This window comes from Ursus arctos, unplaced genomic scaffold, assembly GCF_023065955.2.
Source record: "Ursus arctos isolate Adak ecotype North America unplaced genomic scaffold, UrsArc2.0 scaffold_1, whole genome shotgun sequence".
NCBI classification, from domain to species: domain Eukaryota; kingdom Metazoa; phylum Chordata; class Mammalia; order Carnivora; family Ursidae; genus Ursus; species Ursus arctos.
The window spans coordinates 55,168,149-55,456,506 of record NW_026622763.1 but is presented as its reverse complement, the minus strand read 5'-3'; the positions used below and the strand labels follow the sequence as shown (position 1 = coordinate 55,456,506).

Below are 288,358 nucleotides of genomic sequence, written 5' to 3'. Positions count from 1 at the left end.
CGCTGGGAGCCTGCTTCTTCCTCTCCCACTCCCCCTGCTTGTGTTCCCTCTCTCGCTGGCTGTCTCTATCTCTGTCGAATAAATAAATTTAAAAAAATCTTTAAAAAAATAAAATAAAATAAAGGTTGGAAGGCTGTATACCAAAATGTTAACAGTGTGTATCTCTGTATTGTGATATTTGGGGTTATCCATCTATTTCTGGATGTTCTACAACAAATATGAATTACTTTGATAACAAGAAAATATTTTTTAAAATATTGGAAAAAGAGAAGTGCCCCCCCTCAAAGAGATGAAATGGCTTTGTAGAAATTGACCGAATGATTAATTGTTGAGAAATCTGCATTGTACCTTCACATTTTGAATGCAATCCAAAATAAAAAATGATTTCTTTGTAGAAAGGCTTAATTGTTTCTTTAGGAAAACTGTCTTCAACGTGTAGCAGCCTATACATTCCCATGTTTTACTTTTATTCTTTTTTTCCCCAAAGTTCAGATTTATAGTACTTGCTGTTGCTTTTAATGTCGTAGTCGCTCCTAATTTCTGCAGCGCAGTGAAATTCCACCAGTCTCCGCTCCACAATTTGCCCTCAGCAACAAGCAGTCTGGGAGACATAAAACCAAGAGATTTTCTAAGGGCAGGTAGCAGACACTTTTACTAAATATGAAATACCAAAGCCACCCCAAGCCAGAGGGTATTTACTAAAAAGGTTGCAAGTAAGCGGCAGATAATTTTAAGCTACTCAGACGAGGCAACTTTTGAAGTTGGTTGTGAGCCCCTTCAGTCAAAGAGGGCTTTGAAAAGAGTCACGACCCATCCTCCACGTAGAACCACAACTGTCCATCCGGAAGAGATGTGAATTTGACCTTTGAATAAACACCATGAGATAAAAAAGAATAATACAGGATTGTATTTTGTCTGGCCGAAACCTGACAGGCATTGTAAAAAGATGGTTAGAGGCGCAGGCAATGGAGCCTCCGTCCACTAGCTGGTAAGCTTGTGGGAGTTTTAACCTCTCCCTGCCTTGATTTCCTCAACTGTTAAAGGGATGATAAAATGCACTAATCTTGAAGGGTTAAAATAAAAGTTAAATAGAACAGTGTTTGTACTTTGCATATATGTGACAAATGGAAAATAATCTATAAATGTTAAGTCTTTTATTTTTTAATTTTTAAATTATTTTATTATTTTCATTTGGTTCAGTGCCATATACAATAAAGGGAGTCATCTTCTTCTGACTTTGAAAGAAAAGAACTTCTTTGGAAATGTTGAGAAAACAGAGGCATATTCCAAAATCTATTTCAGATTCGGAAATCTAGACCCAACCGATTTTTGGCTACAACCCATAGCTTCCACTCGTAATTGCAATTCATAGTTTCCCAACTGCTCTTTGCTTCAAGTTACATTCCTACGTAGCTCTCTATTCTGAAATGCATATGTGTGATACAAACAACTGACTGCCTCTTCAGAGTGGGATAATGTGGGGCAGTCATGAGTAGTGCTTAAGAAAAACGGCCCTTTAAAACAAAAAAGGGTCTGTGTGTTCCCCTAGTGTTTGAACACTGACAATTAGCCGTGATTTCTCCACTTCCTGTTAATTTCACTGTGGTCACAGGGATGAACATATCATTAACTATTCTGAAAATACCTTTTATGCTGCAGAGAAATCCTACTTCATCTTAATCACTATGCCCACCTCTGCCATTACTTCGTCAAATCACCATCACCTAAAGGAACGATTAACACCTTACGATGTCCAGCGTTCTGCTCCACTGAGCACAGTGTAGGTTGCTACCAATTTTTGCGTGCCGACTAAACCACTCCAATGTTAACCATCCCTGCTGAGACTCAAAAACTAGTGATCTTTTACATTACGCTCACCACTCATATTTAAACATGGAAGTCCATGTCATGACCATTAGACTCCAAATATTATCATGAACATATAATAGCAAAGAGAATCATCAATGGGCCAGATAACACGATAAATGGGTTGTATTTTTGAACACAAAAAAAGTAAAAGACGGGGCACCTGGGTGGCTCAGTCAGTTGAGCGTCTGACTCTTGATTTTGGCTCAGGTCACAATCTCAGGGTGATGAGATCGAGCCCCACATTGGGCTCATGCTGGGCACGGAACCTGCTTAAGATTCTCTCTTTCCCTCTCTTCTGCCTCCCCCTGACTCACAAATGCTCTCTCCTTCTCTAAGAAAATAAAAATCGAAAGTAAAAGACAATTTACCCCAAACACTCGCCTCTGCAAATTTACCACTAGCCTCTGCAAAACATTAATGGGACCATCAATCCATTTACTAATTGTCCAAGTATCACAGACACTTAGGCACATAAGGTGCATTGAAATAATTCCAATTTTCTTCATTGAAAAAAGGCTCCCATTACACACTTTATTAAGAAAACACCTCCACAGCAATGGCTCTGAAGAAATGGTACCAGTTTTAAAAAAGCAATTAATATATGTTTGGACTATAATTTAAGAAGGAGACCTGTCTAGTCAATATAGCATAAAACAAGTAATGCTAAAACGAAAACACTGGCCACAGGAATGCAGAGCGTTACCCGCTACTGTTGTCAAATCCTAATCGTGGAACAGAGGTGAAGGATCTCCTTTGCTCCAAGGATCGAGGTCTGAGAGGTTCAAAGAAAAAGAAGTTCTTAAAATTAGGCTCCACGAGAGCAACGGGGAGGGGGTGTCTCTGTTTTCTTTTGTGCTGTGTCCCACAATGGTACATTGTAGGCATTCAATACTTGTTGAATAGATGGATGAATGAGGAAAAAATGGAAGATGATATCATAAATGCCCTGTATGTTACCAACAGTGTGTGCTTGCATGTGCATTATTCTAACAATTTCTGGTGAACGCTGGTGCCCTGAGTAAGCAAACTTGGTAAGCAAAGCTCTTTGCAGCATAGTATCCCAACAATTCTTCGGGCCAAGCAGCATCGCTTAGCAACAGAAAGTGGAGGAACCACATATTGCCTGGCTTTGTTTCTTCTGGTACTTAGGACATCTTGGCCACTCCCTAGGAATTACACAAAAAGTAAAATCCTGATGCCTAAGTTAGCAACGAGTGCATGTAAACAGGAATAAATATTTATTGTTTAAATAAATCACAAAAGTGGACCAAGGCCTTGAGAAGGTTAAAGTTTCAGTGTAAATGGGAACCGTCCAAATAAGTCTACATTCTTAAGTGTACTTGCCCAAGATCTTTTGTGAAACAGACACTAGGGAATCTTAGCATCAAAAGGGAATGGAAGGATTCAGTATTGTATCACCATAAAGCCCAAGCATTTGGGGCACTTTCTTGAAAAATTTGACAAGACCATCTCTATTTACATATATATACATATACATATATATATATGTAAAATGTTAGCCATAACCCATAAATCTTATCATTGCTCTGGTATATTCTTGCTGGCTCTGTTACTTCCTGGTGTTTAAAAAGAGTATGACTATGAACAAGAGTTGGAGATATGGTTTCGTATGTTCTTTTTGGCTTTGGGTCATTATTTGATACATAATCAAAAACGGGAGTTCGGTCTTATTACTAGATTGCAGGCACTGTAAGAGAACCAAATGAAAGCACCAGATTTTCAGAATTTGGATTATAATGAAATATAATTTTGTTCCAGGCAAGGTTTGGGTTTTATTTTTGTTTGGTTTTGTTTGTTTGGGTCTATAGTACTTCTGCCATATAAAATATTTTTAAAAATATGATTTTATAGAAAGTCTCCATTGAAATAGTTTGCCAACCATCACTGGAATCAACGTTTAATATTTTGAAGTTACTCTGTTTCAGTTCTTTGATACAATGATTTTCAAGCACCTGCTTCATGCCTCACACTATGCCAGGTCCTGTTAGAGATGCGAAAGAAATGCATTCAATAGCCCTTGCCTTCTGAAAGCCTCCATCAGATGAAGTTGTAAAACCGAGAGCCAAGTGCTGAAATGCGTACTGAGCTGTGCATGCCACGGAAAATCGGGCAGACGAAGGGTGTATGGAGGACAAAGCAGATATTGGTAAGGGAGGTGGAGCTGAGAATAGGCTGAGTGAGGAGACCGGGGGTGGGGGGTATTCTGGGCATCGAGCTGCGGGTGCAAAAATGTGCCAGTAGGAAAATCAGACAAAATAAAATGGAGTATAGTTTTCTTTTTAGGAAAATCAAAATGATATAATAGCTATTCTTTATTGAATATTTATTAAGGGCCAGGCCGACATGACTTTATCATTTAATTTAAGCCTAAAACAATGAGGTAAGGTACTATTATTATCCCCATTTTCCAGATGAGGAACCTGAATTTAGGAGTGCAGGTAACTGCCACACAGCTTGTAGGCAGCACAAGCGGAAATGAACCCAGGCAATGCAGCTCCCAAACCGCATTTGATACATGACATTGATCCATGGAGTTCTCCATGCGGTAGTACCGGGAAGCAAGCTAGGCTTCGCCTAATGTTAGTGATACAAGCTTCACTGGAGGGAAACTATCTAGAGCTTGGAAACATAATTTCCCAGACTCTGTAATACCCTAGGTCCCGAGGACCATCTTTAAATGGATTCCTCATTCTACAAAACGTGCGCGCGCTCACAAACGATGCAGCGGCGGTATCTCTTTGATCAGAGAATCTGCTGTTATCACGCAGTTCAGGAAAGGCATCCAAATTCCACGCAAGAAGTCAGCCAAAGAAGTCGAGCCCTGGGCCAGTCACTTAACCTTTCTTGATCTCAGTTTCCTCATCCTAAATGAGGGGTAAGGACTTGGTGATCTCTAGGGTCTGTTTTGAAATCCTGCAAGTATTTTATAAATGTCACTAACAATTTCAGACAAACATTAGAATTCCAGAAATGGAAATGTCAACTGAATAATGAGGAGCAGACACCATGTGGAAATTCTGTCATGATCATTCTTGAAAAATAAGCCTTCTTTGTTTCATTAGTGACACAGGAAGGCAAGTACCCCAAAGACTTCCTTTAACAACTTGAAAGTCTTTCTAAAAAGACAAATGCAAAAGAACTGGGGTGTATTTATGAAAAATGGGAAATGGGGATTTAATATCAATTTTTTTGGTCATAAAAACACCATAGCCTCATGCCTCAATTAATCTAAATATTCAAGAGAATGAAATACGCTTTACTCAAGTAAGCTTGAGGCCAACAGTATCATTAACTAATTGATCTCTTGCTCAGGCAAGTGATGAATCAACCTAAAATATCTATTTCCTGACTATTTATGTTTAAACACCACCATTTCCTAAGGTGAAACTTGCAAATGAAGCACTTCCTCATTCAACAGGAACATTCTGAAAACAAGCCCTTGAAGAGCTCTCGGTGAATTCCCAAGCACATCATATAATGATTTTCGTTTCCTCAGCCCCAGCGTTTTCATGTCCTGCGATAAAAGTGAGAAGAGGTGAAAGGTTCATGTGTTTTCATTTATCCTTTTTTCATTTACTCTTCAGAATATCGTCATGATTTTCTCTTTGTTCATGACTGTTCTTACAAAGTGAGTACGTGTCTTTTTGCACTGTGTATTTTTTCGGATAGCTTTTTAAATTTTTTATGCATAAAGCTATAATTTACAAACAGTAAAACGCACAAATCTTAAGTATACAGCCCAATGATTTTTTTTCCATATTACGTATCAAGTTAACCACTGCCCAGATTAGGATATAAAACATTTTCATCACCCAGAGAGTTCCCTTGTGCACCTTCCTAGTCAATAAGCCTCATCCCACTGAAGCAGCCAGCATTCGGATTTCCATTGCCATAGACTACTTTTACCTGTCCTTGAAATTCATGGTTACGGACTCTTTTGTGTCTGACTGCTTTCACTTACTGTAATATTTTTTAGATTCTTCTGTGTCTGGGTATCAGTAGTTCATTCTTTTTATTGTTCAGTGCAGGGATATAGGACAGTCTGTTTATCCATTCACCTGTTGATGGGCGTTTGGGCTGTCACCAGGGCTACAGGGTAACAGTCACTAGGGCTATTGTGAATAATGCTGTGATGAATATCCTTGTACAAGTCTTCTTGTGGACATACGCACTTGCTTCTTTTGCATGTAGCCCCAGAAGTGGAATTGATTTGCCATGGGGTAGGCACGTGATTAACTTGCTCTGTATTTTGTGAACACGATTGGAGAGTTGCCACATTAAACATCTATTGTGTGGGTATATAGAGCTGAGATCTGTAGGTAGGAAAAAAGGGGAATTTCTGGGCACACTCATAGTAATCTCCCAGATCCAGCATTTGGACAGTTACCAAGTAGCCGATCCAGCAGTTTTTCAGCAGTTTCCTGTTCACACAGGGAGAGTGAACGCTCCTCTTACATCCTTCATGGATGCGGGGGAGATCCCGCCCCTCTACCATCAGGGAGATTGTTCTCTGGAGACCAGGTGATGTTTCAAACCTCAGATTTTCTAAGAGGAAATGTGTTACAAAGCAAACCCTAATATGTGAGAATCCTGTGCAAGGCCAATCTGACATCTCATTTGACCACTCAGGCTTCCACAGAATTTGATAACCCCTTACGTCTGAGACTTCCCTGTGTCCCTGAACCAAGCAGTAGACTTCGGCCTCAGGAAGTCTCAGTCACTTTAAAACCCATCTTCCTCGGTTCAGATAATCAGCTTTCCTCTGATTTATAGTGGCTGACCTGCAGGTGTTGAAAAGGTGGTCTTCATTGAGCCAGAGAGCAGTAGTCCCAGGAAGTAGATCTCCACAGCTACTTTACCCTCCCTGTCACCCGCCATCACAGCCAGCGCGCTCCTCACTCCCTCCAGCTGTGAATCTGTAACGTGCTTCGGGTCATATTTGTGTCATTGGTAGCAAACTCTTCTAATTCTGCCCTCAAGTCGAAAGAAGAAAAATGCCCACAGGGATCAAGGAGAGTGTCTCCTTACACAAATCTTTTTTCTGATAAGAGGTGACCCATAGCCAGAACCAGAGATTTATATATGCATTTTGACATAAATCTGCATCTGTAATTATGAGTCATAACGATCTTTATAGGCTGCACTAAATTGGTGAAGAAGAGTTACTGTTATTGACAAAGCATTGACCTGAACATTAGCGGAGGAAGAGCTAATTATTTTTTCTTCCTGAGGAGTGAGACTTCTTTTCTAGTTGTGAATCACTTTGAACCCAGGCCTTTGTTAAGTATCTTTTCACATCTGAAAATAAACATAACTGAGCCTCCCATAGTCATCCTATATCTTTACATAATTATATGAAAATTTCAAAACACATTCGGGAAGCCTTTTGATCATTTCCAGGACAGTGATCGGGGCATGGGAGGTGGCTGAAGAGGCCAGTCTATATTTTGTGAAAGCAAGTTATCTGTGAGATGTGCTCCCATGTCTCAAAGACCAAAGCCTATTTTTAGCTGGACATGCTGGGATTCAAGTGTGGCTCCACCATTAGCGGTAATAGAGCTCCGGGCGAGGGCTGCTGTGCAGTCAGCCCAGAAAATGTACTCTTTGGAGCGGTGGAAGGTTAAAGCGAGCTTTAAATCACAGCCTTATCATACTTGCATGTTATTGGCAAGTCTGCCTAAAAATAGAATCTCATTACTTTAATTCTACAGTATTCTTAGGTGAGCCAACCTTTATTATTAATAACAGCCTTTCACATTTATATAGCACTGTCTGCTTAAGAGAACTTCACAAATTATACACATAAAACTTTCCTACCTTAATGTAACAAGCGATGGGTTAAGAGAGCAGGAGCTGGGTGGTAAGTAGTGGCTCCCACTCTCTATCCAGACAGGAGGACGGAAGAAATGTCACCAGGTGGCCCTAAACAAAGCCACTCTTTGAAGTTGAGCCATTTTAATTCTTTGAAAGTATGTTGTGTTTTACGTAGGTGATTTGCAAGGCCCTGGGGACATTCACAGCAACCTCAGGAATAACAGGCTGCTTCTATCATACATTTTGTGTCTATCTATTCAGGTCTTCGCTGCATTTTGGAAACAATAAGGGCAACAGAAATGCACACACCACTTCCCCGGCTAGCCCCAACCAGCCAGGTGCTTCTGAAGTGCCCTCTCTTTGGGTTCCCATTTCCAGCTTGGGAACGCGAACCCAGCTATTTAGGATGGAAGGAAGATGGAACATTATCATCTACCTTTAAGCTTATACCAATTCCTTACCAAATTGCCTAGAATAGTTCGTAGAGTAAGTAGCCATGTTTTCTGGGTAAATGCTGCGTGAATGTGTAAAGAATGCCTTTTGGGCATGGCATAGTGTTGCAGGCAAGATTCTAGTTCAACGGTGTAGCTTAATAATTGTGTGTGTGTGTGTGTGTGTGTGTGTGTGTGTGTGTGTGTGTGTTTAAGAGAGAGAGACAGAGCTGTGTGGTGGCGATAGGTATTCAGAGCCTGCAGTTCAGTGGGACAAACAGGAATGGGATAATAATCTCTATACAGTTAGTGCATTTTACTGAAAGCACATGTCATCTAAAGAAGCTGTCAAGACAACACTTCCGCAATAACGGCCAGAGAAACGCCTTATCTGAGTCAAACACTGAATGGGCTCGAAAATACTGAGTAAGACGTAGTCTCTACCCTGCAGCAGCTTGAAGTCCAGTGGGGAAACAATATGTGAAAGGGAATTTCTTTTTCTTTTTTAAGATTTATTTATTTACTTGAGAGAGAGAGCATGAGTGGGGGTAGGGCAGAGGGAGAGAATCTCCAAGCTGACTCCCTGCTGAGTGGGAAGCCCAAAGCAGGGCTCAATCCCCTGACCCAAGAGATCATGACCTGAGCCAAAACCAAGAGTCCAGCGCTCAACTGACTGAGCCACCCAGGCGCCCCTAGGGTATTTCAATTGGTGGCAAAGCGCTTGGATAAGAACAGAGTACACAGGCATTTCTAGGAGCCCATAGGAGAGGAGCATGACCAGATCTTGGGTGGTCAGGGAGTGCTTCCTGGAAGAGATGGCATTTAAGGTAGCCAAGCAAGGAAGGAAGGGAGGAAGAGAAAGTCTCTAAAGGACGAGGAATCAGTAAGTACAGAGTCCTCAAGGCAAAGGGAGCTACGCAATCCTAGCCCTGAAAATGGGTGAGACCAGGGTGCAGCTCATGAGGAGCAAAGAGTGGCCACTGGAGGGAGGAGGAGAATACCGACGGGCTGTGCGTGCCCCACTACGGAGCCTGGGCTTTATCCTGAGAGCAATGGGAATTCACGAAGTAGAATTTTAATGGGATAAGACTGTTTCCATTTTGAAATATAGCAGGTAAGATATTTCAGCTCAGTCTGCTTCATATTTGTACTTCTGAAGCTGGCCTGCAGTCTCTTTTTCTCCCTTAATTTCTCTTTTCTTATCTCCATACAGACTGTCCCATGATACCTACATCTCAGCGTGGAGTCAAAGTTAGCACACTGGATCTTCCTGTGAACTCAGAAGTAAAATCAATGGAAAGACCCCCAAGACAGTGGTTGATACCCAGATACGTTCAATACTCCCAGCTGCTTTTGTGACACAAGTCTCAGAGGTAAATCCTACAAAATGTCACCGAGTCTTATGCTCTTTAGATGGACTAGGGCATGGGGAGAGGGACAAAAGAGAATTGCACAGAAAAAGGGCATTTCTCTCACGTTGACCATGATAAATATGCTTGTTCAGGAAAGAAAAGGTGAACTAGAAAGCTCAGGAGTCTGATCTGGACAGGAATGTATATGTGTTTGTGGTTCACAGATGGAGGAATGTTTCATGAAAGGCCAGCCCATCGGCACTGTTACTCCTATCATGGTGCCTGACAATGTTTGCAGAGGGCTGGCTTTCCATTCTGCAAAACTTCAAGGGGACTTGCTGACCCAAAAGGTCAAGATCATGGTGTCATAAGCACCCCCAAAGGCTTCTGGAGAGGGAACAGTTCAACTGCCTTTCTTCTTCCTCCTTTTCTTCTTTGTTTAACCCATAGGTGATCCCCCCCCCCCCCCGCTGCGCCACTTCCAATGCCCCACATGACTCTTGGAGAAAATACTGTGGTTATAGGTTATTAGTCTGGATTAAAAAAATTAAGTTGATTATTATGGACTGTCCCTTCCCTTTGGAAATTTTGCTTTTAGATGTTAGTAATGTTCTCTCACCTGTAAAATGGGGACTTGGGGAGGATTTCATGAGACAATCCATGTAAAGAGCTAAGCATGGACTGGCTTATAGAAGACCTTAATCAATGTTGGCTCTTCTTGTCTTCTCGTGGTTCCTATGAGTTAGCCTGGTTTTCATATAGTTCTTCATAACAACCTACGGGTCCTGTGTCCAACGTGGCAATTCTTCCTTGTCTTCCAACTTCCAAGGATTCTTGGGAGTATGGGTAACGTATTTCATTATTGTATCCTCCAGTAGGCACTTACACCATTCAGTATAGTGCTCTTTTAGCAAATAGTTTTGAGTGGGAGAGTTTCTGTATGAGAGAAGAACTCCAGCTTATTCTGGAGTTTGGTAAGACTCTATTTCCACAATGTGTCCTCAATTGGAAAGAAATTTGGAAACATATATATCAAGATCCATAAAAATGCTCAATTTTTTAATCCAGTCACTCTCTTTTATTTCTGGGAACCTTTTCTGAGGAAATCATCCAGAATGTAAGAAAAATACAATTATAAATATATTAACCACAGTATGATTTTAAGTATCTTAAAACGACAGCAACCTAAATATCTACCAATACGGTTGTGGTTTAATTCATATTGGCATATCGAATCAAGGGTATATTAGCAGCTCAATTCTGAGGGCCCACTGGGAATTTTCAGAAAGATTCTGCAATGGTATTCAGTTTGAAAGAACAAACTTAAGAGACTCTTTCTAATACAGGCCTCTCGTGAAAGGGGGTTATTTTCAGGTGCCCAGGTGGCTCAGTGGGTTAAGCATCTGACTCTTGGTTTGGGCTCAGATCATGATCTCAGGGTCATGAGATCAAGCCCTGCCTCAGGCTCTGTGCTCAGTGTGGAGTCTGTGATTCTGTCCCTCTCCCAGTACCCCTCCCCCCATTCTCGCACGCGCTTGTGCGTGCTGGCGATCTCTCTAAAACAAACAAATAAATCTTTAAAAAAAGAAAGAAAGAAGAAGAAAAGGTGTTATTTTCAAAATGGCCAGCCGATTTTGCTCTTCAAACATGAGCATAATGGGTGGATGGCACTTTGACCGTAGCTACCAAACCCCAGTAGCACAGGAACAACAGCGTCACGCTTCCTGGTAAATGATTCGTGTAAGCACGGTTTACTGAGGCTACAGGCTCTGCTCTTAGTCCATTTACATGCGTGATTTCATCTTATCTTCACGAAAATCCAATGAGGTATTATTATCCCATTTTACAGATAAAGAAACTAAGTTCCAGGGGCGCCTGGGTGGCACAGCGGTTAAGCGTTTGCCTTCGGCTCAGGGCGTGATCCCGGCGTTGTGGGATCGAGCCCCACATCAGGCTCCTCCGCTATGAGCCTGCTTCTTCCTCTCCCACTCCCCCTGCTTGTGTTCCCTCTCTCGATGGCTGTCTCTATCTCTGTCGAATGAATAAATAAATAAAATCTTAAAAAAAAAAAAGAAACTAAGTTCCAAAGCAGTGCAACTCATCTGTCTGAATTGAAAGCCAGTCATGAAATTGTCCTGCAAATTAGGTGGCATTGTGTGTATGAAGCCATAGTAACCTCTCAGTACATAGCAGCGGTTGGTTTTATAAACCACGGCGCAACATTGCTTCTAGCAGTGTTAAATAATCCAGTTTTTTAAAATAAAAAGTAACTTTCGGTCTGAAACAGAAAGCATGAATGCCATGTGCACAAGTTCCAGAAGCATAATTTGGCCAGTACCTTTAGCAAGCAGAGCCTTTTAGTAATTAAAACTCCTATTCCGTCTGTCCCTTTAGTGCCAGGTCCCTGCCAAGCTGGAGGTAAGGGTAGGCAATGCTGTTGGTCAGCGGGGTTCTTCACTGTTGGTCACGGGAGAGCCTTCTGCAGTGATGGACAACCAGGTCCACTTCTTCTTGGGGAATCATGCTAAGACACTGCAGAAACAGGGAGAAAGGGAGGGAGATGGTGGAGAATATAGAAGAGCGTAAGTAAATGTGCTGTGAGAGAGGATTCGCAGTGAATGAATTCGTCAGCACAGATGTATGAACTGTCATTTGATAAAATTAAATGAGGTAAACATTTAATGGTGTTAGGTTGCAGCAATCCAATTAAATGATTGATTTTCTTAGAGAAGAGCGTTCTTAAAAACAGTCTTTTCACACAGCATATGAACTATCCCTCAATGAACACGTTCACTTTTTGTTACATTCAGAACTGATTTTTAAAAAGCATGCAGAGCCAAGTCCTCTTCCTGTACCTCACATCCCATTCCTGCTCGCAGATCACCCCGGCTGCCCATCGGGCATGCAAATAGCCCACCAGCTATGTCAGAGCCAGAGTGGGGGTACAGACGAGGCCCTTGCAAGGTTTTGGAAGCACTCCCGCTGAACCCGTCTGCAGCGGGGAACAAGCCCAGGCTCATTTCTAGAGGAAAACCCAGGGTGAGAAAGCTCTTGCTTTGTTTCTGACCATCGTAAAGGCTTTACTCTATTAAATGGAGTCTAGGTGTTCCCCGCTTTTTTCAAAAGTCCGCATTATGCCACTTTGCTTTTATGAAACACCTAATTAGTGCCTGCTTTCGCTAACTGAAAGAAATCTAAAGAGGATTTGCACTTTTTTGAAAAAAAGCCAAAAGCAAAAATAGCGTTTTGCAGCGAGCCGTTGTAGCGGCAACACGGGCTCTGAGGCAGCAAGAGTGGCCCCGCCAGGCTCCTTCCTCGGACCACACTCGGCATCTCAGCAGCAAGCCCCGGGAGCTCTGAACTGTGTGCGAGAGCATCTGTGCTTTATCTCCATTTATCTTGTGCATCCGTTAGCAAGGTGTGTCCTCAGGTACCAGAAAAGCCTAAGAGAGATTATTTTGGGGGGCTGGGAACGCTCAACAATTTTTCCATATTAATTAATGGTAATTGCTTCTTTGCTTTATTTATATTGCTTTGGCTGATGCGAGATTTCATAGGAATGCTCTCCCTTCAGACAGCTGCGAAACCTATACGTGCTTCTGCCTTTTTGCCCCATTTTTCTACTTCTACAAGTTCCAGGACAGACTTCCCTTACCTGAACTTGAAATAAGCATGATTTTGCCTCTCCACTCCATTTCTGCTGTTTGTTCTGGGCTGTTTTTCTGAAGTGAGAATAATGGAAAAAAAAAAAAGAGAGAGAGAGAGAGAGAGAAATATCATTCAAGCTTTTTTTTTTTTTTTTTTTAAATGCTAGGGCTTACTTAAAAGAGGTGTTTATAAAACAGGTAAAGTTCAGCTTGTTGGCCTCTCTGGCGTAGAAGGTGAAAACTATGGAAGAAGGCCAACACTCTCACTGAAGCCTGAGAAAAACTGCATCTCCACCAGGAATCTGGGAGAAATCCGTGGGATGGAAGGAAGGCACGAAACCGCATAACATCGCAGAAGCCTTGCTCTGAGCGGCTTGATGAGCTGTTTGTGTCTCTTCATGGATTTTTTTTTTTTTTTAAGAAAAATGAGATGAGACACTTTTAATTTTCCCCTCCTCTGTAGTCTTGGAGGTTGTTTAATCTCAAGTGAACTCAATTCACATTTTCCTGGCAGTGTTAGCTATCAGCTCAAACCATTTTACTCATTGCATCATACTGCCAGTCAGCAAGCAGGGACCTAATTAGCTCTTTGCTTTAATGGCAATAGTTAAATTTACATTATTAATTTAAATATTACAGACTCTGTGGACTTGAGCGCATAGCTGACATAAAGATGTAAAATGAATAATAAGGTGCTGAAAAACACCAGAGTCATTATTCCCATCATGTTCAAACTTTGAGCTATAATGATATCAATTAAAACTCTAATCCTGGCAAAGAAAAAAAAAAACCCAAAACCCCACAAAAAACAAAAACCAAGCTTTGCTGGTTCTCTTTTGTTATAAAAGCCACAGTTATATTTAAATGCTGGGCCAGAGTATTCAAGTTATACTTTGCAAAATACAACGGTCGCATCTGTCGAGAGGCGTAATTAGAGTTCTGATGATAGTTTTTGCTTTTTAAAAACACCCGAACAGTAAAAATACCGTGAGTTCGTCAGGTCCTGCTGTACATCCCTGGCTCTTCCTAGGTCCTCAAGCATGGCAATCACTCTGCGGTGTCAAAACCTGTTTGGGTTGCAAGACAGATGGGACCTTCAGAATGAAATGTACCTATGACTGTTTGCTACTATATATATAAAATGTCTCATTTAGTCTCATCTGTGATTTTCCAAGAGGAGAATGTTTCCAGGAGCAATTTATCTCAGTCCTCCAGGTTTGTATCACTGAATGACCATCTGAAAAGCGGGACAGGATCTTTTCTTAAAGGGAAACTGCCTGTGTTGGGGATGCTTTTCCATGCAGTGGTTGAACAGTATTGCATAACATTAAAAGGAACGAGATGCACCGGATGAAATAACTGAAAATGAGAAACTTCAACGTTCTCAGTTCGCGTATGAACCCTTTCGTTTGAGTTCCTAAAATGTTTCATACTGTATTGGGGGGAACAAAACAACGGGTAGAAAAAACAGACAAAAAACGTTTTTCGTTTTAGTGCCAGATTGAGCTTTTTAGCCTCCTTGCTATCTAACCAGCCCTTTAGGGAGTAAACCAGTTTCATGGTTCTTTGACGGGAGCTCCCTCCCCGGCCAAAGCCGCCCTCTCCTTGAACAGGGCTGCGAACCCAGCTGCAAAACCTCAGTCCCCTGACTCCAATCCCTCTTTTATGGCTATTATTATTATTTTACCTCTGATTGAAGATCCTAATTTCCCCTTTCAAATAGGTTCCTTGTGGCCAGGCTCTGTGTCTGATTATGCCTAGCGTTTGGGAGGAGACACATGATGTTGACTGAATGAGCTAGAAATGAGCGAGCTAGAAAGCAATGATGTCATGCCTCACCCACCCAGTTTTAAAGTCGCTTTTCCTTTGGATACATAAAATGCATTATTTTAATTTTAAAAGATAACCATGGTTTCATTGTTTATTTGGATCAGAAGATCTGGTTCAAACTCTATTTGATCTGCTCATCAATGGAGTGGCCACAGCCTAGTCATGGGTTGTATCCAAGGTTCAGCTTCTTTGGCAGCAAAATGGGGATAATAGCCACCTCCTGGCTAGGGTGACATCAATGAGAAGCCTGCAGTATTTTGGTAAAACTAAATCACAAAGGGGGCGGTCTAAATAACAAGGCATATAACACTCCTTTGTGAACTGAAAATTGCAAGTAAGAGTATAAGGGATTATGACTGCTGGTAAATGCAACTGAACTCTGCTTCATTCAACACAACACGGCGGCAAGGGGTAAGGACTCAGTCTTCAAAGAGGACGGACTGTATTAGAGGAGCATCTACTAATTTTAAAAAATGAGTTAGCAATCAGTAGTGTCTGTGGGTGGTAGTTTAGGGTAGTGGTTAAAGACACAGACTCTGGAGTTAGAATCCTTGGGTTCAAAGTTTAGAATGCTGATAGTGTCCGCCGTCAGCATCCTTGTGAGGATATTTACATAGAGTCGTCAGCATAGTCCTTGGCCTGCCGTGAGCCTTCAGTAAATGTTAGCTATTATCAAAGAATCAAACTGTATAGAATTCAAAACTAGTCATCTGTATGTATAGATAGGCTTCATATTGCTTTTTAAGTAATTGTATGCATTTTCATCTTTCCAAAAAATAAGGGCTATTCTTGAAAGGACTGGTACAAGCTGCCCACGGAGGTCCTAACTCCATGTCCTCTGAATGAATGGACGAATGAATGAGGGTCAGTATCTGGAATCAGAGCTTCAAAATGAATGGACAGGATGTGTCAACAGGAGCCAGAAAAGTGTCTCGGTTCACTGGTTCTGTGCTAGATAGGTGAGCCAGTGTCTACTGGACCGTCCAAACCACTGAGGTTGCCATCTTGAGCCAAACAGAAACTTGCATAACACATCTGACGAGTCCGATCCAATAATCACAGTAAGAGCAAGCATTTAGTGATGGTTTCCAGTGTACCAAGTGCTGTGCCAGGAGCCTTGCATGCATTATCGTATTTCATCTTACCGTGGCCCCCTAGCTTGCTACGATTCTTACTTTCATTTTAGAGAGGCTCACAGAGGTGAAATTAATTTGACCAAAGTCAAACAGTGAACCATGGTGGCACTAGGACTTGAACTCAGATCACTGGGCTGACATTATATAATGTTGTCTCTGTGGAAGTGCTTAGGGAGAGGGAACCTCAAGATTTTGGAACTCCTGAGACCAGGCCGTAGGTGCTCAAATTTTGAGATGCTCAAATTTTGAGACTTACCTGGAAGTAAGTCTCCACTAAATGATTCTCTCCTGGTTGTTAACTCAAGGGCCCTGTTCTGAGCCAAAGTCAACTCCAAATCCTGTGAAACAAGCCTCCACAGAATCGAAAAGGTGACACAGCCTGGAGGGGCCAAAGGTCCCCCTCTTTCCTCTCGTCCTCATCATCTGCCAGCTGCTGTACTTCCTATGTGTTAAAACTCATGGGGCAGAGAATGCTTAGCAAATTAATAGAAGAAAAAACCTGACTTTCCTAGCTCATAAAAGGTTGATACCTTCCAGCCATGCTACTGAACAGAATGGGATTTATGCTGTAACTTTCTTCCCAGATGGGAAAGTGCTTTACAAATAATGGAACTAATGCAATTTATTCCTAGTGAGTAAATTTGTCACCGTGGATGTTGTATTAACTCTCTAAGGCCAATTCAATTGGGGATTCAATAAATAAGCTCTTTCAGTTACCACACGGTGCCCCACCGGTTAGAAAGAGTCCTAGATAAATAGCAACTTGATCCTTTGCCACCTTGAATTCTTTCATCCTCGAAACATGTTTTTGAGAAATGCGGAAAGGATTGATGCCTCCATTTTCCTGCTGGAGAAGCTGAGGAGCACGTGGCGATAAGGAATGAATCAGGAGATCTCCAATCTCGTTCAATTCTGTGACCATTTCGAGTCCTCATTTCATGAATATCTTCTAGGCTTCTTCCTGGGTCATGTTTTTAAAAGTGATCGGTAAAACCGTGCTCAAAAAACGCTTCTCTGACTCAGACGCAGTGGCTGCCGCCCCCTCAGGTGAATTTAAAACTAGCTCCTTTGGTATTGTGCTCTCATGAGCCTCTGTTTTATTCTCGCCCTTGGCCATTCTGAAGGCTTTCATTCTTTGTAGGGGCACTGCTCCGTGCGTTATGTACTGGATGCTTCCTTCATACTCAGCTGAAGGTCATTGTTTATGGAGCCAAAGTTGGCACCGAGAATGGAAACAACTGGGAAAAGGATGTGTACTTGAATTCACGCTGTGTTATTTATGCCCATGGGCCATGGCACGTAGCACGGATAAGGAGTTTCTATTTATTTATTTATTTATTTTAGTGAACTCAGGTCGTCCTTTATGAAACGAATAAGTATAGCATGGAATTGGATTTGGGGAAAGAAAGAGACTTGTATGAAAGAGCAACGCCTGTGCCCACGCTGCTGTGCGATCCTCTGCACAGGATTCCTTTGGAAAGTGCAACTTCAGCACCTGGCTTTCCCAGACTGTTCAGATGGGTGAGATGTTGACTGCTGGGAAAGAAAAACAAACCCGGCCCGGAGGGGAAGCCATTCCTTATAACTCAATGGATAATAATTCTGTAGTTGTGCCATTCAGAAGTCCGCGTAATGCTCCTTAATTCCCGTGTATCCTACGTAGGATTTAAAACGTCTTGAGGGATTTGCTGGAAGCGTTGTTTTATTTGTTTTAGGCAAGTGTTGTTTCACGTTGGTTTAAATAAGGAAGATGGAGTAGAACTGATAGGGGTTTTTTTCCACCTAAATAAATAAGGAGGTCCATTTTAACGTGAGCACGAATTTGGCACCGTGTTTCCTTGATTAGTAGTTAGTATTGTTACTATTCACTGAGGGTTTTATTCTCATGATGTCACCGTGGGTAGCTTGGTATTTCTGGGCTTTTCCGGATTCTTTCCTGTGAGTAATTTGCCTTCTTTGGATATTTGATAGATGGCATTGTATGAAAAAAAATATTAAAATACTCCAACGAACAATGTACGTGCCCATTGTGAGTTCCACATGAAAGCGATCTAGGAGCGTGCTGGGAATATAGAAGTTTGGGTCATTTGCTTTTCCAGCTTGCCTTTTTCTATTTTGCAAAACATGCTGAATGTACTGTTTGTCTTGATGCAGACTGTGTTATTTATGAAAGGTCTGCGTGAAGGAAGAAAACATAGGCGGTATTGTTCAAAGAATCATTAAGGAGGTATTATTTGAGATAATAATGTAATTAGACTCCATCAGAGGGAAGTGTAAGTATTCGTATTTTTAGCTTTTATATAGGAATGTAGCTGTGGCTAATGAAGGCAAAAGTCAACTAATTCATAATGCTTAAATTTAGTGTTAAACCTGATAATAGATCTGAAATTTCAAAAACCCAAACAACTCCAGGGCTGGCTCAAAAGCGGTTTTTTAATTCGGGGTCAGATAAACACTGTTTATAGTAACCAAAATTCTAATTTTATATAGCCGTCTCGATCTTAAAAGGAGTCAAAGGCAAAAGAAAATTCCCTACAAATCTGCCATGTTCAAAGTATCCACTTCAAAAGAGAACTTTTTTTTTTTTATCTCCAATTTATCCTGACAAAAATTCTCTTGGGCTTTTATTTCAAAAGATGAAAAATGAGTCATGGCAGTCAATAGTGGATGGTGACTATTTATCTGTTTACACCTATCCGTGTGATTGCTAAGAAAACCAGATTAGACTTTGAATGTGATATGAAGAATGTACGCTATTCACAAGCCCATATTCCTCAGAGGAGAAATAGGTTAAAAATTCAAAATTAAGTTTTAGAAACCATACATTTCATTTTGGGGAACAATAACTCAAAGCCTGATTTTTTTTCAGGGAATACATATATGCCCAATTTTTAAACAAATGTATCCTACAGGAAATGAATTCACGGTTTGTAATTTAACTCAACAAAAAAAATCACAACATGATTATTTAATGATGTCCACATTTTAATTTCCATGACAGGTGTCTATCTGAACAATCCCTATGCATCTGCTTTTGATTAACTGAAGAATACCAAAAATGCACTGGAGAAGACTCTAATTATAGCCTTCTCCGGCAAATGCCTTCCCAAAGCAAAGGGCACTTTATCAAATTAGTAATAGCCCTGAATTGTCCCATTTCAGTTCCTGATTTTCATAGACTGCTTTTCTTTAAGAGGGTGTGCACCTGTAGGAAATCTTATACGGCAGGCAGCCACACTGCCATAATCAGAAACCAAATTCATTTTCAGAGCAAAGTAGGAAATACACAATGGCATACGTGCCTCTTTTACGGCCACATCTGCACAGCTCAGGGAAAAGTTTGCAGATATGTCTGCTGATCACATTACAGGGCTGTTATGAGAGAATAAAGTTGCACCTTTGATGGGCCATTGCAGCTGAGTTAGAGGTCCCCAGTTATTAGAAGTTTTGCATGTCACAGAGTGGAGCAGATTGGAGACCCAGACATACTTTCTGCAACTCACTGAATTTTTGGTCATTTCCATCAAATATCAATGGACCTGTTAAATAGAGGTGAACAACACACACACACACACACACACACGCACACACATGCACACGCACGCAAATACACACCAGTAATAAAGATGACTAGCTTATTTCTGACTTTCACCTCCACGGTAGAAAGTCCCTTGTGCTCACACAGTGCCTTCAGGACACCAGCTGAGAACAAAGCTGCTTTCAGAAGCAGTGATTTCGTTCTATTAATGTCCAGGTGATATGTGAAGCCCATTATCACATCACTAATGTGGCAGCAGACATTTCCTGGCCAACCCAAGGTAGCTCAAATGTTTGTGAAATGTGTAACTGGAAAAGGCAGTCCTAAGAAACTCTTTATTTTTTGCTAAAAAAATGTGCCCCTAAATGTGAAACACACGCGAAACCTGATGTTTTAAATTTCAAAAAAAAAAAAAAAAAAAAAAGATAAAAAAGATAAAATTGACCTCCACGTACAAGATCCCAGGGAACATTGAAAGAAAACAATTTGTAGGATTTAATTGAAGGGTTTTGGTAAAGCGTTTGTGTTCCAGATGTAATGTGTGACATGTTATCAGAGAAAGCAGCGGGGAAAGCTATTAATGTAAAAAATGAGAAATTCCAGTTCACTGTCAGAACACATAGAATGGACAGGAATCATCCCTAACTGTCCGTTGTTCTCCTCAGGACATCTCCTAGCACACTGGGGGCCACCTATGTGGACTCCAGTCAGGCAACATGCCCCATAAAATTAGAGTAAGTCGTGAGCAGGAGAAGCAGCCCCTAGACATATCAGGCATATTGAAATATGGAGATAAAGAGCAAGGCTAAAAACAGAATCTGCAATATGATTAAAAACAACAACTGCTACCTAATTTTGAAGAGACATTGGGAAATAATACACACATTCCTGTTTAACATTTTGTTAACAATGCCAAATCTATATTACCCAGAACTGTCCTTTCTTTTCGGAATAAAGAACCCACCTCAAACAAACGGAAATTGATCATTTTCCAGATGGCAACACACGTCTATCCTGATTTTTTTTTAAATGAGATATGTTACTTTAAAAACAGTTAAGATTAGAATTCCAGGTAAAAATTTTAAGATCTAAAAGGAATACAGTAAAATCAATATTGATTATTAGGAGTAAAAGTGCTAATTGAGGCTGTAAAATCTTTTAAGAACCAAGAGGAGAAAATTTCCAGTAAAGCTACAATAAATTACTATTAAATAACCAGAATATTTGTGTGGAATTTAATGTCAGTACATCAGACTCCCTGAATTTTTTTTTTTTAAGTACTGTATTACTGATTCAGTCTGGAAGACTATTCCAGTAATATTACAAGCACAGTGTCACTTTGGCAAGTTACCTTTTCAACTTACATTGCATTATGTTCTAGAGAAACCTACTTTTTAGATTTCTTATGCTTTTAAGAATTCATTTTTAATTATTGCTTTTTTTTTTTTTTTTTTTTGGCCCTCAGGTCTTTCGGAGCTTAATATCTCCTGTTCTCGCAGTAAAGTGAAAGCAAAGTGATTTTATTAAGAGACCACATTTTAATATTGAACACAACATTCTGACAGCAGATATTCTTGATGACAATTTTAAGAGAATAAAAAGGGCTCTATTCTTTACTGTGTTCTTACAAGATCTGACCCAAATTTTCAGTCAGTTGCCTTGAATGGGCAAATGTTGGCAAGGTCCAAATCCCCTAGAAAAGTTGCTTTCATCAGGGCAGAAGCTGGTGCTGATTTCAGGTCAAAGAACCCCAACATTAAATCTGTATGTTAGCATTTAAACACTCCATTGAAGAACTTTTCATTCCAGAACACTCCGAGAGCTCCATCGAGGCTGAAATCCACAGTCTGGAGCAAACATTTAAATGGCCTGTAATATATTATTATTCCCTTTGGAGGCGTAAGGAATTCTGGTCTTTCTCAACAGCTGTTTCTCTGTCTTTCCCCCTCTAACTTAGTCTCATCATTTCCATTTGATCTAGCTACTTCTTATCCTCCCAGAAAACAACAACAACAACAACAACTCACATTTCTGGCTTTCTAGCCATATATGAGGTTTTATCCACCCACCCAGAGAAAACTAGAGGGAAATGGCGACATTGAAAACTGGGCAACAACTTATTCCTCATAATCTTAAGACTTGGGCCCCTTCCAGAATCTTATGGGTGACACGGAGTGACAGTGGTGTCCAAGATTCCTGAGGGCCCCCAGAAACACTGTGGGAAGTGCCCGGAGCTGAGGGCAAGCAGGTCTCACCTTCCTGATTAGTCCCTATCGTTGTTCAGAAAGCCCATGGGAACGAGAGTGAGCACAGAGTCATAAAAACCATACCTGGAATCTGCCTCAAAGACTATTTCCTTAAATAGGTCTTTTTGCAGATGAGAACTGAGGCCAATGAAAGTAGAGTTAACAGGGAATTGGGACAAATCTCCTGTCCTGCCCTCCATCCCAGGGGTCTCTTTTCAGAACATAGCGCCACCCAATGACTTCTAAAGGCACCTACGGTTTTGCTGGTTGGTTACTTCTAGAGAGTCTTTGGTGGAAACTGTTTAAGCGGCCCTAAGCATGTGGGCATTACGGGCAGTCTGCAGTTATCCAGAGCTCCCACGCAGAGTTTCTGAACAAGTAGGTAGGCAAAGACCAATAACATAAGGCACATGCTTCAGACTTATTAGAATCTACACATAACCCCAGAACCCTTCAGTACATTACAGTTGTCAGTACGTTACAATTTATATAATTGTCAAGTTTTCTACCATAAACATGTATTATTGTTTAATAAAAAATACTGAATGTTATTAAAATATCACCACTGGTAATAACCTGTTTGACATACCTTTATAGTTTATGAAGACTTTCATGTACTTATCCATCATATCTTCACCAATATTGTGATGTAGTATTAGTGTCCCTATTTTCCAGATGAGGAAACTGAGGCTCAGAGGGATTAAGAGATCCGCCTAAAGATACTTCACTACTAGGAGGCAGAGCAGGAACATGAAACCCAAGTCTTCTGATCCGAAATCACAATCCCCCTTGATATGAACTTTAAAATGGCTTCTTCACAAGTTTTCATGAACATCATGATGAACACAGGTCTCTGAGAAGCCCAGATGTGTTTTCCAACTACTGCCTGCCTTCTAGCTCTCTTTTTAACATCCTCTTTTTACTCTCTTTCGAATTTAATTTTGAGAGAATAAGGTCCCGGGTCGCCCACCTGTGGCCGGGAGACCCTCGAGGACTGGGAGCCAGAAAGCCCACACTCAGGGAACGTGAGGCAGGGCTTGAAAGCCACATGCATTTTGGGAGCACATCTTTTGAGGGACTTATGCACTTTATCTGCACACTTTTTAAATTTTACCATCCTGTGAATTCATTATAACCCCCTTTTACTGTAAGTATGTTTAACAAATACAATGGTCCACGGAAACAAATCAATTAAGAACAACAACAACCACCACCCCCCCCCAAAGGAATTCAGTAATTTACTTACTACTAACTTAACACTCAGGGTACTTCAGGTCACATCTCTCAGCTCTTCTCCAGGAGACGTCTTAGGACTCACAGCAACTTACAGTGGGGCCTGCTGTCAGAGCTCTTGGGACAAAACGGGAGCTGAAGTGTCTGAGAACTTGAGCTGCTCTGTGTTTTTTGCCTCTCATTCCTCAAGGAAGCCTTTCTCTCCCCCAGGAGAATTGCATGAAAGGGCCAGTTTGGGATCCTTAGATTATCTGGGAGCGCTGCCCACGACGACTTAGCTAACATTCGGCTGGGTCAGGGCCACAGCGCCAATGGGGGGAAAAAATAAAAGACTCTACTGTCCAGCTACGTGAAAGGCTGCCATCTTGGCTCCCTGCAGTGAGGTTCTCTTGTTTTGCTGGTTATGTTTCTAGGGAGACTAGAAAACCTACAGCGTGCATACCTGCGCATGCGTCTGCGCACACACGTGCTCACACATATGAAATAAACATTACTCAGGCGGAATTCTGGTTCAGGCATCGACTCTGCCCCAGATCGTATAAAAGTAATGGTAGCATAATCTTTTAAACCATTCCTTTCCCTTCTAGTTTATTTTTATGTTGTGTATTAAGCATTTTGTATACATTTTATCATTTCTGTTTTCTCTGATTATTCACACTTCCTAGCATATTTCAACTATAGTTTTCACTTCAGGTCAAGGACATCTTCGGGGACCTCAAACCTTTCAAGTAGAATTCAACATGCTGAATTAATTTCTTCTTTATTCGAAGTATTATTATGAGAATAAATGTGAATGCACTTAACAAAGTGTAAAGCAATATATACGTGCAAGATGATAGAATCACTAATTTAATTCATTAACTGAATTCATGTATTCGTTTATTAAACAAATATTTATGTAGTGTCCATCATGAAGCAGTACAATGAAGGGTTTGATGAAGTCAGAGTTGCCTGAAGACCCCATAATTTTGGTTTGGGGACAGTAACTTACCCATGGGTAATATGCCTTTGAAATTGTTCCTGAATAAAAAAGACAGCATAGACAAAACCTTTCAGTTTTAAAATTGCAAACAATTGAATTTGACTAAGACTTTGAAAACACACCATTCTATTCACAGCAAGAGTAACTTCTTAGCCTCATCCACTGCAAGAAATTTTACCTAGCAAACAAAGGCTAGGTCTATGCAGTGCAAAACAATATAGCTATTTGGTAAGTGTTTACTCAATTTTGTCATTACAGAAAGCAAATTAAAATAACTTATACCCTTAAGGGGAGTTGTCTTCTTTTCTCCTTTTCTTTTTATTTATTGTTGTTGTTACTGGATGAGGTATTTTGAGAGGAGGGGGTTACTGAATAATCATTTCGGTGAACTGCATTGATCCAGGGGCTGGGCATACTCTAAATGTTGTTTGGGTTTTGATGCCCCGAAATCACATTAGATTTTGTTATTTGGATTTCACTGTCACTTTTATTGAATTGAATAACTTCAACCTTACTTTAGCAAAAACAGGGTTTCCCTGAATAGTAGAGGTAAAAAGAGAGGCAGAGAGAGGGTGAGTGGAGAGAGAATCATTCTCCAATAAGCCCATATTCAGGACCTACAGACAAATACTCATTTTGCAATTTCTGCTTGGGTTTTATAAAATGTGCCTTTTGTGCCTTATGGCACAAAAAAAGGGGATACACTTTTTTTTAAATGACAAACTCTTTAAAAGGAGTTTCAAGCTTCTTGAGGTTAGCAACTTTATCTTATTTTCTCTCTCTAGCACATAGCCTGGGTGTGTCCATGTTTGCTAAATAAACAAATGAGTGAATGAATGAATGAACAAACCAACTACAAATAAGGGAAGCATGACCTTTTAAACACAATCTAATGAATAATAATAATGTATTTTCCTTGTGTCTTGAGACGCAGCACAGTGCCTGACCCATCCTCGACTTCCAGTAAGTGTTGGTGTGTGGTGAATTCCACTGGCAAATGCTAGCAACATTTGGAAATGAAAAACAAAACAAAACCAAAAAAATCTTAATTATTTAGTCACACGTTCACTCAGATTAAGAACACTGAGGCTCTGAGAATATCCAGTAACTCACAGTTTCTAGAATGTGGCTGGTGGCATTATTTCCATTTTACATGCTAGAAAACTGAGATCCAGAGTTTAAATGATTTTCTCAGAATCTTCTAGCTAGTGATAGAACGTCAAACGACCGCCAAAGTAATTCCTTATAAAGAGTTTTTTTGTGACACCTCAGTGTGCCAGCCTAGCTGTAGGCCTTTAGAAACTCAGGCCTCGTACACTGGATGGAAGGTGGGAGCTTCTAGAAACAGTGGGGCATTCCAGGACTCCACTCTTGTGATACGGAATTGGGTGTTGAATCAGAAACTGAATCTCGGCAAGTATTACTGAGTTAGAGCAATTGTATATATTTATGAATGAATGATTATGATAATACCAGCAGCCTCCACCAAAGCTAGTGAGCAAGGTTCCAGCCAGGACTAATCAACACGCCACCAGAATATTAAAGAACATCAAGCACGTATAAAGTTAGTCTGAGCTAGGAACAAAGCCATACTAAGGTCATAGGCAGTAAGAATTTGTTGTATAGTGTTGCCCAGCGTACAGCAGTGATTTCCCGAAGGCAGGTCAGTGCAGATATTTTCAGAGGTCCACAGCAAAATGAGAACTTTTGAAAGAGAGACAATGTAGGGACTCTTTCTTAAAATTGAATTTCTGCAGTTGACAGGACTTCATTCTTAGATTGTGGTCTACTGCCGTACTAACATTCCCCTTTCTGTATGAAACGAAGATGGGAGGAGACCGGGTGGATTCCACGTCTTTACTGGTCTACAGGTGGGAGGATTTGGCAATTCAATATTAATCTCCAGATTATTTCTGGAAACCTGGCTAGTTCATGAAATGCCAAGGTAGGGTAACCGACGGACCACAGAACTTCACCTGTCTGCCTGGTTTCACAGAAGTAAATAGAGCCTGGGGCCACAAGTCACAGTGGCCGTCTATCCCTCTCATGACTGCCTGCAACAAAGGTGTGGTGACACCCGGACCATCCTCTGCTCTGGGGTCTGCAACTTTCTGGGCGTGTTACTGACTGGATGGGAGGTTTTCCCAGTCTGTTTCGAATTCATTCCTTTGCTGACACGGGCTGCATTTTCAACCAAGTTTTTCCTACTCAATGCTTCATTGGATTCCCCTTGATTAGAGAGAATTCAGAATCAGTTGGTTCCCAAATCCAAAAAGCTTTCCAATGCACTGGGGTCAGGGGACAAAGAGCAGTGCTTGCCTCAAATGACAGCCCAGGCTGCCGCCAACCTCCCCATACACGGTCCTGCTTTTCGGGATAGGATGCGAATTTCAAACCAGAAAGTCTAGTTAGCCAAGAACTAGAAGCTTCCCCACGTGACACCTGGGCTGTTTAAGATCACACAGTCTACTCTGATCACACACACATGGTGCTCTGCAATCATTAAAGAAAGATCACGCTGCTTCTGGGCACCCCAGCTGTCTGAGCGTTCGAGAGCTTAGACTGTCATCTGCTTTTTGCTGTTTTTCATGCTGAGATCTTTTCATCTCTCTCTCTCTCTCTTTTTAAGTTGGTCAGAGAGAATGGGTGGTGCTTTTCCTTAAAAGAATTTGAACAAGAGTTAGAAACAAGCCAACATCTGTCACAACTAGAAACCCTACCTTGTACTTGTTCACTGAAGAAGGGAACTGTCAGGAGAACCAGCCAGGCCCGGAGGCAGCTTCCCCAGACCGGAGCTGGACAAGCCATGACACTGGGCTTTGAACCTGTGTACTCCTAATCCAGCAGAGCACATTGCTATGCGGCAAACTCAGTGAGAACTTTGAGCAGAGAAATTCTGTAACTGCAGAAAGCTCCAGATTTGCTGAGTGGCTGGTCTGAGAATACCTACAACGGTCCTTCGGAGCCAGCGGATACTGATGGACGATTCACTGAGCTGGTCTTCCCCAATTGGGGCAGTAGTCAATGAGGAAGTCTTATTTCCCAAACCCTTCCCTTTGACCTTCTCTAAGCAGCCTAAAAAACATGGATTCAGAGGGGAAAAAAATCAGAGGTTCAAGAGAATGTAGACTCCCCAGATACTGTGCAGTAAGGTCCAGAGCCGCTGACTGGTTCCAGCACGCATCTGTGCTGGCATGAGCTGCCAGCAGCCCACGCACAGACGGGGGGACGGCCCCGAACCAGCGCCTCGGACATTTACAAGGATCCGGTCAGGTGAACACATCTGAGGAGGGGTATCTACGCTGATGTTAACATCAGATGGCATGCTAGAAAGAGAGTTCTGGACTCGAATGAGTGAAATTGGAATTCTGGTCCAAATTCTGCCATTTATTAGCCATGTGTCTTGGGCAAGTGATTCTGCCTCTTGGGGCCTTACTCAATTTCATTCTATATCAAACAGAGATAAGACTAGAACATCTCCAAGGTCTCCAGCATCTCTAACATTTTCTGATTCAAGTTGTTGACCAAATATCAAGAGAGGATTGTTAAGGACTAGCATGATTTTTGAGATAAATTTACATCCGCCTCCTCGATGCATAATGATCGCTTTGTATGGTAGACCACAGCCCCAGGGTCTGGGGGAAGTGGGCCCAAAAGCGTAACTCCAATCTTGGCCGTGGAAGGGTCGGACATTCCGGTGTAGGGGACAGGACACACGCATCAGCTACAATACAGCACAACCCATGCGAAGGGCCGAGTGCTCCGCTCCGGCGCTACACAGAATTCAAAGGAAGGAAAGCTACGCCAGCGTCTGGGGCAGAAAGAATTCTTTTCAAGGACAGGCAGAGCTTTAGCTAACTCTCTGGAGGTAAAAAGCCAGATGGGACAACTTCTTAGGATCCTTAGAATTCTAAGATTAGAATGAATTAGCAACAATTACAGTTCCAAGTACGTAAAGACTCCACCTCTAATAGGTATAATTATTCGTACCAAGAAAATCAGTAGCATTTATAAAGGACTTGCTGCTCTTGCACAGATATTTCAGGATGGCTCGTTACAAATTCCTTTGACTAATCGTATCATACAAGTGAACTACCTTCCATGTGACTTAATAACAAATTCTGATTTAAATAATTGTTTAAAAATAACTTGAAGATGACTGCTGGGAACTATTGCTGCCAAACCACTAAGATTTCTTTCTTGAATGTCCAGTAACCACGTCCTCCCCATTGGTCATCTTGGGGTCGCACACACACAATGAAAAAGAACTAAAACAATTATCTGGCCACTATACAGAACTGCTCTCCTGCTGTACCGCCGACCTTTTCGCCTGGAAACTGGTGGACAGTGAGAAGAGCAGATTTTAGAGTTCTGCCCTCATCAGGCAGCGTTGTGATGTTGGGCCCCAAGAAATTCGGTAAGGACACACACAAGCGTCCCCCTGGCAGGTGGCAGAGAGATGAGTGGGGTGTCTCCCTCCTTTCAGTGTGCCCCCAAACACTGCAGTTCCCGGGAGAGAAGAGGACTGCCACTGGCAACATTCGGGGTGGAATTTAAAGTATGTCAACTTTAGAAATAGAAACAGGGACAAAAGGCTAATTTCACATAATTGGGCCATCCCGGGTTTGCACTCTGACCACCGTTGAAAAGGGAAAGATTTTAGAAAATAAAAAGAAAGCAGGAGTAAAATGGGAAAATGCTTATTTAAAATTAATGTCACACCTCACGTTCAATTAGTCTCTCGTGAACTTTGCCTCACTCCCACACCCCGGCTTGTATATGCTTAAACCTGCAGACAACCATAAAATTAGTTTACATAAAAACGCTAATTAACATACACCGCTGGAGGATAACAAACCAATCTTTTCATCTATTTTTAAATTCTTATTGTGAATCCTTAAAATATGCCCCGTTTTAAAGCATCACTGACTCAATTTTAAAACATTGCCAAAACCTGCTTTGCTAATCTGCAAACTCGATAATTCTACCCCAAACCTCAGCACACTCAGCAACAATTTAATAGCAAATATCTCTAGTGGGACCTCATATTACTAACGTTCTATTACTTCTTATATTACACAAAAAGTGCTAGTGCACTCTAAAATATTATGAATAGTTCAGACCAGGCAATGCTTGTCAAAATATGTGAAAGTTTATTTTTTTGCACTCAGTAACCTGGGATTTTTATCTTGTGTATTTATTAATCTATAATGTGCCTCCCATAATTAGTATGAAATGTAGATTACTAATCAACTTCCTAAAGTTTCTGGACGTTTTATTTCTGTTAATATGATTACTAAGGGTGATAAGTTGTATGGTTAATAACCCAATCCTGCTACTAAATGCAAATTCTAAACATATCTTAAAATAATTGCATAGATGCCTAAAATGGGCTTCTTTAATTATATTCTTCTTAGACTGCTAAGCAGCCCTTTTTTGATTAAAGGCACTTGTGTTTATGTTTCTTGAAGATTTTGAGTCTGAAGTTTGAGAGACAGCTATTAATCTAGATACTTATTTAATAGATGTTGTAATACATTTTAAATGACATGTAAGAAGTATACATCCCCCTTTAACTAGTAATGCTTCATATCTTGACAGAAGTCTCTGTAAAACTGTTCAGTTTTTGAAATGTTCAAGTTTCTTCGGCATTAATGTAGGTCCAACCAGAAGTATATGGGAGTATGTCAATCTATAAATACAGAGATATTTCCACAAAGAAGAGATTTTGTAATGCTCGTATCTTTTCAGCAATTTCATGCTAGTTCAATTTTTAAATTGATCTTTACTCATTTATTTTGTGACCACGATGCTCTTTATTTATTTGTAATAAATGCTATTCGCAATGCAAATCAGTTTTTAATAAACAATTCACATTCTTTAATAGAGATGGGTTGCAAAACTCCACTTTCGTTGTAAAGCAGACCCACTACCGACGTCTGCACTTTGCACCAAGTGGGGATTGACAAGCTAGCAATACAGACGTACGGGTTTCCCTCACTTCACAAAATGTTCCTAAGGGCCACAGAAAGACATTCTTTTGGCCCAGCTCCCTGCACCTCCTCTGCCCTTCACTGTTTCTCTAGTATGTTCTGTCCCTTTAAATTCCCTCTCCACATGAATATCATGAATACGCTTCTTTTAAAAACATTTGCAAGGAGCTATAACTGTCACAGGAACCAAAATACCCCAGCTTATTCTCTCCCTGTAGGCAGATTCCGCCAGCCAGCCAAATCTTAAGGAGCGGCTCCTTGATGAACCCTGACTCAAACCAAGGAGGGTTAACTGGAAATCTTACATTTAACACACAACGCGCATCCTGAGCGGTGGTGTGGTCTTGCTCACAGGAATGGAATTTTCCACCTCCCCCGGTGAGGGAAGCATAAAACTGCTCTGGGTTCCCTTTGGCAAACGTGCAGCCCTACTTCCTGACCATTTCCGTGGCATAATCTGGACCGTGCCCCAGAATGGGACTGATTCCAATGCAAAGCCAGGATGGCACCCGTGGTCTCTGATCCACTAGTCAGGTGCCTGGAAGGGACAAAGGTCAGAATAGCTTTTGTGGGTTGAGAAGCAGATGCTGTCTTGTCTATCAATTTCTTACACAAACAATTCTGACAAACCCAGACTCCACTACTGTTCCATAAAGGCATTTGTGCTTACAGCTGTAGCAGTCCAGAAGCTTAATGCCCAGTGGCTTGGAATCATCAAAATTCCAAGCTCCTTTTACAGATACAGAACATAAGACCCAGAAGAGGTTAAATGGTTCTGTAAAATTAGACAGCTAGCTAGAATGCTCCTGCTTTCCTTTATAGACTTGGGGCGGGGGGGGGGGGGGCGGTGGTTAGGAATGAGCCTTCACCAACTTTACTGGTTTTACAGCTATTAAGGAAACTAGACCACACGGGATGCCTGCCGTGAGGCGGGGATGGGGCCAGAGTGAGCAGCTGGGGCTCACCTTGGGTTTCAGAAGTCAGGCGGGGAGGGGATAGGGCTAGCTGGGTGATGGGTATTAAGGAGGGCACGTATTGCATGGAGCACTGGGTGTTATACGCAAACAATGAATCATGGAACATGACATCAAAAACTGGGGATGTACTGTATGGTGACTAACGTATCATAATTAAAAAAAAGAAAAAAGAAAAAAAAAGTCTGGTGGGTGCCTTTCTGTTCTTGTTAATGACAATATCTGCAGCCTAAACAAAAACCATTCGACTCGAGGTTAGCCTCCTCGTAATGAGAGTCTCTAAATTCTTACTCCCCAAACAAGGAAAAGCCAAATAGCGTAGATCATTATTTGTGGGGAAGAGTAGAGAGGTGGTAGGTGGACGAATGCACGACCAACGCCCTCCAACCTCTCTTCCTGCTTACTGCCTCCAGGTCTCACCACCTATGATTGTTTCCCCAAAGCCTCTCTTGTCCCTCTAAAACTCCTCCAAAACACTTCTCCACTCTCCCAGGTGTGCTCCCGCTCCTCCACCCTCCCCAACCATGTTTATTATATAAAATAAGTAGTTCTCTGGGCTTCTCAAATCTGCATTTCTACTTTTACCTCTGTGTGTGTGTGTGTGTGTGTGTGTGTGTGTGTATCCATTCTTGTTACCCACCTAATCTTGAGTGTAAAGAATGTTTTTATATATTTTCAAGCTTCTGTAACTAGAGCTGATGTCGGTTGTGACAATAACTAGAATAAGTGGGTTGGCTATGTCATGGAAAGATTTTTCAACATGACCGGAGAGAGGGTAATCTTCCCTGTCCTGGTCCTCAGTGTCCCCCTCTTCCCCCTCCCCCACAGGTAAACAGAGGGCATATTAAAGTCATTAAAGTTATTTCCTCATGCAAATGACATCAGTTGTGGTGGAAGATGTTCAAGTACCCCCCTTCTGTAACGGAAGAGATTAGAATTTACTGTTCATGTAAGGGGATATTTGTGAACTGTAAGAGTCCTACTCATTATACCATGTATATACTTTTACATGAATGAACCAAGTTGTCAAAAATCCAGGGTGACAGTATAACTGGATAACAATCTGTTCACTTTAGGTGCCTCTTCTTAACTCTGGAAGTGACTTCCAACTCTCTTGATTGCCTTACGCGTTCCTTTAGTTAAGTCAGTAAATGTTAGATCAAGACCAGCCTGTGAGGAAGTTGTTCAGGAGTTGAGTATCGATTCCAGGAAGAGAAAAAAAATAATGAAGACATTTTGGTGTAAAAAAAGGCACTTGGCTTTCTGCCAGTGGCCAATTTCTCCATCCAGTAGTGGCCGTTGGGCCTTCCTTAATTCTCTCCTGTTGTTTTTCTGCTTTTTTCAGAAATTATATCAGTTCTGACCCAAAAAAACCTCAAAATGCTAGCATCTGAAGGGTTTTTTAGGCCCTGAGGATATAGGTGTTGATATATAAGTCAATTCCCATTCACCTGACCGTGGCTCGCCGCGGGAGATGCGAAGTGCTGCGTCCCACTGTTTATGACAGCCGGTGAGAGACAATACATTTTAGAAAGGCTTCATTATGAAGTAGGCAAAGCTCAGGTAAAGTCCCCAAATCTTAACTTTTCAGAAAACCCAAATCCATAGATCCAAGATTTTGGGGTTTCTGAAAAGATTTTGAGACCATCTCATATTGCTTTATTTGACAGATGAGAAGACTGACAACTGAAAAGGCAGGAATCGTTAGCTCTCGGAGAAGTTTACAGACCAAAATGGGAAAGAGAAAGCATTAATTGGTGTCATTTTAAAAAGTAACCTTTTGTCTGCATAGATCTTCTTATATCCACCTCCACTTATTATATAAATAATAATGCCATGATCTATTCAGGAAAATGACCATGCTAAGTTACAGACAATATCTAGTAATAGTGATTCTTCTTAAATACTAAACTGTCAGCTTTTAAGGACCAGTGGCTCAGCAGAGAAGGTGCCCGCTGTCCCTGACAACTTCAGAACAGGACAGAACAGGGAGGGCTGATGAGAACACAGAGCTGTCGTTGCCTTCTCTGACAGTGCTTTCCGGAGGAAGCCACAGAGTCCTAGGAAATAAGCAGCCTGGGTCTGATTTTAGATCTGCCACTAAGCAACTGTATGGTCTTGGACAAGACCTCCATTCTTCTTGATTTTTATGTTCAAATGAAAAGCTTTAAACACCCTAAACATGTCCTTCCAGCTCTGAAATTCTTTAAGTTCATTATGCAGAGCTAGGAAGCCATCTCATGATCTCCATGTGTGTGCCCAGGGCAGATGTTAGGTCCAAACCTTGCAACCAGCTCGAGTTAAGAGGGCAGAAAAAGGTTAAAGGTGTAAGCATGTTGGAACAGCAGTGAACACAGGAGGACCCCAGCTCCTGCATATTTCATGTAGCCATGTTATTGATAGGAGAGGTTATAAAGAAAGGAGTGTCGTTTTTCGAGAGGAAATCAATAGAAACCAAGGTATCTGACTCAAGAGTTCAAGAAGATTGGAGACAAGAGACGGGCGGGGTGAGGATGGCACTGATGTGGGACCAGACAAATACATAACTCGAGGGGTATGCATGACTAGAGAGATCAGGCCAATAAGGTCGTGCCTCTGTCACCTACTGTCAGCATGGTCAGAGATTTTCAAACTTCACTGAGCTCTAGAATCCTGTTGTGGCAGCCACTACTGGGTAAAGAACCAATAGCCATTCCCTTCATTCCCTGCTTCCTGTCCCCTCCACCAAATCTCAAGCCAGCAGGAGCTCCGGGTAAACAGAGTTCCTTCTCAAACCCAAAGTCAAAGAATCCCGTTCAAGTGTTAACTACAAATACGCCTGAACCAACACCCAGGCGTTAATTTGAGCATCTTGCCAGGGCCACAGCTATCTAGACACAGACTATACAGCCAGCTTTCAAAAGGGAGTAGCCCTGATTTAGGTGCTGGGTAAATCAATACTCCATTACGGCCTTTCTGCTCATCGTTTCAGTACAGAAGTGTCAGAGGATGGGGAAATGAGATCCACTTGTAGGGAGGAAGACAGAGGAAGAGGCAGCTAACCATGCTCCTACCTCCTTTGTAAGAGGACGAGCCTCAGGGAGCAGATTCCAGCTAGAGAGAAGCCCTGCTGGGCCACTGAGGCAGCAGCTGGGAGGGGGCTGGGCTGATTTGTCTATGGTTTTTGTTTGCTTGCTCACGTTTTCATGGGGGAAAAAAAAGGTAGTATTTTTTTGCAATTTCAATGTTTCTGAGGTTTTTCAGCATTAAAAATGTATGGCTTTCATTGTGAGAAAATAAGCCATAAATATCTTAATAATAATAGTGCAAAATATGAATTTGAGAAATACTGCTCCTAAGAATATATGAATTTCTTTTAAAACATGATATATAAAGTAATATATATGAGTGTGCGTATATATTTTAAAGGAACCAGTAGTTAGCATAGTACTTCAGAGAAAAAAATTGTGAATATTGATTTTTTTTTCTTAATGAGATATTACCTGGGAATCACAGCCAAGGTAGGACTATTTAGACTACTTTATACTTAACCTTTCTCCATATGTAAATTCACAGACATCAGACTATAAAATATACTTGCTACATCTTCAAAGGGACCTGAAGTCTGGTACAAGCTCCATGAATGGTTCTATCTTGTGTCTAAAGCACTCTAAAAGTTCTTGGAATAGCCATTGAGCAGTTCAGTCATATTTAGAGATCATAAAGTCTTCCTGTGTCTAAAAACAGACTCTCCTGGTGTTGTTTAGTGAAACTCACTTTCTTCTGCTCTGTCCAGTGAGGTGGAGAAGGCCAGTTGGCATTCTCTGAAGTTCCACCTCATTGCCTGGAGGTTAATTCTGTCTCCCTTCAGGCTTCTCTTCTCCAGGATAAATATCCTACGTCTTTCCCTCGTGTACATAGTCTCCAAGCCCTGTCATCATTTTCCTCTTCCTATATATGAAGTCTATGTAATTTTCATACATCTGTTTTAAGTTACAGGCCCAAAGGGTAATGTTCAAATAAGACCCCAACCTACAATGAATTTACACAAGGATTATTTCCTAGCGACAAATGGTACTCGTCTTCACACAGCCCAGGATAATACTGTTTTCTTAGTGCCATCACCAGGTTAATGACTCGTGTATTTCTGGAATACCAGATCTTTTCCAGCCAAGTTTATGTCAAATTATACTCCCTATCTCGCCCCTTCTCCTACCACCAACTATCCTCCCAAAGAAAGTCACTGTTAATAAATTTAGATGTTAGTTTTTCTAGAGGTTTCCACTTTCACTCCAAATAAATAATATATCTACACCTCTCTTTTTTGATTTCTCAACCTTAGGCAGTCAGTAGCTATTGACTTCTCTACATGAGAGATGAAAAATTTCACTCGTTTATATGCCTTCCTTCTCTATCTTCTCCCCCTTTTAGGTTCATTCGTCATTTTTTACTTCTTCAGTTGGGTAGCAGTATACTTTTAAATGATACAATTATATCTCCATTCCTGGATCTAGCATCTTTAGAAAATATTTATTGACCTTAGTACTCTAAGAGAAGGAAATTAACACGGCACCCCACCTCCGGACATCTGTTAGGGTACAGCTTTTAGACTGCCAAAGTTTGTAATATTTACATTCTGTTTTATAAATATTATGACTTCTGATACTATTATTATATAAATATTATTTATTGCAGATGCAAGAAAAGGGAAATTAATCCTAGGTCACCAAACTCATACTGTTCAGAATATAGTGCTCTGAGCATCAGGATGAAATGGAGTCTCTACTCTTAAACCCCACCAAACCCTCAAAATCATGCCACAACTAAGTTTACTTTTTATGCGAGTCCTGGCTTTTTAGGCAGTTTTATGAATACCATAACTCGTTGCAAGCAGTTAAAACTGATTAACAATGAATTTGTTGAAAGAATATAGTGTAACCGTCAAAATGAAAAGGAAAGCTAGGGTTAAAGCAACCACAAATTTCTAAGATGATTAGATCGTGAAACTGTAGAGAGAGCCCACCGGTTCCTGGCAAAGACCACCTGATTGGCCTACGTTGGATCACAAGCTAGGGGCAGGGCACCCTGACTGACAGTCGCATCAAGGTCGCATGCAGTGGTGAAGGGTGGGTCTCAAAAATAAAAGCAAGTTACTGTCACCAGAACAAGAAAGAATAGAAGCAGAGTAGACAAAACGGTAGCATTTATTATGTACAATAACACTTGTTGCATTTTAACTAATAAATAATTTGGGTGGTTAACTGTACGATATTGTCCTTCCCTATCAGATTTTATGTTCCGCAAGGAGAGGTTACACATATTATTTGTTCTCTTAATCCACGTGCCTAGCACAGTACACAGCATCTACAAACGCTTACTAAGTACTTGTTGAATATTGTTGAAAAAAAGAAATGCCAAGGGTTTGTGGGATACGCTGCGTAGACTATCTGTATCACTTGAATAACAAATACTTTCAGATGGCTGAATTACATAGTAAAGTAGAGATTATTCTTTCCAAAGTTTTCTATTATAAGTATTGTATTTTAAAAGCTCTCAAAACTTCCAGATCATGGCAGGATCCCACGATCCTGTCTACCTGTTGTCCAAACAACTAATGGTGTACAATTGCCTAATGCAAAGAACAGGTCAGCAATTTGACTTCTCATTATGCATTCAGGATGTCACAGCCTATGGATCTCTGCAGGCAGGATGTGATAAAGTGACATTTAAGACCTGATCTAATACCCCCTCTATAAAACTCCTTGCCCTCCCAAGGAATCCTTCCTTCTCCCCACTCCTCTCTATGCCACTTTTCCCAGCTCTTAACAGATTGAGTGAGAGTTGTTTGTTTACGTACCTGCCTCTGCAGCTAAACTGCGAGTCGTGTAACAGAAGAAAGCATGTCAGATGCATCTTTGTATCCCTAGTGCCTATCACAGAACTGGACAAATAGGAAGCATTTATTAAATGTTTATTGCATCTAAATCACCATCAAGAAAAAGTCTTCAACAAAAAAATATAATGAGTTCATAGAAACACGATCCAGACTCTAAAGGGAGATTTCAACCTCATTTAAAATAATAAGACCAAAAAAGAAAAAGAAAAGAAGGAAAAGAGAGTGGGAGGGAGGAAAAAGGAAGGAAGAAAGGAAGGGGAGTTTTAGTTCTTTAAATTATAGAGAAATTTTAAGTTATTTTTTAAGTGAACCCATTCATGGACTGGCCAGAGAAGTGTAATACCTCTAAATCAAATGATAACAAAAGTAACAGCGAAGAATACAGAAATTATCCTCTAAAATTTCCACTTGTTTCAATCAATCAAGAAGAATTTTAATAAGGAAGTTTTAGCAGGAGTCACTAATTCCTCAGCAACGTCAGAAATTTAGTTTCACTTTTCAGAAGCTGTTCGTGTCCATGCTTGCAAAATCAAAACTGTAATTCATCTCTAGACAATACCTAATTATTACTGATTACTAAGAAATAAGTCAACAAAGATATTTTTCTGTTTACATTCTTATCAGACTGTATCAGAACCATCTGTTTTCAAGTTTGTTGTTGCTGGGGTTTTTTTTTATCCCAAGGGATAAATACTCCACATTGTTCTCCAAATATATGCATGCAAAAATGCCTCTTGCTGCACAGCTGCAATGTTCACTGAAACATTTGGGTAGGGGAAAAAAACATATTCTTCTTGGAGAGAAAAGGAAAAGAAAATTTGGTATCTCACTGAATTTACTCTACCTTCAAATGAAGGATATGTTGGGGGTCTGACCTAACTCGTCTTCTCCTGTGTGTGGGTGACTACTGACTTTGCTAAAAGTGTATGTGTAGCTTTATGACCTTCAAGTAACTCCAACCTAGAAAACATAGTAAAAAACTCTACAACATGAGAAAGATTCTGCAATTTTAAAACAAATAATATGTGACCTCTTTGTTCCATTGTTCATCAGCTCTACTCTTCTGTGATACACACAATAAATTTTCATTCTTTAAAGAGAGGCATAATTGTTCCATTGCCAAAGAAGCAAGAGTAGGAAATTAAAATTGTGGTACTAACAGAGCTGCTACATGGCTTTGGGCAAGCAATTAACCCTTTGGTGTCTCAGTTGTTTCATCTGTAAAATAGGGATAAGGATTTTAGCACAGGTATGACACCTGGACTAATTAGTATAATTATCATTATTGATGGGAAAATAATGTTGCTCACTGATTTCACATCTCTTGTTAACACCAATGAATCATTTCTATCTCCTCTACATTGAATCTTTTTTTTTTTTTTAAAGAAGACTAAAAAACAAAAAAAATGATGACCAAATCCACATAGGGAGTCTGGAACAATACAGTTACAATGGTCTCTATTCACATAGGCATATATCCATTAAGGTGGATTATCTTTTGATCATTTGTATTTATCACTTAGATATTTTCTAAACTTAGACTAAATATGCAAACTACAAAGATACAAGGAAACTTTTCAAGACCCATATTCAACAGGTAACCCGCACTGCAGCAAAATTTTTTCTAGTTCATTGGTAGGTGACATCATGAAGGTACTGTAGTAGTTTAGGCTTGAGCCATAGAATCTAGGGTAATTGAAGTCGAGGAAAAATACACACCGAAGACATCGCTCATATGCCATCCAATACTGTCTAATTCCTGTGCATACCTGCCTTGCAAGAACCCCAGGTCAGATAGCGAGGGAGCAGGACAGACAACAAGGGTACACGAAATGCCAGCTTTATAAGAATGAGAGGGAGCATCGAAGCTGGGTACAGTAGGATGTCCTTACACAAGAGCACAGATAATGACCCATGAGTCAATGAGAGAGACTGAGGTTGAGGAAGACAAACATGGGGATTCCCTCTGTTCTCCTGGAGGACTCCTACCTGCTCTTACTCTATGAATCTGCTTTAAAAGAAATTACCTTTGCATGTTGGCCAAGGTGGCAACGAACCATAGAGGGAAGCATAAAACACAGAAAGTGCTTCAAAGATCAGTACTCAACGTTATCACCTCGCAACCCTTTGTGTAAACGCGTGTTGTCTGCAGGTCCAAAATGCCTCCCCATGGCTTCTGATACTAAGATTTCTCCCTGCAGAGAATTCTCTTTCCTTGAACTGAGTAGACATCAAGCCTCAAGTCTCCGATGTCTCTGAAGAAATTAGCCTCTCGGCAAGTCATTCGAACCCAGGGCTCTATACTTGCCTCAAAATTACAGGCAACAATTTCCAAATTGAAACACGGAAGCCGCTGCCATTTTCGTATTACCCTCACCTATCACAGGAAACATAACAATTAGCATTTTTAGCAGGATTCAAACTGCTAACACAACTTCTTATGTCCTACACCATTAAACTTGATTAGAAGTCCCTTCACGATTAACATTCATCTCGCTGTATCGCGCTTGAAGGTTAATAATACCCACCGTCTCTGCGGGGGGGGGGGGGGGGGGGGGCAGGGGGAGGGGGAGGGGAGCGCAGGCCCGGACCGAGCGGCGGGCGAGGCGGCGGGCGAGGGAATTTCCCGTTCCGGCCACTAGAGGGGGGCTCCGCGGGGAGGAAGCTCACACCGACCCAGGCTTGGCTCCCTGTCTTGCTCGCCTGCACTTTAGTTGGTAAGATGAAGCAACATTAGTATTCATCGTTCTCTCTGCTTCACTCTCCGTAGGTTTTAATTTCTAATAAGCCCCTTCACAAATGCCAGAAGTCATTGTTGGCTGGGCCAACGCGTGATGGGGGGGTGGGGGTGGAAATCTCAACCTACGATGTTAGACTGCTTAAAATAACATCCCGTGTAATTCTTCCGAGTCATCACAGGGTAAGAGAAATACATAACATGTATGAACAGATCCTAAGTTTAAGACCTTCATGCATTATGTAGCAGTCTGTGTGTGCTGCGGCCGTGGCTGTAGGGTGAACCGCGCATGTACGTTAGAGGGAAGAGCAGCTACGTTCCCTATAATGCATAAAGAAATGTACCTAGCCTTTAGCACGCCAGCTGTTTCTGCTTATAGGACTGAGTTATCTGAGAAATGCAGTAGGACATTTTGCAGTAAATATCCTACTTGATGGACTTTTTTAGACCCAGCCACCTATGCAGATTTATATAACTAAGGAAGAAATAGAAATGTACCAATGAAAGACAAACCTTAAATTTTTCCCTCATCAAAATATGTTCTAAGAATGAAGGCACAGGGAATGAGCCTGTTTTGGTGGACTCTACATAGATGGTAAAGCAAAATATAATACCTTTCTCCATCTGTAATATTGTTCAGTGTAGCAGACCCTCTTGCTTGTTACAGTATGGTAAATGGGGTGTTTAATTTGGGATTCAATGTAGTCGGGAGTCAAGGTGCAGCAGTTTTATTACAGAAATACAATTTTATTGGAGGCTGAAGATTTAATTTCCACCTTACGTAGAGAGCCATAAACGTCATGCCTATTTTACATTTTGCATAGCATTTGATATATGTAATTTCTGGTCTAATTTTAGAGTTTGAAAAGGTGGAAGAGTCACAATATGTAGATTCAAATTCTGCAACATTTCAGCCACAAAAGCCATTGAAAAATGAGTAATTTTCTGTTTCTTAATCCTGGGTTTGAAATTATTTCTTCCCTTTACTGATTGAATTCTCTACCACATCCTTTCCAGTCCCTCCCAATTAGGTGAGCCACAAAGCCACCCACAGAACGCCTGTATGTTAGAGCAAATGCTTTCTTTGTTTAAATTGGTCTACTAGTTGGTATTCGACTTAAAAGTAAGATGATCAGATGATACGGATAGTTTGCCTTCTATTGTGCTTAGTATCTGTCTGGGTCACATGTTAATGTCTGTTCTTTTGGGATGCATTTGGGATAAAATAATTTGTAAATGTATTGGAAGGACTGAATTTGAATGAAATAATCAAATGATGTTATCTGTGAAGCTACATCAACATCGAAATCCAAATTTGGGGAATTGTGTCTTTCTTCCCTTCAAACATATTCATTACAGGAAGCACACGGGCACTGCATGCTGCCCCTTCCATCGGTTTCCCTTTGCGTGTCATACCTACTCTTCACCACCAGGTGGAGCCCTTTGTTTATGGACATCTGTCCATTTCCTTTTTCTCCAAGATGCTACCAGATAAATAGCTCTAGAGCTAAAATACTGTTGCAAACTGGAAAATTTAACACCCACAGATAAAAAAAAGTAAAGCTTTTTCAGGCCCTGGTATAATAAACCTTGCCTTAAGAGTCCTATTGCTGCTAGATTTAATAGCTTACACATTTTCCTATTTACAACTTCGGCACACCAAACAACAAAATAATACTGTTGTGTGAGCCATAAACAGTGTTGCAGGTCTATTTTATGTAGCACCATCGTTTTTATCATCTCAAATGTTTAGCAACTGCAGTCAAAAAGCAAAACAAACAAAAAACCTGTATGCTATGAGACTCCGTTTTCTTCAGTCTTAAAAATATATACCTCATTGAGAAGAAAATGTTTTCCTTCAAACAAAAGAGAGTGGTAATCCAGCCGTAGGTAATAGAGGGCAATGTCACGTTCTTCTCTTAGTCCAATTCATCTCTCTTCGATTTGAGATCCAGTTAAGGGTAAGTCAAAATCTGTCTTGCCTTTGGTTCTATTTAGGAGCTAATAAAAAATGCATACTATTAGCAATGTTCAATTATTTTAATATTCTTATTATAAGAAATTAATTAAAGATCTTCTCATGAAAAAAAGGCAGTAATATAAAAAAAATTAGAACCCTGATTTGCATGTGCAAATAGCTGTGGAATGAGCTCACCTATACTAGTTTGCCAATGACCTCAACCTTGATCTGGAAAGATCATTTATTCACGAGTAAAACATTCACATTCTCTCCACTAACTCTGTCTTGGATCTTTTCTCAAGGTAGATTACTAACTGTGACGTTGTGGGGTCTATTAATAACATGTGCATTTACCAACACAGGGGAGTTACATATGTCACTAAAATATCATTTCTGTTGCATTTTAAAATTTTAATCAGGATTTTCTCCCTTTGTTTTATATATATACATATATATGAATATATATAAAATTTTGCTAAAGTGTCTGCAAAGCAGGGAGTGGAGGTGAATTTCTGGGTGTGCTTTACTGAATTGGTCTCTGGGCCTGAAAATCTGGCTTTTCTATTGGTATCCAAACTGGTTCTGCAATCTGCCATCAGACGCTAACTGCGAAGGAGCCCTCCCTCATACAACAAAATGCTGGAACCACCATTTTGCTGTCCGCTCGCACACAATAAAATGGTGGAACAGAAAACAGTTAACACATTGTGCCCATGAGAGTTGTCTTTGAAAGTATTCTGCTCTCTCATCCAAATATCGAGCTGCTTTTTAAAATATTGTTACCAAGGGACTAAAGGTATTCATTTTTCTTTAATATATAGAAACTGTGTGTGTGTGTGTGTGTGTGTGTGTGTGTGTGTGTGTGTGTGTGCGTGTGTGTAATGCTGAAAGAATTGGCCGTATATATTCAACCAAAGGATAGAAAGAACTGGTCAAAAATAAACACTCAAGCTCAGAGGGAAAGCACACCTAAATTAAAAGCGCAGATCCTGAAATTGCTTCTAACAGTTCACGAAAGCTGTGTGGTGAATTTGGCCTTGATGACTCCTTTCATTTCAGCATTCACATGGTGCAGTTCAGAGGTAGGAAATTTAAGAGATGTTTTGTTTTGTTTTTCCTCTTCTTTTTTTTAAGTAAATGCCCTGTACAAATTAAAAGCAAGCCCACGTTTGACCCTCACCTGGGAACCCCACACTCATTTTTTATAGGAGGTAAAAAAATGCAAAAAACAACAAAGCCGCATCGTCCTCTCCTCTGCCACTTCTTCTGCTCTTATTTTTAGTCATTAAAAATGCTGCCTTGGCTTTGTTTAAGTGTGGAAATTCTCATTTTTCTGCAGGGCTTCAGACTCACATAGACTCCTTGGGGACATAGTGAGGAGCTAACCAACTGCACATGGGAAATGAGAATTTTCGTGGTTAGAAAAACTGCAGCGTTTGGTAATTTTCCACATGGAGTAAAAGTCACGAGTGACTTTTTTTTTTAAACATAATGACTTTACTTGAGCACTTGGTATAGAGTTGTAGGTTCGAGTTTGAACAGTTGAACACATTACAAGGTCTTAAAATTTTTAACTTGACTTCTTTTTATAAACATTTTCACTATTTTCCAGTGCATAATAAATAGGTTAGAACAGGATACGCTGCCTTCTCTCCCCCACCCCCCAACCCACGACAGAATCATAAAAGGCTACTGTCTATAAATGCGAGAGAGCCCTAGAGGACTCACCAGCGGGTTATGCAGTATATGACACAGACCACCAGGGGCTGAAATGAAACCACTAATACTTTTTTCATAGGATCATTAGCTAGAGTTAAACAAGGTGTCAAAGTGAAAAGATGGGAGGTTGACCTGGCTCATTATATTTGCATGTCTTCACTTTAATTATTTTTGGCATTAAAATGAAACACTAATATTCAATTTTATAATTTAAACATGTTACCCAAATACAATCCATTACTTTTCATATTTTTAAACGATTCGTAATGCGTAATTTTGAGGTTACTGTTTACAGCTGGTTTTCAATAGATACTAGCTATCTTGTAAGTGATGCAATTTACATTTAAGGCCAAGGAGAGGTGGTCAGATTTTTCCCCGTTGTACTTTATGAGATGGAGTTAATTGATTTGTTTTGAAATTTAAGTCTCAAATTAAAATCTGCCTCCAACCAAGATGAGTACTAGGTCTAGGGCTCATGGAGTGAGTTTGTATGGGTTCTTGACCTTGTGCTGACAATCTTTGGGAAGAATGTGTTCTCTTTATAGTAGTTGCTTTACAATTTCGGAGACGTTGCTAGACTTTTACATGCACAAATATTAGTTGCCCCGTGTACCTTAAATAAAGCTAATCCAGTACATTTAGGACTGTGGTTGAGAAATAAATGTCATGTTGGTGACCCTCAAGCAGATATCAGAAGAAGGAGTATGTGATTGTTTAGTCCAAAAATTAAGTCTCGGGTTTTTAATTGCTGTCATATCCTGTCCTAAGTCTATAGTGCTTATATCAAAGGCACCCATATTAACCTGGAAAGGAAATATGGTAACAACTCCTTTCATCCCCCCACCAGCTCAAATGTTTGTATGCTCAACCCTAATTTTTGTTATGACACTTTCAGGCAAAGACAACAGGAAATAGTAAACGTGGCAACACCATGAAAATCATTTTCGAAGGCACCGTTTCTCTCCGTGTTCACAGTGAGTTGTACAAGCTGCAGAGGAAACCGTTGTATCATTAAACCCAGTGCGACGAAAACAGCCACCCTTCCAGCAAAATAGATACCCTCTTCATTTCATAAATCTTGTTTCCAAGTAGACTAAAGCCAGAAATCGACTCTGCCTCTCACATCAATGGCTTGAAACTGTTGTGTCGCAGTAGTATGTTCAAAGGGAGTCAGGAGTATCCCACAACAACTTCGGGGGCAGGGATGCAATTATAACAGACAGCCAGCTGTCTGGCCTGGCTGCTAGAAAACCCACCAAGACTGCAGACGGTGCTGGGACCCCTGCATCCAAACAGGGAGGCCCAGTGAATGATATACAGATAAACGACAACCACAAATCATCAACACGAACCGAAAAAGTTGCTGTGACTGATCAAGATTTCAGATGTCAGGAGTTGGCCAACTTCTCTCCCTTCTTCTCTCCTCCCCCACGCCTGCCCCCTCTTCCAAACAAAAAGCTTGTTAGTGGTTGAGGGCCCAGCAGGAAATGTTTTCACACCCAGTGCCAAACGCTAATCCTTCGCTGAAGCCTTTAATATATTTGAATGTTTAGGTTAAGGAGGCAAAAAGGATTCCAGTATAAATGACTTTATCTGGAGAACATAGAGATTTCATAATTTGGTTAAATCGATATTACTTTTATTGGACTTCTTCTTTCGACTAAGGATTGCCTTAAAGGAGCATACTAAAATTCAAAGAGAAAAGGTATTCGTTTTCATTATCCTTTATGCCATTACCAGCATGAACCTTTTTGTTCCTTCAATACGTTTTTCGGGGACAGAATATGAGTACATTCTCTTAGTGGGTTATACAACCTTTCCTAACCTATCTAGATACGCAGATTTCTTTACTTCTGCATTTTCAAGGACTCCACGTTGCAGTCTTGATATACTTCTTTTTGTATGACTAGACTGGATGTGTCTCTGTGATTCATAAACTATGACAAATATCAAACTGTCCTCATCCAAATATGGACAAAGGGTTCCGGGGGAAAACCCAGTAAAATGGTCTTATTTTGTAAGATGGTTTGAATTTTTAGTTACCTTGATGGTATCAAACATTAGCAAAAACAATAGAACTATATTCAACATATTTATTCTTCGAGTAAGTATTGGTGGATTCTTCAATGCTGTGAACTGTTTTACAGTTTTCTTAGTGTCTCTTAGAGTCACTGAAAATGTGTCTTTTCAAGCAAATTCCTTCTTATGAGAAGGTGCAAAGGTGTTTGGATTTGCTATTTCAGATCCATTTCCCTCTTGTGGCTTTCTTCCCGAGGGCTCCAGTGCACACGCCTGTGGTTGTCTGTCCCAAACCCATTTCGAAACTCAGCTTTCTCAATAAAAATGTCAAACCTGGAGGCTTTTCCAAGTAGCTCTATGAACACAGAGCCCTTTCTGCCCGGCCAGCCTGGCCGTCTCTTGAGCCTCCATCAGAGACCTGCTTCATGCGGACGCACGGAGCAGCTCTCCACACAGAGAAGCATCTTATGCCCTTTTCCGGAAACAACACTTCCAGAAATGTGCTGACCAAGAAGAAACAGCAGGGGTGAGAGAAGTGGCCAAAGCACTCACAACATCTTAACAAGCACTAATTAAATGTCTTTCTTAAAAATATGGCTTAAGAAAGCCAAATACAATAACTTCTTACAGATGGTTGTAGGAACTAACAAGACCCATAGGAAATGGTGCAGTCATTAAGATTAGTGTCCCCGAAGTCTCCTACAACCATTAGTGACTGGAGGTGCTGTGCACTTTAGGAAGAAATGATGAGAATCTGTCTGAAGTGAAGCGTTCCCCCGCCACCCCCATTTGTCTCTGAAGGGAACTTTGCATCTGTTTTAGTGCATTACACAGTCAATATTGTAACAGCTAGTCAATCGAATACAAAAAGAGTATGAGCAGCCCTGAAATCTATTTCTCTGATGGGGTACAAAGCCATCCTGGAAAAGGATTGTGAACACCACGAAGGCAGGACCTGTGTTTTGTCCCATAGGTACCTCCAGTTCCAACACAGAGTGGGTACTTGATAACTATTCATTCATTTATTGAACAAATATTCCTTCAGTGGCTCCCCTATGCCAAGCGTGGGCTAAGTTTTGGAGCTGAAGTAAACAAGAAGAGAGACAAGACCCCTACCTTTTAGAATTGATAGCCTGTGTGAAGATGTTTGTTAAGGGGTGGATGGATGGATGGATGGATGGATGGATGGATAAATGATTTAATAAGAGTGTTTCTCAGACACAATTCTGACTTTCCTTTAGGATAAGAGCCTTGGGCTGAGCTCATTCAAAGAAATATAGAACCAGATTCCCAAGAGACATGGCTGAAGACAAACCCAGTGGTGGCGGTGATTAGCCTCAGCATGGGCTTGAAAATAGATGCTTCCATGGCCATCTGAGTTTCAGATGCAGGAGCCGCTAGAGTTAAATGGAGTTTGAAGGATCCTAGAATCTGTTCAAGACTACTACGAGCAGCGGCACTCTTCATAGAATCCGAAGAAGTACTTCTGGTAATAAGGAAAAATGTAGACCTAATAGTTAGAAGAAGAATTTACCTTCAGAATGTAACTAAAAGACGAAAAGATAACTATATGTCTGACTCCACGATGAAGACAAGATCTCTCATTTCTAGTTGGTTGTAAATCCCCCTCTGGGAGACCTGTCTTGCCGGCCCCGAACTGCCCTTCACTCTGGCAGGCTTCTTGATCTCTTTTCTGATTTTTTTCTTTTTAAATCCTATTCCCATTTGCCATTATTTAACTTCTTAATGCTAATGTCCTACCGCTTGTCTGTATTCATGATGCAAACTGGGGTCCAGCAGCAAAGTGACTGTTGGAACCCGTGGGATCCCATAACACCAGACGTACCGGAGACTGCCACACCTGTTCTCTCCAGGGAAGGCAGGCTCTGTCTCAGAAAGCATCAGGGGAAGCTTGTCGGTGAGAAACAATGAGTCTACCTAGCCAGGCCATTGGGGAGGTAGGGGGAGGGATTTAGGGGGGAAAAATCCTGCCTTGGTGTTTTCCATAAAAGAACTAGTTAACTGAATTTTCCTTTTCCAGGTGATTGCTTTGCAGTATAATGAAAAGGAATTTCCAAGTGATCGGGCTGATGGGCCGGTACCCAACCCTATAGAAACACCTGTGCCATGTCACTCTGTCAACATGATTTACCGACCACCACCACCAGCCTTCACAAAAAGAGAATCTGCCCTGAGATCAATGGGAGAAAATAGACCTGCTTTGGGTGTGGTGTGATTCATTTCATACATTCACCAACAAACATTTACTGAGAAACTCTCAGTGTCATTTGCCAGCTAGCTCTGTATGAGCAAGTTGGTAGGAAAAAGTGCTGCTAAAGAAGCTATTAAGGGAAAGAGTTAAAATTGTGGCGTTAGGAGTGTAATCGTCAGCCTTGGGCACAGGGTCGGGGCTGGAGCTGCGCCGCGGTGGCCGCCGCGCACACGGTGACTGATCGCTGCGAGACCACACTGCTCTCAACTCCTTACGTCATTTTCTTATTTAATGGCCACAACACGTCTGTTCAGTAGGACTCATTCTCATTTTACAGGTGCAGAAACCGAGGCTCATAGAGGTTCAGTAACATCTAGTCAATGGTGGCAGGTGGATTCCAATTTCAGTGCTCCCCTTCCAAAGCCCGCAGGACTACACTGCCTCTCTCAAACGGCCCACTTGCTTGTATTTGAGGCCATTTAATATTTAAGTCAAAAATCTAAGTCACTGTCCTAACACGTGTGAGAGTTGAATGAATATTTTTGAAAACAGGTCTGGAAGCTCATTAAGGAAATCTTTTAAATGCCTATTTAAATGCAAGGTTCACATGGATGGTCCAAAAATGTTAGTAACATCATATGAGCTCCAAATCTCCCTCTCTGTGTCCTCTTCTACATCAGACCTCGGCAGGAGGTGCCACGGATGTCATGTTTCAGATCCAACATGTGTTGCTCTTGAGGGCGTCTTGCTGAGTGAGGTACGCCAGACATAGAAAGACGAATGCGCTACGATCTCACTTATATGTGGAATCTTAAAAAATCAGGCTCATGGAAACGGGGATGAGATTTGTAGCTGCTGGGGGCGGGGGAGCCTCAGGTGACGGTGGCCACATGGTACAAACTTCCGGTTATAAAGATAAATGAGTCCTGGGGTGTCGTGTACAACGTGACGGCTGTGGTTAGCAATACTGTGTTGTGTATTTGAGAGCTGCTCAGAGTACATGTTACAAGTCCTCATCGGCTGTGAGAGCCATGTGATTGGGCGGGGACCCTATGTGAGGTGATGAATCTTAATTAATCTTATTGTGATAATCATTCGGCAATATCCACAAGTATCGAATCATTCTGTTGTACATCTTAAACATGTATGATGTTGTATGTCCGATATGTATCAGTAAAACTGGGCGGGGGGGTGTTGCTTTTCCTCTCCCAGATAGCACAGTATTGCCCATGGTCCTATGGCAGCTGTGACAGTCAAGGGGCCCACGTATGTGAGGCCTAACAGGAATGTCCCTCAGAGGTCCGAGGCGCTGGCAGGGAAGAGGAAGGAGTGAGGGAGGAAAGGCAAAGGTAACCAAGCATAGGGAAGCAAGGGAGAGGGGAGAGAAGACTGCTCTCCCGTCTTCCTCTCGCATCCCTGTAGCCAGCACTGTGGTCACCTCACAAACAGCCAGCCGTGGGTCACCATCTGCCAACTGGCCTCCCCCGCCACAGGCTGCCTTCAGGAATGAACAAAAGAGGTGTGTGGGGAAGAAGACCCAGAAATCTTGGCTTGTCATCTGAAACTTATGAACCCATGCAAACCATGAGCGTCTCTCTCTGGCTGTTTCCTCGTCTGTAAAAATAAAATAACAAGGTGCATTTCACCCAATATTGAACATCTAATGAGATTGTGTGTTTTCAATGGTTTTATTGAGTTATACTTGACATAGGATAAACTAGATATATTTAAGAGAGAGGGGTTTGAGAGAGCGTCTGTAAACCAGAGAACTTCCATCTCCCCCGGGCTTCGAGTCCCCAGGAGTGCCTAAATTTTTGAAGCCATTTTCTGCTTAATTTTTAAGAGTCTTCATAACGGGGCTGCATCTTAGCTGTTCAACCTCATTTCTCACCACGTCCTGATACAGTCACTCTGGTTCAGTAAGACCAACCTCCTTCTTTTAACATGCTTTCAGCTGGCTTTTCCCTGGAACACCAACGCTCCCAGCAAGCCCCGAGCCCCCGTGTGCCAGCACCTTCGTTCTCCCGCATTCATGCAGCCCCTGACTGAACACATACACTCTGCCAAGCACTGTTCCAGGCTCTGGGGATGCTTCTGTGAGCAAGCGAGACAAGTTCAAGTACTTCGGAGGGAGCTCTCGGCCATCTCCCTGGTGTTCTCTTGCCAGAATCATCCTTCCCTAGGCAAGTCCTCCCAGCTTCCAGTTCCCTCTCCTCTATGAAACCGGTAGGAATTCCTATGAACTCATGATCCCGTCCCTCTTTTTTCCTGCAGCACTTGCAGGCTGTTTCATACGATTTGATGTGTGTCATTTTATTTCGTACAATTCTCACAGATGAAAGCACTACACAGGAATCTCTCTCTCCACATCCTCATAATGGACACTAGGCACATGAACTGCTTATTGATTTCAGAAGAGGACATCAGAAAGGCAGGGCATGTGCAAGAAACTTTCTGAGGGAACAGAACCCCCCCATCACCCCTCTGTGTCACTGCTCCGTGGGCTGGTTGACTTCTTTGGAAGGGCAGCACTAGCGAGGACAGACTGATTCACGGCTTGTCCAAAGCCAACCACAGGGGAAGCCATGCTCAAGGACATGTTCCTGCCGCCAGCGAAAGACGAGTGTCTCCTAGCAACCAGATTCCAGTGGCTTCCTGGCCTCGGGAGCCTGCCCCTGCTCACTGCTTTGTTGCCTCGGGTTTTGCATTTTGGCGTTGCTGATCGTTGCATTCATTCTAGATTCCAAAACTTTAGGAAGAACGTCTGACCCGCAAGCTAGCTGACTAGACTAACACTGAGAGCCATTTCATTCATGACATCCTTTCGGTAATCATGTAACTTTCATGGAACAGAATGTTTGCTCTTAGCTTAAAAAGGGTGAATACGTTTTTTCAAGCTTTTATTTATATCAGAGCAGCTGGTTCGAAAGATACATAAAAAGGAAAAGCATACATTCTTTCCATCAAATAATCAAAAAGTACTCAGACATTTTCAAAAAAGATACACTATCATTCAAAACCTGTTATAGCAATAAACTTTAACTTGGCAAATTCACAGAAGCAGAAAGAAAGGCAAGTCAAATTTGAAGAAAATGACTCAAGGTCCTTAAAAGTTTTGATAGCTTAAAATTATGTCTGCTGCAATATGGCCTCAGCATCAATTCTTTCAGTGTTCTCTCTAGAGATTTCCAGCCTCAGCTCTATTGTATGTAGTGCTACCGTTTTAAACTAGTGGGATTAAATTTAGCAGCTGATGTTGCATTTTTAGTTTTCTCTTGTTCTAATGGGATATTCATCAAGACACATTCATTTAACAAAATTACTCAGACTTCATAGCGAGGAGCTCAAAAACAACTCTAAATATAGCCTTGGGGCGCCTGGGTGGCACAGCAGTTAAGCGTCTGCCTTCGGCTCAGGGCGTGATCCGGCGTTATGGGATCGAGCCCCACATCAGGCTCCTCCACTATGAGCCTGCTTCTTCCTCTCCCACTCCCCCTGCTTGTGTTCCCTCTCTCGCTGGCTGTCTCCATCTCTGTCGAATAAATAAATAAAATCTTTAAAAAATAAATAAATAAAATAAATAAATATAGCCTTAACTCCCCAAGCCCCATGAAGGTGCGTTAAAATTTGGACTACTTTTCTCCTTCAAAAACAACAACTCAGAGACTGAAAGGTGAATGAGGTGCCTGAGTCATGTGCCAAGAGGACTGGTAAACCCAGAGGTCTTCCCCAGCAAAACCCAAACCACCGCTGCTTGGCACTGCCCTTGAGTGTCAAACAGCAAACTCAGGCTTCCAGAGCCCACCACTGCATTCCCACAGCAAGCTCGTCTCTGTCCGCTGTTGAGTCCTTTGGAGGCATCCCTTTCCCTCCCCATCTCCCAGCAATAACAGTCACAAGGTCTTGAGTCAAAGATTAATTCTGTTTCGATGGTGGTGGAGTCTCACTAAACCTCTGGAGAAGTAAATTCTCGGGTTGACCAGCTAGATGCCACTGCCTTGCATCTTTCCATCCTCCGCTTTAGAAATCTTTCTTCGGATGGACTTTTACTAAAGGGGTGTTGAGTAGTCCCTAGAACAACTTACAAGCTCTTGGATGTGCTCTTTTGGGGTTCCGTGCACATTTGTCTTAAGGGCGCAGAATTAATCATGTGGTGAAAGCGAAGCACCCCTGCATCACCCGTGGCTTGCTCATTGAGTGACCTACGTGTGGATCCACGCTTTTCTTACTGTCTCAGCTTGTTCTTCATTCCCTGAAATTGTCAGGACACCCAGCGACTATCTTCCGAGAATGAATATCTTTAAAGCCCATGAAGAACTTTTGGTGAAAAGGAAAACCTACTCTCCTCCCCCTTGTCCGAGTTCTGCTTTCTCGCTCTTTTACCCCATCCGCTCCATTCACATGCTGTGTTAGCGCCAGTGCAGGTAAATTCAGCCTCGTCATGGCTTTTCAAAGGGGGGGAAGTAACCCCGACTTCTCTGCAGACCCTTTTTAAACATCTGCTTGTCATTGTGAAATGAGCTGGGGACAGCCCTGGGAGGCAGGCCCATGTCTCACTCCCCTGAGCCCAGCATTCACATCTCTGCACAAGACACAGATGATTCAAGGCTGGGTATCAGCCTTAATCATTTCCATTTTCACTATGGTTTCCACAACAATTGTAAATGACCAGATTGATGAGTTAGGGGCTCTATAAAACCAAACAGATTGGGAGGCAATGTAGGAGAGTGGTCGACTAACCGCATAGCTTTTGCATTCCCCTAGACCTGGGTTAAGCAGCCAGATCTATCATTTACTGGCTGTGTGACCTTGGGAAAGTCCCTTGACCTCTCTGAGATTCATTTTCCTTACCCGTGAAGCAGAGATTGATAACTACCTGTATGGAGGTCAGTGAGGAGGAAGTAAAATGACATATCAAAGAATTTAGCATAGTGCCCACGATTACTATTTATTAAATAATAGATTATATTAGAGAGTGCTTTGATATGTGTTGGTATATTAGCTTATGTTATCAGTTTTCTGTTACTTCCATACAAAGCACTGTGCTGATCCCCCCTCCCAAATGTGAGGGGGGATCTTTCTCTTTCCCCCCAAAACTATAACCTAATTGCTTTCCCCCCAAAACTATAACCTCTCTTTCCCCCCAAAACTATAACCTAATTGCTAATTGAGAAACAATATAGAAACCCACAGGAAGAGTAAAAGAGAAGCTGGACACAACTTTTCCCGGAGTGCTGTCTGTTCTCAGTAGCGTCCGGTCTAGATCTGAGGCTGATGCCCGTGTCCTCACTGGTCCCACCTGACCGACCAGAGCAGCCCACAAAATAGCACTCAGCGCTTATCCAACAGATATTTACAGAAATCTACTACGGGCCGGGCATGTGCTAGGTGATGGGTACGGCAGTTTTCCTGAGGTTTTAAATAATATTCAGGTCTGTTTGAAATACTTTGTTTAAATTAACTCTTTTAACCCTTCAACCCTTCAAAAGTTGGGGGGAGGTACTAGCACTAGTCCCATTTTACAGATGAGGAAACTAAGCACAGAGAGGCAACTTGTCCCAGGCCACACAAGTGATATACAGAATTGGATCAGGACAGAGCAAAGTGGGTCGAGGGTCTGTCCTCCTACTCCCTTCCTGCTGACGGCACCTGGCCACCCGAGGGGCCAGTACCATGCCTCTGGTGTGGTTTGTTTCCTCCTCTTTTTGACGAAAGGATTGGGGCTTCAGTCTTTCCTTTCCTCTCCTCTCTGAATACCTCAGAAGGGGCTGTAAAATCCCCGTGGACACTAGTTAGGCCCTCCACTGAGCAAGCTGGGTGTCATCAGTTATCACGTTCAAGGCAATCTCTTGCTCTTTTGAATAAGAATTATAAACACACTTTGATGAATTAAAAATATCTACCTTAGGGGAGGTTTATTTCATAATTGAATAAAACAGATTTCTAACTTGAAGGTTATGACAGCCTTTGAAGTATTATTTAAATTGTCCTAGACACAAATTACTTATAAAATTGAACTGTCACTTTATAGCAGAATTAAAATTAACACGCTCCTCTTGATTCCAGCACTTGGGCATAAATTCCCTTATGTGAAATGTTCTGAAATTTGGAAGGCTAACATCTGCACCTTTTCTCTGTCTGCTCTTGGGTCTCTGCTGGTAAAAGGCAAAGAATACAAACCATCAATAACAACCAGAGTGAAGGAAGAATGTTTACTCAGAGCCAAATGTCACTTTGTTTCCAGTTCTTCAGCAATGTTAAAAAAAAAATCATTAAAGAAAAAGAAAAAAAAGTCTCCTATTTGCAAATGGAAAATATGGTAAAAAGAGAAAAATGGCTGCCCAAATAGTCTCAGGACATAAATTTTTCTTAGGGGATGGGTGTTCCACGCATAGGCTCTTTGCAGAACCTAGACCATCCTGCCCACACAGTAGACCAGGCACTAAGTTTCGTCCATGGTTAGCAAACGACATACAAAGAACAAAATTGCTCCCTTGAAGTTGAAATCAAAGAGCCCTGGCGAGCAGCCGTATGTACATGGGAACGGGAGGGCGCACACATGTGTGCGATGAAGGCGATCCAGAGAGGGGCACGCTTCCCAGGGGGTGTTTTAAACAATGACAGACTGCAAAATCTGACAGTGATGTGTTGCAACATGAAACACACACACAGACACACACAGATATGCACACGCTTGTGAAAAATATTACCAAAGTCCCCCAGAGCCAAAGTTTAGAAGAACACGTGCTCTGGACATAGCAACAGTAATTTCAAAATCACTCCATCTATGATTCCATTCCTCATCTCTTTGATCACTTTGGCACATTATTCAGGAAATAACAGAAAGAGAAATATGAAGCTGGAGACAGAAAATTTAATTATAAAACAAAGCCACCCACCTTGCTTTCGGGTCAGGAGGTACAATGGCCTTCTTTTGCAGCAAGAATGAACTTAACACCAGTGTGTTAAATGATCATGCATATATTTAAAAGAAAAGGAAATGGTTCTTTAAAAAAAAAAAAAAAGCTGCAATATCTCAGTCCTCATAGCAAGTCTTACCAAAAAAATAAAAAGAAAACAAAAGCAGCATACTGTGGTTCTTTGGCACGAGGCAGAAAGCGAAGTCCTCAAGTCACTATTCCCCTGTTTTGCGAAACAAAATAAAAAGCAACAGCAAAAGGTGCTGTTTGGCAGGAGGGGAAGGACCTTAAAACACCTCATGCCCTCCTGGGTCCCTCCCAGTGCCTTCTCTCCATAACGGCTGTAGAAGCCGCAAAGATCAACACCAATGTCACCATCGGCTGCTTAAATGCCACAAAAGTACACTTAGAAATGAGAGGAAAGTGACTGACACGGATATGCTGAGCCAGCCCCACTGCCACTAGAACAGCCTTAAATGCCCACACAAGGAGAATAAAAAGAAAAGCACATTTTGCAATAGAATAAATTCTTTCTTTCTTTTTTTTTTTTTATTGAGACCGCGGAAAGTCACATGACCCTGCATGTAGCCTTTTAGGAAAGCAACCGAAATGGTAAAGAAAGGCGCGGGGGCTGCCTCCTTCCTCCCGCCTGCCGCCTCTCAGCCCGTCCCGCCGCGTGTCCGCGTTCTTCTGGGCGCATCTGTGGAGCTATTAAGTGGGATAATCCCTCTGGCCTTTGATACATTTCTGGACATGATTATTTCATTACTCGCAGTATATCAGTGGGATCATAATAAAAAGGACTTCTGACAACCTGCCAAGAGTTTTGTGGCCTTGTAAACACAAAAGTGCTCTAATAAAATTTTATTAAGTGTTAAAAAGTCATAAAAAGTGAAATAACATAAACTACAAAATTTACTGTCCTCAGCAAATGCTGAAAATATCGTCCACAGTAAAATTAAATTAGCATGTAATAGACAGAGAAGCAGTGTGGAGTGGATTTAAAAGAGGATCCAGGGAAAATGACACTGTAACCCAATCCGGGTCACGGGGATTTAATTCGGATTCTTCTCCCTAAATGTGAATAAATGTGCTGATTACAGACAAGAGCTCCGGGGTTACTGGAGTCTCACACATTGTCAATACTTTGGGAGAAATAATATATTGCAGATTGTAATGAGCTGGGGAGCCGAGCGAGCGCGCCGGGGAGCGGCCGAGGGGCAGGGCGTCCACTAGGGTGCGCTGCGAGACCGGGAATCCCCGCCAGGCGCCCACGCGGCTGCGCCGCCCCAGCCGCGCGCACACGCTCTGCCCTCGCCCCCCTCGAAATCATATTTACAGTTCCTTTTTTTTTTTCCTTCTCCCCCCCTTCCTGTGACATATTCTCCAAATCGGAAAGTGAAGTGTAAGTCGCGCTTAGCCACAGGCGGCCCTGGGTCTCCGCTTTCACACTCGGGGTCCTGGAGTGGGGTGCGCTGCCCCGGCGCTGCTAACCCGGGGGACGAGGTGGGGACCCTCCCCAGCCCCAGTACCGCGCCGCGGGCCCGGCCGCTCCGCCAAGGGAGGCCAAGGAGCGCGCCAGGCCCACGGCCGGGGGACACTGGTGCGCTCCGAGCGCGGCGGGTGGCCGGCTTCGCAGCGGGTTCAAGTGCATGCCCGTGGTTGGAGCCCGCGACTGTGCAAGCGACTTCTCCCCCGCTCAGCCCCCTCTCCGGAGTTCAGTGTGCCCCGCCGCTCCCAGGACCCCTCTCCTGGCCCTCCCAGCGGTGCTGAGCCCCCAGCGTGGGGCCCGAACCCGGGCGCGCTCCTCCCCGGACCCGGCCCACGACGCGGGGCTTCCCAAGAGCAACGTGGAGGCTCCGCCTGGAAAGAAGTCCGACTTCCTCTCCACGCTGCACAGATGCAATCTGGAATCGGCAGGAAATGGCTCGAACACCCATCCCGCGCCTTTGCAGTCAGCCCTCGTTTTGCTGAAGGGAAGCAGCTCCCACCAAAGTCTTGCCACCCCCTCCCCCCCGAAAGACCCGCGCAGGTTTGTAAAGAAGGGTGCGAGATCTGCAAAGTATTTGTCTTCTAGGGAGAGAGATGTTGGTGACGGTGCCCAATGAGAGATTCGGCGCTTTTTAGGTAGCGATCATCAGTGGGCCGCATCTCGTTTTGTAGTTCCAGAACGGTGCAAACGCGCCGGTCTGAGGACGCGTATTGACGACAAGTTAGTGAAATAGTAAATGAATGGGAGTGACATTTCGTGGCATCATTTTTCCTCGGGGATGTTCACGGTTTTCAGCTGTATTTAACAATTAGCTACACCTTGCCAGAAAGTAAATACTTTTAAGTAAACCGCTCCCTAAAGCTCAGAAGGGGTAAGTTAAGGGACCACATTCAGATGGTCCCGTTTCCTGCTGAGCCTCGCGCAGGTTACTAGGACGAGGATGCCTGCTATTTGTGGTTTGACAGATGGCAAGAACATTTGATTTTGCTGTGTCAAGGTAGCACTGAAAGCAAATGGAGCACCCAAGGATCTTTTTAATAAGCAATGTTCACTTGACACTTCTGCCTAAAATAAATATAACTAATTTATAGTGGGAGTTATGGCCCCATGTTTTAGATTTTTTTTTGTTATAACTTATATGAAAAAATGTGGGTTTTTTTAACAAAAAAATTTTGCGAAGTATCGAATTTGAGATAGCGGGACTGGATCATTGGAGTTAAAAAAGCAAACAAGTCCATTTAAATGTGGTTTGACATTTGCTGTCAAAGGCTGTGAGAGCTACTAAAAACAGAATTAAAAGGAATGGTTATAAATAAAAAATTCCTTTTTGCCTCCATTCGCCTGCCTGGGGGGAGGGACAGATGACATGCCAGTGCCTGGGTCTGTGAGCCATTCCTAGCAAACAGCAGCTGTAAATGTGGTCGGTCAGTGTTGCCTCGGAAAATGAAAGGCAAGTATGTTCATGGGAGTAGAGAAACAAATATTTTACCACGTACGATTTTCTCAGGAGTTCAGACTGAGAGTTTTGTATTTAAAATTTTATGATAAACATTTTTTCGTTGATCTGTGAGGTCCAAAAGGAAACTTCACACTCATATTATTTCGTTGTGTTCGCCTTTCAGATTGAAGTTCGTCTGTCCTTCAGAAAAAGTATTTTCATGACTATTAAAAACACCATCATGACTAGCATTTTTAATTCTCTTCAGGTAGATAAATGATTGGTGTAGGTAATTTTTAAAAACTTTAAACAAGCTTAGTACAGCCCTATTGAAGGAGGTTAGTGGAGGGGGGAGGATTTCCAAACCCATAAATGCAGTCTATATAAAATTGTAAAATCAAAGGTTTTTGTGAAGAAACTGGGCAATTAACACACTTTACGTGAATATAAAAACATGTTTGAAAGGGGTTCTTCCACACTGTTTTCCTCTTTCAGAAAAACATCACAGACTGTTTTCCATTCTCTAGGACCACCAGAATCAGGTATAAGAAGATTATTACATGACATTTCTGTCAAGACGGTGGATACTTTTGAATGTATTTGAAGGAAAAAGAATATTCTTGGCCCTTGATACGTTGGAGGTACTTGAAAAGGCAAGAAGTTTGTAAAAATATTTTACTACTGTAATCTACAAGACCATTAAAATGTGCAAGTAATTATATTCTAAGTGACTGAGAAGTGTTTTTCCAACCGCTTTTTAAACTTTGAAATTTTTGTGTGTACTTTAATTAGTACCTTTCTTTTGAATGTTCCAAGTATTTTGTTATATTAGCGGTTTGATAATAGCGTTATTGGACTTTCTTGTTTGCATTTCTACGTGAACAGTTGAGAAATATTTTATTTAAAAATTTTTTATATATACCAAGGGATAAATAAGAACATGTGCCCTGTTGAAGTAAAAATCAACCCAAGTGCATTTTTCTATCCAAAACTTGACATTGATCCTGATCTCACAGTTTTTATGCACTCAATCTGCTACTGACATCAATTTGGACATGTCAGTTTGTAAGAGAATTTTAAGACAGCATAACTTTTACGTGGAAGAATATATATTAAGGTAGGAAATAGCTAATAGCTGAAATTAAACCGGGAGGTATACTTGTAGCATTCACTTATTTGGATGGTAATTTTAAAAGTAGTTTTGCACTCAGGAAGGATTTCCTTGTTGTGTGTATTTATGAATATCTAAATTATGCTACACTGCAACTCAAAAACTCAATAACCAGATACCAAATTTATGTATTTTTAAGGTGACTGAGGCTAAGGATATGAGAAGCAGATTGGCTTCGTGAAAGAAAGCAAGCATTTAAAATTATATTTTAAAATATAAACTTAATTTTAGTTTCTGACAGAAATCTCGTGGTCAGCTCATCAGTTTTCCAGATCAGTTTTAAAGCAGCATGTAAAAACTACCTTTTCCACATTAGAAGTTCGTATTTAAGTTTCCTTAGCTGCAAAATCACTCTAAAACAGAATGTTTTATGTTAAGGACCATTTCATGCGTTGGTCCCATTGATTGCATACGAACGGATAAAAATCTTGTTTAAAGACCAGTAAAAGTGAGGAAATTCCATGTCAAGCTGGCTAATTCCATTCATAATTCATCCCGAGTGCCTGACTTAGGAAACTTGCAAACAGTTTATAGCTATACATTCAAAATCAGTTGACTTGCTTTGTAAGTGGGGAAGAAGAGTCAACTTTGACCTCCTTGCGCAGAGGCTTACTTACGTTGATAAAACTACGGAATGTAGGTTCAGCTTTTCAGTTACTCAGGAATTTTCCAACTCAACCCTTTTTGGATTTTCACTTTTTGAAAATGGAAGCACGGAAGGACAACTTTTGTGTTCTGAAACGGGCTTGCCCTTCACCCCCCCATTTCCTTCCCACTTGCACCTTTGTTCAGTAATTCTGAGTGCTGGGAGAACGAGAGGCCCCGCAGGGAGAAGAGAGCATGGGCAGCAGCTCTGTGCCCTCCGCCGCGCCCACCCCAGCCCTTTCATTCCGAGAGAACTGGACGTGCACTGAGTCATTCTGACCCGGGGCCGACTGCTGCGTCCAGGGCCCTCCGTGCTTTAGGGGATTTTGGCAAGACCTCCGTCAAGACGTGGCACTCTGAGCTGGGAGAAACGACTGGGGAACCCTGAGCCTCGATGCTGGGGAGCTCCCAGGCCGCCCTTCAGACTCACAGCAATCATCTGTTTATTTTCCAAGGCGGCACTGTAAGCCCGATGCCCTCCCTTGGTTTTCGTGTTCAGGAAGACGTTAAAACACATTCATAGTTTCTTAAACATTCTGAGCCATTGTAATTTTAAACCAGACCGATTTTAAGGGTGAAAACTAGCCCAGAGAGAGTCTTAACCTAGTAACTTCAATCTGATGTGAACTCAGGCACCTTTTAAAAAATAAGATCTTGAAACAGTGGGTTTCTGGTGGAAAGGCTGCCATCTACTTAGCGTAGGGATCCTCAGGACCAGTTAATATCCACCAAACACGCGTCATTAAACTGGAACAAACATGACCCTGAATTACTGGCTCCCCGTTTTCCTGAATGTAGGTCATTTTGTGTCCTTCCAGGTTAACGTTTGAAGGGATTTCCTGTCTTTGAAGTGCCGCGCTTTGCCACCTGTTTGGATAGGCTCCTTAAGAGTAAGGGCTCTGTTCCTACTTTGAAAGACCTAGTGACTCCGTGTTCCGTGGCGAGAGTCTCCCGGCTCACAGAAGGCAGTGTGTCTGCAGGTGTGGGTGTCTCCTTTGCAAGTCAGCGCCTGCAGATGCCATACTCCAGACTTCGTTTCTCGAGGTCACAGCCTGCAAGAAAAGCCCGGAGCCACCCCTTCCCCTGGGCGAAGCCATAAAGAAGTAAGCTTTCATAATGAGGAGCCATAGATCAAACTTCTTAGCTTCTGAGAACTAGAATAACTAGTGCTCAGGCCTCAGAGTCTCACGCTAGAGCAGAAGGCGACAACCGGGGCCAAATGTGCCATAGTGGGTGCCACCCAGGTAAGCAATGGCACACGCTGAAAGGTGCTTTTAAAAATGTAGTATTTTTAACTTAGGAATGCATCTTATTTCATCACCTTTTATTATATGGATCCTACAGTTAAATATTTTTAGTGAAAGTTTGCGTATTTAATAAGCAAATGTCATTCACATTGAACAATGTTAGGAGACAGCTGTGAGTTGGTTCCAGGAACTGTAGGCATGCTGATTTTTACCAAAAGATGCGCATGAGCCAAACCTCTTTATAAACCGAAGCACACCCTACGAAGGAGAAGCTCTTGGCAGATATTTAAGCGACGATTTACCCTTAGCACGTGCACCAACACATCTATTAAGCACTTCCAACTTGCTCTCTTTTGGAACAGTTCACTAACTGTTTGAAAGCCCGGGCACAAACCGGGGATCATCACAGTACCCCTCACCCAGAGTGTTCTCATCTGAATGTTAAGTAAACTATCGGAAGTTTATAAATTTGGGGGGCTTTCTTTTCAAAGAACTGCACTCGTGTATGCATGAAATAAAGACGTTCTGGTAAGGAAGAGGGAGAAAAGAGATTCCTACACACATCTGGCTTAAGGTCATGATCAAGCAGAAGAATGTGGACAGAAACTGAGCGTGCCTAAAGGAAGGGGTATGAGGCTAAATCGGTATCTCATTTTCTGACAATGAATTGAAATGCAATTTTGATGTCTAGACATTTTCTTTTGGTGGGTATTAATCACCCTGATGCATTCGATATCTTGGGAAGAAACTGTAGCCATTGTAACTGAGTCTGCCCTACTGGGTTGCTTTCTAGCTGGTGCCACAGGAATCATCTAGAAAAAAACCCATCACCTTCACAAAGCATCCATCTAAAGGGTATCCCTCTCAGGTCGCTCATAAAGCAAATGGTACCCGGTCCAGCCAAGGAGGTAGACTCAAATTCATGCACTTGTCTCAGGTTTTTGGTGATCTTCTCCCTGGCCTTGCTCTTGGCAACTATAAGCCAAGTCATTTCAGGGTGTGTGTGTATCAGAATGGATTCTATAGCTACCAAATGAAAATTCGGCCTTTAGTCACACACTCCTGCACCTTTCACATGGGTAAATGTTCCAATGATTCCTTGATTACATCACGGATGATACGAGAACACAACAGGTGGAAACAGGTTACAGAGCAGCCGAATATCTCTGCAAACTCAGAGCCCTTAAAAACACTTTGAAGTCATGCAGCTGCTCTTTCTTTTTTTAATTGTCTTCAGTAAAACTCCAAAATCCCCACAATGTCTACCTTAAAAGCACCAGGAGTATTTTAATTGGGTAATAACCATCCATATTTTCCTTCTGATAAATTAAAAGGAATTAAGAATGAAATTTTATGATGATTATAAACTGTATTACTGACCCAAGGGACAAGAACAATTATGAAAAATATGTCCTACATATTTGGCATGAATATAAATTTAGACTTCTAAACCATTCATCTTAAATGCTCAAGCAACTTATTAAAGCTTATAAAATAGTATTCACATGATGGTAAGAGGGTAACGTATAATCATGATTGAGATCATGTCATCAATATTGCAGTGGGCTCTGTGCCAAATACTGAAGCTCACTTGGTCTTTGCCTGTTGGGCTTCTGATAAAAATAGAGCAGAAAAGAGGCGAAAGAGGTAACAGATCTTGTGTATCCAAGATCCCTTTTTGGTCAATGATTGTTTTAAAAATGCTTTTCACACATCACATCTTTTCCCCTTCTCCCTCTTCTACTCTCTCCCTCCCCCCCTCCACCTCCCTTTCTCCTCCAATTAAAATTACAAACCATGAGAAGGGAAAGCAACTTGGAAAATGTGAAAAAATGGTGAATCAGATTTTGACTACTGAATATTGGGAGTGGATCTGGACAAAATGAAATTGACAACTAGCAGCTGTCTGAGGATGACTTCAGCTCACATCAACATGAATCCTCATTCAAGGCTAACCCACCACGCTTAGGCCAGCTTGGGCCAGAGCCCAGGGTGAGAGTCCTCTCTGAGAGCAGGAGCATTTCGAACTTGGGGTCAATGCTACCTGCCAGCCCTCACGATACATTCACTCTCACAGTAAACTCTCTGAATGCATTTACGAGCACTAGGGCAATTGCCAGACTTCCACGTCGTGGGCAGAGATGGGCCTGCAGAGTGGAGGGGCTGCCTGTACCGAACGTTTCTTAGGCCCCAGCCCAGCAGAGTCCCAGCAGGTGCCATTCAGACACCCTATGTTAGCAGATTTAAGCATTTTTGAGTATATATTTGGCTGTAAGTGGCCTGTTTCACGGAAGTATCGGTCCTTTTTAGCATGACCTGCCTCTGTTATGATGGTAGAAAATCCCCAAAGATTTAACCTCTGCCCTTGGGTCTGGGTTTTGTTCCAACTTCACCATGTGACCTCTGGCAAGTTGCTTAGCTGGTCTGAGCTTTGCTTTCCTCACTTACAAAATGAAGGCCATGATACGTCTTTGCAGGAGTATTGTATTCAATGACCTAATATTTGTAAATTAATTTTAATTTATAAATTAATTTATAAAGTATCTGGCACACAGTTTGCAGCCGTTAAGTATGTTATTGGAGTTGCAAGGGAAAAACCCAGATTGAATCTTTGATCTCAGTTTTTCATTACCTAAAATTTTAGAGATTGTTCAAGAAGAAAGAGCAACTAAATGCAGTTACAATAGTAGCAACTGGTTTGCGCTCAGAAATACAGCTCTGAATTCAAACTTGAGATTTCAACGCTAGTCAACTTTCCCTCTTCCCATCATAAACAAAGTTTTTGTAACACAAAAGAACTTAATTCATTTTACTTCAGGTGATCACCTTTTACCAGATGAGTCAGGTTAAAAATTGACCCAAAGGCCTTGAGGTACACAATTTACTTGGAGAAAGGAAAAAAAAAAAAAAAAACCAAGGGAAAAGTGTTTGGGGCCTATGGGAAAGGCAAGAATGACAGAGCTTGTGGAGCTTTTTCCTAATTTGTATTTTACAGAAGTTCTTGTGGGAAGTGGCTTTTATATGCCAGGATTCATTTCTTGGTGAGTTTTTATGGCCACCTTGTGAACTCTGGAATATAAAGGACCTGGACTAGAAATGCTGACACACCTGTAAGCAGAATGGTGTGACTGGCACCCCCATCATGTGGTAACCGATACACAAACAAACCTGGCGATAATAGTTGAGGCAGAGAGGCCCTACAGAAACGTTTAGGTCCGAGCAGTAACAGTCTGACAAACTGTTTGGTCTCGGTCGGCAGTGTCACTCGCAAGGAGGCCTAACCCAAATATCACTCAATCTTCACGAAAAGACCACTTACTGCAAAACCCTCGGATTTGGCAACTGGAGTCAAGAGATAATGACACGATTTTAGGCGGATCCATTCAATGGGCCTTAAGAGCCAATGAGGAGACACTGGAAGCATACATGAATGAAGTAATCATTAGTGAATCTGTTCCTATTCTCCATATAACAACAGAGAGAAACGCTATGACATCTTACTCCAGAAACAGAGGTGTTCCTACACGTGTCGTTCCACCACCTTGGATGTCAAAACTGAACTGAGGTTTGTGGTCATTACACAGTTGGCCAAACGTCACCGAATTTTGGGTTTTAGGTCTTACTGGTTATTCTTACCACAGTTGCCAAAGTTGGGATTTAAGATTTGCTTTTAAATTTTGGATAGTTGGCTTTTGCTCTTTACAAGTGCCCAGTCATCTTAGGGGGCTTTCCAATTTTATTTTTCTTGATTACACTTAACTAAATTATAGTCAGATGATGCCTCTAAAGCTTAGTTTTTCCCTCTGGTTTTCCCCACTGACCTACATGTACGTGCCTAGATGTCCTCATGTGTACAGTATGACTCCATAAAGAGTCGTTCTAAGATTACACATTATCAGTAGCTATTCAATCATCTGGACTACATCAACTGGTCCATTTTGGAGGACTCTAGTTTGTTCTCATCCTTTTGTAGGTAGGTATGGAGAAGGTGGGTAGGATGTGGGGTCCTCGTCTGCAAGGAGAGGACATTCTACTTGGGGTAATAAAGGATCAGATTATTCAAGAGGTAAATAGTGTGGTGCATATCTCAGTGCTTTAGGAGATCAAAGGAAAGAAATCCCAAGGAGGACAGAAGGAGCTAGGAAAGGATTCTCCAGAAGAGGTGGGCTTGCAACTGTGTTTGGGAAGGTGGGCAGCTTTGGGTAGACGAGAAGAACGTTTCCAATAAGGGGAACATGGTGGGTGAAGGTGTGGAGGCAGGGATGAGCTCAGCGTGTTCCTAGAACTATAAGGGTTCTGAGAAGCTGTGCCGCTGTGCTCACCAGTCTTGCTTGTCCGGAGCTAAGCAGTTTTCTTAGGGACAGGTTTGACAGTCTGCACGCACTGAGGTCTACTTCACTTCAGCTTTGCGTCTTCTCTCAAATCTGGTTAAAATGCTATTCTGGATCATGTAGCTTCCCTACTTAAGACCCGGCATGGCTCCCCATCGTTCAGTCTCCTCTGGACCGCTGGCGAGGGCTGCCCGAGCCACCCCCTCCCCGCCTTGAGCGTCATTGCACCTATGGCCTCTTCTTGCTTCTCACAACCCGGCAGTATACACCTGGAACCCACCATATTCTCTCTTGCCTCCAGCTTACCATAGGCTCAGGTCTCAGCTGGAATGTCCCTTCTGCAGGGAGACCAGGTTAAGACTCCCCTGCTCTCTGCTCTCACAGCCAGCTCCCTGCAGGAAGCATATTTTGTCTTGATTTCTTAATATCTGTCTTTCCCATGGGACTATAACCTCCTCGTAATGAGAAAGCATGTTGGGTTGATCATGAGTGGCCAGCACAGAGCCTGGCCCCAAATCATGCTTTCACTCACTCAGAACTCCCTATTAAAGACCATGTGCCAGGCCCTAATGCAACAGGGAGAACAAGCAGAACCCCTCTGCTCTCTGTTTTTCTCTTCTGTTTGGAGAAACACACACTAAAACTAGCTGGAAATAAAACGCATAGAATATATATTTATAGGGTAGCATAAATGCTTAAGAGAAAAAGAAGGCAGGAAAGGAAGACGGAAAGTGTCTGGTGCAGAAGGAGCTTTAGGGGGAGTGGCCAGGGACGGTGTCCCTACGATAGTGACATGTGAACAAAGGCCTGGAAGAGGTGAGGGGGTGAGATGTGCACATGCCGGGAAAGAACAGGCAGACTGAAGAAGTAGGTACAAGGGCCAAGACTCATTTGCCCAGGAGCAGTCAGAGGTCAGTGGGCTGGAGCGCAGAGTGCGAGGAGAAGTAGAACATGAGGCCAGAGCCTGAGGACGAGGAAGGTGAGGGAGGGACCATCAATTATGCACATCAATAAATGGGTGTAGGACTGTGGTTTGTTCTTGTTGTCAATTAATAATAAAAGCACTTTGGACCAGGAGGCCCAGAGAGACTAGTCTGTGTCCTTTTCTGCTTTAAAGACTATTTTAAATGACCATTTTAATGATTTAAAGCAACGCTAATAATTCAACATGGAATAAATTTCAGCTATCATAAGCTGGTTGAGTAAAACAATACCAAGGCAAACACCGATGGGTCTGGAGCAACGTGCAGAAGGACTGTATGTGACACAAGGAGCACACGACCCCATCTCGTGTTTCTGCTGGACATTTATGCCTGGAAGTGAAAGAACAGGAAAGTAGGTGACTTCAGTTACCAAAGATTTTTTTATTATTATTATTAAGTTCAATTAGCCAACATTAGTTTTTGATGTAGTGTTCAATGATTCATTAGTTGCATATAGCACCCAGTGCTCATCACCACACATGCCCTCCTTAATACCCATCATCCAGTTACCCCATCCCTCCACCCCCCTCCCTTCTGCAACCCTCGGTTTGTTTCCCAGAGTCCAGAGTCTCTCATGGTTTCTCTCCCCCTCTGATTTCTTCCCATTCAGTTTTCCCTCTCTTCCCTTATTGTTCTCTGCACTATTCCTTATATTTCACATATGAGTGAAACCATATGATAATTGTCTTTCTCTGCTTGACTTACTTCATTAGCATAATTCCCTCCAGTTCCATCCATGTCGGTGCAAATGGTTTTTTATTCATCCTTTTTGATGGCTGAGTAATATTCCATTATATATATGGACCACATCTCCTTTATCCATTCTTCTGTTGAAGGACATCTCACGAAAAAATGCTCCAAATCACTAGCCATCAGGGAAATACAAATCAAAACCACAATGAGATACCACCTCACACCAATCAGAATGGCTAAAATTAACAAGACAGGAAACAACAAATGTTGGCGAGTATGCAGAGAAAGGAGGACCCTCTGGCACTGTATGGAAAGGTGCAGCCCCTCTGGAAAACAGTATGGAAGTTCCGCAAGACATTAAAAATAGAGCTACCCTCCGACCCAGCAATTGCACTACTAGGTTTTTACCCCGAAGATACAGACGTAGTGAAAAGAAGGGGCACATGCACCCCAACGTTCATAGCAGCAATGTCCACAATAGCCAAACTGTGGAAGAAGCCGAGATGTTACCAAAGATTTTTGTTTTAGAATCGACCTTCACAGGGGAAGGCAGAAGAGCCACACGTTTATCCCGTGATAATGATACCGACAATGGTGGTGGTGTTTTGACTCAGTTCTTTGGGGGCCTTGTTCTCTGGATGCTACTGGTATAACTAGCAGTTAAAGTAACTATTTTCCAGGTGACAGCACCCTAGCCAAAGAAGCCCATAGTGACTGAGCTCGGGGCAGGAGTCGTAGACATGCCAGAAAGAGAATGCAAGCGGAAGAAATTTCTGTTTTGAAATCGCTCTCCACAGCTGCAGACTCCAGAGCTCCTAGGCGGCGGGGTGCCCCCGTCCGGGCCGGGCAGGACCCCTGGCCCAGCGCTCGCGCGGCCCGTCCCTCCGCACGCCCGAGGGGCTCCGCCGGCACACACTGCACACCAGCCCGCCTCCGCGCCACACTGGGCTGCCGGCCGTGCGCGCCGCACGCCTGGAGCCTCGCGAGCCGAAGGTGCACAGAGGTCAGGGCTGCAAGGACGCCGTGTCTGGTCAAGGCCGCACACGCTTGCCGTGGGAACAGCCTTCGCACCTAGGGGCTCGGTTCCAGCTCCGCCACGAGAGGAAAACTGGTCTTCGTGTTTGTCCCACGTCAGAATTCTCTGGCGGCCACGGCTCGGGACTGGGCAGGGAGGGTTTAGACGCCCGAGGGGAGGCCATGGTACTACGGGAAGAGCCGTTTCGGGGGGCTCTAGAGCTTCCTAACAAGACCGTGGGAAACGTGAGGAGGCGACGGACCCGCGAGGGCGAGCCGGACGCTCGGCTCTGCCCCGAGGCGCAGGCCCAGCTGGGGAGGCGCCGCCCACTTCCCCGGCGTCGCGGTTTGTCCTTGGCAGGGGACTGACGTTTCGGCCCTTCCTTCCTTTTCTCTGATCTCCACGTTTTGTCATTGCTCGTGAAAGTCGCGAGCTTCACTCGGGCCTGAAATCCCGCGGCGCTTACGGCTGGGGGTCGAAGTCCGCCGCAGGCATTTGGGCGGGTGCCAGCAAGGCGCAGCGTGTGCTTCCCACGGGGCTTCGGGGGCCGCTCAGCCACGGGTGAGGGCTGACTGGGGCTGATCTTGAACTGCACACGTTTGGGGAGGCTCGGGTCCCTCGCTGCGAAGCCCCGCTCGGCCGAGCTCTGCTTTAATGAACGTGGCCCTTGGGTTGGTTCGGTTTCCCAGGTTTCAGCACCTCTCTCGGTGTAACCTTATCTTCGGGCTCATAAGCGCCAGGGATCCGACGGAGCACAGGTGAAGTTTGTCTTTGCCTTGACAGCGGGATTACTTCCACGTTTCACAACCACGGAAAGTCCCAAATCCCAGCTCTTCTTATCATTGGGCATTTTACGGACCAGCCACAGTGGGTGAGATGTTAATATGGTTAGACACGGTTCCAGTAAAATGAACTTATTGCTTCAAAGTGCGTGCATCTGCGAAGTGTGAGTGTGAGAGGCAATGGAAATCAATGAATGATGGACGTCCTTGAGGGGTGATGGCCAGACGGCTCCAAGAGGCTTAGGAAGAGCAAAAGTGGCTGCCGCCAGGCATTCAGCTGCTTAAATAAGTGCAGATAATTGAGACACAATGTTTCCTCACCTTTTGGGAAGAGTGTTGGGAGGAAAAAGGAGGCTAGCCCAATGTCCCGAGGAGCCCAAGTCCTGCAAGAAACTTCCGAAGTCAGTTTGAGACAGTCTTTGATAGATGGTCACAATGCCCTTTTCCCTCTGTTTTACCTTTGCATTTCTCTCAAACATTTGTTTTGAAAACCAAGAAACTTCGTCACCCCCACCTTTTGTTTTTTAAGTCAGACTCACTAGTATACTAAGAAATTTGTTTGCAAAACCTACCTGCTGCGGGAATACAGCAAAGCCCAAGTTTAAAAGGGTGCCCTCGGGGGAGGTGCACCAGACACAAGGGGGGCGTCACTCCAGTCCTCAGAGGTTGTGTGTGCGCAGTGCATGTGTGTGCACACGTGTGTGTGTGTAGGACTTGTGTTTTCTGTCCTTACCATGGTCTGCACGGAGCGTCTTGTGATACTATTCACTCTTGCTTTGCAGATTTCTAAATAACGACAGCTTCTCAGGTCCTGTGATGCCAGGAAAGAGCTGCCAAGGATAGGAGAGAGGGTATTTCTGTTCCCTGGAAAGGGATATCCTCTGCTACAGTCAGCATTTTTTCACGTATTCATCGGTTTCTTGGGAGTTAAACACAGAGTATGACCATCTCTGAAAGATGTGGGTCCGCGTAGTAGTTTTGCCACTGACTAGATGTAGAGTCTTAGTTCAGTTTCTTCACTTGTCTGTTGGAGTTATTAACACGTTGTGGAATTGCTGCAAGTATTAAACAAGCTAACATATGCTTAGTGCATGTGTTATATGAATCATCAGCAGTCCACAGATATATTTCATATTAAATTTTGTTTCTATTACGATTATTTCAGAGATCAACAGACATGATTTTACAACATGCTAGAGCTCTTTAAACATGTTCCTTGCAAGACCAGTGTTAACAAAATGTACATTGCTTCTTTTATCCACCATTGCAAACATAGAACCAGGCATTCAGAGCAATCACTCTGAAGTCTCCCATTTTGCAAAACCCAAAGAGGTTTGTAAATACAGTCCCTGCTTAAAGGATTTTACTACCAGGTTGTGAGCCAGTGAAGGTCATAAGGATTTTTTCTTCTGAAAGGTAAGGGCATAGGTAAGGATTTGGTTCATTAGGTTGTCACATCTCTTTTACAAGACCAAGTATTTGTGAGTGATGCTGAGTTAGGAACTAGAAAATTGGCTTTCTGGCCTTCCTTGGCCCTGCCAGCCAAAAACATACCATTGTATTTAAACAAGTTGACTATTTTTAATTTACTATACATTTAAATATCTGTTGAAATTTTTTCTTTATAAACATGCATTATGCTTTCTAATAAACAGACTCAAGGTGAAAAATCGACATTTAAGTTTGACTTGGGGGCATTTAGCATACAAATATCAGAATGCTAGCAAAATGAATTTTTGGATGCAAGCCATATGCAATAGAAGAAACGAGGAACCACATACTAAGGATGGATTATATATTCTGTTGCCACCCAGAAATTCCCTGCTGTGCTGCCCTGGGTAAGCACTGGGTTCTTTCTGTTCGGCTGTTGTAAAGGATTCAGCACCACCTGGTTCCATCAGCTAACTGCACAGTCACCAGGAGGAGTGATGCGTTTCCTGCCAGAATCACTCTGCTAGAAGACCCAGATCTTTAGACACAGTGAAGGCTTAAGACCCCATGGGCTGAGAATCCTGAACAAAGTAGAGTCGTGTCTTGAACCAGGAGCCATATTCTTTGTACTTGCCTCGGGCTGTAGATTTTGGAGGACCCATACCCAAGAGCTGCTACCCAATCTAAGGACACAGGCTGGAAGTTCTGAAGATTGCCTAAGATGTCAAAGCACTAACTTCCGACGGGGGGTGGGGGGATGATAAGGAGTAATGCTGGGGTGGAGGGCCTCCCATGCGGGCTGACTTGGTAGGTGCTACAAAAGATTTGACTTTTCGATTTCTAGAAGAAAAGGGGAAATCTGAAAACAGAATCAAAGAAGTCTCATATAGTGAAGGGAAATCACTGAGCTGGGGTTGGTAGACTGAAGTCTAATTACATATTCAAAAATATTCAGAGCTCTAGGTTTCTTCCATCTATGACTTAGGGTGACTCCGCTATAGAAGGCATAGCTGCTTCTTCTCGAAGATGAGTTTACTAGAGCCTCCTCTACTTCACAGGATATTGTTAAGGCAAAATGAGTGATGATATATGCAGAAAGTGAAAGAATATCTGTACATGGGCAAGATTTGTATCTTCTCCCCTAGACTCTGAGCTCCTAGAAGACAGGGCCTTGCATCTCTCTACCCAGAGGGCTTGCTAGATAGTGGGCAGGCACTTAGATTGAATGATTGATTATGTGAATGATTGGCTGGTTGGCCCTGAGAAAGAACGTTGCCCCCGGGAGGTGTTGAGCAGAACCGGGGGTAGAAAGCAGGTGCTGGAAGGGGACACCAGCTTGGAGCATGCAAGTGAGAAATGGATCCCTAAGAAGCTACCGCTGTCTGGGGCTACTAAGAAAAGAACATTTAGATCGGGAGAGGGAATGGCCCTAAAGGAATCCTGTCCAGGTCTTTATCTGACAGAAACTTGTGGGAGAAGGTCCCAGCTCTCCCTTCGATGCTGTAAAGCAGGAAAGTCAGGCGGCATCAGTTAGACTGTTCTGCTCAGCGCGGCTGAGCGTGATGGATGGCTTGGCGTGCTGTTTTTCTGGTGCAGGTTGGTATTTCACCTCTGTTTTCATTAGACTGATGGTAAGGTAATAATTCTTTCCTCTGGCTGAAAAATCTGTCTTCAGCCATTTGTTGGTCTTCTTGAACGGGCACTTCAGGTGCACAGAAGTCACCCTAAAGGAGATTTTGAATGAAAACTTAAATAATGCCAGTCGGTGTCCTGGAGCTCTCTAGCAACACAGGCATCTGGGAGACTTGCAGTGGTGAGGGGCACAGAGTCCCATTTACGCAGAGAACCAGCCTTAAAAAACAGCCTGAGGTAACCACACCTGCAGGAAACAAAGAGCCAATGTCAGGCTTTTGTCTCTTGAAAATTTCAAGCTTATTTGCAAGTTAAATGAAGGCAGGGCGGTCTTCCTGCAGGGTTTCCAGGAAACTGTGAGTTGCAGTGGGAAGTGCCCCTGACTGGGATTCAGGAATCTCCCCACTGGTTCTCGCTACAGGCAGATGTCTTCGTATCTCCACGACTCAGTTTCTTCATCTCTCAAATAATAGTATTTGCAGTGGTTTTAATAGAAAGTTCTTATTACGATAACGTAGCTTTTCCTTTTTCTCCAAGGCTAGTAGGAACACACTGGAAACATTGAGGGAGGCATGTGGTATCAATGAGCTGCTGTGCTACAGCCCCTGCCCCTTCCCAACCATTTTGATGAGGAGCACAGAAGGCGAGAGGAAGGTGTTAGCTCAGTTAGCGTTGGTCAAGGAAGCCATCTTCCCACAACTGACAGGATGGGTCCTTCCAAGCAGCATTCTGGGTTTGTGAGCTGATGAGCAGCTGATCGGACCTCTGCCCACAGAGTGCATGAAGTTGCTCCACCTGCAGGGACCAGCTGAAAAGTTTCATCCACTCAGTAGGGCGTAGTCAGGCCAACGGGAGACATAGTTGGGCTCTTGGACTGCCGGTCTCCTCTCAAGTCTTCCATTCACAATGAGGGTCCCTTCCCTCCCATCAACCCAGGGACAGCCCATCCATCCTTTCTATACCATAGGCCACTTAGCTTGACAAATGGTTCTTATTTAATATAACTAGGGTGAACATATATCCTGATCTGCCCTTACCAATCCAGTTTATGCTTTTCATGCCAGAATAAATATTAGAGCACTCTCATTAACCTTTTTTTTTTTTTTTGAGAGAGACAGCATGCATGTGAGTGGTGGGGGTGGGGCAGAGGGAGAGAAAGAATCTCAAGCAGGCTCCACCCTGAGCATGGAGGAGGTGGAGCTCAGGGTGGAGCCTGATGCGGGACTTGATCTCAAGACCCTGAGATCATGACCTGAGCTGAAGTCGAGTCAGTTGCTTAAACAACCGAGCCACCCAGGCGCCTCCCATTAACTTTTAAATTATATGGCACCCCAAACACAACAGATGACTTTTTCTGTAGGCACCTTCTCCGACCCCAAGGAACACCTCATGTATATTGCTAATACCCTCTCTGCCATCATCTTAGCTGGTTTATGACATAGAAATACAAATAAATTGTTACTTTATCATTTTCACACAGAAATCTACATTCATCAATATAGTTTTCAGGGTACTCCTGGCTGGCTGGGAGAGTCATTACAAAGAACTGTGGTTCCTAAAACGTTAATGCTTCTAATGAGGAAGGATTTTCCCCCAAATACTTTTGTGAAGTTTAACTAACAAAACTTTTGTGGAGTGTCAATCAAATGTCAGCTCCTGTTATTAATAGTTCTGAAATAACAATTCCAACTAAAGAATTATTTTGGCTCATTCGTTCTTCAATTAAGGAATTAGTCAACAAACATTGTGTAATGTTTCCTGGCACTGTACTAGATACTGGAAATACAAAAACGAAGGACAATCTCTGACCATAAGGAATTGATAGAAAACAGGGTAAAGAGACAAGCAAGTGGTGACAGCCTGGCTGTGGTAGCACAGAACAGAAGCACCCAGCTCAGCTTTAGGCCACTTCGGGGAAGAGGGATGGCTTCCAAGAGTCCGGGACATGGAGTGTCTTGAAGTGCATGTGAGAGCCAAGGGAGAAAGATACGAGAAGTATTTTCTTTCAGATCTTTTCTAATATTAGAAAATAAAATAAGGAAGACAAATTCAGAAGTCAGGAAACATTTCTTTTTCTTGAACACTGATGTCTTCCTGTTGATTCTAAAGGAAGCTGTTGCTAACAGCAGAGGCTTCTGGTGGTCTGAGGGACTCGGGGGTTGAATAAGCTTTCATAGTAATAAGTCTCTTAAAAAGCTTGAGTTCTATAAGATCACTTTCCAGTAGAAAGTGCTCATCCACGTATGGACTTTTAATTTTTCCAATAATCATATTACAAAGTAAAAAGGAGCAGGCGAAATTAATTTTAATACTATGTCATGTTTAACCCAATATGTCCAGAAATAGTATCATTTCAACATATAATTAATATAAAAATGAAATATTTTGCAATCTTGTTTTCACGTGAAGTTTTCAAAATCCTGTACGTATTTTACACTTCGAGCACATTTCAGTTCACAGTAGCCACATGTGAGAGCTAGTGGCTGTCACGTTGCACTGTGCAATTTTATAACATCAGATCTCACTGTGCTCACAAACAACACTGAACCCAGGGTCCTGACTCGGTTTACTCATGACTATTAATTCCCTCATGTATAGAAGTAGCGTACACCTCTTCAAGAAGGGGTACCCAAAGATTTTGCAAAGATCTACGTTCTGTCCTAGGTATTCCCTTATATTTGACAGCCAACCGTTCATAACAACAGGCCCTATACCTGCAACTATAATACAGTCTTTGGACTAGAAATGTTTTAATTGTGGGTGCAGCCAAAGCATTTTGGGCCTCACGGGTTGGTTATAGATTCGGCTGTTGCCGGAGCGCGTTTGTGAGCGTGCATCTGTGATACAATCCAGAACGAACTCTTCCATCACCAAAGATGTGCTCAAGGCCAACCTTCACACGTAATGTCACTTAATGACAACTGTTTTCTTACTGAAACAGCTGCAACACGATCTCTGTGAGGCGTATTACATTTGGTGGACCAAGACAGAAGAATGACATCAGGATGAAAGTCCTGCCATCGAGTCACCCCTGGGAAGGCAGTGATCTCTGGGTCTCAATTTCGGTACCTGTGCAATGGCAGTAATAATTTTGGCCCCCAGGCTTTAGTACCATGAAGGTCGAAACAGATCCTTCTCACCTTTCTGATTCTCGGTTTAGCAACAGTGCTGATGTGGCAACAGATTTCTCCATCTCTAAAAGTTTCCATGAGATAGAGAGCCATCCAGGGAGTCACTTTTTCTTTATTCTCTTTAATGGGTCACTCACAGTTTGTGACAGGAACATTACTAATTGCGTAGCCGGTGCCAGGGGCAGTGTGGAGCCATCGAGGAAGTCACTGTTGGCTACAACCCATATAAAAACTGATTAGTCTCTCGAGAGGCAGAATGCCATCCTGAGAGAACGCGAGACTGGTGGCACAAAGTTCCTCTGCAGACGAGGTACACAGCCTGGGGCCAACTGTGTTAACTGCAGCTTCCTCAGCTGTGAAAAATGAGAATAGCAATCCTTCCTGCTCTGGAAGAGAATTGTGTTTATTAATTAGTTTGTATTTCAAAGTGCTTCACAACTGGCAAGTTTCACTATTGAATTAAGGAAAATTTCCTTTCATTTCATCCCCCACCACATTAGGAGGAAAAGAAACTGTGCTCACTGAGGCTGTGAGAAAAATGGAAGGATTCAGGCAAAAAAGCTAACAAACCTGACTTCCAAAGGTAGTGGCTCATTTCCCCGACTGCAAGATGGCACCCATTAACGGGAGCTTGGGAAATTAGGTATCTCAAAGGGCAACCGAATCTACTTTCTGAAGAATTACATTCGTTTTAGATTTAATTTTTATGATCCCTTCAAGAAAAAAAAGAAAAGAGAAAATGAGCCAAATCACACTGGGATGGTGGCTTTGAAAATGAAAACTTCCCTTCTTCCATGGGACGTGGCAGAAATGCTATCATGTTTTCTTACTTGAGAAACGGGAGCTTAGACCTGCTTGTGTCCCAACTTCTAGATCCGCAGATCTCCCTGTCCTTTTCCTAGTTTATGCTAGAAATGATGCCTACCAGATTTTCCTACTAAGTGTTCCATTATCATTGAATATTAATTGTTCAAAAAAGAGAATTCATTCATATTCTCCCCGTGGCTAACTGTGCATTCAACTTTTTGCTTCCTTGCACCCAATGGAAATGCTGGGACTGTGCTTCCCAGTCTCCTTTGCGTCTTGCTGGGGTCATGGGACAAGTTTTGACCAATGGAAGATGAGTAGAAGGTGGGTTTCTAAGAAGTGGATGCATCTTCTTCACTGTCTCTGAGGGCTGAAAATGATTCTGAAGACATAAATACAAACCTGAGTCCTTTTCCCATAGATAAGGAACATCTGCTTTGGATTAGTATCTGAGTAAGAAAGAAACCTCTATTGTGTTAAGCCATTTTTAAAGGTCTGTTGTCACAGCAGCTATTGTAACCCCAACACACACACTGCCAAAGCTGACGCTCTTCCCCAAATTTCCTATTAGAGTCGTCTTTTCCATGCCAGACCACGAAACTCCATTAGGACTTTGATGACACCCGGTATAGTGCAGAGCATGTAAGGTATTTAATAAATGCATGTGAAACAGAGAAAGGGAGGAGGGAGGGAGGAGTGATTGAATTAATGTCTGTGCATTTAAGGTGACTCACTTATTTTCTTTTAAGCTTTCCAGCTCAACATGCCCATCCCTCCCCCAACCCTCCATTAAGTTGTAAAGCGGGGAAATAGTTTTCCTTTCTTCATGGTCTTCCAAAGGATGGACACAGAGCCATGAGAGAGATCGCTGACCAGAGGAAAGCAATCCCTTAGAGAAAGCAATCCAAATAGCATCACCCTAGAGAGCTGGGCCACTGCCAACATCTCCATCAGCAACTTGGAAGAGTTGTCTGACTTCCCAACACAATAAAAACGGAGACACGAGCATCTAGGGCCCCAGCCAGCACAATTACACGAAGCCAAAGAACACTACCACTTCGAGGTTGCAGGATTTATGACCAACTATGACGGAAAATAAAGACAGAGATACTTGTCTGAATTTATCATTCACAGACGGCAATATGTTTTAATCATAGAGATGTTGTATATATTGTACTTTTTCTAATGAAAACCTTAGCAAACAGAGCAGAAACAGATACCAGCATCCAGAAAAAAGAAAAATGAAAGAGATTGCCAGTTTGCTCCTGTTTAGAAGATAGGCAATTGATATCCTTTATCGGTGAAAAACTCCTTTTAAATACACTGAGGCAAGCATTTCTACTTGGTGGTTTCCTGGGTTTAGGAAGCTGCTTCTAACTGGAGTGGAACAGAAGAGTAGGCTAGTGTTCATTATAGAGTCTGCCGGTCCAGGCAGTAAACGGGGAGGCTAAAATCATGCCACTTCTAGGAAGCCTGTGAATGAATGTTACTTCCTGTGGCAGTGCTCCTGTCCCGAGCTCCCCTAGAAACATGCTCTTCACCCAGCAGAGCATTCTTAGGCTTTATTACCATTGCTCATTGATTGCCTCCACTCTAGGATGTGTGCCCACTCTGAGTAAAGGCCCATGGTGTTTCTGGTCCAGTGCTGGCATATGGTAGATACTCAGAAAATATCGAAGAGCTCTGATTAGGTTGCAATTTTGTGTAATTAAAATTCTTCACACAGACCATTTGTTTATATATTTTTAAGATTTTATTTATTTATTTTATATTATTTTTTCTTTTCTTTTTTTTTTTAAGATTATTTATTTATTTATTCGACAGAGACAGCCAGCAAGAGAGGGAACACAAGCAGGGGGAGTGGGAGAGGAAGAAGCAGGCTCATAGAGGAGGAGCCTGATGTGGGGCTCGATCCCATAGCGCCGGGATCACGCCCTGAGCCGAAGGCAGACGCTTAACCGCTGTGCCACCCAGGCGCCCCTATTTTATATTATTTTTTTCAAGAGAGCGTGTGAATCTACACAGGAGGAGGGGGGAGGGGCAGAGAGAGAAGCAGGCTCCCCACTGAGCAGGGAGCCCAATGTGGGACTTGATCCCAGGACCATGACCTGAGCCGAAGGCAGACACTTAAACAACTGAGCCATCCAGGCATCCTGAACCATTTGTTTTCATTATTGAGAATGAAAAGGTAAACCAGAATGGTTTTTGTCTAATGTTGTCATGTTTTGAATTATTTAAGTACATATTAGTAAAACCCCTGTCTAACTGTTTATCAGACCAAAATTACAGCCTTGGAGCCTCTGCAAGTTAAAAAGACTGCTTGAGAAAGGAAGGAAGGTATTACATAATCCTTCAAACACAAGATTCATCACTTAATTCTGTCAATGCTTAGAGTAACTCCTCGAACCCTGAAAGGGTTGTTTCCAGAACACCTGAAACAGAGACCACATTTTTATGATGTTTGCTTTTCACAGTCAAATTTACAACAGGGAGCTGTATTTTCCCTATATTTATTTTTAAATCATTTGAGTTTTCCAATAAAATAACATTCTCTTTTTCTTCCCTCTTCCCAAATGAACACATTTATTTTTTTAATCGTGAAATATTCTACGTGGGGCTGTGGTTGGTGGTTGGGATGCCCTGGAGTGGTGCACCTGGAAAAGAATGTGTTATTTGCATTTAAGGAAATACTGAGTGGGCTGAATGTCTAGCCACTAAAATAACAGTTCATCAAAACAGTTATCCCAGATATCCGTCCAAGAGTGGCAATCAGATTTCCTAGAGTCCAAGTAAAGGATGAAAACTGTGAGGAGGGGCAGACCAGAGGGACAAACTATGTTTGGAAGCAGGAAGTAGATCAAGGAACTAAGGATCTGAAATATAGGAAAAGAAAGGGGAGAACACATGGATTGTCTCCTCTGTAGACATCCAATTTGAACCTAATCTAAGTAAGTGGGAAGTAAAATCATTATCTGATGTTTTGTGGCCACCTCAAAAATGTGTTGGTAGTTTCGACCAGACTAGAGTCAACATTGAAAAACCACCAGCACCACTGACTTGGGCTGCACAGCACAGCTATGGCCTAAACCTTCCCAGAAGGGCCCAATGCCAATTACGGTCAGGACAGGGATCAGGGCAAGAAAAGAGCAAGGTGCTTGCTCAGGCTGGCTTCTGAGGGGGATGCTGGGACATCCATCCCTGGGCTACTCATTCACCACTTCTCTGGAGCAATAAACAAAGAAATGGCAAGAGGCTAAGCTCCTTTAGTTAAGCACTTTTAACCTTTAATGTGACCACAGATTCAAAGATTTATTTTTTTATTCAATAATGACTCAGAGTTTATGTATTTGTACATATATATGCATAAGTACATCTATGTACCTGCATGATTGGTATTCATATTAATGTGAGTGCATTAAAATATTCTAAACTTGGATTGTGGTGGTGGTTGCACAACTCTGAATATGCTAAATACCATTAAATTGTAAGTTTAAATGGGTAAATTTTATATGTGAATTATATCTTACTGAAGATGTTTTTTAAAAATGAATGTGTTTATCCTTTTATTTTTCTACAAATAAAAATCATATACTGGGTTTTGTTATTATTATTGACTTCCTTCCTTCTATGCTTCCCCCCCACCCCCAATTCTCCAAGTCTTGGTAGTCCCAGGATACACTCTAGGATTGCTAAATGCTGGCTAATGACTTACAGCTTTACTCCAATTTTAGAGCTGCCAGGCCTTGTCCATGTTATGGGGTCAGCAAGAAAAACTACACCAAAAATGAAACTGACCCAGAGTGGTGCTCTTCATGTGCTCCTGCCCCCCTCCCCCCCACCTCCCCATTCCAGCTTCTCATTGCCTCTCTGGGTGTGGATGCCTATTGTGGTCTCAGGCATCACCATGTGAAAGATGTTTTCAGTGATCCTTTCTTCTAACATTCTATGACGTGGATGAGATTGGTGGAAGTTGTGAATATCAAAACTGGTGGGTTTTTTAACTGAAGTATAGTTGAAATACAGTATCATACAGCACAGTGATTCAACATTAATATACATTGTAAAGTTGTTGCCATAATAAGTCTAATTTTGTGGTTCTTTTAAAACCTATCTTCAAAGTCAGTTCATATGCAATAATTCAGCTGTACAATGTCTTGGGTGGTATAATTGCTGTTGTAATTGCAGTTGTTGTTATAATAGATGATAAAATCTTCTAAGGGTTATATTCCGCAGTTTCATAGGAGCTATTCATCTCTCTCTCTCTCTCTTTTTTAAAAGATTTTATTTATTTATTTGACAGAGATAGAGACAGCCAGCAAGAGAGGGAACACAAGCAGGGGGAGGGGGAGAGGAAGAAGCAGGCTCATAGCAGAGGAGCCTGATGTGGGGCTCGATTCCATAACGCCGGGATCACGCCCTGAGCTGAAGGCAGACGCTTAACCACTGTGCCACCCAGGCGCCCAGCTCTTTTTTTTTTTTTTTTTTTGATGGGTGGGTAAATCAAGTGAATAGCATATAGCAGAACTTCTCAAAGTGAAAGATCTAATTTTATAAAATTTCTAAGAGATTGGTAACTTTTGTAAAACCAACAAATTACCAGTAAAAAACCATAAAAAATGAAGACATACAAAATACATGATCCCTTTTTAATAGTAGGTTCAATAGTCATTAAATTATGTTTCAATAAATATCAAAACAAATATAAGAGGAAAAATAGATTGAATTTTTAAAAACTATGCAATTTGTTCACTGAAAATCTATAGAGGTAAATAATGGAGGAAATTGTTGTTACATTCACAATTTTTATAATTCTGCCATCATAACACAAAATTACTAGTGAAATAGATTCCTATATTAAACACCTATATTCACACTTTTACTGAACAATTTTTACGTCAATATTTAATGTTAATGTATTGGGTGAGTTTGCCTTTTGCCTGTTAGCATACTTAATCTAAGTTAGATTGATGACAATGTTATTCACAGGAGGAAATGTATATTAAAACTGTTTCTGTGTTTTCATAATACTTAAAATAGAGAAACCAGTCTTACAGAGATGTATTCATGGGAACAAGGACAAAATAAGATATTCGTTTTTAACTTTTTTCGAAACAAATTAGTGATACTCTATTTGAAAATTTTTAAAATTTTTTGTCAGTAACCAGTTCCAATGATTCTGTGAAGTTAAATTTAAATTAACTTTTGATGAAAGAAAGGGATTCTGTCTTTACATACTTTTGGGTTATAGTTGGCAAATTAACCTTAAAATATCACATCTTACACAGTCCTACTTCTCACTATATATGACTTAACACGAGTTCAACACTTTCTGATCTGCCCTATGTGTTGATCAATGAAATGAGTCCATTGACCATGCACTTGAATGTCAAGACAATGCCAAATTGCTCTACAAATTTGTACCCACTTATTCTCAATCTCTGTACATATCTCATTGTGGACCAGTAACAGATGATGGACCAGCACTGGCTCTTGGACCACACTTTGAGTAATACTACTTTGTAGATGTAGCATTCCTTAATTTGTCAAAGCAACTGAAGTCATCTCTTGAGATGAACTCTAGCATAAGATTCATGGTCGGACTCTAAAAACTGAGATTTTAGAGAGGAACTGAGACGGCTGAGTAGTAGGTGGACTCTAAGCTTTCCTCATCCCTTGAACACAGCTTGATAAATATCAAATCATTGTTAATACCCAAGAAATTGATCTGAGACTGACAACAAACTGCACAACAAGAGGGAGAGAAGAGGCCACATTATGGAAGGTAGGAAGTGTGGAGAAGTGGTTTGGTGGAGAAATGGATTGTGGGTGCTGCAGAGGGGAGGGAACCCTGGTCATGGAGAAGGAGGGGTGGGGGAGTAGTAGGAGATAGAAAGAGAGAGATAGAGGAGCACACAGAGGATAGCACAAGGAAAACACTTCCCCAAAGCCTTTGGGAATGAAAGGGGTTGATTTTCATGAATTTTTACAACCAGTGGGGCTCAAAGATCAGAGTTTTAGAGGTCCACAGAGTGGCCATTGTGGAGCCCCACGGGAGCTGCAGTGCTCCTGTGGAGGAGGACAGAGGCCTGGAGTGGGTGGTGCGATCTGAGGATCCCCTGGGACACACCGGGAGAGACAGTTCCCCTTCTTGGAGTGCATCTGGGAGAGGTGGCATTGCCTTTCTGTGGACAAAAGAGCTGATGGGTGCCATCGTTCTCCTCCACTCCTCAGCATAGACACAGAGACACCTGCTGAGGGCAGCTACCTTGGACACTGGCTCTTTGCTGCACTTTACTCCAAAATCCATGCCCCTGCACTTTGGTAGGACTGCCTTCTGGGACAAACTGGCACCAACCCCAGTGTGACAAGACTGTCTCCTAGAGGACCAATGTGGGTCCCTGCCATGCCAGGTCCATAAAGTTTGGAGTTTTAAATCTCAGCCAGCCTTCCTGGGATAGAACACATGTGCACTGCACTGCTGGGAGGCAGACAGCTTGGACACAGACAGGGTGAAGGCAGCAATCTGAGGGACACACAAAGGGAGACTGTTTGCTGTTCTGGGAGGGTTTCCTAGACAGCCATGCACATGAACTTCCTTCTCTGGGAATGAGGGAGAGGTCTGGCACCATTTTTCTTCCCTGCCCATCAACACAGATGGACTTCAGTGAGCAGAACAACACCCACAGTGAAGACTTAAACGTTCAGACCAAGCCCTGTCCCCTTGTGCTCTGCAGGTGCTTTTCACAGGCAAGTGTGCCTGAGAGACAGAGCAGTGGACCCCTCTCCCAGAAAACCAGCACAAACCCCCCACATGCAGCACATCTGCTGACCATAGAGTGCTGCAAAGCTTCAGCTCTAGTGGAAACAGCATCAGGTCTCTTTTAACAAGCAGACCAGAACACACTCAGTCAAAACTTGCCACACTCTGGCCAAGAACCAAACTCTCCCTACTGCAAACAAGGAGAAACTTTGCAGAGGACTGACCTGAGGGCAAGGGCAGCAAAACACAGCAGCAGAGTGCACATAGCATATGCCAGAGACTCTTCCTGAAGTGCCAGGCCCTGGACAGTATATGACCTCTTCTTCATAAAGCCATTACTCAGGAGCAGGAAACATAGCAGGCTTTCCTAACACAGAAAAGAAGACAGAGACCTAGACAAAAATGCCAAGACAGAGGAATTCATCCCAAAAGGAAGAACAAGAAAAGGTCATAGCCAGGGATCAAATTGAAACAGATGTAAGTAATATGCCTAATCCAGAATTTTAAGTGACAATTATAAGGCTACTAGCTGGGCTTGAGAAAAGCATGGAAGAATCCAGGGAGTCTCTTACTGCAGAGATAAAACACCTAAAATCTAGTCAGGCCAAAATGAAAAGTACAATAACTGAGATTTGAAACTGACTGGATGTAGTGACCACAAGGATAGAAGAAGCAGAGAAACGAATGAGTGATAAAGAAAATAAAATTATGGAAAATAATGAAGCTGAAAAGAAGAGGAAAAGAAAAATATTAGATCATGAATGTAGACTTGGGGAACTCAGTGACTGCATAAAGTGTAATTACATCTGTATGGTAGGGGTCCTGGAAGAAGAGAAGGAAAAGGGGCAGAAGGTTCACTTGAGGAAATTATAGCTGAAAACATCCTTAATCTGAGGAAGGAAACACATCCAAATCCAGGAGGCATAGAGAACTCCCATCAAAATCAACCAAAGCAGGCCAACAACAAGACATTATACTTAAATTTGCAAAATATAGAGGTAAAAAATCCTACAAGCAGCAAAACAAAAGAAGTCCTAATTTATAAGGGAAGACAAATAAGCTTAGCAGCAGATTTCTCCACAGAAACTTTACAGGAAAGAAGAGAGTAACATGATATACTCAATGTGTTGAATGGGAAAAATATGCAGCCAAGAATATTCTATCCAGAAAAAGTGTCATTCAGAATAGAAGGAGAGAAAAAGAGTTTCCCAGACAAACAAAATATAAAGGAGTTCACAACCACTAAACCAGCACTGCAAGAAATATTAAAGGGGGGATGCTGCCTGGGTGGCTCAGTCGGTAGAGCATCCAACTCTGGATTTTGGCTCAGGTCATGATCTCAGGGTCGTGAGATAGATCCCCATGGGGGGCTCTGTGCTCAGCAGGGAGTCTGCTTGAGATTCTCTTTCTCCCTTTCCCTCCCCCCACAACTTGTGTGCTCCCTTTCTCTCAAAAAAAAAAAAAAAAAAAAAAAAGGAAATATTAAAGGGGACTCTTTTAGTGGGAAAGAAAGACCAAAAGCAATAAAGACTAGAATGGAACAGAGAAAATCTCCAGAAACAATGACAACACAAGTAATAAAATGGCACTAGATTCATATCTATCAATAATTACTCTGAATATAAATGGATTAAATGCTCCAATCAAAAGACACAGGGTATCAGAATGGAATAAAAAACAAGACCCATCTATATGCTGCCTACAAGAGACTCATTTTAGACCTAAAGACACCTGCAGATTGCAGGTGATGGGTTGGAGAACCATTTATCATGCCAATGGACATCAAAAGAAAACCAAAGTAGCCATACTTATATCAGACAAACTAGATTTTAAAGCAAAGACTGTAACAAGAGATGAAGAAGGGCACCATTTCATAATAAAGGGGTCCATCCAACAAGAAGATCTCACAATTATAAATATTTATGTCCCCAACTTGGGAGCACTCAAATATAGAAAACAATGAATAAACATAAAGAAATTCATTGATAATAGTACAATAAAAATAGGGGACTTTAACACCCTTCTTACATCAATGGACAGATCATCTAAGCAGAAGATCAACAAGGAAACAATGGCCTTGAATGACACAATGGACCAGATGGACTTAACAGATGTATTCAGAACATTTCATCCTAAAGCATCAGAATACAAATTCTTTTCAAGTACACATGGGACGTAGATATATGTCAGAATAGATCACATAATAGTTCACAAATACAGCCTGAACAAGTACAAAAAGATTGAGATTATACCATGCATGTTTTCCAACTGCAGTGCTCTGAAACTTGAAGCCAACCGCAAGAAAAAATTTAGAAAGACCACAAATACAGAGAGGTTAAAGAACATCCTAGTAAAGAATTAATGGGCCAACCAGGAAATTAAAGAGGAAATTTAAAAAATATATATGAAAACAAATGGTAATGAAAACTCAGTGGCCTAAAACCTTTGTGATGTAGCAAAAGCAGTCATAAGAGGGAAGTATATAGCAATACAGGCCTACCTCAAGAAGAGAGAAAAATCTCAAATATGCAACCTAACCTTACACTCAAAGGAGCGAGGAAAAAAAAAAAAAAGAAACAAACAACAAATGAAGCCTAAATCCAGGAAAAGGGAAATAATAAAGATTAGAGCAGAAATAAGTGATAGAAAAACAAACAAACAAACAAAAAATCCCGGTAGAATAGATCAATAAAACCAGGAGCTGGTTCTTTGAAAGAACTAATAAAATTGATAAACCCCTAGCTAGACTTATCAAAAAGAAGAGAAAGGACCTGAATAAATAAAATCACAAATGAGAGAGGAAAGATCATAACCAACACCACAGAAATACAAATAATTCTGAGAATATTATGAAAAACTATATGCCAACAAATTGGGCAATGTGGAAGAAAAGGCTAAATTCCTAGAAGTATATAAACTACCAAAACTAAAACAAGAAGAAATAGAAAACCTGAACAGACCCATAACCAGCAAAAAAATTGAATCAGTAATCAAAAATCTCTCCACAAACAAAAATCCAGGGCCAGATGGCTGCACAGGGGAATTCTACCAACATTTAAAGAAGAACTAATACCTATTCTTCTCAAATTGTTCCAAAAAAATACAAATGGAAGGAAAACTTCCAAACTCATTCTATGAGTCCAGCTTTATCTTGGTTGCAAAACTGACAAAGACCCCACTAAAAAAGAGAATTACAGGCCAACATTCCTGATGAACATGGATGCAGAAATTCTCAACAAAATACTAGCATACCAAATCCAACAGCACATTGAAAGAATCATTCACCACAATCAAGTGGGATATATTCCTGGGTTGCAAGGTGGTTCAATATTCACAAGTCAATTACTGTGATACACCACATTAATAAAAGAAAGGATAAGAACCATATGATCCTCTCAATAGATGCAGAAAAAGCATTTGACAAAGTACAGGATCCATACTTGGTTAAAAACCTTCAACAAAGTAGGGATAGAAGGAACTTCTCTCAACATCATAAAGGTCATATATGAAAGACCCACAGCTAATACCATCCTCAAGGGGGAAAAACTAAGAGCTTTTCCTGTATGGTAAAGAACAAGACAGGGATGTTCACTTTCACATTGATATTTAACATAGTACCGGAAGTCCTAGCCTCAGCAATCAGACAACAGGAAGAAATAAAAAGGCATCCAAATCATCAAGGAAGAAGTCAAATTTTCACTATTCGCAGACAACATGATACTCTGTAGAAAACCTGAAAGACTCCACCAAAAAATATCTAGAACTGATACATGAATTCAGTAAAGCTCCAGGATAGAAAATCAACATACAGAAATACAGAACATACAGAAATCTGTTTAATTTATACATATATGTATATATATTAATATATATATACACACACATATATATTCTGAAAACTATGGAACACTTATGAAAGAAATTGAAGATGACACAAAGAAATGGAAAAACATTCAATGTTCATAGGTTGGATGAACAAATATTGTTAACATGTCTATACTACCCAAAGCAGTCTACACATTAATGCAATCCCTATCAAAATTCCAACAGCATTTTTCACAGAGCTTGAACAAACATTCCTAAAATTTGTCTGGAACCACAAAAGATCCTGAATAGCAAAAGCAATCTTGAAAAAACAAAAGCAAAGTTGGAGGCGTCACAATTCCAGACTTCAAGTTATATTACAAAGCCGTAATGATCAAGACAGTATGGTACTGGAATAAAAACAGACACAAGGATCAATGGAACAGAAGAACAAAATAGAAAATCTGGAAATGTTTATAGCAGCATTATCAACAATAGCCAAATTATGGAAAGAACCCAAATGTCCATCAACTAATAAATGGATAAAGAAGATGTGTTACACACACACACACAAGTAAATGTATACAAACAATGGAATATATATTATATTATATATACATATATGTGTGTGTGTATATATATATATATGTGTGTACAATGGACTATTACTCGGCCATACAAAAAAGTATATATATATACACATACACACATATATATATGTATGCACATATGGAATACTACTCGGCCATCAAAAAGAATGAAATCTTGCCATTTGCAACAATGTGGATGGAGCTAGCATGTATCATGCTAAGCAAAATAAGTCAGTCAGAAGAGAAAGACAAATACCATATGATTTCACTCATGTGTAATTTAAGAAACAAAACAGATCAACCTAAAGGAAGGAAGGAAAAAAGAGAGGGAGGCAAACCATGAGTCTGTTAACTATAGAGAACAAACTGAGGGTTGCTAGAGGGGAAGTGGGTACAGGATGGGCTAAATGGGTGATGAGTATTAAGGAGAGCACTTGTGATGAGCACTGGGTGTTGTATGTAAGTGATGAATCACTAAATTCTACTCTTGAAATGAATATTACACCATGTGCTAATGAACTGGAATTTAAATAAAAACTTAAACAAACAAAAAAACCCCAAAACGCTGAGATTTTATGAACCCATAGATTGATGTTAACCTAAAGAGAAGGTTCAGAAAATTGCTGTCGGTTTCTTCATTTGGATCTTTTCTATTCACTACTTTTACCAATGACTTAGATGAAGGTATGGCTTATGTACATACATATGTACATATAATATATATTTTAAAATAATAAGCACTTACTTTGTGTGATCCATGTACCAGGCTAATTGTTTTATAATAATTATTTTATTTAATCTTTATTTTTTAAAAATATTTTGTTTATTTATTTATTTATTTGTTTATTTATTTATTTATTTATAGAGTGCACAAGCAGGGAGAGAGGCAGAGGGAGAAGGAGAGAGAGAATCCCAAGCAGACTCCTCACTGAGCACGGAGTCCCCTGTGGGGCTCCATCTCAGGACCCAGACATCATGACCCTAGCCAAAACCAAGAGTTGGATGCTCAACTGGCTGAGCCATCCAAGCACCCCTAATCTTTTTTTGTTTGTTTTATTTATTTATTTATTTATTTATTTGTTTGTTTGTTTGTTTGTTTTTTAGTAATTTCTACACCTAACAGGGGCTCAAACTCATAACCCCAAGATCAGGAGTCACATGCTCTTCTGACTGAGCCAGCCAGGCACCCCTATTTTATTTAATCTTTAGAACAATAATTCTGTGATGGAGGTACTGCAATCGTCCCCAATTTATAGATTTACAGTAACTTCTCCAAGGAAGTTACCACTTAGTGCTACTTAGGGGTGGAGTTGGGATATGAGTTCAAACCAGCTGACTCCACATCCAAACCACCCACGCTGGCTGTGAATGGCACAACTATAAGTGAAAGAAGCAGAATATTTAAAATATTCTCTAGGCAAAATTGCTGGGAAAAAAATCAATACTATGAAATTTAAGAGGAATAAATGTCAATTCCTCTATTAGATTAACATGAGTCAATTATACAAAGGCTGGTTTAGACCTTACACCAGTTAGAATGGCAAAAATTGACAAGGCAAGAAACAACAATTGTTGGAGAGGATGTGGAGAAAGGGGATCCCTCCTACATTGTTGGTGGGAATGCAAGTTGGTACAGCCACTCTGGAAAACAGTGTGGAGGTCCCTTAAAAAGTTAAAAATTGAGCTACCCTATGATCCAGCCATTGCACTACTGGGTATTTACCCCAAAGATACAGACGTAGTGAAGAGAAGGGCCATATGCACCCCAATGTTCATAGCAGCAATGTCCACAATAGCTAAATCGTGGAAGAAGCCGAGATGCCCTTCAACAGATGACTGGATTAAGAAGTTGTGGTCCATATATACAATGGAATATTACTCAGCTATCAGAAAGAACGAGTTCTCAACATTTGCTACAACATGGACAGCACTGGAGGAGATAATGCTAAGTGAAATAAGTCAAGCAGAGAAAGACAACTATCATATGATTTCTCTCATCTATGGAACATAAGAACTAGGATGATCAGTAGGGGAAGAAAGGGATAAAGAAAGGGGGGGGTAATCAGAAGGGGGAATGAAACATGAGAGACTATGGACTATGAGAAACAAACTGAGGACTTCAGAGGGGAGGGGGGTGGGGGAATGGGATAGACCGGTGATGGGTAGTAAGGAGGGCACGTATTGCATGGTGCACTGGGTGTTATACACAACTAATGAATCATCGAGCCTTACATCGGAAACCGGGGATGTACTGTATGGTGACTAACATAATATAATAAAAAATCATTAAAAAAAAAAAAAAAGGCTGGTTTAGGAAGGCCTGGCACACCAGAATCCCTTAGGGTCACCTCAGATCCTGCTGGCCACCTCTGATACCAGCTCCTGGAGCAGCACATGTCCCTAGAGGCACCACGGGCCACTTCGGCTAACAGCACCTAACTTAGCTCACTTTCTGCCCTGAGATGCCCAGGAACCACCCTGGGAGAGACTGCTCAGCTTACATGTAGTAGCAGCTGGAGGAACTCCCAACAAACTGGAAATGAGAGTTGATGGATACATTTGCTTGTTGTCATGGTTTTGTTGTGTACAATTCTGATGAACATTCTATAGCCTCAGATGGTCCTGGTAAGATGCAATCCCAGGTGTCCACTGCACGGACCATTCCACAAGGCATCTTTGATTGGCTTTTCCTTTCTCTCCATTTCATGCTCCCAGGTTCTCACCCCTGATTTCTGGAATCACCTCTAAAGATATCCCTCTGCACACAAGTTCTTGTCTCAGACTCTACTTTTGAAGAAACCCAAGTGTCTTGTTTTGAGTTGCAATAACAAAAATACTGTAGACTAGGTGACTTAACCAGCAAACGTTTATCTCTCACAGTCCTGGATGCTCGGAAGCCCAAGATCAAGGCACTGGCAGATTCAGTGTCTGGTGAGAGCCGCTTTGGGTTCATAGAGAACTGTCTTCTCACTATATCCTCACATGGCGGAAGGGATGAGGGAGCTCTCTGAAGTCTTTTTCAATAAGGGCACAGATCCTACTCATGAGGGTGCCACCCTCATGGCCTACTCACATCCCGAAGAACCTACCTCTAAATACCATCACACTAGGGAATAGGTTTCAACATAGTTGCGGGGAGACCCTAACCCTCAGTCTCTTGCCCCAGGCGACGACACTGGCCTGGCAGTAAATCATGTAAAAACTGGACCTTAATAGATGACAAATTCAGCTGAAGACAGGAACGTGATATGGTAGAAAGGAAGAAGGAGAGAGGAAAGGAGGGAAGAGGAAAGGAGAGAGAAAAGAGGGTGGGAGGGAGGGAGAGAGGAATTGACATAAAAGCATTACCATCTGGAGGCCTAGAACAGATCAGTTGGCAGTACCACCTACGAGTCTCAGTATCCACAGGGGTTCAGTCCTTCTCATGTTAGGGCTCTTCGAATCATTTTGTGGGTAATGAAACGGTTTGATTTACAGTCCCCCCACCCCCCAAAAACACACACACATATAACTTCGTGAGCCCAGTGATTTGGTCTCCTTGCGATGCTGCTCTTCAGCTCTGTGCCCAGCCCTGAGTAGCCTTCACAGGCCAGAGCTCCTACACCCATCGAAGGATGCTTATCTGGGCACTCCTGGATTGTCTCAAGGTGTTTGCCATTTGCTTTGTTTGCCTAGTTTTTGTTTTATTTTTGTTTTTTGCTTTTTTACTTCTTGGGCTTTTTACAAATGGATCCTAAGCTGCAGTACCCTTTGTGAAAAAGGCCTGCTAGAACAATCAATGGGAATAATGCTAATGATACCTTGGGTATATATGGCCCTTTTCTTTTTAAATGCTTGATGTGTCTTCACATCTAGGATCTCTTTTATCCTCATGACATCCCTGTGGAGTGGGCCAAAGCAAATAGCACACACACCAGGATCTAGCCCATCAGGTTTCCAGCATTCCTAGTAGAAAGCTTAAGAGACATTCGACTGAGTCATGGGCACTTCCAAGTCTTGCATCTTCTAGACTAACAGATCATTTGTCTAATTGCTTTCTTTGCTTTTGGGTTCTTTCCAAAGTTAATTACCAACCTTAATTAGTTCTAGTTATGAGATCTCCAAGACTACATTCTTTGTAAATATATGTTGCTTTATTAAATAAGTCTAAATATTTATAAAATCTTTCAATCCGTTATTTTGGCTTCTCTGATGATGGCTATTTTTATCTCTTTATAAAAGGAGACTCTGAAAGAGAGACATCCTGCCTTACTGCCCAAAGCTTGTGGGAAACAAAAGAGCTCCTTACCTTCCCTTATTTAGTCTTCTGTGATTTATTTTTAATTGGAGACTGTGTGGGCAGGAGAGGTTGGAGCACAGTGAAACAGGTAAATTGCCATGGTATTAGAGGTGGTGGGTGTATCAAAGATAAGGAACGGGCCGAATTTGTAACCGTAAGTGAAGACCACATGACATCTTTCAACACTGATGGCTTTGTAGTACCCCAAAATGAGAAAATGTTTTTAAGGTACCCTAAATGATCTGTTCCTGCCCAGGTGTCTCCAGGGTGCCTTGACTGTGCCTACACACTACACCACTCAACCAAGACTCTGAGCCGTTTGTCTGAATCTGAAATTATTCCTCCATAGATGCTTAGAGAAGACCCATGGGTATGCTCACTTCTGTAAGAAAATTGGTCCATAGCTTAACTGCTGTGTTTCTTAGCTAAGGTCTTTGGATAAACTCCAAAGCAATAAATCATCACATGTGCCAGGAGAGAATTTTTTGTGATAGTTTGATCTATCTATATGACCCTTATATGTGCTGCCATATAATAACAATAATGATAATAATGGACACCTTGCATTTGTGTACCATTGTAGACATTACAAAGTACTTTGCACCTCGGACTGACGTATTAATGTAGAATGGTATAGGAAGGTTCTTTCTTAAGACTGCAAATGGAGTTAAACAGATCAAATGACGGTTAGCAGTAAATGCTAAAAAAAAAATCGCACAGCACATTAGTTGGATGGAGGTCGAGAGCACAAAGAGTCATAGAAAACCAAGTGAAAGTTAAGAGATAGAAAAAAATTATGAAAAAGCAGAAGGAAGTACAGAATAAAATGGTCACAAACTCAAATACTTTCATCTTAATGAAGTCAATGGGTGAATTTGCAACTATATGACAATAACACATGCTTTGCCAAAAAATATTTACATTCAAAATTTGGTCTCAATGTTGAGCTAGCCAAATAAAGCACTTCTCCAGGCTGTATTTGGCTTCTTGGCCTCCATGTTCTAAACCCTGGCGGATAGGGAAGGGAGAAGCCAGTCAGCATGGAGGGAGCTGCAGGGGTGCCAAGAGAACAGCAAGGTCACAGAGAACAGATACCATGAGGTCAAGACCATGTCACTTGTGTGTGAGAGAAGAGCAAGAAAGAAATGGCCAGAAGGGACCCTACAGTGCCCTCTGTCCTTGGGGACTCTGCTTTCCTTCCCAACCAGTCCACACGTGACCCTACAATAAATGTCTTTTCTGCTAAAGAGTGAGAGTTTCTTCTTTATAGTCTGGACAGCCGAACAGAGACTGCCCACACGCCTTTTTGATTTCACAAAACCCCTACGTAGTGGAGGGCTGGAAATCGGGGCTCCTGAGGCTCGTCTAATGCTGCTTCCAATACACTACACAACATTTACCTCTGGCAGAGGATGCCTGAGAAGCAACCCTTGTGTGTCCTCCTAGTGTGGCATTACGTTCCAAACCTACTTGATTCACTGTGGCCGTGAGAAAAAATGTGCTCCATAAAAGAGGAATTCGTGGTGGTCCTACCCGTGCTGGGAGAGTTACCGTCTCAAACACAACCAGTTCGGTCTTCCAAAAGCCACAGAGAGGATCGGAACACCTAAAATATGTCATCATGTGAAGAATATAAAGTAAATATGTAAAATAATACAGCCATACATTAACTTAAATAGTGCTAATAAATTTTTAGGCTTAGCAGGAAATGGAAAATAGCTAATGGAATAATGAAGAGTTTGTTTATTCCTGGAGTGGACTGCTGTCATTCGTCATGTTCCCAGTTCCCCCGCCGAGAGTAGTGGCTAACAGGCTTGCTTGGGGTGATGAGGTGAGCCCAGGAAACTATGGCTTTCTAAATTTTAAAGCAAGAGCGGTGGTCTCTCTAGGACTGAGAGGAGCAACAGAGAGAATAATGCCCACAAGGGACCTTTGTAATTTGAACCCACAATGAGGCAGGACCAGGTAGCTGTTGAGGATGTGGCATTTGGAGGCAGTCAGGTTTGGATTCAGGGCCAGATTTTTGGAGCAGGGGTGGGCACTTGACCGAATGGAAATGGGTCCAGAGGCTAGCAACCAACCTGTTGTGTATGTAGCCTTGAAAGTGGACCTAGCCCTGCTAAGTCCACTTTTTCTTTTTAAAATGAGAGGATAACAATACCTAACTCAAAGGACCAGCGCAAGGACTGAATGAAATGCTAAGCACAGTGCCTGGGACTCGGAACACTCCATAACTGTCAGTTATTGCTACCAGGTTGCCAAAGAAGCAGCTACATGGCCCAGAGGCCAAGAATCCGTGTCCTTAAGGCCAAACTAGGAAGGTGGCTTTTTCTAAGTTCTAGTCACTATCAGAGTGAAAGAGAAGTCCATGAAGTTTATGTGAGCAGATCACAGGACCAGCTACAATTCACAGATTCAGTCATTCGGGAAACAAAAGTTGCTCTTGGATTAAAGTAGAGAAAGAAACCTAATTACTGTCAGAAATGATCAAAACTGAGTTTATAGGATAATGTTTTATTTTCTAACAAAAATTAGAGCAAATAAATCATCTTTCTATTTGATTACGAAGAAAAAAATATCACAATCCCATGTTGATGATCTAAGGCAAGATGCGTAACACACAGCAACTATCTTGCATTGACGTGTAGTCACGCTAAGTCACTGCTGACAATGCCGCCGGTGTATCAGTGTGCAGCATGAGAGCCTGCCCAAGCCTGCTGTGTACGACGTGCACCTGTTCCCCATGTTCCCATCTCCCCTGCAGCCGTGTGACATAAAGAGGGGTTAAAGGCTGAGAGATTACTTACGTAGAGAGCTATGTATTTTTGTTAGGATTTTCAATTTTAAGGTTCTCAAAGGCAGGAATTGTATCTCGTTCATGTTCTCTAGGGTATATTTATGGGTATCAATTGCCAAATTAAAGAAATCTTGGAAATAAAAAATGTACAGTTATTCATTGTAATAACCTTCGTTTTCAGGAGACATTTTCCTTCTTCGAAGTGCTATATGATCTTGAGCCAGGTGTTCCTACGGCCCAAGGTCAACTTGAGGGCTAGGTTTTTTTCAGCTTGCTTGTGGTGATTACGAGTGAGGCAAAGAAACTGGACTAGGAATGGGGGATTTGGCAACCTCGGCCCCACTCTCTCTCTGCTCTGGCTCAAGGCCAACTCATCTCTCCATGTAGTAATGGAAGCAGGCAAACCAGAGAGGCCTGACTTGGGGAGAAGCTGGGCATCTTCAGATGTCCCTTTTTAACCTGTTTGTGTTCCTCAGATTCTTTAGAGCCATTGCTCCAGACCCCACAAGAATAGTCTCATAAAGTGCTGGTTATCACTGGGTACAAGGAGGGCTGACAGCATTTTCTCCCTTCTCACTGACACAAACAGTAAACGACGCTGTCAGGAGATAATAGCCAATGCCACGTTATTGTATCCTGGAGCTCAGATACCACTATCTTTCTTACATCTAACACTCAGCGAGAACACATGGAAACTAAAATAAATGCTTCTAATTAGCAAATGAAAATACATCTGAGCCAAGTGAGAGCCGTCAGCTGTTTAAGAGGCCTCCTTGGCCTCTGGGGCTGCCCATGACAGAGCAAACCATCTAAACACATTATAACCACAAAAGGGATGGGATTTTCAGACTCTTAGCCACAGAATGGCTTTTTAGTTCACTCTGCAGATTTTTCCCCCTACTCGTAATAAATGAATTTAAGCCAAAATCAAATTTCGATACTTATAAAAAAATCAGCCAGTACAATTCATAGCACCAGTTTAAGGAATGAAACACTTGCACGGAAACAATGATTCATGAACTGCTCTTCCCTACAGGAGATGAAGCCATTTGGGCTTTCCTCAGAGATGCTTATATTACTGGCAACGTTTAGAAAAACTTCATTATATAGAGAAAATTCCAGCCTTCAATTTTTCTTCTTGAGAGGGTTCGGTGGTTGCTTTGGTATATGTGTGTCTCTTGGTGAGTGCGAGTGTGTGTGTGCACACACACACACACACGAGTGTGTTTCATAAAATTAGATTCTAGCAAAAGGAAAGTGCATTTATGCAAAAGCAATTCATCAACCACTTCTGTGCTGAGAATTCACCGAGGTAATTTAGATACTTTAATGGCAAGGTAGTTTAGGTAGGTAGGAGGCGATGTCCCCTCCCCCATCTGACTGCTATGGTAATAGAAAACGTGTGCTCTAAATGAATCTTTTCAGAAAAGTAATTCTAGTTTTAATTATTTATCCACTACCAAATATAAAATATAATTACATAGCCAATGTCCATGGGAGCAAAATCCACAGCCCAGTGTAGAATAGGAGAGCTTTCTGCTTTTAGAAATTTTCCATTTAAAATAGAAGATATTAAAAAAAATAAGATTAGTCAAATGCAGCTTTTAGTGCTAATTTGATTTTCATGATGTTAGTGTTTAGCAAGAGCCCACTGCTTGCTCAAACACAATGGTTCCAGAATTTGCAGTGTTTTTACCATGGCCTTGACCTTTATGATGTCAGACATATATTACTTCTCTGCTATAATTTACTATTGACATCATGGATTAAATTTGTTGTTTCAGCTAATGTAACTGAGCAAGCAAGGTAGATTGTGAAACCAAAGCCAGCTACTGAAATACGAGGGTTGTCAAGTATAAATTTACAAAAGATATTCAGACTGGGTGTGGAAGACAAAAATAAATGGACAAAGAAGCTGTTTTTGACAGACTGCAAGGGGCTAGAGACTTCAGCTTGAACACTGTAAATCCAAATGTCACGAAACACTGCTGCAGACTGAGAGACACGTCTATTCCTCAGGAATATAAATGGTGATGGGAAACCAAACTTTCAAGACACTGTGCATTTGTGAAAAGTATATCCCTGCTGCCCAGTAACAAACTCACGGATCTCTTCTTCCTCCCCTCCCACCCCGCTTGGAAATAATTTCAAGTCCCCACTCTAGAACCAGCAATGACCACAAAACCAGTGTTCCTCAGGACACCATTTGGACAAGAAGCCCGGACTAGATTCCCTAAATATGAGCCATGACCAGTTTTCACATCTCGGACAAATCATGTTTTAACACCAAAATTGAAGTGGCTTCAGCAGGGATATTGTAACCACTGAAACAGGTGAAGGTGCTCCATCGTCAGCATCGTGACCCCATGGAAAGTGAGCCACCTCCATGCCTGGTCTCAGAATAGTCTGGTCTGCCAGGCTGGGTCTGTATGAGACTGCTCTCTCAGAGTTGGGCTTTCTTCGTAACCTTCCTAATGTTGTGTTTTCCCAGATACCCTGTAAGCTATAACTGAAATCAGAACACAATAAATGCAGGCTTCCTGGATGGATTGATGGGTAGACAGCAAAAGAACAGAAGCCTAGGAAGTAAAATGCTTTTCCATGTCAAGCTGGTTATTATGGATAATGCCCGCTTGGCTTTCTTAATCTAGTCCAGGGTTGGACTTGATCTTATGGATGGTATTCAGTGGTCATGATTTGGGGCACTTTTAAGAGGATGGAGAGTTTGGGGTTCCTCTTGTCCTTACAAAATTACTTAATTACATGTTATCCAGACTTTTCTATGGAAAGTGAGAGAACACCATCTATGCCCATGAGTCAGAAATACAATGAGTATTTACAGAATAACACATAGTACTTATGCTCTATTGGGTCTTAAAATTACATAGCCATCATTACAAATAGACTTTACCCTCAAGTTTATAGTCCAGTGTTCATGTGTGTCTATGTGTAAGAGAGAAAATGAAGGTTCTAAGAACAATTTCAATGTGGGAAAATGAGGACATGAATATATTCTTTGCTCCTGATCCAAATTATGCTTTGAATAAGCTGTTAGAAGCCTCAAGGGGGGCCAGACAGTATTTTCAGGTAGACATGAAAAGAAATGACATGGAAAGCTCTTGTTTACATCTACTTTAGATGCCATGGAGATGCCACGATTGAGAATGAGGTGAACTTCAGAGACCCATCACCATTGTGGGTGTGAGAAGCCTGGAAGGAAGAGGTGCTATGAACCTAATCCAAAAAAAGGGACCAAGAGCCCCTTGAGCTGACTCCTGATGCAATCGGAGAGAAGTCCATAAGCCCCAAAGGAAGCTCAAACTTGCCTAGACTCCTTGGCACCTCTTTAAGTTAATTTGCAGGTGATTGACTACTGGTTAATTGGACACCCTCCAGAGCTCCCTCTCTTGGTGTAATTCCAATGCCCATGGTCCCTTATCTCCTTGATTTCCAGGGCTACACGGGTGGGAAATTTTATTGTAAAAGTTGATGGCTGAATTACTCTTGAAGAAAGTACTCTATTTCTTTATTTAGAGAAATACTTCCTTTGTTTAGGAAAATCAACTATTACTTTGTCTGACCCTGGTGCTTAGTTAACATCCCATCTCATATTTTCATGAGCTATTTATGTTGGATTGTAGCCACTGTGTATTAATTTATCTCTGCCTCCCTCCAGGCCAGTGAATTTGTTAGGATGTGTTCAACTATATCTAAAAAAAAATCCAAATTCAGTGGTTTAACCAATATTTTCTCATTAGTCTTAAATTTCACAAGTAATATGTGCATAGTTGCTGTGGTCACTTTAAACCGTCAGGGGCCAGCCTCCTTCTAGCTCCTTGCTCCGCTATCACAACATTTGGCTTTCATCCTCCTAGTTTCACAAAGGAAGGAGAAAATGGCAAGATGTAGGAGGAAGTGGGGCCCTTTTCAGAAAAGGAAAACTTTCCCAGAAATCCTCAGCAAGATTCTACTTGCTCAAAACTAGGTTACTCTTAACTGCAAAGGGGAGTAGGAACCATAGGTGCTGCCTGGGTATAATGCCATCATGAACAAAATAAGGGTCCAAGAGCAGGAGGAAGGAAAGCGCTGGCGATAAGGCAGACTGCAGGTTGTACGTACAGCTGCCGGGCTGACGCTGTGCACCGGGTGACTCTGCCCTGTGTGTTATAGACTATGCAAAGACTTCGAGACTGCTCTCAATTTGTCTAACACACACACACACACACACACAGAGAGAGAGAGAGAGAGAGAGAGAGAGAGAGAGAGAGAAAAGCTCGCCATAATGTTTTTTCTGAAGACTGGGAAGATGATAGACTTTCCAGATGTTCCTGTATAAACAGTAATTAAAGTCCCTTGGACATTTTCTTCTTTGCAAAATGACAAGCACACTGGACCTTGAGGAGAAAACCTGGTTTTGGAACTGATCTTGCTACCAACCGTGCTGTTTTGTCCCCCTAGGCTTCAGTTTTCCAACTGGTCTCATCGCCTACCCTCTTGCTTCTGCTACAAGTACATTCTCCACCCAATAGATACATATATCTCCACTGTTCAAAATCCTTCAGTGCCTTGGGTTGAAATACAAAGTCCTCAGGATCTCTCCTTGTCTATGACTCCTACTTCATTTGGTACTACTCTCCCCTTTCCTCAGTCCACTCTGCCACACTGGCCTCCTTTGTTCACTGTTGGCCTTTGCGTTTGCTGTTCTCTCTGGGATGCTCTGCCCCAACGTCTTCAGTGACCGGCTCCTTCTTATTATTCCAATCTCAGTTCAGATGTCACCTCCTAATAATGATATCTAAACTACAATTTTCCATCCAAACCCTCTCTATCACCTCATTCATTATAGAACCTTGTTTTCCATTTAGAGTATATACCATGGCCCTTAACTTGATTATTTATTTATTTGTTTATTTGCCTCCCACTGACAATGTAAATCTCTTGTGAGCAAGGACCTCGTCTATCTTACTCACCATGGGTCATTGTGGCAGAGTTTCTGTCACATACAACAAACCTTGTTGAGTGAATGAATGAATGAAGCATGAGAGTCTCAAACTTGATCTCGCAGTTCCCTTCCAACTCTAACACCTTATGAATTCCATCACACAGGGCGACTATGTGCATGAAGTGAGATGTTATGTGAGTGTTTAAGTCAGTAAGCAGTACATTAATGTTAAGGCTATTTTAAATAGAGTGTGATCTAGGGCAATTTGTATACTGTTAAACAAAACTTGGCTCTTTTAACATTATTTACAAAACAAAGCTGGAAATGATAAAAAATTAGATTCAGAGTAAATGAACCATTTTGAAATAAAGTGTTTTCTAAAAACGTGTTATTCTGGAAAACAATACCAACTGAGCAATTTTTCCCAAATCACCTCTGTAGAAAGTAATATTCTTTCCCTACCCTATAATATTTGAGGAAGTTCTATTTGCAAGTCATTTCTCAATGGTAGCAATTTATTTTGTATTAGTGAATCTATGAACTGCAGACCCAACTCAGTGAGATCATATATCTCTGTAGTATCTGCCAGCTATGAAATTGCATTGATATGAGTTCAAGATTACAGAAGAATACTCATTTGAAAACTTTCATTGGCCCAGTTGTGTTTCCAGATGGAGTACTGAACAAGGAATGGAACCTGAGTGTCTGCCTACATGTTCTTGAGTTGTGTGCCAGACTCAGCTGGCTCCAGTTAATACTTATTTTTCACGATAGAACAAGCATGTATTCCCAAGCTCGGATTTGAAGCACTCACCTCACTTCACTTGGACATTCATGACACCTTAGTTTAGGGAACTTTGTTAGGAATACCAGGCCTCATGTCATGTCACTCTTCTACACCTGGATAGTCAGTGGCTCCCTGAGCCCCTGTCTTCTGGCACTCAGGACCCCACAACATGGCCCAGCCCAATTCCTAAGGGTGGAATCTCTCTGGTCCTATATGTAACCACTATATTCCAGTCAAACTGAACTGAATTTTCAGAATACGTCTGATACTTTCTTACCTGCCTGGCTTTGCCATGCATTCCCCAACTCCTGAGATTCCCCTTCCACAACCCCCTTCTCCCTATTATAAAAAAAAAATTACCTCCTTCTTAAATCCTACAATTCCCCACCTGGAAGCCATCTCTCCATCCTCTTTGTACTTAATTATAGTAATTATAGTTTACATTTATCGAGATCATGCACCAGACACTGTTGTAAATATTTTACATAGCTTATCCTACAGCCCTCAGATGACGCTATGAGATAAGTACTACTGCAATCCCACATTCCAGATGAAGATTCTGTTCCCAAAAGGTGTTATGAACTAGTACACAGCTAGCACATGTCAGAGTTGACTCAAGAATAGATATGCAACCTCTGGAGCCAGTGGTGTGCATGTGCCAGCTCATACCAGCTAGAGAGAGCCCATTGCTGGTATCTGCTTCCAACTCTGCATTCAGTGATGCCATACTGGTGGCTTAACATAGGCTGTAGTGAGAGTATCTACACCATGGAAATAGGCATGAGCTACAAACCAGTATAGCCCTCATTTTATTCCAAACCAGCAATTGTTAGACATTTACCAGTATAGCCCTGTCTAGAGCTCACCCTCTCAACCATTACATCAACCTGCCTCACCTATTTGTGTTTTTAAGCATTATTCCCAACAGATTGTGAGTTCCTCCAGGCAAGGGACTATGTCATACTCATTTATATCTCATGCTTTCTGGGCATATTGTGGCAATACACAGTTATTGGAATGATTCGTAATTCATTGTCAAAGTAGCTAATACCAACATTCTATTAGAAGATGAAAAAAGTAGGGGTGCCTGGGTGGCTCGGTCATTAAGCGTCTGCCTTCGGCTCCAGGAGTGATCCCAGGGTCCTGGGATCAAGCCCTGCATCGGGCTCCCTGCTCCCCCTGGTAGCCTGCTTCTCCCTCTCCCACTCCCCCTGCTTATGTTCCCTCTCTCACTGGCTGTCTCTCTCTCTGTCAAATAAATAAATAAAATCTTTAAAAAAAAAAGATTATGAAAAAAGTAGTAGTAGCTGTTCTTCTAGTTAAACCAAAATAGTTCTCATTTAAAACAATATTCTGTATTTTACATATTTATGTATTTATTATAAGGGACTGACTCATGATTATGGAGGCTGGGAATTACCAAGATCTGCCTTCTGCAAGCTGGGGATCTAGGAAAGTCAGTGTTGGAGTTCCAGTCCAAGTCCACAAGCCTGAGACCCAGTAGAACCTGCAGCCTAAGTTCTAGTCCAAATCTAAAGGCCTGAGAATGGAAAACCTACCAATGGTGTTGAAGTCCCAGTCTGAAGGCAGAAGACGATGTCGCAACTCGAACAGTCAGGCAGAGAGAGGAAAATTTCCCTTCTTCCCTCTTTTTGTTCTATTCAGTCCTTCCATGGGTTGGATGAGGCCTGGCCACATTCGGGAGGTCGATCTGCTTTACTCAGTTTCAAATTTCAAGATTCAAATACTAATCTCTTTCCAAAACACCCTCACAACAGACACACCCAGAAATAACATTTAACTGGATAACTGGGCATCCTGTCGTCCAGACAAGTTGACAAATAAAATTAACCATTACACTAACCAATAAATAGGAGGGATACTGGTAATGATTGGCTTTCTTCTGACCTCCTTGGACCTCTGGGATCGACCCTACAGCAACTCCCCTGACCCCAAGAACTGCCCCCTTCAGTAGTCCCCACTTCTAGGCCCTGCCCCCCCCCCCTTTAGCTCAGACCCCTTAAATAGTGACCTTATCCAGGTCATGTCGGAGTTTGCTGTGCCTCTAATGTTGGGCAGATGAAACGACCGACTTCTCCCAGGAAGGGGCCTGTCTGTAGGCCTCTCATGGCCCGCGCAGTGCCTACCTCATCCCACATGTCCAAACTTGTTCTCCTGCCCCCACTGGGGACTCCCAGCATGCCTCATGGCAGAGACAATGCTTTCTGTTTTGTTTTGTTTTGCTTGTTGACCAATCTTAAGCTCCTTGAGGGCAAATACTGCATTTTTCATCTGTTCTTGTCCTGTTGCACCTAGCACAGTGCCAGCCCCAAAGCAGGGATTGTCTGAGAATAAAAGAAATGGTACCATATCAGAAGATAGTCAGTGTTCTGACGGCCTCTGTGGATACCTAAAAGGAGCTTGAAATTAGTGGCAGCGAAATAGCCTACCAGGAGCAGTAGGAAGTGGCGTAATCCGGAGTGTTTTCACTTTATTTAATTAACACTCATAATATTTACTGTGTACCAGGCATGATTCTTTGCACTTATCAGATAATAACTCATTTTTAATCTTGAGGAGACAAATAGGTGAAACAACGTGCCTGCAGTCAAACAGCTAAGTTGCACAGCCAAGCAGTGTGGCCACGGAGTCCTGCTCTTGACCAGGACCTGATGCTGTTTTTGCGAGCCAGGCAGTTATGAGGGAAGCTGGCTGTCAGGCCAATGGGGCAGAATCAAGTTTGGGGAACAAGGTCAGGACCAGGAGCCAGGGAGGCAGAGAGCTAGGGAAGCTTGGGAGACAGAGCTGGGATTGAGGCAAAGATTCCAGATTCTTCTCACCAAACACATCTTGATGCCAATGTCACTCTCCCTGGAGGGTAGAGAGACAACTGATCCATCCTTGGCACACGGTTTTGCGGCGAGGGACAGGCTCTGGGAGCAGATAGCCCTTGCTCTAGATTCCAATTCTGCTGCTGAACAGCTGTTGACCTTGCATGAGTTACTTAGCTTCACTGAGCCTCAGTTTCTACCCTAAGGGATTGTTATAAAGCCTAATTGAGATAATGCATTGTAGAAAGCCATCAACTTGGTAAGGACTTACTAAATGTTGGTTAATATTATTATCACTGCTGTTACTCATCTCAAATCCCCTTTGGCTTTGTCTGAGCTGATGCAGCAAACTTAAAATTTGTAATTGGCTCCTATATTATGTCTGGATCCTGGTCTTGGGCCAAGTATATCTTCATTATAAGGAATTTATTCATTCTCCATTTTTTGATGTGTGCTTACTGTGTGTACACACCAAGAACTATCTTTGATACTTAAGAGACAAAGAAAGCACTTTGTGCATTAGGGTAAATAAAAATGTAAAACAAAAACAAAAACAAAAAAAGCCTTAGAGGTCATTGTAATAAATGGTATCCCAGTGGTATAAACAAGAATAATGGAGAATAGAGTGCCTGCTGTCTGGGAGGAGCCTAGAATCTTCATATTTGAGTTGAGTCTCAAGGGGTGAGAAAGATCTTATAGATGGCAGGGGAGGGGGGTGGCTGGCATTCCCAAGGAAGGTGCAGAATGAGCAAAAGCGTAGAGGTGAAAAGAACAAACTATTTGGCTTGGTTGTGTGTTGGGTTGTAGCAGGAAATGAGTTTGGAAAAGGAGGCAGGCGTCAGATCCTGTAGACAGTAGAACAGTGCTGAGGGATTTTATGTAGAGGAAATGATGGGATTTAATTTGTATTGTAGAAAGATTATTCTGGCAATAGTTTTTAAAAATTGATTAATAGTGTCATCTCGACATCAGTAAAAACTTTAGTGATTCGGATATGCCAAACACAACTTTTTGCCCTAACCCAGAATATCTCCTGTACTCTAAATTCCTTAATATTTTTCTTTAGATAAGCTGCCTTTTTTCCTCAAAATTATTTTAAAATAAGTTTTATATCACAAGTGTAAGTGGAAAGTCAGTGTCATTAGCCTTAAAAATGAATATAACAGAAGCAACATTAACAAAACGATATTATAAAATTCAGTCTACATACTCTTCAAAAGTGTTGAGTCTGAAGACTGTTCTAATTTTCACTTTTAATGATTTAGTAGTCTTGCTAAAATGCTCCCTCAGAAAAGTCGTAGTGGGCAGAAAGATGGGTGAAGTAGAGGCAAGGGAATTGAATAAGCTGCAAGTATGAAGCGGGAAAAACAGAAATAAAGGAGGCAGAGGTAAAAAGACAGATCGAGGCATGGGGGCTAAGGGATAGAAGGTTTTCACGTGGATCATATTTTTACACCTCTGAACCTCTGCTTGTGCTGAAATAGCCATCCCAAACCCTCCAGTGTCCTCTTTGTTTCACCCAAATTACTGTTCTCTCTCACTTGTTTCCACAAAATTGCTTTTATAGTTGGTGTATCTCTGCAGTCCTTGACGGTGAAGTTACGCGTTGCAAAGCTTTGTATTTTTAAGGACTTGGCAGTTGCCTACAGTGAGTGTGCAATAAATGTTAAGTTGGAACAAAAAATGACAAGAACAAAGATTAGTTGAGCAAGCGTCAGACGGATGTTAAGGATATACTGACACCAACATGAGGCTTTCTTCTTGATCCAACTAGATGAACTGGATAAAGAACAGAAAAGGCAGTAACTTTCTGATCACATGACCATGTTATGAGCCCAAATTGCCTGGAAGCATCTTATACTTTGGGAGACATGGATTAGAGCAGAAGATTTAAAACTTTTTTGAACAGGACCTATCGAAGAAATATATTTTATATCTGGAACCAATGAGAATAGGAGCACGCGCACTTGCACACACATGGACACAACTAAAGGAAAGAGAGCCAGGCAGTAATAGTCACCCTTACTCTGTGCAGTGTGCTGTAGTATGCTTTGTCCCATTCTGTTGTTTTTCCTTTCTTTTCTTCCTTTAAATGATGATGGGGGAATTCTAAACTGATCAACACCCACTAATGGCTTGTGAAAAATCTCATACTTTGAATATCTCTGAATTAAGGGAAGATGAACTGGAGGTAAGATAACAACAGAAGAGACTACTGTAATCATCTACCCAAGAAATGTTGGGTCCTACTGGATGCTAGTGGCAATAGAAATGTAATAGAAGTAAAATTGACAGTGGGATTATACTCACCTTTAAATGTTGTAATGTTTTGCATAGGGAGGTGGAATTTATAAATCCATTTATTATGAGTTAGTTTAATGTGAATCGCATTCCCCAGCAATTGGTCAACTTTGGGTGACTTTTGAAGGGAAAGTAGAACTGTGGGGAAAACTGGCTGGTGGCATCAACCTTGCAAAGCACACATTTGATAAGCATCAACTCTGACCATGTTGGGTTTTTCTTTCTCCTCTTTTCTTTTTTTCTTTTTTTCTTTTTTTCTCTTTCCTTCCTTCCTTCCTTCCTTCCTTCCTTCCTTCCTTCCTTCCTTCCTTCCTTCCTTCCTTCCTCCCCCCCCTTTCTTTTTGTATTGCAAAGCATTCTATTTGCAAATTCCATTCACATCATGCTCTTCAAGAAATCCTCAACCATGGACGCACTTGGCTCTTTAAGTCTATATGGCAATTGTTGTCTTGGATGATAGCTTGTTTTGTAACCCTCTGGTAGCCAAATGAGTGTGACAGTGACAAAATTAAAACTGTAATTACATTGTGCTCATATCGTGTGTTCAAGTGAGACTTAATGACTGGGTTCCCTTGAGCGAATTGCAAAATATGAACGTTTCAAGTTTTTAAAGAGGGAAAAATACATTTTCTTGAATGGCTCTGGAAAGGCCACCTCTGTTTACAAGTGTGGCTATAAAATAAACAATCTTCATCTTTAATTTACGTTTACTACCACACCAAGATGCTTAGGTGTTAAGAAAGGACTGTCCGGCGATGCATTTGCCAGACAAAAAGCTTTCCCCATTATTAATGGCTGTTGGTGCCCCAGTGTAATCAAAGGGCACAACTGCGGTGATATACAGCGGTGACAAACCTCGGGATCTTTCCTGCTCAATGCTAACCTAACAGCTAGCAGCCGAGAACTTCCAGGGCTGTATATCTACAAGATAAATAGCGCAAGATATGAATATACGTATTGCTTACAGTCTTGAAAAGTATTGTTATATCCCCCTCTGCAATCATTCTCAATACGACGCAAGTGCATTTTTCACCATTTCAGTACAATGCTGTGGTTTGTAAATGGCGATAGTTTTCCAGTGGAGATTTAAAGCCTCCAACTGTACGAGTCACTGCGGTCTGATGTGAAAACTGGTGCCTGTGCTGCGGCTGATGTCGGCAGAGCAGCTTTCCAGAGATTCATTACCCCTTTTACGTTGACAGGCAGCATCAAAAGAAGGAATCACTTCAAGAATATACTAGAAATCATTTTTATTTTTACTCCTCGATCATGCCAAGATGATCTAAAGGGAAAACTGAGAGTCACTCATGATATGAATTTGACATGAAGGAATCTGTAAGAAGAATTCACTGGTGGTTTTATTTCCAGCTATGAAGCCATTTTTCCCTCTCTCTCCTGCTTTGAACCTGTGACTAGTAAGTGCCATATTATGCTTTGTTAAGAGTTCAAGAAATGCATTTAATTGGGAGTTATGGCCAAAGTAAAATACAGCATGAAAAGAGGTTAGCTTTCTGCACTTACTCAGGTGTGAATTCCTGTGGAAAAATTCTATAATCACTGATCAGGTTTCCATTAAAAATAAAGTGAACAAAACCACTGAATGGACAAAGCAAGGTCTTTTCCCAGATCAATAGCAAAGACACGTCCATGCACACACAGAGGAAGTCGGTACAGCTCCATGACCTTTTCATGAACTTTCTGGGAGACGGAAAGATCATTCAAAGGGCAGAGGTCAGCGTTCATGCTGGTCACAAACAAAAATCAGATTTAACCTCGTAATGAAGGAGTCAGGGCTCTCACCTACTGATGCAAATTAAATACTATTATTGTACATTTTCTTACATTATCTATTGCAGAAGAAACTGCTTTTGTATTTGAAGCATGTATTAACATTTACTTATCAAGTCGTATTATTTTGCTATTTTATCAAGCATCACCAGATTAAAGCGGAGGTTTAAAAATGGGAAGACCTCAGCTAAGATGGGAATCTTTAGCTCATCGAGAAGAACACATGCTCAAGATGCCCTCTCTGGGTGCTCCTGCACCAGCCCCCGGACACACGGCACAGAGGGGAGAGCAGGATTCCAGAAACACAACATAACATGAGTTAAGAAGAGCGCTTCAGTTAGAAAGAAATTGCATAGGTCATGAGGGGAAGCCTGAGCATTGCTCCTCTATGGACACAGACCCGCCACACAAAGAAAGAGACCAGCTCTGTTTTTGCTCCAGAGACGCTCAGTGCAGAAGAAACAGCAGTGGGAATAACTAGGAATCTAGAGCATTTTACAAAAGAGCCATGTTTCTAGTAGCCCAGACTCAGATCAGCATCATTGTGAAACCCAAAAACTACATGGGCTCCTGGGTGGAAGGTGTCCATACAGAAGTGCCAACTGGTAAGTTTCTTGCCAGTGTTCTTCAACAAAGAGGAACCCAGATAGACCAAAGTCTTTTAGAATCAGTTAGTGATAAGGCCCGTTGGGGGGCTTTGAGAAATCAAGCAAGTATCAGAATATAGGAATCCTACTATTAAGAAAAATTCAATATCTTAGCTATCAATTAAGGAAGAAAGACATTTTCAGAGAAACTGATGCAACCACTATAAGTCACAAATGGCTTTGTATCCCTCTATGGATGGTACACGGTAGTTCAAGGTTAGAAAGTCCTGAAGCCTTTGCTAAATGCACCTGTAACATATAGAGAAATCTGGGCACTAATTCTCTTGTGTTCCAACATGTATCCTAAAGACACTCATTATTCCTGCCTGTCCATGTTCTATTTTTCCTGGGTCCAGCATTTAATTTTCTTAATCAATTGACATATGACCTAAGAAAATTTTAGTACATCTTAAATCCATTTCTACCAGTTGTTGGTCTGTGGAACTTTTAATCTCAATATTTTGTGTTAAATTGGAAATTAACTTTTAGGCAAAAAAGTTCATCTATGTGGGCATAGGGGAAGTGGGATGGGCCTGAGAGGGTGGATGCTACTAAAGCCTGCAGAATTTGACACTTGGCAGAGCATTTCAGCTTAACCTCTTTGTTTTCCAGAAAAGAGACCAATACTTGGTGATAGAGTATGTGTGATGGGGCTGGGGGGAAGGGGGCAGACACTGACCAATCAGAACAGAGGCAGTCCATCAGAATGGAGTGTGGGTCTAGGGCTGAGACAGGATCCTGAAACTCCTCCGCAAGTACCAGTTAAACTCTTCGGCTGCTGACCTGTGGGAAGGTGGAAGATATACTGGGGAGGGCCAGTTAGCTCAGGTAATAGATAACATACAGTATCAGACATAGAGTATCTTCTTAGGCCTGGGAGAAAGATGATGTTTGGTTAAATACCCATCTGCCTGGGCTAGAATCCTGGCTCTACCGCCTACAATATAAATATTCTTAGACAAACTAATCAACTTCTGTAGGCCTTGGTTTATTCACCCATATAATGGGCATAATAATAGTAACCTCATGGGACCATATAATCATATATAATACTGCACTAAATGCTTTAAGTACACTCTTTATCTACCTTCTGTAACCCTCTGAAGTAGAAGGTTTTTATTTTATTTTATTTTATTTTATTTTTTTGGTTTTATTTATTTATTTGACAGAGAGAGACAGCCAGCGAGAGAGGGAACACAGCAGGGGGAGTGGGAGGGGAAGAAGCAGGCTCCCAGCGGAGGAGCCCGATGTGGGGCTCGATCCCATAACGCCAGGATCACGCCCTGAGCCAAAGGCAGACGCTTAACCGCTGTGCCACCCAGGCGCCCCAGTAGAAGGTTTTTATTATTTGCATTTTACAGATGAAGAAATGGAGGCTCTGGTAGGGTGACAAGCTGGCCACCATCTCACATTTGGTAAGAGGCAGAAAAGGGACTCAGTCCAGGGAGTCCTGCATGGAGCCCTGTGTCAACCTCACAGTCTGACCCCGGAAACTATTCTATATTGGTCTTAATGGTTCTGCTTAAATGCCCCCCCCCCCCGCCGAGAGTAATAGTATTTATTTAAAATAAATACGCTTCCTTTAAAGGACTTAATGTAATGCATTTCTGCCTAGCTTTTTCCAGTGAGGCCAACTTGTCCAAGTTTACGCAACTAGTTAGCGGCAAAATTGCATGAAAAGTTCATCTTCTGGCCCTAAGTGCCTGTGCTTTCCACTACACACACAGCCATGAGTACAGCTTTCAAAATAGATTGTAACAATGCTCTGTGAAGCATGACGTTGGACTGTCTGAATTAGAATCCTGATGCTACCGATGTGTCCTGAGACCTTATAAAAGTTTAATGACCCTTCTGTGCCTTACTTTGCTCATCTGGAAAACGGGAATAATAATAACTATATGACCTATTTCCTCCAGGTCATGGTGAAGACTAAGGGAGGAATACATGTAGAACAGTCAGAACAATGCCAGGGACACTAAAACCACTCAATAAATGTTAGCTATTATTATTTTCCATTCAAGCACATAGCCCCTGTACAATCAGATCAACAACTGAATTTCAGAAATTTTGGCTTTCACTTCCCAAAACTATGCTGGGTCAAGAGGACTATAGTGAGTACATGGTAGACTAAATTAGAAGGACAGAGAGTTATTTAAAGTCTCCTGAAGAGGATAGTTAAGCCTTAGTTCTGAAATCAGATAATACTTCAAAGAATCTTGGTAACATTATAGAGAAGGAGGTCTGAGAAAATATTATCGATGAAAGTAGAAAAATATTAGAGGGGAACCCTTGAAAGCATACCATAGCCCAGTGACAGTAAATTTTACTCGGGGAAGGTTTGGACTTGCAAGAATGATGGTATTATTCAAATCAGAAATAGAGAGCAAACTCAGCTAAATATAATTTGTGTGAAACATTTTAAATGTCAATTTTTTAAAGGAAACATAATACGGAACATAATATAAATGTGTATTGGAATGAATGGAGAATTATAATTAACCTGAAATAAATATTAAGTCCAATCCTGGGGGAAGAGGGCATAAAGATTTTAAAAATCTATTCTCCTTTCATCGACATCCATAAAATTTTTTTAATTCTTCACGGAGCACAGTGAGTATGTTTCTGCCTCTTCTCCCTTTTAATGTGTTCAACTTGGTTTTAAGCACGCATCAGAAATCAGCTTACAATGAAAGCCTTTTGTCGTCTGGAGACAGAAATGTCAGAAGCTGAGCCCTGGCCAATACAAGGTATAAAAGAATTCCCCGATTCCATCTGTCCTTCAAGGTCAAGCCCTGCACAGCTGCATGCTCAGGATGGTCTAGGATCACCTGGGCAACCTCTGGGTGATGCTCATATTTGAGATGTGACCTAACATGGGGAAGAAAGGGGAGAAATAGCAACATGATATTTAACAGATTCTGGTCTGAGTGATCACACATTTGGCTTCCTGCAAGGCATAAATCCATCATCTTCAAAACTGGCCTACTTGCATTGCTGGCATTCCTCCTAAACAGCTGCAAATGATAAGCCTTACTCTACATAATTTTCTTTAAAGCACCTTGGAGATCTGATTAACAATATACATATAGATGATGGACCCTTAGTTTCCCTGTTTCGACATGTGAAAGTTCCAGAGATTTCAGTGACCTCCTCCATTTTTTTAATTGACTCTATGAATGAGTCTTTCAAATCTGCCTCATTCTACAGAGATTCATATTCCAATAATGAGACCATATCTTAAAAAATAAGCTTTTTAAAAATTACAGAACTAGATCACACATTGTAATCTACTGTTCTACTTTTCCTCATGTAGAGACATTTCCCCCCCTACAATATTCTGTTGAACAAAGTGGTTTTAGCCAAAGCTTCTAGAAAAAGAAATGTGTTGGCACTGGTTTCTTGCAGTGCTTGAATAAGGTCAGCAAATATTGAGACCGAGGGGCCTTAGATAAAATTGCTTTCAGAACTCTCGGGTAAAAAAAAAAATTTTTTTTAAGTCAAATAGAGCTCTCCTTTTCCAATCTATTAAATAATCCTAGAATCATAATCACGTAATTAAAGGGGTCTACAGTAATGTGCTTTAGCCAACTTATGACTGGCTGGCAGAGTCAATTGTGTGTATCTTTTCCTACCTCAAGTTCCGTAGCTTCAGATTAGGCACAGTGGAAGTATTTACACTTTTGACATTGGCAAATGCTTCTTCCTCCTACCATCCCAGGAGCTCGTTGCTAAATATTTATCAAGCACCACAGATTTAACAGGGCCATGGATTCAGCTCTGGACCCTAAAGCTGGAGAAGGTTATTTCCGTGGACACTAGTCTTTGAGATACATTAAGTACTATATGTTCATGCCTTAAAGAGATATGAGTGGATGATGTGATACTGAGGACAAAAAAATGCAAAAGATTATGCTTGGTTAATCAAGTTTTTTCTCAAAACTACCTTTAATGAATTAGAAAAACTACTATAGGGAGGATAAATTGAACCTCACATGGCAATGGCTGTGAACTAGGATTTTGTAGAAGTGTGGAAAAGTCTTTTGAAAACAGCCTTTTTTAATTTAAAAAAATCTCTCTATATATGTGTTTGTTCCTTTTTTCCTCTAAAGAAAAAATTTACCTCATACATTAAAAAGACGACGACAAGAATCTTTCCATATGTTTTACATTAAAGAAGCAACTTCCTCTCTGGAAAAAGATTGTTAAATAAAATGGATTTAACTTTGACTCATCATTAGCTCTGTCTCCTTCCCTGTTCTGGCATTCTTGACTCTCAGTACTACCCATCCTTCCAGGAGAGTCTAGTAGTAAAATCATGGAGGGAGTTTAGCTTTTATTGATTCTGAAAGAACAATATAACAAGATACTGACAATAATAAACAGATACAAAGTTGTTTCAGTCTGGAAACAATTGCAGCCATATAACCCTTGGTGGCCTCTTTTATATGAACTGTTATTTTTCTCCTCACAATGACTAACACGGGAACTGTCATCCATCCAATCCAGTAGGTTCTACTTGCTCAGGAAATGGTTAAACTACTGCAGGTCAGCCCTGCAACCTCATGGAAATGCTTTGATTTGTCTCCCACACAAAACCAATTTGAGTCATTTATTTTACTAACAACTCCCAACAGAATCAAGGCACTGCACAAAGTCTCCTTTTAAGAAAAATTTACCCTCACACATATGTGACTTTGCCAGGAAAGTTTCCTCTGGAAAAGACACAGATTTCATGCGCTTTCATGAAGTGTCTATGGAGCTTTTACTTAATATTAAGGAATTGTACAATTTGGCATTTTTTTTAAAGCAGCCTCACAATTCCAATCTTGTTTAATTTGATGCTGTTTCTGACATGGAAAATAAAAGTTTGACTCGGAAATTCTCTGGGGTAAACAATTCAAATGTAATATTACTCCAAGTGCTCCTAGCCACAGAATAGGAGGATGTGGGTCCCTGATTCTTGAGTCCTGTGGTTAGCCAGTGTCCTCTGGATATGTGATTTTGTAATAGGTGTTTGTGTAAGTGACTCTTGTTTGAACATCACAAATAATTTCTATAACCCATCTTCCAAAACACTCTCCAAGGGAAAGAAAATCAAACAGTTAAAAATATACTTCTCAAATAACAACTCCTGTTCCAAAATGGGTGATTCATAATTGAGTCAGCTTCTCCCTGCATGAAGGTCACCGTAGGAGCAGCCAGGAGGGAGGATGACATTCTCCTGTGACATCACGGCCCCTCCAGGGTCATCCCGCAGCTAACCAGCCACTGGCTTCATACCACATATACCTGAGTGAGCAAGATTTTGGGTGATGGTTGAAGAAAAGAAAAGAGGAAGAGAAAGAAAAGAGAAAGAGGACCAGGAAATTCCTTTGACAGAAAATAAAATCTCTCTTTTGTATTCCAATTTCAAAGGGAACTAAGTTCTGCACATGCCACCCTCAAACTGTAGAGCTGTAGAGCTTAAGAACACCAGCCTGCATCAAGTCGTTAACCTTTTAGGACCTACGCAAAGCAGTGTAGTGTGACTTTATTAATGAATGCTTTAATGTGGTCTATAAAAGCTAACAAACACAGACACTTGCTATGATTCATCAAATTTAACATTCCATCAAAACTTTCCGTTTAAAAACCAGTGATTTTTTTTAAAATACCAAAACCTCAAAATGGAAGTCCTGTGCTCCAATTAAACTTAATGCATCAAAAAATAAAACCGTAAGAATTTAACACTGGTCAAAATTTTGAATAAACAATAAAAGTGATAAATGCTGTGCAAAATTAATTACTAACTCCAGAAAATATTTTTTAAAACCATAGACAACCAAGAGATGTAGCCCTTGAAAACAGACTTGCTGTTTAAGGCACACATTGTCTACTTGTGTTGCCAGGAAGCAAAAGACCCTGCTGTAAAACAGCTGGGCGTCTTGCTTCAGGCACAGGCAAATTCTACAGTCAAAAAAACTTAATTAGAAACTTCTAGAATTTTTGCAGTGTTGTACTCAATGACCTTTATATTTTGGCAATCCATACTTATGTGCCTGGCTTTCTCTGACTGCTCGTGTAATTTCAATATATACGGTTTCTTACTGATATTTTATAAACTGTGCCACAAAAGAACAGCTCACCTTGCTTGCATTCAGTCCCCATCTACAAGAATTCCTGGACAACGTTTTCAAAATGTCAGTTTGATTTAAAGATACCTTCTTCATGTTTTTCTTTTTCAATGTTTGTGTGCTGTGGCATTTATCAGAAGGAAAATGAAGAGGAGAACTTTGGTGGTTGGATCTGGTTCCACTTGATTTTGTGCTCAAAATCTAGGTCATGGCCAATGCCTGATATGGGTCCAAAATTAGTAGTTTCAGGGAAACACTGTCCCAGGTCCTGACAACCCTCTGTGGACAAAGAAAGAGGCCTATAAATTATGTCACCAGGATAATCTGCCATGCCATCAAAGAAAAATCCTAGTGGATTATTATCTTTTTCTCTTCAAACCATCCTGTAGATGTCTTAAGTGCTTTGCAAACTTTATTCCTCTTTCTCTGGTTGTCAGATAGCTTATCTCTCATTTTACTAATGAAGGATCAGACACAGTGAATTTAACTGATGAGCTAAGGCTCCAATAAAACTAAATCAAGAGGCTACTGACACCAGGATCTTTCCATCATTAAGAATGCCATTCCTTACATCCTAGAACAGAGAATGCCAAGTTATGTGAATTTTACCCAGTTCAGTTAATTTCTATCAAGCACACTGCACACAGTGCAAAGTTCTCAAGCACAATCAAAACAGAAAAAAAATGTGCATGTTCATTACATTTTTTAAAATGCAAACATAGAATCTAGAAGATATTTTAAATGACATGGGAAGTGAAAAGCTCCTATGTTTCTACTACAAAATGTGAACAATTCACTCACATTATTTGAGATTTGTGTGGCAAACTGACTCATGAATCATAGGGTAACCATAAAAAAATAGTGTCCATGTGACAAAAAGTAGGTCAATTTTTAAATTTCAGCTGTATGTCAATCTACCTTAGAAATAAATGGGAAGGATACATTCTTAGTGAGAATTAGACACGGAAAGTATGCAGAAAGAATTTGGTATGATTCAAAATCACAGAAGTAATATTTAGCCAGGACTTTCAAAGATATAGTTCCAACCATCATCTTAGAAACGAGCCTGGGTGGCTCAGTCATTAAGTGTCTGCCTTCGGCTCAGGTCACAATCCCAGTGTTCTGGGATCGAGCCCCGCATTGGGCTCCCTGCTCAGCGGGAAGCCTGCTTCTCCCTCTCCCACTCCCCCTGCTTGTGTTCCCTCTCTCACTGCCTCTCTCTCTCTAATAAATAAATAAAATCTTAAAAAAAAAAAAGAAATGAGGATGCTAAGTTCTGAGAGGTTAGACAACTTAACTTCTGCAACCTTAATTAGGACCACAGGTGACATCATCAAGTTCATCTGTATTATTTCAACTATAGGTTGGGCCTCAGTGAGAAGAAAGAGTTGTACTAACTATATTCTGAGTTTCCTTCCAACTATAAAGTCCAAATAGTCATTATGTCTTATCAGGGAATATCCAGGTCCCCTATTTCCCATTTGATGCTCTATTCATCCTTATTTCATTTTTTGAACATTGGGAGACAGATGTAGAATAATGTGTAAGGTACATCACAAGCCACATTACTGTGAACTTTTGGGTTTGCTGGTGGGGCTTGGTGGAGGGGTCAATGCCATCCAAGAAATCTATATCATGGGCTTTGATATCTTTATAGGAAACAAGAGGACCAAGGGCTGGTCCAAGGGAGCAACCACTGGATGGCGCTGTAGAGCCCAGGTGACAGGGTGAGGTGAGAGCTTGGTTGACTGCGTGATGGCTCTGGCTGAGGGGCAAATGCTTACACTGTTTCCCACTTGTCCTGTATGAGACCTTACTACTCTGGCACCCTCCACACTGGTAGGTCTTAGTCCCCACAACTGCAGCCAAGAATGTGACTTTTGGCTATAGTTGGAAAGGTGCGGTGGCCACTCTTGGCCAGGAACATGGTGGTGGAAAGACATGAGAGTTGTAGAAGACTCTGCTTCAGGGGCTGACTGAGAATGTTCTCAGGGCACTGGGGGCTCTCACAGAATTACTATAACATGGTGCGTTAGGACTTAGCAACCCAAAGACCTAGAGTTCCCTTCATTTCACCCTCATGTAATACAGCACTGTGCTGAGCCCTGCGGTTCTACAACGAGCAAAAAACCAACAAGGTCACTATAGTCTAGTCACATGTCTTTACTGGTCAAAGTTGCCTCATATAATAAACGCATTCAGAGTGGATTTCAGCACAGTGTCAGACTCTTTTAAGAGTGTTTTGTCATGAGCTCATCTCTGTCCAGCTCCCCAGAACTGTCTACCCCCTTTGACCTCTATGTTCCAGAAATAGTGAATTAGTAACTGTTCTCCAAAACCTCCATGGTCTCTCTCATTATACATCTTTGCACTTACTTTTCTTTCTCACGAGAATTATCTTCCCACTGCCTCTTTCCTTTTTAATTCATTTGACTCTCTCCTTAGATAGCCAGGGATCTTTCTCTTTTCCTCCAACCCCATCCCAGATTGAGCTGGGACCCCTCACGTGTGTTCCCATGGCACCTTATACCTCTCCTATCAGAGCTTTAAATTGCCTTTTGCTTGGTTGTCACCTCCACTGGGCTCTAAACTCCATGAAAGTAATGTCCCTGCTTAGTGCCTGTTATTTTATATACCAGCACTAGCACGGGCTCTGGCCATGGGGTCCAAAGGTAAACTGCATTTCAGTTTAATTTGTTTCCTTTGTAATTCTGTCTACTTTTTGGAATGATTTTAAAAACATTACTCTGAAAAGGCATCTGTAGGTTTCATCTGGCTGCTGAAGGAGTCTATGGCATAAAAAATTTTAAGAACATCTGCTCAAGGCTCAATAAGTGTATGATGAATGATGTTAGAAAAATAAATGGATGAAAGAAAGTAAATTAAATTAAAGAAAATTCCCTACGATCCACCAAGGAATGAAGGCGTGACTCCAGGTCTGACAGTTGTGAGAACCTGCTGCCCATGAACATGATTTTATTCCACAAGACAGAGGCATGAAATTGCAGAAAAGGTTCAAAGTTTCTCGAATACCCAATATGCTTGAAAAACTCCTGGTTGCCTACGTTACCACCAATCCTTCCCCTTTCTTCCATGCTAGCAAAGCTTACCTCCTATAATAGTGCTAAACCAGACCAATATTCCTTTGTGGTTAGTCATGGCTATGGCCCAGTTCTGGAAAATAAGATGTAAGGGGAAATCTGCTAGGAGCTTTTGGGAAATCGGTCCTTCTTTGACAAACAGTGATCTTGGAGAGAAGTATTCTTACCACCCTGCCTTTGAGCACAGCTTTGCGAAGGTGTGCAGTCTAAAATACAACGGCCATCTTACATCCAACATATAATAAATCTGAGGATGAAAAGAAAATATGCTAAGGATGGCAAATAGAAGTGGAGGAGGAACCTGGGTCCTCAGTAATATGATTATCATTAAATCAGTCACGGCATCACCCTATTCAAAACATCTTTATATATAAGATCGTTACAATATCATTATTACTTAGCCCATTCTCTAGTGGGTATCCTATGACTCAATGCCTTCCCACCTCAAACAGCAGCACAAGCCACTGACAAATTTGGCTGCCGTGAGGATCAGGGCTGTGGTCCTAAACTAGCTAAGGACAGTGCTCCCTGTTTTCAGTCATCAGTTAATATTTCCCTCTGCAAAGTTCAGATTCATTCGGTAATTATTCTAGCCCTCAAATACACCAGACAGAAAAGATGAGCATTGGCTCTGTAGTAGGGAAATGACTTCATGATCCTATAATCACCAGCACCAGCCGACCTTGCTGAAACATTACTGTATTTCTACCTCTCCTGCGTCCTGACCTAACATGCTATGCCTCGACTGAAAACTGCATACAGAAAAGCCTAAGTTCTGTTCTGAAGTTGGAGGTTGCTCTGATTCACACCAGTCCCAGGCATCACTTCCCCCAACTCCAGCTCATCCCCTGGTGTGTCTCCTGACATCTTCACTTTCTAATTCTCTCAGGGGATTGACATACCTTTCCAATGGACTGTAAGCTCTTTTGAAGTAAGGGACAGTATCCAGGGGTTATCGTATACTCCTTCCGTATCCAAGCAGGGAGTCAATAAATGTTCATTTGAAAATACTTTATAAAAGGTTTAGGACTATAGGCAATCCTCAGATATATCACGGGTTCAATTCCAGACCACCACAATAAAGTGAATATTGCAATAAAGTGAGTCAAACGAATTTTTTTGTTTCCCAGTACATATAGAAGTTATGTTTACACTATACTGTAGTCTATCAAGTGAGCAATAGCATTATAACTAAAAAAATGTACATACCATAATTTGAGAATATTACTAAAAAGTGCTATCATCTGAGTTTTCAGCAACTTGTAATCTTTTCGGTGGTGGAGGGTCTTGCTTGGATGTTGATGGCTCACTGATCAGGGTGCTGTTGCTGAAGGTGGGGGTGGTTGTAGCAATTTCTTAAAATGAGACAAAAATAAAATTTGCTACATCGACTGACTCTTCATTTCACTTAAATGCTGAGAAACCATTGTAGGATTGGCCTAATTTCCTGTTGTTGTATCTCAGAAACTGGGGAGGCCCGAGGAGAGGAAAAGAGACAGGGGGATGGCGGGTCAGTGGAGCAGTCAGAACACACACAACAATGACCCACTAAGTACACTGTCCTATCCTGATCACAGCTCACCATAACAAATATAATAATAGTGAAAGAGTTTGAAATGTTGTGGGAATTACCAAAATGTGACACAGAGACATGAAGTGAGCAAACGCTGTCACAAAAATGGGGCCCATAGACTTATTCGATGCAGGCTCCCCACAAACCTTCAATTTATTAAAAAGATGCAATATCTGGGAAGCCCAATAAAGCAAAGCACAATAAAATGAGGTATGCTTGTATTCCAGAGAGCCGAGAGCACGTAACATAGTCCCTGCAGAGAAAGCACATGTATAAAAAGATACTTATGATTCCAAGCGGCATGCACTCTAACGGTTGCATGAAGGAGAAAGTCAAGGTCACTTGGGGCTGAGATGGGAGAGGAAGGCTCTATAGAAGAGCTGCACCGCAAACTCGTCCTGGAAGTGGATAAGGCTTAGACAGGAAGAGGAATGGAAGGACACACCAGGTGGGACACACAGGGTGAGCAATGACAGAGGCAGAAGGACTTGCGGGAGAGTGAAGATCAATGTAGAGAAAGTAGGGGGTAAAATGGGAGAGGCAGTTTGATGTTACATGATAGAGGGCCTTTGTGGGAAGCTTAGGCCTTTAGACTTCATATTACACAGGGAGCCATTGAAAGTTGTAGGAGAGTTACAAGTATGGACCTTGCAAATGCCATTTACCATACACCTTGCTGTGAAATCTGAGTCACTCATTGATGACAATGCCAGAGGCTCTACTGTCAGTCAGGAGATTATTAGATAGCAGAATCATCTAGACCAAGGTTTCCATCATCCTGGTGAACAGTTGCATAGGACAGACTCAAAAGCCTTCCTGTCTATGAACTGTTGCTTCCTGCTAACAATCATACTTGATTTGAAGGAAAGTTATTTCCATTACATTCCCAGAGACAAATTAAAATTATAGTCTTTTATTCTTCATTTTTGACCTCAAGGGCAGAGGCCTATAATAATCCTACACCTCACTTTATAGCACATTGTCACATATTCCCACAAGACACTTCTCTTACTTCATTGTTTTCTCCTCCTCACCGCAGAATCCTCATCACCACTCCTCTCGCCTCCACACAGGCCTTCTGATGTCGATATTGTATCTTTGTATATCCAGCATTGTGTTGTATTTAACAAATTTGAATTTGTTTTTTAAATTTGGGCAGAGGTATTATGCTTTAAATCTCATTTTTTCTTACTTCTTCTGTCATAATTTTGCTTTTAAAATGTATCCATACTGCACACCAAAATATTGCATATCTGAACATTGATCATACTGCCTCTATTTGTTGCAGAGTTTTCCACAGAATGAAACTGCGCCACTTATTTATTGTCCTAAGAAGGGCACCCAGGAGAATTCCAACTCCCAGTTACCACAAAAGTGCTAAAAAGACATCTTTGTGCATGATCACTTTGTGATAATAGCCCTGGGATGTGTTCAGAAGTGGGCTTGCAGGAGTAGGATGACTACATAATTTATCGTCTTCCCTAAGTGGAACATTTTGGGAAGTGAAGCGGGCACTATTAGTAAATTATGGCTGAAGCTCAGGCTTTCCCTGCCTTCCTAGCTAACTTGTCGTCTTCACTTGAATGTCACCAAGATTGTCAGATTGTTTGCTGAAATGATCATACTCTGTACTTTTCTCCCAACAATCGAAGTGCTCCCATCACCCCCCATGTCCTTGCAAGCACCTGGCATCAACCAGCTTTCCAGTTGGGACATTCTAATGTGTCTGAAGTGGTCTGTGTTGTTCTGATTACCAGGGAACTTGAGCACCCTTTTTAATACCAGCTCACCATTTGAGCTTCCTCTCCTGTGAATTGCTTCTTCATACCCTTTGTGCATGTTTCTTTGAGGTTTCCTGCCTTTTTCTGGCCAGTTTGCAAGAGTTCTTTTTATATTTTATGTAATAATCCAATGTCACTTTTTTTTTTAGAGGCAGTTTTAAGCATTGCAAATTCTTCTCCCAGTCTGTCATCTGTCTATTAATGTTGTTTATGAAGCTTGTCGTTTACGGTTGCCAAGGTCACCATTTTCTCTTTAAAAATGAAACACTATTATCTTCTCCTCCAGGCTGTGGCTGATTCTCTAGCTCTTTGCATATTCTCTACAAAGCAACAGTAAGATTGATAGTAACTGAAACGTGGCCTAGGATATAAGACATCAGGGCCTGTGGAATGGGATAATAGAGCTGCAAAGGACTTTAGATATTACCTAGTTCAAACCCCTCACTTGACAGATACAACATTCCGAGTCACAAAAGAACAAGTACGTTGACCAAGGGCCAAAAGCACAGGTCTGCTGCCTGATTCCAGGCTGGGCTCTTGTTAGCACACCAGGCACAATGTGAAAGTGTCTCTGTTACTCCAGCCATTCCTCATTAGGACGGACTCGCCCTTCTGTTTCCCAGGCTGTAGGGTGAGCCTTACTTTTGTTTCACAGTTGACTTCTTACCCAAGGCTTGGGGTGCTAAAAAGCTAAAATGCTTTCATTTTCGGATGTCATTATTATCAGCACATGTTTATTTCTTGCATTTCAACATTTTCAGAGTAAAGCCAAAGACAGGTGACCTCACCTTGCTGTGGATAGCATCTCTGAAAAGAGCCCACCAAACCTCCTGAGCCCCATGCCAACAAAACTCAGCTCGCTCTGTGGCTTCCCCTGTTTCATATTCACACGATGCAAAACACATGGGCCAAATTTATGTCACCGCAGTTTGCCTGGCAGCCTGCATTTAAATCACCAACGTTTGCAGCTCCACGTTTTAGGGTGTTGTTTGCAGTGCTGCAGCCAAGAGCTCCGAAGGAACGCGCGCACATGCAGGCTCATTAGCCAGCCGGTGTGATGGGGCTCTCCTGGCAGGCTGATTAGTATGCTGCAGCATATCTGCGTATCTCTCAAGTAGACATTGTTTGTGTCTTTCCTCAGTGACAGGGAAGACTGTTCAGTAGGACACCTTACCTTTTAATATGCAGGGTTTGTTAGGAGAACAGCTCAATTCATATTTCCCTGGTTTGATGGTAAGTGAACAGCAGTGGCAATATTAATCTGTAGTAACCTGTCAGTGAACTCTACAGCTAATATGATGTAGTTATGATTTTACCATCAATCAGGACTGAACAGGCTCTGGGCAATCCTTACAGCACAGCCTCAAAAAATCTAATTGTGCAAAAGCTTCATTGGTTTCCAACATTTCTTTTTTATCTGTCACAGGCTTTAGGCCTAGTACACAACCTTTTATTATTGGCCTTATTGCATTAGCTTGTTGGACAAAGGAGAAAAGGCTAAAGCAGAGGGTTCCCCTGCATTCCATCATTTGTTTGCATGCAGGATTTTATCTGACAGTCCCGTATTGTTTTAAATGTAGATAAAAATTATTAGGACATATGGCATCATATGAACTTTTGAACTGCCAATTGCCAATGTGCTCTAAAGGACTAGAGGCATTTAACAATTCTGATCTACCTACAGAGGCAGAGATGCCACATGGTCAAGCAAATAAGGTCTCCCCGGGGAATTGCATTTTAGAGTCAACATAACCTTGCATGTTCTCCTTGACCAATTTTTATGTAGGGGAGGAGTAAAATCACTCAGAGATGGAACATTAGCAACCGAGATGATCTTTAGCCAAAATTAAGGCTGAATATTTGTGATATGATGATAAGGAGAGTTCACTTTCTCCAAGAACGTGCGCACACAGTGTGAAGTTGCGTGGGGCCACATGGCCTCCGTTCCCATGCAGAGCATTTCTCCCCCATGTCTGGGACACAGTCAGACTCGATTCCAATAAAAGCATGTGTGTAAAACACAAATCCACATCAAAGTCGCTCCAGCCCTTGAGTCTACACGGTGGGAAGGGACTATAAGACTTAAAACATATAAAAACATTTAGGAAGATGAACTATTAACTTTATCCATTGAGGCATTTTAATCTTTTGCATCTTAAATGCGATTGGGCCTTTTGAAACTGGGAAATTGCTAATCAGCACGTTGGGTAAATGTTTCTATTTTAAAATGTGCACATTTAGAAATAACAGCTGGCCATAAAGTGCATATTTATGTTTGTGATTTAATGTATCACAAACTTTATATTTTATTTCATTTAGCTTCACAAAGAGACCACACTATTTTTTTTGCAAGCCTTATATAACTTCTACAACAGCTTTATGACTCAAGGCACACATTTGACAATAAATCAGATATGTATGCAATGCCTAAGTTTTTCAACTTTGAAACACCTTTTAATCAAAAAAATTAAGGATTATATCCACTCCTTACCCTGTTTCACTTATTTAAAGATTCAGTTGAAAATTCCTGTTCATTAATCAGGAAAAATCTGCATAGAATTACAGTGATTGTCTTTTGAAACACTGCACCCTTGCTTCAAAGGAAACATATTGTGAGTAAGGGCACATCAACCGCACAGCTGAGTGTTAACTCTTCACAAGCCAGCGTGCACATTGTCCACAACCTAATCAAAACATCTACACAAACTGAGGAAATGGCTGTGACATCCTGCAAGAAGTGTGCAGGAACGCGCCTTGGAACTCCCGAGGCGGCTGCTGGAGCAGAGACAAAAACAGGATGTGAAAATTATTGCAAGAGTGGTGGTGATTTTGAGAGTTCTCTGGCTACCTCTCCATCATTGGTGAGATTTGCTTTTTTTTTTTTTTTTTTAATTGTCTCTGGCAATTTACAGCTCCTGATGTAACCATTCCTGACAAGTGGTTGGCACACCCCTAACATGGGTTTTTGTCAATACAGGAAAATGTTTGCATTTGTCAGAACAGGTATGTTTCCAAATTATCATAGCTGAAAAGTGAGGAAGAGTACTAGATCCTATTGTGTTGTTATTAACAAGAAAAACACAACATAGAACATTCCTATGAGCAGGTCTAAAGTCTGAAAACTAAAAGAGTCCAAAACTGAGTAATTGCCCTCAAATAAGAAATCTAGGCCGTCTAACCTAGATGTTGCTGAATACTCAATTTTTTAAATTAAAAAGCATGTGCAGAGACATAGCTATGACAGACACGCAACGTTCATGACAAATAACAGTGAAAGTTCTCTCCAAAAGTAAGAAGCACAAAGCAAATGTGAAGTATTATTTCACCAACATTATCCTTGGGTGGGTTGGAAAAAAGATAACTGGATTCATCTTATCAATGTCTCAATAACTGTAAATTGAGAAAATACGTCTTTCAAAAGAGTTCGCTGAAAACAAGGGCAAAAGGTTTCTAGAGGAGAACTGGAGATAAAGACCTGGGGGCAGACGGATGGTGAACTTCCTTAAAAAAAAAACTATCTGGTCAGAATGAAAGATAAAGATACTGAGTTCTGGGGGAGGAAGGGGGAAGAGCTGACGAAACCCACATGTTAATTAAGTGTAAATTTGAGATTTTATTTATTTTTTTGAAGAGATAGAGACAGCCAGCGAGAGAGGGAACACAAGCAGGGGGAGTGGGATTGGAAGAAGCAGGCTCCTAGCGGAGGAGCCTGATGTGGGGCTCGATCCCATAACGCCGGGATCACGCCCTGAGCCGAAGGCAGATGCTTAACCGCTGTGCCACCCAGGCGCCCCTAAGTGTAAATTTGAAACATAGATAATAAACATTACTATGCAAATTGTTCATATTTCCAAACACTCATCCCTATGGGTGTACATGTAAATGTAAAATATACCTTTTCATGCTATCATAAAGGGTTTTTTAAATAAAATGTCTATTAAAGTGCATCTTAGGTACATATAATTCTGGCCAGGTTTGTACTCACTGAGAATATTTCCTAGACCCCAGATAATTTAATGCAGTTTCATAAAATCTATGTTTTTTTTTTAAATTATACTCTTGTTTGGAAGGTACAAAGAGCAACAATTATTCCAGCAATCTACTGAGCATGGAAAGAACTGAAAAATGTAAACGTCATAATGGCAAAATGTGTGAAGTTCAGCAGCCAATGAAAGGGAAACACAATTATAAGCTCAGTTGGTCAGAGTACAATAACGTTGATAAAAAATACAAAGATTAATTTCAAAATCATTAGAAAAATATCAAGTAATGCATGAATCATTGAGGTAGGATTAGTCAGGTCCCGTAGTATTTTGTAGCAGAAAAATGAGAAGAATTGAAATTCAAATCCAATCACATTTACTTGCATTCCTTTTTGGATAACATTATGGTATTAACACAAAATGTTTAGATCAAGGCCGTAGGTCAAATGAAATGCATGCTATAGGTCAAACGAAGTATGTGGTTGAACCATATGAAACTGCCATTTTGTAGGTCAAAATCAGTTGAGATTTTGCAAGCCCAAGTGGTTCATGTATCTTAATATATGTTGTAATGTAGGCAATTTAAGACAGTTTTTGAAATCAAATGGGCATGTATGGATTCCATCTCAGTTCTACCACTTTATTAGCTGTGAACCCTTAGGTAAGTTATATGCTTTTACCTCTCCTATAATGTTCCCATCTAGATAAGGGCATTGCGGTGTCCACTCTTGGAGTGTTGTATTAGCTGTGTAATTAGATATGAGGCACATACAGTGCCTCATAAAGGGTTTTGTCCCACCTAATGAAAGAGTAGTTCCCCAAAGGTTTATTTTAAAATCAGTGGTTTAGAACTGAGAAAGGAGGGACCCTAAAGGTTTACTGAATCTTCTGAGATGCCCCACAACTATAAGCGTTCTGGGCTTCTCGTCACCTTCCAGAAAAACCACACCTAACACAAGCCAGCTGTCCATATAGGTGAGGGCATCCCACCAAAACATCTGCTCTGAATCAATGTCAGCTTCATCTTCGAAAGATATCTTGAATCTTGTTTCCACACCTCACTCTGCCAGGGACAGTAGAATTTAAAATAACCAAGAAGACACAGAGAATAATTCTTTGAAATTCAATAGCTGTGAAATTGGGAAGTGGAGTAGGTGGGGCGCTTATGTCAAGCCCCTCACACTTCATAAGCAATTTGATAACTCCTCAATGCCTGGTGGTATTAATCCCACTGGCCTTACATATTTGGGTTAATTTCCTTTGGGGTAAGCTTTTTCACACCCCATCCAGCCAGAGAAATAAATGCTTATCAAACTCTGAAAGATGCCGGTGGGTGGTTTCTTCTCAGTGAGTCCTGGTCTCCAACACCCAGTCTGCTCTTCCCGCAGAAGCCTTCAGAGTGAATTCCACTGCCTATAAGCTTTCTGGCTGAAGGACACAGAGCCCTGAAAGTACACCGAACAATAAGCTTGTGGCTGTGATGAGTGACTTCCATGTAATATTTCACTTTGTTCTCACAGACACTTAGAAACGAGGAAACAACTTCAGCCTTACCAAAGTCACACTACTAGGAACCAGGGAATCCCAGAGTTGGACTTCTCTGTTATTACACCCTGGTGCTTCTGAAAATCAGGAACAGCCTAAGAATAAGCATGCTATAGAGGGTTCTTTGTTTTTTTTTCCCCCTATGAGTAGAATTTCTACATCAAATAACTGGTTAAAAATGACTGTTTTTCTTCATGACATCCTCTAGCTCATTCCCATTATCCTTCAAAATGGGTCAACATCACCCGGCCTTCCATTAGTGACTAAAAGGTGCTCTTCTCCTCTCTGATTCCCAGTGTTTTACCTTTAAAGGGAACTCTTTCAATGAACTGATACATTGTTGTTTTCAATCTTGGCTCTGTCCTTCCAATCCTTGTCCCTGGGTATCTTTCAACTCCGGCAACAGTTCCCCACATCGCAGGTTTTTCTGGTGTTGAAAATATCAGATTTTGCCCACTTGCACCTTTGGAATCTGTGCAGGGCCAGGATCTCTGGCACAAATCAATATTCTACGTTAGAGAAGTGCAGGCATGAGCCAATAGAATTAGTGAAGTAATTTACTGTGCCTTGGCTACAGCTGGTAGGGACTGCAGAGGGAAGTGAGCAGATGTTTGTTTGATAATGGCGGTTTCCTCCAGCGGTCAGAGCCCAACGCCCATACTCCGTTAGCAGTCTGTCCAGCTTAATAAAATAGGATAAGGGAGATTTGGGTTTCCTCAGTTCGTAATGCCAATTGAGTTCTCCTTCTACTATTTCATTGCAATGTTCCGTGTTTTTCATGGTTATAATATGGAATAATATTGTATGAAGTTTTAGATTTGTTGTGGTGCAAAAAGGCAAGGATTTGGATGCAGACAGGTCAGAAACGGTTACTGGGGTCACAATTTCCTATAATTATAGGCATTTCCTATCATTAAAATGTTCAGGAAATCATGGCCATTGACAGCCCATGACAAGCTTGATAAAAATTAAAATGGCAGCAAGAAGCATATGAAAGAACATGCCGGTTTTCCTCTTTTTCCTTGCAAGGTAGTAATTTACAGAAGTTTTGTTTTCTTTTTCTAAAATATTATAAATAAACTTGTATCAATAAAAAATTCAGTCAAGGAAAACCCTGTTTCCTTGGGATTAACTTCTGTCCTGGCCTTCATGCCCAACTTCCTGGGGCGGAGGGGGGGGAACCAAGACTTCAAGGGTAACAGTGTCCTCTTTTGCAAGGCCCCTGAGGAGACGACAGTACATAAACTATGAACCCACAGTAAGTCTTGGTATCTACTTTGGTTTTGTTTCTTCTTTTGGATCTTATCTATACCCTGAAATGTTTATCGAAAAGTATTCAGCCAAGATCTATTTTCTGAAGCTTACTGTGGCAAGGTCCTGAGTCAGGTTCACAGGAGAGATAACTTATAAATGAGAGTATAAGAAATGTACAAATATTAACAACACAGGAAGACTGACACAAACTTTGGGGGGTGAGGCCAGAAGAGGGTGTTTAAAAAATGAAAAGATGAGACAACATTATTTTTTTAAAAAGCCACTTCAGCTTGAAATCTTGGTGGAACTTGCATAGCCAGAGGCATGGCAAGGGAAAGGTGGAGGAGATGGCAGGGGATAGAGGCACAGACTTGGTAAGAGACCAGAGAGGAGTTGCATGGGCTGGACAGAGGAGTTGGTGGCAAAGTAGCCAGAGATAAGCCTAGAAAAGAAAAGAGCCTAAAGCTTGAAACACTTTGAATGCCAAGCTCTGCCATATGGATTTTATGTGGTAGACTACTGGGCACCACTGAGGGGCTCTGAGCACAGCCTGTCCAGTCAGTTCTGTGATTCAGGAAGGTCAATGGTCATCAATGTGTAGGTTGAATTTGTGGGTACAGAGTAGCAGGAAGTTAGGGGATAATGAAGGCATGAACTAAGATGGTAACAGGAAAATGAAATGGAAGCTAAGCTGAGGACTTGATGTTAAGGGGCTAGAAGATGCAGAAATTCCCAGATAACTGGGTAAGGTGGTGGGAGGGTGGTAGTTCAAGAGGAAGGAAGGGCCAGTGGCAACTGAGGTTTCAAACCTTAGGAACTGGGTGCCATTAAAAAATCTAGACCATTGAAAAAAGAACTGATATGGAGACACTGCTGGGTATCTCAGCATGTCAAGTGCTTTCATGCAGCATTTCATCTCATTTTCACAATTTTTATTAGAAGCTATGTTATTCCCACTTTACTTCTAAGAAAACTAGGACTCTGTTCATAGCCAATATGACCAAAGTCACACAGATAGCATGTGGGAGAGTAAGGATTTGAAGTCAGCTCCATCTGGCTTCAAAGTCTATACCCCATTCCAGAGGTTTTTCTATCTGTGCTCTAAAGAATTCTGGAAATCCTCAGAAGCTCCTTGGGATCTCCTGAAGGGGCATGATGGACATTGAGCCTCTGGGGTCCCATCTTGACTTCAACCTGGCTTAAGATTTCCTTTAATGAAAGAGTTTTCCCACTAGCAAAACCAGCACGTCCTATTTCATCTTAAAAGAAGAGAAGGGCTTATTTTTGGACTCGCTGAATTTGAGAAGCACATGCAACAGGTGAAGTTGTCTAAATGTTAAATATGAAGAAATGATCTTAAAAATGGTACAGGATCAGAAGATTGTGGAGGGGATCAGTGCAAGGGGCTGCTAGTTCCATGCAGGTATTAGCTTTCTAGTATAAGTAATAACATTCTTGCATTTCTAGTATTAGTAATCACATTCAACAGTCATGTGGTGGAATGGCTAGGAGTTCCTAGTTGCCCCATATTGCTGGATGCTGCTCTCTTGAATGTCTACACACCCCTGCTCCCAACAGTTGGGTATCCAATTTATCAAGAGTACTTGGACTTATCCCCAAAACAGTTTCTGGCAGTTATGTTTGTTTTTCTAATTCATAATTTTATTAAATAATATGTAAACCAATGCTATATGAATACAAAGGAAATAAAGTCTTTCCTTAAAAAATAGGTTGAATTATTTGGAAAGAATAGACAAGTTACTTTGCCTTCAAATGAGATTGGAATAAGATTATTGTATAATATTGGGGAAAACCATAAAAATCTAGACAAATTATTATTATTATCATATTTATTACAGCTTATACTACAAGAAAGCTGAGTTGACCTTCAAGCATCAGACCTTGGCCCTTCATCAAAAGAGTGGGAAATTACTGCATATTGGTAAGTTTGAAATGAAAATAAGATGTTATATGGGTTTATATGTATTACTGTTTATGATGCTTATTTAAAATTACTTATTCATTAACCTACAACCAAGTAGGATAAGAACCCGTCTACCATGTATTTCTAGCCCTTGAACAGAAAGGGGATTTTTACCACTTGAGCACAGGCCAATCACTTGACTCTTCTGATCCTTAGGTCAAACCAACTAGAAAATTTGGCAAGGAACAAAAAAATTGTTGAACTGGGTTGAAACTTCCTAGAACCAATCAATATGAGAAGGGACAGGGGTGAGAATTTAGATTTTAAATGACTTAATTATGATTTCTACTTGGAAAATTATGTGGAAAGAAATTTCTTCTCATCGTAAATATATGTAAGCTCACTTATGACTCATCGGTACACTTCTGCCAATCTCCGCAGTCATATAAAATAGGGTTCCAGGCCAGGCTAGCAGGGAACGGACTGCTGGGAAGACATTTTTAACTGTGTGTGCAAGGTCAGATTTTACTTTGCTGCCCTGGAGAAATACGAGGAGCTGGAGCAAACAGAAGGAGAGGCCACACTGCTCCCCAGCAGCTGCTGCCTCGTGACCCGGAAGCCCTGAGCGCTCAGCACCAGCCATGAGGCCTGTGTCTCTAATTGGCACTGCAGCCAGCTAAGACTCTTCCCTTTGTGTGCCCTAGACTGCCAGAGCCAGAGAGACAGAGAGAGAGAGCGAATAATATGTGTGTGTGGTGTGTGATCACCTGCTTCCCTTCTCTTGTTGCCATGGGTTACGGAGCCCAGAGCCGGAGAGTGGGGCCAAGCACTCGGGGTGGAAATAACTGCGTCAGCCTCTGAAAAAAAGAAATCAGAAATAGGGAGCAGGGAAACAATGGGCAAAAGAACAAAAATCAACATCCCAAGGCAGCCTGACTCTGAGCGAGCAAGCCAGGCAGCCGAAACGAGAGCAGCCCTTCATAAATCTAGCTCCCACCAGACACGTCGGTCTAAACACCAAGGAAGAGAACAGAACAAATGCAAATGTCTACAGCAATCCTATGCCTCTACCCCCTTGGGCCTTACGTACAGGTCTAGGATCCCCCTTGGAGAAAAACAAAGTCTGTTAAGAGTTAAGTCAACAGCTGTCAGGAATCGCACCCTATGCATAGCATTATGGAGTAACAGGCACTGAGTGGAGAGACACACCAACAGGAAGGAGGCTGTGACCTTGGGGAGGCCACTATTTAATTAGGCATCTTAAGTCTGTAAGTCAGGCTTGTTGTGAACCCTGCACCCAAATACTCATTACTCTTCTTATTTGATGGTCCATCAGGGAAAAAAATGTGTTCCCCCCTCTTTCTATGGCTTCTGAATATTTTATATGAAATGTCATAGCTTTTAGAAGTAGAGGGGACTTTTCAACAAAGTCCAATCCCCTGATTTTACAGCTAGAAAAACAGGCTCAGAGAAATTAGGTACCTTGATCAAGATAACCCAGCCTGTTTGGGGCTTCTTTGTTTGGTTTTGGTTTTATTTGTTTGTTTGCTTGCTTGCTTTCTGCAGAGGAAGAGAAGGGGAAAGAAGAGTCTTAAATGAGGCAGCTGTTGTTTTCTTATATCTGCCTCAGATTGGACAGCCAGGAGGTGAGAATCCCACATCTCTTCAGACTGAACTATCAAGAAAAGAGATAACTAAGATCCCTGCTTTTCTGATAGGACCACCCACTGCCTCTGGGTGTGAGGACAAGGGCCGCTTCCACCAACGTTGCTCAGTCCAAGTCTCATGGGTGGCAGGACGTTTGGAGGATGATTAGGAGGGACATGCTGGCGAAGATGTGATCTACAAGCCTTTCTAACTCAGACCATGACACCACTGTGAGCTTCCAGGGGCAATTTCTTCCTTCTTTGACCCCTGTCAGAGGACACGAGTCCTCAGTTACTACAGTGCCTGTTGACTTTTGCCATCCTCTCCTTCCTCAAGGTTGTGGTGAGCCTGTGTTCTTCCCGGTTACCATCGGCTATTGGCAGGAAACTGATTCCACGAGAGGCTGTGGCTAATCTGCGTGCCTGAAGGGAGCTAGTTGACTAGCCACTTGCCAACTCTCTTTCCTGCTCTAGCTCCCACTTGCTAAATACAGCGAGGTGGCCATTCTCTTTTTGGCTTCCAGTGTGTCTTGCTACCTCAAGAATTTAGGCTCTCACATTAAACCAGGTGAGCAGTTGTGTCAATTGTATGCTTCTGGCAGAAAGTGTAAAATTGTAGTATCTACCTGATGCCAGTAGGGTAGAGATAACTATGGCTGCTTGACTCCATGACCCTCCTCGAGAAGGCTAACGTCAGAGAGGGATGAGCATGACCCTTCGTAGAAGTGTGGCAAGGTTGTCCAGCTCTTCTGTCTCCCCTGAGCTCCCCATGGGGGTAGGGTGGGCAGAACACAAGGAGAGGCTATGCCACAGCCTCTGTGAAAGTTTATCGGGAAGCACTAGAGAGCTCTGGTGCTGGGAACACATAGGGAGCTGTAGGCTATACCCTGGAATGCAGACTGTCCCAGGAAACCACAGGAGACAGGTGTGTCTAGGTTCACATCCCATCCAAAGTACCACAGCTATTCCAAAGGGAAAGAAAGGGGTTAAGCTTCTCTCTGCTAAACAAATTAATCCAGATCCTAAATCCTGCTTGTTATTAATGGCTAGATATCCTTGAGATGGATTCCTCAGCAAGTCCTTTGATCTTGCTGGCCCTCTGGGGGCTGCAGATTTCTCTCAGTAATCAAAGTCCATAGATCTTTTTTCTTCAGGGGTTTATCTATACTCCATGAGGTTTTCAAAATCCTTATACCACGTCCTTCTCTATTTCACTTCACTCTCTTCTGCTCTTCCTCTATCCAAATCACTGTTATTTACCTTTCACTTTTGATCTCCACACGGAATTAACCTTTCAGAGTTCTGGGATCAACAACACACCAACAAGAAATGTTTACAGAGCACCTACAGAGTATCACCCCAGGGCCAGAGCCAGGGTATAACTGCAAAGACAGCAGATGTGCTCTGTCTTCATCACACTCATCTACGGAGTCAGAAAAGTCAGAGGCGGCAAGTTTCAGTAGAGAAGAGGGGGAGTTGGGAATGGAGAAAGGGAAACACAGGTACAAAGACCCCAACTCAAGAGAGAGCACAGCAAGTGAGAGAAACTGAAAGGAACTCAGTAAGTTGAAAGCAAAGGAGGGATGATGAGAGATGCTGTGGGAGGAGGCTGGCAGGGACCAGGTCATGAAAACCTTTAGACCTTCTAAACCACATCAAGGAATTAGACTTTCTCCTGTGCGAAATGGGAGACATTGAATGTTATAAGCAAGGGGGTAGTGCAATCAGATTTGAATTGAAGAAAGATGGATGCAAGACTGAAGGGACATGGGAGTGTCTGCAGGGAGACCAGTTAGGAAGAAAGTGAGTGGGGGTAATTACAAGAGTAGTGGCAGTGAGGATGAAAACTCTGAAGAGTGGAGACTTATTTAGAAGTGGAAATGCCATCTGACATCCGTGTGGGCTGGTGCATGAGAAGAGCATGGGCTGCTCTGAGAGGCCTTGTTAATTACTGAATAGGAATGCAAGGATGACTTCAGATGTCGATCATGGTGCTTGCCCAATCACAGCATCTGCTGAAGGAACAGGTCTAGAGGAGCCTGTGTTAAACAAGGTAACCCTACTCTACCTGGTCCCAGTTGATAAGATCCAGGGTAAGCTCCTGACCCAAAGGCAGGCTGCCCCTAGGCTGGCCAGCAACTTGTGATGTGGCCTGGCCTATTGCTATAGTCTGGACCAGTTTAATTTGCTCTCTTGAGAATATAAACTATGAAAATGCCAAGAGAATGAGTCAGTTAGTAATAAGAGCTGAAGTTTAAAAAGGATGGAGCAAGAGGGAACATATGCACGCTGGTTATAGGGAAGAGGAAGTTATAAGAAAGCAATAGCAGCCGGTCCTCAGAGAAGACAGAATGCAACAGAGGACAAAAAGAAGCAGAAAAACCAATAGAAAGTATTCCTGTGGTTCCTGAGAGCAACAGAGAGCATAGGTACTTTCTAGAACTATCTCCAGCCCTGAGCATTTTCTATTTCAAATGCTGTTCCACAAGCATCCTTGCAATAAATCACCCCCATAACTTGAGAGTCTGTTCATTGCAACAAAAGAGCATTACCAAAACATGCACCTAATATTTTGCCCAGCATCATGTACTTGACTCTGCCCACCTTGCTGCTTGTCTCCAGGGTGGTCCAGAGATGCTTGCCTGTCCTAGATCCCTCGAGGGGAAGGAATTCTCTCATCCCCGATGACTTTACGAAAGCTGCCTTTGGCGATACTCAGTAGGTACATCAAAATCAGAAAGAATGTAAAGCTTCATTCCAGAGATTCTGCTCTATGGCAAAATTTTAAACCCATGACGTGTTTCAGTGGGTTGAAAATGTCTTTGAACGTGTGCTCCCATATCCAGAGCTATGATTAATTACAGGTTGTTGCTGCTGGTTATGCCTGCAGCTCTCAGCAAGAAAATGAGTAAAAAGTATTTGAGCTTTTAACATTCTCTATCTGACAAAGAGCCTCTTTAAAAGAAGGAAGGAAGGAAGGAAGGAAGGAAGGAAGGAAGGAAGGAAGGAAGGAAGGAAGAAAGGAAGAAAGAGAAAAGAAAAGAAAAAAAAAAAAAACAAAGCTGGGTGTAATTTATAACAAGGTTCCCATATTTTCTGGGCAGCCTGGGCCCAGCCAGCATCTGTCCTGAGATGAGCTATGATGGAGGCAGGTGAGGTGTGCTGCTTCTTCCCCACACACGAAGTCATCCTCATCATGCTCTCTGCACATTTCTGAATTAGTTCCAGCTAGTTAGTGTCACTGCAGGACAATTTAGACTGCCATTGTTTGAGTATTCAACATACTCTTCGATGATGGATTCCCAGAAAAGGCGAAATCCATTATTTACACACAGTAGGAAAATAAACCTTCTCCCCAGCCTACAACATGAGATCGGAAAGCTTTTCATTTTAGACAGTTGGAAATTTTGCATTCAAGTGGCTTTGTCAACTCTTTTAATCAATGTCTTTGGAAAAACAAATTTAGCAATTTGGCTCTTTTATTCAGTAGGGGTGAGGGTATTAGCTATCAATGAATGGTTCATGGTCTGTTAGCCGACACTGGCTTGTAATAAAGTGCTGCTAACTGACAGCTGTGCCTTGAGGTAGTGTCAGAGTAAAACAATAACAACAAAAACCCTCCAGAATTGAAAAGTACAGGTAGGGAAGCTCAGTTCAAAGAGCATTTCGCCCCAGCTAGAAGAAAAACACCCTTCCCAATGGATCGAAGGGGTTCCCATGGTATAGTCACAATATTTCCAAGTCAATACAGCAGGTTGTTGAGGTTCTCTGAGCTCCCTTTCAAGAGATGCCCAAATGTTCTCAGCACTGGGGCCAGCCCGGGGGGAGGATGTGAATGGTGTCCAGCGGGCCGTGGGTCAGGAGGTGAGGAGACCTCTGCTTAACAGCAAGTGCTTTGCAGGACACCACTTCGGTGGCCGAGGAGACTTTGGGTGGTGGTCAGTGTAACCGGATTGGGGCAAAGAACTATAGGAGAGTATTTCCCAAAGTGTGTTCCTAGGAATGGATTGGGTATAAAACATGAAAAGGAGTCTAAGGTCAGATTAGTTGGGAAAATTATGGGTTAAGCAAAGCTACACAGGTTGTAGGACTTCTCGAATCTTTTAATAGGCTAATTAATCTGTAAGAAAGAGTATAGTTTGTGGTCTTCTCAGTTTCTTTTTAGCAGGAGGACCATGGGAACTTTTTATGGAGTAGCTCATCTCTCTGGACTAGTATGCTGTGAAAATTCTTTTCTAGGACTCATTTCTGTCCCCCTCCTGAATCTTCGAAAGAGCCTATCATCTTGTCTCTGCTAACCAACTTAGTTCTGATCTCTTCCTCAGGCTCTTCCTTGCCCTTGCTCCATCATGTTTTCAGCCTTACTCTTTGACATTGAAGGTCCTGTCAGTTGTCCCAGGGATAACACTGACTCCATCTCACCCTGACTGGGGCCTCCTAGATTACACTCCCGGGTGCACTCTTCATGCTTCAACAATCATCTTTCCTGGTACTCCCCCACACAGGATCTCAGAGCCATGGTTCCCTGTGGGAGGCTCTGCTCAGCCCCCTTAGTCCCTTCAGCAGGCAAATTTGAGCTGATTAGCCAGGGGCCACACTAAAGAGCCACCTCACCTCAGGGCTCCTCATGGGGACACGTCCTGTGCAACCTCCATCCTCTATTGGGCTCTGAGGTGCTGTGAGGGGCTTACAGACTCCAGGAGGCCTTCAGGGGAAGAAGGAGAGCTAAAGTTGTTCCCCCACCCCCTGTATATTCCCTTCCAAAACCCGTCACTTTCTCTAATTATAGTCCCTTCCTGCCTTGCATAAGCAGCTGGCTTGGGGCAAAACCATGAGAAGGTGATGCTGTTCTCCCAACCGCCACTGTTTCTTATGCGCCATCTCCCAGGTATCCCCTTCGGAGCCTTTTCTCACCCACCCTCATCTACCCTTTTTTCCCTGTATAATCTGCTCTTATTTGGTATCAGTCATTTACACATAAGTATAATTTTAAGCCAGTTTTTACCTCTCTGGGGACGTTTAAAAAATATTAGGTAATTAGGAATGGAATGAGTGGCCTCAGGAAGTAGCTCTCCTCCCTACATGCTAAAACCCACAAGGTTGCCTTTGCAGAATGCTAGTCCTGGCAATGACATCACGTAGGAGAGCAAATTCAGGGGACTAAATAATTCTGTGCCACTGGCTAGGCTCCCAGGTGGTAAAGGTGGATAAGCAGATCTCATATTTCGAAAAAGTTATACCTGGAGCCAACCATTTAGTACTGTGATTACAGCTCTTACCAGCTGAACTTTCCTGCCATTTTTTATATTTTTATGTCTTGTACTGCACAATGGCATTATTATTTGACTGTGCCATATAGGGAAGTAGACAAGAGAGTGACCCAGAGTTCTAATAATGCATTTTCTCTCTTAACATCAATGGATGTAGAGTAGCTAACTCACACCGCGGTGGTATTTCATGTTGCTGTATTTCCCAGCATGCTGTGGCTCTACAGATACTCAAGTATTTGAAGATGTAAAATGACAAAAACAGAACCAATAAGGAGGAATTGAGAAGACGGAACCCAGTTTTCCTTCCATTCCTGTCAGAAGTGACTCTGTGCCAAGCCATTCAGGAGACGCTAGCTTGTCCTTGGGGCTGAGGCTGGCCTTGGCAACAGGGGGGTCTCAGAAGACCAACAGGGGGAACTGAGGACTCACCTTGAGCAATGTATGTTGTCAACACCTGTAATCCCTTCATCAACTAGCTCAGTGCCCATATTTAGTGAACTGAATCTATCAAATTTAAAACTGAGCTTGGAGCAAACCTTATCTGGTGTGTTAGGGGACAAGACATCAGATGAACCTTCATTTTTCTTTATTTAATTCTACCCGTGCTCTTCTTTTAAATGAATGCAGTTGCAAAAAAAAAAAAAAAAAAAGGTAAATAATCTTTACCTCATAAGATTATTGCAAAAACTAAATGACGTAATTCATATAAAGCAATTAACAAAACACAGGCCGTAAGTTTAATAAATGCGTGTGATGATGACAATGATAATATACACATACCTTCTTCCTGCCATCGACAAGAGGTCTGGGCTCAATCATTTATTTTAATATTATGAAAGTGTAGGGTGAGATATCTTTGTGGTGATAGAACAGCTCTGTATCTTGTTTGTGGTGGAGTTTCATGTGTCTATACATGTGATAAAGTTGCATAGAATTACACACATATACAACCGAGTGCCAGTAAAATAGATGAAGTCTGAATAAATTACATGGATTGTACCAATGTCATTTTCCTGGTTTTCCTTGTATGTATGTAGCTATGTAAGATGTTACCATGGGGAAACTGGGTGAAGGTACAGAGGACTTCTCTGTACTGTTTTTTGCAACTGCCTGTGCATCTATTACAATAAAATAAAAGAAATTATTTTAAAATAATTAGAAATTATTTAAAATTATTTAAAAATAAAAAGGTTCTAAGAAAGGATTCATGGTTTTCCCATATTTTTATAACTTTTAAAAGATTTCATTAAAAATATAGATATTCTTATGTTTCCTCATTTATTGAAAAAAAAACTTAGGAGAAAAATTCTCATCTCTTCCTAGAGATTACTATTGTTTAAATGGGAACCATTTCTGGGGCACCTAGGTGGCTCAGTTGTTAAGCGTCTGCCTTTGGCTCAGGGCGAGATCCCAGGGTTCTGGGATCGAGCCCCACATCAGGTTCCTCCACTGGGAGCCTGCTTCTCCCACTCCTCCTGCTTGTGTTCCCTCTCTCGCTGGCTGTCTCTCTCTCTGTCAAATAAATAAGTAAAATCTTTAAAAAAAATAATAAATGGGAACCATTTCTGCCAGTAAATGTGGTTCCACAAGTTTGAGAGAGATTTATGCAAATAGCTGATTTATAATATCACTCACTTTAAAATATTTTATCCTTAGGTATACAGTATAGGTGTTGAAATTTAAAATGTTGTTGAGCAGCTTCCAACTGTTAAAGTAATAATAAAATCAAATGGTCATTACCGAAGGGGGGGAAACGCAAGCACAAGTTTAAAGAAACTTTATAAAGAAAACAGATAAAAAAGTCCAATACGTTCTTAAGAAAATTATGCACTTTTCCATCCCCAAATAATATATTATGCATTATAAGAAATCTATCTGTCTGTAAATTCACAGAAAGACATAAAGCTCTGTCCATTTGCTTCCAAAGGAAATTCTATTTTCTGCAAAAAGCGGCTCAACTCAAAATGAAGGGACTAACTTACATTTGACCACTAGGTGTCACTGTTGGTGGTGGCGTGGGCTGTACGGAGGGGGAGGGGAAATTGAAAACAATCTCTTACGGGATTTTTTTGGATTGTGGGATTTTTTTGAACATAAAATTCTCATATTATTGCCATTTTGCCTCTCTGTGTTAAGAGGGATGACGTGGAAAGGAAATAGAAAAGTATGAAGATAGAGTTCTTGGAGAATTTCTGTACTTAGGGCCATCACATTGCTTTAGGAGGTGGGAAGTGTGTGGCTTAACTATGGAGCTATAATACCCAACAAAAACTGACTATTAAACACAAGCCCATTTTAATAATTCCCTAGCCACATGGCAGGAAAGCAGAAAAACATCAATTACTTCATGTTCAGAGAGGGAAGCAGTCCTCAGCCATGTCTGCCTGGTGCTCAAGAAATTAGATGAATAATTTATATCAGAAAGCAGAGTGAGGGTCAGCGTGTGTGAAGGGGATCTGAGGAAGGAGCTATCGAAGCACGTCAGAAACACCATCCGCAAGGCCACAAACAAAGCCTGTTGGAAGAGTCTCAGGAAGTTGAATGGGATTTTTTTTCCATCAGCTATCAGTGAGGTATAATTTAATTCTGGACTTGGCTATAAGAAATGGGAACTTTTTCAAAGCCCATGGAAAATTCAACAATGAAAAAGAGATTTTCCTGGTGTTGTACTTGGCACAGGACTCCAGCGATAGCAAGATGGGTGGTGCCTGTCTGGTCTCTGGAGGGGGTCATCCTCTTCTTCAGAGCAGCCTGGGCCTGCTGCCAAGCCTCAAGGTCAGGGGCCTGTTCCTGGGGACCCAGGGGCATACCCAGGATCTGTGGGCCCGCTGGGCTCATTGGCAGAAACCCGCAAAGGAAGCTGCATGTGCCAGTGCTATTTCAGGCAAGCGTCTCTAGCTGGAGCTGTTATTCTTTCACTTTCCTAAGGGGAAAAAAAGTTTAAGAAAACCAAGGAGTTGGGATGGAAGGGAAGTTGGAGGATAGAGCCCAGATGAAGGGTAGAAATCCCTAATGAGCATCCAGAGGAGAATTTTTTAAAATGGAGGGAGAAGTTGACCAGATGGTCCCCAACTTTTCATACTCGAAAATATTTCCTTGCTCATTTATGTTAGAAGCTAATACATGAAGTGATCATTTCTGTCCTCTACTTTAGACATTTCTCAGGGCAGTATTAATGGTTTATTAAATACGTTCACCGAAGGCAAGTTAGTGAGATAATCATTTAATAAATGAAAAAAGAGGAAAATAAGCAGCTAACATGAGTGCTAACTCTATGCTAGGTATTATTCCCAGTGCTTTCTAGGTATGAACTCATTTAATCATCAAACAACCTTATGAAGCAAGTAGTATTATTATTCCCATGATAGATGAAGAAACTGAGGCAGAAAGTGGTTTGCCCACGGTCACAGAGCCTGTAAGTGGTCTGCCTCTATGGTCACTCATCAAAACAGTCACAAAATCAGGACCAAACCTGGAGTACTGACCCTCATCACCCAGTTTCTCATTTTCAGACCACCTTTTGCCATCTTATGATTTGTGAAATGTCTTTCCCAAAGTCAAGATGCTAACCAGAGACCCACAGAGTGTTTGCCCAGAGGGATTTCTTCACTAGCTATGTTCTGACAAAACTCTACAACAAAAGATGAAAGACGTGCTAGAGTGGGAGGTACTGGCCCTTGACAGTCATGCCTCTCACGGCTAACCGCCCTGAACACCACCTCAGGTAAGCCCTTGTGATATCTCTCTGGACCCACTTACGTTCTCATTTCTACATAATGCCTGGTCAGAGTCCACTAGCTCTATCAGACTACATATCAACCTCCCATTGTGATCTACATGAAAGTGACTTCCAGAAACTGTAAGTAATAGTACTTTGTATGAAGACACATCTTCTCCAAGGGGTTTTAAATGCCTACCCTCCAACACACCACACATATACACTACGCTTTTGCCAAAATAAGTTTAAACCGGTTGTGTAATTGTACACAAAATAGCTGAGCCTTCACAAAATGCCTTGTGGGCACTGACTTGGGGGGTGGAGGGAGAAACAAAGAAAACATATGTGCTTCCTAATAACCCTGGGAGCTGCACTGATTCTAATGGATAGTTTCTAGTCCAGCAACAGTATTGCAATTTGTCATTAATGGATGTGGGAAGGCCAGTTTCCTTAGTTGGAATGAAGCCACTATTAGTAGATAGCCCCCTCCTCCTTCAAAAAAGAAAAAAAAAAAAAGAAGAAGAAGAAGAAGAAGAAGAAGAAGAAGAGAGAAGAAGCAATCCCAGGAAATAAACCCAGAGGAAGCATTAGCTCTGGAAAGTAAAAACAAATATCAGAGCACAAAATGTTTTGTGGAGGTTCTCATGGTATTACTTTTAGGACAGACACTAAACATGAACAATGGAATCATCCAACAGATTTCTCATTCCTGTCGTACTTTTAATGAACCAGGGTTATTTCATGATTTGTCTAGGAAGCCAATTATGTAACAGAATTAAGGGGACTTTAGAATTAAACTGTCTTCAATTCAAGTGACCAAAGAAATCTAACTTTCAAAATCCCCCCTCAAATCTGATCAATTTTTGGAAAATGTATTCTCTTTTACTTTGCCACATACATATTTAGATACCAACTCCACATTATGGGAAACTACCAAAGTAAAGGGGAAAAAAAAGAAGTAAACATAAAATGTTTATTAAGATGATTGCACTTGAATGCAAATTTCAAAAAAAATACATGCTTTCACATTCATGAAACTTAACTACAATAAGCAACCAATTGTCAATTTATCAGAAGTAATTTTTCACCAATGACTTTATTTTATATTCATATTTTCAACAAATGTTTTTGTGTTCTGATATGGACTGGATAGTATTCCCTCAAAATTCATACATTAAAGTCCTTACCCCTAATGTGACTGTATCTGAAGACAGGGTGTTTAGGAGGTAATTAAAGTTAAATGAGGTCATAAGAGGCTCCTAATATGATATTATTGGTGGCCTTATAAGAGATACCTCTGTCTCTCACTCTCTATGAACCTGTGTTGAGGAAAGGCTGTATGAGGACACAGCAAGAAGGTGGCCTTTTGCAAGCTAAGAAGAAGTTTCATCAGCTGCCAGACCTTGATCTGGGACTTCTAGCCTTGAGAGCTGTGAAAGAGAAATTTCTATTGTGTAAGCCTATGGTAGTTTATTATGGGAGCCTGAGCTGACTAATATGGCTCCTACTCTGTGTCAAAGATATTACTGCTGGTCTACAGTGGTGTTCAGCTCAGATATGGTCTGTGCCCTCTTGAAGTTTATGATCTCATTAGGGGGACAGACGTTAAACAATTAATCATAAAAATAAGAGTATAGCTATCAGTTATAACAGTGAAATATAAAACTTAAAAGGGAATTCAAAAGACTGAGAGGAATTCAATTTAGCTTGGGAAGTCGAGGAAATGTTTAATCTAATCTTCGAAATGAGCAAAAAGTTAGCCAGATGATGATAAGGATAGAAAATTCTGGACAGAGGAAACAGTAGTATATGCAAAGGCCCTGAGGCAGGAAAGAGGATGCTGATTTTAAAATAACTGAAAGAAGTGAGTGGAGTTACAGCATGGTGAACAAAGAAAGGACGCAATATAATTCATGTTTGTAAAACATCACTGGAGCTTCTGTGCAGAAAATAAATGGCAGGGGGAGGGTGAGAATTAATGCAAAGGACTAGCTAGGAAAGGGGCCTGGAAGATCGTGGCTTCAACCAGGGCGCTGCCTGTGAAAGTAGGAAGAAGTAAAAAAGAGTCCAGGAGTCCTTTGTAGGTGGAAACAAAAGGACTCAGTGATTTAATGAAGGTGGAGGGAGGTGGTTAGAGAGAAGATAGGATTATGGATGACTCTCTGGTTTTCCATGTGAATAGCTAGTGCCCATATGTGGCATTTACAAAATGGGAATAGTTAGCAGAGGAGCAGAATTGGAGGGTGAGAGCCACTGTTTGAAACTGCTGTTGTACTTGCTTCTATGAGGCTGATCTTGAGATTGACCATGAGATTATTCTCTAGGGTGAGACCTTGGATGTATCATACACACCAAATTCAGCAGGTGATGAGGATAAATGACAAAATCACCAAGACCAGTACAGTTCCAGTTAGACCTTTTGGATGTAGGGTGCTGCAGGCTTGGATTAGGCTCCTGTTGCAAATCTACTTCGGGGGGCAGTATCCATTGCTGGGCAGCTATCAGGGGAATATCAGGAAAGGACAGCTCATGAACTTGTACAAACCTCACCCGCATACTGAAGGGCAGGGTCACAGGTCACAGATGAGCTGAGGGAATCCTTTAGGCTGAGCCAATACATGGCTCAACATACCTGGGAGAGGTAGCAGTTTTCCCTGGATCCCTGGGCATAAGGGACTTCTGGAAGGGATTAGACCTCACTTGTTTCTACCACTATGGTCTGTTGGACACGGGACTAGGGACAATTTTGCCAAAAGCCTTGAGGTTGTACTACCCTTCCTTGCTCTTCCAAATAGTCTAATATTAAACAGTAAGATGCAAATTTGAGAAACATATCGACTATTATACTTATCCTAACAGGTATGGACCTATAGCTATCACAACAGAGACTGTTGGTTTCCTTCTAACCTCCATTCTTTCCTCCCTCCATAGTAACAGGACTGCAATCCTTAATGAGAGACAATGGAAGCTGGGACTAGCATTGTGGTGGTGGAGATGAAAAAACATGGCAGGCAGGAGAGCTGCCCAAGAGGTAAAACCAGCAGGAGTTGGTGGTCAATGAATATGGGGACTGGGGGCTATATTCTAGGAGACCAAGACAATGCCCAGGTGTCCTATTTGCAAAAGAGAGCAAATAATGATGCTGTTTCCAGACAGAGAGAGAGAAGACCAGGTTTGGGAGGGGAGGTCATGAGCTCCACTTTGGATATGCTGACACCCACGAAGAGATCTGAAAGAGGCAGCCGTATACACAAGCCTGGAGGTGAAATGAGGGATCTGGACTGGAAATATAAATTTGCGAACACCAGTATTTCCTGATTAGGTAGTGAAAGATGAGCCAGCAAAGAAGACTAAATAGAAAAGGTAAAAGGTGGAAGATAAAACTAGGAGTGTGTTGTCATGAAAGCTACATGAGAAGAGTATTTCAAGTGGGAGGGGCTGGCAATGGCATGAAGTGCTTCTGAGAGTTTAAGTTCAATGAAGACTAAAACATATCCCTTGAATTTAGCCACATGGAAGCCACTGGTTACTCTGGGGAGAACTGTTTCCAATGACGAGGGAAGCCAAATTAAACCAAGTTGGACAGCGACCAGCATATGCGAAATGGAGCCAACAAGTATGGGCAACGCCTCATTTCCCTTGCCAACTGCTCCTCCCCAGTCACCATTACTCATTAGCAGTGGTCAGAAGCTCCTCTCAGTATAGTCTTCTACATATAAAGATCACTGTCACCATCAAGTAACTCTGTTCAAGGCACTATTGGAAAATGTAGGTTTCTCATTGTTTTTTTAAGATGAACTTCACCTGTGATGGAACAAGTTTGAATGGTTTTTATGGCAACAAAGACAGATGTGCAGACTGATCTGTTCACTCTCTTTCAACCCCTTTTGTAAGAAGGTTGAATAAAGGTTGGGAGTGCAGCCCATGGTCATGGAAGTGACTAAAGCATTCATTTGGGATTGACGTCTGGCCCTCTTTGTTCTGCTCCTATCATCATCCAAATGACCTGTTGAAATCTCCTGTTGTGGGCAGTAAGTGAATAAGGAATCAGATGACAGGACCCTACTCTGTGGGCTGTTCAAAACAGAAGAGGGAAAAGCAAATGTACACACTAAGGACAAATTAAGGAAGCATTCTTTCACCCAAGGCCAGCAATACAAATCCATTCCTAATACAGATAAAAGGTGAGACTTGGGGAAAAAGCAGCAGTAAAAGACAGGGGCAGTCAGCTGAGTGAATGGAATGTATCTACCAAGAAGAAGGTTCTCAAGAAATGGCTTTAAAGTGAGAATTCTGTAGTTTGGCACAGATTAAGAAGGATATTTATAGCCAAGGGGAGTAGAATACTTGGAAATGGTTTAGACATTAGAGGGACAGAAATAAAGACTGAAGAGTCAATTCTAGCTCCAGGATTTGTACAGGTCTGCAACCCGTGGTCAGAAATCCTCAAATTGGGGTGCCTGAGTGGCTCAGATGGTTAAGCATCTGCTTTCAGCTCAGGTCATGATCCCAGGGTCCTGGGATCAAGCCCCGGCATCGGGATCCCTGCACAGCAGGGAGTCTGCTCCTCCCTTTCCCTCTGCCCGCTGCTCCCCCTGCTTGTACTCTCTCTCTGTCAAATAAATAAATACAATCTTTTTTTTAAAAAAAAATCTCCAGATTGAAAAAGTTCTGAAAATTGAACGTTTTTCCCTAACTTATTGGCAGTCAGTTCTGACTTGACCTGAACATATCTGGCTACAAAACCGGATCTGGACAAGACGTAAAGTTTTTCACAATTATCTCACTTCAAGGTGAATAGTCATACACCTTATTGCAGAAATATGAATGTTTGATTACAGAGAGCTGCCCAGACCCTACTGGGATATTAGATACTGTAATGCAGATGACACTGAGTTATCTTCCTGAAATATGGAAAATTTTTAATTCTGAAACACATCTGGTCCCAAGGATCTAGAGAAAGCATTGTGGACCTACAGGGGGAGGGGCCAAGAGGACTATATTCCTGACTGTATGAGGACGAATAACACAGAACAAATGCAGAGACCACAGCCTGGGCAAGAGGTCCATCTTCATGGAGCACATATGGGGTCTGCAGTCACAGTCAGGGGCTGTGGATCAGCCTGGGACTGAACCTAGCTCTGTGTTCTTGTAAGAGGGAGGTCTAAAGGGCCCTGATGGTCTCCAGCCAGGAAACCCATGTTTTTTGAGAGCCTGCTGCATGCCAGGCACAACTCATTACCTCATTATATTCCTCACATCAGCCCTGTGAGAAGAGAGAATAAGAATCACAGAGTAAATGGCACAGCTGGAGATCATACCAGGTCTGTGTGACTCCAAAGCCCATTCATTACCCATTACACTATGCCGTTCTCTCATTGAACATAAGTCAACAGGCTGAGGACTAGAGAGAGCAATTGTAGCTAATTCTTATGGAATAAGAATATGCACACACATCATTTAATATTCAAAGCAATCAAGCTGAGTTGGTGTATTATAATCCCATTTTTCAGAAGAAGAAACTGAGGCTTACAGAGGAGGCATAACTTGTCCAAGGTCTTATAGGCCTAATCAGTGGTGGAGCTGAATTTCAAACCAATATCTGTCCCTCCCCAGAGCTGGCCCCGCTCCCCTGTATGCTATGCCTCCTCCTGAACATAGATTGCTGGTGCCAGTGGCTGGATATTTACACACACACACAGACACATACACACCACACACACACAAATACAAACATACAACCCCTTTTCTTAATAGCCATGTGATTACCCAGAGTTAAGCGTCAACAGCCTTCTGGGATCTCTCTAAAGGGTGAAGTGATAAAGGTCACAGTGATGGCCACAGAAACCTGTTTATTATCAGGAGATTACATTTCCTGTCACATAAATGAGCCAGAGACCTCCAGACACTCCAGCAAGTCTCCCATTACACAGGAGAACAGCTTCAACATCAAAAGAGAGTGAGATATGGGCAAAGGAGGGGGAGGCATGCTTTTCTTCAGCTGTTGATGGTTGGTCAAGTGAGTCTAATGGCTTATTAATAAGAAGCAATTAATTGTGTAGCCAGCCCAGTAGTTCTAAGAAATGAAATCCCAAATCTGATACATGAAGGGCATCAGGGATTGAATAACTGTTAAAAAGCAGTTTCTGGCACTGCTTTGCATCAATAAAGATGTAAAGAACAAAGGAGTAGCGTGCAACTGCACGATCAATAGATACTTGAAATACAAAAGCTGAAAAAGTGAAGAAGCGTGGAACCTGGTAAAATGTTAATATCTGCTTTCCAGGGAGGAAATAAGAATCATGGAGACACAGAGTTGGAAAGGACCTCAAGAGGTCATCCTGATCCATAGCCTAAATTCTCCCTGGCTGGGGACAGCTAATCTCTTATTTAAAACATTCAGAGAATTGCACTAGACTGCATTCCAGAGAAACAAGAGAATGTGCATCTACTTATTGCAGGCACTGGACACCTGGTCCACTGGGAGCACTGAATCAGAGTCCAAAACCATGAAATTCAAAGAATTTCTGGACTCATCTGACCTCCTGTAATGAACAAGACTGACATATGCCAGCATTCCAACAGAAATCATGTGAAATCAAAATTTCAGCCAAAAGAGATCTGGACTCTGTGATGGGAATTCTTATAATTCTAAAGCCAGCCACTGAAATGAAGGGATGCAGGGGCCACTTGGGGGGAGTCCTCTGGCCCATGTGGTGGTTATGACAACCTGTGCTACTTGGCAGGAAATAATATTCACATGGAAAGGATGCTCATAGTTTATAATGATAAGCTAAGAGAATTCTAATGCTAAACTGAAATTAAAACACACACACACACACACACACACACACACACACACCCATACACAAATTCGGAGATTCCAGGAATGAGAGACATAGGAAAATAGCATTTGTATCATGATGTTAATTTATTAGTTAAGCCTGAAATGTGTAAGATTTCCATCTTTCAGTGAAGTTGCACCAGCAATGTTCCTGCATCTAAAATGTCCTTAGTTCCTATTAATAAGGCTAAAGGAAGACTCAGTAAAATGTTTGGAATGTTTTGAGATCTCTGAACCCCTTGGGAACACCAGGCATAAAAATAGAACAGATTTAATGATCTCTATATCATGCAATGCTTGTTGCCTAGAAACATCCCCCAAAGATTAGTAGATGCTGTTTTAATCCATACTCCTGTATTCTGAGTCTTTTACACTTGTCCATATAATCAAAGAGAGGATATATGCAATTTCTATCTGGTCAGACATTGTTTCATTTCTGGGTGCTTTTTAGGGACATGTCAAAGAATTCAGGGGACCTAAGGAGTTGTTTCACTGTTCAGCAGAGCATTCCTGTGAGGTTAAATACATTTGGTCATAAGTATTGCCATATCAGTGTGATAGCTGAGGAAATAAAATCAAAGACTCAGGGTTGAGGCCAACATTTGTAACAGCGATCCCTTTCTTTCAGTCTGACACTTTCTTGGTAAGAACAGTCCCCTTTATGGGACCTGAACTGCCAAGCAAAGGCCATTTGTAATGAGACTTTTCTTTTAGTTATGAGATTGTCTTCTAAACTAGTCAAATCCCATGGGCCTTAAATATAAAACTGGCTGACACAATCTAATTTTAATATGGCAATGCTGGAAATGTTGGAATGTTGGAAATCACGTTCGTGATTGGGTTTTAACTGTTTTTTAAGAGGGTTTGATAGCTTTTTGTGTTTAGGCCATCTAACCCTTGAAACACTGGTAACTGTGTAAGTCAGAGCTCCACTCAGCCAGTCCCATAAAAGAGGAACCGGTGGCTGACTCTAGGATAGCATGAGGCAACAGGACAGGCACCGCCCATGTTGCTACGGTTGCACCTTCTGAGACCCATCCTTGACTAAAAAGGAAAGGCCCAGTTTCCTTGGGGACATCCAAGTAGTTGGAGTAACTCATCAGATTGAACAGTACCCTGCCTGGATGGTGAGAAACTTTTCACATTTCTCTTTGAATACATATTCTCCATTCTCCAATGTGTCATGGGAGGGAAGCAGGTGTCATTAAAACATACTTGTGCCTTATGTCTGTGAGTCTGTGACTCTGGGTAAAGGTCTGCTCATTAAGAGGAAAAAAAACCTGTTTCACATTCCACCTGTGGAACTAGAAACTTAATCCTTGATTAGATAAATAGTAAGATCAGTGAATAACAATTAGAAATCATACCTAGAATCCTACCAAATTAAAAAGTCTTATGATCACATCACATCATGTCTCTTAAGGGGAAAGGAATGATGAACCCACTCACTTCCATTTGGCTTATTAAGAAGGAAGCAGAATAATACAACAATGCTAAAGATATTTCTATAGGTGTTCCTCCACCCCCCATTACTCTTTTTGTTTGGTATAATGGGAAATCACAAGAAAGAGTCACTATTAATAAAGATACATTGAATGGCAAAGATGTGCTAAGGGAATCTTGAAGTACAGCAAGAAACATGATATTGTGAACTGACAGATTAACACAGGCATATATTTTATTGTATGTATGCTATGATGTTTCATGCATTGAGCCTATGTTATAAATCAAGTAAATAAACAAATAGAGCTGGCAATAGCTCATGAGCATCTGTAGACTATTTAGACAATTGCAGGGGGGAATAAATGTTTTCTTTTCATGTTTTACCAAACTTGCTAATTTTATGATGTGGCGTGCCTGCTTTCTCCCAGGGCTTAAATGTTAAAAGTCTCTTGATGAACACAGATAAATTAATTGATAAATTAGAAAACAGTTTATAAAACTGAAGTACAAAACATGTTCTTAGCCTCAAGTACAATGTAATGTAGTGCTAATAACCAGTAAACACTCTGAAGACATTGCCGTGTGCATGCTAGATTGGAGAAACAGTTGAAATCTTGAACAATGGTGGTTTTCTTCCGCTGATTCACAGAATGGAAACAACATGAGGCATCTCTGATTTTTGAAAGTATAAGCAGAAGTAATAAAAAAAATGAGGAACCCTTCATTGCATCAGATCTTAGAGTTAGAAAGAGAAGTAATGACACACGTGGAAAACCAGCAAGAGGAAAGCTTATGAGACAGTGACCCCAAACTATAATCTTAACAAGAAAAAGACATGAATCAAGCACACAGGTTGTCAGACAATGGCCTTATGCAGTGGACCTTCTGGCCTTCCCAAAATTCCCTTTTCTTTTTCCTGGGAACCATACCTTTAACTTCCTGTGAGGAAACCACCCTCCCCTACTCTCAGGGCACAGTGAGATTAGGTCCATTGCCTCTCCTGAGGTAGATACGTAATCCAAGCTTTTTCCATCAACATATTCCCTCCCCCTGGCCATAATTATTATCTCAAGGATAGGCACATGACTCCAGTTTGACCAGTCATTACCAGGCTCTTTGCTGAGCTGAACATGAACCCAAGAGGATATAAGTCTGAAGTTGCTGGGGGGCATCATAAGAAGAGTATTCATCCAAGAGTAAAGCCAACAAATGGGAGAATAAGTAAGAGTGAGACTGAGTCCAAATAAATTTGAACTCCAGCATCCAGCCATGCCTAAATGGGCCTACATTTTACAATTATTATATGATCTAGTACATTCTTTTTGTTTTAATATAAGTCACCTTAGGAGTGGATTTTGGGCCCTTATAACCAAGACAGTCCTGAGTAATACACTCCAAAATAATGAACATGAACCACAGTGGGCCAGTGAATATGTAGTCTGAGTCTGTCATTCTGGTAGATGACATAGAAGGATTCTGATCTGTGCCCCAAATGAACCAAGACCCTTCATTTGTTGAATCCATGTACCAAATACAGAGTCAGCCAGAGGTAGAAGGGTACCATGAAAGATTACAGTGATCATATTGGGGAGAAACCATCTCTAGGCTAAGATGATTTGACACACAATTAAGAAACTAAAGTCCAAATTGATACAGGTAATATCTGATTTATCCACTGCCAAGAGCAAATGAAGAAAAGAGAATTCAAAAATGGACACCAGCTGGTGGATAGGTTTTGGATTTGCAGAGCATCAGAGCACTCCACAGTGAAAGAACACAAAGGACTGTAGAGGTTCCACATCAGTAGACCAAGCACAGACTTCCAGGAAGCTTTTGATAGGCAGGCTTTCCTGAGTTGCTTCCATTATTCCCTCAAGCTCCTTCTGACCTCTGTCTGATATGATCAACAGGTATCCAGAATATTAAGGTGGAATAGAGGCAGAGAGAAAGAACTATTTTCCTTTGATCAATTGGATGCAGTTTTGTAACAACATATTAAGAAAGGATTGCTTTGTAAAATAAAATATAAGCAGAATTTTAGTGTAGTAAATTCATACATGTGTATGCAGAAGAATAAAGGTCTGTGTAGGGAAAAAATTGCAGGCCAGGATTAAGTGCATCAAAGGGGACCTCTATAGAGAATCTAAAACCTAGTTCCTAAGGGTTGATAATCTACAGAGAAGAAAACTGGAAAGCAGCACAGGAACAGATGAAATAAAAAATGAAAGATTTTTTTTTTAAACATCGAGGTTGGCATATTTTGATGTAGTGTTCAAAGATTCATAGTTGCATAAGATTTTTAATACAGGTGAGAGGCAATTCAAGTCTCAAGAACATGATATAGAATGATGATTTAAAAAAAAAAAAAGAAGAAGTGCCAATGGAGGCTTAAACATTCAGACAGATTCAGATATTCCTGGATTCCACATCTCCCAGTGTGATTGTGAGAATCTGTTACACATCCATTTTCTTTACCCCATCCAGAAAAAGCATGGACTTCAAGTCAGATTGAGAGCTTCTCAAGGGCAGGAGATACTTCTTTTTCTTCTTCTTCTTCTTTTTTAATTCCTAGGGCCTTCCACAGAGGCTGTCCAATACTGCTGAACTCATTGGTTAATTAATCCCAACTGGAAGTGACAATGGCATTCTGAACTAACCCCTAATTTTACCAATGAGAAAGTAATGGTCAGAAAGGTGATGAGTTCAGTTCAGTCACAAAGCTAGTTAAAGGAGCATCTGAGACAAGAGTTCAATATTCCTGAGATGAGGGAAAAACTGTTCTTCTGCCTGAAAAAGTATACTGGATGGTAATGACTCTTCTAATCGGTTAGAAGATGGTCGCCATGTAGAACAGGGTGATACTTTAATAAGCAGGAAATAGAAGATTCCTTTCTATCTTGTTTTGCCCAGAGACACTGAACTGAGGAACAGAGAATGAGCAGTGGTGATAAAAAGAAACTTCCACAAAGATATTACCAAAAGCTTTATTTGGACTTCTTGTTTGGGCTGAAGCATCTAGAGACATCAACTTACCAGTAAGTCTGTGGTGTTTGTTAGTGCCTTTAGCGTACGGACTACAGGTTGGGAACAAAGGAGGAAACCAGAGAGACAGATGACAGAGAGAGTGAAAGCTCACTCACATACCTGGGTTTAATGCCACACAGCTCATTTAATGGAAACTGTTAGCCCTGGATTAATCCTCTCTTGATCACTACCCAACTGTGCAGCCCTCTGTGGATCTTTGCTGCCTCATTGTAACTGAGGGGTGAGGACTGAATAATCACTAAGATCCCTCCTGGCTCTAACATTACCGAACTCTGAGTGCCATGCGGATGTGGCATAAAGGCCTAATCAAATCAGTTGAGGTTAATCTAGAATTGTCCATCCTGCCTTCCTCTTCTGGCTTTCACTGACAAATGAGTATAAACCTGAAATTCATTTTGTTTCCAGAGTGCCTGGGATACTAAAATTATTTATATTTTAATCGGCTTTTAACAAGAATGGGTAAGAAAGAAAATTAAGACAATTAAGAAATAATGAAGCCATTATAAAAAGAGTAATGATTTAAAAGCAGGTAAGGGAATACTCTTATTGGGAATGTTGAATACCTGCAAATGAGCAGCCAGATGACAAGCACACAAATGGGGTTAAGGGATTTCACTAATGCACAGACCAAACCATTTATAATAATTTCTTCCCAAATTTGGGGATAATGCAAATGTCCTGATTATTACTGAAAAGATATATTTTCTTGAAAATTGACCATCCTGCAGAATGTTGGATATTGTATCTGAAGATATTATCAATGTTTTGCTCAAAGGTATTCTCTTTTCAAGGATAGGAACTTTCTAGAGTTTCTTGTAAATCAAAAGATGTTTCTGAAAACTATCAGAACCAGACTTGCTCTCTTAAAACAAACAAACTCAGGGTGTGATGCTAGGAGCTGTAACAACACACCCTAAACCTCAAGCACTTGCTTACTCAGAGTCCAGTGTGAACGTCCCTGGTGGGACAGCTCTCTTGGGAGCACCTCTTCCAAGCAGTGAGTCAAGGTCTGGGCCCCTTCCATTATGAGGAGACTCCATCTCCTAGGATCTCAACGTACCTCATTCTCAGCCCTAAGGACAGCAAGGGGGAGAACTTGAAAGATTACACAGAAGGCTTTATGGCCAGGCTTGATGGTAGCCAAAGTAGCTTCTACCCACATTTCATTGGCCAAAACTCAGTCTTGTGGTCCCACTTAAATACCAGGGGGGGGGGCAGGAAGAAGAGTTCAGCAGTGTGCTCAAGATGGAGAGGGAAATGAAATTGGAAACACTAGTAATCTCTATCGCAATACAGAAATCAACCCTGAAAAAGAACCTAAAAGAGAGCCGGAGGACAGGCAGGGTCCTGCACTGGGGGTCACTCAATATATGAGAATGTTGGCCACCAATCAAACAGTCCACAGATCTTCAGAATGACGCCTGTGTGTGTGGTTTGGGTGCTGTAGGAGAAGAGGGAAGGGTTTGGGCAAATACCTCCTGACTCAGACAAGGCTCTTGCCATCATGATGCTTACAGAATAGTTAAGGAGATAATATATGGAAAGATAAGTGCCCAGAGACCATTTAATAATATGAGACAATATCACCCCGAGCTTTAAGGACAGGGATTTGGCTTTCATTGCAGCCCACCACTATGCACATAGCATGACATAAGTTGACACAGATACATGTTGTTGACTTGAATTAGATGGACTATAACACATAGTACAAAGAAGTACATTGACTAACCTTCGTTACTAAGTCCTCTTTAAGTACAGAGACCGCTACAGGGGTAGCAACAGACAATTATTTGCTGCTTTCCAAGCACAGCTATTATCCCCCATCTCTCACCAAATGGTGTCCTAAGGTGGGGGAATGCCTCCATTCTTTGGCATGTGGTTTGTCTATCCCCAATTTCAGAGGCAGACATCAATTGTCTTGTATCAAAATTTCTTGTACACAGATTGGTACATGTCTAGGCACATAATCCTGTTAAGGTTAAAGAGAAAGATACAGACCATCTGGACGCAGGCGGTACCACAAGAAATACTCTTTTTCCTAGAAGAGAGTGAAGATATAAGATCTTGGACAGCCATGGAACTTTGTGGTCATAAGTGGAGATCTCAGAGCTGTGGGGACACGCCAGGTAGGCCCCAAGGAGAAAGCTTCACTATGGAATTCAGAATGGAAAGCCAGTGAGAAATTCAATCTGTGGTGGCATTGCTTAAGCCCCTAACCTTCTCCTGAAGCCAGATGGCTTTGGATTTTTTAGTTTTGTGTCAACAAACTTCATTCTTGTTAAAGCAAGTTTGTGGCTTTTGGTAACTGACAGTACAAAGTCCTTATGGATACAGGTGGTGTGGCCACTATGGAAAGTACTTTCCTAACTGGCAGTGTTTCCCTTCTTCTTTCAGGTGGAGCCTAGAAATGCTGATCGCTTTCCCAGTCTCTCTAGTAGCAAAGGCACGTATAGGAATATACTCACTCCTGGTGAATAGGACCTGAAGGAAACTCTTCAGTTAAGGAATGGGGGGGGGGGGGCGTGAGAGGTGGTTCTGGAAAATTTTACTCCTTTACAAAAAGAAACACACAAGAAGAAACTTCTTTTGCTATTGACCACTGTGTGTGAGGATGTGATAGCTGGAGCTGAAGCAGCCATATTGTAACTATGAAGAAACAAATTCAATACAGAATGGCAGAATGAAAGATAGAGCCTGGAGCCTTGATGACATCAATTAATTGCTAAATTTATTAACTTTGCAATTATCCTACTCCCACCTTTTATTTATTCCAAGTTATTATTGAGATGATAAATTATTTCACTGTTTAGGTTGCTTTTGCCTTAATGGAAGAAGTTCAGAAGTTAACAACGGTTTAAAGGCATTAGAATTGATAGAGGCTGAAAGAAGAGTAGGGAGAAGGTTTCTACAACAATACAACAAAAATATCTACAATTTACTGCACATCAACACATGTGAAGGACTTATTCATTTATATCTTTAATTTTAATCTTCTGATTTCCAAATAATCCAAAAATAAACATTATGTTAATTTTGCAAAGGAGAAAGCTGAGTCTCAGAAAAGTTACATGAGTGCTCCCAAGCTGCCCACCTATTATGTGGCAGTACCCAATTCCCATGCATCTGCACTCACTCTGTTATACTGCCACAACTATCAATTTTAGGTCCAGCAAATGCAGTAGGTACATCTTTAGAACTTGAAACAATGTTTTCTATACAAGGATCAAACCTAAACTTATGAAGTAGGTGAACACCCAATGGAATGAATGTGACATGTCATGTTAATGGGTCACCAAGAATCAAGAGTATCTGTGCTTTTGCTTTCCTGTAAGATTCCATTTCCTCCTAGCCTCCTCTTTGCCATTTATGTGCTGTCTATGTGAGAAAATTATCGACTGGTTCTGTTCAGTCTGGGCCCAAGCACAGGAGGGGATGGTAAAGAGCTCTTTTTGTCAGTGTATCATCACTTCCCCTTTCTTTTGATGGCAGTCCCCTGCTTTAATTAAGGGAAATTACATAGTCTGCCTTCAGCGTTGTGCACATTTTGGGGGAACCATTACTCAAGCAAGGGGTCATGCAACCTTCTGGCCAAGGTGACAAGTGACCCAGATAAGCCATAAAGACATTCACTTCCAAGACTCTGCTTCTTGAGGAAAGTGATGCTAGTGGGGAAAATGGTTGGTACCCGTATACTCACTTCAGAGGTACCAGCCTAGACCACCAAATGGTTCCTACCATCTGCACCCTACTACCTAGACCCTTGCCACAGTTCCTTCCTGAGACCAGTTTCCATCTTTCCATTGATTACCCAATGTTGTTCTTAGATAAATCATTTCCCTGCTTAAGTTGATTTCCATTTAATTATGGAAAGTTAATACTAGACTGTCAACTCTGTGAGGGCAGGAGCCATGTCTTTTTAGGTTCATTGTTACATCCCAAGTATCTAGCACATAGCAAGCATCTGACAAGTATTTTAATTTCTTAATTAATTAATGAGGTCCAGAAATAAGTGCGTCATCCCAGTCTATAACCAAGTAGAAGTTTGAAGCTTAAATTTCAGATTCTCTTCAAGGATTTTTATGAGAAATTATCTGCTGCTTGTCTTCGCTGAACAAAAGCAGAACCTTTGATATTATGAAGAGTGAGTGATGGCTTAATCAGAAACAAAGAGGAAGTGTTTCCTCTTGTGCCACTAAGTCTAGAATGTGCCGTTTGAAAGACAGGCCGAGAAATATGTGCTTCTCTGTGTGAGATACCCTCGATGCCACACATCCCAGCGCTTCTGATTCTTAAAGAGCGTGAGTAGGTGGACAGAGAAGGGACAGAAAAACCAAGAATATTTCCATAGGAAGCCATAGTGTCCCTCTGCTAAGAATTATAAGGCTAGGAGTGGGTGACTTGGCCTGTAGTGTACTTGCTAGATAGAGAATGGGGATGGGACTAGGGCAGGAAGGAGTCCTCAGCACACTGCTGGTGGCTCTCCCCCAACTTCTTTCAGTTCTCTTCCGGCTCTCTGTCTCCTTACACACTCGCACCACACATGCATGCTCACATGCGCTCATACACACACACACACACAGAGGCTGTGAGAACCCAGAAACATACAGACATAAAACAAATGGGACTGAAGGAAATCCAACACCACAAACCCCTGGTAACAATAATGATGAAGAAAAGCTGCTGCCAGATGCATCTTGTGATGACGCCAATGATCTAATTCTCCTACTATCAAAAGATGCCGGTAAAGGCAGCCTTGACAGAAGGCTTTAAAAAATCAAAAGAGCGCAGCATCACTGGAACTGTGTTATCTGATTTATGCCTTTTCAAAGACCAGACTTGTGTCATATGCTGATAATAGACTCTAGCCATCAAAACGTTATTTTTATCTGGTATCTTGATTTTAAAGAATTGTGGAAACTAGCAAATGGAACTGGGTTATTTATATGATGTTTGAACTATGGTAGTCCGCTAGGGGAAAATGCAACACACACACACAACAAAATCAAAACACAGGCTAGATAATAATATAATAAAAAGCAACAGCCATCAGGTGCCTGGGTGGTACAGTCAGCTAATTGTCTTGACTCTTGGGTTTTGGTTCAGGTCATGATCTCCGGGTGATGAGATCAAGCCCTGCATTGGGCTCCGTGGTCAGCACGGAGTCTGCTCAGAGTTTCTCTCTACCTCTCCTTCTGCTCTTTCCCCCAGCTTGCTCTCTCTCTCTCTCTCTCTCTCAAATAAATAAATAAATCTTGAAAAAAAAAAAAAGCAATAGCCTTGATGTTATAAACGGTCAACAATTCTGATTCTAATTTCTGAATTAGAACATTTCTCTTTCATAATTTCATGATGAAAGTATGAACGAATCCTAAGTTGATATATGGGTGCCCACTGGATGAGACCCTTACCCGCAAGTCCTTGAGCACTGCCAGAATGCAGAGCCATCACCGCCAGCAGATGGAGACTCCTGCTACAGAAGATCCCCCATCAAGAAACAGCCTCCGTCTATTAAGCTACGCAGAAATAGAAGGGTCTCCTTGGAACACAAATTAAAAAAAAAAAAAAAAGTTTTAAAAAAAGTTTAAGTAATTGAATATAAAAATTCCCTCAGAAGCATGACCTAATCATTCCACGTTTCATGCAACTTAGAGATGACATCTTTTTCCTTGAATGACTAGACATTAATCAGACAGACCTCCACACTTGAGAAGATAAATGCCAAGCAAAGAAAAGGAAGCCTTCTATATATTTACCTTACTGTTTAAAGCACAGACATTAGAAATGAATGAGATGTTTGACCATTTATCATACAGAGAGACCAATTGTCTTGCAGAAATTTTTATGTCAAACCACACCTGGCCATACATGTTTGTCTCTTGATTCATTAGCCCTAAATATCACATTGCAACATTGTTGGGCTTAAGCCAAAAGTAATGTGTTTAAAACTTCTTCCTTGCAGTCTTAAATTAGCTGCAATACTGGAAGAAAGAAAAAAGCTACCTTGATGATCCAAAACTATGAAAAATCTCAGTGTTATTTATTTAGTGTTTTGAACATATTATTTAATGGGGTTTGGGCAGTATATTGACCTTCCTAATGAGGTTTGACTAAAGCCAATATTAAAATTAATGTGCCCTCCCTGAGCACCCAGTGACAGAGTGTAATAGAAGCTGGCTCAGAAGGATCTATGTGGCAGAAAGAAGCAAGCCTGGCAATAAAATCTGGGCTTGGACAATCTGTATGCAGATGATCAAGAACTAACTCCATCACTGTTAGCAATTCCAGGAATCATCTTCTCAGACTAGACTCAGTGCTCACTGATCAGAATATATTGATAGGAAATATTGATTGCAGTGGTTATAGTTTATGAAAATGCAAGAAGAAAATATAAAAGATCCTGATAGTGGTTTTAAGTGGAAAGACCAGTACCACATGCATCTGAACTCCATGGTGGTTGAAAACCACCGCAGGGCAGTAATAATGCCTGGGACTCATCAGTCCTACAGCACATCTACGTTCTCTTCTAGGTCCTGCATGTTTTCCAGCCTTGCATGCATTCTTCATTATTATTAGGATGCTCACTTGCTAACTGACCTCCCCAGATAAGTCCTACTTCTCATCCCTAAGTATCACAGAATCACGCCAGCCCTCATCCCTGAGAGCACAACCAGTTCAGGCTGATGGCGACATAGGTGGTGAGTCATTTCCACCTCCCAACTTCTTTGTTTTGTCTCCTTCAATCCCCTTTCCCCCCCACCCCCGAATTATCCCCTGAATCACCCTGAGGTTGAAATGACTAATAATAGCTTATAGTGATACGAATATACCTTATGACACCTAGCAGATTCAAGGTAGCTTTCAGAGTATGGCTTTTAGTAGGAATAAGCCTGGCTTCTATTTACGTATGCTGACCGGTCACCTCATAACTGGGTGACTCTGGGTGAGTTATTTTACCTTTCTCAGACACAGTTTCTCAACTGAAAAAAATTGGGGATAAGGAATGAAAGTATATTCACAAATGTTTTAATACCAAGAGGTACTTCTTTGTATTAGAAAGGATGTAGATGGAATAGGGTTCTTCTCATTATTCTAAGTCTGGAGATTCAAATACTGTGTGTTCATCTCTTTAATATAGTCCATCCGGCTATTTCAAACTCCAAAGAGAATTTGAGAGACCAAATTACCCAATTCATCCTCAGAGAACTACATTTACACTGGCTGCCTATTCCACTCCCAAACAGGATAATTCCCATCTCCAACCCTTTTTGGTGAAATCCCTTGGCCGTGTTCTCCGAGCAGACGATTACAGATGTTCTCCTTCTCTTTGTATTTGAATCCTCAGCCTAAGCAGACAAAGCAAGCAGGCTGGGAAAGCAGAGAGCATGCCAGGAAAGGACGAGGACTGATTTTCTGTTGAACTTGCCTAACTTCCACTACATGTTTAAGATACCAAAATAGTTCTTCAAATATGCTTGCAAATGGTGGCACTGCCCTTGAATATGTTCCCCCGGCTCCCATCTGAGTCAGTGTAATGAGTCTGCATTTTATAAGAGCTGAGCCTGGTCCAAATGGAACCGTGTAACTGTTAGAAAGATTAATGGACTGCATCATCCCACAGTTGACTATAAACTTCTAATTGTGTGAATCTCAGTGTGGTGTCTAGAGCTAAATGGGAGCCTGCTTCCTCAGTCACTAATATCCACTGATATTTTTCATGATTTTTCTAATGCCAACCCTAGGTACATCAGGGCTGGGCAGACCCCTGAGGAAAACAACAACTTTTGTTGTAGGTACTTGAGAGCAGTCATTATCACTGTTGCCAATTAATTCATCAATCTGTGTTTACCAAGCTGCCACTGAGAACGGGGACCGGCACTGAGCCTGCTGAGTGAGGGAAGGACGGAGGAGTCTATGAAGACAGCCTCTGCTCCAGAGCAAATGTAAATACGAGCCAAGAGATCTCCATCTGAGTGGGGACTATGTGACATCAAGCAACTCCCTTACCCCTCTGAGCCTTAAACTGGGAAGCAGGACACCCACCACGCCACCTACCTGAAGAACAACGGACACGATGTGTGTGTGAACACGCTTGGGAAAACATGAAGCTGGACACAAATGAAAGCATTCATCGTGACCTATAACAGAAAACACAGACCCTGTAGATCTAAGGAGAAATCAGGTTAACTTGCGTATATCTGCACCATTCTCTCCCTTATAAATTCTTGCCCCTCTCTTTTCACATTTCAGAACATTTTGAGTGGCTTATCCACATCAGCAAACCCCCACTCTTTTTCAGCTTTGAAACCATGTGTGGATGCTTCTTTAAGTTATACTTGCTTTGTCCTTGACAGAACCACATTCTATTAAACGGACTGTCAAGTACTGGCCCCTGGTTGGGATTGAGGGAAAGCTAGAGAGGACTTCTTTCCTCTACCCCCACCCACCTGTTCCTTCCCCTACTCCCTCTTTTTCTGGCTTCCTCTGAATGGGAAGCACAGAGCTCTCAGCCCTGTGATGCCCCTCCATCACACAAGAAACTAGACCATTAAGCGGAAGCCACGTAACCGCTGGGTCCTTCATCCCAGACACCCAACTGTGTGAGTTGCATTTCATCACTTTGCAGAGCTGCCCCCTCTCCTTCCTTATGGCTGCATTAAGTGAACAGATTCCCTTATGTTTGAAAGAGTCTTTTCTTGTCAAGAAATTAAGGAAAGAGGAACATTAGTTATGTATGTTGCTACAGTGTGTTGTGAAACTTGGGAGGGCATAATGCTTATTGGCAAATAGGACTGCAAGTCTCCAGAGTTAATCAAGTTGCTGAGGTTTTCAGGATCCGGATGTTGGCAGAATTTCCTTACGCTCCTATGCCAGTTTAGATGTTTAACTATCTAGGGAACGGTAAATATAGAACATACAACTACAGCATGAAGAAAGAACCGTGGCTGCAGTCCTGTCCAACCAGCTTGTCCCTTAATTCCTCAGAACTGCCCTTTTGACTAGACGGGGAATAAGATCTATACCCTCCTCGGTCCTAGAAAGGGCTTTGCTGCCACTCTCAAAAGGGTTCAGGCATTTCTTGCCACCTCATTCATAACAATCTAATGTATGCTCTGTAGATCAGAGAAATGGGCTGATTAGGAACAGATTTGTGTAGATTCAAATCCGCACTTTGAGTGATAGAGAAGCTAAAGCCTATTGCACTCTAGGGTTTAGAAGTAACTCTGATTCTATCAACTGTCTCAAGCTGTTACAGGGGTTCTATAAAAGGACGGTCCCAACATAATGAGATGGCAAAAGGCGCAGTATCAGAATGCACCTGCAGTCCCCATAAAGCCCTTTATCGGAATATGGGAAGGTTGTGTGTGGACCAAGATGCCTTTACATATCACTAAAGGCAATGACAGCCAAGTTCGGGTCTTCAGACTTATCACCAAATGTTCTCTGTTGCTTCGCCCAAAGACAAGTAATAGGATGAAACCTGGTCCTGGGGAAGAAAGTGTGGGGAGGGGAAGTTAAAGCAGGAAAAAAATAACAGAAGGAAAAGATGCCTAATACTACCAAAATCCTGCCATTTGCAAACATAATTTTCTGTCAAATCTGGACTGTGTGAACTTAGGTAAGTGAACAAAACTCCCTGGTTGCTGCAGGGATAAGGGAGGAAATGGTTCAAGCCCCAGAGATCCAGAGGAAAGGGGCCTATGTTAGCTGAAGGAACTGGTGTTTTTCCTCTCATCTTTAAGAGTATAAATTGTGGAGGATATGAACAAACAAAAAGCCCAATGAGACTATTTATGAGGAGAAGCAATAAAACCCACACAGATAATGGATGACAGGGAGGGGGAAATGAACTTTCCAAAACAGAGTCCTAACACCGTCTTCGTGGGTGCAATGCACAAGATTAACGACGCCACCCTCAGACTCCTTGGTGGCATTTCAGGACCTTGCTTTACAGCTCCCTTTCATTTCACTGAGATGTAAATAATTGATAACTTGAAGGGACCCGAGAAACTCACTGCAACTGAACACAGATATTTTTTATGACATCAATTACAGGGCTAGTGACTTGATGAGAAAAGGAAAATATTTCAAACCGTACTTTAATGATCTCCACCAAGAACCCCTAGTGTTCCAAATGAAACGTGGGTCTCTAGGCCTTGTTGTTTTTCTTTTTCCTCCATTTTCCTCCTTATAGGGAACATAAGCTACCACTGAACAGAAAAGATGGTTAATTATGTCTATACTTTGCGGTGGTGGCTCGCCGGCCTCCTTGTTTGAATAGCGAAGGAAAGGCTTGGGAGAGCAGAAGACTTTGAGGGGAGCTCCCTTGGGTGTGCCCCGTCAGGGCCACAGGCTACATGACAAAGGTGGTGTGGAGCTGGGCTTGGCAACGGGGCTGCAACTGTAGTCGAGATTGTCATTTATGACATTGCAACAGCAGGGCACATTAACATGGTACGGTAAGCAGCGCCGTTAAGGCCGTTGAAAGGAAGTCAGAGTTCAAGTATTTGTGTGTGAGGCGCTTTATGTGGTGGCGACTTCTGGATTTATAGTTGTCAGGACGGGAACAGAAAGGTTGATTTGGCCTGAGAAGGGGTCTGTTCATGCTTGTGTCTGGTCGATTGTGAGGTCCAGTGCATTTTTCCTTTTTTCTGGCCAAACCCTGGCCAGGTTGCCCCTGATTGATCAGGAACGGCTAGAACCACGTCTGGAAGGTGACCCACAAACCCGACTACGTGGTGCAGTGGGAGTGTGCTCAGGGCTCAGGCGCGTGGGTCCTGAGGGAAGGGTGCTTTACGGTAGTATTGGTGCGGGAGGCCGAGAGGGCCTGGGGATGTCTCTGAATGAAGGGGGAAGCGGGTGGGGAGATGCGTCAAACCAATGCCAAGAACAATAAAATCCTGTTTTTCCGTGACTCATAACATACATTTGAATCCACCAACAAGTCAAAACACATACCTTGAAATATCATTACAGAATACAGGAAAAGTCTCCTGGAACCGGCTCGGAACAGGCGCTTGGGCGTGTTTCTCCTCTACTGGCATCACGGGTCGACTGCAGCATTTCTTGCTTTGGAGAGGCCCAAACCACAGAGGAGAGAACTTCTTTGGTCGGTTAGTTTGGAACTCAAGAGATCTGCCAAACTGCTTGCTCTCAAGTTGAAAAAGACACTGGTTGGCTGTCAGGCCAGAATTCTGAAGCCCTCATACTTTAATAAGGCAATGTAATTTTAAGCTTCCATGTCTTGTAAAGAGCTGTTCACTGGCTTGGCTCCTCAGCAGGAAGAAAGGGGGGTGAACGGTGCAATGAAAACAAGAATTCTTTCTCTTCCTTCCAATTTTTTGATACAAATACGCCCTTGTTTCTCTAGTTGCATTTCCTCGCCACTCTTCTATACTTTCCTAAAACTCTGCATCATCTGATGATGTCAAATAAGCTATAGGACGTAAGATCTGCAAAATGTCAGCAGCAAAGGGCTCCTTGTGGCTTTTTCTTCTGGCTTTTCTGTAAATGGCACCAGGAAAAATCAATCTATTTTTATGAGTCTTCCAACCCAACTGGGTCTACTTAAGAAAAATCTCCAGATGAAATTTATTGAGATGTTCCTAAAATGCCTCCTATTTACGTATCACAAATGAAACATTATTCAGAATTTGGAAGTGGTTTCTGGAGTATTTGAGTCTTTTCATTCTGAGCCTGAAGGAATAGTTCATAATGAAAACTTACCAATGGAGTCGATATTTTATCACAACTGTGTTAATTGGGGACTTGCTGACTTATCATTAATAAAGCATTTGGTTAGAAAATGATGTCCATATTTGATGGTCTGGTTAACTCTCTCCCCCCCCCATTTTATGCCACAATAACTGCCCAGTCTAATTGTTGCCCATAATGAATGTGTTAAGTTTTATAGCCTAAGTAATGCCAAATGACACAGTGTCAAGAAGATCTGGAGACAAGTTGGGAGGGTTTGATGGAAAAGGAAGTTGTGTGGTCCATGCCAACCTTGCTTGTAATTTTACTGGGTATTGATCCCTTTTTACATACTGATTTAGCGCCCTGAATTATGATGCAGTATTAAATTTAAATGCCACTTGAAAGCTTGTACCTCAAAGGTTGCTCTAAGTCACAACCATTTTTGACCCTACTGGTCTCTGCCTCTCTAGAGTGGGTGTTTTATTAGAACTGTCCATAAAAGACTGCGTGGCGCTGAGTTCTGCAGTGGAGACAACACACAGTGCTTTGTAAGCGTCTGGAGTGCCAGGAAGCAATGGGCGGTTTGATGTAACAAAAATATTCACAAAATCATAGTCTTGAAAGGAACTTTCAGAGATCATTCAGTCCAGTCTATTGCCTCTAGGTAGACCCGCACTTAACACATTCACTAAAACTTCAGAAAAGAGGATTCCACAGACTTCCTTGATAACAAAGTTCACTTTACAATAAGCCTAATCCTAGAGGAAATGTTCCCTATGCCTCCCCAAACCCCTGCACTTCATACTCATTTCTATTTCTCCTAAATTGAGGAGCGTTGAAATCCCACACAATCTACCACAGGAGGAAGAGGAGTATAATGTATTGGTCAAACTTTTCAAAAATTAGGAATCCTTAAATTTTTAATTAGGTAAAATGCATTACACTCCAGGTGTTATTTATATAGCTTCTATTTGCTGCATATGCACCAAGGCTATTTTTTTGAGTGCAATATGTCTGAACACCATGCTAGGCCTTTTTTTTTTTCTTCAGTCAGGCAAGCTGGATTGAGTTCTAGAGTCTCTTTTTAATAGTGTGTCGGTTAGTTGCCCATATTGCAAAACACCCCCTATATTCCTATAATCCTTAATGTCCAAATATAGAAAAGAAGGGGAGAGGGGCTGCTGGGTGTCTCAGTCGGTTAAGCATCTGACTCTTGATTTCGGCTCAGGTCGTGATTTCCGGGTGCTGAGATCCGGCTCCTGAGATCCGGCTCCTGCTTCTCTCCCTCTCCCACTGTTCCTCCCCCTGCTCTCTCTCTCAAATAAATAAATAAAATCTTAAAAAAAAAAAAAAAAGATTCTCTCTCTCCCTTTGCCCCACCCCCCATTTTCAGGGGCTTGCTCTCTCTCTCTTAAAAAAAAAAAAAGGAAGGGAAGAGAGGGAAGGAAGGATAGAAAGAGAGACAGAGAGAGAAAGAGAGAAGGGGAAGAGGGAGGGAGGGAGGAAATTATTCATCCATTGATTTTAGATCTGCATGGAACTCACTCCCACACTTTTTGAGTCTGATGTGTGGTCATCCTGTTTCTCATTGCTCAGCACAGAGGCAATGCAGGGAAAGGGGAGGGAGCAAACAGCCAGTGGACCACAGATGGCTTTGTGTTCCATGCAGGACCATGGATAGCTTTGTGTTCCATTGCTGGGTCTAGATTCCAGAAGATCACGGAAGAGCACAGAGAAGATAATGGGAGAACAGAAGGTGATTTATTTATGGCAATCTAAGATGAGTCCTTTCTTGCTCCCTTTCCTTCCAATGCCATAGGCAAATCTACTAATTCTTCCCTTACAATAGTAAAAGAACAAGACCAAAATAAGGTTAAGGTGTAGATTTTCTCTTCTGCAGTATGAAAATATATAGGTTTCAGAAATGAAATAGTTTAATTATATCTGGAATCCCCATTAATTGATGGTATTTATTAAAATGCAATACTTCATCAGGTTTTATAAAGAATTAAACTATGGACCTCTAACAAGTATAACTTTTTATTTCAATCAACTGGCTCACTCATTTTCACTGTACCATATGTTTTACACAATGATCACATTTAATCTTCACCCAATGGAATAGGCAGTTGTTCTCAAAGTTTGGTTCCTGGACCAGCAGCATTACTCAGGAACTTGTTAGAAACATAAATTTACAGGCCTCACCTCAGACCTACTGAATCAGAAACTCTAGGGATAGGACTAGCCACCCATGTTTTAAAAGCCTTCTGGGTGATTCCGACACACACCACAGTTAAGAATCACTGGGTTATGGAGTATTCCCATTCTAGAGTTAAGAAAATTAAGGCACGAAGAGTTGAAGCAATTTCCTGAAGACCACACAGCTAGAAAGTAGTCAAGGCTACATGATTCCAAAGCCCTTGCTCTCTACTATGAGATTATGCTGCATGATGGACTCAGTTTACTTGGGAAACCAGTGTCAAGAATATAGACAAATAAGAAATAATACTCCAGAGAAAGAATTTGGATTTGGTTGTTGTTGTTTTTTTTTTTTTTTTAAATCAACAACATATGGCTTAAAACATGTCTTGCTTGGCTGAATTTCTATCTATAAAATTCTTTTTTTTTTTTTTAAGATTTTATTTATTTATGTGACAGACAGCCAGCGAGAGAGGGAACACAACAGGGGAGTGGGAGAGGAAGAAGCAGGCTCCCAGCAGAGGATCCTTATGTGGGACTCGATCCCAGGACTCCGGGATCACTCCCTGAGCCGAAGGCAGACGCTTAACGGCTGCGCTACCCAGGCGCCCCCTCTATCTATAAAATTCTTGAACTGAAAAAGTTTTGATTCAAACTGCTCAAGTCAAACATCAGGTAGGTGATGGGTAAAAATGCCCGGACTCAGAAGTCCAGTGAGCAGAGAGCTCCTGTCCCATGTGACAAGGCAGCCACTGGACTCAATGCCAACAGAACCATGCTACGTCAAAATAATCTCTTAAGAGAAGTCAGGAATCCAAATTTGTGAGGGAAATCTTGCAACTTTACAACATTAGCTACTAATTCATGAATTTTGAAAGAATGATGCAGGTTTTTAAAAAAACATAGGTTTTGCTTACAAGATGCCATTTTGCAACCTCTCACTGAGAAATCCTCATAACATTTAATGAACACAGATCAAAAGACTGAGGGGATATAAGGTTTATGGAAAATATGTGTGGGGAGAAGTGTGGGAAATTGACTTCTGGAACTGTGTTAACTGATCACATTATCAAAAGTGGACCTAACCTTATGGCTATGTCATAGTGACCCATTTTATTAATTCACAGCTTGGAACAGTGTTTCATAATACCACTGTATTTGTACAATCTTCACTGAGATCCTGTGACTGCAGACTCTGGTTTCACAAGCAACTGTTTGAGTGAATGTTGGAAAACAAGCTTTTGAGGCATATGTCAAGTGTTTATGTGGGCACCATTTAAAAATCTCATTGAGAAAGCCACTCTATGGACTGAAAAACATTCAGAGGAAGCAGGTTTGGAAAGGTTACTGCAAAATCCATCTCAACTGCAAACAGAAGTGATTTTAATGCCTGTTATTTTGGAAGCAGTTCAAAGTTGTTTTTTCCATTGTAAATAGCATTAAAGTGCTCTGTGGAAGCAAGTATTACTTTGTTCTTGGCCCACTGCACTTCAGTAATGGCTCTTATACACTGAAGGCACAACAATAAGACTCAGGAAGTTATGCACAGTATATCAGGGACAGCAGAGGAGAAGTGGGAGGGGAGAGGAGGTCATATGGTAAGTATAGAGAAGAAAAATTTGGGGGTGGAGATGCTGTGCATGTGAATACCAGCCAAGACAGGGAACATCTGGAAAACCTGCTCTGTATTATGTGGTCATTCCACAAACTTTTCCAAGGAATCACATAAGGAGAATATTACATTTTAATTAGAGTTGGGATTGATCCAGAGAAAAGGGGGGGAAAGGATGGTTTGGTGAACGAACTGCATTTTAGTTTGGCTGCGGCCACGAAATACAATTAACCACTTAGTTCCCTCCAGAGGTGCTCAGCCTATTCCAACGGCTCAGTGACTTAATGAAACACACACTGGACTCTTGCTTAGCCCTAACCTGTAAAAGGAGAGCAGAAGCAATGGGTGAGTGTCAATTGAAGAAAAGAGGTCAAACCTGGGACCTTTTTGTGGGGATGGCCCCAGAAAGCCAATGGGATATCCTTATCACTCCCTTCCTTCCTTATTTATGTTACATAGCAAGTTTATCAGTTATTCTCTGAAAGTAAAAGGTAACAGGGAAAAAATAGATATATGAATGTAATGAGGTATGTAATTATTTAAGATAATATTCTGTTTCATTTTATGAGAAAATACAACTATTGTGCCAAGAGATAAAATATACCGCACGTCTGGAATCCTCCTTAATAGAAATTAAATTCACTTTAAATGCTTATAATTTATCAATTTTCTAGTTAAGCATCTCAAAATTTAAATTTAATACGTTTAATATTATTAGAAAGGAGTGAAATAAATATTTCTTAGAACTCTGTCGTTGTTGTGTACAAATTCATCTTTGTACATTTATTGAGCTCAAACTACATAGTGGGAACTGTCCTAGAGGAACCAACCCCTCCACTCAAGGGACTAACAGTCAAGTAAGACAGACAAGGCAGAGAACTTTGAAATGTTAATAACAATACAAGACAATGATATATATAATGGCAGTCGGTAAGTTGCTGAGCGGTAGAGAAAGCAGGGGTGGCTTCCTGAGGAAAGTAGCATTTGTCTGGTCCTTGAAGCCTGAGTAGATAAGTGGAAAGGAGAGAAAGGATCAAGCAGTGAGTGGGCTATGCTCTGAGCCAATGTTCAGGAAGGCATTAGGAGTGTTCAAAGGGCACACCCAAGTGGCTGAGAAGAGGCTCCTGGAGGTGACACAGGGAGGGTGATATTTTAAAGGAACCAGTGGCCAGAGTGTATAAGGCATTGTCAAATGCCCTAGATAAGGCATTATATAGGGACTGTAGAAGACTTTGTTTGAGGAAGGATCCCTGGTGTAGGGAAGGAAGGCTTATAATTGAAAAGGACTCAAAATGAGTAACTAGAGATTTCAGGAGTACACATACTAAACATATACCAGGAATCCACAAACGTGGGATACTTCCAAATGACTAAGGGATGTTTTTTCTTCAATGGTATCTCTGTGGCCCATTACAGTTGGACTTGATGATGTCCACTGTGATTTCTATGTTTCCCTTCCTCTATACCCCAGGCCCCAAATTATTATGCCATCTGAAATAGTCTAAATTCCTGACCCCTTGCATTATTGACCCCATGCCAATAACATGTCAACTCCTTTTCTTTCCTCTTCAAGCATATCTTCTCCAGACAGTATTTGGCCCTTGTACTTGAGCTACAGACTTTCCAAAAGTTGGAGAAATCTTGCAAAGAAGGAACATGGTATCTGATTCTTGAAATTACCCTCCCTCAAACCTCTTCCAGCTGCTGTGCATATACATACTGCTTGATTTTATTTAATAAGAAAGCTCAAATGTTTCCCAATTCAGAACATAACCCTGCATGCTGTTCCCTCTAGTCTAACCAGAAATCCCATTCTCCTCCTCCTCTAACTCAATAAACCAAATCTAATTGGAGAATAATTATAAAATACACTGATGTGCAATTTGTTTCACTAACCCAATAATTAATTAATATGCTACTTATGGTTCGGAAGAGCTCTTAAAACACAGCACAAATTCTACTAGATGAAAGAGAATACCAAAGACATAAACCAGGAGCAGCATCTTTACATAAGACAGGCCAGGAGAAAAAGACAAGATCTACTTGGCCTTTTTGAAACTATGGTGAGATTTGTTTCACCCCATCAAGGATTCTCCTTTTGCCCTTTTTTACATGTAAACTAGATTGTGTGTTTTGCAGATGAATGGGTAGCTGAATCCAGCTGGTGGATGGACTTTTTTGTTTAAGTTTTCCAAACACCAGATGCTTTCAGGTGAGAGAATAGTCCTAATCAATGGAGCCCATCTTCTATGGATTCCTGGGTGATTTAAGTACACAAGCTATGTTTGTCCCAGTAATACGCAACTCCTAGTTGCTTTGGCTTTCACACAATTGAAACTTGCAGCAGGAAATGCCTTGGATTTTCCTTTTCATTATTTAAAATGTACAGCATGCATAAATTGCTCTGGAGATTTCATTTTAAATGATTATAAACCTACCTTCTATTTGCCTTTGGAGAGGCAAGAGTTGAAGCTAAATCAAACTCTTTGTAATTACAGCAATGAACAATTATTAAATGATCACCAAATCTTTTTAAAAATCTTTTTTTTTTCTTTTTGGACAAATGAACATATTCCTCATAGCTGGGTGCAAGATTGTGAGTGACACCAGGCAATGGTCCACCAACGTACCTTCATAAGCTGTAGGATATTATGTTTTATTTTAATCCTTTCAACTCTGTCTTGTAAAATTGACTTATATCTTTAGAAGTGTCATGGACTCTTCTTCAGCGTACCCACCGATGGGAAGCTACAGTGTTTCTCATCTAAGGGTGAAAGAGCCTGAGATGATCCAGAATGGTTCACCTTTATATCCTCTTCTTCACAAGGCTCCTGGAAGCCTTTCTTTTAATCAGCTTCATTTCTTTGGCAAGGCATGCTTGAAGCATTTCCCTGGCTCAGCGTGGGTGTGCCTGTGTCAAAACCCTGTTTTCCTGGAGACCTCATGTTTGTGCAGCAACACAGTTCACTTTGGCAGGCCAGCACCATACATGACGAATAAGGACTCAAAACCTACAAGTTCAGCTGATTTCCAATCTAAGGCCCATACGAAGGAAGTTGTAAATCCGCCGCAATGTGGTTCTTTGCAGGGTCTGCATTTATGAGTACTGCTTTGTATTTTTATTGCTTTTAACATGAGGTTTGAAATTCAGCTGAGAATTGCCTCATTTTATAAAAAACAACTTAATCAATTGTGTACCTATTGTTTGCAACAAAGGATGTACTACACGAAGTCATTGTCTTTTTAATCCACGTTTCTTTTACGTGGCTGTTATGTCCAAATGGGAGAGGCTTTCTGCTCAAACACAGCGGTTAACTACTCAAATCCCTTCCTTCAGTGTGTCACCTGATCCTTTTAATCATGCAGTAGAAATCTCCTGAACCTGGCAAAAAGAGCAATATTTATGCAAGCTTACTTTTTTAGGAACATGGACCTTTTTTGAGAAATTCTTTTTATCTTTCAAAACAAAAATACCAGTTCATTTTACAGCCATGGGATTTTCCTTAACAGAGAATTCGTCAAGCCAAATACTTTGGACTTGTCCCGTGTCGATTCATGAAAGGAATGCTGATTAGGAAATTCCATTTATTATATGAAGCCATATTGGACAAAGATAAGACAAACTTGCTTAAATGAATTACTATTTGGAGGAATTTCCAAACTATAGAAAACTGAAAGGAACAACTCCCTTCCTCTCTAACTCTTTAAATCCTGCACTGTCCATCCTCAATGGTACTATCATATTTCAGATTTTAACTGTCTAGAGCCTATTGGAAAATATTTTTACCTGTTTTTCTCATCCTATAGAAACCTCATCATGGCATAATACGTGCATGGATTTTTTTAAATAAAGATGATTATAACAATAAGGCACACGGAAAGATGCATTCAACGCTGGAAAGCATCAAACAACCTGATAAAGTAGATTAAAATAGATTACAGACTTCCTACAGATCATTTTAATAGAGGCTAAAATATGCAAGGAACACAGTGGTTGCTTAATAAATGTTTAAAGATGTGATGATAAAGTTCACATAATACAATGCTTCTCAAACATTTTTGTAAAAGAGAATCACCTGAGGTTATGTTCAAAGTGTGGATTCCTGAGCCTGTCCCCAGAAATTCTGATTCGGTAGTTGTGGAGTGCGTCCCAAGAATCTACAGTTTTGACCGACACCCCAGGTAATCCAGGTGTTGCTGGCCCATGGGCCACACTTTGAAAAAATACTGCTATGGGGCATGAATTGTAAAGAAAGCAAGATTTATTTCCCATAAGTACAGAGCACTTCACAAAGCAATAGGGTGACAAAATGCTTGCCGAAGAGCAGCAGGAACATCGCCAACCTGGAAGGATAGGAAATTCTGTTCATTTGTTCGTTTACTCATTCCTTCATTCTTCAAATTCCACTGAGCACCAACGACAAAGAATTTATTGGCTTGCCAGGTCCTGTGGCTGCTCTGTGAACCCCAGGCACAGTCAGGGGTGAGCCCACAGGAAAGCCCATTGTCAGATGAAGACTCACCATGCAGAAGAGCATTCTTTTTCTATTCGAATTTTCCTTTCTTTGAGGGCACTAGTCATTATTCCACGAACACATGGTCCTTGCTTCCAGAGAGGGCCCACACGAACACCTGCATTCTGCTTCCTCCTTTCAGCGCTCAGAGCACTCTTTGATTCTGGAGGTCGAAGCAGTTGGCTTTGAGCTTGAACTCATCATATGACTTGACATCAGGCTGGACTATCTTTAGTTTGGTTTTGTTAGGTTCTTTTACTGAGATATAATTGACATATAACATTGTATTAGTTTCATGTATACAACATAATTTGATATGTGTATATTGTGAAAGGACCACCACACAAAGTCTAGTTAACATTCATCACCACACAGTGTTTTCCTTGTGATGAGAACTTTTAAGATCTACTCTCTTAAAACTTTGAAATAAGTAATACAATATTGTTAACTATAGTCACTATGTGTACATTATATCCTTAGTTCAGTTCAGTTTTTGGTTTTTTTTTTTTTTAGATTCCACATATAAATGAGATCATATAATATCTTTCTCTGAATCTTTGTTTTGATGACAGGGGTACAGCATGGAAGCCAGTTTAACACCACCTCAGGCAAAGTGGGGAAGTTCTGTATTGGGGAAGTTGATATTATTTTTTTCAACAAAGAGTTAGTTTTCTACTGAGGATAAGCTAATGATGTCATATAACTCACTTTCAACATATATTGCTTTTTCCCTTCAATCTAAAGGCCAGGCCAATTAAATTTAGCCTTTAAAATAGACTACATTCCAGATTCCTTAGAACTGTATGAAAATAAATCACGTTTAATACCACCATATGTGCTACCTGGTATATAGCTCAGATAAATAGTATTCTCAAGAAAGCTCTGATACAGGGTATTATTCACATAAAATGGTAGAATGTACATTGCCAACCAGTATGGAAGACAAAAGTGGTCTTCTTGTTCTAAGCCTTGAAACCCCGACTTAATGCAGTGTCTTGAGGTAGGATTTGTTAACTATCAGATGCTAGAAACTTTCAATTCAGTTTTATATCTTGAAAAGTTCTATTTCCAGAAATGGTAGGATAGTTTTTCAGACCAAATTTCCTGCAGAAATAACCAAAAATATTGGATAAAACATTAACATAAAAAGTCTCATAAATGTATCAATAAGCTGACAAGGCTGTAAGGAACTACCAGGCCAAAATCTAAGCGAAAGAAGATACAGAAGAAAGAAGGCCTGAGCATCACAGATGTTTTTATCCAGAAGGCATTTGCTGAGTTTTGTTGGTCTTATCCAGAGGTAGATAAAAGGCAAGGCTCAGGGCCAATGCAAGAGGGGAGCCTAAGAAAACTCCTTCCCCATATTAAATGGAGCCCAAGGACTACACCCTCAGAGAACATATCAACCAGAAGTGAACGAGCCTCCACTGTACCCATTTGTGAAGAAGGGAAGAAAAGTGGGGGAGGAGGGTGGCGGGAGGAAAGAGAAATCCATCTCTGAGATGTCTCAGCCACAGGCCAGCCCTTATGTGGATTTGTATTCCCTGGAAGTTTCAGAGAACCTCAAACTCTGAACTTGATTTAAAGTGGTAGAGGACTGGTAATGTCCGCAAGCACCAGGCAGAAACAAAACCTCCCTAGAGAATGTGCCTTTGTGACAAGCCTCAAACACTCCCACCAGTAACTTTTCAAAGACAATGACAAGTACACACACAAAAGTTATCAAACATACTAAGACAAGACACCATGAGCAAATTTGTTATCTGCTGGGTATCCCAAAATATTGCTCCAGAGAACAAAGATCACTAGGAGACAGGAAGACACCAGCTCTACTCCCCAAAGCAGGTGCCCTTTAATCCACTGAATATTTGATGAAAAGTTTCTTTAGCTAGAAAAGATTAAGATATCTGTTTAGGTATTTAGGGGACTATGGGTTTTCTTAATTACCTGACTCGGAGTGGCCATCCTTGACAACTAAGAAGCCAAACAGTAAAAGTCATCAAATTCCTTCAAGTAAGAAACTTATCTACTTGGAAGGAAACTTTATATGTGTGAGGAATTCAAATCTTTTTAAAAAACACAAGAGGAAAGATTTTAGTATCTTTACCCGTTTTCAGAGGCAAAAACTGAGGTATGAAACTGAATCCCAGGTGACAAGGAGGTCAGAGGCAGTACAGAGAAGTGGCCTATGGTCTCCTCTGGATTCTATATGGCACACCACATTAGTCCAACTGCTAAAATCTGAATTCATCAGGCCTTTTGATTTTGTTCATGTGTTTTAGATTCAAAAAATGTATTTTGCCAGAATTCTTAGCCCTTAATTTTTAAAACCATGTGTGTTTTAGGGTCAATTTAATCTGCATGTTTCCTATTTTCTTATAATTAAACCATCAAAATATTGTCCTTTAAAAACTATTTGATGTCCACAAAATCATCTGAGCCCTTTCAATAAGCTTCTTAAAAGGGTTTTTATCCCACTTAAAAACAGAAGTTGCACTGTGTTATGGGTGACCTGATGCAGAAACCAAGAATCCCCTTTAAATTCCAAAATCCTTGAAGTCTGAATAATTTCTGAACTTGGAGAAAATGAGTTCACCCATCGCTGAAGTTTCTGAGTCGCTAAAGAAGACATTTGGAGCAAAGATGAGTTCCATAAGAGGGGAAATCAGAGCTGCAGAAGAAATTGAAGGTATGTGAATTTTGCTTAGGCCCCTGAGGAATAGCTGGAAGCCTAACTTGTCACATTGCCATCCACAGAGCAAGAAAAAGCTCAAATGCACAACAAATGCTTGACAGGACTAAGAAGAAATGTGATGTCCATATGAAATAATATTTGCTCATAATGCTAAGAAAACAATGGAATATAAATGTATGGATTTCAGCACATCCAATTTGCTCTCTAGCATAATCCTCTGCTGTTGGCAGCCCATGGAAAACCCTTAATAATATTTACCAACATTGAATAATTAATTCCTCATAAAGGATAAATAGGATTTGTTATTCTAACACTAACTCCTATTACATAGAACTGCAGAACTGTGGTAGCAGGGCCAGTGGATGGAGGAGGTATTTTGTAGAAGGCTATGGACAGCAAACCAGGAAAGCGAGCTGGGCTTTGTAGGAAAGTCTCTCCCCTGCTCTGCTGGTGTTGACAAGAGCCCAAAAGCTGAGCAGCAGCTAGCATGCCTGTGAGGGGAAAGCTCTCCAGCCAGGCTCCAGGGTGCGTCCAGGAGGCATTTCCAGTGAACCCATAAATACTTCTGTTCTGAGCGGTTCCCAGCTCTTGGAGAGCACAGGCCTGTTATCGCTAAGCATCAAATACTGAACAGACAGGATGCAGGGGCTTCCCCACCAGGGGAGCTGGCACACGAGCTCTAAGGAAAAGGGATCTGAGTCTATTTCCTGCAATTGTTAGAGAAGGATGGTGGCCTGGCCCTTGGGTATTTAGAGTCCTGTGTACATTACTGTTCTCATGTGATCATTAGGATCTCAGCATATCCAGGCCTTAATCGTCTACCGAGAAATCCCCTCTGCTTAGGCACCTGAGAGAATTAAAAGTTTGATTTCTCTATAATAGCTAATAAAATACAGTTTTATTCATAATTTCAAAGCTCTAGAACATGCATTAAATAAGTCCTTTGTTAATGCTGTTGATTCTAACCACGACAGCAACAATAACAGTACCAATAAGCCTTACTGGAACAAGTGAGTTTAGCAAAGTTGCAGGTCAAACGTATTACTATACACTAGCAACACACTACTGGCACTTTTCAACAGCTTTGTTGAGGTACAATTCACATATAATGTACTGCCTATATTTAAAGTGTACAATTTGGAAAAAAATAAAGTGTACAATTTGATGAGTTTTACATATATCAGAGCATGTCTATACGTATGTGTATCTATATACATGAAACCATCACTACAATCAAGAAAATGAATGTCTCTCAAAAATTTTCTTTGTCTCTTTGTAACCCCTCCCTCTCACCCTTCTACGCCTTTACTCCACCCGCGTCTGTTTTCTGTTAATATAAATTAGTCTGTATTTTCTAGATTTATATACAGATGGAATCACAGACTATGTACTCTTTTTGGTTTGGCTTTTTTCACTCAGCATTATTTTAAGGTTCATCCATGTTGTTGCTTGGGGTGCTTGGACCTGCTTGGTTTTATAGGTGTATAGTTTTGATCAAATTTGAAAATTTGTTCAACCATTATTTCTTCAAATACTTTTATACTCCCCCTTCTCTCCTTCAAGTAATTGATAACACATACACTGGAACTCACTAGATCACTGACGCTCTAGGGATTTTTTAGGGTTTTTTTTCAGTCTTTTTTTATCTCTGAGTTTCAAGTTTTTATTGCTTCAAATTTACTAATTTTTTTTTCTCTTCAGCGTTCAATCTGCCATTAGTTCCATCCAATAAATTTCTCTATCCAGGCACTGTTTTCATCACTAGAAGCTCAATTTAGGTATTTTATTTTTACTGTTCATGTCACCACTTAACATTTTTCATCTTTCCTCTATTTTTTTGAACATATGAAATAGAATTATAGAACTTTTGATGTCCTTATCCACTAAATCTAATGTCTGGGTCAATTCTGGGTCAGCTTCAATTGGATAAATTTTCTCCTAATTTCACATTCTCCTTTGTATATCTGGTAAATTTTTATTGGATTCCAGACACTGTGAATTTTACCTTCTTGAGTGCTGGATTTTTTTTTTCATTCCCAAATACTCTTGAGTTTAGTTCTGGGATACACTTATCTTGCTTGGAAACATTTCAATCCATTTGGGTCTTGCTGTTAAGCTTTGTTAGGTAGGACCAAGCGTACCATTTAGCCTAGGGTTTATGAATTTTATGAGGTTTTTCTACCCTGACTGGTAGGAACAAAAACTATTTTTGACACTGTGTGAGTTCTAGGTATTGTTGACTCTAAACTCTTTAGCAGATCTTTCCCTGCTCTCTGATAGTTTCCTCTGCAGCATGCACTGATGATAGTGGACTTATAGGAGCTCTCTGCAGACCTCTGGGATCTCTCAGCATTGTTCTATTCTCTCCAGTACACTGACCTACAAACTCCAGCCATCTTGGCCTCCCTAAACTCCCACTTCTACTTCCTCAACTCAGGAAGACTGCTGGGCTCTATCTGAATTGCTGTCCCCTCTGCTATGACCTGGAAACACTCTCCAAGTGATGAGCCAGGCAATCACAGGGCTCGCCTTATTATTTTTTTTCCATCGCTCAAAAATCACTGTCTTTCATTGCCTGATGTCTCATGGCTTAAGAACCATTGTTTTATATATTTTGTTCAGCTTTTCAGTTGTTCCCATTGAGAGGATAGGATCAGTCCCTGTCCATCTTGGCTAGACATAAAAGTTCACAATTGGAAACTGAAATTTAAAATATATACTATTTATAATAGCATCAAAAATATAAAAATGTTAGGGAAAAAATTAATACAGTGTGTATAAAATCTATAAATTGAAGATTATAAAACATTTCTGAGAAAAACTTAAAATGGACCTAAATAAATGGGGAGATAAACTGTGTTTATCTATCAGAAGACACAGTATTGATGAAATGTCAATTCTCCCCAAATTGACCTATTGACTCAGTGCAACTTCAACCAAATCTCAGCAGATTTTTTTATAGAAATTGGCAAAATGATTTTAAAACTTCATATGGAAATGCAAATGAAGATGTAGGAAGTTGCATTATTCTAAAAAGAACAAATTTGGAGTAATTATGCTACCCAATTTCAAGACTTATTATAAAATTATAGTAGTAAAGATGGTGTGACATTGGAATTAATACAGATATATAGATCAATGAAATAGAATCCAGAAATAGATCCTCATATCCACGGCCAATTAATTTTCAACAAAGGTGCTAAGATGCCAATTTAATGGGATAAAGGATAGTCTTTTTCAGTAAAAAGATCCTGCAAGAATTGATCATGTGGGGGAAAATATCTAGAATCTACCTCACATCATATACAAAAATTAACTCAAAATGGATCATTTAAATGTAATATCTAAAATGATAAAACTTCTAAAAGAAAATATAGGAAAAAATTTCAATTTGAATTAGGAAAATGTTTCTTATATAGGACACACACAAAAAATGAGCCTCAGAAGAAAACCTACACCAAATTGGTCTTCATAAAAAATTAAGCTGTAATAAAGAGTCAAGGGGCGCTTGGATGGCAATCAGTTAAGCATCCGACTCTCGATTTTGGCTCAGGTCATGATCTCAAGGTCGTGAGATCAAGCCCCACATTCAGCTCTGCACTGCTGGGCAGTGGAGCCTACTTAGGATTCTCTCTCTCCCTCTCCCTCTGCCCTTTCCCTCCAGCCACTTCCCATAGCCCCCCACCCCAACTCTTCCCACTTGCATGCATGCTCTCTCTCAAAAAAAAAAAAAAAAAAAAAAAGTCCGACTCCATTTTGATGTTTGATTTTGACTGCTGACAGCTTTCAAACCCCACCATTTCACCTTTCCCTTCTGCCCCACATCTGGGCTAGCTGATAAGAAAGCCCAGGGGCTCCCACCTTTGTTGCCAAAAGGAAGTTCAAAACATGCAAACCCTGGCTCTCGTGCACAGGAACCCTCACGCCAGCTCCATTCCCCAAACACAGTACAAACAAAACGAGTCTCTTTTCCCTGTCTCTCTCAAGCCACTTCTGCTCCTGCTTAGGAGCCTGCCATGCTCTCCCCAGAAAGTCTCATCATTGAGTAACAATCCTTTCATACCTTCCTGGTGTGGTCTCAACACCGAAATCAAATTTGGTGGGGAGGAATCCATCCTGTTTCTATAGGATAACCACCCAGAATTTTTACGCTTCAAAAGGATCTGTTAAGAAAATGAAAAGGCAGGGGCGCCTGGGTGGCTCAGTCCTTAAGCATCTGCCTTCGGCCCAGGTCATGATCCAGGGGTCCTGGGATTGAGCCCCGCATTGGGCTCCCTGCTCGGCAGGAAGTCTGCTTCTCTCTCTCCCACTCCCCCTGCTTCTCTCTCTCACTGTGTCTCTGTCAAATAAATAAAATCTTAAAAAAAAAAAAAAAGAAAGAAAGAAAAGAAAGAAAGAAAAAGAAAAGGCAAGCCACAGACCGGGAGAAAATATTTGCAAGCACATTTCTATAAGGCGTGTTTATCTAGAATGTATAAAAGAACTCTTAGATCTCGAAAGTAAGAAAATAACCATTTTAAAAATTGGCAAAAGATTTAAACAGATTCTTCACTGAAGAAGGTATATAGATGACAAATCGTCATATGAAAGATGCTGAACATCATTCATCATTAGAGAAATGTAAGTTAAAACAGACATCATGGGGCACCTGGGTGGCGCAGTTGGTTGGGTGACAACTCTTGGTTTCAGCTCAGGTCCTGACCTCTGGGTTGTGGGATAGAGCCCCACTGGGCTCTGCACTCAGCGCAGAGTCTCCTTAGGACTCTCCCTCTCCCTCTGCCTCTCCCCCCTGACCTCTCTCTCTCTAAAATAAATAAATAAAAATCTTTTTAAAAAAAAAAAGATATCACTCCACAGCTGCTAGATAAACTAAAATTACAAACACCTACAATACTGAATATTGCTGGGGCTATGGAGCAACTAGAAATTTCATACATGAAGAGTGGAAATGCAAAATGGTGCAGCCACTTTAGAAAGCAGTGTGGCCATTTCTTATCAAATTAAACATATACTTATTATACAACCCAGCAATCCCACTTTTTTGGTATTTACCCAATAAAAATGAAAACATACACATACAAAGACTTGTACTCAAATGATTATAGTAACTTTCCTCATAATAGCCAGAAACTGGAAATAAGCCAAATGTCTACCAACTGGTCAATGGACAAACAAAATGTTATGTATCCACATAATGAAATATTACTCAGTAATAAAAGGGAACTACTGATACGTGCAACATTATGAATGAACATTAAAAGCATTATGCCAAGTGAAAGAAGCCAGACACAAAAAACTACACACTGCATGATCCAATTTATATAAAATTGTACAAAAGATTAAAGCAAGGATTTAATGGGAGGGAAGTGATGTCAACAGGGCACAATAGAATTTTGGGGGTGATGGAAATGTTCTATATCATCACTGTAGTGTCAGACATATGATTATATATATTTGTCAAAACACATCAAATCGCACCTTAAAATTGGCACATTTTATTCTATGCATATTATACCTAAATGAAAAATTTTTAAATTAATATCTATCATCTATTGATTGGTAAAACACTGTACTGGAATCTTTATATCGTTCTCAGTTTCATATACATTATCTTACTTGATCCTTGCACATTTTCAGAGCCAGCTTCTCCTTCTCCCTTTGCTGCTCGCCCTGCTTATTCTCCCCCACCCTTTCTGTCAAATAAATAAATAAAATATTTAAAAAAAGAATATCACCATGATGCATTTTACCATATCTGTGAGCCACTTATGCTATTATTTATTTAAATTTCTTTAAGCCTCTTATTTTTTGTATTTTTTCTAACTCTCAACAATAATGTCTACAACATCACAGGTTTGATAAGTTATACATACTTGTGATACAGACATCACAAGATGCAAAGGGGGACATTTTCTGCCACCTCAGAATTTGGGCTAAAGTTTCAAAGCTTTAAAAAACTGTGATAAGAAGTACCCCAGCAATCTAAAGCAAGGTGTCACTAGGTGGCCAAGCTGATTTTTTAGGACTATGAAAACAAGGTTGAAGATCTGTCAAGAGGAGACACCTTACAGAAGTAGACTGTACCATGGGGTCTTCCTTTCTTTCTTCAAGGCTCTTCTCCCTCCTCTTTAAGCAAAGAAATAGGGACTCAAGAAAACCATTCATGGAGACTGATGACACTTGTCACACATAGAGGCTGGCCTCTTACTCCCTAGCTGGGTGCCAGCTTTGGGCAGTTACAAAGCATTAGTGAATTCTTGGGAGAACCCCAAATTGTGTTCCTTGGAACTGGGAGGAACTGAAGAACTCCGAAAGCAAGAGGTTAGCTGGTGTTACCCCAAGCAGCAGCACAAGGAGAAAGGGTCAAGCAGAGCAAGCTGACTTGTATAAACGACAGCCAGAGCAAGGTGTGTGAGCACCTGTGAGCCACGTGTAGGATGCCCCAGCGAGCACTCGGGTTAGAGCTATCTTGAAAGGAAGCTGCCCAAGATCTACCTGCTGAGAGAACCCCGGGGGGAAAAGGCCAATTGGGATAAACTGCCAGAAGACAGGAGCCAAAGGAGTGTTCTACAAAGTTGGAGAGACAGTCCATCAGCTTCAGGGAATGGTCTTTAGTAGGCAAATCCAAAGGTCTCATAAAACCATGCCCAGTGGAAGCCAGCTTGGGCCTCTGTCATAAGGAAGGCAATGACCACAAGCTTACAACAGCTCCAGGCAAGCCAGTCATTCCATCTTCCTCTAAATCTCCTCCTCCTCCTGGCCTTGACACTGGAAGAGCCAGAGCAACATTGTGAATTGGAATCTATGAATCAAGGAGAACAAAATAAAACGTATTCCTTTTCCCTACTATTGGTCTTCAGGATCAAGGGTAAGACGGTGGATCATAAAAACTCTGAATTGGACGAGATTGAAATTTGGCTTTTCATGTGACTAGAATTTTTAATACGTGAACATGAGACTGTTCTCTCAATGAAAAAACTAATCACCTGAAAGTAATTTAAGAAGTTATGAAACTGGTCTAGAATATCATCCAGTAGTAGGACAAAGATCAGACAGAACAATTAGGAAGGCACTAAGGGAATTAAAACAATGCTATTTCCTAATTGTATGTTATGGTGTTCGACCCAATAAATTCAATAAAATTAAGCAGCTCAATGAATTCAATTAACGTGGTTTTTTTTTTAAGCGAGAGTGTGCAAATAGAGGGGCAGGGGTGGTATAAGGCAGTGGGAGAGGAAGAGAATCTTAAGCAGGCTCTTAATCTTAAGCACCACCCTGAGATCATGACCTGAGCCGAATCAAGAGTGAGACATTTAACTGACTGAGCCACCCAGGTGCCCCTGAATTAACAATTGTTAACATTAAAAATATTCATTCATGCACCCTTAAAATCATGTTACACACCCCCAGTGGCCCTTACTCCATATTCCACACTTTGGGAAAGACTGAGTCACATCACATTAGAATAAGGAGACCATGACAGCATTTTGGTCCCTGGCCATCGCTTCAGTGTGAAACAAAATCATTTAGCGGTAAGGACGGGATCTCAGAGATAGCAAATGACTTGCTCCAAATCACACAGCTACTACCTTTACTTAACCAGAACTCAAGTATTCTAAGTAGATCAGGTAGTTTCCTGAACAGTACGTTGCATTCCTGGTTTACCATTGGCAAGTTTTAATATTGTGTTGAAAATTTAATTATTGAATATATATAATTTGCCTGGTTGTTTTATAACAACAACAACAACAATTCTGAATTTCTACAATTTAATTAATCCAATATTAAAACTCTGGGAAAATAAATTGTCTTCAGATTTCTATTCAACTTCTAGTATATCTGCCAGGCCACCCACTTACCTCAGAGGCTGGGCTTGAAAAACTTGGAGTAGGAACTTTTTTCTAGAGTTTTCATGAATTCCACAAATGTTTATTAAACTCCTCATGTACCACTCCTTGTGCCAGGCACTGGGAATTTAACAAAAAAGTTAGGGTTCCTGCCCTCCAGTTGCTCAGATCAACAGATGAGAAAACAGACAAATACAGTAAGGCATGACGAGTGCTCTGATAGAGGGGTACTGACTGGGTGATATGAGAACTAAGAGACAGCTGACCAGTCTCCGGGGGCCCAGGGGGCTCAGGAGAGGCTTTGCCTAAATACATAAATCTATTTGGTTAACGTCAGAGGTCATGACTAAAGTGGCATGGAGATTTCCACCGGTTTGCATGATTGGATGGGCAGGAAAAGATCTCCTGACAGACCCCATGCCCCACCTGGTGAGGCTCTAAGTGTAAGCTCTTCTCCCTCCCCCTACACGATTTGAAAGAAACATTGCACTCTGTTCAAGAATAAGAATCGGCCTTGAAATCGCAGCTCTTCCCGTGATTTTGCAGATGAAGAGGTCAAGATGCACAGCTAAAATGGTCAGAGACTGTGGTGGGCAGAAAAATGGCCCTCCAAGGATATTCACATCCTAAACCCCAGAACCTGGGAATATGTAACCTCATATGGCAAAAGGGATTTTGCAGATGTGATTAAGGTTTAAGGACCTTGAGACGGGGAAAGTATCCTAGATTATCCAGGTGGACCCAGTCTCCCTAAAAGCTAAAAGAGGAAGTCAGAGAGTCAGAGGCAGATGTGATTAGGGAAGAGAAATCAGAGAGATACAGGCTTTCTGTCTTCAAAGAAGGAGAAAGAGGGGTATGAGCCAAGAATTGTCGGTAACCACTAAAAGCTGGAAAAGGCAAGGATTCTCCCCTAACCTTACTGTCACTTTGATTTTAGCACAGTGAGACCTGCTTTGGACCTACAAAAAAATAATAAGGGAACAAATATGTGTTGTTTAAGCTGCTAAATTTGTGATAATTTATTATAGCAATAATTGAAAACTGAGATAGAGCCCATGGCTCCTCACTAGAGTGAGCTGAAAGTATGGTGAAGAAATGGTTCCCAGAAAAGTTAATGACATACAAATAAGCAAATGTCAAAGATAACCATCCAAACTGGTTGTGTGTGTGTGTGTGTGTGTGTGTGTGTAAAGCTAGACATAGTGGGCTGTTTTAGTTATTAAAGAAATATATTTTCATAGGGGGGTGGTAAGGGTTCCTTGAGGAAGATGTATAGTTTTCTGCAGATGAGGGTAGACGACCTCAAAAGTCCAATGAGAAGTTCACTGTGAATACCATGTATTCACATCTTCTCCCAGCGGTAAAACAAAGGGGCTGATCGTCAGTGGACCATTGGCCATAAGAAGCCATAGGGAGGACTGGTCTGGACGCAGGCCTGCGCACCAGAACGTAGTAAGCGTTTACTATCTTTCCCGTACTCTGTGCTGCTGAAAACATACCTAAGGAGACAAATGGATTCCTGGGACAATAAAAGCCAGAGATCTGTGGTGTGAGACTCATTACTTGCTTTTACTGTCCAAATAATCGGAAAGAGTAATCTGTAAGTATTCTTTCACAGTGATATTGGAAAGGAATTCTTCTTCCCCCTTCTCAGCCATAAAAGGGGACCCATGAGGATACATGGAATCACATCATGAATTTTTCCTTTGTCCTCAGCAGGATCCTGCTTTTGTGTTTGCTTAAAGTGGGCTTTATGGGAAATAGACTCTTGCTCTCTCTAAAAGTTCACCTACAGGTACAGATCAACAATAACGGCTGTGTGCTGAAGTACCTCGACCCTCGTGATGGAATGAAACTGCCCCAAACGAAAATGCTTCACAGTTCCTTTCCATCTTTGCTTTCCCTAGAGTACAAACCACTTGCTGTTTTTGTTTTCCTGCAGCCCTGCTCGTTGTGCCCCTTCTTACTCATGTTCCTGGTCATGTGGTGTTGGTTTTGAGGAGCTTTAGACAATATCGCAAATTCCTAAAATCGGCAAGGTCTTCAGGAGTTCATCTAATCCTCCTCTTTGTTCATCTAATCCGGGGCTTTGCCAAGCCAGCCAAGGAATACAATGTTCTCCACACTCCCCAAATCCCCCGGCGTGGACATTGTTATGGGCTGAATTGTGCTCCCCCAAATTCATATGCTAAGTCCCAACCCCAGTATCTAGAATGCACTGTATTTGGAGATAAGATCTTTAAAAAGGCAATTAATTTAGGGGTGGGCCCTAATCTAATCTAATCTAATCTGACTAGTATTCTTACAAGAAAGGGAGATTAAAACAGTCACACAGAAAGGGAAGACCAGGTAAAGATATAGTCAGAAGACAGACATCCACAAGCCAAGGAGAGAGGTGTCAGAAGAAACCCAGCCCGCTAACACTTCGATCTCAGACTCCCAGCCTCCAGAATTATAAGAAGATAAATGTTTGCTGTTTAAACCACCCAGTCTGTGGCATTTTGTTAGGCAGCTCTAGCGAACTAACACAGAGAGCAAACCCATCAGTCCACTTACTGTTAGAAGAATTCTCCTCATATCTAGTAAAGATCTCACTTGCTCAAAATAGTGGCCTTTTATTCTGTCTTTCATGGAGAGGGTAGCAAGTTCTTTCAAAAGTACCCTAAATGTATTAGGGGAATCCAGAGTGTTAGATGTAGAAGGAGTGTGGAGATTATCATTGCAACCACTTCTTTTTACAGATGAAGAAACCAAAACCCAAAGAGGTTGAGTGAGTCTTCCAAAGTCACATTGCAAATTGCCAATCAAGCCCAGGCAATGGGCACAGGGCCTGGACCCCTGGCCCACTGCTTCCTAACTCATGCCAGAAGAGCTAGAAAAATTTTTAGAGAAACAATGTCAGAAGGCATAATAAGAATCAAGTGAATTAGGAGCAGAGGGTGGGAGCACAGATCACCAGTATATGATGCTTCTTTTCTGTGATAATAAAAATTTTGCAGCATTTTAATCTGTTACAAAACAAACAGTTCTGGACTCACACTTCATAATCAACTCAGGGGATCCCCTGTACATTTGACAATCTCCCATTATCTGATAGTACAATTTTCCTCTTTTGGGAGTTGGAGGGCATTATCATGACCTCCCCCGCCATGGCGAACCTCATGAGAGGACACACAATGTTGTGGAAACCCAGCCATGCTTTCTTGCCTCTTACAGTTTCATCCACTCCTCTTCTGCCCTCCATCTCTTTCAATCTCTCTTTCTCTCTTTTTTTACCCAGGATATTTTATCGCATATCCATCTTTTTCTAGAAGCTCTTTGGAGGACAGAAATCTCTATATAAATCATAAAGTAAGAAAAGATACAATTACATTATTTTACTCTTCTTTCTTTTCTTTCTCACCAATCTTTCAACCCCTTCCATGGCAGAGTGGCAGGCTTCACACATACAAACTCAGAACACTAAATTTCTTCCCTTTGGGTCCAGTTCTCTCCACTGGAGCACGGTGAATCTGTCAATTTCCCTGCACACTGCTGAGCACCAATGCTGCTGGCGGCCAAGGCAGGGGCCACATCAGCGGATGGTGTCGATGCCTGGGGATCACTGCCCTGCAGAAGCTAGGAAGCAACAAGTGGAGCAAAGCCTGCCAGTCTGGGGTGAGATTAAGCCCATTTAATAGAGCACAGAAGCAGGGGTCAGAACTGGATTATGATTTGTCTGGCTATTAACTAAGCACAGTGGCCCTATGTGAACCTTCTGACCCTTAGGTTGGGGTTCTCAAAATGAAGTCTGTAGACCACCTGGGTCAGAATCACCTAAGGCCATGTTAAAAACTCAGATTGCTGAGCCCCACTCCAGACCTACAATTTTAGCAGTTTGCCAAAATCAGGAGTGATTGCCTTTAGGACACCAGCGTGCTGTGTTTGTCTTTAAAAAGCAACAGTATGGACATTCTAGGATATCCAAGCTGTTTTAGTTTAGGGGATTACTTTTACTTTTGACAAGTGTTAAAAACACTTATGAAATCGGAATCTCAGGGCTGTGGCCTTGGGGTTTTACATGTTCACTAAGTTCCCCAGTGATTCTTTGGTTCACTAAAATCGGAAAACTCTTTCCTGTAGTTTTCTTTCGCAATCCTTTCAGTTGATCCTTTGGGGAGAATAAAAAAAAGGAAGGAAGGAGAGAGGGAGGAAGGAAAAAACCTCCGTCGTCATTTGGTCTGCCCTGTTCCATTTGGTCTGTACTTGCCCTCTTGGGCAGGTGCGCTCTCACTCCACTTTGCTCTATCCAGCATCCAACCTTCTCTCTTGCGTGGGACAAACCATGCCCTATGTGTTGTATTAGGGGGACACGGGGCCTTCAGCTCTTCTGGCCCCATCCCCAGTAGCCAGGCTTGAGCACGTGACCACTTTGCCATGTGATGCTTCCACCACTCAGATGAGGAAGGAAGTGATGGGTTTGTAGCCATGACAACAGCATCCTTGCAGGAGCACCACTGCCCAAATCTCAACTCAATAATGGTACTACTTGATAGTTAGGCAATTGAATATGACAGAGAGCACTGAGCAAGTCATTGCAAAACTCTATACTAACTCTGGTTACAGTGCTGGTGAGCTGCCTGACTTCAGGCAAGTCTCTTCTTCCTTCGAGGCCTCACCTGTATCACTTATAACAAGGAAAATCATTGCCCCTAGCTGTTTAGTAGAATTGTAGTAAAACCCAAGTTTTAAGTATGTGTGTGCTTTGTAAATTGCAAAATACAACAGAAATATTAGTGGAAAGTGAATTTTTAAAATTTATACCTAACCTCACAGAAGCAAAAAATTTCCACTCAGCAAGAAGTATTTTTAGAAAGAGATTCTTGGTTTTCTTGTGTGACTTTTAAATTTAACATCCAACTTGCTGATTTTTAACATCACGAATTTTTATATTTTGCTAAGTCCCTGTTGTTTCATCTGCTATCAGGCAGGCAAATTCCCCAAAGGAATGAAAGCATTAAATAAAATGCTATACACACTACAGTAAAAACTTCCATCCATTTCCCAACAGCTGTTGCTTTTTAGAGAAACCAAATATTTTTGGAAAGGGCCACAAACATTCTGGATTCAAACCATTTATTAGCTTTGGAAACATAACATGCAGTCATCTTGCCAGTCTTAATCTTGCAGTTCCATTAAACACACCACAACTGCATCATAAAACAGAAAAGGGAAGAATTTATAAACAAATAAACCAGTTAATTGGGGCAATAAAATAGCAGTTCCCTCCCAAGTGTGGAATTGCTATGTTTCAACCTACGGAACCCTGAAATCTGCTTGTCAGGAGTCTAGTGACTAGTGGAGCCAAACACAGATCAAAGATTTCAGGATTGTTCCTGGGTCCACAATGCTTCCCTCTGCCACCACACCCTCAGTACCTCCTGTCCCCTCACCTGGCATTGCTGCAAGTCTTCCCAAGGAGAGGAGCAGCCCCAAGCACAGTACTCTCCCTCTCTCTGTTCATAGCTCGGGTTGCAGTTGAAGAAGGGATTGCTGGGAGATCCACAGCTATGGCTGCACCTGCAACACGAGCCTCAGGTGGAGGGATGGAGACATCTTCTCAGATGTGCTTCCGTTTCCTGGGCAGTGCAGTGACCTGACTGTGCTGTCTCTCCTGTGCAGTGCCAAGACAAAAGTAAGCTTTGGAGCCATATGAACTGGGCCAGAATCCTCCTATTGCCTCTTGCCTACTTTACGGCCACGAGCAAAAGAGAGATTTTTCATCTGAGTTTCATTCATTTATTCATTCAACACAGATTTATTGAGCACCTACTACATACCATGCTCTGATCTTTAGAGTTTTAGCAGTTACATGGTAATGCTAAATCCCTACTTTAGAGAATTGTGTGAGAATCAAATGAGAAACAATATATGTATATGCATATATATGAGATATGTGTGTGTATACCCTTGCATATAGTATGTGCTCACAAATATTCACTCCCTTCATCCAAGCAGCAGATGAGAATTATATTGTGTGCAATTAAAATTATATCTTGTATAGTATTGCTTTTATTCAAGAAAGAAACAGAAAAGACTTAGGGTAGCTGCCCCCCTCCATAAATGAGCCCTGGCTTCACTCACGTGAACTGCAGAATAGTCAGAGGGATCACAGCTCCCACTCCGAGGGGCCCTCTGTGGCAGTGGGATGGAGCAGAGCCAAGTGGTCCATGTGGGGAGTGCACTCATGACCTCTGCCTTGTTAACACCCAGGACCTGCACTCTTTCCCACCCCTGGAAATGTTTACAGTCCATTTATGTAATCAGATGCGCGCGCACATGCACGCGCACACACACACACACACACACACACACACAATCTAGCAGGAAATTATGCCTCTTTGTAGAGGTCTGGCTTTTCATATGTTTTGTTTAAACTCTCTAGAGATAAACTGACATTTACCGTTGTTTAATAGCCTCCATAATACACAGGTGAGAGTTATACCCAAAAGATGCTCTATTAATGACTGATAATACTTATGAACAGTTATTTTCCTGATTTAAAAAAGAATGAGATTAATATATGGTACTCTTGTAAACTATTTCCCAGGTCCTACGTCAACCAAAGAGAAGGGATATACCCTACAGTCAAAATCTGTGTGAAGTCTATGTAAATGCTTGCTACTGCTTGAAATCTTTCTTAGACACAGCAAGTACAGATGGGCCTGCATCAGAAAGGTCACCTAGGACACTATCGGTTGGAGTTAGAACGCGACATTAGCCCGAAAAGTGAGACCAGGGGGTGGAATGGGGGAAAGGAAAAAGACTTAATCTCTTCTCCAGGTTAGTATCTTAAATACCTATAATTCAAAGATTTCCAGGCTGTGCAGGCAACATGTTGGGTTAACTGGTTTCCAAATGTACTGGGATTGCTCAAACCTAAATGAACCTTTTACTTTTGGAATCATATGTGGCTGAAGAGATTGAACCCATGTGTCTCATTCATTTGCACATTGGCTGTAAAAACATCTTTAAGTAATACTCTGGAAAAGATCTGTAGGCCTTAAGCAAGCATACCATCTCCTTCCCCTTCAGACCTACTGAGGCACTGTGTGGGTGACAGTGCCTTCTTGTTTCTAAGCCTTGCCAGCTCCTGTCTCCTCCTACATGTAAACAAAACTCAAGTGAACCAGGAGTCATTTGGAAGGCAGTCGGAGTGCTGTCCTTTCATCAGCTCACCTGGTGCTCTAATAAAATATCCAAGAAGCCCACATCTGGTAGGTAATAAAATCCAGAACGGAATGAAGACGCCTGGCTGCTAATGTGCTCTAGCCACTAGACAAAGCCCTTGCGACATTTTTTTCAACCTGTGCTGATGCCAGGATTTTAATGGAGCAAAGCTGAGAGCCCTCTTTCTATGTATTTTTCCTGCATTGGGTTCACTGGCTATGCTGCTCCCACGCCACTAAGGGTTTCCTCCACTGCAGCATCAAACCGGCTCACGACCCAAACAAGGAAAATGCATCTTAACATGACAGAATCAAACACAATAACACTTATCTCATACTCCCATTTCCCCAGGGTGGTGGCACTGAAAAGGGCGGATCTTCTTTTTTCTCCACCTCTTCTTAGTCTCCCAAGTAAGAATGAATGTTAGATCTCCTTGCAGGAAAAGACAGCTATGCCAACCGCAGAGGACATGTTCTACTGTCAACAGTGATGGATGAGATTCCGTACATTTAATAAATATAAATGTCATAATCCAACCATCAAATTTAATAAACAAAAATACCACAAACCATCTTTCCTCTCTGCTCCTTGTGCTCCTTTAAAGCTGATAACATTAGAACACATTTTGCCCAAGCTATAACCTCACCATCTGCCTGGCGCAACTTCTGAGGACTTGGTACGGGCTAGAAAGAAAAGCAAATGACTTCACACTGAGGAAAAAAACGAGGGACGGGGGCCTGGATGGCTTTTTTCACTCCTCCTTTTCCTTCTGACCTATTTGTTAACTATAGAACCAGATGTAACCATCCGAGCATAAGTTCAACCCTTAAGAATTATTAGGGAGGCAGATCATGGAGAACATTTTCTTGCATAAGTTACACGAACAAAACTCAAAAGGCTGCTTCCCCAGCAAGCTGCATTGTGCGTTTCAGGGCTTTGATTTGGAAATGTGGAGATGAGATGCAGACTGACTCATTAAGGATGCACTTTCTTTTGATGGCAAATTAATAGTAATCATAACCACAACAATAAACGCATACAAAAAAATAATTTCATTCCTTAGCCAGATTCAAAGCTGTAACTGGAAGGGGTTCTTTATGTTGAGTTCAGGAGACCTCAGTGGCTCAGGGAGTGATGGAAAGAGGGAAGCCGAGTCCAAAGAACCTTAGAAAATGTCTAATATGAAGAGAGAGAGAAAGATATGGCAGATCTACTTTTTTCCAATTCCCTTTTATTGAGAGCCTGCTATATCCTAAGTACTTTAAATGCATTTTTACAACTCAACCTCATTGAGTCCTTTCACGAACACACACCAAAAGGTACTACTAACGCTGTGTAGTGGCCGATGTGCATAGCGGCTCTATAAGAGGCTCAGGTTTACAGCGCGAGAATGTGGGAGAGCTGACCTACTCCGGAACTGCTACTTCTTCCTTTCTGGGGCACCTCAGTTTTTCTTCAGGGAGCTGCTCCTCCCTCCTTCACGTAGTTTGACCCCACCTCCCAGTTCCAGGATTCACATTTACCACATCTGGTTCCAAGTCCACATTCACAACTACTATGCCACAGTGCCTGGGAAATAGATTCCGATGCTCCAGAAACACTGGTGGTTGGGCTCATTGTCTGCCCTAGAAAGCACATTTCTTCATACCTAAAAATCCCCAGGGTATTCAAGCTAAATCCAAAGGGACCGTGGGTTTCGGGGTGTGTCTATTGGTTGTTGCTACTCTCATGCCATCAGAGATGTCCAGGCAGCATCCTGTGCAAATACCTGCACGAGAGAAATCATCTGACTGCTTCAGAGACTGGTGTAGTTTTCTCCTCTTTAGTAATGAACGCACACCCTGCAGTTCTTCAAGCCTCACACCGTACACAGCGTGTTTCCTAATGAAGCCAGGGAAGCTGAGTGGCAATCTTGTCCCCTGCTGGTTCCATATGTCCAAAAGGAGGCTTGGGTTGTCCAGGGGCTGGGACAAGTCTTGGTGACTAGCAGAGTAATGTGTGGCCTGAGACAGAACTAACCCAGCAGGGAGGAAGAAGAGAGGGGCGGTCTGCACATTTATCCATCTAGACAACCTTGCTGGAAACCCTGAGCTCCTGGGTTCTTTAATATATAAAACCTAGAAACCTGCAGTACCAGGCAAGACAAGAGGCAAGAGGATGGAGCCTGAGCAGAGGAGTTCTCTTGAGTTGAAATCTCTCTACATTCCCTTGGTACATAGTGGGGGGGAAATGCAATGGAAAAATCTCGAAGAGATTTTGCTACTAAATTACTATTGGGACATCACATTGCAATTGAAAAATTTTATTTGGAGCTGGGTAGGATCTCAGATTGTAAAGGGTCTCTTTCCCTTCTTAGTTTTGATTATAAGGCAAGTCATTTTGCTAGTGTCACAAAAAATGCAGTAACTTCAGTGTAACAATTATTGTTTTTCCTCTTGACAGAACTCTCAGGCAATGGAAAGCAGCAGTACTTGGAACAAATATTGCTGCTTACCAGAGATGACGACAGGGGTGGGCAAAATTCTGCAAGAAACAATCCCTGCCCTGAAAGCTAGGAATCTAATTTACACAAAGGCCATGGTCAATGCTGTAGTGTGGAGACCTCTACAATTTTCACAGCATGATTTCATACCTTGAAGGCCAACATTTACTATTGCAAATTTCTGCCTTCCAGAGTCTTCTAGGATTAAAAAAAGAAGAAGAGTTGGGCAAGGAAGCACAGACACCAAATTTTCCACCCCTAGTGCCCTCCTCCCCAAAATGCATATAAATGATGGTAGCTGAGAGATTTGGGAGGTTGGGCCGAGGAGCTGAGAGATGGTAGCTGAGAGGCGGGGAGGGAAAAAGATAGAATGCCTCCATTCTGTCCACATCTGTCCTTTACTTACTTGCCAATGTCTTTAAAAAGAGATAAGAGATGCAAGGGATCCTGTGGTCTGCTCTAGGAAGGCTACCTCCTCTCGGGGCCATATTCCAATTAGCACCTAAGTCAACAGTAGAAGAATCTGGCATCTGTTCTTAATTATCCTTTTTAATTCAGAATACTAAACCATGAATTCAATACTCTGCCTTCTTAGTTGAACCTTAAAATACCCATGTCATTTTAACTGTCCTCCTTGGCCTCCGGAATCCAGAAAGGTCAAGTGTGCTCCCCAAAGATGCATAACAAGGGCTTATTTATTAATCCTGGACATCTGATTTGTTTCTAACTCTACATTAGTTAACAATGGCTGACTAATAGCAAACTTATTTTGAAAATGCTTGCTAGCTATTTTTCCATCACTAGATATTACCTGGTAGTTTGCCTCATAAATATTGTATCATTATGATTCCTAATATCTCTGTCAGAGTTCTTAACTTTTATGATAATAGGCAACTTGGAAACACTCTGCCAGACATTAGGCCATAATGTACAAAATAAGTGACTTACAAATGGGTTGTAGCTATCTAAAGCATGTCTGGTATAACTGATACTGGACAACAGTGAAAATCAAAGCTTAAGTGCTGTCTTCGTGAAATGAAATCAGGACTGCTTTCTGGTTCTCTGTCTCACCATGAACTGCTACAGCAGCTGCTTTCCTTTTCGTTCAAAACAACCCCTCAAACAATAAAGCCAGGAGGAAGCTATGGGAGGCAAAGATACAAATACAGCCATTCTCTAACAGCACCCACTACACTACCTGCTGAGTGGCTCTGCTAATGTAAATAGAATAACAAAGTCCCTAAATCTTAATATCTTTAAATTCCAAAAGCAAAGTACTCCATGAAGAATTAAGGCCATTCATTGAGGGTGGAGACCCAGGAATAAATTACTCTTCAGGATACTACCACCCAAATTCCAATGCAGAACAGTTTTACACAGATAAAACTAGATTAAAATAAATTTCAAATATAACTTTGAAGACAAAAAGACATAAAATTTTAAACATTCAAATGTTGGGAAAATTGCAAGTAGAAGGATGAAATGGGTTTTGCTTGGATGGTGGTGAGGGATTTAGGCTTTTTTTAGGGGGGGGGGTTGATTTTACTTCTTTTAATCCTCTGCCTCATTCTACCAAAGACTGGAGACAGCTTAAAGAAATAGAATAGGAAACTATTCTTAAAACTTGAGGGAGCCTGAATAAAATTTTTAGATGAGAAAATACTAACTCCAAGAGTGATATCAGCAGAGAGGAATGTACACCATATGGTAATATAGAGTTGCTCCCAAGCTTCCTCGGAGCCAAAATAAAGAGGGGAAACAGAGTCATTTATAAGATTCAGCATGTCAACAAGACAAAAACAAACCAAATGTTCCAGAGAATCACATTTCCTGAAACTGAGAGCTGGAAGCACTTTTCCTGCAGCATCTCATGAAGAGGATGCAGGCTGGTGCCCGACAGCGCGGCTGCTGCAGAGGCAACCAGAGTTCCCGCAGCCAGGTTCACCCGGCACCGTGCGCTACGGCATCAGGCCAAGGTCCGACTGAGCGAGCACGGCTCTGAGGAAGGTGGGGTACTGTGTTTCAGAACAATATAACAGAGTATGCATTGGACTCTTAACTGGGGAGTTTTAAATTATCCTGATACCCTGCCCACATCCTGGGTCAATTAAATCAGAATCTCTGGGGGTGGGTTCCAGGAGTGCGTGTCTTTTAAAAAGTTTCCCAACTGATTCCAGTGTGCAGCCACTGCGCAGGGTCTTTGTGACGGGCGCGCCCGCCGTTCTCCCACGGGTGTCTCCCCATTCTACTTCCCCACTGCGAGGCCCAGGGCAATATACAAACTCACCGCAGCTTAGAGCTTTCATGTCGCCCCTGCCTTTGTAAACAGTGGTTTTGACCGTAGCCATCTTCCTGGAAGGACCCCCTTCCAACTGTCTGTGCCTTGGCTATGACAGCTTCCGCTGTCAATCTTTATTGACATCATTTAATTCAAAGATGACACCAGCTGTACTCTTTGGGTAGGCATCTGTCTCTTTAGTCATAGTCACACACTGACACAAAGGATTTTTCTTTTTTTCTTTTTCTAAATAATGTAGGACAAGTCATGCATTTTGACAGGGACTATAGAATGGCTTACTCAGTACCCACTCCATCCCTTAACTTCTCCCTCCATTTCCTCTGCTAGAAGGGCTGGAAAATTAACGTATCTACTCAGCTTCCCATATAACCAGGGCTCATGGTTCTGATCACAGATACGAGCAAGATCCCTAGGAAAGACTCCTATTTCTAAGTAAAAAGGCAAAGCTTCATGAAGAGAAAGGATCTGCTTGACTCGCTTCTTCCTGCCTGGAAGCAGCCAACTTTAAATCACATAGATGAAAGGAGCACACTAAGCATAGGAAGAGAGAGCATGAGTGATGACATGGAGCAACAGCACCAGTCCTAAACTGCCTATCCTGGGAATTTTTATTACACGAGGAAAATAAACCCCGTTTGGTATTAGGCCACTGTAGTCGAGTTTCTGCTCCATACAATCACATGCAAACCCAGGCAACGCATGTATGGTACCACTGGAGAAGGTGGACTAGGAGTGTGTTTCCAACAGGAAGTTACAGGCCAATACTCAATCAACCTAAGATAGATACGGAGATGGAGACATGGAGATAGACGGTAGACAGAGGAATAGATAGATAGATACAGATAGATTTATTTCAGTAGAAATGAAGGGTCGACGCAGTCTCTCCTCCTGGATGAGGAGAGTTAGTTAATACGGTTGTGTCTTTCTCTGCTGTAAGAATTAAGAAAAAATAGGGAGGCTTTTCTTGTCTAGGGATCATAGAGAAGACGAGTTAGACTGTCCAAGATGGGGAAGGAACCCAAGGGTTAGAGGAGGCGGATGTGACCCACTCCTGCAGGGAGACCAAGTAGTGGACAGATGGTAAGGACCATGACCTAGAGAGCTGACACAGTGCCCCATGGCTAGCCTGAGGTGGGTGAGGGAAAGCTGTGAGGGCAGCTCTGTGGGCTGCCCTGACCAGGACTGCCTGACAATGCTGAATAGCACCCCATTTAGCAGAAGGCTCATTGGAAGGATTAAGGCCACCATGAGCCAGGACCACTGTAATTCGTTAGAGGTGGAGGGAAGCCCTCCAAAATAATTGATACTGGACTCATTTTGATAAGAGAAAAAGAATTAATTATCACTAGAAAAACAAAGAGTTGTGAGAGCTGATGGTTCTTGGATTTTCACGTTGGGAGAATGCATTCTTATTGCCCAGCCCATTATTCAAAGAGGTATTCATTCCGTAGTATAATCTTTGGGAGCAGCCCAGTCATTAAGGATTGTATTTATTAGAAGATAATTAAACCTTGGAGAAAAGGCTCATATTTATTTTTGACCAAACTAGAGAAAAGGAGTGAAGAAGCCAGCTGCCCCTTCTGGTAAGGCTTTAGTATCGTCCAACTGGGGAGTGGAAGGCACTCTGAAGACCATCTGGTCCCACCACTCATGTGATGCGAAAATCCCCTCCCCAGCACCCCGGCACTGCACCGGAACTGACTTGAGCATGCCTGTAGCATACAAGACACTTGGGGCACAGTGGCACAAATGGTTAAGTGAGGGCACAAACTCTGCCCTCAAGACACTCAAAATGAAAAAGTGAGAAATGAGTGCATAAAGATTTGTAACCACACTTGATTTTGGTGGGAAGTGAGGTTCTGAGACAGGGTAAAGTCTGGATGAGGGTCTGCAGTGAGAGTCTATTGGGGGTGGGAGTCAATGAGAAACCGTTCAAAGGAAACTCAGGGAAAATCTTAGTAGAGTGAGGACAGACTCCACCAGTTGTACAAATTTGCTGTGAACCCAAATGGCAGGGGAGGTAACAGGAAGGTCTAGCTCAGGTGAGAACAGGAAACGGAAAAGGGGGTGTATATATTATATATATATATGAATATATTAAATACTCCGAGGAATGCTCCATTTACAATTAAAATCCCACTTCCCACTCTGCTCTGTAACATTCATTTTCCCCGGGAAGATTACTGCATTTCATCTGGAGTTTTGAAGTCATTAAGAATGCACTCAAGTTCTTCCACCACCTTTGTCCAGCAATAAACATTACTGAGCCCAGCAGCAGTCAGCTCTTCTAGCAGTATGTGAGGGACTATTGGGGGAATTTGAAAATTTTATGGTCTGAAAAGTGGGCCTTAGCACTTTAGCTTTTATTCTCTCAGAGAGCTTATAAATCCCTCTTCATTTAGCAGTTTTCATGAAAGTGACAGCTTTTGTTAGTCAGGCTAAAGCGAGATTAGAAATAAAAATTTTAACCATTAATCCTCACTGATTAAAGTGAGACCAGAAATCAAATTGTTACCAACTGTGTGCTAATTTCAGCTTAATTCTTTGGCAAGAGGCATTGGAAATTTTCAACTCGCTGCACTAATTCACAATGCCTTACTACTGATGGCAGAAAGTCAAGGTCTCCTTTCCTCCTGGGTCCAGGGTGTGAACAATGACTATTTCAAAATCAGTCCAATAAAATATAAACATTAAATTCTTAGCTATGCTGTTACTCAGCCATCAGTTTCCACACCACTCTCTCCTCCTACTCACCACCAGCCTTCCCGCACTCCACCAACAGCTATGAAAAAATATCTCCCCAGAGACTAGAGAATCACAGCTGAATGGCCGGCCTTTCCGCATCAAACAGAGTGTCTGCAGCATCAAAGCAGGTGTCACCCCCACACAAGCCGTTTCTATTACATACAGTGCTGGGAGGGAAGGAAAATCTTCATGCCAATAAGCCACATCAATTCATCAATCAAAATGAATTCATGCGCTAATTAAACTAGCAAAAATTTTATAAAAGGCATTTGTGTTGCAGACGGGAGAGTAGAGTGGGGAGGGAGATGGGAGTTAAAATTCCAGGGAAGTGAAAACTTGACAGACACAGCACCAAACAGAAAAGGCAGTAAATACACGACTGGAATTAATAGCAAGTCTTTCCTTAACTTGAAAGTAATAAATAAATAAATTAATTAATTAATTAATAAACAAACAAACAAACAGGACTCTTACATGCCAAAAAAAGCGGGGGTGGGGGAGTGGGGGGGGCAAATATTTTCCTGGTTGGGCCAAAATTGACATTAACAGAAGTGCCCTCTGTACTGTGCCCATTCACTGGGCAAGCCTGTGAGCAGAGTAAAACTCTATCCCTTTCTTCATATTCACTTGTTCCTTAATACTAAACATTTCTCCTACTCCCTTTGATGATTTTCCAAGGCTACTAAGTACTGTTGCATGGTTAGCACACTGCACAAAAGCCTTGAGCTGAGGGAAGAATGGAGGCTGAAACCTCACCCATGCTCTGACAACAAAGTCACATGTTCTGGCATGGGGTTGCTGTCATTAGGAAGTGTGCCTTTTTCTTCATAAAAAGTGCCCTCTGCTTGTGCACCCAGAAGGCTGTGACCCCACCGAGGCCGGTGGAGGTCCTGGTTCTTGCTTTTATTTACCTCTCTTGTCTCCTGCTTCTCTGTTTCCTCCCTCTGAACTTTGAACGGAATACTTCTTCAGCTGTTTCAGTATATCACAAATATCTGAACAAAGAGAAAAAAACTCAATTATCCATCCAAGTGTTTCATCTATATGACACCAAGTACCCACATATAGGGGAAATATCTTAAAGCTTAGTATTGTGTAGACAAAACATCTGGTTGATCAACTTAGTTCATGTTTCTTTCAGACGCTTCAGTACCATAGAAATGCTCTCATAGTGGTCTCAGGCTGGATTCTCCTGTGTAGAGTGCAAACTAGTTGTTTTTCTAGGCTCAAAGAGTCTAATTCAGTATAGTAGGGGCCTGAGAGATAATAAAGGGACAAGGGGGCTGCTTTCCTCTTAACACTAAATAAGAAGTATTTAGCCCATATGCCAAATATTATGGGGAGAGAATTTTCATCTTTACTCCAATTGTTCTGATGCTTCATTCGACAAGATTCTTTCACTGTCTCTCGTCTGTGTTGTATTTGGAGGAGAAAAACTTCAATATTTGCCTCAATATCCCAATTTTATACAGCCTTTCAGATTCATCTGTTTCTTTCAAAGTTTGCTTTTGAAAAACAGGAGTCCAGTGGAATGAACTTCCTAAAGTTGGATTTAGGTCAAACAAGTGGCCCGACTTCACCTTTGTTTGAAATGATAGAGAAAAATGGTTATAATATATTAAGCATATCACCTGAATCTAGCCTTATGGCCAGGGCACTCTATAACAGCCCCATAGCAAATGTCATTCTCCCCATTTCCCACAAAGAGAAGCAATTGACTGCAATGCTAGGCCCATGGTCAGTGAGTCAACAGCATGACGGAGAACTTTCCAGATCTTCCCAGAATTGGCCCCAAGACTTGATGCACAAGGGGTGAAAACTAAAACTCCTTTTCTTCTCCCCAAGGCAGACCGTGAAACTGTAAAGATGAGCTGGCATTTTGTTTTATTTTGTGTAATAAACTGTTCTTTTCACAGCAGTTGGCCCTGGGGGAGTTTCAAATAGCACTGCTCGGCTGCAGCTGTGGGTGTGGCCCGGCTCAATCCAAAGGCAACTTGGAGACCCCAGCTGTGTCAGGCAGAATGGATCTTAAACCTTCCATCTGGGCTGCACACTTTCCAGTTCACCCCCAAACTAGTTGAGTCATTTTCACACGCCAGAACCCCTCGGATGGAGGTTCTGCCCTTCCTCCGCCAGGGGTTCCTGGGGAGCACATCCGATAACCCCGGAGACTGACACCCCCATGTGGCTCAGGACAATTTCTGAACCCTCCGCGAGCCCTCCCCTTGCTAGCCACGACAGGCTGCGCACTGGGGTTGACAAAAGTGGTCAGCGTTTTACTGGCGGCTACTGGGTGGTAGGATTTTGTGTGTGTGTTCTGTGTTTTGATTTTTTTCATTATGGTTTCTTTGGCTCTCAGTGCGCTCTGACAAGCGCGGAATCCGTCCCCCCATCCAGTAGATCCGTACACACTTCCAGAAAAATTGTCAAGGGTTTTCTTTGAGCCCCCGCTTCCAGCTGGAGCAGATAAATGGCGAAGTAAGCCTCCACCAGCGGCGCCCAAACCCGAGGACGGCAGGGCGCACTCTGAACCCCTCCTCGCCCTCCAAGTGAGGGGACTCACTTACTTCTTTGTCTCACTGAGGAAAATACGTGGGCTTGTGAAGGCTTCTTTTCTGCCTGGATCACAAGTACGTCAAAACGGGCACCGCCTGGGAGGGCCAGAGAGGGAAGGCGCAGCGCCGGCCACACGTCCGGCCGGCTGCGTGGCGAGGGCGTTCTCGGGAGGCCGAGCAAGCCCTGGAAGGCCGCGCCGGGGCCGCCGCGGGAGGAGCGGCCGCTAGGGGGAGCGCCCCGAGCCCGCCGCCGGCCTTTGTTCGCGCGGCGGCGCCGGGGAGTGCGGGCGGGGAGGGCGGGCCGACGCGCTCGGGCCTCTGCAGTGGGAATGACCCGCGTCTTTGGCGGTCGGAGTCGCCTACGGTCTTGTCGGCGGGGACTCGCACTGTCTGGGGCTGTGCGCCTCGGTCTCGCCCCGTCCCACACATCCGGCCTTCGACGCGGTCCAGTCCCCCAGGCCTGCTGCGCCGCGACGTCCCCCTGCGCGCCCAGGGCCTGGGGACCGGGACGCCCAGGGCGGGGGTGGGGGGGGGAGGTGCAGACGGAGCGGGCAGGAGCCGCCAGACAAAGCCTGGGGAGAGCGCGAGCGGGAGGGGGAGAGAGCAGGGGTGGGGCTGTGTGTGTGTGTGTGTGTGTGTGTGTGTGTGCGCGCGCGCGCGCGCGCGCGGGTACAAGAGAAGGAGGGAGGGAGACTAGAACTAGAGAGCCAGAGGAGAGAGGACAGCTCAACCCGAGTCAAAGCTGAACGCTGTCCCCTGGGAGAGCACTGTCCTTCACAGGGGCCCTGCCGTGGGGTGCTTGCGAACTGGTAGGGAAGAGTGGGCTGCTCATTTCAATACCAGACAGATGGGTCTGTAGGTACAGCTAACGTGACAAATATGCACGGGTCTTCTCAGGGATCCTCCTTCCTAGAAAAGGAGCCAAAACTTCCCTCAGAGAGTTCCAGTAGCTTATCTGTGGAGGGTCAGGCTGTCCCCAGAAGAGATTCCATGATCGAAGGCTCTGGAAAAGTGATACGAACATAGTTTTTCCGCAGCTAGCAACGCTGAACAAGTTCCTTGGACCTGGCCACTTTCTTCTCTTGTAATGCTTTCTTCCTCTCCATTTCGGCCGGACTGCCTGGTATTCCTATAGAATTGTAACGCCTGAGTCTTTCTGCAGCCAGGGCCAATTCTGGACTGAGTGACCTATCTGCTGATGACAACAAGAGGGAAAGACTGAATATGATCCTGGGAATGAAGGTCATTAAGAACATTTTCAGATCGACTTCTCATAGTCTGGCAGTGGAGGAGAAAAAATAGAAGTGTGGTCACTCAAGTCTAAACACTGGCTTCGAAATTTAAACTCCACTCAGGGTACAATAGGAAATGGAGCAGGTGTTTGGCTAGCTCATTTCATTGAAGTTGAGCCCCTTAACTCCTAAAATAAACCATTTCTTTCATATGAGCATGGGTGAGTCACTTGATCTTCTTTTCCTCATTCGTGAAATTGAAGGATTGGATCAAGGTCTCTTCCAGCTCTAAAATTAAAAGAGTTATCTCTGTTGAGAAATATGCCAAGGAACATTCCTTATTTAAATGTATGATGCTATCATGGGATGAAGAACATGAAATACAAATTTTTAAAAGAAGAAAATGCAGGAGGATAGCATTTTCTCCAGCTGAATCTCCATTTCTAAATTTTTTATGTCCAGTGTTGATTATTTACTGTTATATGAGGTCACATCTAAAATAGTTAATGCTCCTTAAGTGAGAAAGCAACATCACCTCTGAGACCCAGTACGGAAATCAACCAGGGAGACCTATGGATGAGATGATTTGCTGTTCAAGAGGAAATCGTTTTCCTGCACTCAGAAAAGACTCATAGACTTTATTTTTTTTTTTTTAAGATTTATTTTATTTATTTTAGAGAGAGAGGGTGAGTGGAGGGAGGAGCAGAGGGAGAGGGAGAGAAAGAATCCTCATGCAGACTCCCTGCTGAGTGTGGAGCCCGAGGGGGGTGGGGGGCTCAATCCCAGGACCCTGAGATCATAACCTGAGCCAAAATCCAGAGCTAGCCACTGAACCAACTGAGCCACCTAGGGGCCCCAGCGTCTTAGACTTTAGAATCCTTGGGTTTTCAGTACCAAATCCCTGCAGGAGATAGCTGATTTTTCAGAGCACTTAATTCTTTATTCACATTTTGTCTTTTTATCACAGTTGCGTAAGTTTTGGGGTTTGAGTACAACAGAGAGACGCAAATCCAACTTTGTGGTGAAAACATTTCTCAGTGTGCACATCAAATTTTAACAGTTGCGAGAATGTCCATGATTAAGGCTATTTCACCTAACATTTGTCTAAGTTGAGGAAGTTCCAACGGTGAAATTTAAAGTCTGTGGCTAATGAGGAACACAAGTTTTTTTAAACTTCATGTTTAGAGGGCAGTTCTTTAGCCTCTCTGTTGGAACTATGACAATGTGGGTCTGATAAAATATAACTTGGTTTCAGACTATCAAATAGCATTATAAAAATGTTTGGACTAGATTTAGTTCTCCTAAAAGGTGGCAGATTGATAGAGCATGGAGAAAGCAAGTCAGCTTCCAGAAATGATTGCTTCGTGAGAAACAGGGCCCTTCTTTCTCCAGAGTGACATGGACATTCCTAGACAACGTCTTAACTTGCAGAGTTCTTAAAGCACGAATCCCAGCTTCCTTCCCTGCTGAGGCCTCTGGCAAGAGTGGAAATTTCTCCAGGAGTTCTGTAATGCAATGGTACCTTGCCGAAAGTAGGGGTCACCGGGTCATTGCATTCTAATCAGCCAGAAGCCAGCAAGGCTATCACCATAGCTAAACCCTCCAGAACAAGCCTGTGAAATATGTTCTCTGAGCCCTCTGATCTCCTTGGTCGGCCACCTCCCTAAGTGGTTTCCCTCCCCCTCCTGCCATGTTCTCACACTGACCACAGCCCCAGCCTGCTGGCAGGGTCTCCGGGTCCCACTCTTTGTCTCTTACCCCTTCCTTCACTCCCTTACCTCACTGCCCGGCTAGGTACATTTGCATCTCCTCTGTGTGACTCTTGCTCCTAAGGCTCGTGGCTCTATACAGCAGGAATGGCCCTGTCATCGTTCCGTAAGAGCAGCTAATAAAGCTGGACAGAGTATTGTGACTGTAAGTGTCGATCGACGCCAAATCATTTAGGAACTGCTTCTTCAAAATACCATAAGTTGTTTTTAACTCAAGACCTTTCATGGTTAAGAAAAAGAATAAAGGTTTAGGGGAGACAAATAAACCTGCGCTGTAGAAGACATAATATATAGCTCTCTAAAGAGATCATTTACGTGGATAAGCATGTGTTCATAAATGTAGCTAAAGCTCCAAATAATACCAGCTAGATTTCGTCCGTGGTTGGTCTCTTAACTACCTCCATATCTGTTTTGAACCTTAGCACAGACTGGCCAAAGGAAATGTGTCTGCCTCGTTGACCTTCTTCCTCATTAGGGGACGGTTCCCTTCGGCGTTTTATTGCTGATCCTCTAATTACGAGAAGTTCTGTCTGTGCCCACATGTTCAGAGCTCAGACTTTACTGAGCGGTCACTCTCTTCTCTCCCTGCCACCCCCCTCCTTCCCCTCCTGCCTCCCTTCTGTAGTGACGGCAGGGATTTTGCCAACTATTTTGGCTTTTTACTAGATAGAATAATTTATGGACTAAGCACCTTGCCCACCCTTCAGAAGTCAATCCCCCACGGTTAGTTCCCGGTTCGACGATTAAATGTTTCTTCTCTTCCTTGCTCCCGTGGTTGCTGCTGCGGTTTCAGCTGTCCAATAGCCATCTCAGTGGGAAATTGTTGGTTCCTCACGTCACGCTGGTTTCTGAAAAGCTCCTTGAGTATCTTCCCAGAGCCGGCCCCAAGTCAGGAGCCGAATCATCAGCCAGACCGCATGGGCGCCCCTTCGAGATGGCCCCATCACTTTTCTTTCCGCAAGGAAGCAAAACGATCTGCCCCACCTTCTGGCTGGCCAACAAGTATCCCACATTTGTATAAAAACGAAATTGGCCCACATATATCGATTGCAAGCATTCTTAGCAAAGCACTCTGCTAGGCACTAAGTAACCAGATACAGGATCGGGTGAGGTTTGCTAAGAACACTGCGGGATTTCTGAAAATAGCTGCAGGAAGGGAAGAGAGCTCCCAGAGGCCACGCTGCCGCGAATCCTGGAAAGCAGCGCCTGACACCGGAGGTCCAGACGGCCAACCGGCTTCAGCAGAGCAGCATATTTTTACAGAGTTCATTTAAACCATTATGTCGTATACGTTCTCTTTTTTTTAAATGATACATCACTGCTGACAGTTGGCATGTACTGTTTTCATAGCTTAGCCTTTATAAATATTACGAGCACATATCACAGCAGTATTGTTATAACGAGTTACAATGATGTGTTCTTTGAGAGCGTGCCAATGACTGGTTTATATCCTTGGTGAGGTTGCAGCATCATAATAAATGTGGTATAAATCTTTTCCAAGGTTCAGCAGTTCCTTTAAGCCAAGAACACTACATGTGGGTTGTTGGGTTCCCCGCGTTGCCCCCAACCTTTGAACCCCCTGCTTCCTCAATGCTTTGATATATAGTCCCCAATTTTGAGGATGTTAATATGGTCAGTGATCTAACCACACTCCTTTAATAGAGGGCAGCCTTTATTATAATCTGGAAATAATTTTCATCTAAACATCACCAACAGCCAAACATAATAAAATATGTATAAGTCAAGTAACATTACCCAGAGGCTGCATGGGCTCCAGCAGAGTCAGCCCCAGCCGCTGCACAGCAGTGGGTCTCAGGGAGGCCGGGAGGGAGGGGACAGCTCTGTGTGCTGTCACAGGGGTGCTGTCATTGTCGGGGGCACGTGGGAGAAAGCAGTCACCCTCTACTAAGAGGGCTCTGTTACCGCAGAGGAAGCGCAGCAGGTTTTCTCTGTATCAGGAGCCAGAAGAAGGGGCTGGGGCAGTGAAATAAGCCACATGCCAGACGTAGAGGGCTGACAGAGCCCATCTCTTCCGGCCTAGCTCACTTGCTTGCTTTGGACAGCTGGCATGGTCTCTGGTCTTGATTCCCTTCTTTCTACCATGTGGGGCCCGCGTAAGGACGGAAATGCAGACCTTTCATTACGGCGCCAAGTGCACGCTTACTATCCCAGGGCAATTCTGGGTACAGTAACACAGCCACCGCCCTGCCTGCCCTCATCCCCTGAGTCACTCCCTGTGGGAGGACACCAGCTTTGGCCCTCGAGCATCTGATTCGTGCCCAAAACTGGTCCCAGACGCCATGGTCCCTTCCGAGTAGGGTGCATTAGAATGATTAGTTGGAAACTGTAGGTATACTGAAAAGTAGACAACTGAATCCTGAGTCATTAAATCTTCATTTAACCCTGCTAATTGTGTACCTGGGCCAAGAGCTGCCTTCAGATAATCACGCCACAGAAATCGGCTGTGGAAGTAGAATTGATCTATAGTCAGCTGTCCCAAGCTTGAGGTGGTAATTCTTTTGCAGAACATTCATCTATTCTATATCATCAATGAAACCACACTTGAGTCAGAACAAACGCAGAGAGGGTCTCGGGGGGATGCGTAACAAGGCCAGTGGGAAAACTCCCTGTAAGGTTCGCCCTTGGTTCAGGCTCTAAATCACCTCTATCCCTGACTAGGCTGGGGTGACTTCATTACCTTTTCCTGTGAATTATTAATACCAGAAACACCGAGCCTGGAGGCAACGGTTGGAGAAAACTCTACGCATGGAGGAAATGAACCCCACCTATTTTCAAGTGCTTCTCCTTTTCTTTCCCTGGAATTTCCTTAGTCCGCCCCCACTCCACCGCCCCAGCATCTTAATTGTTCGTGTGTTTGAAATAGCTGGCGTTTGGCTCACTAGTGGATCCAGTGCTATTGCTCGAGTTTGCTTATTCTTTAAGAAATATCTTTTTAAAAGGAAAACCTAGTTCCTATGACTTTTTTGCAGCACATGTCCCAAGTCCCAAGTGACCTGTAAGGATGTGAGCTCTGAGTACATTCTCTGCCTGCTTTTTGCTTTGCTGGGAAAATAAACTGGTAGGTGAAAAATGACTTTCACTAATGGACCCTTGCTGTTGCCACAATTACCTGTAATCTTAAAAGACAGGTGCTTGGATTTGGGTGCCAGGCTTCCCGTTCTCACTGCACAGCTCTTCTAGGTTTTATCCCTGATCCGGTCCTTGCCACCCCCTGTTGCCCGCGGCACTCTCCTCTTGGACTCCTCCTCTCTCTCTCTGGAGCACACGTGGTCTCAGGACATCTCACTCTCCTTCTTGTCCTCACACCTGTTCTCTGGCCACAAACGCCCTCCCTTGACTGTCCAGACATTGTGAAAGCATCTTGTTCGAAATTAGTTTTATTATACTCCACGTTCCCCAGGCCCTGTCTCAGCTCTCAACCTACAGGAGAAAAATAAAATCCAAAAGATTAAGTCAAAAGAAAATCTTGCATGCGTGTGCAGTTCTTAATGCCCTAAATACACAGACCAAAGAAAACTTGGGAAATTGGAGACTGGAAGAAAACTGTGAACACTTTTTAGATCGTAATTTCTGAAGTGGCCCTATTTCAGAAGAAAACTGACAATTAAGTCATTGACACTTGGTTTGAAGTGGGCTTCTAAGCCTGAGAAAGATGTGTTTGACGGAGTGGGGGGAAAAGTTTCATGAGGCTTCTGGAACCTCGACTGTGTCTCAACCTCTTGAGGAATTAGGGATAAATGAAATCAGAAACATGTGGAATATATTTCCCTTTAAATACACGTGAGGCTAGAAATTAAGGAGAAAGTGTTCAGCTAAAGTTATTTAGGGTTTGGCTTTCCCCACAACATCTGAAAAATAGTTCAAGATGTCAGATGAACCCAAAGTGCAACCACGTTCACCTTCTACTGAAAATAGAGTGTGTGTAGCAGCTGAGGGGAGACATGTTTAATGTCAGGTTAATAAAAAGAGAAAAAGGTATGTTGGAGCTGAAAGGAGGAGGGAACGTTCAAATATGCACAGAAAAGAAAATTGTTAAAGCTAGAGGAGATTTGGCTAGAGAGAAGGGACAGAGGAATCTGGAACCTTAGTACTGTTCCTGAGACATGCACCTCCCTGGGGCCTGGGTTTCTCTTAGCAAACAATGCTTTTCATGAGACTTTTTCTTTTGTCACTTGATTTTCCCTCAAAAGTTTAAGCTATTGCACCTTGATTATAACAGAGATGTCTTATAGGCATCAAAGATAGGTTTGAAATGGGACTGGTTTTTAGCTAGATGTCTTCAAAGAACCGGTGAGTTTTTATGCCTAAGTGGTTGAACTCTTGGATGCCCAGACACTCAGTAAGTTGGGAGCACACTGGGTCGCCCTATAAGAGGGAGAGCCGAGACCTCTGTAGGACTGCCTACAGCAATGAGAGAGGCTCTTGGTCTATGGGTCTGCCGTTGTCTCTGCTGGCACCCAGAACATGGTAGAGCTGTCCCTCCACTGGACACAGAAGGACCAGCTTTCTTTAAAGCCCACAGTCTACACCTCTACGACCATTTCTGCTGTGCCCTCCCTGTCTGGATTGATGCAATCCATGGCCGTGAACCCCCGTTTTGAGCTGGTGATCATCCTCTTTCTTTTCCCATTGGACCTCAAAACAAGAGACAGCAATAAGTTCCACTTGTGCCTTCTTAGCTCTTGTGGAGTCTGGGACTCTCTATAAAGAGGGAAAAGCCTGCTTCTTGCTCCACCTGTAAAAAACTAGAAAAGAAGCCTTAAATCAGACTAAAACACATAATAAAACTCAGAGGTGGAGGAACAGGATCAAATGATTATGTCCCATAGGATGCCCTTGGAATTTGGGGACGTGAACTTGGCTAAGTCTCTGAACATCTTTTTATTTCAATTTTCCCATCTATGAAATATAGGATAATAATGTCTGCTCTGCCAGTTTCATAAAGGGATTGTTATATGATTAAATGAGATAAAATATGTATAGGTGTGTAGGTGCTTTGAAAGCAATCTGCACCTCTCTTCTGAGCTCCGAGTGGTCTATTTGACATTTTTACCTGAATGTTCTACTGGTATCTCGCACTTAGCATGTCCAAAACAGATCTCTTGATCTTCTCCTACAAATTTCTACCTACTCCAACTTTCTCGTTTCTGCCAATGACTCCATCACCCAACTGGAGGTTTCAGCCAGAAATTTAGGGATTTTCCTTGCTACCTCCCTCTGCTTCCTACTGCCAATTCAGCACCATGTCCTATCGATTCGGCTCCATTTTTCTGGAATCTGGGCACTTCTCTAGCCCAAGTTCTAACCCCCTCACCTGAACTACTGTGAAGCCAATGATTAGTCTCCCTGCTTCCTCTCCACCCCCACTCTCCTCCTCCCTCCTGCATCTCTCCCTACCCACTCCTCCAACCCCCACCCCCACCCCCACAATGTCCATTCTCCTCACTGCAGCCAGATCAGTCTTTCAAATTTGATCATGTCACTCTCCTGCTCAAAATGATTTGGGCTTTCCTGCCTCCCAGGAACTTGAAGAAAAATTCAAGAACATAGGAATTGAGAGAAGGCTCCACTATGTTGCGACTTAGGATGTGTGACTTACCAAGGTCTTGCTGTGAGACACACATGCAGGGCTAATATATCTTCAACCCTTCCCTCGCCACAAGAGCTCTGACTGAGACCTGACAGCTGCGTCCTCCTCAGCCAGAAGTCTTCCCTGGACACCCCAACAACAGGTCCCTCCATTGAGAGGGTGTGTGTGTGTGTGTCTGCTTGTTTGTGCAACTTTTGTGCCTGCCACCTGTTTCCCAGCTGTAACTGCAAGAAGGAAAGAGGGGAGGGAATGAAGTATAATGAGAAGAATAACAAGATGAGCTCTTTTTTATTTGTATTTTTTATTGATAATAAGAATTTTTAATGGTCTGAAATTTTCTAAATTTTGAGTATTTTCTTGATGTCCTAAAAATGCTAAATCCGGAAAAGCCTCAAACTATTGAGGCTGAAAAGTTTCTGGAAAACAAATAAGTTTAGAATTTGGAATCCAAATAACTCTGTAACATCCATATGCAAAGTCTTGGCTCCGTGGATTATCTAAGAAAAAATTTTAATTTGAAACTGACTTCCTCAACCACCCATTATTAGTGATTTGTACTCAAGAAAGATAAACTAATTTTAACATTTTCCCAAATGAAATATATTTTAAAAAGATAAATTCACTACCAGTCATATTCTGTAAAGTTTTACAAAGCTAAACATAAATGCTTTCTGAGCTATCTGTTGGTTTAAATTATTGGGTCAGGATTTTAATGTTTTTGGCCAAAAGCCATCTCAAAACTTTCAAAGTAAAAATTAAGTATAATGTAATTTTGAGAATAAGTCATATATTATAAAACAGAACAGAGCTAAAATATTTCTAAAGCATTCAAAGTTTTTATTTTCAATTATCTGCACTTTCATTCTCATCCAGGAACACAAATGATCAAGGGTTAAGTAACTATATTTAAATCCTTGATGGCATCTTTTCTCAGTGATCTTCAAAAACTTCATAGACATGACCTGCTGTCGAGTATGATTAATCTCAAATGCACAGGAGCTGGGGGGGTTGGACAAAGTGGCATAAGCATAGTGTAGGGAGGACAGCGTGGGTGTCGTGCATCTTAGAACCTTGTCCCTTTCTCTCTGCCTGCCGTGCCCCTAACAATCAGCTGTGTCATCCAATTTCTTAGATGTTCAACTGCAAAGTGAGGATACAAAGGCAGATGGTTTCTCGAAAACGCTTTCCAAGTTCCAAAACACCTGATCCATGCTTTTACGATTTAACACACCGAATCATCTGTAATGGGGAAAATCTTCAAGTGAATCCATGTAAAGCAGAACCTGAAAAATGCAGAGTAAAGAGTCGGAGCCTGGATAAGGTTTGAATGAGACTTGACTCTGAAAAGCAAAACTAAAAATTATTAAAAGAGATTAATTTTATTGTATTTTAAACTGGGGGTTATCATTGGATAAATTACTTTTTAGAACCAAGAATGAAACACATAGGAGATTTTCTTCACGTAATTTTTCTACCAAATTTATGGTAGTAAAATACCTCATTATGACATCCATTACTATCATAAAAATAGTAAAATATTTTGGAACTTCATTACTTTTCCCAAGGGCCCTCTTACTCATTTGATTTTCAAACATTTCTGATGAATTACTATTCCATCATCATTCCTCTTGATTTTTTCCTTACTTGTTGCTAATTTTTCTGTTTCTTCCATTCCCATCTGTCAGCAGCTTTGTGTGTAATTCAAACAATTGTCAACATCACCTTATCAACTTCACAAAATCCCACATCTTTTACAAGATTTGCAACTTCACTTTGCGGTAGATTTCTACTATTTTGTCAGAGTAATTGGCAAGTCTAGCATGAAGAAGGGGAGAGATCTTTAAGTGAGGGCTAATTTTATAAATAAATGAACGACATTAGTGAACATTTTCACATTATGGCTGCTGTTCTGGCCCCTGTGCTCATTTTGTAATGAAAAGGATTCACTCAGATAATAAAGCAGCCTTGTTTTTGTGAGTTCTGGAATCTACCTCCCTTTTTGTTTACACAAAGCCATCTACTACAAAAATAAAAGATGTCTTCCTGATTCCTGATTCCCTAGGAAAATTCCTATGAGAAAATACTACATTTTAGAAACATAATACTAATATTATTGAAACTCTCCTCATTTGAAAATTAATAAATGAAAGACTTGACAAAAGAATGCTGTCTCAACTCTAGAACAATTGTCTGCTATAATGGCTCATAGCAAAATTGTGATAACTGCCTTCACAGGATATTTCACAGTGAGAAATATCCTTTTAAAAAATATTCTTGGTGGCAGAGTCCACGATATCTTTATGTGAAAGGCCATTTATCAGGTAATAAGGTGGCAGATCGCCTTACAAGGACCCTCAGGTGGAGGTCATTTGTTTCTGAGAAAAGGTGGTCTCAGTGCGGCCTGTGTCCCTATCATGGAAAAAAAGAAACGGATTGAATTACTGATGTTGGAAGGTAAGTTCTAGAATACCTAGTGCAAAAAAATCCTGTTACAGATGGTGCTTGAGAGCCATTCTGATGATTTTGCTTTCTCTGAACTGCTGCTTTTCTGAATTTTGTCTGCAGATGTGTCATTTGGCTCCGAGATGGAGTCGTAATGGCCAGATGACTGAATAGTGCTAACCATGGGTTTCTGAGCCAGGATTCCCCATCGACCCTTTACCCCAAACTGCCACTTCCAAGCAAAAGCTAGGTATTGCACGGTGCACTGGTATTATACACAAGTGATGACTCATGGAACTTTACATCAAAAACTGGGGGTGTACTGTATGGTGACTAACATAATATAATAAAAAAATATTATTTAAAAAAAAAGCTAGGACAGTGGGTTGTTTTTGGAGGAGACACAAACCCAGGAAATAGGAGTGAGACACGGCAGACAATAAAACAGGAGGGAAAGCTGAGGGAAAGGTATGTCTCCTAGCTGGTCAACCCTGTGGGTGACTGGAGTTCAACCTCCCCAGGACCTTCAGAGAAACTGCAAGAATGTACCTAAGAATTGTCTGCCTGGGAACAGAAGGGGAGGCATCTCTCCTCCAGCTCCCATAACATCCATCAGGAGTGGCCTGCACTCCTGCACTTCCGGGCTGCGGGTCGCATGTGTGAATAAGCTTCCACAGGCATCTCTCTCACTGGGGTTGTCAGAGGGCCCTCAGGACAGGAAGTAAGATGTCTGTGGTGTAGCTGAGGTGAGGCACTGTCCAACTTGGTCAGCACGAAGCTAATTCTAGCAGCAGCAGCTAGAGTAAAAGGTGCATGAGAACAGGAGGCAATGCCGATGAAGTGTTGGACACAGAGATACAATCACTGAGGTGAAGAGTACAACTGAATTCTGGTCAGGGCACTCGGCCGTCAATCTACCCCCTGCTGGGGATGCCAAGAAGACTAGGTGGCTTTGTCCTACCAGCATATGGTGACACATGGAACACAGGCACAGGGCCCCCAGCTCTTTGCACCATTTTACACTTTCTCAAATGCCGTCTTCATCATGTCCATCGCCTCTGCCTGTTCAGGAAGATGGGTGAGTTCTTGGAAGCTTATTGTTTCAAAAGCACACTCAGCTGGCTTCACAGGGTCCCGTGAGTCTCCACTCCAATCTCTGATTCCGCATCGGAGATGCTAGTAGAGAGTATGACTCAGAGTAGGCACTCCGTAAATAGTCACTCTTTCTGTTTTTACTCCATAACTTTTAACCAACTCTTTACTCCTTTTGTCTATACTGGTAATTTTTAGAAATTTATTTGTTTAAACCCTGCCTTACTCCAAAAACTACCTGAAGTGGCAGGTGCGAAAGTTAAATCTCACCCCTGCTTTTGTCCATGTATGTCCCTACACAGAAGGAGCCTTCTCTAGGGCTATTGCTTGGAGAATTAGAAGTTCAAAGTCAAACCCAGTTAATGAATGTACTCACCTATGACACAATATTTACTGGGCAACTCTTACATGCCAAACACTTGTTTAAAAAGGGGAGGGGGGACACCACTATTCCTTCCCTCAGTACGCTCACAGTCCACTGTGGGGAAGGAAAACAGATCAGTAAAGAGACAGTTGTGATGCAGAGGGATGGAGATAAGCACAGGGAGCCTGGAACATAGCCAACCTAGATTTGGAGGAAGAAGGGGGGTAATGGGGGGCTCACTGGGTTGCACCTTGAAGAAAGTAGCTGGGGGTTCCAGGCACACAGAGGAACCTGTACAAAGCCCCCAGGGCACCTGAGGGATACAGGGCAGGCAGATCATAAAGGACCTTTTGTAACATGCTGAACAGGTGGCGTTTGATCTTGAAGGATACAGAGAACCAAGCAAAAGATATCTAGAATCTGCCCACTTCTCACTATCTGGACTAAACCACTATCATCTCTTGCCTGGACCATTGCGGTGGCCTCCTAATTGTTTCTGCTTCCACCCACGCTCCACTAAAATCTTCTCGACACATCACCCAGAGTGATCTTGCTAACAGTAATTCGGATCATATCACTCCTCTGCTCAAAACCCTCCCAACAGCTGCCCAGACCACTCAGAGTAAAACTAAAGTAGCCTCAGTGGCCCAAAGACCCTCAGTGATGTCATACCAACACCATGCTGTTACTCCATGCCCCCATCTCAGTGGGTGGGACCCTACTCTACCCTCCTTGCTATTTCCCAGCAAGAGTGGCCACTTCCTTCCTTCCCGATGTTTCCTTACCTAGAATGCTCTTCTGCATGTCCACATGGCCTGCCACCCTCACTTCATTCAAATCCCTGCTCAATTGTTTTTTTAACAGTGAGGACTTCCCCAACCAGACTGTATATAAAATAGCAAACTCCCTTTCCCCTCCCACTGGTTCTTCCTAGCTCCCTTACTGTGCTGCTTGTTCTTCCCAGCATTTATCACTCTCTGACATACATATTTTTGTCTTTATTTTATATTCACACATATATATTAACTTCCTTATGTTGTGTATTGTCACCCCCTGCCCCACTAGAACGTGAGGGCTGTGAGGCAGGAACTTTGCTCTGCTTTCTGCTTATCCTCATTGCCTAGGTCAAAGTAGCATCTCGTAAGGCTGCGTTAGACTGTTGAATGAGTGATTTGAACAGTTTTAAGCAGGAGAGTAACAGGATTAGATCAATGTTCAGATGACAGAACAGTTGAGAACAGATTAAAGAAAAATAAGACCAACGAGGTCAGGCAGGGTGAGGACGTGAGTTGATGATGGAGCAGAGCGGGAGGGAGGAGAGACGGGGTGAGAGGTGTTGGGAGCTGAATTCTGCAAGACACGTGGGGCTGACTGACAGAGGGGAGTGAGTGGTAGAGTCAAGAGGACCCTTCACTTGTGGGAGGGTAGCAGAGGGATGTCCTTCACTGAGATCAGGGGACAGGAGGACATGGCGAAGGGTGCAGAGGGAGGGGAAGAGAAATTCCCACCTGATGGCTTCTACTTGCCATGTGAAGTAAAAGATAACCACCACAAAATGTTTGCTGAGAATGAGGGGAGAGATCATGAATTAGGGAAAATCTGCTGTGAGGGCTGTAAGAGAAAACTTGCAGGGGATGTGTGAGAGACAGACATCAAAGGCAGCCTTGAGTAAGAAAAGAAGTCACATTGGAGCATGAAAGGCTTGTGAATCCGGGTGTGAATCCAGGCCTGCATTTACCAGTTCACCTCATGAAAGCAATTTAATCTCTTTGCGGCTCAGTTTGCTCATTAGGAAAAGGGACGAGTATTCTATTATGCGCAGCTATGGTGCACCCTTAGTAAGAGTAATATGCCTGCTAAGTGTCACACAGCCAAGACCTGGTGGATCCATATTTTGTGGGGACTGGAATTCTTACAGTAGGGACAACACTGTTTAAAGACTAGAATACCAGTGGGGTGCCTTTGGCTCAGGCCCGGATCTCAGGGTCCTAGGATCGAGCCCCATGTTGGGCCTCCTGCTCGTGGAATCTGCTTCTCCCTCTGCCCCTCCCCCTACTCATGCACTCACTTGCTCGCTCTCTCTCTGTGTCCAATGAATAAATAAAATCTTTTAAAAAATAATAATAATAAAGACTAGAACACCAGTGTTTTGTGTATCCATCCAGAATTTGCCCATGTAAATACAAACATATATGTCTCCTTCTCTTCCTTAGAAACAGCACACCATATATGCCTATTCTGAGGCTTGCTTTTTTCATTTAACACTCAAACATGGAGATTATTCCATATAGTACCTTTAAGAACTACCATGTTCTTGGACACTTGGGGGATTCTGTCAGTTAAGTGACCGAATCTTGATTTCAGCTCAGGTCATGATCTCAGGGTCGTGAGATTGAGCCCCCCAAGTCATGTTCTACGATCAGCTCGGAGTCTGCTTGAGAATCTCCCTCTCCCCCTACCCCACCCCTGTTTGCACCCTCTAAATAAATAAGATCTTTTTTTTAAAAAAGAACTATCGTGTTCTTTTCCATGGTTGCATGAGACCCTGTAGTATACATGTGTCATACTTTATTTGGCAAACAAAGGACCATGTCTTAGTTATCTTTCCCTGCCTACATCTTCACACAATGCAAGGAATCAGTAGACATTCAAGGCTTGCTTACAAATTAATTACATTCAAAATAAAAATGAATTTGTACATAGAATGAGAAAAGAAATCACAACTTACATATTTTTAACCTGCCAAAGGCCACATGCATCATAAAATCCAGAGAAAAATAACACAATATTTTTATTAATTAATTGCCTAGAATACCTCTATAATATTTTTCCTTTATTATTTGGCTGCAGTCTTGATCACTTCTTCATATAATAATGATTTTGTAATATAATTTTTATAGAAAGGATAAAAAGACATTTCAGTCTTTGTTCTAGCTTGGTTGAACTAAATTTGTTTTTTATTCTTTATAGCTGGGATGCAATAAGCATTACACACAGACATATCTCTGTTTTTTACATGGCTAGAAGTTCTCATAAATGCAAGAATCGTGATCAGTTCTATTTCATACATTCTTATCAATAGAGAAAAATATATGGGTGGCGTCTTGGCCCATTGGTGTTGCTGAAACAAAAATATCATAGACTAAGTGGCTCAAAAAAGCAAAAATTTATTTCTTATAAATAAGTCGAAGGTCAAGGCAGATTTAGTGTCTGGTGAGAGCCCACTTCACTATGACCATCTTCTATCTTCTCACTGCACTCGCACGTGACAGAATTTGCAAGGAGGCTCCCTGAGTCTCTTACAAAAGCACTAATTCCAATTGTGAGGGCTCCACCCTCACGACCGCATATTCTGAAGGCCCTACCTCCTAATACCATCATAGTGGGTGTTAGGTTTTCAACTTATGAATTTGGGGTGGGGGGCCACAAAAATTCAGCCCATAGCAGTGGCTTTATGTGTGGTGATGTATGGTTCATTACTGAGTGTATTCCTGACAGAAAAGAGCTTCCATTTTCCTTAGTCATTGAAGAAACTAGTTTATGGATTTCAAACCTCTTGTCTCCTTCATCACTCACCTAATTCCGATGCCTTGCCCTGTAAACCATGTTGATACCGTGGTATGGCTTCTGGGCTCTGCAACTTTGTGTCCTGATGCTGAGTGAATCAGCAGAGTGGGCAGTAGAAGTATTCTTGGACAGTTTCTACACTGGGGTGGTTCGCCTAACTGAACTGAACGTGGAAGTGACTGAAAACCACGTAAGTATATCTCAGGAAACCCAAACTAACTACTGTACCCACCCAACTTCCCTCAACTAGATCTCCAAAATACTGGCTCCCAACTCGGGAAGTAGCAAGGTGGAGTGGACAAAGACAGTGGTCTTAACAAATTGCATTTAAATATCTTACTTTTCCAAACTTTACAGAACATATAGGTATGTGAACATATGACCTGGGCCCTACCCAGGGTCTGAAGGGGCTCGTACAAATGAGGGACCCTAAAGCTTAAAGTTCATTGGCATCATGGTAAACTTGTGTCTAGTTGGAATGATAACAAGTACTCAACAAATTGTTGTTCTTCTCTTCCTCACACGTAATTTTTTCTAGGCTAGTGCCCCCTAAGACGACATGCCCGCACCCAGTACACAGCTGCACTTGTAAGGGGGGCTCGGCCAACCCCTGACAAAGCTGCCTCTTATCTCCCATACTGCTCAACTTGACTTCAACTTTGGCTGGGTTTTTATTTGAGGTAGGTCCAATTTTTTAAAACAGAAAAATAGATTTGATATTTGCACTACTCTTAGTTGACAGGATTTCTTAAAATGTAGTCTATAATAACCATACTTCGAAGGAAAAAAGAGCTGGAGGTTGGCATTCGAAACCCAGATAAATTACATAGCAATGCCCTCATAATAAATTCAACTAACACTTCATTTACATCAATATTGTACAGATGGACCCAAAGAAATTTATTATGAATCTTGGCCCCAATCCACACTCTTCACTAAAGTGTGTTGAGTTTGGAATATTTTGTTCCTCCGCCAAATAAAAAAGAAAAGAATAAAACAAAACAAACAAAAATCCCACCTCCAATAATTTAATATATTTACTTTTCATACAATTTTTTCCCAATAGATAAAATATGTTTCCATCGCCTCTTCTATACAGAGAACAGAAGTAGAAGGCAGTCTTTCCAGAGGCTTGGGTCTTCTTTGTTCGAAGCAAGATTCTAATAAATGCACACAATTTATAAGTGATACTTTGAGGACTATCTCACAGAATTTAAAGCAATCCAGGATTTAATAGCAATCAACAGAATCAAGGCAAAGTGAAACTATTACGGCTGAACACACTGGAAAAGTGGAGTTTGAATTGATGCCGCGTATTATTCATTTTGACAAGTGCAAACTCACATTGAAGATAGCAGGAGAAGAGACGGGGACTGCAAGGAAGGGTAATACAAATGTATTATTAACACAGAAACAAATCTGACTTTAAACCCAGCGTGTCTCCTGGTTAGCAAGAATAATAAGGCCTTGAATTCTCATTGTATTTTGCATCGAAAGTAATCAAAGAAGTCCCAAATTTTCATGGGAGATAGGCTGGTCAGTCCGCCTCAGTTATCTCTTCAAAGGAAACCTATTACCAAATTAAATGTGTGCATTTCGGGGATGGCTGCAGATACGGAACGTCAAAAAGGCACTCAGACATGGAGAAATACGGAAAGTAGAATTGCGGGGCTCTGCCCGCAAAGACCAGCCAGGCAGCTCATCGGAGAATGACCCGATTCACATAGCGCAATGAGGCCCTGAGGACACTCACAGCGCAGTGAACTCCAGCAAGGCTCCCAGCAACTCCCTTGAACCAACTGCGGGAAGCCCTGACAAAACGTCTCAGAAAATTGCCTGTGACTGGTGGGGTTCAGCGGACTTTCACAACTACTCCAGGGGGACCGAGAATGCAAACATGCAGTCAGGATTCCAACTGCATGTGGCAAACGCCAAGCCCAAGGACATGGGTTGAGCCCACCTACCACATGCGTATCCTATGCATCGGGTCCTGCATCTGTCTCACTGGCCGTCATAGACACCTTATGGGGCGAGTCCTGTCATTCTTCACATTTTACTTGCGGGGAAACAGAAAGAAGCAAGCACAAAGAGGTGGAGGAATTTGAGAGGGCCAGTCCCATCCAGGTGATGCCAACACAAGGTCAGAAAAGCATCTTAGTTTAGCAGACATGAAATCTGTCTTTAAAAATGTTTGTATTTTATTTGTTTGCTCACTGGATCCATGGACTTTTCTAAGACTTGCAGACACAGTCAAGCATCCCGGCCTCTGATTTCCCACAGAGCTCGACCTTTGTCTCTTCGCTCTGTTCCAGCGACTCCTTAGTAAAAGACATTTATAAATACTTCATACACTTATAAATACCTTAGGCTAACCTAATGCACAAAACTAAGCCAAACGACAAATAGAGAGCGTGGTCAGAAGGCACCGACGAGAGCAGCTGCGCCTGACTGGGAATAGCTGGCATGTCCGCCCTTTGAGGGAACATCCAGAGCCTAACAAAGGGTTAAAACAGCTGCTCGGGAACACCCAGGCCTGTCGCAGGTAGCCATTATTCTAATACCACTGCTCCTCCGGAATTAGTGTCAAGTATGTAAACCCAAATTTATATTAGCATAAATATTGAGGAATGTTTAATGCTGTGCTGTATTCTTGATTTATAGGACGACAAAACAAAACAGATAAATCATTTTCCTTAAGTGCCACAGCAATACATCTTTAAATAACCAGCCCCTCAACTCCAAAGGCACTAGTTTCTCTTTAAGCCACATTTGTAATTCTCATTAGTATCCAATGAGAGCCGTACCCACCAGGGAGAAATAAACCTGAATGGGTACCTTGCACTTCAGATTTTCAGAGCAACGTGAATGAAGCAGATCTTCGGACTTACTCATGGTAAAGTAGTCCAGGAAGGCAAGGAAGAGCAGGAAGTCCGAAACCCAGAATTAGACATTCGTTAACACCGAACGACATTCAGTTCGGCAAAGGTAGCGATCTCAAATGAATTAGTTCTATATAGAAATGTTGCAGGTTATGAGGAAAGGAAGTACATTAAATGAAAGCACGTCTTTCTTATCGGCCCTAGAAGTCTGATTTTCAGATCCACGAGGAGAGCCTTGTTCTTTAAGAATTAAAAAGGAGAAGTAATTATCAATAATGTGGTCAGTTTGTGTATGTCAGACAGATAAAGTGAAGCCACTTTTAAAAAATCAATGAGATACAGAATATGAATTTGTATCCGAATGGACAGGCACAAATAAAGAAAGGAAAGCATAACCACAGTACTGGACTCAAGGTTTTCAAGTGAGGTCCAGAATTTTCTCTCAAGATGCTTCTTAGCTCCAAAACCAAGAGTGGAAATGATGGAAGAGACCACTATCAACAGCTGGCTAGCTTCTTAGCCGCTAAGAGCATTTTGTTAAATATTCAGGAATTTCCTGACCTAGATCTTACACTGTTGGCAGCTTAAAAATGGCTGTGGTGGGTGGGGGTAGTTACACGAAGGAAATCGGCAAATGCCACAAAGCGGGCCCCCACCCCGGGGCCCCGGGGCCGTCTTACTAGCGGTCTTACTAGCGCACCACTGGGCAGCTCCTAGCACGTATCCGACTATGTCTTTATCCCGGTTCCAAAGGCATAGACTTCTACTCTCACACTTTTTGAGTCAAAATAGTGCATTAGTTGTCAATTCAGCGACTAGGCAACGTGCCACTTTGTTAAAAATGCATTGGGTGATAAAAATACTGCCGAGTGAAACTGACTCCGTAAAGAATGACTGTCTGGTAAAAAGTACGCTGGCTTGGGAAATTAGTGGGACTCCCAGCTTCACCACTCAGCAGTCGGATGGCCTTAGGCAGTTCACTTCACCTCTCTGAGCCTTCGTTTCCTTCCTCATCTGCATAATGGGCATAATAATACCTCCCTGCCTCCTTCACGGGATTGCAGTGAAGGTGCCCATGAAACCAAGTTCTAAACTGTGAGGTACAGGAATAAGGTCAGGAAGTCCTCAAAATGAACCACGTATTTCCTACCCCTTCTATCATGGCAGTGACTATCGGCCTGTTGTGGGCCTGTGTGGGTCGAGGCTCCTAACGATCCTGTTAGCTCCGTGGGCAGAGATGACAGCATGCGTTTCTGGAACGCACCGCAATGCCCAGCACAGTTGTGCACACGCTGCACTGCCTAAAAAGATGACTTCCTACTACAAGTAAGGAATAACCGAGGGCTTTGTGGACCTACGAAGAAATTAAAATTCCACAGAGAAGTTATGTTTTATCACTTCAGCCTTGACATCTTTTTTGATTCCTCTGATGACAGCTTCCTCAGATTTGATCTTTGAACCACCTGCAGCCTCTGTCTCAAATCACTCCTCTAAATACCCTGTTCCTTAAAGTTCCCATGGCCCACGTGCATGGGTTCTTCCCAGCCTACCCTGATTAGATGGGTCTCGTTCTAATACACAGCAGAACGACAGATGCCACTGGTCACAGAGTCATCAACCAAGCCCTAATGTCCACTAATCTCTATTCACTTTAGTTTCTGACTGTTCTCCTTTGTGGTTTTCTTATTTTTTTATTTAGATTTTTACAACCCACATATCAACCTTCTGTTTTCTCACTGTAGAGTAGCATGGAGTCAAGGAGAACACATAGGACTTGGAGCTCAACAGATTCAAGTTTAAATCCCAGCTTTAGCAGTTAATAGTTGCATGACTTAAGGAAAATGATTTCACCTTTCTGACCTTTAGTTTCCTCAGCTTTGAAGTGGGGACAATAAATTAAGTGAGACAGGGTATGTGAAAGCACCTAGCGTGGTCCCGAGCACAAAGCGCCCTTATACTCACCTCTCCTACCTCTGGAAATGCTTGCAACCCCTACTGCCATCTCCCAGAATACCCTAAAAGAGGCTTAAACACATTTGTCTTTTGTCTTTGGTTGCCAAGTAAGAATGAAGCTTTTAATAGGCTGAGTAAATTGAGGTAAACCATTGTCTATTGCCGTTTGGGAATGGTGTAAGAAGGCTGCCTCTGACTGATCAAGGTTGAATTTGATCCTCCCAGCTGCCATTGGTTTTTTTGGTTTGAGTTTTCGTCCTTCCTTCCTTTTCTTTTTTTTTTTTTTTCTTAATTTTGTTTTCTCATTAGGTCAATAAATATTTATTGCATGCTCCCCAGAAGGAGGCAAACGCAGGTTGTGCAGGGCTTGAAGTTTGAAATAGTTGGGAGACCCTGTGGTGAAAAAGAAAATAAAACTGCAAATACAGAGTTAGGTATAAAAGTGAGTCTTTCTTAGAATGCAAGTGGAAGGAACGCTGAAGCCTGAGGTTTATTTGGTCTATAGTAAATCTGCCTCTGACGCCTACCGCATGACACGCATGAGGTGACGTTCTGGGGATACAGACATGAAGGCTGTGGACACGCTTCCACTCACATGGGTCCAGCAGTCTAGTAATTCTCAGACAATGCTTAGCCTTTTCTTACCTCCTCAGAGAGCTACATGGTCCATGCCTTTCTCACGGTTGGAGGTCCTTGAACACCAGCACTTTTTCCTGTTTCTCCGTATTCTGTGCTAGAAATAACCCAGACTCTTCTACATCCAGTGGCTCTCTCGAATTTCCTCCAGCTTGAAAAGAGAACACTGCCTTCCCCGTGCATGTCAGTGGAGAGATTTCTGGAATTTTCCCAGCTTTTGAAACCTCATTTACACATGAAGTCATGGGATCCAAAAAGTGAAGCAATGTTCTTAAGGTAGAAAGGTCGTTATCGCCCAGCCCAAGGTAAAGCCCAGTGCCCGCTTGGGGCTGTAATGGCACGTCTGTTATGCCCTATCATCTCCTCCAGACTTGCTCTCCAAATGGAGACTGGGAAAAGGCAAATACACTTTATCCCTCTCCAGAGAGGAATTTTAGCAAGCCAGTCCTCAATGCACATCATGGATAGTTAGTTGTCTTTATCACCTTCTTGGCACCATAATCAATCAGCATTTAAAATGCCACAGTTGTCATTGTTGGTTGAATGGTTGTGTTTACCAGCTTCATCCGAAAAATACACTGAGGTCTAGGAAAGACTTACATCTTTATAAGTATTAAAGAGAAATTAAAAATTAGAACATAACTCCTGTGTTCTCTTTATTTTAACGTTTCTTTTCTCTTTCTCCCTGGAGAACATGGTAATATACATCTAAAGAGCTGAATTCAATCTTACCAAATTATCATCTTTTTCTGGTTTGGGTATAAGGTTTGGGTGTGTGTAACTGCTGATTTTTCTTTTTTTTATCTTAAAGATAAGGATTAGCCACTAGATGCTCCTTGAAATATTCATCAGGGTCTAATGCATACGGAATATTGCTTAACATTCAGGACAATATAATCTCGCCTTTTTTTGAATTTCATCTTTTGATTAAATGGCACTGGTATTCGAGAAACCAAAACAATGATCCCTGAAAAGCCATATATATAAGATAGATATTGATTCCATTTTGGTGTAATAGCAAATCACAACACTGCTATGAAATTATCAAATTTGGGTTAGAAATCCTTAAAGAATGAAGGCTGGGGAATTTATTGTATGATCAACATCTTGCATCTTCGCAATCGCAGAGAAAAAGCATGTAGCAATTGCGGCTGAAAACATCAATGTAAATGTTATTATGCCTTCCCAGTTCTCAGTCATATTGGCTGCTGACATCGCTCAGTGTCGCTTGATTGTCAGTGGCAAGGCAGGTCTGTTGTCTATTGGCTCGCCCGCGTCATCTGATCCCACTGACTGCACCCACGTAAATCACCGAGTGAACTGTTGTGTGAAATCATTCCTATGCCCTTTGGTACATTGGCAGTGTGACAGCTCACCCCCGAAATAGATTGGACGGCTTCAGACCACATTTGCACTTCCCACCATCCATCCTGGAACCTGAGACTCCCGGGAAGCTCGGGACTCACATCTTATTGTCTCTCATTCACAGGCGAGTTGCGTGGGCTTTGCTCCCTCGCAGGCGCACCGCCTGCACCTTTATTTGCTTATCCTCTCTTTGCATCTGTGCGACGTCTCTTCACGAGACTCCACGAGGAACGTTCTGTCGCCGCGCAAACTGCCTTTCCAGTTGTTACTTCCTCAAATCTGATAAAGCGCTTAGCAGGGCATTTCAGTCTTTGTGTTTGGATAATTCATGTGGTGAAGATATAACAAAATCAGAGCTGGAAGGATACTGAGACCTCTTATTACCTACAAGAAAAAAATACGACAAAATGTCTCCCAAAATCTCAATGTGAACATTTGGCTTCAAAGATTTCTTATCTCTCAATACACAATCACATTTTCATATGCTGAAGCGAGTATAACCTTTCTGGAGGACAATTGGGCGCTCTCCTTGATGAGTAATCTGAGATGTGTGCAAAAATAGAGCTATAAGAATGTTAACCCAGAGGTGTTTGTAATCGCAAAATAGCTACTTATATGCATTTATAATTGTTATATATACTTATGTGTTTATAATTACTATAATTATAATTATAAACAAATGGATAAAGAATAGATATGCAAATAACCTAGATGTCTGTCCAAACATGACTCTGCCGTAATTATTAAAATTTTTTGAGATTATGTTTATAATTTCAGAGTATCTTAGTAAGCAATACATAATACCCAGAAAACATTATTTTACTGCCTACAAATTTGCAAACAAACACACAAAACAGCATAAACAAAGTCAAATGCTTGCAACACACATATTGAAAAAAGTACGCAAAGAGTTCTTATGATTTAATTTTGATTTGATCAATTTAAGAAAGAAGAGGAAGAAAAGAAGAAGAGGATGCCAATAGAAGAACAGGCAAATTTATTTATCTATAAATAGATAATTCACAGAAACCCCACGGCTGGTAAACAAAAGATGCCTGGCCTCACCAATAATCAATGAAAAGCAAATGAATGCCATAATTAGATATTTTTCAGCAATTACACTGGGAAAAAGACCAATAATATTCACTCATGGCAAAGGAGTGAGGAACTGGTAGCAAGAGCATAAAATGGTACAACGCTTTTAGAGAACATCTGGAAACACCTAAAATAATACATATGTCTATAATCACACAATACAATAATTGCTTGCATTTCCTGATTGCTTGGTACGTACTCGGGCTAAGTGCTTGTACGGTTCGTGTATTAGCCATTTTTTCCTCACAACTGCCCTGTGAGCAGTGCTGCACACTCACAATTCCAGAAGGCACAGTTCACCAAGACTTCCTTGTGAACGGTTCCTCCTAGAGCTGTGTCAAGCAGTCTCCCCGGCTGTGAGGTGGTATTTGAATTATCCCATTTTACACATGAGAAAACTAAGCCCTGGAGAGGTTATATAACTTTCCCATGGCCATGGCAATGGTGTGATAGTAAACCAGCAATCCAGAAAGAGAGAGGAAGGAAGGAAGGAAGGAAGGAAGGAAGGAAGGAAGGAAGGAAGGAAAGAGGGAAGGACAATGGAACAAAGAAAAAGTCCTGATCTTTAGTGTTTGCCGATTTCTGTGGTGTAAATACTTCCACCGTGGCCAATAATAACCTATGGCCATAAGGTCACTGAACTTGGAGTTGAGAAGAAAAATGCCTAGGTGGCTCTCCTGTGCTAGCCTCAGCATATCCCAGTTCGGTAAGCGTTCCCACCAAGATATAAATTCAGGCAGTATGCCTTCCAAAGCAGACATCCGTGGCTCAAAATTCTATTTCTAGGACTACACAAAATCTACAAAATACACATGGCTGAAGTTACATGTGGAAGAATGTTTGTAATGGAGAAAAACTGAAAACAATGTAAAAGTTTATTTATTCATTTATCAGTTACTTACTGAGAGCCTACTACGGAGCAGTCACTAAGCTGGGGCCAGGACACAGTGGGGATAAACCGGACATGGTTCCACAGAACTTACGGTCCAAGGGAGCGACCAGAGACAAGTACTTACTCAAATTATCATTCACCTAATCAAAGAATGTTATATAAATGGAAAAAAATAAAGAGGGGTGTGTGTACGTGCATTATATGCACACACATAAAAGGGCACAAAGTTTAAAACCTTTAGCATACATTACCTCATGTAATGTTTTCTCTTTTTTATAAACTACAGATATACAGTTTACTTTTATAAGTAAACATAAAAAAACTAAATAACACCATTGCCGTGCAAAGATGTTTGAGGCTATGGTTTGAAAGAAAGTAGGTTACAAAACAGTATGCACAAGTTTTGCATAAGAAAAATGCCTGCAAAGACGCCCGCTGAATTGTGAGCAGTGGTTAATTAATGCTTTATCTTCCTCTTGTTGCCTCTTTTTACTTAACAGTTCTCCTACCACGAACATATGTAGCTTTTGCAATGAGAAAAATAAACAACATAAATTATTTTTAATAAATAAAAGGAATAAAAGGGAAAAATCAACCAATGACATCTCTCTCTCTCTCTCTCTCTTTTTTTTCTTTTTTTGCCATATGAACAATCTCAGAGCTGCTTTTCTGCAGAAAAAAGTGAGACGGTGGGGTGTCTGTTGTCCCTAAAGAATAAATATGGGCTCTCAGATTTGGAAGTACCATCATGACTGGTAGAATGTCTCACCTTTCATCTGGGTGTTTGCCTTCACGTAAAAACCGCAATTCCATGTTGAGCCGGTCCAACCCAAGGGGAAAAAAAAAGAGAGAGATGCCCAGTAAACTCCAAACGTGAAATCACCTCCCCCACTGGAAATCACGGTCAGGTTCAAATGAATTCACACATTTTACACATATTCCTCTGCTTCCACTTATCATGCCAAAGGTCAATCTACGGTTTACATTCATACCAATATGACGTGTCCAGACCATTGTAATTCTTAGAAAAATACAATGCACAACAACACACCAGAAAAACCACCACCCAGCAAGGGGAAAAATTTCAATAGCATTAGGATTGCTCAACAAGCCAACAAAAGCCAGGAAATTCAAAGTTAAGTTTTACACTCCCTTCTTAACTCCACACTATTGTGAAAGAGAAATAAAAGGCACAATGGCGTGCGTTAGGGGTGCAATGTCAGCAGTAACAGCACTTCCAGGCTTTTATTGACTGTGTCATAACCTTAACATTCTATAAACAGGGGATTTGGCTTAACACCTGGGTCCTTTAAAAGAGAAATATCTCCTGGAAGCCTAGACTAGGGAAATCCAAAGAGGTTTCCTCGTCTCTTAGGTATACATAGTAAATCATTATAGAAAGAGGAAACAGATAAACTTGTAGTTAAGATTACAGCCATTCTGGCCTCACGGGAAAATAAATAATTACAACAAAGAATCCTATTTACTTATGAGACCAGAAGAGACTCCTGAGTAATCTGGTCTACCAGCTAATTATTAGACACATTCTCATGCAAAGCTTTGCATTTAGGGAATAAAAGTATTCCTCAGTGGTACTTTAAAGTGCTAATAGTTTAATGTTTCTTTTCTTACCGTTTACCAAATACAGCAAGCTCCTTTTGGAGTGTTCAATGCCTGAATAAATTGAAACTCTAGCCAATTCAAGGACGACAGAAACATTCTTAGAGATTTAAAAATAAGCATAATTTCATTACCAGGCACGAAATCTGGACATTTTTTTTTTAACCTGGCAGGAAAAGTTTATTGAGAAAGTTAAATGAGTCCCAGAACAGGGCGTTTTCCTGAATTGATCTGAGTGAGATCGTGGAGAAGAGATGCTTCACAGACGTTGGGCACTAGCCCTGAACCATGGGCTGGGCATCTTGAAAACCCTTCAGGCTTTGCCCCACCCACCCCGAAGGAAAACCACCTCTGCTTAAGAGTCTAGACGAAAGACTGGGACTCTTTAGCGATCTTTAAGGTTTGGCCCGTATAACTAATGTCAAACCAAGGAATGATTTGGGATCAAGGCTCTTCTCCCTGGTAACATACAGAGATCCTGGCAACAGAGAACAAACTTCAAATAAGTGACCTATTTTCCTCTTTGGAATCTTCACTTTAGCAAATGGCAATGGTCAGAACTGCTTTTAAGTAACTAAGTGATAAGCTGCTGTAAGGCCAGTTCTTGCCATGATCGTTGGCTATCAAAAGGTAAGTGATGAACAAAATAACAGTTACCTATAATTAAGATCCCTTTACCATGTTAAAGGAATTTTCTTCTATTTGAAGGTTACTTTTTTAAAAAATCAGATAATAAATATGGAATTTTATCAAATCCTTTTGGGGCATCTTTCAAAAGATTGTGTGTTTTTTCCCTCTTACAATATATTAATATGATGAATAACGTAATAGCTTTCAAAATGAATTTTTGGAGTAAACATAGGTCCATTCACATGCAATTGATGAAACTTTAGTCACATGACCAAATACAAGTGAAAGAGAGGGAAAGGTAGACGGTGTGTCCAAAAAGAAAGGGAAGTGGGTTTGGTGAATGGCTACCCAGTCTCTGCAACACCAGCCATGCCATCTCTGGACCTACAAGAACACCAGTTGCTACGAGGAGGGGTTCCTGAAGCAAAGGGCAAATCCCTCCCCTTCTCCATTACATCCCCAATTCAAAACAGCCAAGAAATAAGGACAATCTGGAGTGAGTGGGGCTAGTCAAACTTTCTCACCAACTAAGAGTAAGATCATTCTTGCGCTCCCATCTCAAAACTCTGCACTCCTATCAAGAAAGCAGGTCTATACTTTTCACCCGTCTGAGCTGGGTGGATATATATAAGGACTTACAGGTACCATTATTGTTAGTTTTGTAAATGTAAAATGATATGCATTTTCACATTTTTATGCTGTCTGCTAAATCAAATGTGCAACTAGTACAGAAACCAAATTATACATTTTATTTTTAAAACTAGAAACAGAAAGAAAAGGTAAAGCAACAAAACTTTTAGCTGAAAAAGTGAATAATCTGTTTTGTAGACATTTTTAAATTGCTATTATGAACTCAATGGATATTGTATTCAAAGATAAATTCCATCTAAATGTGAGTGTGGTGAATAGGATCTTGTCCCTCTGCCCAGCCCAGGGACCATTTGTGGTTTGGCTTCTTCAGACTACAAAGGGCACTCAGTAAAGGGAGAATTCTATCAACATAGAATGGCAACATGCCTTGCCTTTCAGGCATCAGCCTTAATTTGATTGATCAACTAGATCTTACAGAGACATGATAATGTCTAAGTGACATTGTACAAGGTTAGACCAAAGCCATTGATTGTTACAGCCCCTAATCCATTGATACACACCTCTAGCCAATTTATTAAGACCAAATCATGTGACTATTATATGTCCCAAGGTTGCAAAAAAAGTAATCTTACATTTTAGCAAGAAATACTTTTAAATGAATTTGAATTTTCCAGAAGGTTGAAGGAAAGAAGCATTCAAAAGTAAAATATATATATATATATATATATATATATATATATGAATGACAGTTGAATCTCAAAGATGATTCTAAAGCAAACATTTTAGAACACTTCTGTTTCTTTCCCACTGACTCCCTCTCAAACTCTTCTCTCTTCTCAAGGTCCACAAAAATCACCATTATGCCTTGGCTCTCCCACGTACCTCCTTGACAACAACCCAGAGGAGTTAAAAATTGTTTGCTTTTCTTGGGTAAGAATTGAGGCATAGTGGGGCGCCTGGGTGGCTCAGTCGGTTATGCGCCCAACTCTTGATTTTGGCTCAGGTCGTGATCTCAGGGTTGTGAGATCAAACCCCATGTTGGGCTACACACTGGGCATACAGCCTGCTTAGGAGTCTCTCTCTCCCTCTCCCTCTGCCCCTCCCCACAGTGCTCTCTCTCTCTCAAAAAAAAAAAAAAAGGAAAAAAGAGAATTGAGGCATAGAGATATGTGCTCAAAATCACCCACATCCATGTGGAGGGACCAATCTCCAGCTCTCTGACAGACCTCCATGGCCATCCTCATCACCAACACTACAGTTCCCTACTGCGCTTGCTTTCATGCGTTCTTTTGTTTCCCAGAGGACAATGATGGTGTATTTGTCTTGTAAAGAATCTGGAAATCCCATACTGCCTACACGGGAGCTCTGCACATTCCAGGACTCCCCATTACTTCTCACCACCTCTACTACCACCCTGGTCCACCATCTCCCACCTGGATTATGGCAGGAACCTCCTAACTGGCTCGCCCTCCCTGCTCCCCCGCTCTGCCCACTACAGGCTATTCTGAGCTGGACAGATCCTTTCCAATCCTAAACCAGACTGTGTCACCACAATGCTCAAAACTCTCCAGGGTAGCGATCAAACCCAAACCACAGTGAGATACCGCTTCACACCCACTAGGATGGCTCCCAGCCAAAAAGATAAATAATAATACATGTTGGTTAGGATGTGGAAAAGTTGGAACCATCACACATTGCTGGTGGGAATGTAAAATGGTGCAGCCACTTGGGAAAACAATCTGGCAGTTCCTCCAGAGGTTAAACATATGACTCAGCAATTCTATTCCTAGGTGAGAAATAGGAAGGAAAGTGTATTTCCACGCAAAAATTTGTCTGTGAATGTTTACAACAGCATTATTCATAATAGCCAAAAAGTGGAAGCAATCCAAATGTTTATTAACTGATGAATGGATAAATAAAAAGTGGTGCTATGGAACGCTATTCAGTAGTAAAAAGAAACGAAGTACCGAAGCACACCGCAACACTGATGAGCTTGCAAGCGTACAAGCCAACGAAGCTGGTCACAAAACATCCCATGTTGCGCAATTCCGCTTAAATAAAATGTCCAGAATAGGCAAATCCATAGAGAAAGAAGGTAGATGGGTTGTTGTCAGTGCAGAAGAGGGGATGAGGAATGACCACTATTGGCTCTGGGGTTTCTGGTTGGGGTGATGAACGTGTTCTGAAATTGATGATGGTGACGGTTTCGCAACTCCGTGAACATACTAAAAGCTATTGAATTGTACACTTTAAGTTGGTAAATTCTACGGTATGTGAGTTCTATCTCAATAAAGGTATATGTTTTTTTAAACCCTCCAGAGTCAATTATAAAACCTGGCACATAGTGAGTGCTTAATAATATTTGTAGAAGGAAAGGAAAGGAAAGGAAAGGAGAAAGAAGAAAGAAAGAAACAAAGAAAGAAAGAAAGAAAGATAGAAAGAAAAAGAGAGAGGGGGGAGGAAGGGAGGGAGGGAGGGAGGAAGAAAGAAAGAAAGAAAGAGGGGGGTGTTTTCATTTGTAGATCAAATTAATCCCATGGAATGAATAAGCAGAGTTCAGAGAGGGGACTTCGGTCTTGCCTCATTTTTTCATTCCTTAGGATGTCTTCACTGAAAGCTCAAAATTCGCCTTCAGTGCCTGCCCTTCCTCCTTTGTCCCATTCATTTCACATGATCATTTGTTCTCTGTGAGGGTAGAGGCCATAGCTGCATCCCCAAAACCGCCCAGCACCGATCTTGGTGCTCAGTGAACACTTGTGAACTTCGTGCCTGCACGTGAAATCAATCAATATCTACTTACATCTACTTTATTTATTAAACATCTACTTTTTGTCAGACAATATGGTGGATGCTATGGGGACTAGAAAAAAGTTAACAGGCTTTGAATTGTTTGACTTGTATTACAATCATGTATTACTTTGGTACTGCAAAAATAAAATAATGTAAAAAAAGTTTTAAAAGGGTTCTAAATCCTGGTTTCTTTTGAATGCTTGAAAGAAAAGAAATTGACAACTCAGAAGGTCTGCCATTGATGTCTGATAACCATAGATATGAACATAATAATTTGGGTAAAGCCATGATATGCTACGTGGAAAAATGGAGTGTATTAAATATGACTGCACTTCCCAATCTGATCCTTGGCTCAGCCACATATTAATTGTGTGATTTCAGATAGGCTACTGGGCTACTTGGAGCCTTGGTTTTCTCATCTGCAACTCAGGGATCTTGACACTATTACCTACCTACATGATAGGGCTGTTGTGATGATAAAATGAAACACCCATGTATATATTCTGCATATTATCAGTAGCAATATTAGCAGTGGCACAGAGGAACAGGTTGTCTCTACAGGGACCCGGGAAAGAGGTTGCCCTGGGCTTAGGGCTTTAGGGAGGGGGAGGTTTGGTTATCTCTGCGGTCTCTGGAGTCAGACCATCCGGGTTCTAATCCCAGGGTGACCACTTACTAGCGTGAGGAATTTGGGTGAGTTAATTCTCATTCAAATAATTTTATTTTACTGTTAAATGGGGGAAATTAAAAGCACCTACTTTGTGGAGTTGTGACAAGAATTCAAGAGATAGTAAGCTTTCCATCAATGGCAGCTATTACTCAATCCTGTTTCTTAGGAAGGAGCTTTGCCAAGCACATTTCAAAAAGGGTAAAAGGATAAGGTGCCAAACAACATTCTAACCAGAGAGAGCATACCACAATGCCCTGCAAATACAGATTATTAACCTCCTGATAATAGTTTATTGTGATTACATTCTATAATCATCTTCTAAAAGCTATCACAGGTACTGACTCCAAAGTTTTCCTTTCTCTGGCTGGTGTGGAATACCTTACAGAGAGCATTAGAAAGCTCTCTAGCAATTCATCAGTCCAGCGTTTCCCTGCAATGGGCTATCACAAACCCCACTGTAAACTTGATCATCGTTAAACACATTGGAGTCTCCCATAACGATGGTGTCAAAGTTGGGGGCAGTATTCCTATGTGTTCAGATTCAACAGGACACTAACTAAAGATGTGTGCTGGATTCCAGAAGGAGAGGAAACCAACAGGCTTCATGCATTGAGAATCTAACTTTGGCCTCCTCTTAGCTGGAAGGTTTGGATCACCCTTTCCCCACCTGTCTGCTTTCCCATTATATATTCCCACATTCACTAAATTAGGAATTCTTCACCTATTTTCATGGCTCTCAGACTTCAGTGTGTATCAGAATGACCCAGAGGGCTTGCTGGGTCTCACCCCCAAATTTCTTACTCAGTAGGTGCAGCATGAGGCACTGGAATTCACAATTCCATCAGTTTCCCAGGTAAGGTGACACTGCTGGTGAGGGAAACACACTTAGAGAACCAGTTACCTAGCCTAACAAACAGCCACTTGGAAAATATACTTTTTAAAGGGCTGCCTTGCTCTTTAAAAGAACTCTGACAGCAGGCGAGCCTTCCGGATAAAGTCCAAAGCACACAGCTTGGGAAGATTCTAGAGGGTGGACCTTCTGAGAGGCACTGAGTCAGGAGCTGATCAGTTGCAGCTGCTCTGATGAAATGTCCTATAATCAGCGGCTGCTTGTCTCCGCAGACCTCCCTTAGCACAAAGGGTTCCCAGCCCAGCTGCCTGCTCCCAGCTTCCTGGAGCAGAGCTGCAGCTGGCCCCACTTCCCTCTGCACAGGGGACCCGTCCATGGGTGTGGTGAGGACCTGAGCAGGGCCTCCCCCGGGGGACTTCCTCCCCACTTCCTCCCGCCCCCTGACATCAGCTCTTCTCACCAGGGAAACCAGTCTACACTGTCTTGAGGTCAAGTGCTGGAGGTTTATTGTCATAGCAACTGATCCTCTCTCAGCAAGAGGGGTAGAAGAACCCTAGGGTGTGATCCGATGGGTGGGTTACACCATTTCCATTTCCCTAAATGGCTATGTTACCACTAGGAACTCTTTCTTTTGAATTATGCACTTTTCCACCCACAAATCCCATCTTATAATGCAAACGGTTCTCCTGAAGGAAGAGTGTGAATTCCTTATCAAATGGAGCCTGGTACCAGCCTCAGAGGAGAGATCGCCAGACCTCACCCACGAAGGGATGCTGACAACAGCAACTTTGCCTCCCATGCTATTGTATCAGAAGTCCTGCTGAGAGGTGCTTGCTGAGGGTGAGGAGGGGAGTGACTGGGGCCACAACAGAGGCTGGAACCAGTAGCTCTCCCTACACATGATGATGTTTTTAAAATCTCATGATCAAAAGCAGAATACTAAAGATGGTCACCAAACACCTCACTAGTCTGCCCGTCGTGAAACTACAGAGAAATGAAGAAATGTCCTTTGAGATGGGACTCCTACTTAACAGCACATTTTGTTGATGTTTCAGGACAAATTCACCTTCATGGTTTGTATTTTATTTTATATTTTATTTTGCTATCATCTATTTTAACATCTTGAGTCGGGTTTCACATAAAAGAACTAGAGCCAGGATGTTTGGGAAATTAACAGATGATATTTAGCAAACATTTTGACGGGTCATAAAGAAACATCTGCAGCGAGTCTGAGACTAGGAGTGCGTTGGGGGAAGGAGGCCCCTCTCCAGCAGCTGCATCGGGTTACCAGGTTGAGCTGAGCTAAGGGCTCCGAGCTGATGGCAGTGAGATTCAACGAGTCCCCAGCAGGGGGCACCCCGTTGCAGTAAACGCTCTCCTTTTTATAGTTCTGCTTGGGTCTCAGACCTTACTCATAATTGGCATTTTGGTTTCTCTAACCCTCGGCTTCCTCCTTCAAAACAGACACTCCTCTCTAGGAAGCTTTCCTCCCACATCTTATGAAAATGGACATTTTGATGGGAGGGGGACTTTCGTGACTGACCCAAAGAGCACAAGGAATTCTGAGATTGTCTCACAAAATTCTGAGTCAATGGTGCACATCAGTATAAAAGGCCCTCCTGGTATTTAATTGCTCAAGGGTCAACTGTATTATTTGACAGCCTCTGCCTGTGCAGAAAACACCCCGTGTTCTTCGGCAGTGCATAAACAATCACAATAAATAATCCACTCATTAGCCAAAACAATCAGCCCTATTTTAGACAATCCTAAAATGTCTTGGAAGCAAATAATTCAGAAGTAGACAATGGCCTTCTTGCAAAACTGGGCTCCAGTGTTGCGGCCGTTACTATTTAAGCATTTTAAATAACCTTTTTTTGTCCTTTGAATAAATAATAATTTGTCTGTTTTGAATAAATAAATAATTTTGAATAAAATGAGGCAATTTAATTCATTACACTCACACTTCACAGCTCTGTAGACGCTTTTGGGCATTTTCAACTTGTAGATTTTGTAATTTGATAGGTTTTTGGTTTTTTTTTTTTTCTTTTTTTCTTTTTCTTTCTTTTTCTTTTTTCTTTTAAAGCTTTTCTTGCTGGAGATTTTGTCAAGTAAGGTGTCCTTACTCACCCTGGCTCTTTTCTCAGCCACATTTTAAAAACCAATTCATTCTAGAAATGTTAACTCATTTCAGCCTCTTGAGGTAGCTGTCACAGAGGGGTAAACTGAGGCACAGAGAAATGCTTGACTTGCTAGAATACACAGAAGTGGCAAGTAACCCAGGCAGTATTTAAACCCAAAAGGTCTGTAGCCGAAGCCCAAGTACTTAGCTACCAGGCTGTTATCTCTTAACAATGAAGAGTCCTTAGTTGTATACACGTTCAGCTAGTAAATGGCTCTTTAAATTAAATGTGATAACCTAGGTAAGGTATCTAGTCCAATCCCTGGCTCATAGTAGATGCTTGACAAAAATTGGGATGGGAGGAGGACAGCTGTGTGTGTGTGTATTGACGCTCTGTACTCATTTAGTGAAGTGGTTGAGAGCACTGGCTTAAACAGAACTAGGATATTTCCAGTTCTCTCGATCATTATCGGTGTGGCCTTTTTCAACCAACTTTATCACACTAAGTTCAGTCTCCCCAACTGGGGATATTACTACAGTCTGCCTCACAGAGTTGAGGTCAAGGTAAATGCAATCATGCATGTGAAGACTTAGCCCAGTGCCTGGCACAAGATAACAGGTTGCAATTCTTTCCATTTCGTTTAGACCCAGTTTTATGTAAGGATTTAATCAGTGTTTAGTATCCTATAAAGTAAATATTTCCTGAAATTTTCCCTCAAATAAGGCCATTCAAGGAGCAAGTTCAAGTCTTTTTGGAGAGACATGGAAGCATTTGGTAATCAATATTGATTGAGGGTTTTGAAAAGAAAAAAGATGACGAGCACTATTAGAAAGTCAGTTATGGGCTGAAATTTGGCAAGGTTTACAGAGTTCAAGTCCAATACTTCTCCTCGGTAGCCGATACTTTATGCAAGAGAAAGCTGGAAACTCTGCCCTTGACAGAGGGCAAGGAAGGATAAAGAAATGAGAGAGGAGAAGCTCGGCCTGGCCACTGAGTGGGGTAGGCCTTCCCCCCTCCTTCCCTCTCCTTGCTCCATCTCAGGCTACGACTGCTCCTCATTTTGTTCCACTCCCCCAGGCTGGACTCTCCCCCACCGGCCCTCCTCCTGGAGCAGCTGCTGGGTGCTGAAAGAGCATCGCGAGCTGCGTTTCCTGCCTAGAGGCTGTGACAGGGGCCAGGTGGCCTCAGGGAGTGACCAGGGGAGTTCAAGGCCTGTGATGAAGGGAAAGTGATTTCCCTCTAACCTCCATGGATGTGTAAGGGCCATGGGCATCTTTGCAGAACGGTTGTCCTTGCTATAAGGAGAGGGAAACAATATTCCATCCTCAAAATTGTATTTTAGACCATTGCAGGAACCACGACGGATGACTCAACATCAGTCTAGGGTAGTATTTTCCCAGTGGTCACGGGCCTTGCTGGGAAGCAGCATGTGCACAATGTCTTCCTGGGGTTCTCATGGACCCATAGGCAATTTTTAAGATGGCATCTTCACGTTGCTAGTCTCTGTGCCCTTCCTTATGATGTCCTTCTCACCCAAACAGGACTTGTCACCAATGAGGATCACATAATTCCAAAATACGTGAAGGACAGGAAGGACTACAAGAGACCCTGGTGCTGGTGGGAGTTAGAAATAGTGAAAAGCAGGAAAAAACATCCAGTGGAAAAAAGACAGTCTCATCAATAAATGGTGCTGGGAAAATTGGACAGCTACATGCAAAAGAATGAAACTTGACCACTCTCTCACACCATACACAAAGATAAACTCCAAATGGATGAAAGACCTCGATGTGAGACAGGAATCCATCAAAATTCTAGAGGAGAACATAGGCAGCAACCTCTACGACATCGGCCAAAGCAACCTTTTTCATGACACATCTCCAAAGGCAAGAGAAACAAAAGATAAAATGAACTTGTGGGACTTCATCAAGATAAAAAGCTTCTGCACAGCCAAGGAAATAGTCAAAAAAACTAAGAGGCAGCCCACGGAATGGGAGAATATATTTGCAAATGACACTACAGATAAAAGACTGGTATCCAAGATCTACAAAGAACTTCTCAAACTCAATACACGAGAAACAAATAAACAAATCAAAAAATGGGCAGAAGATATGAACAGACACTTTTCCAACGAAGACATACAAATGGCTAACAGACACATGAAAAAATGTTCAAAATCATTAGCCATCAAGGAAATTCAAATCAAAACCACACTGAGATACCACCTTACGCCAGTTAGAATGGCAAAAATAGACAAGGCAAGAAACAACAATTGTTGGAGAGGATGTGGAGAAAGGGGGTCCCTCCTACATTGTTGGTGGGAATGCAAGTTGGTACAGCCACTCTGGAAAACAGTGTGGAGGTCCCTTAAAAAGTTAAAAATTGAGCTACCCTATGATCCAGCCATTGCACTACTGGGTGTTTACCCCAAAGATACAGACGTAGTGAAGAGAAGGGCCATATGCACCCCAATGTTCATAGCAGCATTGTCCACAATAGCTAAATCGTGGAAGGAGCTGAGATGCCCTTCAGCAGATGACTGGATTAAGAAGTTGTGGTCCATATATACAATGGAATATTACTCAGCAATCAGAAAGAACGAGTTCTCAACATTTGCTGCAACATGGACGGGACTGGAGGAGATAATGCTAAGTGAAATAAGTCAAGCAGAGAAAGACAAATATTCATATGATTTCTCTCATCTATGGAACATAAGAACTAGGATGATCGGTAGGGGAAGAAAGGGATAAAGAAAGGGGGGGTAATCAGAAGGGGGAATGAAACATGAGAGACTATGGACTATGAGAAACAAACTGAGGGCCTCAGAGGGGAGGGGTGAGGGGAATGGGATAGACCGGTGATGGGTAGTAAGGAGGGCACGTATTGCGTGGTGCACTGGGTGTTATACGCAACTAATGAATCATCGAACTTTACATTGGAAACCGGGGATGTACTGTATGGTGACTAACATAATATAATAAAAAATCATTAAAAAAAAAAGAAAAGAAATAGTGAAAAACACTATTGTGATATGTGTCCCTATATTTGTACATCCCAGGGGCACCCCAAAGGACAGCTGGGGAACTTTTATCAAAAATGGCAAGAAATATGGGACAGCCTGGGTGGCTCAGTTGGTTAAGCATCAGCCTTCTGCTCTGGTCATGATCCCGGGGTCCTGGGATCGAGCCCTACGTTGAGCTTGAGCCCCACATTGGGCTCCCAGCTTAGCAGGGAGTCTGCTTCTCCCTCTTCTCCTCCCCCTACTCATCCCCCCTCAAATAAATAAATAAAATATATTTTTTAATGGTAAGAAATAAATCCCAAAAAGATTTCACTCTACAATTCATCTGTTCATTCTTTTCTTTTCTTTTTTTTCTTTTTTTTTTTGAGCTCCCATATGTGCCCAGCACTGGGAGGAGCTACCAAGAGGCATGAGGCACAGTTCTTGCCTTCAGTGAACCTGTGGTCTGGTGGGAGGGAAGGTCAAGGAGACCAGCCTCCCACAGTGGGAAGAGCACAATCATGGAGGCATATCAGGGTGCTATGTGCACCAGAGGGGAACTCGGAGAGGGGCAACTAAGCTAGCTGAGGCTGCCCACAAAGAAAGCTCTGTAAGGCATGTGACTCTCAGCAAACCCAGGGGACCGAGAGTAGGAAAAGGAGGGGATGGTTCTAGGTAAGCGTCAGGAACTCACTGAAGCATGAAAGCACTCGAGGGAACTGGAAACTGCAGGGAATGAAGCTTCTTTGTGGAGAGACCATGAGAGATGCCTCTAGAAAGGAAGGCAAGGCCAGATGGGCCATGCTAAAGAATGAGTATTTATCCTCCATGCAGAGGGAACCCACTAAAATGTAAGTCTGAGAGTGATACAGTCAGATTTGAATCTTCTAAAAATCACTCCAGTAGAAGTGTAGACGTTCATTTTCAAGGGTGGGTCTGAGATAGAGAGACTGTGAGCTGGGCTCACCATACAAATCCTTTCCAGAAGTGAGTCCTCACTGTACATGAAGCAGGAGTCCCGATAGTCCAAACTGGAAGAAGCCCAAGCCTACGACCCTGACCCCTTTTATCTGGACCCCTCTTATCAGGACCAGCCTTGTGATTCCCTTTGACCAACAGAATGTGGCTGAAGTGACATAGCGAGACTTCCAAGCTCAGGGCTCAAGAAATTCTACAGCTTTCATTTTTACCCGCTTGAAAAACCACTGTCACCACATAAGAAAGCCCAGAACAGCCTCCTTGAGGACGAGAGATCCAGTGGAGAGAAGCCCAAACGTCAAGCCACCCAATGAATGAGACCATCCCCAACCAGCCAGCCTCCCACCAACCCATGGCAGCCACAGAGGTGATCTTAGGTAAGACACGCAAGAGAACCATCCAGAAGAACCCAGCACCAATTACAAAATCCAGGGCGAATTCATGGCTATTGTTGCACACCACTGTGCCAGAGGCGGTTAGTAACTCAGCAATATGTAAGCAGGTCTCCTCTGTTCTGCAATTCCTGAAAACTGGCACGGCACCCAGACGCTGTCCAGAGCCTCCCCGGAATGAACCCTGTCTGGAGGGTAAATACACTCCCCATACCTAGTGGAGAACGGCCTTCTGCTAGCATTGTCTTGGTATCCTCTCCTCCAGAGGGCCAATTAGGCTGCCTGACTTTCTCTAACTTATATCTAACTATAAATGCACTGCCCAGATTGATGAGACATCAATATTAATTAATAATTCATAGTAGGGTCAGACTTTTTCATATGTAATCACAACTTTAAATCTCAAGAAATGCTCCTGTTAGATAGCTGGGAAAGCAACTTTTCCTTTAAATCCTGACCTTAAAAAAAAAAAGTTACCTTTAGTCCCTTAGAACTAGTCCCTCAGAGTTTTGGGAAAGTGTGTGAAAAAAGCCAAAGTTGGCTAGAAATACCATTTTTCTCCTCAGGGCGGGATGCCCCTCTTGCAGAAAGTAGCTTTCATGTGAACAGTGGGGACAGACAAGGAGAAGACAAAATGACTGGGTATTCACGGCCCCTCGGATCCCATATGGTGGGGCGTGGGGGAGGGGCACTGAACTAGGCACTTGAAACCAAGTTGATGTTATGAAATTCATGGCATCTAAATTCCTGCATGTACATCAAAAGGGAAAGAGCCTTGTTGCCACACACTTGAACTCATTTTGAACCTGCAAGAATTCTCTGTAGCACACTACCATGCCTCATCTTTGTTCCATAAATCTAAAGTTAAGTTTCTATCTTTCTGCTGTCAGCACATCATACCAAAACAGCTAGACAGATTTTTTTTTTTTTTTTTTTTTTACCAAATTTAGAGGATATGTTCGGGATGTCCTGACTTGAAAAAAATAAGCCCTGGGATTTGCAAGCATGAAAGTCACTCAGGGAGGCCCCAGAGGGCAGGTAGAAATGAGACATGAAAGACACCGTGACAAAGCATTACACCGCTTGGCCCAGAGAAAATGCAACTGGGTTTCAAATGTGAGCCCAAACTAAGACCATGAAGGGCTGCTGCTGCCCAGATCCGTTCTCACTGGAGCCGTTTCTCATGAAGCCGCGTTTGTCATGTTCTCCAGGGTAAGCAGCAGCAGGGATTTCTTTATTTAGCAAGGGTTAAAGATTGTTCCCAGCAATGCGGGGAGAGGCCAGTGAGTGTCATAAATAGCCACGGGCGGTGCCCTAGGAGATGCACCCTTTGGAAACAAAGACATATTTGAAGCTAAGTTTAAACCTAAGAGATGCCGTCTTATATTCTTTCTGGTGAGACTTTTCTTCCCAAGGAGGAGAGTTCAGAGCTCACCCTACGAATGAGCCCAAGTGATCCAGTAGAAACAGTCCTCTTTTTTTTTAAAGACTCATTTATTTATTTATGAGAGAGAGAACGCGTTGTAGGGGGTGCGCAGAAGGAGAGGAAATCCTAAGCAGACCCTGTGCTGTGCGCAGAGCCCTACGCACACCTCGATCTCTAACCCTGAGATCACCACCTGAGCCAAAACCAAGAGTCAGCTGCTCAGCCGACTGAGCCATCCAGGCGCCCAAAACAGTTCTAGTAGATACCTGCTGTGAGCCTTCAAAACCCACTTGCACGTTTGCGTTGTGGTAGGAAGTAAAGCTGTCTGTGTATGTTTCCATATATGCTCGCAGAGGCATTTAATAACCAGTAGTTGGATGAGTGAACGAATGAATGAATGAATGACTAGTGTCTGAGGAGCTGTGAAAAGTGGACGAGTGAAATGAAGCATCCAGCAGAACCCTTCCCAGAGAGCCAAACCTTGTTGGCTAGGCTTAAAATTGGATGGTATTGTTAGTTCTATTACTTCATGGAGTGTTGAGATTTTTCAAACTCTATTTAAAGGATCTAAAATATAAAACTGTGGCTTTAAAGGGCCAGGACTACAGTGTTTCTATAATACTTTTCATAAGAACTGTTTACCTCACGTTTAAATATTGACACTGCCACTGTTCCTGCAAAGAATTGACAAACCAGTTCAATACACCTCATTTAGAGCCATTATGGGGCATTTCATCAAAGATCTGGTTATGAATGTCTCCAAAGAAAGGATCAATGAGGTTTTTATGATGGTCGGGAGGGGTTTCTTTGGGGGGAAAAAATCCCTATAAAAGGAAGGCAACTGGACTAAAGCATGACCTGGACAAAGGACATGTTCCATTTTATTCTATTGAAGGTAAATATAATTTCTATGTTTACAATAGCCTATTCCCACATATATTATCTATGTAATTGTTTATGTTCCCAAACTCACTCGATGGCAGTTTTACAAGCAGCATAGACAGACGATTCTCAGGAGCTAGCGCTTGGGGACCGCCTTAAAGAGAAAACTGCCTTATAATTAGCACATTTGGTACATTAGCAATAAAGCACCCCTTGGAGGATAAAACAAGCCTGCAGCTCTCCAAACCCCTGTCTCTCAGAAGAGTGTCAGAGGGAGGTTCTGGGGGCTCCTACATCGCTACACTTGGGTCAAGCTTCCCCTGCATTGTGGTCTTAATTAAAGATCCTATGAAACATGGTATATTTAATCATTTCTTTGTGTATCTTCTTTACCCAAAATGAATTAATTTAGCCTTAGTGTGGTTTTATTTAGTTCCAGATAGTTTTATAATTTGATAAGAAAAACGTTTCTAACTGGCTTTAATATTTTTCTTCAGTTTGTACCTGCCAAGTCAGTAATTTGAAGGCAGCTGAATAAAATCTCCAAAAGTGTTCTGTTTTATATTATCTCCCTAGTTTTGTTCAGCCTTATTAGTAAACCCTTACACTTTCTGTTCTTCATACAAATCTCGGAAACATGTAACAAAAGCATGTGAGAAAAGCAAACACTGCTTTCCTGTAGGTGTCCATCCACGTTCTTTGGATGCAAGGCAAAGAACCAGGCTCTGGCTAATTGAAGTCAAGAAACAGGTGGTGGGGGGCGCCTGGGTAGCGCAGTCGTTAAAGCGTCTGCCTTCGGCTCAGGGCGTGATCCCGGCGGTCCGGGATCGAGTCCCACATCGGGCTCCTCCGCTGGGAGCCTGCTTCTTCCTCTCCCACTCCCCCTGCTTGTGTTCCCTCTCTCGCTGGCTGTCTCTATCTCTGTCAAATAAATAAAATCTTTAAAAAAAAAAAAAAAAAACAGGTGGTGGGAAGGATACTGGGACAACTTAGATTGAGGGAGAGCTGAACGGTGGGTCTTAGGCCAGGCCTGCAGGGTTCCCATGGCTGGGCTGCACCGCCCTTCAGTCTCTCAGGATAGGGACTGTGAATGGCCCAGCTGGATCTAGCCTGTCTCCCCTGCGCCAATCAGGCGCGGTCCGGAGCCTCGGAGGAACGCACAGACAGGTGGCTGGGGCGCCACGCGCTGAGCAGCCCCCTTCCTGACGCTGACTGCACTCTAGACTTGTCTGTTGTAAATACCTCCTAAGTGGTATTTCGTTGTATGATATCTGCCAATGGTGAGTGCGTGTATTTTTTTCAAAATAGACTTAACAACAACAATAACACCGGATGTCTGTGCAGAGTTTTACAGTTTCAAAGCACTTGGCATACATTATTATTAATGGTACATTTTTCTTAATTGTCAAAAGATATCATTCACTGAACACTTACTAACTTTCTGACCGTAAATGACCACTTACAGTGTGCTAACAACGTGCTAGGTTGGTGCTAAGCACTTTGCATAGATTATCTCTAATCCTCACACACACACACACACACACACACACCCTCGTAGGTTTGTATTATTATCAAATTTGTCAGATCATTTCGGGACTAAGACAGATATAAATAAAGTAAAATAATAAATATAAAACTAAAGTGATATCCTACACATGGACTTACTTGACCTTCCCAAGACCCTGATGAAATCATAATTCTGCACAAGACACAGGCAAGGAAGCCGAGGCCCACAAAGAGTTTCTGCCCTATACCTGTAAACCTATAAATGGTAGAATTCTCATCTCCTCACTGCCTGTCCAGTGCTCTTTACCATATTAGGCCAATAGAACTTGAGCGAATCTATTGGTAAGGTTATTTCTAGAACTTTGCCTATTAGTCAGACTCGGTTTTAGTTCACAGGATCAGGAGTAATTACCGAGACAAATCCTTGCTGAGCTGGGTTTATATTTTAGTTTCTTTAACAGAGAAGACAGGGAAATGAATGAATTACAGTATAGACTAAACTGCCATAATTAAGAGACTCAAAAGTTATGTGGCTTAATTTCTCTCAGACTCAGGAGTGCGGAATGAGCAGACCAGGAAAGTCAGGGTGGTGCTATTACCCCTTACATGCACCTTCTGGTAATCACCATTCCCAGCAAGTGAGAAAGAGGGAAGTTTGGGGCAAGCAGCTTAGGTTTTAAGACCCAGAATCTGTACCTTCTCACTTTGGCTTACTTCCTATTGGCCCAGATTTAGTCACATGGCCATACCTACTACAAGGGAAGATGGGAAATGTACTTTCTAACTGAGGGGACAAGTGCCCACCTAAAACTTAGAGGGAAACATTACTGAAGGTGGGGAGGGGAAGTGGAAACCACGGGGAAATTAGCCATTTCTGACACAAGGAGTATTTTTACATGTTCTTTTTTTTTTTAAGCAATCAGAATTTGAAAAAATAGCTATTCATAATCAGGAGCAGATCTAGGTTTTCTGGGACCTGAAGCTTATACAGTCTGGAGGAAGTGGTGTGTGGAGATCTTTTTCAAGAAAAATAATACAAAAATATCGAACTTTTGGAAATGTTACAAAAACATATGATCTTAGGAACACATTGCTCGCCCCTCCAGGGGCCCTGCCTCATCCAGGATCTATGCAAATGAGAAGCCTAGAACCTTAAGCCTCATTAGCTTCAGGGTAAACCAGTTTATCCTTGTAACAGCTGGATTGCTCAACTCTTTGTTCCTGCAAAGTTACGAACACATAAATGCTATGACCTTGTATCTGAAGAAAATGGCTGAGTCAATGACAAAGTTGGTGTGATTTTTTTATAGTAGCCGTGGCCCAGCTGGTGGCTGAGAGGCCTTTAGTGAGCTATTCTGACCAGTTAGTCCATCAGCCGTAAACAAACATAGTCAGAACAATGACACATACAAAGCAAAGGGTGACGTTGGTTTTGTCTAAGCTGAACTGGAAGGGCTGGATCCCATTTCTGACCATCCTGACCAGCACTGTGGCCTCGCTGGGATGTGCAGAAGGTATCCTCTGCCAGCCTCAGGTCCCAGATCTGTAGAAAAAAGGGCAGAGTGGGATTCTGCTCAGGCCTCCTACACCATAGGGAAGATTCTGGTAGAATCTTCGTGAAATATATTCTGACCTGCTTCACCTCATGGGCCTGAGCTCAAAGAAAAATGATCAGTCATTACAACGATCACTTAACTATTTGCCTAGAGTAAATCACAAAGAATGACAAACACAATTTTACTAAAAATACACCTTCCATGGGGAAGAGAAAGCCGGTACAGGTGTCCCCCACCCTGGAATGCACGCTTCCTCATTAGGTATTTCCAGAAATGCAGTTCTCCTCAGTACAGCTCAAATGCTCATTCATTCATTCATTCATTCATTCCAGGAACATTCCTTTTCTGCTTGCTCCAAGCAGGCAGGCCCAAGGATACAGGAAGGGGTGAGGGAAGGGCACGCGCACACACACACAGACACACACACACACACACACACACACACACCATGGAGGGTGAAAAAGGCTGTGTCAGACTTATGTGTGGAGACCCTGGGGACACACACATAATCCTTAACTGGGAGGGGGTAGAGGTGCCACATCAAGAGAGGGTGGAGGGATGTTTAAAATTAGTCACCACGGGGGCGCCTGGGTGGCACAGCGGTTAAGCATCTGCCTTTGGCTCAGGGCGTGATCCCGGCGTTATGGGATCGAGCCCCACATCAGGCTCCTCCGCTAGGAGCCTGCTTCTTCCTCTCCCACTCCCCCTGCTTGTGTTCCCTCTCTCGCTGGCTGTCTCTATCTCTGTTGAATAAATAAATAAAATCTTTAAAAAAAAAAAATTAGTCACCACGAAGACTATTTTTCTCCTTAGTTCACTAGGCTGGAACAACCTCTCCCTTTCCGGAATACTGGGTACACATGACACCAATCACATTCCCCTGCATGGCACTCGGCATCAGCCTTATCTTTCCCACTGTAGGGTAAATGGTGGAGGAGGATAGGATGGACTATGAGCGAGTATGAATGTGCAAAGGACACTGATATTTATTTATTTATTTATTTATTTATTTATTTATTTATTTAATATTTTATTTATTTATTTGGGAGAGAGAGTGAGCGAGAGAGCAAGAGAGAGCACACAAGCAGTGGCAGAGGGAGAGGGAGAAGCAGGCTCCTGCTGAGCAGGGTGCCCAACATGGGGCTCGATCCCAGGACCCTGGGATGATGACCTGAGCCAAAGGCAGATGCTTAACCAACTGAGCCACCCAGGTGCCTCAGACACTGATATTTATTAAACATCTGTTTTAAATTAGGCAGTTTATATATTCTGTTAATTATTTAAATCATGTTTTTTAAAATTTGATAAGGAGGATAATATCCCCATTTTGCAGATAAGAAAACTGAGGCTAAATGGGGGGCGCAGTCGTTAAGCGTCTGCCTTCGGCTCAGGGCGTGATCCCGGCATTATGGGATCGAGCCCCACATCAGGCTCCTCCGCTATGAGCCTGCTTCTTCCTCTCCCACTCCCCCTGTTTGTGTTCCCTCTCTCGTTGGCTGTCTCTATCTCTGTCAAATAAATAAATAAAATCTTTAAAAAAAAAAAAAGAAAAGAAAAAGAAAACTGAGGCTAAAAATAAATAAATAAAGAGGTGCCTGGGTGGCTCAGCTGGTTAAATGTCTGACGTCGGCTCAGGTCATGACCTCAGGGTCATGAGATCGAGCCCCGTGTCAGGCTCTGCGCTCAGTGGAGAGTCTACTGTTCCTCTCCCTTTCTCTGCCTCTCCCTTGATTCTTGCACTTGCTCGCTCTCTCTCCCTCTCAAATAAGTAAAATCTTTAAAAAATAAATTAACTTAAAAATAAATAAATAAATACATAAATAAATAGGCTTAAGGAGCTTGTCCAGACTCACGTACCAGCACTGGTGGAGAAAGTGAGGATTTGAACCTAGTTGTCTCTGACCGCAAAGCAAATATACTTGTTAGATACCAGATTAGTCATTTTTCTTTTACCTCACAGTACATAAAACACTTGATTACTAATAATAAATAGTCTCACTGGGCCTTTCTTCTTGGGCCTTCTTTAGATTAATAACAAGGAAACCTACCACAGCCTTGTTTCTCCTGGTATAGACATCTGTTAGTTCAAGATAAACATTTAGAACACTACCTTAGCAAAAGCCATTAAATAATGATTAAATAACATAAAATAATAAATAAAACAAAATGACATTAAATAATGACATCTAAAAAAGAACTTTGGCAATTAAACACTTCAGGGTGTTATGTCAATATATTGCCAATACCAAGCCTGCTGGTAAACCTGTGCTCTGTACTTTCGGTTCTTAAGAAAAAACAAATTAAAAAAAAAAAAAAAAAAAGGAAAAGAAGAAAAACCGAAGGCCATGATTGTTGGAAGTGTTTTTTTTTGTCCCTTATAAACTGATTTCTGTGTTGACTGGCAGCTATGTGATTTAGTTTGGCTAGTTGAGGTCATACCAAAAGCAAATTTTCTTTTTACCAAACCCTATTATATATCTTATTACTGGGACATGGGAAAACATTACCTAGTATTTCCTATTTAGTGTATTTAGAAAAGAATCATCTATCTTCCATTATAAGCAAACGAAACTAGATATGTTTTTTAGTTAGAATTAATATTCCAGCCACTAAGTTCCATGTGCTATTATGGAAATAATATATAGTATATTATTGGAAATTTTTTTAAAAAGCTGGCCATAACCCACATGATATATACTGTTCTCAACACTGTTGTTAGGCTAGCACAACTCTAAGCTGATTTGGGATTTTTTTGTCTATGCACAAAAACCCAGCAGTTCTGTCTTCTGACGCTCTTTCGAAACCCTTCTCAGCCAACTTTGCATTGCATATTTGAAAGAACTTACTGTAATAGTCAACCTTTTATTGAAATTCAACTCATTTTTAAAAATAAAAATCCTTTTACTCTCTAAGAGAAGATTCAAGATCTTTCAAATGATACAACTGAAAACTAATGTCAAATGATAGACAGAAATTATTCTCCGAAAATAGTAATATCCATGTGGAGAGGCAGGTCCCTGCTAGCAGGCCAGTGATAGCTGGGTGAATTGAAGCAGCTATCTGGGAAGAGAGAACAGCTAACCCAGTAACAATTGGGGTAAAAAACAGGTAGTAATTTCCTACTAGTTCATTTCAATGTAAATAGAGCCTTTTAACTACAATTCTCATATGCCTTAATCCTTGCCCAGATTTCATGAAGAACAGAATCTGCCATTTTTGTTTTTTTCAGACATGGACATTTTTATTTACCTTCTTTGATGAACCTTAGAATCACATAGTTCATGCAGCTCTGCCAACCAACTTCACAGTTGAAAACACTGAGGCAGTGGGGCACCAGGGTGGCTCAGTCAGTTAAGTGACCGACTCTTGGTTTTCACTCAGGTCATGATCTCAGGGTCACGATCTCAGGGTTGTGAGATCGAGCCCCGAGTGGAGCCCCACATGGAGCCCTGCATTTGGCTCCTAACTCAGCAGGGAGTCTGCTAGAGCTTCTCTCCCTCTGCCCCTCCCTCTGCTCGCCCTCTCTCTCTCCTTCTCTTCCTTTCTCTCTCAAATAATAAGTAAATAAATCTTAGAAAGAAAGAAAGAAACAAACAAACAAACATTGAGGCAGAGAGAAGCAAAGTGATACGCCCAAGTTCACAACCCTTTGGAAAAGCCAGGATGAGAAGCCAGTCGTCTAGAACAGATTTCCCACCCTCAGCACTATGAATATTTCAAACCAGATAATTCTTCATTGTAAGGGCTTTGTTGTGTCTTGTCATCTATTGGGCAATATTACTCTCATCTGAGCCTATTATTTATGTAGGAACTGATTCCAAGCTCTACTTCTCTTCATAGTATCAACGTGTGTGCCTTGTAGGATAATTATCAGCACATCTGGCCTCTTCCCACTTGATGCCAATAGCCCCCACCTCCCCAGTTGTGACAACCAAAAATATCTCCAGACTTTGCCAAATGCCCCCTGGGGGCCAAAATAGTTCCAGCTGAGATCCCACTTCTCTAGACCTACCTTGATTTGCCTAATGATTCCTTAGCCCAAACCCATTTGCACATATGCCCAGGCTTGCTTTAGGAGGGTTCATTTGTGAGAAGTCCAAACTCCTTTCCTGGCAGGAATTGTGAGGAGATAGAAAGAGCACATAAAATGGAGCACCTGCCAGAGTCAGGTTTAAATTCAGGTTCTGTCACTCACTTGCCACTCACTGTATTTTTTATTTCACTGACCCCCATTTCCTCAATTGTAAATGGGAATGACAGTGCCTGAATCCAAGGTTAAGTATTAAATAAGAGTCTGTGAATACCATGACTCATTGCCTGGCACCCAAGAAAAGCACGGTGATGTTAATTCCCTCCTTTTTGATCCTTCCCACTAATCATGGTACCAAAACTACTAGAAAAGAGGAAGCATTTACCAATGGAAATCTGGTGGTGTTGTAGTACAGATCTTGAAGACTCAGAGTTGAAAAAGCTGGTCTATATTGGAGAACTTTAGGCCCGAGCTTTGCCAAGAAATCTCAGGCCTTCCTGCGTGGAAGAGTCTACCTGATTTCCAGCTATTGGTGAAACTAAACCAAGAGAAGGACAACCAAATAGGTGGGATCCAATCAGGAGTCCCAAGACAGAAACACACATGCAGGTAAGACTCAGGCCTTGAGTCAGAGGCCTAGTACACGAGATCTGGCTGAGTTTGTCAAGGGTAGGGATGTGGTTGAGGATCAAGAGACGCCCTCTATGTTATAGAGATCTTATTTCTTCAGAAAAATCTTCCCAAAACAGAAGTTTCTTCCTTTTGGAAGCCTGAGGCAGTGTTACAACTTTAATACATGTTGAAAACATGACTACCAATTATTTTCTATGGAAAAATATCTGGAAAAACTTTATTGCACATGGCAAGGCAAAATGATTCTCAAAACAACTCTTTTAAAACAGGATTAATGCTTAGTTAAAACTTACAGTTCTTAAGATTTTATTTTTCCCATGATGCCTTATTAACTATTGGACAATATCCATCTCATTCTGGGCCTATTATTTATGAATGAACTGATTCCAAGCTCTGAATGATATTATGAATGAACTGACTCCAAGCTCTGAACTATCTCTATTCTACTTCTCTTTATACTATCAATTAAAGACTTGTGAATAATGAAAAACAGAAATCAATAATTTAAAATTTTTTATTTCTAATCCCTCCTTACTGCTTTTAAATTTTAGTCTTCTCTTTCAATAGAATCAAAATGTCATGTACTTGATGATGCGTAGCGCAGCTTTATCTGTCACAGTATCACCACCACCGCCACCAATAACAAAAACCTGGAAACCTAAATGTTTGTTGTGTATTGAACTGTATCCCCCCCAAAAAAAGAAATGTTAAAGTTCTAACCCCTAGTACCTCAGAATATAGCTTTATTTAGAAATAGGGTCTGTGCTGATGTAGTCGGGTTAAGATGAAGCCTTTAGGATGGGCCGTAATCCAATATGACTCCTTCTTTTTTAACAGGGGGAAATTTGGTCTCAGACACAGATATGCACAGAGAGAAGACTATATGAAGAGACAGAGGGAGAATGCCACATGAAGATCAAGGATATGAATGAAGTCTATAAGCCAAGGAATGCCAAAGATTGCCAGCAAACCACCAGAAGCTAAGAAGAGGTAAGGAAGGATTCCCCTATAGGTTTCAGACATAGTTGCAGGTAAGATTCAGGCCTTGAGTCAGAGGCCTCGTGAATAAGATCTGGGTGATGTTCATCATGGGTGGAGAGGAGGTCGGAGATCAATGGACTCCGCTCCCCCATACTATGGAGATCTTATTTCTGAAGGGAGGAGGGTTTTGGCCCCACCTCATATTTGGACTCTGGGCGGGGGTTGGCCCACACCAAACCAGAAGCTGCCACATCATACAAACTCTGGAGTATGGTATTGGTAGTGAAAGGAAGGCTTTCCTGGGTCACCCTGGAGTCTATGTGGCTTGGATAAGACCCAGAAATTCTTACATGCCCCTAGAGAAGACACAGATGTTAGCAGCCGAGAACCAGCCCGGGGCCCACCAGGGTGAGAAATAAAATGGAAGGACGAGTCCAGGGGCCAGAGGTAGCATGTGGCACAGACTCAAGGAAACTGCAGTGCCATGAGAGTCAAGGTGAGGGACTCCAAGTTCCTGGGGGGACCTCCAGCCTCGCCCACACAGACTGAAGTCTGTACCGGCAATGGGCCTCCACCTCAGCTGCGGGCCAACACTCACTTTGAGATCTATCCCTCGGTGGCCACCTTTCCAACAATTTTACAACAAGGACAAATAAAGATCCCAAGGGAAGCGCTAAAGCTACAGGGATCTCTGTCCCCTTCCACCTCATCCTCACACACCGAGATCTTCTGAGACGAGGGTAGGGGCAGACCTGAGTGGAGCCTGTTTTATCTAAAACATGTGAACATCTGTAAAGACCGTTTAAAGACTGTTTACCACAGACTAAATATACCAGTTAGCAAAAATCTAGTTTTTAACATTTTTTTCCTGCTCCCAAGACATAAATGAGGATTTACGAGGAAGATCAAATTGGTCTTAAATAATCAAAAAGCTATATATTTTTGCCCGAGTACGTTATGAGGAAACATGTGCCTTACTACATGGGTATGTAGACAATGATTAAAAGGAAATACCCAAAATGAAAACAATTTATTTTTTCATTTTTTACATTATTTTTTTAAAAAGAACATCTTGCCTACCCCCTGTCTCTGAAGAAGGTTCTACAGTTGCTGCATAATCACATATTTACAGTAAGACTGCCTAAATTTTTGGAAAGTAAACATCTTTCCAAAACCAAGGCCTGGTTCCCATATAAAGGCTTCAATAAAGCTGAAGATGCAGAAAGGCTTTCCTTTTTTAGTCCTCAACTCATCCAGATTTCTGGACTGACAGAGAATAAAAAAATGGGTAGAGAAATGGAAACGGCTCGGAAGATCTTCACGCCACTCGTGCCCACCGTCCCACCAGCTGCGAGGCTCCAGGCAGCGTTTGTGAACAGCGGCCCCTCTCGGCCACCCGGAGCCAGCAGGCCCCAGACACGGAGAGAGCCGCCACCCAGGTCCTGCTCCACATCTGTGACCACTTTTCCTTTCACACACTTTTCAGGGCTCACGTGGTATGTCCCCAAAGTAATTCAAACTTAATGTGAAAGAACGGTCTGCATGTTTTTGTTTTCGCACTTCTCTCTTATTTAGCAGGCAGGCCAGCTGTCCCACGCAGGCTGCCTAGGAACGGGGCGTCTCACGACTGGGACTGCCTGAGGCATGTGGTTTGAAGGGTGTGATGACAGGACGGCCTTCCTCCCTGGGAACATCTGCTCCCTCTGAGCATCAGGTACCAGGCATCCTAGCATCAGGGACTCAACTCACTGGTCTTCAACATACCTCTGCTTGCAAGAATCGCTTTTTAAAACGCATCCACCAACTGGGAGAAGCAAGTAGCACTCGCAAGACTGATCAACTAGCTATGTGTAAGGCCTCAAAGGACAGGAGCCAGACTCAGTACCAGAAAGGAAGCAGAATCACCCGGTAGGTGGGGAAGAGTAGGAAAAAGACATCTAGAGACGGTTCCTTCACTCTTGGGAGGTCACTGCAAGAACGACAGTTAGCATTGTAAATGGCCGGTCTGTGCTTGGCACTTTAATGCTGTATTTCAATTAATCTTCATAAAAACTCCTTTGAGGTAAGTATTGTTATCTCCAGTCTACAGATGGTTAAAATGAGGCTCAGAAAGTTTAAGCAGCTGGCTCAGGGTGGTGCAAGTTGTGGAACTATGAGGTGAAACTCAAGACCACTGATTCTGAAACCCATGCTCCCTCCTCTATTCCCTGTGAGTGTGGATATGTGTGTGTTTGTCCGTGCAGGTGTGCAGACTGGGAAAGGATAATTGGAAGGTATTTGTTAAAGGCACTAAAAAGAATAACTAGGCACTTCTAATTTTGAATATTATTAAGTTATCTTAAGAAATAATAAATATGTCCAAAGAGGTAGCTGAAAGCTTTACCCAGAAGGTAAACTAATATTCAACATTGGGGGATTGATTTTAAAAAACAGCATCTTATTTACATACAGTAAAAATGCTATGAAACCATTAAAACGAGGCAGAAGGAAAAGGAATGAACCTGAAGGGTTCACAGTATGCCGCTAAATTCGTTTCTTTGTTTTAAGCTTGTGTTCTGGTTACTACTGCATACATAACAAAGTGCCCCAGTTACTCCATTTTTTCTCAAAAACTTGTAGGTCAGGAATTTGAGGTGGGTTCAAGCAGTTCTTGCTTGAGGTCTCCCAAGCAATCGCAGTAGGATGAAAGCTCAGTCACCTTAAGGCTCACCTGGACTGGATATCCAAGATGGCGGGCAGCTGAGGGCTGTTGGCTGCAAAGCCCACACATGGCCTCTTCATATGGCTTGGACTCCTTTACAGCAAGTTGAACTTCTTGCATGGTTGCTTGGAGCTCCAGCACCAGTGTTAGGAAGAACAGGCGGAAGCTGAATATCTTTTCTCACCTAGCCTCAGAAGCCACACAGTGTCACGTCAGCCACATTCTATTGGTTACAAGCAAGTCACAATCCTGCTCAGGTACAAGGCGAGAAAACAATGAAAGGAATATCAAAAAGTTTGCAACCAATTTTTTAACCTGTCATGGTGTGTCATTAAAGAGTTTTTCTAATATAGGTGCATTTTTGTTAAGTTGGCATGTGGCTAGGAAAAGATCATAAAGACATAAATAAAATATTAAGAATGATTTTCTCTGGAATTTGGATGAATTTTCTTTCCATCTTTTTGTACCTGAATTTTTATCCTGAGTCTCTATAAATGTTGTGATCGGAAATAAATCAAATAAAAATATTTAATTTTTAAAGTTTGAAATGAATACTTAAATAATATTTTATCTCCATATTCTTTATTAGCTAGGAACTTTCCCCCACATATCCATCTTCCAAAATCACCACAGAGCAATCTATCACACATAAAACCTTCAGGTACAAATTACACACGAATTCATACATGCTTTCTATCACATTCATGTCAATAAATCTCCTCAATGTCTTAGCCCACTGCTTACCTGCCATGTCTGGCAATTCATAATGAGCCTTAAAACACAATCAGTGCAGGACTGCATCGAGGAAGTGATCATGGCCACGGCCTTCTCATGCAACACCTTCAGAAAAACAAATGCACAAGGGCCCCTGCCATGCTCTCCTGACTATGGCAATTTTTTATGGCAGCTGATGGTGGTTTTTTCTCATAGAGAGTAAAAGGAGATCTCAGATCAATTGGTTCCATCTGCTTTTGAGATAGTTACCCTGGGAGGAATAAAAGAAAAGATCAGCTCCATCGGCTGAGTCTACCGAAAGTGGTAAATACTGCCTCCATAGCAAACGGATCGACCATGAGTGGGATGATCCATTCAGTCAGGCTACTTGCAATGCTAATACCAATTGCTGCAGACGGAAGAAACAGATGTCTTTCACTTAGTGAGTGGAGGTATGTACTAGATCAAAATATTCACAAAAATCTCAGAGGCGAGACCATATTAATGACCCTCTCCTTTTCTTTCCTCCTCCCCTGAAAATACTATTAAAAAACTAAGGTCACCAGCTGTTGCATGCCATCAAGAACTAAAGAATTTATAGCAAGAGTCCTATTTAATTACAGCTCATGAAACTGATCCCATGGTATTGCAGACCTTATATATAAATATTATTTATATCCCTAACTTTCAGGAAAGCAAGGTCTATTTCACAACCTTGCCAAAGGTCAGGGATCTGGCCCTGATGTTAAACATAAAAGGAGTTGTATAACACAGCTAAACAGATTACGGGCTGGTGTGCAGACATGGTTTTCTTCTCCACACAACTATAGCTCTCCTTTTCTGACAATGGAGAAAGAGCTCCATTCAATACACATCTCCCGACAGCCGAGAGAACCTGCCTGAAGAGTGCGTACTTAATTCAGAGGGCCATGGGGAGCCATTGAGGGCTTACCGAGAAAGGAGTAACGTGACCTAAACTACACCTTAGGGGGATTAAAGCTGAAATTAGTAGAAGAGAAAACAAAACTATGTAAATTTGAAAACTAGTTCCTTGAAAAGACTAATAGAATAGGTAAATCCCTCCCAAGCTTGATTAAGAAAAAAGAGCAAAACTGTAAAATTAGGAATGTGAAAGAGGAGGCATAATAACAAGATCTGGAGAGGCTAAAAAGGACTATCATAGAATATTACATAAAGAAAACAGATGACTTCATGGAAAAAAATATAATTTTTCATAGTTGATCCAAAGACCAGTAAATGTGAATAGACTCGGTATACAAAGAGGTCATGATGAGCAACTTATTGCATGAATCCCAGAAATATTTTTGGATTGGAGATTGTTTGGAAGGATTAAGAAAGAGATGAGTGGGGGCGCCTGGGTGGCGCAGTCGTTAAGCATCTGCCTTTGGCTCAGGGCGTGATCCCAGCGTTCTGGGATCGAGCCCCACATCAGGCTCTTCCGCTATGAGCCTGCTTCTTCCTTTCCTACTCCCTCTGCTTGTGTTCCCTCTCTCACTGGCTGTCTCTCTCTGTCAAATGAATAAATAAAATCTTAAAAAAAAAAAAAGAAAGAGATGAGTGAAGCTAATTCTTACTAATCTGGCCTAATTGAGTGGGGGAAAAAAACTGATTTAATGCAAAGAAAAACAGGAGGAGGAGCTGAAATTAGGGGAACGAGAGTGAATCACCTTGGAAACATGCTGAGGTTTGGCACCCGGGGCATATGTAATGACCACCGAGTACGTGTACTCACAGACGAATCAGGATGATGCACTGGAATGCAAAAGGAAAAGAGGGTGTACTTACTTTTACCTCTTTTCTTAACTTCTAGATGTTTGTGTCATCTTATAACGTGTAAAAGATATTAGTGCTGTAGTACAAATATACTGGGCATAGTCATATGGCAGGGTGAAAGCTCAAAAAACATTTTAGTGTTCTGGATGAATCACCGAAAACATTAAGGAGTATATCCATACAGTAGACTTGAACTGCAACAAAGAAGCTTAGAAAACAAACAGTCCCAATTGGAGCACGTCAGAAGGCTGTTTTCTTCAAGAAGATCCAATTTATGCTTAAGGTGTTGAACATACTGAAAAGAGATTTGTGCAATTTCAGCAAAGTTTGGATTGAATTCAGTGATAAGGACATGGATATTAAATGACAATAATTTTCTTAAACAAACACAAAACTCTAGGGAAAACAAAATATTGGGCGAGATAGAAAAAGTTACTAGTTATACTACGTGGTTCAATGCATGAGTAACATCTGCATCATCATAATTATTCAAACATAACACAAATGTGGACATAAATAAATTTACTATATAACAATACTGAGTGGATGAGGACATAGGAAGGGAGTGCGTGTTATTGGAGGAAGGTGAAAGAGTTACAGCTTCATCTTCCAAGTGAGAAGTCAATGTGATAGATAATGTCTGACACTGAAAAATAAAAGTAGTATCTATATAAGTATCAAATAAGAAAGTAAATCGCCAGAAGGAAACATTACATTTGACCTCAAGGAGAGCAGAGACTCAAGGGAGAAAGCGATGCACAAAATTATCTATCATAAATAGGGGACCCAGAGGACAGAAAAACTAATTCTGCCCAAGTTGCTCAGGAAAGACATCACAGAGAAAGAGAACACCCCATCATCCATTCTCTCCATCTTTTCATAATAGGCTACACTCCCTGTTCCCTGTCTCCACTTCAGGTTTCAATTGAGCACAAGGTCACTAGAGATTATGTTTCCTGCCTCCCTTCCTGCTAATTAGGACCATGTTACTAACTTCTGAAGGTTACAGATGTGGTTTGCAATTTCTGGATTACATGCTAAAAAGAAGTTCCTTGTTTTCTATTGCCTACTTTCACCCTTCCCGTGGGCTGAGATGCAGGGGTTAGGAGCCTACTCGGACCATGTGGACAGGGACAAACCTCAGAGGATGGCAGAGCAACAAAATAGAAAGTGCCTGGGCCCTAGATGACCCAAATGGAACAGCACAGCCTACTTTGAGCCTGTCCACCAGCTCAGACTTTAACGTGAAGTAGAAATAAAGCTTCCCCTTTGTTTCTGTCACCATTAAAGGATCTCTGTAAAAGCATCCAAACCAGTATCTTAAGTAACATAGGGACCCTGTCTGGAAGGACTTCTTGGGCAAGGTACAAAAGGGAGAGGCACCAGGGCCAGGAATGATGAACGTGGGGGCTGGAGTGGGGACGTCAGAGGAGACAGAGGGATGTTGGAACTCAATGGTGTGATGCCATATGCAGGAGCATTCACTTATCTGATAAGAAATTAGGAGCTATCAAAGTTCCTTTATATCAATAGTGCAAACTCTGTCACTACAATCACCATGTAATTATCTGAAAATAATCTGTAATCTAAATCATGCATTTTTAAAACTACATAAAAATAGATTACATGCAAACTCTATACAACAGATTACATACAATGCTTGCTATCTCTAAGAATACTCTGGTTGGACTGTAGCTTTTTCTGCTCTATCTAAACTTGTCTTCCTCCATTCAAACGATCACTTTAGAGCCTTGGGAAATAATTTCCTATTTCATATATAAAATAGGCATTTCTGGTGATAAAGTTATATTCCCCGTATTAAAAAAACCTCTTATGGAAATATTCTCGCCTTATTAAGCAATGTTTCTAAATAGTCTACGATGCTGAATAGAAACTTTTAGACTAATAAATAGATTGGAAAGATATTAATATTTAATAACTGCTGGTGGAAAGATCAGCTGGATATCCACATGGAAAAAGAAGTTAAATTCAGTTTACATATGACAAAACAATAAAAAAGTAAAAATAAAAAGAGTGCAATTCTCATCCCAATAGTAGGACAAAGGAACTTTATAACAATTGAGAAACAAGGTATAGGAGAGCAACTAAAGGGAAAATGAAACATGTGTCCAAAATAGAAAGAAAACAAAAGATAAGATGTAATAAACTTATTTGATTACACATGAATAAAATGTTTAATATTTTTTAAAGTGGATGCAAATCCATAATGCTTTCTACTTTTTAGTAAAAAAAAATTACAAAAGGACAGAAAACAGATAAGAAGATACAAATAAAAGTCAACACTTAGAATAATATTCAGATTTCCTAATATTAAAAATGCAAACTGAACAACTGCAACGTAGTTCATGCTATTACATTAGCAAATAAAATTTTAATTGCATGTACCCTCATACCAGTAGCATTGCATATTAGTCTTCTTAAAAAGTTGTCTAGAAGGATACAATACCTCTACATTCGATCTTTTAACACAGTAACTCACTTTGAGTGGCATATGCCCAAGAAAATATTTAAAAGAAAAAAAAATCTACTCGTACAAAGATATTTCTAGCAATTCCATTCACATAAGTTAAAAAAAAAATCCCACAATTAGGAAGTGGAGAAACACACTTTGGTGTAGTTTTGCTATCATAGATTCTAGCCATTAAATAATACTGATAAATGTGAAATTACATGCAAACAATGTTTCAGTGAGACCCAAACATGTTAAATAGGACATAAATTACCCTGTTTACTGATGATATTTATGTGAAATTTAGGTCTCTACATTGAAAAATATCAAAGAAGACATATATGTAATTAACTAGAGTTTAACATTAAACAATTCTTTATCTCTTTTTCTGTAAAATGTAAAGTGTGCAATAAAAAACAAAAGATTAATTGGTCAGGCAAAACAAAACAAAACTTCAACCAGCTTGCAATCACCTTGAACCCGGAGCAACGATTATTTTAAGTACCATTTACTTTCTAGCACATGCCAGCAATTCTGCCGACCTCCTTAAATAGAGCAGCTTGGTTCGGCATCACAGCAGCCCTGCAAGCTGGAAGTTATCTTCCCCATTTTACTGATGATAAACTGAGGCTTAGAGACAGTGAATAACTTACCAAACATCATACCAAAATAACACACCGACAAGACATGGTAGAGCCTAAATTAGAATTTAGTTCCTCCTCCAAAGTTTTTATGAAGACCATTTTTATGAGGATCAAAAGAGCCCATACTTGTGGGGGAAGATATGGAAAGGTAGGGGGAAAACATTATTTAGAGGGGAAAAAAATCTATAATTCCACCATCCAGAGGCAATCACTCAATATTTTCACAAATTTCTTTCCAGTGGTTTTCCAGCATATTTTCGTTCTCATGGTTGAATTCATAGTCCATATATAATTTCATATCCTGGGTTTTTATTTCACATTACATCATGCTCATAAGTTTTAATGGTAGCATACTATACTATCCTAGCCACGCTCCATACATTGAGGTAACCATTCTAATATACACTTGAATGCTACCAATTTTTCACTATTACAGAAAACACTGCCATAAACCTCTTTATACACAAATAATCCTCAGCAAGAAAATCTATTAAAAGGTAAATAATTTTATAAAAGTTAGGGGAATTTTAAGACCCTTGTTACGTTTTCCCAAATCTCTTTCCGGGAAGGTTTTCTCAGTTCACACCAGCGGTGACTGAGAAGCTTTATCTCATAACACCCTTACTGTGACTACTGTTACCTTTTTTCTTTTTTTTTTTTAAGAATTTTTTTTTTTTTTTTTTTAGGGGCGCCTGGGTGGCTCAGTCGTTAAGTGTCTGCCTTTGGCTCAGGGCGTGATCCCAGGGTCCTGGGATCGAGCCCCACATCGGGCTCCTCCGATGGGAGCCTGCTTCTTCCTCTCCCACTCCCCCTGCTTGTGTTCCCTCTCTCGCTGGCTGTCTCTGTCGAATGAATAAATTAAAAAAAAAAATCTTTTTTTTTTTTAAAGATTTTATTTATTTATTTGACAGAGAGAGAGACAGCCAGCGAGAGAGGGAACACAGGCAGGGGGAGTGGGAGAGGAAGAAGCAGGCTCCCAGCGGAGGAGCCTGATGTGGGGCTTGATCCCAGAACACCAGGATCACGCCCTGAGCTGAAGGCAGACGCTTAAGGACTGAACCACCCAGGCGCCCCTACTGTTACCTTTTATCTTTGCTAGTAGATAGGTGAAAAATTAGACAGAGTAGTCTTACTTGAACCTACACATGAAAGTTGCTTTTTCACGTTTTTTAAAAAGGCAGTGGTCTTCTTCAGACGTTATGCTAGTTCCCCTGAATTCTCCCAGTGTTAGGCACGTCATGAAGCAATCATGAGACCCAGAGTCTCCTATTACGATACGCTGCCTCCCGAATAGAGCATATCTGCCATCTTTATTTCATTTATTCTCCCACCCATCCATGCAATCCTTAAACAACCTTTATGGAAAGTCTTTAAAGTATTCACATCCTCTAACCCCACAGACTCTCTGCGGGTAGAATGCCTTCTGTGGACCAGTCACACTCGATTTGTTTTCTAAAGAAACTCGAGGAAAGTAAACCCAAGGAAATAGCCCCCATCTTTTGCTTTTCTTTGTTTCTTTCACCTCATTTCCGAAGAGCAAAACATCTTCCCAAGAACAGCTGTCCTGAAAACAGTGGAAATGAAGCAGGTGGTACCACCTGTAGCTGTGTGGCTCCAGGCTCTGTAAGAGGCTGCCTACCTAGTTGTGCTGAAGTCCACTTACTCTCAGTTTTGTTGGGAATAGCGCCAAGCCTTTACGAGATTCTAGCTCAGTCTTCCCAATGGATAGACAGATAGATGATGGGTTGATAGCCTCTGAAATAGCAATGAATGATCATTTCACTTTCTAATTTAATCTCCTATGGAGCCAGTGCCCTATTAAACAGCTATCCTATCAGTCACAGTATGTGCTGGGGTTGGTCTCTCTGTAAACCCATTACCCACCTCAGCTCTGACTAACAGTGTGTCTCTTGGTAGGAGAGAGCAGACTGGTGCAGACTGATTGTCCTGCATCCAGGACCATGTCCCTAGCACCATCACAAATGCATTCTTATATCTTGCGTGTGTGTGTGTGTGTGTGTATGTGTGTGAGAGAGAGAGAGAGAGAGGGACGGTGGGGATAGGCAGGTTGGTGAGTATTCTGTAAGACTTAAGTTGCTACAGGCCAATAGGCCTTCAGGCTTCATAACCCAAGCATGTATACATTTGTTCACTTACAAACATGGGGGTGCTTTCTAATGTACTAAATTTTAGAGATAAAATAAGGAATAAGATGGATAATGTCACTTCCCATGTGTATGGTCCTTGCATGGTTCTTACACCGTAAAGGAGAAAGACCGTTAACATAAGAAAACAATATAAAACAACATAATGTCAGATTATGATAAAAATCAATAGGGTGAGATGGGGGCTGGCCACTTTAGACCTCCTGAGTACAGAAAGGCCTCTCTGAGAAGACAGCATTCGAGCTGAGACCTGGAGGATGAGAAAACACCAAGAAGTCAACCACGATGAATCTCCAGGGAGGGAGGTCTCAGGTGGCAGAGAGTGGGCTCTCGAAGGCATAGAAGGCCCACCAGTGTCACTGGAGTAACGTAAAGGCTAGGGAAAGAGAAAAACAAGGTAAGTTTTGAAAGAAGAAGACATTATCTTCCATGAGATCCTGTTAAAGGGGTTAGACCTTCCTGCAGGAGCTGAGGGAAGACTTTGAAAGGCTTTAAGGGTGAGGGGGATGTCAGGCAGAGATCCAGTCAGATGCCGATTTCTCTCGTCTGCATGGCTATCTCTGTTCCCTCCAATGGCTTGCTTAAATATCCCCTATCCCATGATGCCTCCTCTGTCCACCCTCTTTAAAATTGTGAACACTAATCGGCCTCTCCAACGGCTCTTCTCACACTCTGACCCCCTTGAACCTGCTTGACCTTTTCTTTTCCCAGGACACTTCTCACCTTCTAGCATACCATGCAGTTCACTGGTTTGCTGTATTTACCATTTGTCAGTCTAAGTCCCACGACGGAAGGGGTATTTGTATGGTTCACTGACCTATCGTCCCAAGAGCCTGGAATGGTAGCCAGCACATAGTAGGAACTCAATAAACACTCACTGATTGAATGAATGAGTTGACATGAAGATAGTAATTGGGCGTAATAAAGAAATAGCATATTCATTTTTTAAACCAGTTTTTTTTTCCAGAGAATGATCTGTGAAAACCACACTCTCATCCACAGCGAGGGAAGAACCGGGATGGGACGCTTCGACACCAGTTGTCACTACTCCATTCTAACGGTCTCAGTGGCAATTTTTTTATGGTGTTAACAGCCAGGGTCCTCAAGGGGTAAAGAGTTCCTCTGTGTTATTCTTGGGCATTTACCCGAACTGGCATGTCATTTCACCTGGACTGTCACAGAGGCATGAAACAATGTGCTTTTAATGGTTTGTGACTCCTTGTGCTCTACTGTACAGTCCTGCTGCCAGTAATAATAACAGGGCGTTAAAGCCCTATTCGTTCATGTACTGGAATGTGCTAGTCTGTATCGTTCAGCTGTGATCATCAATACTGTTACGTCAGCTCACAGAGGAGCACGAGATGATTAGCTACTGCAGTTACTCAAGTTTCAAGCATGGCTAAAACAGACAACTTGCAAGATTATTACAAAATATCAAAATACGCTGACAAGCTCTGCTTTCATGCCTCAGAATTATACTTACCTTCCCATTCTAGGCAGGATCATAAAGCAGGACTCGGACATCTAAAGCAGCCACAGAATAAGCATCTCAGCTTGGGTGCCCCCTACACATGTGGAGTGCCCCCTCACAATGGGAAGAAGCCAATTCTGAAGTTAGCTCAGAGTGTGGAGGAGAAGGAAAAGAAAAGAAGAACCAGTCCCCACTTTTAAAGTGTACCATTAAGTCAGGAAGACAAACATCAAAGAAATTAAGGGTCTAATGAACTGATTTATAGAAGTGGCTGTTTCTTGGCAGCCCTCAGAATGTTCCTATGCCAAATCGTTTGATTTCCCAAAAGACAAGGAAAATGGAAAACTGGTATTTTTACTCCCTGGCCTAAGCATCCTTACTCTTAAACACTGTGAAGAGTTCTTTCTGAAAAGTGAGCTAGAAGAAATAGAGAGCAAAGCTTCATCTTGAAAAGCTCAATTAGAAAGGATTTGGCATTATAAAAGAATGACAGTCAACTGTTGAATACAGAAGAAAATATATGTTCATAAAACCTCCCCTAAAGAAGCTGTAGATTAATGCAACTCTATCTTAATGCAAGAAAATAAGGATCCGCACTGGAATGAGCTTAGGAAATTTGCCTTGGGTATTGAACTGGAGAACAGCAGCAGAATTAAGAGGCGAAGGCTAAATGTGTATGAACCCTGAAGGAATTAACTCAGATTATCTATCTATGAAGTAATGCAAGAAGAAAGAGGTAAATTCGGAGGCTCCAGCTTGGGAAAAGAATTCCATTTCCTGGGATCACTGGAGCAGTGCGGAGCCCTGCACACAGAGCCATCAGCTTAGGGAAGGATCAGAGGACTCTGGTGCTGAGGCTGCACTGGGCATTTGTGGGGGAGGGGCTCCACTTACCAGAACAATTTCCTGCCCTGGGAGGAACGAGGAAAGATGAGGGGAGAGTCTTTGATTTAGGATGTGTATATGAAGAGATTCAACCTCTATAAAGTCACAAAATCTGTCGGAAAACCACGAGATGGCTTTTTCTTTTAATTGATTTGTTCAGGTGTATTAGAAAATGTTTGACGAAAAGCAAAATACCCTTTGAAGAGAGAAGGCAAGTCTGCAAAAGACTCTAAGTAGGTGAGAGCAAAAACTGCTGGGGCTGGGAAGCAGGGAGAAACTACTTAGGTATTCCACACCAATGAACTCTTACACCAAAGCAAATTCGTCTACGGGGAACGAGGCCCCTGGAATTCAGCTCCTGATGTGTCTTCGTTCTGTGAGAGGGGCAGCCGGGGAGCATTAAGAACATGAGTATTGATTGGTGGGGAAGCTGAAGACCTGGAGTAGCCAATTCAGTCAAAAAGATCCTTCCTCTCCAGTTGGACTCCCACCTGTGCCACCACAAAAAGAAACCACAATTCCCACGTAGTTAATGACTTCTTCACTTTTGTAAAGAAAAATGGCTCTCCTCCATTCAATCCTCTTCAACTCTCCATAGCTTCCGGCCGTTGATCAATACCTATTATCTTGCCCCTGCTTCTGTAGCAGATTGGCCAAACTTCCTTCCTTCCTTCCTTCCTTCCTTCCTTCCTTCCTTCCTTCCTTCCTTCCTTCTTTCCTTCGCTTCTTCCCTCCTGCGTTCACCTATTCATTCGATAAATACATATCAGTCCTCCCAGAACACCAGACCCTAAGGGAAGATGAATAAGACCGGGTCTGATTCACATCCCAGTATAACACACTGTCCTTGGGCAACGGAGCCAGGAAAGTCATCCCCCTTTCTTTGGATTCAACTTCTCTGTGTTTCATAGCTTCCTGACAGGGCTCCTTTCCAGGCCACTTCTTCATATAGGTACAGGGTAAATCAGTGTAAATCCAAACCCAGTTTCTATCACTCTTACTCCAGGAACCTAGCCATGCCTTCCTCTTGCTCAGCAGAACAAAGTGACACTTCCATTTGACCACCATGTTGCTTTCACCAAAATATATCCTCCCCACCCACTCCTACTGATCAGGTTAATTCTTAGAAGCTTAGCTCAAAACTTTTTTTTTTTTTTTTTTTTTATTTATTTATTTGACAGAGATAGAGACAGCCAGCGAGAGAGGGAACACAAGCAGGGGGAGTGGGAGAGGAAGAAGCAGGCTCACAGCGGAGGAGCCTGACGTGGGGCTCGATCCCAGAACGAGAAGCTTAGCTCAAAACTTAAGAGATCCAAAAATCTGGGGCAACTGGTTGGCTCAGTCAGTCGAGCGTCGAACTCTTGGTTTTGGCTTTGGTGGTGATCTTGGGGTGGTGATCTCAGGGTCATGGGATTGAGCCCCAGTTCGGACTTTGCACTTAGTGTGGAGTCTGTTTAGGATTCTTTCTCTTCCTCTCTCTCTGCCCCTTCTCTCTCTCCCTTTTTCTTCCTCTCAAGTGAATAGATGAATCTTAAAAAAAGAGAGAGAGAGAGAGAGAGAGATCCACAAAGCTGCTTTTGGCCAGCCCCACTGAACTCATGATCATGCCTGTCATCTGTGACATACTCTGAACACATGCATACATGCACTTCTGTATTCTCTTGTTCATGTGCTGCTATTTAATTACTCCAAGTTTTGTATATCTTGGCTCCCTCAATAACTTTCCCTTTCATTTGATATTCTCAAAGCACTTAGTGTATAACTATACTCATGGTACATTTAAAATGTTGTTCAACAAATATTTGCCTCACTATCATTTTTCTTTTCCTTCCCCACTTTACCAAAGTGCTCTACTCACTCATCACCGTGGCAACAGTGGCATGTCAGACTCATTCCAGACCAAAACAAAAAAACAAAAAAACCCCAACATATTGAGCCCACCAGAGTCTCCTCTGGTCCTCTCTGGCCACAGCAAATGAATGTTTTGAATACATCACATTTTCATACCCATCTTTCCTCATTCTCCGCAACCAAAGCATTTGCCCAAATCCTATCCACCCTAATGACAGCAGCCCACCTCCAAGATCGGGAGATAACATCCACCGCCTTATCCACTGGACTCAGCAAATGAGACTGTGTTGAGTGCTTTGAAGATGTCTAGGGCACATCAAGCAGGGGGCACCTTGGACAATTTCAGGCCCCATGCCCTCACTTTACACAGCACTCCGCGGTACAACTCGGAGTGGCAGGAAGTCAGCTGTGGCCTTCAGAGCCAGAGGGGCCCGGGTTTGAAGGCCAGATCAGCCACTTACAAACAGTGTTAAATGGGTGACGTTATTTACCCTCCCCATGCCTCAGCCTCCTCATCTGTGAACTAAAGATAATGCTACCTTCTTTGCAAGATCACCAGGGACATTAAAAGAGAAAATAAATGCCATTGTTTAACTTTTCAACATCAATTCCCTGGCCTCTCAACCCGTTCTGCCATAGCACCCACCCCACTCTGCTTCTTTGAAGGCTCACAGTGGCTTCTCTCTGCCACTGGACAACGTTTTTATTGTCATCAGATGAAAACAAAATGATTTTATTTTCTAATTAGAATTTAAAAATTGTCCAGAAGCAGAAAGAGGCAAGTGTCAGCAAGCCCAATGCAAACTGCTTGAACAGAAAGGGAATTAAATGGGTCCCAGCTGAGAAGTCCCTGGTATAACCTGTGTCAGACCCAGCTGGGCTGGAGCCTGAAGGCACCTCCAGGACCCAACCCGCTCTGGCTCTTGGGCAGACTCTGCTCTCCTTCCATGGGTGATTCCCTTCTCAGGCTCCACGAGGTCCATCACGGCACTGTTGCTCCGGCTCCCCCCTTTCCCCCCCAGGTTCAAGTCCATCATGAAAAATCAGCCTCCTTTCTCTTGGCTTCCAAGAAACCAGACTTTTTTGGAGACTAGTTTGGGTCGTGGGCCCACTCCTGAACTAATTACCGAAGCCGGAGATAGGAGCTGGATTGACCAGCCTGACAAGGAAACACCTATGAGAGGTGCACCGCATCGGTGTACATGGTGAGTTCAGGAGATGGTCCTGAGTTCAAGCTGGCAGATTCTGCTCTGAGTTGGAGTGGTGGCTAGAGTCCTGCACGTTAATGTGGGAGGGCCAGGAGAGGGGTGCTTCTGGCAAAGAGGCAGAAAGAGGATTTTGGAACTCCCAGAATGACTTTTCAGGACTTCACCATTTGGCTCTGACCCAATTTTGTGCATCTGGAATGTGGCTACGGGCACAGGTTCTAGGATGCCGGGGTCCAAATTTTGGCTCTGCCACTCCCTAGCTTTGACAAATCCCTTCTTGGCACCTCTGTTTCCTCGTGTATGAAAAAGAATAATTACCAGTCTTCAGCAAATAAAGACCTTAAGACAGTGCTTGGCTCTCGTGAGCACTCAGTCGGGCTTCCTCCGTTACTGGAGACCTCAGGGAAAGCGTGCCCACAGCACGGCCGAGGGCATTCATGGTGAATTGCAAGGGCGTGATTAAAGCTGTGTGTGTGGAAACCTCCTCGGAGAAGCAATGGCCCAGAACGGCACTCTCGGTTTCCCAACTGCCTGTGACGTGGGCACAAAACTTTGTATTACACACACATACACACACACACACACACACACACACACACACAGTCATTAAAATGTAATTAAAATTTAAATTTAAAACGGGAAGGATAGCGATTGAACGTCCTGGCTCCCGGATGCCTTAGCTTTCTGAGGTCTAACACAGATGGGCACCTAACATGCATTTCATTAAACCAGGAAAGCTAGAGCCCAGCTAATTGCATACCTGGTAGCAGGATTCATTACAGAGGCCCCTTAATCAGATGGTTAGCGTGAGTGATTCCCCTTGGAAGGTGACCTGACTAGTATCTAAAAACACTCAGATGTCCCAGCCGGGTTGATGGAGGGCAGGAAGCGTAACCTTTGACCAGGCAAGTGGTAACAACGTTGGCCTTTCTGCAACTGAGAACCAAAGGAATTAAAATTGAGTCAGTCACCAAGTAGATTGCATTTAGGGTCACCTATAAATCTCTCTGAAGCATTTACCAAAATGTTTGCTTTTCTTAGTAATTTAAAACGAATGGGAAAAGGCTTTCTACCAAACATGGAAAACAAGAAACTTGGTTCTCTCCTCATGATTCCATGGCAGCCATCGGCTGTTACGTTACTGAGCAAGTCCTCAAACATGATAAGGATACCGCAAATTACAGTTAATTCTTCCACAAACTCAATATATTTCTGCCCCTTCAGCTGAATAAGCTGAAATTATCCTTCAATGATGTACATATGTGGCTGACATTGAATTTCTCACAAACTAAAGCAGAGATGATGAAAATTCGTTTCATGTAATTTATTTTAAATCTTCCTTTGTTTTCCACTTCCCCTTTAATAGCATTCAGATTGTGTTTTGCAATGCCACCAAGAATCTGAGTGGGACGCAGGGGACCCAGTTCTGTGGTGGTTCCTGTTTGTAGTTACGCTGTTTATTCTAGGGATGGGGGTGGGGTCTTGATGGAGATGCTTTTTTACAGTGAGGTTAAAACCAAGCAAACATAAGTATAAAAGCAGTTCAAACCTGATTTTTGGCTCTGTGTGGTATCGTAAGGTTTGGTCAGTGTAAAGGTTTAGGTCAGGTTGTAACTCTGCTTTCTGACTCCCCTTTTCGTCAATGTTTTGCCATTGACCGGGGTACTTAAGGATCGACGCAACGTAAATGTAGCTTTGATGATGCCTCCTATTTTGACACTACATCATGTTATCCTTCTCAGGCAATGTATTGATTTTAAAATTGGCTTCCTGACTTCTAAAGTAATTGTCAATTCCTTTTTTAATGGCGTTCCTGCCTACTGAATATACATTCCCTTTTTGCTTTTCTCCTATACGTGAGGTACATTCTGAATCTCTCAGAATCATCCTTGTGTTCTTAAGATAAAAGAATCGAGGGAAACAAATGGAGCCGTGGCTCATCTCCACACCCTTGTTCTACTGCTTCTTGAAGATTCTCTCCGCACTGCCCGTTTTCACACGGTCCCAGAATGTTACCAACAAAACTGCATATAGCATTGGTCTAGTTGTAAGAGAGATGATTTTGTTTTGTTTTCATCCGGCAAAATTTGGTTTGGGTTTTGTATTTGTTTAATTGGCTTCTATCCCATAGACCCCAATGGGTAAACATGACCCAGGCAGGAATCGACCTTGTCATCTTGCAATTTCACTTGTCATCTGTACTTTATATACGCTCTTGGTAGTGAGTTAGAAGTGCCACGGGAATCTAGAAACTACTGGTGACAAAGAGGAAGAGAACCTGAGGGTGCCGGTTATTTCTCGGGTTGTCCAACTTCCATTGGTTTGAGTCATTTCTGAGAAGCCCTGTGATTATCTCTTTACTAGACACCCAGGTAGACTGAAATTTCTTGGTAATGAATGCCCTTAAAGGGTATAGGAAAGTAATGAAAAATAACAGCAAGAGTTCCTCAAGCCACAGCGAGTGTTTCATTCAGGGTCTACCATCGCCCCCCTCAGACTGCCCTCCCCTCCTGGGAAACCCGCTGTAGGGCCTCTTGCTGTTCAGGGCCCCCACGAGGTCAGCTTAATGCTGTCTCTCTGTGGCTTTGTTTCAGCATATTCATTGTTACTCATTCATTCAACAGTGTTTCTTAAGTGTTGGCAACATCCCCCTTAGGCCCTGGCAATCTCTACCCCTGCCCTGGGCCTCACAATGAACAGAGCTAGTTCTGGACATCCCCCCTCTCTAAGCCATGCACCAGCTACCCAAGACTCCAGAATTCCCTGTCCAAATGGCCCCAGGGAGGAGGCAAAGGACTAGCTATGGTAGGGGAGAAGAGGATGGAGCGTGAGTGTAAGGCTGATACTCAGGGTTGGAAGAGAAGTGGGGGTGGTTAACCAAGACCCACTGCCTCCGGCCTCCCCTCCATTTGCTGCTTTGTCTCAGGTCCTACAGGCAGGGTGTTGGACGGTGAAGGAGACACACTGTCCCAGCGCTCCAGGAGCCTCCAACCCAGCTGGGAAGACAGCTGCAGAAGAAGTGATTAGAAGGGGGCTGGCCTCTGCAAGTGAGAAGCACAGGGTGCTTTGAGAGCTCCCACTTGGGTGGGAGCTTGAGTAGGGGTGCATGGAGGACAGGAGGGACTCCTTCTCCCAGGAAGTGCTGCGCACAGTGTCTACCCAGGATTGCCCAGGTACCCAAGTCAGCATTCATACACTAGGGCTCAAATACGCAGCAACGATAATGTTCTTTTTTATGTGTAAGTCTGATGTGCTGAGGAGGCTTTGTCTCTTCTCATTTCAAGCAGTCTTTTCCAGTCTAACCCACTCTCTTTCAAATTCCCCTTAATTGACAAAAAAATTTGTTTTCCAGTAGCAGCTGAGTTGTCTCAAGAGCAATACAAGATCCATTTTTCTTAAATAAAGAAGCTACTTTTCCTTCAAATTGTGGAAGATAAAATTTCCACCTTGCTACCCATTTCAGGTGTCGCTTGACTCCCAGCTCTGCGACCTTGAGCAAGTCACCTCATCTGTACACTGGGGAGAACAGTACCTACCTCAGAGGCTGGCACGAGGGGTAATGAGGCAAAGCATTTTAAGCACATAGCACAGTGCCTAGAACAGGGCAGGTTTCAGTAAATGGTAGTCACACTTCTCTGTCTCCCATTAACCTTAGAAACCCAGACTGCTTTTTGAAAGCTTTTGAGTTAAAACAAAAGAAGGAAGGAAAGAAGGAGGGAGGGAGGGAGGGAGGGAGGGAGGGAGGGAGGGAGGGAGGGAGGGAGGAGGAAGGAAGGAAGGAAGGAAGGAAGGAAGGAAGGAAGGAAGGAAGGAAGGAAGGAAGGGAGGGAGGAAGGAAGGAAAGCTATATTCTTCACATTCAATAATACTCTGGTTCACTTTAATGTTAAGAAGCCATGATTATGTTTTCTACAAAGATATCAAAGAGTAAATACATGCATGCATGCTTAAGGAAAACTCAGAAACAGAGGATGAGAAGAATACTCCTTTAAGGTGAAAGAAATACAATTAATGCAAACATTGTCATTCAGACTTCTGTTTTGTTTGCTACAAATTTGTAGCTTAAAATCAGACAAATGAATTCCTGACCTGGAATTACATTTTTTGGAAAGCTACTAGACAGAAATCTAGGGTGTTGCCAGGACTAAGGGCTGCAAACAAGTCAATGGAAGTGCGAGTGATGAGTATCTTGACGCTTAGGATTCCCTTAAATCTGAACCTTTCCCCGCCTTCTGCTGCTGTTTGGAGTTAGATACTCCACACGAACCACTCGCTTATCTTTGTTCGCCATCGTGCTTCTACCTTCTAGAGTCTATTTCTCAGTTTTACTAAAATGCTTTCAGAAAATGAAGTTCTAAGATAAAGAATCGAATTCTGGAATTATCCAAACTCCAGCAATGCCGAAGACATGAAAATCCATAGAATCATAGCTCTCGGTGGGTTGATAAATAGCACTTTTATCCTCACCTTGGGTTTCTGGTGTGTTATGGTAATGTAACATGCTCCCTTTCTATATTTACTGTCTCTGCCTCCTTTATTTATAGGGACTGACAAAACCAGACGTCTATATTTTTTGTTTTGTGTGGTTTTGGGGGAAGGTGGGTCTATAGGCATATAAATGCATTATTTTCCAGATAATGTAGTAAGTGCAGCCTAATAAAGCTTTTCTAAAGGCAGCGTGACTACCACCATAAAGTAAATTTAAAGATAAAAGCTGTTTGGAAAGCTGTTTTTAGTTGTTGAAAAAAATAATGGATGCAGTAAATAAAATGTTAGAAAAAATTTATATGAAAAAGCCACACCCGTGTTCTTCCTCCTCACACAGCAACTCTATTTTCAGCGCAGGCTTTGTTGCAGGCATGCATTTAACAAAATAATCTTAAACACCATTGCAGCTTTTGCTGTCTCAACTTACAAACATATCCCCAGTTTTCTCCAGAACGAACATATTTTATTCATTCACTGTGAACCTACGTGCTTTAATGACTATCAGTGGCCTCAGTCACAGTGATTTATATTTTGATAATCGCTGCCTTCTGAGGAATTCACACTGTTTCAAAATAGCACCTTGGAAACCACATCATACTTCAGAAGCCCTCCTAGTGCAGTTTCATTTTTCTAGATGGGGAAACTGAGGTTCTTAAGAGATTATGGGACTAGCCAGGAGGATTCTTGGCAGATCCAGGACTGCAACCCATGTTCGCAGAACCCCAGACCCAACCACAGCTGCCTCCTGTCAGCCCCCAGCCTCTCTGCCGGGTCCTAGATGGTAAGTGGAGGGCAGAGAGGTCACAGAAAGGTGACATCTGACTTGTCAGTTTTTCCAGCCCAAGCGGACCAGGCCTCTACACAGGGCTTGTTGGAATAGCAGACTCCTAACCTGACTTCCCAGCATGTGATGACTTTTCTGTTCTTTATTTCACAGGAAGCTGAGTCCTGGGTGCTGGGTCCTAACACAGTGGCAGTCTGAATAATGTGTCATAGAACTGGACTTTCTGTGAGCATGGTACGTACCTTTCTGCAAATTTTATGGCAACCAAGCCGAATAAAAAGACTGTGCCATGATTCTCCTGGAGGTAACTCCCTGGGGTCCATCCTGGCACTTTGGGGTTGGACAGGGGCCTGGAAGGAAGTCAGAGCTACGTGACTTTTTCAGACATGGAGTCAAACCTGGAAGCCGAGCCCCTATAGACCAGCACGACTCTCGGCAGCTGCATTCAGCCATGAAAGGTTTTCCTCTGGGCTGACAGAACTGAGGCAGTTCACACAGTCCCAGGACATGCTTTCCCCCAGCACACGTCATGAGCCTGCAGAACCCTGGGGAGGTGTTAAGAAAGCAGATGTCTGGCAGCAGGGCTCAGCAGACAGGGGGAGTTCTGGAGAGCTCGAATTTCCCGAGTGCCCGCTGATACAGTGGTCCTCCTCGCCGGGGTTTCAGCTGCCCAGCTGTCTACCAGGCGACCAAGAGCACCTGCCCGACTTCCCAGCTGGCCTAGGAAGCCCTCGCGTGCAATCATTTTAGTAATGGCTGAGCACAGCTGCATTTGCACTGATGACCTGGTAATCTGCCCCAGAAAGGTCCGTATCCCTTTACAAATCCCACAAGCCTCACCATCTATTTGACTTGTCGCTCTGAAAGTTTCCCATCCTTTTCAACATGGTAAGCCACCACTTCAAGGGTATTACTGAGTCCGAGGGAGAAAGCAGCCCCTGAGCATGTTCCATTTGCCACTTTTGCCCTCCACCTTCTATTTCACAGCTCACTCCCCCCGGCGAGCAGGCGAGGCTTTGGTTTAAGGAGTCAACGCTGCACTGCTCATTCGGGCAACCTGCCTGCTGATTATGGACAGAGAAATCAGCACTCGAAGAGAAGCACTAAAAAACACCTTCACCCCCCAATGAGACAATTCTTCGAGAAAAAGAGGGACACAGCAACCTATAAGATTTCAGAGATATACATATGGCTTCTCCTGGACAACCAAGAATTTCTCAGGAATGTTAGACAAGGAAAGGTTTATGTTCACAACATTATTGTCACTACCAGCAGCATTGTTTCATACAAAACTCACAGGTAAAAACAAACAAATAAAAAATCAGGGCACCTGGATGGCTCAATCAGTTAAGCAACTGCCTTTGGCTCAGGTAATGATCCCAGGGTACTGAAATCGAGCCCCAATTCGAGCTCCTTGCTCAGCAGGGAGTCTGCTTCTCCCTCTCCCTCTGCTCCTGCCCCCCTCCCCACTGCTCATGCTTTCTCTCTCAAATAAATAAAATCTTTTTTTAAAAAATCATCTTACTTTTGCTTCATAATATTACACTTCTGTGCATGCTCCTGGAAATTGGTAACTATAGTAATATGCTTAAAAATATGCATTTCCTTCTTAGTCTTCCATCCAACCAACATAAATATTTAGTGAATCATATTATCTACTAAAGAAAACTAAAAATTGTGTAAAATCTGACACAATTAGAATTCCTAGGTCATTTCAGATTTTGTTCTTGTTGTTTAACTATTCTTGTTTTGTTTTTTACCACTTCCTAGTACTTTATGGACTTAAAGACACCAAGACTTATCTAAAATCTGACACAATTAGAAATCTTGGAACATGTCAGAACTGTGTTTTTCTTTTTTTATTATTTTTATGGTTGTCATGTTTGCCACTTCTTAGTGCTTTAGGGATCTAAAGGCACTAAAATTTTTTACATTCTATCGAAATTGACAACTAGCTCTTGGCCCCAGTATAACTCTGCTTGAGGAATTCTCTGGTGGTGAGTGTTTGGCAAGATTGTTTTTTATCTTATGTATTGATATTTATGACAAGACCAAGAAGTAAATGTGCAGGGTATCCAGACTCCTTCCCTTCGCCCATACACATATTTCATTCCAACAGAAAAGTGATATTTTTTGCTCATGCTATTTTGCAAGAGACGTAAAAGAAAAAAGTTTTAATATTCCTTTGAGTTTGGGGGGAAGAGGTATAAGGGCTTGCAATGAATAGTTTTAAAATAAACTGACAAATAAAGTGTACATTCTTAAATTTAAAAGTTCCAGATAGAAAGATAACCCTCCAAGGCATCTTTTTCCCCAAGAACACTTGTCATGGTCCCTCACTGTGGACGCCTGGGGACAAAGAGTACAGTTTCCTCGATGTCCCTTATCATCGCTAGAGCTTTCCAAAGCCCATGTTCTAAAAGTATATTTGTCTCTTTCTCTCTCTCTTTTTAAATTTATCCCCACCAGGTACTGCAGAACAGAAATTTTCCTCCAAGTAGACAACTTCAAGGTAAAATGGCCTAACTATGGACTGTGCCACAGGCTTCAGGTGAAGCCAGAACTCCCGCCCTTTCATCACGCCACTACACCTCAGTCTGGAACCTTGGCTAAAGACATGGAAAGCCAGGAGAATTGTCAGGGTTACTCTGGTTACTATATTTGCCCTGGGTGTAAGGAAGTTGGTGATAGAAGAGATGAGCAAAAATGAGGAAATGTTTCTGGAGCCCTTAGCAGAGAAAATTCAAATTAAACTTCCTGTGAAGGAAAATGCATTGTACACAGGGGGCTCTATACCCTGACAGTTGTACCATGGACAAGGCTTTGTGCTGCTGGCTCTAGGCAAAGCAGATAGTAAACAAAGAACCCTTTAATGATCAAAGGGTTTCCTCAAGTATTAATGTTCTCAGGACTTCATAGGATGTAACAATTATGCTGTATTAGTTTTCTTGGGCTGGCATAAGAAACTACTACAGACTGGGTGGCTTAAATAACAGAAATTTATTTTCACACCATTCTGGAGGCTGTAAGCCTACGATCCAAGCATCAGCAGGTTTGGTTTCTCCTGAGACCTGTCTCCTTGGCATGCATATGGCCTCCTTCTCCCTGTGTCCTCACGTGGTCCTAATCTCCTCTTTTTTAAGGATAGCAGTCATATTGAATTAGAGCCTACCGATATGACCTCATTTTACCTTAATTACTTTTTGAAAGACCCTGTCTCCAAATACAGTCACATTTCGAGATATTGGAGATCAGGACTTCAAAATATGGATTTGGATGGGGACACAATTCATCCCATGACATATGTTTCTTATGAGAAATATAAGATAACTCTTAAGTGATAGTATGTGTTTGGGTTATTACAGTGTTCTTACATTTTCATTAATGTAATGGTGGCACTAAGTTATTGATCTGTCTATATGGTGCTGAAAAACTGTAGACTTGAAATTCAGGCAAACTTGAGAAGATTTTCCTGAGACTATTAATAGAAGTATTTCCTTTTTTGTAACTATGAGATGCAACACACTCCTACTGGTAACAGTAAGGGGTCTAAAAGAAATCACCAATTTATCTGACATGTTTTATGTAGCCTGGTGAGGTAGAAAGAATATTGTGTTAGAAAGCAAGAGAGTTGAGTTTTACTCTTACTGGGGAGAAGTGACTTGCCTCAGGGTACTTGTGTCATATTTCCTTAGCAGAGGGTGGCACTTAAAAGAGTAGCCTATGGAGGCTCAAATCTACCCCCCCCCCATAAGTGGTGTGATGTTGGGCAAACTACTTAACCTCTCTGTTGTCCTGTTTCCTTATCTGCAAACAGTAATAGTGAACTATCTCAGAGGCAATGAGATTAAAAGATGCTGTATGTTCAAAACACTTACAATAGTGTCTGTCATGATGTAATAGCTCAAGTTTCACCATTTTTATTGTCTTTAAGATGTCAGACTGGGGCGCATCTGAAAAGCATCTGCTTTCAGCTCAGGTCATGATCCCAGGAGAGCCTGCTTCTCCCCTTCACTCTCCCTCTGTGCTCTCTCTCTCTCTCAAATAAATAAAATCTTTAAAAAAATAAAAAAATAAAATGCAAGATTAAATAAGATACTTTTTTTAAAAGATTTTATTTATTTATTTATTTATTTATTTATTTATTTATTTATTTTAGTGAGAGCACAAGCAGGAGGGACTGAGAGAATCTTGAGCAGACTCCACACTGATTGCAGGGCTCGATCTCATGACCCTGAGATCACGACCCTGAGATCATGACCTGAGCTGACACCAAGAGTCAGATGCCCAACCCACTGAGCCATCCAGGTGCCCCTAAATGAGATACTTTCTGAAGTCCCTTTAGATTCAAAAGCTAAGATAGTAATGTTGCTAGTACGCTTTATGGTACTCAAAGTTGCTACTTGGCAATTGCACATCAACATTCGTAGACATTAGAAGACCTTTGGAATAAATTTTCTTCATACTATTTGCAAGTACTTAGCTGTTTTATACTATAAAGCATCAAATGTGTGGAGTCATTCTCTCTATCATGTTCCCAGAAGCTCCCGAAATCATTTTGTATCAGTTCTTCAATTTGCCTTAAAACACAGATAAGGTTGTACCATATTGCTTTCTGTTGCATTTCTGTATTATACTGTAAATTTTTTTTTCTTTGGCTCTCATAATATCCAATATTTTATTCTGGGTAGGGGAAAGTAATAGCATTTTTCATGCTCATATTGAGGATACTAAAGCATTCTAGGATTAATAAATATACTAGACCACTATGACGGTCTCTTTCATTTAGAAAATCAGGCATTCAGAGACACTATTCCCTCAATTACAAATCTTTTATGAAAGTAGTTTGCAGTTTAATTGATAATTAAGTAATTAAGTAACATGACAGATGAACCATGGATTGGGGAGATGAGAAATTGTAACTATTAGAAGGCAATGAATGGCCTGACCATTAGAATCAAATAGGATGTTTGGTAAAAATATGGATTCATGATCATTCTTTGAAGCTCTGGAGTGAGGCTAGGAAATCTGCATTTTAGTGAGTGTCTTGGGCTATCCTTATGGCCAGGCAGGCTTGAGAAACACTGCAATAATCCAGAGAATAAATCACTAGAACCAGCCCTTGAGAATAACAGTAGGAATGGAAAAGAGGGAATACAGAGAGACACACTTAAAATCACTATGAACATTGACTATGATGTAATATTTCTATGTATCTTATTATGGTACCACTACTTAAAATATATTTCAAGTCCACTTCAAATGCATTATAAATTTCCAATGAATTCTCTTTCACTGAAAAATATTTTACTTTTAAGTTTTAAAAGGGGAAACTCTTTTAACTTTTTTAGAAATCTTCTTTAATTTCAGAGGAACAAAGCAATGGAACATTAAGTATCATTAATTGTCCAGAAAATTCAATTCAGCAAATACTTTTGAAGTATTTTTAAGGAACCATGCAAGAGGTACTACAAAAAATACAAGGATGGAGTCCTTGCCTTCAATAAACTTTCAACCTATCAGGAGAGAGAAGATAAAATCCTAACTAATTTTAAAGAAGGATAATGTGAAAAATGGGAAAGAGAGAAATAAACTCCCTTGAAGATTCCAAAAAGGAAGAAATTACATATTGTTCAGATACTAAGAGAAGTCCTCATGAAGAAGGTGTTATTTGGGGTGGTCAGAAAGACAAGGAAAATTTCAACAGATTTAAATATGGATGGAGGATATCCCAGGTAAAAACAAACCGCATAAGAAAACTCAGAGGAAGGAAGGCACAGTGTGGGTGCAAGATTAAAAGGGTTCTGGGACCCAATTCTAATATGGTGGAGAGGGCTGCAGAGTTCCTACACCACCAAGCAATTCTCAGACACCAGTTGAGTGTCCATCAATATTCAACTCAATTCTGACACTATCTACCTGGAGATTCCAGAGGTTAAGTTCTCAGTTCCACAAGACTACCCTCCACCCCAGATGTCACATCTGTGCTTCTGACCCACTGAGTATAGATTGGATGTTTCAACAACCACTTTCTTGCATTCAATTAATTTGCTAGAATGGCTTACAGAATTCAGAGTAGCATTTCACTTACTAGATCACCAGTTTATTATAAAAGGATATAATTCAGGAACAGCCAGATAGAAGACATGCATAGGGCAAGGCACATGGGAAGGGACGTGGCGTTTTCAAGCTGTCCCCCAGCACACCATTCCCATCTCCATGTGTACACCAACCCATAAGCTCTCCAGACCTTCTCCCTTTTGTGTTTTTTTGGAGGCTTCATTACACACACATGGTTGATTAAATCACTGTTCCTTACAGATATACTCAACCTCCAGACTATCTCCCCCGACAACAGGTCAAGTGGGTGGGATTGAAAGTTCCCATCCTCAAATCACATGGTTAGTTCTCCTGGCAACCACCTTTCAACTTTAGGTGCCATCCAAGAGTCACCTCGTTAACATAACAAAAGACACCTTTGCCACTCTCATTACTTATGAAATTCCAAGGGTTTTAGGAGCCCTGTGCCAGACACAGGAACAAAGAGAAATACACACACACACACACACACACACACACACACACACATTATGACTCACCTAGTTTGATAGAGAATAGAGACCATAGAGGATGTTAGCGTGCAGCGGTGCTCGCGAGGACGCAACACCACACAAGCTAAGATAGTAGGCTTAACTCAAGGGCAGTAAAGAATTATTGAAGGTTTCCTTGGAAGTGATATGATTGGAATTTTCTTTTGGAAAATATACCTAGTGATGGTTGTGAGGATGGATTGGAAGAAAGGGCCTGAGCTAGGGAGTTTCAACTTCTTGCAAGAACTCACATTTTCTCTACATTTGAGGTGACTTCTTTCATGAATTTGAAACTCACAAAGAGTTAAAGGTACTTGCTCCCAAACTTCAGCATGATCAGAACCATCTGGAAGGCTTGTTCAAACACAGATTGCCATAATTACAGCTGGGAACTTCAACACTCCTCTCAGCAATTAATAGAATTGTTGGACAGAAAAATCAGCAAAGATGTAGAAGAACTGAAGAACACCCTCAACCAACAGGATCTATATCATATCTATAGAACTCCACCCAACAAGAGCAGAATACACATTCTTTTCAAATCGCCACAGAACATATACAAAGGTAGACCATCAGCTGGCTCATAAAACAAATTCCAACAAATTTAAAAGAATTGCAATCATACATGTATGTTCTCTGACCACAATGGAATCAAACTAGAAATTAATAACAGAGAGGTAACAGGTAGATCTCAAAGCACTTGGAAATAAAACAGCACACTTCCAAATAATCCATGAGTAAAAGAGGAAATCTCAAAAGAAACTTTAAAAATTCATAGAACTAAATTGAAGGTGAAAATACAACATAATAAATTTATGGGGTACAACTAAATCAGTACTGAGAAAGAAACATGTTTATATTAGAAAAGAGGAAAATCTCAAACCAATAAACTAAGCTATTGCCTCAAGAAACAGGAAAAGATCAAAATAAACCTAAAGCAAAGAGAAAGAAGGAAATAATAAAGAGAAGAAATCAATGAAATTGAAAATAAGAAAATAATAGAGGAAATCAATTTAGAAAACTTTTTTTAAAAAGCAAAGAAGTTAATAAACTTCTAGCAAGACTGATAAAGACAGAGAGTAGACACAAATCACTAAAATCAGGAATGACATATACTTCAATACAGATGCTACAGTCATTATAATGATAATAAGGGGATACTACAAACGACTTTATACTCATAAATTTGATAACTTAGAAGAAATCACACTAGAAAATCACAAACTACCAACTATTAACCAAGATGAAATAGATAATCTGAACAGTCCCGTAACCATTAAAGAAATTAAACTCCTAATTTAGAAGTCTTCCCAAAAAATGTCCTGGGCTTGGATAGTTTCACTGGAGAATTCTAGCAGACACTTAACGAAGAATTAACATGAATTTACACACTCTTTTTCAGAGAAAAGAAGAGAAGGGAACAACTCATTCTATGAGACAAGTATTACCCTAAAAAGGCAATTAGATAAATAGAAAAAAAAAAAAAAACCTACAAATATTTCTCGTGAACTTAGACACAAAAATCCTCAACAAAATTTTAGCAAATGGAATCCAGTAATATATAAAAATAATTATATACCACAATGAAGTGAGATTTATTCCAGGTATGCAAATCTGATCCATTATTCAGAAATTAAACAATGTAATCCAACAAATCAACAGGTTAATGAAGAAAAATCATATAATAGTAATTGAAGGAAAAGCATTTGACAAAATTCAACACTCATTAAAGATAAACAGTAACCTAGGAGTAGAGGAGAACTTCTTCACCTTGATAAGAGCATCAAGAAAATCTCTACAGCTAACATCACACTTAATGGTGAGAGACTGGATGCCTTCTCCATAGGATTGGGAACAAAGTAAAGATTTCCTCTGTTACTGCTCTTATTCAACATACTTAACTCAGAAAGGATCACAATCTTAAATGGAAAATTATAAAACTTAAGAAAAAAAAGTAAGAGGAAATCTTTGGGACCCAGAATTAAGATAAGCGTTCCTAGACTTGGCCTCAAGACCACAATCCATAAAAGGGAAAGTTGATAAATTACACTTCATCACAACTTTAAAATTTTGCTCTGCAAAAGATCCTGTTGAGAAGATAAAAAGATAAGCTACAGACTGGGAGAAAATATTTATGAATCATATATCTGAAGGAATCTCAAAACTCAATTGTAAAAATCAAACAATCCAACTAGAAAAGAGGAAAAGACATGAATCAACATTTCACCAAAAAATACACAGATGACATGTAAGCACATGGCAAGATGTTCAAAATTATTCACTATTAGGAAAAGGAAAATTAAAACTACAATAAGATATCACTACATACCTTTCAGAATAGATGGATAAAATTAAAAGCAATGGCCAGAAACTGGATTGGTCTCATACATTGCTTTTGTGAATATAAAATGATATGACCACTCTGGAAAACAGTTTCACAGTTTTTTTTCTTTTTTCTTAAACTAAATATGCAACTACAGTATGACCCAGTAAATGTACTCTTGGGCACTTAGCCCAGAGAAATAAAAACTTGTGTTCACACAAAAACTTGTACAAGAATGTTTATAACAGCATTATTCATATTAGTCAAAAATCGGAAACTACCCAGATGTTCTTCCATGAGTGACTGGTTTAGCCAACTGTGGGACATTCTTACCATGGAATACTACTTAGCCACTAAACAGGAAGAAACTATTGATTCATGTGACAACTTGAATGAATCTCAGAGAATTATATCAAGTTTAAAAAAAAGCCAATCCCAAAAGTATGAGATTTCATTTATATAACAAATACAAACTTACAAATAACAAAGAAAATTGAAATAACAAAATTATAGAGATGAACGGAGTAATGGTTGCCAGAGGTTAAGGATGGGAGTGGAGGGGATGGAAGCCGGTGGAGCTACAGCAACATAACACAAGAGACCTCGTAGCAATGGAACATTTCTGTACCTTGCTGGTGATGGTGGTTACTAGAATCTCTGCATGTGATGAAGTTGCCAGGAGCTACACACACATATTGGTGTGTAAAACTGGTGAATCCTGTAGATTATACCAATGTCAATTTTCTGGTTTTGACATTGTACTCTGGTAATACAAGACATTAGCATTGGCAGAAACTAGGTGAAGGGTACAGAGGACCTCCCTGTACATTTCTTTATGCAACTTGCTATGAATCTATAATTATTTCAAAATTAAAATTTAAATAAACCCAGCTATTTTTACAAAGGATGAGGCACTCGGGAGAGTAAGGCCAGGGATTGGGGAGATCTTTCACTTTTTATTTTATATGCTTCTATAAATGGTTGAGGTAAATACATAACAAAAACGCAGATGGATCTCAGGGGGAATAAACACATAGATTTCTGATTCAGTACGTCTGGAGCGGAGCTTAAGAATTTGCATTTCTAATTGGTTCCAAAGTAAACTGATGCTGCTGGTCTGGAACCCACACTTTGAGAACCAGAGATTAAAGACTATGCTAAATCAATTCAGTCCTCCCTTATTTAGTCTGATCTAAAAATGCTCCTTACTCTAGTGATTAGATAGCTGCAGAAACTAATCTGAGCTCTCATGTCAAGTTTCACAGAGGCCAGACCTCTCAAATAGACAAATACAGACAAATATCAGTTCAGATCGAATGTCTTTCAACTCAAACAAATGGCAACTCAACATGGTCCTGGAAAATAAATAGGTTAACTAAAATTAAACAAAATCCATTTGTAAAGGGAGATAGCCCCATCTAATCTGTATCTTAAAATGAATCAATTCTTCTGAAATGCCAGGCAAAAGCAGTCTGTGAAAATCTGTTCAACCTACCCTTCGTAACCCAGGGCTTCATGTTTTTGCATCTACCACCCGAAGGAAGGACATTCACCATCTATCTCATAGAGACAGAAGCCGAGTGTAGCTCAGTGAATAAAATGTTATTTTCTTTTTCAGTTCCTTTCTCAGTCACATTTCATGCCCTCTTCTTAGAATGTTTATCACCTCCCAGAGTCATATTTCTGCCTGAGTATCTGGCAAGTGACTCCCTGCTGAACAGGCCGGGGAGAAGCCCCATAAATCAGAGTCCTGGAGTCCACAGGCAGCCTTGCCAGCCAGCAGTGGGACCCCTGAATATTCGTCAAAGCTAAGTACTTCGGAGCAGCACTCTTAAAAATAAAGATCCAATTTCTCAGAGCTGGATGGCATTAGAAATACCCCAAATCCCCAAGTGAGCAGGACCCTGAGGGGTTGTGAATAGTTCCCTTGGCTCCCAAGAGGTCTAATCAGCACTGACCCAGTGAGTTCAAGGAAAACATGCTTGTCTACACTGCCTGCTTCTCCGATGTGAGAACAACATACCCACTGGGATGCTAGGAGATGGAAATAAAGTACAAAATCATGGGTCTGTAATGATCAGTAAGAGATCGTGACAATTCAGCTTAAGGAAGTTTGGCATGTCTGCAGCACTTTGACTCTTAAAAAAAAACACCATAAAGCATGAGAAATTCTTCTGAATATCCCTACATCCTTACTACTCCAATATGTTCTTCAAATGAGCAGCACTGGCATCATCTAGCAGCTTCTGCAGACTAAGACTCACCCAGACCCACCCGATCGGTATCCGCGTGTTAAGATCCCCAGTTGGTTCATGGGCACGTTGAATTTTGAGCTGCTCTAGGGTCAAGCAGCAGATCCCTGATAATGACCGTGCAGAAGTGCTGGGAGCACGGTAAACACGGAGGCAGGGATCTCAAGAGTGACTGAATCGCCACCACAAACACTGTAAGACCACACTGGAGAATCAAGTAGTGTTGAGTCCAGGACTGAACAACCAGGAAACCTACCATAACCTGGGACGCTCTGCCCTCATAAAATGGTCACAAAGGCTAGAAAGCTCCAAGACTCAGTCCTAAATTCAAACCTCACATATTCCCGAAGAAGTACTAATTCAACCTCATTACCATTTCCTAATTGAATTTCTCATTTCCCAAATAACTGGTGGTTTGATAGTTCACAGGGATTTGTTGTTGGGGAAAGTTTGAAATAATTGAATAAGATACCAGGTGAAGTATTCTGGAAAGGATGAAAAATTTATCACAGAATCATTACAATTATTGCTTGCCTTTTCTTTGCTTTCAAATCTCTGTACTAGGGATGAAACCATAGGCATTTATCAAAGAGAGAACCTGGGAAGTAGAGATGGTCTGCAGAGACCTTACTGGAGTCAGTGCATTCTAGACAGCTGCGTTTGGTGGTGTTTAGAAAGTTTCTTGCTCTCTTACATTGTACGAACTTTAATGTAAAGCTCTAGCTTCATAATAATCATAGTAACCATAAATATATTTTGAATAACTATACTTTAGGTTTTTCAGACAATTTCAATACTCAGTTTAAAACATTTTACCTAATTACACAAGTATTTTTAAATATATACTTAATGATGACTCTGTTATTGGATTGGGATAACCCTGCAATATCTTTTTCTTTTGAAATGACATTCTTTTAACAGAAAGATAAATTAGTCATCCGTTCTCATGGATAGCTATTGTGTAAAATATTAGAGGAGCTTTTCTTACTTATCAAGGAAAAGTTGAGCGTCTTCCCTGTGCTTAGACTTTGTGAGAAGCCATGTTCACATATGCACCTCGCCTTTCAGGAGCTTACCATCTAGGTGAGGAGGAAGGCATGTAAACATGAGATATGTTTTACAGGAAAAATTGATAGAACATTAAATGAGAATATCAGGGGCAGATAAATGAATTTGGCTGAGAGGTGGATTGTGAACGGGAAGATGATGAACTTAGTTTTGGACCAAGGAGTAGGAGACCACCATGAGGCATGGACTGCCACAAGTCAGTGTAGGTTTCAGTGTGAAATTGACAATGAGGTCGAGAGGAACAGAAAGGAAGAAACTAAACAGACTAGTCAGCAATGAGTAGTGACTCAAAACTCCACGGAGCTATTTATGACTTGTATTAAACCTGAAAAGAGAGATGAATTCATGAACGTGGATTCAGATAATAGAGGACTGTGGAAGTACAGTCACCACTTTATATTTAAATGGGTGGGAAAGAAACACTAAAGATTTTAGGAGAGAAGTGATGAAAACAGTAAGGAATTTTGGAGCAGGGAAAGTTTTTGTCCGAGGCTTCCAGAGCTAAAATCCCTGTTGGGAGGGATAGATGAAAAATATATTTTGAAGGAAAAATAAATAAAACATTGAATCAGACTATAAAAGAGTTGGCAAAAGAGAGACTGGATCTGACAAGTATATTGGTGGTGCTATTGAAAAAGACTGGAAATATAGATGAGGGAAGAGAGAAGGATTGTGAATAGAATGTTGATGAACTTGGCATCAATAGTTTGGAGGTGACAATGAGATAACCAGCATGGCCACATGTACAAGGTGGCAGGGCTGGGATTAGGGTAGGAATAACAAAGAGCCAAGGGTGCAAAATTTAAGAAGGTGCTCACTCTCAGGTCTCAGGTCGCACAACCCTGAGAGGGAATGCCTCCCTAAATTCTGTACCTAGGACCTAACTGCTTTGTCTTAGTCCCTGCCATGCTGGGCTGATGGAAAGATGGAACTATGAGTTTTGATGGAAATACGAGTTTAGATGACAAACAAGATCAGAGAGACAAGCTTGAGGCATGCAGCCTAAGAGCAATTGTACTCATGATGTCTTCAGAGGAAACAGCAAAGAGAAGAAAGGACATAAGGCTGAGCCTCAGAGAACTCTTTTTGGGAAACCAGAGAAGAAAGAAGAGCAATCGAAGGACAATGGAAAAGTTCAGAAAAACAGACATTTCTACTTAAACGTGGTTAGATTTAGCAGATGCTCTTGCTGTTATTCCCTTTTGAATTGCCACTGAAATGGTAATTAAATAATTTTTGAAAAAGCATTCACTCACAAGGATTAAAAGAACAGGTGAGGAGATGACAGTAATAAAATCGTAGAAGCTTGGAAAGCAGGTAAAGAAGTCAGAACTGTCTAGGCAGACTCAAAAAAAACCAGGAACTAAAGCCAGCAGTGGAGCAAGCATATTTGCATCACGGAATTCTGAAAGGCACGGGAATTGGAGGCACTTGATACCTCTGGAGGTAGGCATGTAGGTAAACTGAAGACAGAAGGATTGATACAATTCTCTACATCCCACGGCAGTCATATATAAGAGATTCCCTTCCCCAGCCAGCATGGTGAGACAGTGCCTTAGTCTTAACCTGGCAGAATTCTAGAGGTCTGTTCTCTAGAAAAGTTGAATCAGAGTGATTTTGAATACAAGATTACAAATCACAGCTAAGCACAGGATTTCCTTACTGGAATCAGGACTGCATACAGAATAGTACCCTTCCCCAACTGAATTCCAAGAATGCTGGGAGCCCAGGCAGAATTCTTCTCTGAGAAAAACCAACCAAGCTCAAGAGAAGATCTGTAAATGTGAGCAGCTTCAGGCACTCCCCAATGGAAGAATGGAAACTTCTTAACAGTGAAGCTTACTGGTCATCTGGTACTGACTTGGGCACACACACACACACACACACACACACACACACACATGAACGCAGCCTCCAGATCCCACGGTGGAGACAGTCTGACAACTGAACAGTCAGAAATCATTAGACGTTTAGGAAACACTTCTAACATGAAAGACAGAAAAGGGAGAAGGAAGGAAGAAAGCGTGGAACCAACTTGGAGAAAATGAAAATAATGTAGGGACAGAAGAAGACATCAAAAAATAAGTGAGATCCTCAAAAATATAAGTTATTTTAAAAGACATATTCAAATACCAGTAAAGAATTCTTGTAAATTTTGATCACTGAAATGGAAACAAAAGCAGCAGAATGATTGGAAGATACAGTTGTGGAAAATTCCCACAAATCAAATAAAGAAAATAAACATATGATTGTAGAGGAAATAACATGAAAAATTTTAGGTAATCTGTTCAGGAAGTCCAACTTCTGATTATAGCAGTTTAACAAAGAAAGAACAGGGAATGAGGCGAGGAGGAAATCATCAAAGAAATAACACCAGGAAAGAACCCTCAGAGAAGTACATAAGGTTCCATATGAAGAGGGCTTTCAAGTACCCAATATACTAAATGAAAAAAGGCTGATATCAAAACTCACAATTATGAAATTTCAGAACCGCAGAAACAAAGGAAATTCAGGAACTCTGGTGTAAGGGCCATATACAAAGGATGGCATAGGAAATTATAATGGCAAAATTGGAAACAAGAATACAATGGAACAATGCCTCAAAAGTACTGAGGGGAAATCACTTGCATAGAAGAACTCTGTTTGCAGCCAAACTATTGATCAAACGTAAAGACAGGATTAAAAACTTTTTTGGGGGGCGCCTGGGTGGCACAGCGGTTAAGCGTCTGCCTTCGGCTCAGGGCGTGATCCCGGCGATCTGGGATCGAGCCCCACATCAGGCTCTTCTGCTATGAGCCTGCTTCTTCCTCTCCCACTCCCCCTGCTTGTGTTCCCTCTCTCGCTGGCTGTCTCTATCTCTGTCAAATAAATAAAAAATAAATCTTTAAAAAAAAAAAAAAAAAAACTTTTTTGGAAATGAGAAAACAAAAAGAAATTAACTTTCTCTGCATTTTTATTAGGAAGCTACTAGACTAGAGGCTTACTACTCAAAGGGGTAATAAAACAAGAGGAAGATTTGGGATCCAGGAAACAAGGGAACCAACAGAGAGAAAAAGGCACAGGGAGTCTACACAATAATGGTAAAGGGAGTTTGTTGGGCATCAGCCAGGAGCCAGTCTACACAAGAACAAGGTGAAAAGGGATTCTGGAAGGGTGTATCTTAGAAAAGGACTACCCGATTTGCTAGTCGTCAGAGAAAACTTACCCCTTTGTCTAAGATTTCGGGATAAACTAAAACAAAAGCAGAAAATGAAAGCAAATGAAAAGAGAAAGAGAGTTATTGATTCTAGGGAGAATAATGAGAACAGACAATAAAGGGACTGTATCATCATAGACTTAGCGTGAAAAAGACGTACATAGTCAAAGACTTTGAATATTGATCTAACCCAAATGAGTGAAGGTGTTGGCAGGGAGGAATGGTGTGAAAGCCAAACCTTGTCATTAAAGGTAGGAAACTCATAGGTAATAACTAAAGGCCAAAAAGAAAAATTTAAATAACAATGTAAGAATGTTATTCAGAAACATGATTACAAATACTAGAACTGGTTAGAAGATTTAAAACTTGTTGCCACTGAAGAGGACTCTGGATAGAAAGGCTGACCAGAGCTGCTGTTCTTAATTTTAAGCCTTTAAAATAATCTGACTTTAAAAAAAAAAATTGTATCTACATACACCTTTATAAAAGCTTTAAAAATAAAAAGATAAAAATAAGTAGAATCAAGGGGCACCTGGGTGACTCAGTCTGTTAAGCGACCAACTCTTGATTTTGGCTGGGGTCATGATCTCAGGGCGTGAGATGGAGCCAGGCCCCGGCCCCAGCATGGAGTCTGCTTAAGATTCTCTCTCTCCCTCTCCCTCTGCCTCTTCCGCCCCCGCATGCATTCTCTCTCTCTAAAAAAATTAAAAACAAAAAATAAGTAGAACCAAGGTATCAAAATAAATGTAAAATCTAGAATCAGATGCATTTATGCTATAAATTTATGCTATAAACACCTGTTAAGCAATCTATCAAGCTTTACAATGCAAGGTAATATACTTTTTTAAGGGAGAAAAATGAGAGGATTATGATGGAATTAAATAGCCGTTGTACTAAAAAGTGGTTTTTAAGACAGTTTCAATTACATTAAGTACACTTCAAAATTGTAAGGGTTTTGTATTCTTCTTTATAATGTGTATCAATTGCTCTTTCCCAGGTATGTGTTCATTCTTTTGAGTATTTAGAAACAACACTGGGTAGATGACATATAAATACAAAATCTCCTGTCCTCAGAGGTTTAAAAAATTCATTTCCCATGTTTCCCAGAGGTCTATCTGGTAGAATCCATCATTGATTTTTTTTTCAATGCACTATTTGAATAGTTTTTCCCATTTGTAAATATGCGTATCTCCAAACAGTGGCTCATAACACATTTCAACTTAAACATATAAACATTTCAGTGGGACAGAAAACTGCACTTTATTCAAACAATAGATTAGAGATGAAATAGTGGTTTTAAGCTTGTTTTTGACATTTAAAAAGGGCTGAAGTATTTTCATCCCTTTGCTGCCTGTTGTTTCGTGAGAGACCTAATAACTTTGAAGAGAAGGTCCCAGCACATTATATACACTGAAACCCCGTCCAATGCAAAGTGATATTTTCCTTTCTATTTTTCATTTCTGGATGCTGGCTCCAGTCAACAACATAATCATTTTCTCTTATTGATTTTCTTATAAAATGTATCCTTGTTAGATTCATTGATGACTATACATTACAGAGGCACCTGATAAAATTTCATTGTGTTATTACCACCACACAGGAAATGCTTTTTGCTGGATGAGAATAACCACTTCTCAAGGTGAAGATGAAACTGAATTTAATGCGGAATTCCAGAGAACGGTATCTTTATTTGAAAACTAATCATCAAGAACTCCCACCCTCAAATCAATTCAGTATTGTTCTCTGCTGAGAAGATGCACTGTGTCACTCTAGCTTGACCTCAGTTTTCCAATTTCAAAAAGAAAAAAGAAAAAAAAGATGAATTTTCCCACTTTAAACACTTACCGACTTAAAGCTTTAGCTCTTCAAAAGAATTCTGATTCATTCATGACTGATCTGTGCAGAGCACCTCCTAAATCACTCCGTGTAGTTTTTGGTGGCCTGTATCTGATTAAGTTGGATTGATTTGGGCTAGATTTGTTAAACAACTCAAGTCAAATAGTGACTTTGTAGTTGCAGGTCATGTACATATGTAACCCACAGTTATTTTTTCCTTTTTTATTTGCAGGCATCATAACAATAATATCACTGGGTCCTCTTTTCTACTGAGAAATAGTTAAGTCCTTTCTTTCATTTTACGAGAATTACAGGCTTCCTGCTATTCCTAAAGCACCACGAAAACAACAAAGGGTACACTTTCAGAAATTTATTCAAGGCTTACGGATTGTTCCTAGGAAGTCTACCTAAAAAGGAAACAAAATGTTCATATTGTCACTTAAAAATTTGAAAGGACATACTCCTTTCAGTTAAATTTTGTCTCAAGCTGTGCTGCTCCTTGTGGAGTGGCTCATGAAGATACTGCTTAAAAAACAAGAAACCTGAATTTTTTTTCTTGGGGGGAAATGATTTTTCAAACGCAATTTCATATTTAAAATTAGAACGATTGTTAAATTTAAATAATACAAGTATGCAGAACCCCCCACGTAGATTAAATGACAGCAAATTTATGAGTAAAGCTAATTTTAACAATTAGGACACTTAAAGCTGGCACTTTGCTACATAAAAGATGGCACATGATACTGCAACACTTTCTAACTCAATCTCCTCTGAATTAGAGAATATTTTAAATCCATGCTATCTTATTTCTTTAAATCACACACAATAACTGATATGGCTTGCCGGACACTGCTAATAAGAGGTCACTCAGGGACCTAACACATAGAGGAACAATTCATAATTAGCATTCTGATTGTACATGATCGGCTGCTTCCCCAGGCTTAAAACAGCATGTACACTAAACTGGCCTTTGTAGATTATTAATTTGCTTGACAAATCCTTTCTGCAGTCTCGAGGTCAGAGCCCAGCTCTTATCTCGATTATCAGAGCCCTTCTGACCAAGGAGGTTTCAGCCTAAGTTTATAAGCAGCACATTGGCTAGATTTTCAGATAACCCAACTTTGCTCCTAAATACCTGACTGCCTTTGGCTTAAGCTGGAGCAAGCTATTTGTATATCTGCAAGCCTTAGTGTCCCCACTTGAAAAGGGTGGGGAGGGCGAGAGTCTGTGCAAGTTCAAGCGAATCAAGTGTTAAAATCGAATTTGATCCTGAAAAAAGATGACTGGGCCGATAGCACTTTTCTCCATAAATCATTTTGAGGGAGTCCTGACCACAATAACATCCCACTTGGCCATTGTATTAAATGTGTGTAAACAAAGCGACTCTTTTAGCCATTCTAAAAAATATGCACTTGGGGACTTATAAACAGCATATTTTTATTCATTAAATCATTTTTAAAATAGGCTGTGAATGAGAACTTAAGAGTGCTTAAGAAAATATTATTCATTCTGCAAAAGAGTTACTACGGCCTAGAATGCAAACTGGTCACTTGGGACTATTTTAAAACTACAAGCAGAAGGAGGCAGAGGTCATTGCCCTCCTCCCTCTAGACAAGCCAAACCTTCTCAGACTTGGCCCATCCACTCCTGAGTGGGGCTGGGCCATCCACAGGGGCTTCTGCAGTCTGGACAGGACCAAGATTTTTTTATTTCAACAAGGCAGAAAATCACGAAACTAAAAACAAATTTGCTGTAAGGGGGGGAAAAAGTACTTTGTGTTCCAGATTTTATTTTAAAACATTTATTCAGACTTCTCTATGATTTCAAGCCCCACAGCCCAAAGGCATTAAACTGTATTGAAGCTTAATGGCCTGAAAAGTTTCCTTTTGAATTAAAGCACATCCAGTTAGGAAAGGGGGAGGGGATGGCATCTGCAACTAATCTGAAAGTTCCATTTCTGGTCCTGGACTTTGAGGACATAAAAATAGCCAGCAGAAGACTTTCAAATCACACAGAAGGGATTATGATTTCTGGGAGCTGGGTTTCTATACCAATGCCTTGCTGAAGGAATTTTCCATTAGCGCAGAGTGACCTAATAGAGAGGTTTAGATGAACACTGAGAAGAGAAAAACAACCTACCTAAGCTTGTCCAGACACTGCTCCTTCTCACCAGGTGATTCACTTATTGTAGAGACAAATCCTAGGAACTTGCATTTTATGGATAAAATGAGGCTTTTGTCTCCAGACTGGTGGGCTCCCAAATAAGAATGGTACACTGGGATATGGGGAGAGATTTTACATTTCTGTATTTATGTGTACTACTTAGATCATCTTCAATCTTCTGTTTGATATACATAAAGAACACGGAACACCGTCTCCATAGGTAACTGTGCCTATGATGGGCACTCAGTTAAGGAAATTTAGAGACAATTCCTCTAGACACTA

The 288,358-nt window shown here is 41.7% G+C and overlaps 1 protein-coding gene and 1 long non-coding RNA gene across 2 annotated transcripts; both read right to left on the bottom strand.

Annotated features, from left to right (window-relative positions):
• Positions 1 to 356: 356 nt before the first annotated feature.
• Positions 357 to 23,313, bottom strand: LOC113250732 (uncharacterized). The gene is made up of 5 exons (XR_003314179.3): positions 23,131 to 23,313; positions 14,121 to 14,201; positions 13,143 to 13,209; positions 11,826 to 12,019; positions 357 to 601 (listed from the first exon to the last, which is right to left on the bottom strand). It is a non-coding gene; the product is annotated as an uncharacterized LOC113250732 (long non-coding RNA).
• A 42,620-nt stretch (positions 23,314 to 65,933) lies between these two features.
• LOC113248248 (uncharacterized) lies at positions 65,934 to 210,907 on the bottom strand. The gene is made up of 9 exons (XM_057315990.1): positions 210,869 to 210,907; positions 209,999 to 210,153; positions 197,936 to 198,495; positions 196,280 to 196,363; positions 158,125 to 158,207; positions 155,481 to 155,608; positions 128,874 to 128,963; positions 66,521 to 66,680; positions 65,934 to 66,145 (listed from the first exon to the last, which is right to left on the bottom strand). Exons 1-6 carry the CDS (start codon positions 210,905 to 210,907, stop codon positions 155,543 to 155,545), a joined length of 987 nt encoding a protein of 328 aa, XP_057171973.1. The 3' UTR covers positions 65,934 to 66,145; positions 66,521 to 66,680; positions 128,874 to 128,963; positions 155,481 to 155,542.
• Between the last annotated feature and the right edge of the window lie 77,451 nt (positions 210,908 to 288,358).

Excerpts from the sequence above, each read along its gene's own strand:
- LOC113248248 (XM_057315990.1), bottom strand. The coding sequence starts at position 210,907 with ATGGTCCAGGCAAGAGATGATAGTGGTTTAGTCCAGATA. Across the intron at positions 210,154-210,868 it reads ATAGTGGTTTAGTCCAGATA|CATCTCCGATGCGGAATCAG; the intron begins GTGAGAAGTGGG and ends ACTCTCTACTAG. Across the intron at positions 198,496-209,998 it reads AAGACGGCATTTGAGAAAGT|GCTTTGTCTGGCGGCTCCTG; the intron begins GTAAAATGGTGC and ends CGCTCTCCCCAG.